Source organism: Giraffa tippelskirchi, chromosome 3, assembly GCF_054371585.1.
Source record: "Giraffa tippelskirchi isolate mGirTip1 chromosome 3, T2T-mGirTip1v1.2.pri, whole genome shotgun sequence".
NCBI classification, from domain to species: Eukaryota; Metazoa; Chordata; class Mammalia; order Artiodactyla; family Giraffidae; genus Giraffa; species Giraffa tippelskirchi.
Window position 1 is genome coordinate 11,995,307 of NC_137277.1, and position 239,066 is coordinate 12,234,372.

Consider the following 239,066-nt stretch of genomic DNA (forward strand, 5'->3'; position numbering starts at 1 on the left):
CCAAACAGAAGTAGAATTTAGAGAAGGGCCCCCAAAATAAAGGACAGCATCTAAAAAAGAGCTGACCCAGTGGGTCAGGAAAGGCACCCAGAACAGCGGTTGACAGTGGATTCCAGAGAAACATGAGAGGGAGAATTAGGATTTGGTGATGACTGGAAACCTCAGGATCCCTGCAGGGTGTCCAGGTGGTGGGTGGGCTGAGGAAGTGCATCCAGGAAATGGCAGTGGGCCAGTGGAGAGGGGTCCTGGTGTGGCCCTGGGCATCTAGCAGTGTGAACACCAGGAGACCTGGGTGGCACACGGGGAACTGTCCAAGGGAAAAAGGACGAGAGTGCAGAGAGGAGATGGGAATGCCAGCCTGGAAACCATAGCCATGGGAGAACGCTCCATAGGAGGGCATGACCATTAGGGTCCCCGGATCCTGAAATGCCAGGAAAGATGAGGCCCCAAAGTGTCCATGCGGTTTGGTGACCCTGAGGTCACTGGGGACTGACCACTGGGGTGTACGTAGGAGTGCAGGTGAGGAAGTGAAAGAGGTCCTAAGGCAGCAGCTGAGATGCTGGCTGGCTTTAGACCCGAGGGGTGGGGGGAGAAGAGGACACAGGAGGGTGAATCTGGATTCTGGCGTTAGAAAGGAGGAGGTGTGGGAAGGAGGAGGTGTGGGAAGGAGCAGAGCGTTCTCCTCTCCAAGCAGGAGAAGCAGTGGCCCGGCACTCTGGGCAGCCGGCTTGGCGTAGAGGGTGGGGTTGGGGGCTGTTGGATGAACGGCGCTGGAGGGGGTTTAAGGGAGAAGACTCGGGACACCCGGGCTTAAAGAGGCATCCCAGGGACCACCCTTCCCCGCCTGGCGTGGGCTCGGCCCGTGGAGGGCCTTGGCCCCCACTCCAATCCCGCTTGCACAGGGCGCTGGAAGGGTCACCTAGGAGCCACGTTGCGAGGTAAGTGGAGCGTCAGTCCTTCCCGCAATCAGCACCCGGGAAAGAAGCGGCGAGGGCCCAGAACGCGGAGGAAGTGAGAGGAAGGGGCAGGGGGCCACAGCCCCCATCTCTGGTCGCGCGCTTACCGCGCATCCCACCTGTCCGTCCACCGCTCCTTTCCCGGCTGGGAGCTGCAATCGGCTGGCCGGGGTACCCCGGGCGGGGGTCTGCCCAGTGAGCTCTGGGTGGGGAGGTCTGCGGGGCGGCGTCCTCGGGGAGAGTCCCGCAGGATAGGAGTCCGCGAGGTAGGTGCCGGCACGGGCGCGCAGGGAGGGGTCGGTCGGGCAGGGGCTCCGGGGCGGCGAGTCGCTCCCCGCGGCCGCGGCAGGAGGGCGGAGGCGCGGGCAGGGGCTCGGAGCAGCAGGCGGGGACCCTCGGCCGCCGCTCCACCTGCGGGCCGCTCCTGCCCCCGCCCCCTCCCTCCCCCTCCGCCGCCGCCCAGCGTCGCCGCGGCCGGAAAGTTCGCGTGTGGCTGGCGCGGGCGCGGAGCCGGCGCCGACCCTGATCAGGCAGCGCTGTGGGGGCGAGCGGCTGCGGGCCCCTGACCCGAGCGCGCTGAGGACGGCGGAGAGCGCGGAGAGGCCTGAGCGGCGCGCGGTGAGCACCTGGGACCGGCCCGAGGGCACGTTCCCGGCCAGGGGCCGAAGGCTGGAGCGCGGGACTGGCTGGCGCGCACCCCTCTCGTAGGTGGGCGGTCTCGGGCCCGGGTATCGCCCTTCTCATCCGTCGGACACCCCCTTCCCAACCCCAGGATGCGCCCTTCCAGCTCGGACGGGTCAACCTGGTTCCGCACAACCCGGAGGGCTGAGGGTCTCAGCTCTTCCTCGCTTCCTCCGTCCTCTCCTCCCCGGGGAGCGTGTCCCGGGGAAAAGAGTGGGGTGTCTGTGGCCGCCGGGCGCTCTGTCCTGCTGCCCCCCTCCACTCCCGATTCCTCACTCCAGCACCCCCTCTTCTCCCCTCCCCGCGCATACACAGAACCGCGGAGGCACCCCCAGAGGCGTGGGGACGGGCGCTGGGCAGCCCTGCTTCCCTCCAGCAGCAGCTGCTCCCCAAAGCTCCCCAGCAGTATCTTGGTTACCCGGGGTTCCCTGGAGGGGCCAAGGGGCGACAGCACCCAGCCTGATACGTTTATCTGCGGAGCTACACTTGTCACTCTGATCCGCAGAGAGGGCAGGACACTGCCCAGTCTGCTCTCTCCTCGCGGGGCAGCCCCCACTAATAGGTAGGGGCCACAAGGTTTCTGCCCCTACCAGGAACCTATTGACTCCTGATGTCTGGGCACCTGCATTCTCCAAGGACCCCTCGGGATGTTGTCCGCCCTTCTGTGCTGGGGGATGAGGGTTGGTGGGGCAGTAGCGCCCTGGCCCACTTCCAGGCCCGCCCTGCCCCCACTGAGTGGGAGAGGACGCAGGAATCAGGCTTTGTCAACAACCTGTGGCCGGTGATCTGATCTCACCCTGGGGCCATGACCTTCTGCCACTTGCTCTGGCTTCACAAACACCCACCAAGCCCATTCTCATCAGAAGCTGGCAGGCCCCGTTCAGAAGCTGGGGTGACCAGCGCCCACCTCATGGAGATCCAACCATCCTGGGGGGGTCTTTTCCCCAGTTCCAGGTCTGGGAGTCTGGGACACCCCCAAGGGAAACTGGGGAAACGGCTGAGCTTTGGGCCCTCCGGAGTGGTGCATTCTGCCAGGCAGGGGGCAGAACACAAACCCCCACCCCAGCCCGTGGAGTGGGGGAGGCTGGAAAACAGAGGAGGGTGTGAGCTGGGGCTGGGAGAAAGCTGGCCCTCCGTTCCACCCCATCAGAGTCTGTAACCCTGAGCTATCTGTGCTGGGTGGGCGCAGTCCAGGGCTAGAAAGGGAGCCGGGCCTCCAGGTCAGTGAAGGAGAAGGCTTGGTCCCTTGCCGTTAGTCCCCCACCCCCCACTGGCTCCCAGGCCGTGCCAGGAGGGTAATAAGGTGGAAAAGAGAAGTCCTGCCTGATGCCACAGCCAATGGGAGGTGTGGAGGGGCACCTCCACATCCAGGTCTCAGTCCTCATTCATTCAACAAATATTTATTCCTGGGGTTGGCAGGCTGCCTCTGGGGTTGCAGTGTCCCCCATGGCAGGGAGGGGGCCTGGATGGGATACTCTGTCCTCCTCAAGTGGCAAAACTCATTTACTCTTTGGTGATGAGGAGCCAAGGATTTTGCAAGTAGGAAACCGAGCCTCTGAGAAGTTAAATTATTAATATTTGCCCTTGGTCCCAGGACCAGAACTGGGCCCCCAAAATGTCCCCCTCTCCTGTGGGGTCAGCCTCACACCTGAGTGCTCAGGGCAGGGACTGCAGGACCTCAGCCTTGCACACAGCTGAAAGTCATCCCATACCCAGCCCTCATGCAGAGAGGTGTCTAGAAATCTTGCCCATACTCCCCTGAAAGGCATGGGGGGCCCTCATCCATTTCTGCCGCTTCTTGTGTTTATATCAGAGTTTTAGTGAGAGGGGTCATCCTCCTCTTAAATTGGTGGCGGGGTGCTGAGGCCCTGATCCCTAGGGACCTGGGGCCATGGGTGCCTTGAACTGGTTACCCAGCCTGGGATCTGTAGGTACTGAACTGTGTGGTGTGAATCTTCAAGAATTCCCAACCCCATACGCCAGACCAGAGTAAAGGGTATGGAGAATCGTCCCCCCCTCCCCTGCCCTGGCTGGGGCCCCAGGGCAACCCATCCTTCCCTCCCCTCTACCCTGGGGCTCTGCTTCTCTCTGCGGTTCCCAGACTAACTGATTCCTACCTGGAAGGCAGACTGGCCCAGCTACTGCCCTGCCCACACTGAGTTCTCCTAACAGCCCTAGGAAGTCAGCAAGTTGAACTTCCACTTTTCAGATGGGAAAGTCAAGGCACAGCTGGGCCACCGCCCCCCACCCCCGCACCGCCCCCCCCCCCCACCGCCCAGCTGGGCTCTGAGGGGGCCAACATTTTGCTTTGGAGCTCCTCACTGGACGAGCCCCGCCGCTTCGCCCTCCCCACACCACCGGCTGCAGGGCCTCTGGGCCGGGACAGCTTATCAGCAGTATCTTTTCTCTCCATGTCCCCTGCTTGCTGTGCTCCGCCCCAGCCATCCTTTGTCGCTCTCTGCCTCCCCCGCCCCTCCAGCCTCTAGTTATCCAGGCTGCCTCTGTCTCCTTGAGCTGGCCCACCCGTCTCGCCTTCTCCCACAGCAGGGCACGGTGCTCCTCACACACCAGGCTCTGTGGCCTAGGTGGGCAAGGGCAGGGCAGCAGACCAGGCTGTTTGATAAGAATCAGGAGATAAGGCCCCTTGGGCTAGGGACACCTGAACTGCCCCTCATCCTCTGCCCACCTGGGGGGCTATTCCTTCGGAGAGCCCTCCGGTCCAGCTCCTCCAGAGCAGCCCTAAACCTTGGCTCCTCACCTGGACCAGGGCCCGCAGATCAGCGACTCCTGGGCCCTGCCTCACCAGGCCTGACCCACACCATGGCCCAAGGGCCAGGGTGAGGAGCCCCATGGCAGGCTGTGTGGACCCACCCCGTGGTGTCCCATGAAGGGTGAGGAGTGAATCACAGGAGAGTCCACATGAGCTGGCCCCCTGAGGGCCCATCTGGACTCCGATGGGAGGAGACTGAGATCCAGGGTTGTCCAGGAACCCTCCACCTTCAGTCGTGGCCTGCGCCCCTCCTCCCCACCCCCTCCCTGGCTTCTCCCAGGCACTGCCTTCCAGCCTGCCAGTTTCGTCCATCTGTCCATCCATGGGTCCACCACATGCTCACTCTGTGGCAAGGTACCTGGTTGGGGGGGGCCATCCACAGCCCTGGAGGAGCTCGCATGAGGCAGCCCCTCCTTGTGCCCTTGTGGAATTCGGTAGAGCAGAAGATGGACTCTGGAAGCAGTGACACGATGCCTGATGGGGCCGCTGATGCCTCAAGCGTGGCTCTGGCCAGAACCAGGCATCTCGGGCCCCCCCACTGCAGGAACCACGAGGGCAGCGTTCCTGCGTCTGAGCCCCCGGCCGCCCGGCAGTGCTCATCTCAAAGGAACATGCTGCAACTGTCTGCATGCTATGGCCCAGGGAACCCAGGAAGCCCGGCTTGAGTCTCAGGCGGGGCCCAAGGAAGCCCCTAGACACCCCAGTCCTGGGCAAGGGAGCATGCCTGTGCCAGGGACCACCTTAAGCATATGCCTGGCACTCCTGGCTCCTGGCAAGGCTGGAAGCTGGCCCAGGGCCACCTCAATAACCACATCCCTGGGGACTAAGTGATGATGGATGGTCCCGGCACCTACCCCGGCCTGCCAAACTGACTTTCCCAGGGGCTAAGAATAGTGGGAAGGATAGCGAGGGCTGAAGGAGGAGGTGGGCAGTTAGGGAGGCTGCTTCCCCCCCTGACATCTTTGGTACCAGGCAGAACTGCGATCACTTAGCTAGTATGGAGGGGAGGGGCTCTGGGGCCGGCCCAGCCTCCAGACAGACAGCCACGGCCGTGAGAAAGCAGCTCCCTTTGGGTGATGGCGCCAAACCCCCAGGCACGGGGCCAGACCCCAAACCCCAAGTGGCAGAGTGACCACTTCTTGCATCACTTCCCTCCCAGCTCCCACTCCATCAGTAGGATTTGGAGGCTCCGAGGGAGGGGTGGTTTTAGGGGATTAGGACGCCCTGCTGATCATGAGAGAAACCAGCTGCACCTCTTCACGCCAGAGCCTGCCCCCAACTGCACAGACCCTGCTGCTCTGATACTCACAACCCCAGACGAGTGTGCACCCGCGAGGACCTCTTTGCCCCAGTTGTGCAACCCCAGCCAGATGTGGGGGCCAGCTGCCCAGAGGCATGCCCCCCATCCAGCCACGCTACCCCCACCTCTTCCTGCTGCTGCTGCTGGCCTGCCAGGTGAGAACTGCCAGTCCCCCACCCAGCCCCTGACTCTCACTAGGCTGCCTGCTCCTCGTGCTGACGCCAGTCTGTCCCCTCTGTCTATCCATCTGTCCCCCCGCCAGCCACAGACCCCCTCTGCTCAGGTGATGGATTTCCTGTTTGAGAAGTGGAAGCTCTATGGTGATCAGTGTCTCCACAACCTGAGCCTGCTGCCCCCGCCGACTGGTGAGCCCTGCCTTCGGCCCGAGTCCAGTGCTCTCATCATGGGAAAGCCCTGTGCCCCCAACCCCCACCCACCGTTTACAAGTGAGGAAACTGAGCCACAGAGGAGCCAGTGACTAGCCCAGGGCTACAGATCAGGGTGTCTAAGAAATGGTAGAACTGCCCCAGAACTGGGATGCTTCACCATCTTCCTCTGCTGCTGGGCACCAGCCCTCCATGCCTGAGGCCTGGACACAGTCTTCACTTCCATGGAGCTCAAGGCCCAGCAGGCAATGTGTGGGGGAAGTGAACCGGGAGGGGCAGGCAGAGGGCATCAGGCCTGGTGACGGGCAGGGAGATGGGCCATTATTTGGAGTGCTCAGGCAGACCGGGCACCAGTATTCTGGACAAGTTCTGAAGATCACTCGGGTGCAGAGAGAGAGAGAGACTAGGGCAGCAGGAGCTGCCTGGGAAGCCAAGCCATTGTCTGGGAGAGGAAGGGGGCTGGTGTTGGGCCCAGAAGTATGGCAATAGAATTTGGGTTCAGCCTCCAGAGTCAGAAGTGCTGCCAGAGGGGCACTAGGAAGAGGGGAGGCCCCCAGGGTGAGAGGCGGGGTATCCAAGGGGAGGTGGCCAGGCACAGGTGGAGCTCAGGACCAGGCTGGACAGAGGGTCCGGGGCAGGCAGGATGGTCAGCGCGCACTGGAGGGAGCAGAGAGTGTGCAGCAGGGGCTGTGGGGGCCAGGCCCTGCTGAGGAGCAACGCTGGCCCCTCCTCTGCAGAGCTGGTCTGTAACAGAACCTTTGACAAATATTCCTGTTGGCCGGACACCCCTCCCAACACCACGGCCAGCATCTCCTGCCCCTGGTACCTGCCCTGGTACCACAAAGGTAACTGCAGGAGGGATGTGGGGGGTCGGCCGAGGGGGTCGAGCATGGGGGCAGGGCGCTGACCAGAGCCTGCCCCTCCCAGTGCAGCACCACCTTGTCTTCAAGAGGTGTGGGCCTGATGGGCAGTGGGTGCGTGGGCCTCGGGGGCAGCCGTGGCGAAACGCCTCCCAGTGCCAGATGGACGACGAAGAGCTTGAAGTCCAGGTCAGCCCGCGGTGGGTGCCACAGGGTGGGGTTGGGATTAGGGTGGGGTCGGGCGAGGCGGCCCTCTCCAGCCCCAACTGGCCACTGCCGTTTGCAGAAGGAGGTGGCCAAGATGTACAGCAGCTTCCAGGTGATGTACACGGTGGGCTACTCCCTGTCCCTGGGGGCCCTGCTCCTGGCCCTCACCACCCTGTTGAGCCTCAGGTACACCCGTTGACCCGCACGGGGGTGGGGGTGGCGGGGCCACAGTGGGCAGAGGGGTCAGGGACTAACTCGCCGTGCCCACAGTAAGCTGCACTGCACCCGCAACTACATCCACATGAACCTGTTCGTGTCCTTCATGCTCAAGGCCAGCTCCGTGCTGGTCATCGACACGCTGCTCAAGACACGCTACAGCCAGAGGATCGGGGACGACATCAGCGTGAGCGTCTGGCTGAGTGATGGGGTGAGTGCCCAGACCCGGCTTCTTGGCCTCCAGGCCCCAGGGTAGCAGGTGGCTGGGAAGCCTGTGCTCACGCCGCCCCCGTGGCCAGGCAGTGGCCGGCTGCCGGGTGGCTGCGGTGTTCATGCAGTATGGCGTCGTGGCCAACTACTGCTGGCTGCTGGTGGAGGGCGTGTACCTGCACAGCCTGCTGAGCCTCGCTGCCGTCCCCGAGAGGAGCTGCTTCCCCCTCTACCTGGGCATCGGCTGGGGTGAGTGGGCTGGTGTGCGGGGGTCAGGGTTGAGGGCAGGCAGCCCAGGGCCCTGGGACCAGAGCTGTTCTCTGCCCCCCGCAGGTGCCCCCATGTTGTTCGTCATCCCCTGGGCTGTGGTCAAGTGTCTGTTTGAGAACATCCAGTGAGTATCAGCTGACTGGAGGGTGGGCTGGAGAGGGGCTCACCTCTCCTGGCTGGGAGGTGAGCCCAGCCCCATGGGGAATGGCCATGCAGCTTCAGAGTGTGAAAATGGCTTGGGGGGTCTCTGGCCAGCGTCAGTGGGGGGTGGTAAGCAAACCTGGTGCCCCAGGGTGGAGGTCATTGGTAATTATCTCCCTTCTTTTCCTGAGGCACTAATTAGATCCCACGGAATCTATGGGGTGGCGGGTGGTGGGGGGGGGGGCGCTGGGAGGCTGCCAGGACACAAGCAGTCCCTGCCCTGTAGGTGCTGGACTAGCAATGACAACATGGCCTTCTGGTGGATTCTGCGCTTCCCTGTCTTCCTGGCCATCCTGGTGAGGAAACAGGGCACCTGCTGGCACCACAGGGAGGGCTAAGAGGCTGCCCGAGTTTCCCCCCCCAGCCCCTCCCTTCCTTCATCGGCCTGCAGCAGCCCGAGGAGACAGACAGCATCCTGCCTGGGTGGACAGGGAGGGAGGCCTGGCACTCTGCCAGGACACTGGCCAGTGCCCTGTGCCTCGGGCCAGGCTTCTCATCCTTGAGTGGGTGCCCACAGCCCTAGGGCCCCAGAAGCCAGGGCCTGGCTGGCTGCCCGGCCCACCTCCAGGAGGGATAGGTGGGGGCCAGGGGCTGCCCTGAGCTGTGTCCCCCACACACAGATCAACTTCTTCATCTTCGTCCGTATCCTTCACCTCCTGGTGGCCAAGCTGCGAGCCCACCAGATGCGTTATACTGACTACAAATTCCGGTGGGTGTGGGGTTGTGCGGGGGTAGGAGGCTTACAGACCTGGACACCCCTGGGGGCCAGAGCGGGTATAGGTGGGTGTGGGGCACCAGAGCCCTGGTGAGGGCCTGGGCCGAGTGGCTCAGGCTCCGCCCCTGCAGGCTGGCCAAGTCCACACTGACCCTCATCCCCCTGCTGGGAGTCCACGAGGTGGTGTTCGCCTTTGTGACCGATGAGCATGCCCAGGGCACCCTGCGCTCCGCCAAGCTCTTCTTCGACCTCTTCCTCAGCTCCTTCCAGGTGCCTTCCTGCCCCATAACCACCCAAAGCCCAGGCCCTGAGCGGCCCTGACCCCACCCCCTCTCTCCAGGGTCTGCTGGTGGCTGTTCTCTACTGTTTCCTCAACAAGGAGGTAGGTGAGGGGGTGGGTGTCAGGGGGAGTGTAGACACCCTCACCCTACCCCTCAGGGGTGCAAGCCCTTTGTGTCCACCTGCACTTACTGGGCTCAGTTGCCAGGATGCTGGGTGTCAGGCCTGCCAAGATGGGTCAGCCTCAGCCCTGCACCTAGAGAGGGAGGGCTTCCCAGATGTCCCCAGCTTTCTGTGGTGACAGAGCCTGCCTGGTTCCATACCCAGGGCACCACACTGCTTTTCAAAGCTGGCAGCTTGGGGATCCTGGGAGGGTGGCAGGGGCAGGCCCTGGGTATGGCCCAACCCACCTGCCTACCCCAGGTGCAGTCAGAGCTGCTGCGGCACTGGCATCGCTGGCACGAGGGCAAAGCACTGCAGGAGCGCCACACTGGCAGCCACACGACCAGGCCCCTCAGGGGCCTCCCCAGTAAGAAGCTGCTGCTTTCAAGGGGCAGTGGCAGCAATGGGACCAGCCAGGACCCCTCTGCCGAGACCTGCTTGACTGGTGGCCTTCCTGGATCAGCCGAAAACCCCCAGTGAAGCCCCCAGAACTCCAGCTGGGGTTTGACTCAGAGGCCCAGAGAGGCCATCACCAGAAATCTGGAACTGATGTCCAACGGAGGCTAGAGTGTGGAAGCAAGACAGCACCCCACTGTCCACACATTCCCCAGTGTGGTGGTCTGAGGGGCACCTGCTCTGTGCCCAGGGGTTGGGGACGGGGTGTGGTGGGAAAGCTGCTCTGTGAACGTGTGCCCCTTTGTCATCCTGGGTGTCAGCGCGTCCACGTTCGAGGAAATGTGTCCTCCAACAATAAAGAGCTCTGTGTACACCCTGGGTGGAGAGCTGGGTTAGAAAAGGGCTGGCTGAGCCCAGGGCTTCCCCATGAGAAGGGAGTGGCCATGGACAGCCCGTGTGGGCTCAGCCCCTCTAGACTATTCCTCGCTACCCCATCATACCAGTGACCTGGAGCTGGAACCCCTGAGGATGTGAGTGAGTGGTGGCTGGCAGTGCCCCACCAGCATGTGCTGCCCCCAGCCCAGTTTAGGTGGGCTTACCCCCATCCCCAGCCGGAGTGGACAGTGCCCAGTCTTGGCCCCCTACCCCTGGAGGGTCACCATTCGCCTGCAGAGGGAAATGAAGGGCGTTGATGGCCTAGCAGGGAGCCACTGACATCACACCCCTACCAATCCCACAGCCGCAGCCAGGGCTAGACTCAGGCCCAGTGAGGGCATCACTGGACAGGCCAGAACTGGATGTCCTCTACTGGTCTCTGCTTGCACCCCAGCATCGCAGCCCACCTTGCCAACTGAAGTGGGGAGAGATGAATGCCCCAAATCGAGACCACAGACGTGCAGGCACAGCAGAGTTTTCCTAAGACTGTGGCACAACCCGACAGAGTCAGTTCACAGAAAGTCCCTGCAGTCCTTGCTACTCCAGCAGGACAGCTGTGCACGAAGGTGTTGTCCATTGTGTGGTGAGTGGGCACCCTGCTTGTTGGTCAGTGAGGGCTGATGTTCATGCAGTGTGTCAGGTGGGCATGCCTTGAGTCCAAGCTGTGGACCCCTGGGGCACAGTGCATCTGATGCAGAGGGTAGAGGCAAGTGCAGGACCATCAGGACTATGGTCACGCCTCACGAGCAGCCCCTGTGGCCAGTGCCATGATGCCCAGTGTGGGGAGGTGTAGAGAAGGGAGGAACAGGGGTGTTGTCAGAAGAGGAAGGGGCAGCGGCAGCCAAGAGCAGAAGCCAAATGGGCCAGCCAGGTGGCCCTGCTTCTAGGAGCTGGTGGGAAGTGACTGCTGGGACCTGGGGGAGGGGGTGTTCAGAGTCCCCACCCAGCCACGTGGGCTGGAGCTGCTCAGGAAAAGCTGGGTTAATTGGGGCAAATGAAAGGACAGGAGGCCTCTCAGGAAAAGTAAATAGAATTACTCACCTCCCAGGCACTGGGGCCCTCCTGAGGGGGGACCCTGACCTCGTGCCACCGGATATTGCAGGGAGGGAAGGGCAGAAAGTGAGTTGCAGTAGACTGGGCTCTCCAGTTGCAGTAGACTGTGGCCCAGGTGAGATATGTTGTTGTGATTGGTGGGGTCTGCAGGGCAGCAAGGCAGCATGGCTGATTGCACCTCTTGAGGACCTGAGACCCCTGACCTTGAGGTTTCAACCACTTCTTGTCTCAGGCTCCCCAGGCTCTAGCACGCCTCTGAGCCCCTGTCCACAGGGGAACCCCTACCCGTCCTCCATGCCCAGAAGCCTTGTGGGCACAAACTAGCACAGGGAGGGCACAAGTTCTCCTTCACGCCAGCTGAGCTCAGGGTTGGTGACTGCCCTAGGGGTGTGCCACTCACCCAGGGGCCTCCTGACAGCCCTCCCCATCCTGACTCCCTCTGCCCTTGTCCTCCTTCACCTTGTCCCTGTCCCCAGGGGAACTGGAACAGGCCGGTGAAGTCAAGGGTGGAGATGGAGCTGGAGGCCTGGCAGGGGCTGGACTCATCCAGCCAATAAACACTGACTCTGACCAGGCTCTTCCTGCAGGTGGGGTGCAGGGGATATGGGTGGGGGAACCCACTTCCCAAAGCAGGGCCCAGCACCCACACAGCATCACCCTGCACTCAGCAAGATGAACATTCCAGGCTCTCTGCCCCTTCGCCATCTCTGCTTCCCTTTCCACCTCCACCCCAGCCCTTCATCTCAGACCCTTCCCCCAAAAGCAAGCATGGAAACTATCCAGCGGCAAGCATGGGAACTATCCAGCGTGTGTGTCTGTGTGTGAGTATGGAGCACTCAGAGGGACTACAATAAACAAGGATCACACCTAGGAGAGTGATGGGCATCCCCAGGATGGCAGTGATGTGCCAGGCAGAGTGTTACTGGGGGAGGCAGAGCAGGGCAAGTTTACAGGAGAGACACCCTCAAGGGGATCAAAGTGACAGAACACACTGAGAAGATTTAGATAACCTGGTGGAGAGTTCAGGTCTGTAGTGTTAGTACACAGAAAACTAAGCTAATAAAAAAAAGAAGGCAATTCATAACTTCAAGGAGAACAGAAAGTTGAGCAGAAAAGAAAAAAAATCACAATTTACCACATGGCTCAGCTCTGAATACACAGACATCATAATTTAAATACTCAACACTGATGTAACCAAAGTTATGACAGAAAAAAACCTACCTAGGGAGGACAGTGGATGGTAAACACACGTGTAGTGCCAGTGGTAAAGAATCCTCCCGCCAATGCAAGGAACGTAACAGAAGTGGGTTTGATCCCTGGAGTCAGGAAGATCCCTGGGTCGGGAAGATCCCCTGGAGAAGGAAATGGCAACCCACTCCAGTACTCCTGCCTGGAGAAACCCATGGACAGAGAGGGCTACAGTCCATGGGTTGCAAAGAGTCAGACAGGACTGAGCAAACATGCACATATAAGTTGGGCTGGGGTAAGAATGAGTGGGGAAAACCACTCATACAGTTCATGTATGCTACTTAAAAATAGAAACACGAAAGAATCAGCAGAAAAGTGAGAGTCAGAGAAGTCTGAGGGCTGCAACTGGCCAAACTCTGACTGCCTGGGCCTCCTCCTGGACACTGTGGCAGCCTTCAGTCCCGGGTCCTCCCCTGCCTGCCCTTTCTCTTAGCTTGTTCTCCACTGCTCTCAGTCCCCTGTCCTGCTTCCTCCTCCTTTCCCTGAACGCAGGGACCCGGTATCAGGCCCCATCCTCCTCCCTTCTTCATCAACCTTAAAATAACATCAACATTAAAATTACTCCCAACCTTTATCTCCAATCCCTGTGGCCCCTCCAGATCCACACTAGACTCAACATCCCACTTTGCATCTCTATTTAAGACATCCAATGGCATCTCGAATTCGACTGCCCATGTTAAGCTCCTTACCTGCCCCCTCGCCCAGCTTCTTCCTTCCACGATTCACTAGAGATAGCCCTCTTAACAGGTCTCCCCACTTCTACTCTGGGTCTTATGGTCTGTTCTCAACACAGCAGCCAGAGCGATCCCTTGACACCCAAAGTCTGCTCCAATGAATCCCATCACGCATCATATCTCACCTCAGTTTACAGAAACGCAGGGAACAGAGGAGCCTGTTAACACTACAATGATGCAACCAGCCAAAACCAGAATTTGGAAAACTCCAACATCAGGTATCCAGGGAGTCTTCAATCATAAATGGAGGGAAAATGTAGGAGGCAGTACTGTGACTAAGACAGACTGAAGGGACACATCAAGCAGATGCAGCTGATGCACTTGGCCTTTCTGAGTCTATAACCCATGCTGCTGCTGCTAAGTTGCTTCAGTCGTGTCTGACTCTGTGCGACCTCTGTAGGACTGCAGCCTACCAGGTTCCTCCGTCCATGGGATTTTCCAGACAAGAGTACTGGAGTGGAGTGCCATCGCCTTCTCCATTATAACCCATAAGGAATACATTATTGTTGACAGAAGGGGACTATGGACTGGGTATTACATGACACCGGGGAATTGTTTATGCTCAATACACATGAACATGCTCAGAGTACATGCACAGCAAGTACGTGCTAAATTCAGATTTTGATAAACAAGCTTAAAAATCAGATATGGCCAGTCTCCTACAGCAGGTCACCATTGCCTCATATGTAAGATCAGGGCAATAAAATCACCCCCTCCCTGAGGTGTCATGGTAATAACCCCATCCCCCACCAAGTTGCCAGCACAGAAAAAAAGCAAACAGAGATGTGTATGGCACTGCCAAGGGTAGAACGTGATGGAGGTGTGGGTATCCCATCCACCAGGACACTCCCTCATCTCCTCTGCCCTGTCTGAGGGTAGGGGAGGTGTCTCCAGCCACTCAGGGTCAACCAGGCAGCCCACCATGCTGGTGAGGATTCTATCACCACCACCCCCAAGTTCCTCAACACCCCTCCCCCACAACCCTGGCATGGCCCGTTAACCACATTCCCACCTCTGAAGACTCCAGGCCTAGGGCCTCTATCTCAGAAAATCTTAAGGTGGCAGGGACAGCAGGAATGAAAAGACCTTGAGGGTTGTCCCATGGGCCCACCCACACAGGGGCAAAGTATCAGTGCTAGCAGGTGAGGCCGGGGAGGGTGGCTGTAGACAGGGGAGACCCAGATGCTGGGGGCCCAGTGTGCCACCGCTCCCACTTTCCAACCCCACAGGAGGGAGGAATGACCCACAGAGGGCTGGGAGTAAAGTCAAGTCGATTTTTAACCAACACAACGTATTAGATTTTTCCCGTGTGCTGCCAGGTCTGAACACCCCTTCAGGGGGAGGCCTTCCAGTCACCACAGCCCAAAGCCTCACTTTAAACAGGAAACTGAGGCAGGACAGCAGTGTTACAGGTCCCAGAGTTCACAGCAAGGCCAGGACTGTGGCTGCGAGAATGCAGACATCCAGGCCCCCGAAGTCTTGTGGGTTGAGTGCCCTGTCAAGTGCATCCATGAGATGACTAACAGTGGCTGCAGGCTCTAATACTCGGCAGCCACCCAGAGGCAGGTGCTAACCTCCACTTCAGAAAACTGAAGCTTCGAGACTCAGCAGCTTGCTCAATGCCACACATGCAGCAGTGGCTTGGCTGGGTTCAGGCCCACCCCTCCCCTTCCCCAACGGGGGAGCTCTGCTGGCCATCACCCCATCCTCAGTGGTCTTGGACATGCTGGGTGGAGGGTACATGTGCCCGTGCGCCCACTCAGCCTCTGGCCACAGGGCCCTGAACCCAGCCAGGGCACGCCCACCTCCTTCCAGCCACAGACAGGGGTGTTGTGTGGGTGACCCAGCCCAGCAGGCACTCAAACCCTTGGCAGGATGCCCCATAGGTCCCTGGGGAGCGAACAGGCCTGCGTGGTTACAGGAACTTGGCTTAGGGCCTGGCACCAGCCAACGCCCACTGGCTGCTGCTTATTGCATGAACCATCCTTCCTGCACCTCCATCCCTGGAGAACCCCCTCCAGGAGAAGACATCTCCCAGAGCCACCTGTGGGGCCGCTGGAGCCCCAGAATACTCTAACAGGAAAGGCTGTTCCCAAAATAAATTCCGGTTTGGCTTGTCCGCCAGGGCTACGTCCAGGTCTGAAGGTCAAGCGCACTGAGGCTCTCCAAGTCCAGCAGCCACCCTCCCTGGACAGTAGACAAGCCACCCCTCAAGGGCCCAGTGCTACCGAGGGATGTGTTACCTCCAGGGCCTCCACCTCTACCTCCCACTGCCCTCCAGAAGCCCAAGCACCCTGGTGGAGCCCAGGGATCACATGGAACTTCTGGGCCTTGGACTTCCAGCCCCATGTGGGCAGCCGAGACAGGGGCCTCACACACCAAGTTGCCAAGCCAATGCCACCCCACTTTTATTAACCGGTCCTCAGGTTCCAGTCAGACACTTGGATCTGGAGGGCACAGGAAGAAAAAAATGGCCCTGAAGACCCTCCCAACTCACCACACAGAGCAGGACCCACTGGGTAGCCTCGCCAGCTCAGGCCAGCCCCACGCCCCTACCCAAGGGGGGGCCAGACCTGGCTGCCTAGAACCCTTGGAGGGGGCACCCAGCAGTGTGCCAGGCCCAGAGAGCTGGTGTCATCCTGAAGCTGACAGGGAAGGAAGGGGCCAGGCTGGACAGTGGAGTGGGGGGTCAGACGCTCCCCATGCCCCGGCCACAGATGCAGCAGGGGTCGGTGAGGGACCCATGCTGGGTGTGGGTGGGACCACCCAGTCCTGGCTCCTGGCCACTTCAGGAAAAAACCACCCCAGTCCCACAGCACAGGAGACAACAAAGGGCCCCTCATCTCCCTCCTGATCCTGGAAGTGGCCAGGGGTTGGGGTTGGGGGCAGGAGAAGGCGACAAGAATCAGGGTCAAGGCCCTGGGGGGCAGGCAGGGCCAGCAGCTCCAAAGGTCCAGCCAGGCCCGGGGGGGGCACGGGCTGGCAGGGCCGAGGCCCTCCTAGGGACGGGGGTAACCTGAGATCCCCCGAGAGGAAAGGAGAGGCTCGGGGAGGAGGGGCAGGCCTTGGCCATCAATCATGCCTGTCCTGGTCCTGGGATTTTCGGCCCACTGGGAACAAGGCCCCTCCCCCTCCCAGGAGCTGAGCCCACAGGAGAGGAGGCGGCCAGCGGCAGGCTGCACCCAGATCTCCCAGAGGCCAGGGGAGGGGCACTGGCGCGCCTTAGGACTTCTTGGCGTCCTGCGTGTTCCGGCGCTTCAGGTCACTCAGGTCGATGGGCTTGAAGGCTGCCGAGGGACAGAATGGTCAGTGGTGGGTGCAGGTGGAGAGGCAGGGTTTGTCCCTTGTCCTGCTCTTGCCTCTGAAAGCCCTGGGACCCAGGCCACCCCACCAGGCTGTCTTGGAACCAGGAGGCGGGTGGGCCTTCCTGCCCCCTGGCCAGCCCCTCCTGCCCAGGGTAGCCCCACTTACTCTTCAGGCTGGGGTTAGGGACCTTCTCCACGTACTCCTCCACCAGGCCCCGCTCGCTGCCTGACATCTGGCTGCGCAGGTCCCGCTCCACACCCTGCCAGGCTGCAGGAAGCAGGGGTGGTCAGGGCCCCTACCCCCGGGCCGGCAATCCGGCCCTGTCAGCGTCCAAGCAGACGGCACCCGCTCCTGCCCTGTCCCTCCCCTCCGAGTGGCCCTGCAGGCCCCCTGTGCCCAAACTCCCACTTCAACAGTTTCTGGCCCCCGAGTCCAGACTGCTCTTAACCTGAAGGTGTTCTCAACACACCCTGCTCCCTCAAGGAGCCCTGCCCAAGCCATGCCCCTTTCGGCCTCCTGGTACCATGACCAGAGCTGCAGTCACAGAGGCATATGAGACCCACTAGGGTACAGCACTTCCTCCAGGTGGGCGTCCCAACTTTCCCACATCCTCCGTCCCCCACTTCCCAGCACAAATGCTGTGCACACGTGCTCACACCTCCACCACACCACTTCCAAGACACCCCAGGTTCCCCAGGGTGCACTATCTTCCATGGCCCCCCTCTTCCCAAGCAAACACCACTGACTCCAAACATTGCCTCTTCTGGGGTGTTGCCTGTCAGTAACACCACAGTGCTGACCATGCACACTGTAACCAGAACTGGGTCTCCACACCCCACAGGAGTACAGGGGGAGGAGGGGCTCAGGGGGCCTGGCTGCAGACACCCTGTGTACCTTCGTAAATGAAGCGCACATTCTCCTCGTGGGCCGGGGTGAAGATCTCGCTGCTGTTGGGGGGAGAGCGGGGGCTACTGTTCCTCTTGCCGTTGTAGACGACTCTGGAGACTGGGGAACTGGGGGGAGCCCGGCCCGTGAGGAGGGGCTACAGGGCAGGGCCCCCCACACCTGGAGGTCACTCCACTACCTAAGACCCACCTGGTCATCGCTGGGGCGTCTGGTCCTTGCACTCCACTGCCGGATCCCCTCGGCCTCTGGAAGGGAAGTCCCATGACATAGGAGTGGGATGGAGGCCGCCCTCTCCAGAAGGGATCCAGGGATGGGAAGGGCGTGGGGGCATTTGCCTTTTCCCTTTAGCTGTGGTCTCCCTGCCTTCCAGGAGACAGGGTCGAGCCACAATCCAGCTGGCTAACGGTACAGTACTGTTAGCCAAATGCAGCCAGGGGCCACCAACAGGCATGAGTCAGAGCAGCTTGAGCTCCAAGTGGACCCCGCACTTGGACCATCGCGGCCCAGGGAGCACCTACCCCAGGGTCGGGAAGCCCTGTTGCTATTCCCAGTTCAAGCCTCAGAATACCACTCCTGAAAGAGTGCGGGGCCACAGGAAAGGCCTACAGTCATCCAGTGCCTTCACGGCCTGCAGGGCTTAGTATCTTGTTTCCACTGAGCCTCAGTTTCCTATCGGTAAAATGGGGATGTGATTCCCAATGGGAAAAACGCCTGCCCGGCTTCCTGGTCCCCAGGGTGTGCGACAGGAGGGCTGGGGGAGGGCTGTGAGCCTGGAGGAAGCCATCAGGCCAATCCTGGTGACTGAGACTCTGGGGTGTGTCCTATTTACAGGCTCTCTCAGCACAGGAACCAGACAGCCCTGGATGGGGGTCTATTTTTAGACTCACTCTCAAACTGCCCAATTGGACAAAGTCCCCTCTCTGGGTGAGGACACACACCGCAGGGTGAGGAAGCCACTTGCACAGGGCTAGTCCCAGGCCTGGCCTTGCCCCAGAGTAGGCCAACCCCAGGTGCTGGGGATAGGGGGAAGCCTGGGAAGGGCCTGTGAGCACAAGTGCCTCCCCTCCCCAGCCCCTGGAGCCTGGGGGCCCCAGAATGCTCAGAGCATGTAGCCACAGCCCCTCCTGAAGAGCCTGGAAGATGAGACCCAGTGGGTATTTCCTCTCTGGCTCCTTTCGCATTTAAACACCTACACAGGGGGACTTCCCTAGCGGTCCAGGGGTTAAGACACTGTGCTCCCACTGCAGAGGCCATGGGTTTGATCCCTGGTAGGGGAACTGAGATCACACATGCTGCACAGCACAGCTGGGGGGAAAAAGTCTGCACAGGTAAAACAGCCTACAAGTTGAGGTAGTAACAAGAAAGCATAAAGCCAGCTTCCTGGGGGGCACATGGAAGCCTATGCCCTTGCAGGAGAGGGGCCCTGCTCTTCACAAAGGGATTTCTCCTTTCCTGGACTTGAGGGATCTCACTGCCTATGATTCTCCTGTCCAGGTGCCAGTCCTATAGACACCAGAGCACAGAGGGAAAGCCCTCTTTGGCCTGAGGGTGCCCTGGGGACACTGAAGGGGCTCAAGAACACTCACATCTCATGGGGCTGTTGGCAGCGTAATGAGGTGGGAGGCTTCAATTAAGCAACAGGAGGGAGGCGCCTGGAGGATCAGCCAGCCCCTGCCCAGCCCAGGCTGGCCCCTCCTGCCCAGGCCCCCTTAGCCTTCCTGCAGTCTGTCCTCTCGGACCTCGGGGACCATTTCTTCAAGGTACCTGCATTCCCAGCTTTGCCCATCTCCAGGGCCTCTTCTTTCCAGGCTGCCTCAGCCTTGGTCTCCTCTGGTCACAGCCTCTGAGGTCTGCCTGGCCTTTATAGATGCCTGACTTTGGTCCAGGGCCCTGTTCAGTCTCAGGCCTACCTCAGAGGCCAGCCCCTTCCAGCCCCCGTTGCCCCGACTGCACACACGCACATGCATACATGGCTCTGGGGTTCTCCAAGCACCTCACCTGCTTCCCTTGGTCTCTGCATTCCCAAGGCCTGGGCCCCAGACCCCTGGAGCATTCGGTCTCCACAGTGGGAACCCACTCCTTGCTGCTCCCACTGGCTGCGCTTCCTGATCAGAGGCTAGAATCCCCCATGAGCCGTGGAGCTGTGTACCTGTCACCGGGCACCTGTCCACACAGATGCGCTACTTGAGTTTACAAGGTTTCTGGTGCCCTGGACAGAGCAGCCAGGAAGTACCTTGGCCAGGGGCAAGATACCCGCAGGCTTGCATGTCCTCAGGACTTGAAGAAAGAGTAAAGGGACTTTTAAAAAAGGAGTTATTTTCTGCCTCCTCTCGATGGGGGAGGTCACACCCAACCAAGTCTGTCTTTAATGGCCTGTGTCCTACCAGCTGGTTCCTACTCATGAGGAACCCCCGAGTCCTCCATCTTCTCCCAGCAGCTCGGCCTCCCTCCAGGGGCCTTTCTCCTTAGGACCTCGGGCTGGCCCTGCCCCACCCCTGTGGATACTCTGCCTCCTGTGGGATGCAGGGACAACCAAGGCTTCACCTGAGTGTAGCAGCAGCTTCCCGCGAGGCCAGGGCCTGCTGCTCCCCTGAAGACAGAGGGACGGTGAGCTGCACTCGCTCACCTTCATCATCTCCTGCGGCTCCTCCGAGGAGCTGGGCCTCCCATGCTGACCCCAGAGGAAATTTCCGGGAAAAACCTAACAAACATGCATGCCCTGTGACAGCCATTCCAGTTCCAGGACGTACCCAAAGGAAACGGCCTGGTGGCTACCGAGAGGGGCACAGGAGCAACCAGAGAAACAGCACTTGTCTGTGCCGAGGGAAGAGCCACTGAAAGGGGCCCATATACACTGGGCCTGTTTCCGCCCTGGTAGGTGACAGCTACCAGTATGAGCCATGGCAACGGCGGGCGAATCATACCACTGATGCTAAAAACAGAAGCCTGGGGACACACAGCTATCCAGTGGAGAGGGCCGAGCCGCAAAGGCGTGGACAAGGGAGACAAAACAAGGTCAGGGAGGAGATGTCTAACAGAGCAGTTGGACTCAAGGAAGGCCAGGGTGGAGAGGTGACTGCTGAGCCACCATGACAAAATCTCCAACAACCTAGCATGAAGGGGCTCAGTGGTGCGAGGGGAGGAAGTGGGACCATCGGCCAAGACTGCCCACCCCTGACAATCGGTTGTGAAGAGAGGCGCGAGGCCTGGGCTGACAGTGGTGTGTGTGATGAAGCAAAGGGAAATCTGAGCACATTTACTGTCTGGGGAAAGTGCTGAGCAGGGCCTCTACAGAGGCGACTGCAGAGGAGCCAGGCGACCAGCAGGCTGGGGAGAATGGCATGCCTGGAAAAGCGCCAGGGACACCTAAAAAGGCCCAGTAGGCCATGAGAGTCCCCTGAGATTGGAGCTTCCAGTCCATCTGGCCAGTGGGGAGGGAGTATCCACTTCTGCAAACAACTCCCTCCTCTTGTTTGCTTTCCGACTTTTGTTTACCATGATTATCAGGGACAATTATTTCCTGAAGACTAGAGCTCAAAACCCCACTACATATACTACATCCCATCAACTCTGAGAAACTTTTCTACCCTTTTAATAGCTTTGAAATCGGGTTGTATCTGGCCATCTCCAGCACAAAGGTTAGCACTGTTTTTTCATGCTCAGTGGAGCTTATGAGGCCCAGCTCACACTACTGAGGTCTCAGATCTGATGATGCAGAGTTTCCCCTCGGCCCACAGATCCCAAGCCTCCACCTATGTGTATGTGCTCTTCAGTTACTTCTTCCCATTCCCACCCACCCCTGGTATGACATCCACTGCTCACTCACCAATCCATGACGGGACAGTACCCTGCACTACCCTCCTCCATCCCTGGTTCACGTGATGCCAGCATGATCTTCCCAAACCCTCCCCCCAACCAAGTCACTCCCCACCCAGACACTACCAGGGCCTTCTACTGCCATCAAGCCCCTAGTCTGGCCACAATCTAATTCACCAGGTGTGGGTGTCACCAGCTACTGGGCCCCCATCCCATCCCAAACACAGTCTGAGCCACAGAGCCACCTGAGCTGCTGCCAGAGTCACAGAGAACCACACAAAGTCCCCCGGTGTGCTCCACAGGCCTTGACTGTTGTCCACAACAGCCTAGCCCATAGCAGCCAGTGGGCTGCATGCTCAGCACCCGGCAGGGTCCAGAACCACTCTGTGACTGGGGGTCATCCACAGCTGTTCTGTCACTCCTGGGCAGGTCTCTTCCCTCTATGGGCCATGGAATCCCCATCTGAGCCAAAACAACCCCCAAGAATGTTCACCAGGCCATCCTGCTCAAAGGGACCCAAGTACAGCCACATGAAGCCACAACCTCAAACAAGATCTCTGTGGCTGCTTATCCAACAAGACAGTGGACAGGGCAATCACAGAAGGAATGTATCATCCAACTGGGCGTTTCTGAGAGTAAAAGGGCTGCTCTTGATTACGAAGTGCGAGCCAGGACAGCCTTGGGCAAACTGAATGCAGAGTTTCCTCAGGCATGGTGGAGACCCACAAACATACGACACACTGTGGAGGGGCAGCAGCCAAGGGCCAACTGTGGAGCAGCCATTGCACTGAGCCAGGGAGAACACTGATAAACCCCATTTTGGAGGTTTAGGGGATGAAGCAACCTGCCACCCAGCAGAGTGGGGTCTGGGCCCCAAGAGACTCCTAACCTCTCGACCTCCCAGGCCACAGAAATCAGGGCTAGGTTAGGATGGTTAAGCTGCCCTGAGCACCCCAGAGACTGCCTCTGCCTTTGCTTGTACCCCTGACACGTTCCAGATCCCTGGCACCAATGTGGTTCTGCTTAGAGACAGGGAGGGACTCTTCCTGGATGGGATCTATGTAGCACCTTGCTCTTTCATGGGGAAAAAAGGGCTTCAGAGACCTCCAGGGAGGAGGAATGCGGGGAAGGGAGCCCAAAGCCCAGTCTCCAGACTTCCAGTCTCAAACTCTCCCCACACACAGCCATATGTCTAAGGGCAGGGGGTGAGATGATATTCTGTTGTTTGGAAAAGTGACAATGGATATTCCGGAGTTAGAATCAGTGATGCAATTGCAGCCACTCGGTATTCCTTTAAAATTTTTGATAGGTACACAAATTTTCTCAAGACTCCACTTCCCCTTCATATTCTGTGTCTTTGGGGCTATCAACAGCCCAGTTTCTACCAATGAGACTTTTAGAAGGCAATCTACCACTCAAACAAGTACCAGCAGGACACTGCTGTTTTAGATGCCAAATGGGCCTGGCGACCCTTGAAGACCCCCAGGCGAAGCCTCTAAGCACTGCACCACCCCTCTCCCTCTTTTCTTGGTGACAGCAGCAGCTTCCCTCCCAAGCAACAAACCCCAATGTATGCATTCTCCTCCTTCCTCACTTGGAAATCTCGCCAGCCCTTCCACTCACCCCAAATCAAGCCTCCTCCTTCAAGACTTGGCGCCTGCCCCTTCCCTCCCCATCCGCACGGCTTTCTAAAAGCTCTGGACACTCCCCCTGACACCTCAAAGGCTTTTGCTCAAAATGTCCCATCTGCCCAAAATCATTGCCCTGGCACTGGGGGCCCGGCTCATGACCATCTTCTCTGGGAAGTCTTCCTAGCAGGCAGGCGGGGGACACGACTTGCGCGCCTCCGCGTTACCTGAAGTTTCTCACAAACCTGGGTTGCTTCGTTCGCGGCCTCCCCATGGCGGTCCCCGCCCACCCCGGCATCCCCCGGGGTTCCAGTGAGCTCCCCAAGGACTGGCAGCCTCTTACCCACTTCCCTCCCCTGTCAGTGCCTCGCCTAGCTCGCAGACCAGGAGCGTGGGACACGCAGGACGCCGGCGGAGGGCGAACCGCGGGAGCCCGGCCGGCCGTGCTTCGCGGTCAGGAAGCATCGTCAGAGGTGCTCCCCGGACGACGAGGCGGCAGCTTCAGCGACGGAGAACGGCGGCCCGCTACTCCCTCTGAGCCCCCTTCCCTGCGGGCCCGCCCCGCCTCGCCGCGCCCCTTCCTAGCCTCCGCCGCGGCGGGCCGGGAACCCAGCGACCCAGCCCGGGGCCCTCCCCTCGCGGCCGCCGCGCCAGGGCGGGTCCCGGCCGCGCCCGCCCCGCCCCCGCCGCTACCGCCTCACCTCGCCCTCTCGGCCGCCGCCGCCGCTGCCAGGGGCCCGGCCGGAAGTGACGCGTCGCCGCCGCGCACGCACACTGGCGCTGGTCACGTGACCGCCGGCGCGCGGAGGGGCGGAGACAGAGGCCTGGGGCCGAGAGGCCGGGGTTTGAGGGGTTCGTGGAGTTTGTGCCAGCGGGGGATGAGGGATGTCGAGGACAGTCTCCTGGGCCAGCGGGGTCGGGGTTCTGGGACAGACAGGGCCTGGGGGTAGCGGGATCGATGGACGGGAGGGACCGGCGGTCGGGAGCCGCGAGACTAGCTCCTTGCTCCGACAGTGCCGGATCCCCAGACCAGAGTAGACGGCGGTTGTCCGCTGACCACCGGAGCAACCGAAGCCGAAAGACTGGGACAGGACGGTCCCCAGTAATCAAGCCATCACCACGGGCTTGGGAATCACATTTATTGAAAAAGTAAAAAGTATCGCAATAAAAAAAAAATTCACCCGAAGAAAAAGCCAGGTCGCGGTTGGGAGAGGGGAGGGGTTTTGCCCAGGTATGGGGTCCTGGCCTGTGTGGCCGGCCCCTAGCCCGGCTGGTGGGGCACTCCTGGCATCCAAGGGAGAGGGACACCTGACTTCTCCCGGCAGGGCTAGCGCCCTGGGAGGGCAGGGCTGGGCTCAGTCCATCTTAGTCCCTTTGAATAGCTCCACCAAGTCCTTGAATTCCGGGTCAATGAGGTCTGAAGGCAGATCTCCATCGTCGTTCGCCGCTTCTCTGTCTGCCCCCAGGGAAATGAGGTACCTGGGGTGCAAAGGGCAGCCCTGGTTGAGGAGGGAAGGTGGCCTGGAGAATGCTCACACCTGCCTGAGGGTAGCAGCCTGGGGTTATGAGGTCTACCTGTTTTTTCTCTTTCCAGGTGAGGTGAGGAGCAAGAAACGGACCCTTTGGAAGCTTCGGTAACTTTTGCAGTTTGCTCTTGGGAGGCAACAGGGCAGAAAGAAGATTCCAGAAGCCCTTAGGGTTTTTAGCTACACTAGCAGGGCCACCTTTTGGGGGACTACATCCTGGAGGCCACCATCTCACCTGGCTATGTCAGGGTATCCGTCGCTGCAGGCGATGTGCAGGGGTGTCCATCCTGTCTCGTCTCGCTGATGAATGTCTGCCCCGTATTTGACTAGCAGCTTCACGCACTCGAGGTTTCCAGAAAGCACCGCTTCATGAAGGGCAGCCAGGCCTGGACAGGACAGGAGGGGTCAAGGCTCAGGCCTTCCCCTGCCACCCCACAGAGCCTGGCCAGCCCTGCAGGCACTCACCCGAGGGGTAGATGGTGTCCAGGGAGACTTTCCGAGTCCGGATGAAGCGCCCCACCTGCTCCAGGTCACCCTGGCGGATGTGGTCCAAGAACAGGACGTCATTGGGAAAGTGCACACTGCGATCAGCCAGGAGCCTCCGGCGCCGCTGCCTTGGGCTGTAGCGGGCATAGCGGGCTGTTCTGCTGGGCATCCTGGCAGCTATGGTTTGGGCCACCCCTGTGGGGACCCTCCTCCTCGGGGAAGGAAGGTGCACGGACCCGAACCGTGTGCAGGCTCTTCTGACTGACGGTGACCTCCAGCACCGCCGCCACAGTGCTCTCCGTGCTCCCCTTGGCCAGGGCACCTTCTACTTATATAGGGCCGGCAGAGCTATATAAAGCTGCGCAGTCATGCTCGCACCCGAGGGGCTGAAACTGAGCCGCTCCAGCCCTGCCCTCAGGATCATGTTTAGTGGTTCATCTTTCAGCCCACCTGTCGCTGTGCCTGGCCAAAGGGGTCAGATCCTTCCTGGTCACTGCTCCGTGCCCCACAACTGGACCTCGAAGGTGCTTGACAGAGGGCAGAAGAGGCACTAAAAGGGCAAGGCCCATAAGCAAGGCAGAGAGATAACCAAGGTCATTGAGGACCAGGGTCTCCCTCCATCCCGAGAACTTGGGGAGAAGGGCATGATACGTGATAAGCACAGCTACCTCTGCCCACTGGGAAAGCAAGGAGATGGCCCACACCTGAGGAAGCTGTACAGAAGAAGGCCCAGCCCAACCCATCTCCCTGTCACTTGTCACTTTCTGTCATGGCTTGTATCACTCTTCAGGGCAGTTTTCCCAAAACATGGGCTTCAGTGGCACTGCCCTCCTGCTTGGAAACTTCCCAGATTAGAATCAAAATGCAGAACTTCCCTGGTGATCCCGTAGCTAAGACTCCCCACTCCCAATACAGGTGGCCTGGGTTCATCCCTGGTCAGGGAACTAGATCCCACATGCTGCAGGGAAAGATCCTGCATGCTGCAAGGAAATAGAAGATAACCACGTGCCACAACGAAGACCCAGTGCCCCCAAATATTATTTTTAAAAAAATTTCCCCCTACTTTTAAGGTATTTTTAAGTTTTACTTAGGTATTTACTTTTGGCTTCACTGGGTCTTTGTTGCTGCTCACTGGCTTTCTCTAGTTGCGGTGAGCGACGGCTGCTGTTCATTGTGGTGTACAGGCTTATTGCAGAGGCTTCTCGTTGCAGAGCATGGCTCTAGAGTGCATAGGTTCGGTAGTTGTGGCTCACAGGGCTTATTTGCACCTCTCCGTGTGAAATCTTCCCAGAACAGGAGTTGAACCTGTCTTCTGCATTGAGAGGCAGCTTCTTAACCACTGGACCACCAGGGAAGTCCAAATTTCTCCTTTTAATAAGGACACCAGCCTACTGGTGTCCAGGGAGTAGCGCCCACCCTACTCCAAGTTTGACCTTATCTTAACCAGTTACATCTGCAGCGACTCCATTTCCAAATAAGGTCACATGCTAGAGTACTGGGAGTTAACACTTCAGTGTATAAATATTGAGGGGCGCAGTTTGGCCCCTAATGCTGGCAAGATCTTCCAGGCAGTCACTAAAGACCTGGATGCTGGCGATGGGCCAGCAGTCTGTAGTGGGGGGCAGGAACTCAGTTATGAGAAGCCCTTGCACCACCATGTTGATCTCGTTCCAACAAAATCAAATCAACAAATTCATTGACACCCCAGGTGCAAATCCCTGGGCCAAATGCTGCAGAAAGCACTGCACTGCCCTGATGGGGTTTCTCCTCCTGCCTCTGTGCCATTTTCCCTGGGAAACTCCACCTGGCCCAGGCCCTGCGGGGCCCCAAGGCAGGGGTGGTTCCCAGGGCTCTTGCATTTCGGGCTCAGGGTATAGTGCTGGGTGATCCTAACTCTTGGTCACTTGTGTCACTTAACGAGCAGGTACAGTTTCTATCGGCGTGTTTACATGAAGCCCAGAGACAGAGTACCATGCTGTACACAGAGACAGAACTTTCCTTTGATGTGAAGCTTGCCTTTTCTGCTGTTGTGGAAAGTTCTGTCTGCCCGCCCTGCTCGGAGGATCAAATGAAAGAACTCTAGATAAAGAAGCTGCCACCAGCAGCCTGGTTTTTCCCGCCAGTGACAGGCCTCAGGCCAGATAGGGCAAACCATCAGGGTGGGCCTACTAGTAACCCCAAGAAGGACCCTCCCAGTCCATCCTCCTAGAGGCGAGCTGAGAGAGCTCAGGATCTGGGCTTTGGGGTTTCTGTTTGGATATTTGGATCAGAGAAGGGACAGATGCCTGAAAGGCATTCTAGTGACAACTTGGGAAACATGTCCTCAAAGCCATGGACACAGCCTGTAGCAACTTTTGGCAGAAGCCAGCCGTGAGCAGTCTAACTTGCTATTCGCATAGCCACACAAGCACCAAACCTGTGTTTACACAGCTTTGTCCCTGAGCCTCTGCCCGTGTGAACTTGTCAAGTGACCTGGTTTGCACAGCTTGAATGTTCTGCCTTCTGGAGAACTGAAGCAAACCGAAATAGTTAATGGAAAACGCGCACTTTGAAAAGTCTTAGGAGACTCAACTAACAGAGGTCTGCCTCCAGTAGAAAACAAACAAGGGGCCTGGAGGGGAGTCTGGGCAGGCCCACTCGGCTGCTTCCTGGCAGATGCCGAAGCCAGACCTTGAGGGTCCAGTACACAGGCCCAGCAGCTGCTTTTTAGGTTCCAGGCCAATTGCTTCCTACCACCTGGAGAGAGGAAGAGAGAGATCGGGACGCCCTAGGCTGTTAAGCCCTGACTGCCTACCCCAGAGCCCGCAAAGTTACCTTGCTAATCCACCAGTCCTGCCGGTCTGGGACTCCAACCGCCACCTCCCAGCAATCCCAGGCCCAGGAATGTGCTAATCAGCTGCCTGGGCAAAAGGGGAAAGGTATCGGTGACTCACTCCCCCTCCTAGGAGCACATGACATGACAACGTGCTCTGGGCAGCAGTGCCTGCTCCCAAACTTTCTGTGCGAAGGGCCAGGCTCTGCGGAGCTGGTCAGCGGGGTCACCAGCGTCTATCACTGGGCATAGCCCACCCCTCGCAGCTGGGACTAGAGACAGCCCTGCTGTCAGCCCATCCTGGATCTCCTTCTCTGGAATATACACGTGTGCCTCTAGGAACTCTCTCCCATTTTGGAGGGCAGGGCTAACATCTCCCCAGAAATCTCCCACAGAACCTCCAAGTGCCCAAGCTTACTACTTCGCGAATACATGTCTCACTGTGTCTGCAGGACCAAGGCACAATACACACAGACCCTGGAACAGCCCCAGCACAGGCCACCTGAGAACCAGGGAAGGGAGCCCCGCTGTGGACTGAGCTGGGGAGCAGGACTCGGATGACAGAGTGTGTGGACAAGCCAGGGCTTAGTTGCTGCTGCCCAAGGTGTAACGGCAGGTTGTTGCTGAACACCAGCTTTATACCACATGCCCAGGTGGGAGAAGGGAGCAGCCCTGGGGTTTGAGGGCATAGAGCAGACACACAGGCCTCGGGCTGGAACGTAGCTGTGGTCATGAGGGAAATCAAACACACACCTCCCTGCAGACTGAGACCACCGAGGGAACCACATTCATAGCAAGTCTCACCGTCATGTCTGCCAGACATGCCCCAGCCATCTCCAAGGCCCCAGCAGCATCAGAACTGGGGGCTGCAAATCGGGTAAGGCATGCATACTTCCTACTCCAAGCAGCATGTTGGAGGGACTGATGGAGCATGTGGAGTGACAGCCTGGGCTCCTTGGAGACCTAGCCACATTTGCTGTTCTTGACCTCTCAAAGTGGGCTGGATCTCCACCCCTGTTCCCTCCAAGAATGACATCAGTGTCCCACTGTGGCTACAGACATGTGCACAGAACAACAGACAGGAAACCCTGCCCTGGGCAGGGGTGCCCTGGCTGGGGACTGATGCCCACCTGAGCCCTGCTGGCCCCTGTGGGTGTCCCACTCAGAGCCCTCGTAGAACCCCAAGGCCCGAGAGGTGTCCCCAGTCCAGGTTCAGGTGCCATCAGCCACGACTGAGCGACTGAACTGAACTGAACTCCAGCTGTGCTGATCCTAGTTGGAGCATGCAGGATCTCTTAGTTCTGGCTTGTGGGATGTAGTTCCCTCCCCAGGGATCAAACCCAGGGCCCCTGTTTTGGGAGCTTGGAGTCTTTGTCTTAGCCACTGGACCACCAGGGAAGTCTCTGAGCACAGCTTTCTTGAAGTCTGAACGCCCCTGATTTCTCATCCAAAGCTGCAGTGATTCTAGACTGCAGGGGGCACTCTTGCACAACAGACCTGCGCTCCCCTGGCTGTCCTGACATGGCACATTGGCAGAATCCATGCTATGACCATTGGGTGCCCACAGCAGGTAAAGCTACAGACCCCCATCACAGGTGAGCCAGCCGGACAGAATAGGAGCAGGGCCGGGAGTCAGCCCTCCCCCTACCCGGGCCACGTGTGCTAGGTGACATGCGGTGTCAGCTCCACGCACAGTGCCCATGGGATGTGTACATGCTTCTGGGTGTCTGCCATGCTCCAAAAAAGAGATGGCTCAATAAGAGCAGCCCCAAGCTCACCCCCTCTCCCTAGAATGTCGGAATTCCAACCCCCATCCCCGTGCCTAGAAGTTGTAAGGCAGAGGCGACAAAAGGCAGAAAATTTTAACTTTATTTGGCCAATATGTCCAATTCCAATATTGTGGTAGAAATGCCTGAAAACTGTCAACATGTGATTCAGCTCAAGCATCCTTGGCTATCTCCCAGCCTGGAAACGAAGGGTCCTGGTTCTGCCTGGCGCAGGTCTCAGGCCACCCTGGACATCACAGAGCAATAAGGACCCTGGCTTGGGGAAGGAGGGAGCTGCTGGGCTTGTCCTGGGCCCAGCCGCACCCTCTGCTCACTGGGGGGGCCCCTGTGACAGAGACCGGAAGTCTCCGTTTAATCAAATGATGCAGGAGCCACGCTCCACCATGGCAATACCGCATGAGGTGAGGGACCCGTCCAGCCTTGCCTGGTTCTGCCCCACAGAGGGCAGGAGTCCCAGGGAGGCCTGGCCAAGGTGGAGCACACACCCTGACGTCCAAAAATGTCTAAAAATCCCACAGACGGAATTTTTTTAAAGTGATAGTATAAACCTAACAGGAATGAGAGACATTGCCAGCGTGAGATTCCAAAACATTTTAGCGAGCACTCTGGACAAAACCATGTACAAAAAAAGTACATCACGATTTAAAAAAAAAGGCCCACCAAGATGGGCTGGGCTGGGCTGGCCTGGAAATAAACCCCTTTCCAAAAGTTGAAAAGCAAAGGAAGACGGGTTTAGATTTGCACGTGTGTTAGAGTGAAGTGTGGCTTCAGAAAAGTTCCCTGCATTTCCGATCGACGCTCCCTCGCTGGGAGGGTCTGCGGGCGTCCGGAGGCTGTGCTGCTGGGTGTGCAGCCCACTGGGAGGTGCCGGGTTTGGTGCCCAGGTCTGGCTCTCTGCGTTACAGTTCATCTTTCACAGCTTTTTGATCATCATCTTCCTCCAAATCAGGCTCTTCTGCTTCTTCGAGATCTTCCAGATCCTGGGACGTAGGATGAAAAGGAAGGGATGTGAGAAGTCCAGGCCGTGCCAGCTTGCTGAGGCCTCCACGCCCATGCTGAGGACACTAGAGACCAGTCTGGTGCTCAGACACAAGCAGCCAACTTTGGTCTCTATGAGCAGATGTGTGGATGTGTGGGGTGGGCTTCCGGACAACAGCGAGGCATGGGGGCTCCTGCCCACAAGACAGGGTGGGAGCAGAACTGGTACTCTGGGAGCTCACCCCACGCTGTCGAGCAGGTGAGTGCTTGGACCTACTCCATCCACGGCACAAGTATGAAGACTGAGCAGGGAGCCACCAGTGTGTAATGTCCACCCCTCAAGTCCTGGAGTTCGCGGGGCCGGTGACAGCAGCTCACGCGGCATTGGCAGTCCTCACTGCCCCCACCCCGCCCCCACTGCACCCTGCAGCCAGGTCTGCCCCTCGTCCCACATCCCTGCACATCTGGGCGGACTCTGTGGCCTGAATGGAACATTCCCTCCACCACCCCACCCAGCCCCACCCTCTTGGCCCAGGCGCACTTCTGCTATCCCCTCCACTCCCCGCAGCTGATGTGGAGAGGACTGAGCTCACACCGGGCAGAGCACCTCAGCAGACAGAGAACATGCTAGATGTGCCTGCGAAGATTCCTGAGCCAACAGTGGTGCCTTCCAACCCCACACCCCACGCCGTGCAGTACTGTGTGGCAGCACGCCCCACAGCCTGCCAGGTCCAATGACTACTTACGTCATCATCTCCGGCCCCGTCCTGGCCACCGCTCTCCAGGAACTTCTTAAAACCATCCAGTGTCCGCTCCCCATTGTAGTCGATGACCTGCAGGGAGGTGGGGTGAGATGTGAGACACGGTCCCCCCCACAGCCCCCCAACTCCTCCGCACACCCCTCAGTGGTGGGCGCACCGTCCTGTCGGCGCTGGCGGGGAAGAACTTGAGTGTGGGGAAGCTGTGCACTTTCACCGCCTCCACCTCGTTGGCCGTGGAGTCCATCTTGGCGATGACAATGTTCTCGTGGTCCTTGTATGTTTCTCCCAGCTTATCCCAGATGGGGGCCAGCTGCTTGCAGTGACCGCACCACGGGGCATCTGAAAGAAAGCCGTTCTGCGTCTCGCTGGGCCGGAAAGTGCCCTGCCCCAGCCAAGCCCAGAGGAGTGGAGGGCCTCACTTACAGAACTCTACAAAGACATTCTTTTTCTCATCGAAAGCGACCTCTTCAAAGTTCTTTCCAACCAGCACTTTGACGGGCTGCTTGTCCCAGTCATCAGGCAGCTCCTGGCTCATCAGGTGGGGCTGGAGGGGGAGTAGAGAAGAGTCAGACATGTGCAGTCGCCTGGGGACTCCTCTGCCAACCAGCTGCTCTATGCGCCCCAAGGATCCTCAGCACCCCTACCCCAGACAAGGTCCGCACCTTAATCTTGCCCTCCAGGAAGCGGTGGCAGAACTCGGTGATCTTCTCTGCTGTCAGCTCATCTGACTCTGGCTTGTATTTGGTCATCTCCTCCTCCAGCGTGATGAGGCGCACGGCCGGGCACTCCTCTTTCTTCAGGCCGAAGAACTCCAGGATGCGCTGGTTGTCAGTGTGGTCGCTGTCGATGAAGATAAACAGGATCTTGGGAGAGAAAAGGCACGTTGACGGCACTGCACAGTGAGGGCTCCCTAAACTTCCCTGCTGTCCACTCCCCAATAACCGGGACCCCACACTAAAACAGGCTGTCCCGAGGCAGGAGGAACCCTCCAATCAGCCTTGGACCAGGGGGGTGCCAAGTCGCTCATAGGCCACAGGGAGCACGCACCTTGCCCTTGAAGCTCTCAGCCGCTTTTTTGAAGTTGCTCAGCTTGCCCTCGTAGTCAGACACGCTTTTCGGCAGGAACAGCAGGATGTGAGTCTTGATTTCCCCTCCAAAGATCTTCGGGGCTGTCTGCGTTGGAAACACAGGTTACTTGGTCTGAGACACTAACCAAGCTATCGACACAGGCTATTCTCTCCATGGCCCCAAGGCCACCACACACCTGGTCTCTGTAAGTCAGGGTCCCCAGGACCAAAAGTCAGGATCCCCCCAACCAGGGCAACACCAGCAACAGAGACACACCTGCTCGGTGAACTCGATGACCAGGGGCAACTGGTTGTGCTTGATGAAGTCCAGAAGCTTCTCCTTGGTGACCTCCCCCTCAAAGTTGTTCCGGCCTTCGTCAAACTGTGGACAGAGAAAGGCGTGGGTGCCAAGGCTCTCCACAAAGCCCCCTGTGGCCCTGGCCGGCTGACCATGGCCAGGAAGGCAGTCTACAGCCTCATTTTCCTGTCTGGGTTGTGACAGCAGTGGTGGGGGTGGGAGCAGGACCCACATGTCTCCATCCGAAGCAAAAACCAGGTGATGGCTGCCAGACACATCCTCTGGGCACTAGGCAACAGGTCACTGAGGTCACCAGGAGTGCACCAAGGCTCCCCACGAACACCAGCAGGCAGCCTCCAGCAGGCTGAGACTGCAGCAGCTGGCCGAGACCCTGCCCCGGCACGTTCTCGACAAGCCACAAGACCCCCACGTCCTGGGTGTGGTGTGGTGCCAGGGGACTCCCTCATTGCCAAGTCCCTGAAACTGCGGCTCTCCAAATGTAGGCTTCACCCCTGTGGACCCAAGGCCCTTCCAGGGCGGCCACAAGGTCAGACTGGTTTTCACAACCACGCTCAGACGGCAGGTGCCCTGTCATGCATTCCCCCCTAGAGTATGCAGTACGGCGTGTGACATTGCGTCAGACTGAAGGCAAACAGGAGAACCCAGCTGTCTTCTGTTCGGACAGACATTAGAGACCGGCAGACATCTAAAACACCACTCTGACCACGAAAACATTATCTGCGAAATTATAATTTTCACAAAAATGTTAATTTTTTTTTTGGCCACACCACGCAGCTTGTGGGATCTTAGTTCCCCGACCAGGGGTTGAATCCCTGGTGGATTCCTAACCATTGGACCATCAGGGAATTCCCCCCCAAAATGTCTTTTTTGATAACATGTAATATTTATTATTGTTATTTTAGAATGAACGGGTTTTTTTTAAATTTCTCAGTTCTAACATGTCTAATGCAATAAAAATGGCTAGGTATTCCACACACACAAAAAAGGCCTTTGGGAACTTCAGTAACCTATTAAAAAAAGTTTCAAAGTCCTGGAGCCACGAAAGGCGAAGGCTGCAGCCACAGAGCTGAGAGGTGTGGCCCCAGCTCCGGATGGGAAGGGCAGACACAGCTCCCTGTGAGGAGGCCGAGCGGTGCCTCAGCCTGTGCGGCTGGTCAGCGAGCCTCCCATCACCTGTGTGAACTCAGATGGGACCTACGGAGAAAAACCACTCACCTTCCCTGCCTGGTCATTTCCCTCTGCGTTTTCCCAAAGTCACTAGCCACTTCCCATTCCCACCCCAATTATACAGAGCTGAAGCTGGCTCTGCCTTCCCCACACCTGTGACGGGAAGGTGCAGAGAGACAAGAAGGACATGGAGGCAAGAGGCTGGCCATGGCCAGGCTCCATCAGGCATAAAGCAGATCTCCCGTTAAAGAGGCGAACAGACAGCCATCCCAGCTCCTCCAAAACCACCGTGTCTCTATTGGGACACAACCTTGGTCAAGGTAATGGTGCCACGTTACACTGTGTTCAGTGCCTGCTTTGGTGAAAAACAAACAGCCCTTGTTTATCTGGGGACAGCCGCAGGAGGTCTTGGGCCCTTGGGCAGAAGCCAGCCCACCAGGATGCAATGAGAGTGCCACAAAAATAAGGCCCCACCCCCACTCTTAAGCCCCTGGCTGCAAAGATGAAAGAGAAAAACAAAGTAAACACCAAAGACACACGACGATCAGCTCTCAAACCAGTGGTCCAAGCAGACCCAAGCTGGGACTCAGATTCAGAGTTGCAAATGGCAGCTGGCCATTCTTGGGAGTCCCATCTCTCAAGGTTGCCCACACAGAAGACCCTGCTCACACTGAGGAACTAGGCAAACAGCCTGAAGGAAGCGGAACAAGTAAAGGCGGAGAATGGGGACAATGGGCCAGAGAGCAATCTGAACCTTCTTCCTCTCATCCCTAGAGCTGTCTGCCTGACTGTAGTCGTGACCCCAACTGACTCCTCAGCATAAAGCCCATGGGCTCTGCCAGGCTCCTGCTCACAACTGCCCAAGGTAGCATGACATTCCAGCATGGCTGTCGGAAGCCCGCAAGTGCAAGAGGGAAGGCCCCCTCACTGTTCCCCGTCTCCCCACACAGATACCAGAGACTTGAGGCCGAGAAGAGATGAGCAACCACGACTACAGTCTTTGTAGAACAAAGAACCATCCTTCTAACCTTCAAGGACATGTGATCACCAGAACCATCATCAATCCAGTGAGACAAGTGCCACTCCAGATCTCAAGGGTAATCGTGTGGATCAAGCTGATGAAAAGGGGTTTGCAAGCGCCACAGGCCTGAATCTCCCCGTCCTTCAGCCAGAACTGCAGGGCACACCCAAGACTTTCTATTCAAGGCCCCCAGGACCTTCATTCTACTCAACTCCATCCAACTTGGCTGGGTCTTCTCCTAATCAGCTGTTAATAACAGTTTCCTGGGTACCTCTGGGAAGACAATTTACTAATTTAGCAATTCTGTTCCCTTTAAGGCACGTGGTAAGGATGGCTACTGAGTAAAGAGAATGTGTATAATACCTCTTGTTTTGAGGAAGAGGGAAGGGACTTCAGAAATAGCTGAAAGCAAGCTACCCCAGAACCCAGTGCACCTGGGAGGGCTGCCCTCCCTACCCCCAGGTGCTAGAGGCTCAAGCAGTGCCCCACCCAGGAGTGCACACAGTGGGGGCACCGGGCCCCCCAAACACTGTGTCCTTTCTGATCACTCAGTTTAAAACTTGGCTGTAACGCTACAACTACCTTCTAACCCTGGGAACAAAACAGGACAGAAGTCCAAGGCCTAGCCCCTCTCCCTGAAGATGTACCTCCAGCCCCAGGTCCCCCCATCATAGCCTTCCCTCCTCCTCCACTTTGTACCCAATCCAGGGACAGCTGTGTCCCAAGAGCATGCGTGCTCAGCCAGCCCCATGCCCACCATCTGGTGGCTAAGAGAAAAAAACAGACCCCAATCACCCATCAACTGCTGTGCACACACACCAATTCCAGCTGTGTCCTAGCAAGAGTGCAGAGAAATCAAGAGACACATGGCCCCTTCATGACCAAGCATAACTGACATGGGGCCAGGGGAGCCTGCAGGAGCCCAAAGGAGCCCAGCTCTGCCAACAGAGTGGGAACACGTGCCACTAATACCCCACCGTGGAAACAAACAGAAGTGACAGCTGCACGATACCACAAACGTAATTAATGCCACTGAAAACTTAAAAGTGGTTAAAATGCTAAACTTTATCACGTATGTCTCACCACAGCTTTCCTTTAAAAAGCCAATTCTCTGAAGCTACTTGGCTTGCATAAAACACCACAATGGGGCCAACACAGAAGCTGGACATAGGGCCCACAGCTGAAGGGCTGAAGGCCACGGTCTAAGAGGCTCCTACTACCTGACGTTGCAAAACGGGCCCTGATAACAGGTGGGCCGCAGTCCAGCAGCCAGCACCGCCTGGGCAAGGTCCTCAAAGGCGACACTAGCCCGGAACTTCAACTCCCCACCGCGGGAGAAGGGGGTGGGGGGGAGTGGAGCACTCACCTTCTTAAAGAGGACAACCCCATCCTTATCCAGCTGGTATTTGGAGAACACGTCACTGTTAGATGTGATCCCGAAGGGGATGTCATCAATGGCCTCTGCTGCCAGCAAGAACTGCTTTGCGGAGTCCGACTCCACGTCCTGGAAAGCAGCAGCAGAGGTGGTCACCGTCCCAACACTGAGGACCCCTGCCCTGGTCAGCAGTGGTGGAGACCACAGTGCCCAGGCCACGGCAGGTGGGAGGAAGACCCAGGGTGAAGTTAAAGAGCCTCTACCTTGAAGAAGCCGATGACAGCCACCTCGCTGGACTCCACCAAGGCCTCCGCAGCAGCCCCGTCAGACAGCGTACTGGCGGCGGGGCCTGTGCGCTTCTTCAGCCAGTTCACGATATCATCGGCTTCTCGGCCGGCTGCGCCCAAACACAAGGCAGGGTCCACTTGATATCAGGGATGCACCCACCCTCCCCACCTATCCTTATCCAAGCTCTCTGCCAAAACCAGAGCAAAACATCACCTTGCCATAGGAAAGGCATCTTGTCTATGTACCTACCCAAACTCCAGGGTTAAAAAGGCTTGTATGTGTATATAGGAGACTGTGGTTGTGTTTAAAGAAGGGAAAGGCAGCAGTGACCTCTGGGTAACAGATCATAAATCACCTTTTTTTTCTCTAACACTTTTGCATCTTGTAAATTTTCCTTGATATTTAAGTTCACTAAACACACGCGTACTTTCCCTGCAGTGGTCTCACACTAGGCTTCGTCTTAATTAGCGATGTGGTAGGACTGGAAGAAAGGGCTGCTTAGCAAGACAGCCTCGAGACCACCTTTCCCCTGAAAAAGCAGGCTGGGCTCTACTGCCTCATGCACCCAGACTGGTCAGGTGTCCTCACCCTACACACCTCCTGGACTGGCAGGAGGAAGAGATCAGCCCACGCACACCACCACAGCAGATAAAACGAGAAGGAAAAAAACTGCTCCTCCCAAGACTGAGACTAGATGCCCTTTATCCCCTTGTGTGACTATACAGTCTGACCTGAAATGGGGTTGCCAAATCTCACGTTTAGAAGGACTCTGCCTAGAGTTAACAAAAGCTGTGCTATTACTTACAGAGGGAATCAGAAAGGGTTTTCTCATCTACAAGACCTCAGTGTTAGTGACAGGATTGTGGTAACTCTGCATATGGCACTCCCATTCCAAAAGTGAACATAAGTAAAAGTGGGAGCAACAGACAGCAGCCTACTGAGATCAGAGCTGATGTCAGAATGAACAAGACGAGCTGCTCTAAAGAATTTGGGCGGATAAGCCACGGAACCGGTTTCATAGACAAAGATTCCCCTTTTGTCACCGGTACCGACTGGGCTACATAGGGGAGGCGGCTGAGCAGCAACTGAGGGAGGGGCCAGTGCAGCTAGGCTTGGATTTGAGCTCTACCACAATCGCCACAAGCCCCAGCTTGGTACCCGCTGATCTCTGTTTGCCCCTCCTCTGTGAAAGGCCCTCACACTTGCCCTGGTGGCAGGCACACAAGAGAGTGAGCAAAGGCTGAAACGTGTTGTTCCATTTGCTCAACCTCCCCCCATCCCCACACTGGTCAAGGACAAGCTTCAGCCTGCTAGCCACCTCGTGGGATGACCCTCTCCACTTGAGAGAACGTTCCTCACACAACCCTGAAAAGCTGAACTAGACCCTAGAACCCAGTCTGAGAACAGGTTCTCCTCCAAGCCTGTTATCTTCCAAGAACCTGTCTACTGGCAAGGAAACGACAGCGCCCCACTCCCACCTGTGTATTCTTTGGGGGATGCTGTGTCTCCATTCTTGAAGAACTTGATGGTGGGGTAGCCTCGGACACCATACTGCTGGGCCAGGTCAGACTCTTCAGTGGCATCCACCTTGGCCAGTCTGATCTCGGAACCTTCTGCCTTCAGCTTCCCAGCTGCTTTGGCATACTCCGGGGCCAGAGCCTTGCAGTGGCCACACCACGGGGCGTCTGGGAGAGAAAGCAAGACCTAGAAAGCAGCATCGACCCACTCCACCGCCTCCCTTCCCTTCTCTTTTGGTACCTCCCTCCGTGAAATCTTTATTTCTGCACCAGGATAACCCCTATGAATGCAGGGGGTGTGGATACTCTCGGGCAATATCAAATAGGGCGAACGAAAGACAAACCACTGGTTCCTACTCTCCCTCATCTTCAATGGTTAATAACTTCCTACTACCTACAGGCAGTTAACGCAGTCAGGTCCTAGAATTTCCCTTTCGGAACCAGAGAAGTTAAGAAGCTAAAGCCATGGCTGCTGTATATTTAGTGACCAGTCATAACTGAAACACACACCTGTGCACACCAGCCAGAGACTCACATCTAACACAAGTTCTTTAGATTCTCTCTCAACTCAGGTTGGTGGCTGTGTTGGGCCTAAGATTTCCACCTGAGATAGTCAGGGGTCATACACTTATGAACACAAAGGTTTTGGATTCTGGTGGACAACACTGTTCATCAGAAGACAGCTGTCCCTGGTGAATGGTGGTGTGGGCAGGGGCAGTGCTCTCCGGGAACTGGTCCAGATGAGCAATTCGGAGGCTACCCCCTGCATAGTCCTTCCTATTTGTTGTAGTTCAGAGTCGACCCTACTTTTCTTAGGCTAACAGAGAGATCCTGCTATGTGGACATCAGGCACAAAGGCACATCCAGGATGTCTGCCCTCGGTCATCATCAAGGTCCAGATGGGCGAGAGGGATGCCCCCAGGACGCGGGCAGCGTAGGGATGCTGACAGCAGGTCTGTGAAATGTTTCTGCTTACAGATGGGCCTTTCCAGGGGATAGAAGTCAGCGCATCTTGGGGTGGCCCGCTGACACCCCTTTAGACTCCAACCCATCTCTGGCGGGGCCGGGGAAGGAAATGCGGGGAAGGGCGCCCAGGTCCCCCATCCTTCAGTCCCACTCCGTCCCCAAGTCCACCCCGGTGCCCCTGCCCCCTCCTCTGTCCCTGCTTCGTTTCCATCCCGCGAGTGGCAGAGAGGCCCGGCCCGGGAGGATGGACGAGCTGGAGGCACTCACAGAACTCCACCAGCAGGTACTTGTGGGCCGCCAGCGCCTCGTCGAAGTTGCCCTTATGGAGCACCAGGACGTGGTCCTCCTCGTCGGGGGCGCCGGCATCCGCGGGGAATAGCGCGGTCAGGGTCAGGCAGAGCAGAGCGCGGCGCAGCATGTCGGCACGGGCGCGGCGCTTCAGTTGGCGCCGCCAGGACAGCAGGCCACGAGAGCGCGCGGCCCCCGTCCCGCTCTTATAACTCCGGCCGCCGCGCGCGCGCGCCCGCCCGTGCCCGCCTCCGATTGGCCTGGGGGTTCCGGGGCCCGCCTCCGCTGAACTTGCATTGGGGGCCCACACAAGTCACGGCCCCGGATTCGGAATTGCTACAGGCACCTCCCTCGCCCTCGCTCGGGATTGGTCGAGGAGCTCGCGCTCGCACTCTCTCCCGGCCTCTCATTGGTTCCTGGCGGAGAACTTTCTCTCTTTCGACTTGTGACTGGTGGTTTTCTCATACACCTTCCCCGGTCCTGGAATGGCTGCTACCTTCGGGGACCCGGGTTCTGCGGCTCCTGATTGGCCAAGACATGCGCGCTCCCCGCGCGCTCCTTTGTCGAACGTGGCAGTGGGGAGGAGTTCTCAGCTGAGGGGCGGAGCCACGCTTGCGCCTCCGAAACCCCTCGTGTTGCTTTCTGACTGGACCGCGTATCCCCACCTGACACCGCCCCCGGCTCTGCAGGCCGGAAGCTGGGCTGACGCGCTTCCGGCGCGCGTGAGGCCCGTGCGGCGCCTGCCGTGGCGGCTGGTCCCTCGTGCGGGCGTTGCCCGGGTGGCCTCCGTGAGTGGCCAGGGCCTGCTACTTGGTGGTGGCGGAGCGAGGCGCAGGGGCAGCGCGCGGGGGGCCAGGGACGGCCCCAGGCGGAATGCGATGGAGGAGCCAGCAAGGCCCGCCGGAGCTGTGCCCGGAATGGGGCCACTCGCCTGGTGAGAGGCTCCGGTCCGGCACCGTCCACTGTGAGCACCTCCGTTCCTTCCTACCGGCTGCCTCCCACGAAGCGGCCTCCGGGAAGCTTTTAGGCGACCGGGTAAACCTGAGCCGTCCGCCGCGGGGTTGGCTAGCGGCCACCATCACCGAGCTTTACAATGCGACCGGGCAGTGTGACCCGGAGTGAGTGTAACACACAGTGAACACACAGATTGAGGATGGAAGAGGAGTGTACGATATTCCCTTGATGACTTTTTGTATGGATACGTTGGAATATTTTGTTGGGTTAAGTGACAGTATTAAAATTTCAGATTTCTTGTCCTTTAACGTGACTTCAGAGCGTTTAAAATAATATGCGTGGCCGGAATGTTAGCTTCTGTCCGACGGCGCAATTCCGGACGGAGCAGCGGCTTGCCCTCAAAGACTCAAAGCCCAACCCCCAACCCCGTCGACTCTCTTCTCCATTTGTGTTCACTTCCTCGGTTGTGAAATGCCACCCCCACTAAGACTCATCATCGACTTAATAACTTGGCTGGAGGGAGACACTGCTACATTAAATGTACACGTTGGCTATAGTAACATCTTGGTTTTAAAAATGGTCAAACAAAAAAAAAAATGGTAAAACATAAAAAAAAAATGGTAAAACAGAAAAAGTATGCTTTTGTACTTTAGAGACTTTGCATTTGTTGACAGCTTGCTCCTGAGGGCATGTGTTCTCATATCTTTTGCAGTATTCCTTCTAGAAGATGAATTTCGGAAGGTCAAGACCAGGTTCTCTGTGCCCCTCCCCCAGTGCCAGTAGAGCTAGAGTCAGGAGGAAGTGGTTGTACCTCCTGGTGGGTACTTTACGGGAGCTGGGCCTCCCAAAACAAAAGGCTATGAATATGTGTCTGCAACCTCCACCCCACTTCCGTGTTCTGACCTGGGTGCTGGCCCACTGAGCAGCAGGCAAGGCTTCATAATAAGCATCACAGGCCTGCTCTGCTCTCTGGGAACCGGTGGGAACTGCCTCATGTCTCTTGCCCAGTCTTCCCACATTTTTGTGATAGCCATGACTGTTCTACAGACCACAATTTGGGGCCTGAGACAAGGAATATTTGTACCACATCTCGATTTCAGAGGCACTCATGGAATCTGAGTTTAGATACCTAAATTTGGGGACTTTATAGTTTTTTCAGCTAACAGAATGAAGACATACTTGGTGACGGTTTGGAGGGAGCTTGGCCTCATAGCATACGCTAAATGGTTGTGACTACTGGGACCAAGGGAAGAACAGACCAGATGCAGAACAGCAAGGATCTGAGCTGCTGCGATAGTCGAGCCTCACTGTGGTTCAATTTGAACTCCCTGGTCAAAACCAAGGGCAATTGGGACACACCTTGATGCAGGTGATGACAGGGCCACTATTCTGCAGCCCAGGTGGACACAGCCAAGTCATCCTTCTGTGAGGACCAGGGGCTCACCAGGGCTCTGGTGTGGGCAGGGGCATGATAACTTTCATGCTCTGTCTGCATTGATGTACCTTCTCAAAAGCACAGTCACCCATCATGAATCAACACGTGCACTGACCTGTGCAGGAGCAGGGAAGCAGGGTTCCCAAAAAGTGGGAAGGAGGCCAGGTATGGCGATAGCCCTAGGTCTCCAGTTTCTGGGGTTGGTAAATAGCTGGGTGAGGTGCAGGGGTGCATCCTGTCCCCCAGAACATAGGCCAGGTTCATTGTACACCTCTGCAGGCCTTGGCCCTGAGGGGAGGGCTAGTGTCTTTTTCCTAAGGCCACTCACAGGCCTTTCAAGTGCAACTCGTGGCAACCCACTCCAGTACTCTTGCCTGGAAAATCCCGTGGACGAAGGAGCCTAGTAGGCTGCAGTCTGTGGGGTTGCTAGGAGTCCGACACGACTGAGCGACTTCACTTTCACTTTTCACTTTGATGCATTGGAGAAGGAAATGGCAACCCACTCCAGTATACTTGCCTGGAGAATTCCAGGGACGGGGGAGCCCGGTGGGCTGCCGTCTATGGGGTTGCACAGAGTCGGACACGACTGAAGCGACTTAGCAGCAGCAGGCCTTGGCCCTGAGGGGAGGGCTAGTGTCTTTTTCCTAAGGCTACTCACAGGCCTTTGAAGTGCAACTCTAGGAAGAGGTGATGAAGCCATGGTCACTCTCATGCCAGTGCCCTGAACTGAGTGTGTCCTTGGAGGGCAGAGCCTATCCACCTGGTACCTGTAGCTCTGGCACCTCTGAACCCAGCACAGTCGGCTCAGGATAACCTCCAGGGGTCTCTCACACCCAAAGAAGGTGTCACTGGTTCAACAACAGTGATCAAATGTTTTGATAAAGACTACTCTCAAGAGTTCTCTGGGCGCGGTGAGCGCGGGCGGCATGGTGGGTGGCTGGGTGCCATTGAGGTCAGACTCAGCTATGGAAGGTAAACCATTGGTGATAGCCAAACAGAAGACTGCAGTGGTGTGTGGAGTCCTCACCCAGGTGGTCTGCACAGCGTTTAGCAGTCACATCCTGGTGGTGGTGACCCAGTTGGGGAAGGTGGGTACCCTGGTCTCCCTGGAGCCCAGCAGTGTGACCAATGACATCGGCAAGCCTGTGCTGACCACTAAAGTCCTCGGGAAGGATGAGCCTCACATCCATGTCTTCGCAAAGAACTTGGTGGCATTTGTGTCTCAAGAAGCTGGAAACAGAGCAGTTCTCGCCCTGGCCATGAGGGACAAGAGCATGGAGGGGGTGAAGGCTCTGAAGGAGGTGACCCAGATGTGCCAGCTGTGGTGACCCTGGAGTGGCCACCCCTGCTGTCCAGAAGGGCCATGTGGCAACTCAGACACCCTCTCAAGGATTTGAAGGTCCTCATTTTGTTAGGAGGAGCTCTCTCTGGCTTTGGCCCTTGAAGTTGGAAGAAACACAGACACCTCAGGCTGACCTTGGTTTGGAGGCTGATGTCCCCTGTGGAAGGAGGACAGGAAACATCCTGAGAAGGTTGTGGGTCCTCCTCCCCAGGTCCAGACAACTACACGTGTGAGAGTTGACAGAATGAGTCATGGCCCTCAATTTTGGGAGGAAATTTTTTTTTAATTAAAAATAAATGCATATCCCCCTCCAAAAAAAAAAAAAAAAAAGAGTTCTCTGGACTTCCCTGGTGATCCAGAGGCTAAGACCAGGCTTCCACTGCAGGGGACACAGATTCGATTTCTGTTCAGGGAACTAAGATTCTGCGTACCACAAGGTGTGGGGGGAAAAAAAGCCTTCTCAAAATAAAACTACTCCTTTTCAACACAACTGGAGGTATTGAGAGTTAACAGCAAGCTCATGAACACCCAGGAATCCTCTTTACTTGCAGATTTCTACTGTGGAGCAGCAGCAGGGGGCCGAGGGCTGTGCTATGGGCCACAAACGCTTGCACACAGGTGAGCTGGGACACAGATGGGACATAGGAACCAGGTACAGTGGTGAGTGAGGCTGTGGTAGACTGAAGTGGACTTGGATTGTAAAGCATGACAGTGCTGGGTGTGAAGATTCTGCTAAGCTACTGCTAAGTCGCTTCAGTCGTGTCCGACTCTGTGCGACCCCATAGACGGCAGCCCACCAGGCTCCGCCATCCCTGGGATTCTCCAGGCAAGAACACTGGAGTGGGTTGCCGTTTCCTTCTCCAGTGCATGAAAGGGAAAAGTGAAAGTGAAGTCGCTCAGTCGTCCGACTCTTAGCGACCCCATGGACTGTAGCCCACCAGGCTCCTCCGTCCATGGGATTTTCCAGGCAAGAGTACTGGAGTGGGGTGCCATTGCCTTCTCCTCTAGTAAGCTGCAATAAGTGGTGCGTAGTCACGTGAAAGGCGCTGACCTGGTGCCCATCACCACGCTCCTCAGTAGAAGGGTCCCTGAGGGGGATGGCTGAGGAGACAAAAGCTTGGGGATCACTGAGGGCCATGGACAGGAGGGAGTGGAGAGGGTTACAGGTGCTGGCTCATAAGGGCGGGGGAGGCCAGGCTCAGGAGCACTGAGCTGTACAGACGGGTTTGGGGTGGAACCAGGAGGATCAGGTTAGACTTGGGACCCGAGAAACACGTCATGCAGGCCCTACAGGTGCCACCTCATGTTAGCCTTCATCAGGGGAGGAACCAGAACAAAGTCCTGGCTGTTGGCAGGGCGCCTGTCCAACCTGGCACTTAGGGTCTGAGTTCACGAATCAAAATCAAGGTTGGAAAATCCAAGAGTCAAGACAGTATTACTAGCCCTTCTGGCCTGCCAGAGCCTCTGAAAGCCCTTGCCCAATAAACCAAATTGCTGACAGCACAGGTTAACCCTGGATTTGAAGATTTTCACTGGACATTTTAGAAAGTGGACTGGGAGAGTTGGAGGGGCTCTGGCCGGCTGAGACTAGAGCTGCTGCCTGGAAGCCTTTCGCCTCCAAAGGTAGGGCTGTTTCAGAGGTAGGGGCATCTCAGTTTTGTGAGAAATGCCCCGGGCCTGGGAACCCAGGGCTGTGCAGTCTGTCTTCCCCTGCCTGAGGCTGGTTGTCCTGGGAGAGGCTGGTTAGGGTCTTTGTCCCTTGTGGCTGTAACTCTTGGATTTATGTCTGGGCCAGCTGCTGCAGAAAGCGGCAATTTGTCCTGGTACCCAGAACAGGTCCCCATCTCCAGAAGCCCACAGGGGCCCTGGGGTAAGGAAAGCCAGGCGGTAACCAGCCCTGTGGGAGCCATCCTGGCGTGGCATGTGGTCACTGGCTGGGGGGTGGGAGTGAAAGGGTACTTCCCGGTCTGCTCCAGCTGGCAATAAACTCCTTCAAGGGCTCACCCTGCTGCTAAGAACTATTAAAAGCGGCAGCCTCTGGGAGGCGTGGCCAGGACTGGCACAGGGACAGCAGCAGCCTAGGTGTGGCACACGCTTTTCTCACCAGCTGAGCACAAAGGGAGATTTCACTCTAAAAGATTTTTGCTATTGAGCCATAAAACAGGGTTTCTGGACTCAACCTTCTGTCTGGATGGAGCTGGGGATTCCTATTTGCCCTCTCCTTCTTCAGTCGGTAAGGGGTGTGTTAATTACTGGGTGCCCTTGGGGGTGACGCTTGAGTAGCACCATCCCTGCCACCCCAAGGTCCTGAAGAGACCCTGCCGGGTAGCGGGGCTGGCAGTGGTGCATGCGTGTCTCTTGGCAGTCGGTCCTTCAGGGCTGCCCAGGCACTCTTCTGCACCTCCTTGCAGTGAGGGTCCCCATCTCCTCCCATCCACCCCACCTTTAGACCTCTGGCCTTCCACGCCACCCTCTCCACTGGCCCTGCTGCCAACTTAGCCACCCTCCCATCCAACTCTGAGTCCCTGTCCTGGGTCCCTTGGGACCCAGTCATTCTATTTGTTCCCAAGTCTTCAGCATGGTTCCCCCTTTTTGAGGTTGGAACCCTTCCCTCCCAGAGGCTCAGACAGGGCCCACGAGTGGCGTAGAGGAGTCACTCTGGACACTGGATGCCCCACTGGGCCCAGGCCCCAACTGTCCCCCACCCTTTCCCCAGCAGAACCCGCCCAGCCAAAAGGACAGCACTGGCCTTGTGGGCTGACGTGTCTGAGTAAGGGCTATAAACCCCTTCTCCTTCACCAGCCACACAGTGGTGAATGACTGGCCCCTGGCCCTCCTGCGGGTGCCCTGGGGAAGCAGAGCAATGGGGTCCCCACTTCCCCTTCCCCACCGGGAGACGAGCAGCAGACACCCTGGCTCCTTAGGGGGAAGTTTATTTCCCGGTCAGAAAAGGAGAAGCAGGGACAGGCTCCTGTGCATTCTAGGCCCGGACCTGACCGGGGAGGGTTGGGTCGGGTGGGGTGGGGGCAGAGGGGACGGCTCCAGCGGTGCAAGCTTGGTCCCACGGTTGTCCTGGCTGGGTCCAGGGAGGGCCTGCTGGGGATGGTGGCACCGAGCCTAGGGGCAGAGGCGGCAGGCCAGCGGGCCCAGAGGACGGCACATATGGAGGCAATAAATACTGACAGGCCAGGCACACGACTCCAGGCCGGCAGGCCAGGAGGGACAAGTAAGGCTCGGCCACTGGCTTTGTCTGCCGAGGGCTCTCTCTTGGGGCCATGGGCTCTAGCTGCCCATTGGGACAGAGAAGGCAGAGGCGTGAGGACACCCAGCCTCCCAGATGGGACTGGAGGCTGCTTTTGTGTTTTGGCAATTTGGCTTTCCCAAGCCCCTGGAGCTGTCCCCGCAGGCCTGGCCAGGCCAGGGCAGACTAGGGACCAGCACATCCCAGAAGCCTTCCCGGGCCACGGGGATCACAGATGGAGTAGGGATGGGGGAGGCGGGGAGACACCACATGCTCATGCAGACACAGGGTTAGAGGTTAGTGACGCCCCCACAGCACACGTTCCACATGTTAAGGCATCATGGTTAGACCGTTACTGACAGTGATGGATGGACTGACCGGGGAGAAGTGAAAGCTGGAGGACAACCGGCCCCATGAGGCCCCTCGTGGTACACCCCACCCCCACCAGGAAGGGGGCGACAGGAGTCCAGGTAACATAACAGAGAAGGCCCAGGGGACCTGAGCACCCTGAGCCCCACTGCGATGCCTGACTCCCATGCCAAGGACTCAGGTTGGGTCAGGATAGTGGGGGAATCTTGAGGGATACAGAAGGGGAGGTAGAGGCCTCCCTCCCCACAGCACAGGCGGAAGCAGCAACAACACTAGACCACCGAGGAGGCTGGGGCCAGCGGGCTGGAAGGGTGGAGGAGGGACAGGCCAGCCAGGAGGCAGACCAGGGGCAGTGGTGGCAGCGAGGGCGGGCCCTGTCAGCACTTTGGTCTGGGGTCGGGAGGGGTGGGGTGGTGGGGTGGGGCACGTCCTTCTGTCCACCCGCCCTGCCCGCCTCCCGGCCGTGGCTCAGTCCTTCCACTCCTTCTTGATGGTGAGGTTCCACTCCCAGGACAGGTGGTCAGTCCTGTCGTCGTCTGTGAAGCGGGACTTGATGTTGTAGCTGCCTCGAGCCAGCATGCCCTTGGGTGCCTCCTCCATGGGGGTCAGGAACTCGTACTCCTCCGCCCGGGGCCCATAGCTCCCCACCATGTAGTCGGTCTTGTCAACTGCGGGGTGCAGGGAGGGCGTCCGTCAGGGAGCAGAGCCAGGCTTTTCCTCGCTCCCTCCTGATGCCCCTTGAGCCCCTGGGTGGCCACCTCCCTCCGGGCGCCCACCCTCACTCACTCTTAACGCCTTTCCTGTACGTGTGCTGGATATACTTCATGCCGGACACAATCTCTCGGTTCACCTGCAAGGAGGCACCCAAGCGGGGTTCAGCCAGGCTCTCCAGTCTGAGCCCCCAGCGCCCCCAAGCCTCCTCCTTACCCGGAAGGAGATTTTTATCCGATATTCCACACCCTCCTTCAGCACAAAGGACTGCTTCTTGAAGCTCTCCAGATCACCTGCGTTTGAGAGGAACGCCACACTAGGAGGTTCAGGTAGGGGAAGCCACTCTGGCCCTGGTGGGGTGCCCCGTCTGCCCCTCTATACACACACACCCAGACACACACACACACCCTGGCATCCCAGGTCACACCAAACACACACACACAAACACCCCGTAGCATCCCAGGCCAGACACCCACACACACCCCACCCCCCAATCCCAGGCCACGCCAAAGCTAGAGCCTTATTAAGACCACTTGGTTGTACTTCCTATGCTCCCCACAAGAGGGCACCAGCACCTCAACAAATTATTTTTAGGGGCTGCAGCAGGGTGCCAGGCGGCCCCAGCCAGGAACCTGGAGATGCCACTCACCTGTCAGGTCCAGCTCCAGGGGGCCCGGGGCAGTACTACACACCAGGGTCAGTCGGGTCACCACAACATTGGGGACATTGGGGTCTGCAGAGTGACAGCAAGTTAGAGCTCCGCCACCGGGGGAAATAGTGGCGGACACCCAGAAAAACGACAGGTGTCCACACACCCCACCGGGGCCCACTTACCAGCAGACACAGCCACACGGCCCAGGAGGGCCTCCTTGTACTTGCGCAGACTCTCGTCGTCCTTGTCCAGCTCCTGGATCTCCTGGATGCTCTTCTGGGCCGGGGGCTTGTAGTTGACCGAGTGCTCGTCCTCCTCGTTCTCCGCCGCAATCTGTGCCAGTTGCTCAGCTGTGGGTTCCTGCTCAGCCATACTCACCTCTAGCTGGATGTGAGACACCTGTGAGCAGGGTAGCAGGGGCTGTGGCAGCCTGGAGGGACCCATAGTGTGTCCCCATCTGCCCTTCTGCAGGACCTGCAGGTGATCTGCACTGCCTCTTTGCAGGTGGCCAAGCCCCCAACCTGGGCCCAAAGGGAGGTGCACGTTCTGTAACAGGAAGGCAGTGACAGCCAGAACTTCGAAAAGGGCCCAGACACAGGCTCCTGAAGCCCAAAGGGGCCACTCACCTCCTTGCCCTGCCCACCTCACAGGACCTCACCCCAGCATCCAGAGCTAAATGAAAACTGCAGCCTGCTCTCAGAGGAAACCAGGCACAGCTCCCCTGCTGCCCAGGAAGCATTAGGACCAAGTGCTGCTTCCTGTTCTGAGCTGCCAGGCCCTCACCTCAAGGAACCCCTCTTCCTGGGTTCTCTCTGACCAGCCTGTTCCTTCCAAAACGCCCCAGCTACAAACCAAAGCCTTTGTGCAGGACATGGGTCAGTCATGTCTCACTCCAGCCCAAACACAGGGCTCTCTTAGGGCTCAGATGACAGGGCTAACCTAAGTCCCACAGGTAAGTCCTAAAATGGTCTAAAAGACCCTAACTGTCTAACAAACCAATCTCTAACTGTGAGGGTCTGTGACCTACAATTTGGGAACTGCTGCAGCCATGTGATGGGTAGTCTCAAGATCCTGCTTCCGCCCCGGCCCCAGAAGAGCCCAGAGCAGTGCTGTCAAAGCGAGAAGTGATGGGGCAGCCATAGGACTTCCTTCGCTAAGGATGACCCTCGCACCCCGTAGAATCCCTGAGGAATATCTGAAACCGACTCAGACTAGACCCGGCGGTGTGGGAGGTGGGTCAGGGCCACCGGTTGTCAGTAAAGACAGCCAATGCCGGGACGTGCATGAGGACCAGATCTTACAAAGGGCCGCTGGGGACCTGGAACCACCCGGCCGCCACAGGCAGGGTGGGGCCGGCTCGTTTTACCAAGCTTCCCTGCTGCTTCCTCTGGAATTCCTCTAGAAGGCTCACGCCCTAACGTCACCCAAGAGCGGCCGCAGGCGACAAAATCATTAAGTGCGATGGCGAGGCCCGCACTTCCGCAGGGCCTGCAATCTGGGCCAAGCAAGGCCCGGCGAGCAGGGTGGGGCGCAGGGACCTCACCTCCCAGGGGAGGAGGCGTCCCGCCTGGCCCCGGTCCGCGCGCACCAACGAGGAGGGGGCTGCCGGGTACGAGCAGCGACCACAAAAGAGGTCTGCACCGACCCCAGCTCCTGTCCCCGGCACCCGCGCCCCCGCCTCCAGATCCCCGCGCCCCCGATCGCACGTGGGCCCGCCCTGCTCCCGCGGCGCCGCCCGCTGTCAATGCCGCCCCCGCCCTGCGCAGATTTCCCCCAGCGGGACTGGCGGGCGGGGCGGGAAGCGAGAACAAAGGCGCGGCCCCGGTCGCCTTCCCCGCGGCCGCCTCGCCCGCCGTGCCCACCGCGCTCGCTGGCCCCACCGCCCGCACTCACCGGAGGATCGTCCGCGCCGCTCTCGCGCTCCCTCCCGCACAGAATGACGAACGTCGCCGCCCCGCCCGCTCGCGCCCTGCCGGCCACTTCCGGGGTCACGCGACTTCCGCTCGCGCCGGGCGGGCCGCGGATAGCGCATGCTCGAGGAGCTGCCGGCAGCGCGCCGCCGCCATCTTGCAGACCGGCCTCGTGGGCGCGTCCGTTTGGGCAACGCGGCAAGGGAAACCTATCCGGTTGGGGCTCCTGTGCCCTTTGCCAGAGGCGTTTCTTAGACCCGGGTGTCCCCAGGAGTCAGCCTGCAAGCTAAAGGGGCGGGGAAGTGAGACGGTCTCGCTGAGCCCGACGGGAAACCTGGGCGCGGCATGGCATTTCTGCGAGGTGCTGGGACGCCCATATGTCACGGGCGCGTCTCCCTCAGAGGGCGTCTCTCCCTCAAAGGGCGCGCAGCCATCACGCCGCGGGGACAAGCCGGCACAGCCGGTCCCCTCAAGGAGCCGGGGTCAGCGAGTGGCAGCCGTCCGGCCTTAGGCTGCCTTCGCGCCCACTCGCCGCTGTCCGCCTTCCCGGAACCTTGATCCACGGGTGTCCAAATAGCTTTCTCCAGGCCTTTCCCCTTCCAGACCAAGTCAGCACGTGGTCGCCCTTTTGGGAGCTCCTAGCCCAGATGCCACCCGGCGTGGTGACTATCGGACACATGCTCACGCGTTCAACCAGCGAGCATTTTGCAGCCCCAAGGGGGGCCTATGATTTGCAGCCAGCCTGGCGGAGCCTGTGCTGCCAACACCTGTCTAGAACGCATCTCTTCTTCCTTCGCCTCCTCGCGGAGTGCAAGACCTCAAATGTTTCATACCCGAGTCATCACAAACGCACACCCCTGGATTGCGCGTGGTGGGGACCTTTTAGGCCACAGAGCCTAATGTGAAATACTGACCTTCGTATCTTTTGGAAATGTCTTAACTTGGGGGGAATATTTGCGAGTCTTCTGTAAGAGTCGCATGGTCAGCTTAACATGTAGAAAGTTGAGTTGGCCAAAGGCAGAGCATTCCAATCTTGTATTTTATTCCATACACGCTTTTGAGGCTTCTGTTGGCGCACCTGAAAACTGCGGTGCTAGACCCAGCCACCCTGGTCCTGCTACACAGCAGAATCGCTGACTGAGCAAAAGTTTGGTTTTCGATAACCCAAGTGCTTTTTGGAAACTATCAAACTCTGTTATATTAGTCACCTATTGCTGTGTAAAAACATAACCCTGGAATTGAGCTGCTTAAAACGACCAACATACACTGTCTTCACCGAGGATCAGGGAGAGCTCCACTGGGTGGTTCTGGCTCCAGTCTAGTGAGGTTGTGGTTGAACTGTGAACCAGGGCCCTGGTTTCAGGATCTGCAGGAATTCCAAGCTCATGCACATGCTGTGGGCAGGAGGCTCTGATCCTCCCAGGCTGTTGGCTGGAGGATTTAGTTCCCTGCTGCCCACAGCTTCTGGCTTCTCTGTAAGGCAGCTGGCATTCCCCAAGTGAGGCCTCAGAGAATTCGAGCCAGGGAAACAGCAAGTGCCCAAAACAAAGCTGCAGTGCCCCTCACAACCTAGTATCAGAGGTGCCATTCTTTCTACTCTCTTCTGCTGGTCACATGGAGCTTCCCCAGTACAGTGCTGGAGGGGAGCACAGGGACATGACAAGGAGAGGTGCTGGGCCATTCAGCCATCTTGGAGGTGGCCCACCACGTGGGTGGAGGTAGAAAGAATGGGAATATGAAGCCCAGAGTTACCTACCATCAGCTTCTATAGGTACCCTCCAGCTTGTCTCCAACCCAGTGTCATGTGTGCCCTCATCTCCTCGCCGCATGGAGTAAGCTTGAAACAAACCTCAAATGTCATTTCTACCATAAATATTTCCGCATGTATTTCTACACACAATATTCTAAGTAAAAGGTCCTTTGAGAGTAAATAACAGCGGTACCATCATCCCACCTGCTACGTAGCAAACCCCTCCAGAATTTCCTTGGCGGTCCAGTGGTTAAGATTCTGAGCTGCCAATGCAGGGGGCACGGGTTCAGTCCCTGGTCAGGGAACTAAGATCCCATATGCTGCTTGAGGTGATAAAGTGAAAACAACAACAAAATGACCTTGTTGCATAGCACTCAGCCTGGGCTGTTGACCCAAGGACTTCCCACGTGGCTCCTGCGGAATTTTGGCCACTGGGACTTCAAAAACAAATGTTCCAAGAAACCTGTTTTCTGTGCCTGAAGGAAGGGCAGGGCCCAGCAGTAAGAGCAGGTGAGAATCAGGAATAGAGATACATGAAACAGTAGCCAACATTCAGTTCACAAATCACTCAGTGTATTACACACAATTACAAAGCTGGGACAAGGGGGTAATAAACCACTCCAGGGAAAAGCTTGAGAAGGAGGCCTCTCAGCACGAGCAGCATCTTTGGTCCCGGGGCCATAGGTCTCAAGACAAATATGAATGGGAAGTTGCCTTCTGCTCCAGCAGGGCCTCTGGCAGTGTCCGAAATAGCTGGAACAGCTCTCAACAGTGTGGAGTAGGTTCCTGCAGGGAAGAGTCTTCAAAGTCACTGGGCTTAGTGGTGTCTTCTTAAGAGCAGTAGTCAACCCTAGGGGGAGGGGTCTTGACTCTTAACAGTTGTTCTTTTTCTTCGAATGACATACATCATCCTTCAAGCTTCTTATCTAAAGTAATACTCAACTACCGCACAATTGCACTCATCTCACACGCTAGTAAAGTAATGCTAAAAATTCTCCAAGCCAGGCTTCAGCAATACGTGAACCATGAGATTCCAGATGTTCAAGCTGGTTTTAGAAAAGGCAGAGGAACCAGAGATCAAATTGCCAACATCTGCTGGATCATCGAAAAAGCAAGAGAGTTCCAGAAAAACATCTATTTCTGCTTTATTGACTATGCCAAAGCTTTTGACTGTGTGGATCACAATAAACTGTGGAAAATTCTGAAAGAGATGGGAATACCAGACCGTCTGACCTGTCTCTTGAGAAACCTGTATGCAGGTCAGGAAGCAACAGTTAGAACTGGACATGGAACAACAGACTGGTTCCAAATAGGAAAAGGAGTACGTCAAGGCTGTATATTGTTACCCTGCTTATTTAACTTATATGCAGAGTCCATCATGAAAAATGCTGGGCTGGAAGAAACACAAGCTGGAATCAAGATTGCCGGGAGAAATATCACTAACCTCAGATATGCAGATGACACCACCCTTATGGCAGAAAGTGAAGAAGAACTAAAGAGCCTCTTGATGAAAGTGAAAGAGGAGAGTGAAAAAGTTGGCTTAAAGCTCAACGTTCAGAAAACTAAGATCATGGCATCTGGTCCCATCACTTCATGGGAAATAGATGGGGAAACAGTGGAAACAGTGTCAGACTTTATTTTTGGGGGCTCCAAAATCACTGCTGATGGTGATTGCAGCCATGAAATTAAAAGACACTTACTCCTTGGAAGGAAGGTTATGGCCAACCTAGGTAGCATATTTAAAAGCAGAGACATTACTTTGCCAACAAAGGTCCATCTAGTCAAGGCTATGGTTTTTCCAGTGGTCATGTATGGATGTGAGAGTTGGACGGTGAAGAAAGCTGAGCGCCGAAGAATTGATGCTTTTGAACTGTGGTGTTGGAGAAGACTCTTGAGAGTCCCTTGGACTGCAAGGAGATCCAATCAATCCATCCTAAAGGAGATCAGTCCTGGGTGTTCATTGGAAGGACTGATGCTGAAGCTGAAACTCCAATACTTTGGCCACCTCACGCAAAGAGTTGACTCATTGGAAAAGACCCTAATGCTGGGAAGGATTGGGGGCAGGAGGAGAAGGGGACGACAGAGGATGAGATGGTTGGATGGCATCACTGACTCGATGGACATGGGTTTGGGTAAACTCCGGGAGTTGGTGATGGACAGAGAGGCCTGGCGTGCTGCGATTCATGGGGTCGCAAAGAGTCGGACACAACTGGGCGACTGAACTGAACTGAACTCTTAGTTTATCACTTAAGATACTCACAATGCTACAGCAGACGTTTCAAAACAACTAACATGGAAGTTCACATTGGCCAGTGTGACTCCATTTTTAACTACTTAACATATCTTCACATAGCTTAAATCCTACGAGTTTCACACAAGGTGAGTAGGAATCGTAACAAATCACTTTGAAACAGATGAGAGTCCACCTCTCAATGGGAAGAGAAGCAAAGGATGATGTGTGGCCTTTTACCACACACTGCCTCCCAGGACCCCGCAAAGTCTCATCCCATCATGGTTTCTGGTCAGGACTCAGGTGAGGATGAATCTGGGGGTGTGGCTTCTCTTAATCTGAAAATGGGGGCTGAAGACCCAGAAGACCTGCTTTGTGGCATGAGGCAAACCTATATCATCTCACTCCCTGACTGTCAGAATTGTGACCATAATAAAATGTGTGTTTCACGCCAAGTTTTGTAGTAATTTATAGAGCAGTAAGTACCTGGAATACCAACCAAGAAAATTAACAGATTCTTTTTTTTTTTAATTACCTGTATTTAGTTTTGATTGCACGGGGTCTTCATTGCTGCCCATGGGCTTTCTCTAGTGGCAGGCAGGGGCTACTCTTCGTTGTGATGCATGGGCTTCTCACTGAGGTGGCTTCTCTTGTTAGGGAGCACAGGCTGAGACGCACAGGCTTCAGTACTTGCATCATGCAGGCTTTAGTTTCTCCCCAGCATGTGGGATTTTCCTGCACCAGGGATTGATCCCATGTCCCCTACATTGGCAGGGGGATTCCTATCCACTGTACCACCAGGGAAAGCCAACAAATTTATCACTAAAGATCTAAACATTGTTTTCCTTGATTGTACTGAGTTGTTTTACTTTTTGCTAGAGCTTTGTACATGGCATTAGTTGTGCTCGTATATTCATAATAGGATCATCATCTCTGCTCCTTGCAGTGTCCTGTTGAAGGACCAGGGCCACTGGTCCTTCGAGTCTCCCACAACTGGGACTGAATGGCAACACCACATCCAGGACTGATATTGTGTCCCTGCCCTCCATCCTTTCTGAAGGTGCAGGTTGGACTGGCAGGAGCTGGACCCTTTTGGAATGTGACACATTTCTGGGGGAGGGAGGGATGACACTGTTTTGAACCTTTTGTCAGATTAGCGAAGAATCTTAAGAGATGTGACTTGACATGGGGTGGCCACACCCAGAGCACCCAGTGCGGCTGGGGAGGGCTGTGAAAGTACACCTTGAACCTTAACAGTATTCTGAGGAAAGAACTGTGGCTGTGTACAAAGATTTACTTACAAGGACTTAAAAAATATATATATTTATTTGGCTGTGACAGGTCTTAGTTGTGGCCTGCAGGATCTTCGATCTTCCTTGCAGTGTGCGGGTTCTTTTAGATGTGGCTTGTGGGATCTAGTTCCCTGAGCAAGAATTGAACCCAGACCCCTTGCATTGGGAGCAAGGAGTCTTAACCAATGGACCACCAGGGAAGTCCCAGATATAAGGACATTTATTTCAGCATTTTCACAGTATCAAATGTTTTCATAACAAGGATCTGAAAAGCAGAGTAGATCACTGAGCAGACCCAGAGCATCTACACTGTAATAAATAAACATATTAATTTAAAAGCCCTGTGATGAATTAAAACTTTCTAGATTATTCAAATAAAAATATTTAATGACATAGAAAGTCAGCTTTACTGAGGTAGAATTTACAAAATCCATCAGTTCAAAGCTGACAATTCAATTATTTTTCAGTAAATTTGTAGAAGAGCATAATCCTCAGGCCAAGAAAGTTTCCCTTGCACTATTTGTAGTTGACACCTACTCTAAGCCCTCTTTCCCCCCAGACTCTGGCAACCACTGTCCGGCTTTCTGCATCTGTACATTTGTCTTTCCTGGACAGTTCATGTTAGTGGAATCACACAGTGTATAACCTTCTGGTGTCTTGTGATTTCACCTAACGTTTTACATCTATAGTGTATCGTGCACTTTGTCCTGTTTATTGTATAAGTATAGCATGTTTTGTTTTGTATTCACTTGTCATTTGATGCACTTTTGGTTTCCTTTTTGTCTGTTATGAACATTTGCATTTGTTTTTGCATGAATGTTTGGTTTGTTCGTTATCTTGGGTAGATTGCCAAGAGTGGATTTCCCCATGTTTTCCAAGGTGTGTGCATGAGTGCTAAGTCGCTTCAATTGTGTCCAACTCGTTGTGACCCTTTGGACTATATAGCCCACCAGGCTCCTCTGTCCGTGGGATTCTCCGTCAACAATACTGGAGTGGGTTGCCAGGCCCTCCTCCAGGGGATCTTCCCAAGCCAGGGGTTGAACCTGTGCCTCTTATGTCTCCTGCATTGGCAAGTGGGTTCTTTACCCCTAGCGCCAACTGGAAAGCCCCTTTCCAAGGTAGGAATGTACCATTTTACAATCCTGACAGCAATGTGGAAATGTTCCAGTTGGGCACACCCTTGCCAACGCTTGACATTGTCTGTGTTTTTGATTAAAGCTGTCCTAGTGGGTGGGACATGATGTTTGTGGCTTTGATTTGCATTTCCTTAATGAAGAGTCTTCTTTGGTACAACATCTATTGAAATTTTTTGTCCATTTTAAAATTTGATTGTTCTATTCAGTTGCAAGACCACTAATGGGTCCTAGATAGGAGTCCTTTGTCAGATATATCTCTGTTACTTGACGTTGTTTTTCTTTGTGTTTTGTTTTTAAGGTATATTTATTTATTTTATTATTATTATTATTTTTGTCTGTGGTGGGTCTTGGTTGCTGCACTGTGGCTTTCTCTACTTGTGGCGAGTGTGAGCTACTCTGTAGTTGTGGTGCACAGGCTTCTCATTGCAATGGCTTCTCTTGCTGGGGGGCAGGGCTCTAGGCGCAAGGGCTTCAGTAGTTGGAGCACGTGAGCTCAGTAGTTGTGGCAGACTGGCTTAGTTGCTTCGTGACATGTGGGATCTTCTCAGCCCAGGTATGGAACTGTTGTTCCTTGCATTGCAGAGTGGACTTTTAACCACTGGACCACCAGGGAAGCTCAACATTGTTTTTCTTAATGACATTATTTGAAGGGCAACCTTTTAGTGAATTCTAACATCAATTTTTTTTCATGGCTCATGCTTTTGATGCTGTGTCTCAGAACTCTTTGCCAAAGCCAAAACTGTAAAGGTTTTCTCCTATAGTTTCTTCTATTATATGTATAATTTCAGCTTCCATTTAAGTCTACACTCTATCTTGAATTAATGTTTGTGTATAACTGAGTTAAGAGTTGAAAAGACTAATAGTTTTCACCTACTGAACTGTCTTGGCACCTTTGTTGAAATTTTATTCACCATAAACTTAAGGCTTTATTTATAGATTCAATTCTATTTTGTAACTTATATGTCACAACCTCTTGATAACCATAGCTTTGTAGTACGTTTTGAAACCTGGCAGTGTAGGTTCTCAACTTTATTCTTCTTTTCAAAATTATTTTGGCTATTCTAGGTCCTTTGAATTTCCATATAAATCTTAAAATCTGTTTTCAGTTTCTACAAAAGCACTTACTGATAGAGATTGTTGTTGTTAGTCGCTGAGTCGTGTCCAACTCTTTTGCGACCCCATGGACTATAGCCCCACCAGGCTCCTCTGTCCATGCTATTTACCAGGCAAGAATACTGGCGTGGGTTGTCATTTCCTTCTCCAGAGGATCTTCCCAACACAGGGATCAACCTGTGTCTCTTGCATTGGCAAGTGGATTCTTAACCACTGAGCCACCTGGGAAGCTCCATTACACTGAATCTGTAGAGCAATTTGGAGAGAATTGCCATTTTAACAATATTAAATGTTTCAACCCAAAGCATGAGATTTCTATGCATGTATTTATTTATTTAAAGAAAAAACAATTTTTTTTGACCAAGCCACATGGCACGCTGGATCTTAGTTCTTTGACCAGGGATTAAACCTGTGCTCCCTGTAGTAGAAGCAGGGACTCTTAACCACTGTACCACCAGGGAAGTCCTTTAATTAATTTTTTAACTGAAGTGTAGTTGATTTAGAGTGTTGTGTTTATTTCTGCTATATAGCAAAGTGACTGAGTTGTACACATATATACATTCTTTTTAATATTCCTTTCCACTATGGTTAATTCCCAGGATATTGAATATTGTTCCCTATGCTATATAGTAGGACCTTGTTGTTTATCCATTCTATGTGTGATAGTTTGCATCTACTAACTCCAAACTCCCAGTCTATCCCTTCCGCATCCCACCCCAGGCATCTATTTAATCTTTAGTTTCTTTCTGTAGAATTTCATAGTTTTCAGTGTGCCTGTGTGCAGGTCTTGTACTTTTCTGGTTAAATTTGTTCCTAAGGCTTTTTTTTTGGCTGCATTGTGTGGCATGTGGGATCTTAGTTTCCCTACCACACCCCCAAATTACAAGCATGGAATCCTAACCACTGGACCACTGGGAAATTTTTATGTTATTTTTAACATAACAATATCATTAACATGCTTACCAAAATTAACAATACTTTCCTAATATTATCTAATAGTTCATGTTCAATTTTTCTATCTCAAAGCTCTTGTCTCAGGGGAGTTGAGGGATGGATTGGGAGTTTGGGATTCACAGATGCAAACTATTATAGATAGAATGGGTAAATAGCATTCTGTATACTGTAGAGCATAAGGAAGTATATTCAATATTCTATAATAAACCATAATGGAAAAGAATATGAAAAAGAATATATAGGAAAATCCCTGGCAGTCCAGTGGTTGTGCATGTTCAGTTGCTCAGTCATGTCCAACTCTTTGCAACCCCATGGACTGTAGCCTGCCCGGCTCCTCTGTCCATGGAATTTTTCCAGGCAAGAATACTGGTGTGGGTTGCCATTTCCTTCTCCAGGGAATCTTCCCAACCCAGGGATTGAACCCACGTCTTTTGTGTCTGTCTCCTGCATCAGCAGGCAGATTCTTTACCACTGTGCCCCCCAAGACTGCAGTTTCACTGCTGAGGGCCCAGGCTCAATCCTTGATCAGGGAACTAAGAAACTAAGATTCTACAAGCCCTGTGGCACAACAACGATACATATATAAAACAGAATCATTTTGCTGTGTAGCAGAAATTAACACAACATTGTAAACCAACTATATTTAATGAAATACCTTAAAAAGGAAAAACAAAAACAACCCTCTCATTTCAGTTGGTTTATTCACATCAGGATCCAGATGGAGTCCACACTACACGCTTGGATGATGTGCACTGAGAGGTTTATTCTCATACCAACTGTCTGAAACCACACGTCAGTGAAATTCTGACTGCTAACTGGAGTGACCCTGCAGGTTGAGCGCTCACTCCAAAGACTGCCCCTGCTTCAGGCACCAGTCACGAGCTACCCACATTTTTGCCAGCAGACTACGAATTCAAAGCTTCCCTGCACTGCTTCTTCAGGTTCAATAAACAACTCAGAACTCAGGAAAACGATTTACTTCCAAGTATCCATTTATTGTTATGACCAACCTAGACAGCATATTTAAAAGCAGAGACATTACTTTGCCAACAAAGGTCCATCTAGTCAAGGCTATGGTTTTTCCAGTGCTCATGTATGGATGTGAGAGTTGGACGGTGAAGAAAGCTGAGCGCCGAAGAATTGATGCTTTTGAACTGTGGTGTTGGAGAAGACTCTTGAGAGTCCCTTGGACTGCAAGGAGATCCAATCAATCCATCCTAAAGGAGATCAGTCCTGGGTGTTCATTGGAAGGACTGATGTTGAAGCTGAAACTCCAATACTTTGGCCACCTCACGTGAAGAGTTGACTCATTGGAAAAGACCCTAATGCTGGGAAGGATTGGGGGCAGGAGGAGAAGGGGACGACAGAGGATGAGATGGTTGGATGGCATCACTGACTCGATGGACATGGGTTTGGGTAAACTCCGAGAGTTGGTGATGGACAGGGAGGCCTGGCGTGCTGTGATTCATGGGGTCGCAAAGTGTCGGACACTACTGAGCGGCTGAACTGAACTGATCCATTTATTATAAATGATACAACTCAGGAACAGCCAAAGGCAGGAGATGCTTAGGACAAGGTATGGGATAGGGGGTGTTCCTGGTATTTCTGTGCTGTCTCCAGGTGCACCATCCTCCCAGCATTATGATGTGTTCCCCAATCCAGGAGCTCTTTAAACCCCATGGTTTGGAGGTTTTTCAATACAAGCATGATTGATTAAATCATTGGCCACTGGTGATTAACTCAATCTCCATCCCCTCTCCCCTCTGCAGAGATCAGGGGGTAGGGGGTGGGGCTGAGAGTTCCAACCCTATGTCTTTCTGGTGACCAGCACCCACCCTAAAACTATCTAGGGGCCCACCAACAGTCATTCATTAACATAAATTGAAAAGACCTTGTTATGAATAACAAAAGATGATCCTATCACTCAGGAAATCTCAAGGGATTTAGGAGCTCTGTTTGGGAACAAAGAACAAAGATCAATTTATAAAGTTGTTATACCACATTCACTTTTTTTTTTCCACAATCACTTTTGATTCCTTTGCTATGCTTGTGGCACTTAGGTGGGGAGGAAGCCAGGACACCTGTGGTGAGAAGTTCCCATGGGCACTTGTGGATTTGCCAGGTGAATCCTCTGGTGTGATGTAGTGTGGTATGTCTTCTGTTCCCCTTACATCTCGGGGGGGATGAGCCCTAGTTCAGTTTGAGGAAGTGCTGTGGGCTTCCCAGTGCTTCATCTCAGGGGACACTCTGCTGGTCCTACCTGCAGTGAGGTACGGTAGGCTCCAGGGACTGCCTGGTCCACCATTGTTTATCATCACATCAGCTGCTGAGGACTCTTCCCAACATGCATCATTTTATTAGGCATCACAAAATGGTGACTTTTTTTCTAACACTGTTGTGTTTCTTAGCTCGATTTTTTTTTTTTCATATTTATTTATTTGACTGCGCCTGGTCTTAGTTGCAACACATGGGACCTTCAATCTTCGTTGTGTCCTGCAGGATCTTTAGTTTCAGCACGTGGGATCTATGTCCCTGACCAGAGATGGAACCCAGACAGGCCCCTGCTTTGGAGCTCAGAGTGTTAGCCACTGGACCACCAGGGAAGTCCCTTAGCTGGAATTCTTTTTAAAAAACCTCCAGTCATCAGCTACTTAATCCCTTCAAACTACAGTTTGTATAGAAAAAATATTTGTTTCTTTCCTTTTATTGGCCAATTTTTAGAATGAATTAGTACCCAAGTAATCTCCAGAGGTGAACAGTAGATTTTTTTTATGTATCATTAGGGACTCTTGGATGTTTATTTATTTGACAAAAAAAAAAGAAAGAAATATTAATTCTTTGTAACCACTAATGGTAATTTGAATGGCTTGTTTATGATGGATTTGTAACATTTAAAAAACTGGAATGCTCACAGTGACTTTTATATAGCTACTAATTTACAATTAGTTAACATGCTAAAACATTGTATAATTTGTTTCTACAACCTGCACAGATAATATAAAAATTAACTCTGGCATAACTTAGACAAGATGATATATTTTAAACTAATGAGATTATCTCCCAGTACTCTGATGGCTTATTTTCACATTAAATCTTTATTGATGTATATTATTTATTGCTGCATGAATGCTAAATCACTTCAGTCATGTCTGACTCAGTGTAACCTCATGGACTGTAGCCCACCAGGCTCTTCTGTCCATTGAATTCTTCAGGCAAGAATACTGGAATGAGTTGCCATTTCCTCCATGGTATCCTCTCGACACAGGGATCAAACCTACATCTCTTATGTCTCTTGCATTGGCAGGTGGGTTCTTTACCATTATTGCCACTTTCCCCTAAATGGTCAGTTGATCCCAGAATGACTCATTAATAATGACAGGTAATTAATGTAAACCATGTAAACTTTTATGAAAATTATACAGTCCTATGTAATTGCATAACAAGTAATAAATGTAAATTACAAAAAAAAAATCAGGATATGTGGAAAAGGCACAATAGAATACAAAATGTAACAAAAGAAACTAATTGTAGTACAAATTACTCTGAAGGGGGTAGAAGAGAAGGACTTGCCTAAGCAACTTTGGAAACTGGTACTTTCACTGGAAATCAGTACTCTATGGCTCAACACATGGATGAACCAATACTGTACCCAAGTTGGTAAATGGTTCTCACAGGGGTGTATGTTAGCAGTTCTAAAATCAGGCTAGGTGGATATTTAAACGACTGACATCATTTAAGCAAATATCATGTTGATAATGACAGCCAGGTTTCTTATTGCCAGGGAAAGAATTTACAAACAAGGGGAGATGAGAATGAATCCTATGAAACTGGGTTGGAATCAGAGAACAGTAAAAACTCATGTTTTTTTTTAAATGCATATATACAGCTAAAAACAGAGGTGAATATTGAAGTATATGCATGAATTAGTATATATATTTCCTAGCTTTGTCCTGCGAGGGCCCAGAAGCAATAACAGCCCAGTAGCAATGAGCACACCCAACACCCATATCTTGGTTGTTAAATACCAGTCTCCAGGAAAGGAGCCAGGGAACAGAAGGTAAGCCTGGAGCCTCTTCTGGGGCCAGAAAGTCAGGAAGTGCTTTAAAAAACAGGCTCCCCTGGCAGTCCAGCGATTAAATTTGACTCTGTGCTTCAACTGCAAGGGGCACTGGTTCAATCCCTGGCTGAACTAAGATCCTACATGATGTACACAGTGCAGCCAAAACATTAAAAAAAAAAATTTTTTTTAAAGGAACAAAAAAAACATAAAAAAGGACATGGCATGTCAAAAAGGCATAGGTGTGGAGAAGGCAATGGCAACACACTCCAGTATTCTTGTCTGGAGAATCCCATGGCCAGAGGAGCCAGGCGGTATACAAGTCCATGGAGTCTCTAGAGTCGGACACAACTTAGCGACTAAACCACCATCCAGGTGGGTTAGCTGAGAACTAGAGCCACCTGGAAGTTAAGTGGGGAGTTGGAGGAGGGTGCAGAATTCTGTCTGGGGGAGAAAGTAGCCTTGAACTAAGTGGGGCAGGGAGCTGCCAGAGAGATGACTCAAGAAGTTGTTCCCAACAGGAGAAAGATCAAGTTCAGATGTAGGATTAGAAAAATAGGTAACTTGACCAAAGGCAGCAGAACAAGCCAACCCAACTGGTTCACGAATATAGTTTAATTAAATGAGTCCAGATGGGAATAAAAATAGATTTAAGGACCACAGAGTGATTGGAGGAGTCGAGAAGGCTCAACAGGGTCTAGCTGACTTCACCTGAAGCCTAGGTGAGAATTTAGGACCAGGCAGAGAAGGGCTGTGAAGGCAATTGGAAAGTAGTTTGGGGAGGTTTTGGAAGGCAATCTGACTTCTCTTTGGAGGAAGTTTGAGCTGGTTGGGTTAGCACTCAAGAGAAATGGGATTGAAAATGGAATTGGGGCCTCAGTACCCTTGGTGTCGGCCCAGCAAATATTTCTTAGTTGCCAGCAGCCTGAAGAATCTATGTTGTAAACTCTTTGATTCCTTTGATTATGTGCTTTATATCCTTTTTTCCTATTTCTTAATAAATTCTTTTGAAAAATGTGAAGAAAAAAAAAAAGGCATAGGAGGAACCCTAATGTCTGAGCAACAGAGTTTATCAGATTGTGACTCATAGAATCACATAAATTATAATCAGTTACCAGATTATGACTCATAGAATCAAATAGCCACAAGCCCATACTGACTGAAATAACTGAATAAATGGTCGAGAAGGGACTGTTTTTTTTCAGAAAAGAATTCCAATTAATGTTGAGAGAATAGGGGAAATACAAAAAATGCAACATTAAACACTACAATAATAATAATCACACCATGAAAGTGAAAAAAAAGTGAAAGTGAAAATCCCTCAGTTGTGTCCGACACTATACATGGACTGTATAGTCCATAGAATTCTCCAGGCCAGAATACTGGAGTGGGTAGCCTTTCCCTTTTCCAGGGGATCTTTCCAACCCAGGGATCGAAACCAGGTCTCCACATTGCAGGGGGATTCTTTACCAGTTGAGCCACAAGGGAAGCCCAAGAATACTGGAGTGGGTAGCCTATCCCTTCTCCAGTGGAGAATTGATACCGTGGTCTCCTGCATTGCAGGCAAATTCTTTACCAACTGAGCTATCAGGGAAGCCCTTATCACACCATAGGAGGCTAAAACTAGCAGGCAAAATAGTGAGAAACAAGTATTCACTTGGTCTCAAAGTTCTTCTCCAAAAAATTTATAGATTACAAAGGAGAGAAGGATAACTCTTCCTTCTTTATGGAGAAACCTGGCAGCTCCCACTGAATCACGCAAGCAAGGTTATAAGATGGGTAATGAGAGAGACAGACCACCATGCTGTACCCCATGGGAAACCCTTTCAGTGATATTTTTGCTTGGAGTACGTAACCTTGGTCTAATGATAACGAAGCAAGACAATCCCCAATGGGACTGATCTTCAAAAAGTGCCAAGGTCATGAAAGACATGAAAAGGCTAAAAGCACTACCAGTTGAAGATGACTAGACATCTTTAGCTCAAGGCAGTGGTCCAGACATACCTTTCCCATGTAGACGAGGAAAAGCATTTACAACATAGACTATTAGGACAGCTGGCTAAACTTGAATAAGGATATGGTTCACATAATGGTATTGTTATCAGTGTTCACTTCTGATTATGTAAGATGATGCATTTGTTTTTAAGGACATGCATGTGGAAGGATTTAGGGGTAAAGAGGCACCACGTTGCAACTTACTCTCTATCAGTTCAGAAGAAACAGAGGATGAAAAGGAGCGGGGTTCCATCTGGTGGTCTGGGTGACAATCCAGGAATTCTTTGATTATCACTTCTCTTCTATACATCTGACTATATTATCACCCTGCTTATTTAACTTATATGCAGAGTACGTCATGAGAAATGAACTGGATGAAGCACAGGCTGGAATCAAAATTGCCAGGAGAAATATCAATAACTTCAGATATGCAGACAACATCACCCTTATGGCAGAAAGCAAAGAAGAACTAAAGAACCTCTTGATGAAAGTGAAAGAGGAGAGTGAAAAAGTTGGCTTAAAACTCAACATTCAGAAAACTAAGATCATGGCATCTGGTCCCATCACTTCATGGGAAATAGATGGGGAAACAGTGGAAACAGTGTCAGACTTTATTTTTTTGGGCTCCAAAATCACTGCAGATGGTGACTGCAGCCATGAAATTAAAAGACGCTTGCTCCTTGGAAGAAAAGTTATGACCAACCTAGACAGAATTTTAAAAAGCAGAGACATTACTTTGCCAACAAAGGTCCATCTTATCAAAGCTATGGTTTTTCCAGTGGTCATGTATGGATGTGAGAGTTGGACTATAAAGAAAGCTGAGCGCCGAAGAATTGATGCTTTTGAACTGTGGTGTCGGAGAAGACTCTTGAGAGTCCCTTGGACAGCAAGGAGATCCAACCAGACCATCCTAAAGGAAATCAGCCCTGAATATTCATTGGAAGGACTGATGCTGAAGCTGAAACTCCAATACTTTGGCCACCTGATGCGCAGAACTGACTCATTGGAAAAAACCCTGATGCTGGGAAAGATTGAAGACAGGAGGAGAAGGGGACAACAGATGGTGAGATGGTTAGATGGCATCACCAACTCAATGGGTATGAGTTTGAGTAAACTCCAGGAGTTGGTGATGGACATGGAGGCCTGGAATGCTATAGTCCATGGGGTTGTAGAGAGTCGGACACTGAGCGACTGAACTATCAAAATTACAAACTGACACTTAAGAACATTCCCAGTTAAACGGAGAAGTAGGCTGATGTTAATATTAATAGAAATGATTAGGGAAGATCAAACTGGGGTCTCCTGCATTGCAGGCTGATTCTTTACCAACTGAGCTATCAGGGAAGCAAACTTATTTGCTTTATGATCCAGCAATTCTACTCCAAAACCACTGAAAACTATCTCCACATAAAATGTGTACTTCAATGCTCACAGCAGCATTACTTCAATAGCCAAAAAGTAGATACAACCCAAATGTCCATCAACTGATGAACGGACAAAACAAAATGTGAACTATTCACCACAGGATTATTTGCGGTAACAAGGGTTTCATTTGGACTGGATACTGACACAGGCTATAACAAGAATGAACCTCAAAGACATTGTGCTGAGTAAAGAAGCCAGACACTGAGGTCACAGATTATATAAATCCATTTGTATGAAATGTCCACCACAGGCAAATCCAAAGAAAGTGGACAAGTGAAGGCTGAGGAAGGGGAACAGAGACATGATGGCTGGTGGGTTTCTTTTTGGGGTGATGAGAATATCCTAGAATTTGAATGTGGAGGTGAATTTGTGACTTGGTGAATAGAGTAAGATTACTGTAAATGGGTTAACTCCATGGTATGTCGACTATATGTTAATATAGCTCTTATTAAGAAAACAACCTGCAGTAACAAGGGTTTCATTTGGACGGTGCTGGGAAGGTTATTCTGTATACATGTTACCTCAAATTTTGTACTGACTGTGTTATTTTTTCAGGTAAAAAACCAGTGTTTCACGTTCCACACTCATTGAAACAGAAACACAGAAGCCCACTCCATGGCTCTGCCTTTTCAGTCATTGTCTATGGATGTCCCCCACGTCAGTCCCTAAATGCTCAGCCCTGGCAGCCCCTCCCCAGGTCAGGCTGCACCTCTGGTAGATGCCCTTCCCTTTTTTTTTTTTCCCTTCATCTTATTAGCATTTTATTGAAGTACAGCTATTTTAGAATATTACAGAAGTTTCAAGTATATAATACGGTGACTCAGTATTTTTATGGATTATTCACTTTAGTCACTCAGTCATGTCTGACTCTTTGTGACCCCATGGACTGCAGCACGCCAGGCCTCCCTGTCCATCACCAACTCCTGGAGTTTACTCAAACTCACGTCCATTGAGTCAGTGATGCCATCCAACCATCTCATCCTCTGTTGTCCCCTTCTCTTCCCGCCTTCAATATTTCCCAGTATCAGGGTCTTTTCAAATGAGTCAGCTCTTCGCATGAGGTGGCCAAAGTATTGAAGTTTCAGCATCAGTCCTTCCAATGATTATACTCTATTAAAAATTATTACAAGAAAATGGCTATAGTTGACTGTATTACACAGCAACTATATCCTTGTTGATACCCTTCCTTTGAAGCCCAGCACAGAGGCCCCACTACCTCTGCCCTCTCCACCAGCCACAATGGGGCTGTGGCTTGTCCCAGTGTTCTCACCCTAGGACTTTTATACTTGCTCGTCTCTCTGCCAGCAAGGCTCCCCTCCGAATATCCACGTGCTCACAACTCCACCTCATCCGCAAGGCCTTTCCCTACCCCTTAGCACCCTCTGCTCTGTTTTCCTCCATAGCCTTGTATTTCACTTTTTCCGTCTTTCCCCCATTGGAATGTATATTCCAGAACAGAAAATGCTCTGAGTCTATGTCCTGCTTCACTTATTTCTATTGTAGTTGTTACACTATTATCATAATTTCTTGTTTTTGTTTCCTGTATTAGAGCCTTAGCTCCCTGCAAGCAAGAACAAAACCCTTGTTGTTTAGAGAAAGCAACATTCCTCTTCTGGTATTTCAGACCATGTCTGAGTGTGACAACCATTCAACGACTCTGGCACCTTTGACTCCTGCTGGGTTTCACACAACCTGCCAAGGGACAGGGCTGTTCCTCCTTATGCAAGTTGCTCTGTAAACCACGTGTATCTTTGCTCAACCAAGCAAACCAGAAAGCACCTGGAGCTGAGTGGCTCCTCTTTGCACAAGCATCCTGTCAGAGTCCAGGAGCCCCAGGCCCTGTGGGTATGTCACTCTCTTCCCTGGTGCTGGCTTCCTCAACATCTTTGAGATTCCTGAAGACTGAGTGACTGTCTGGACGAGGCATGTGCCCACTCCTGGACTGATCACTGAACTTTCCACTCAGACCACAAGGTGGGAGGAGAGCTGGGGTACATTCCAGTGCCCTGCAAGTGGGATAGCCCCATCCACCTGGTCTGCGAGACTGCAATCCAGCATTTGAGAAAAGAACATGGAGAAACTGAGGAAAAGCACCAAGTCCATCTCCTCCTTTCACTCACTCGGTCTGTATTTTCAGAGATGAAGTGCTGGCCATTGCAGGGATACCCAGCACTGCCCTCAGGTAACCAGAAGCCTGATTTGCCTTGGAGCACAGAAGCTGCCCCTGCACACTTACCACCCAAGAGCACTTCCTCCCAAAAGCACCACCACATAACAGCAAAGCACATGGCTCTCCAGCCCTTGAGATAATGCATGGTTTCCCATTTCACAGTTAAGGAGGTTGAGGATTAAAGTGGTGGGGAGGGACTTCCCTGTGGTCCAGTGGTTAAGAATCCGCCTGCCAATGGAGGGGACAGGGGTTCAATCCCTGGTCAGGGACAATTCTCCATGCTGTGGGGCAACTAAGCCCATGTGCCACAACTACTGAGCCTGTGCTCTAGAGCCTATGCTCTGCAACTAGAAAGTAGCCCCTACTCGCTGCAACTAGAGAAAACCCATGCCCAGCAACAGTCCCAGTGCAGCCAAAAATAATTTAAAAAATACAGTGATGGGGAGGTTTCTCTCATCTCCCTGCCAAATTGCAAGCTTTTCTGACTCAGTCACCTTCCCACCCAGGCTTCCAGCAAATATGATGTCACCCCTCCCTACTCCTGTCACCTCCAGCCCCATATCCCTACCTCTACCCACAGTGTCCACATGTCAATAAGTTCCAGGTCACAGACATCTAGCTGACAGCAACTTGTCTGGGTCCACATCTGGATGCCTGCCCACATCCGGTGTTTCTGCCTCTTAGACCCAACACTGAGCACAGCCCATCGTTTGCCTGCTTTCTTCCTGGGACTTTCTCTTCACTAATGACACCCTCCGCTCATGTAGCACCTTGGCCACCCCTTACCATGCCTCACAGGCTCCCGATTCCCGGTCATTGCTCCCTCCAAACACCAGAGCCAACCTCCAGAAAGCAGTCTTCCTTCCTGGCATGTGCCTGCTTAGCCCAAGGCCACCTCATCAGAGAGGCTGCCTGGCTCTGTCCAGATGGTCTGACCTCTACCAGCCACCCCTCACCACACTGCAGCTAAAGCTGAGCCCTAGCTGATCCCTTCCCGTTAAGACTGGGCTAGAGGTAGGGATGAGTCACCTCAACCATCTTTCCACCAGTGCCTGGCATGGCTCAGATGGTTCAAATAGCAGCTGCTGGCTCTGTAGTGACAGCACATTAACTGACTGTTAAAGGGCCACCCCTTAATCACACTCCTTCCTTGTGACTCACTCCAGCCTCATCCCAAACATTGAAGCCATGTGAGCTGTGGGCCATGGCACCTGCTTCCGTAAGAGCCAAGGCACTGGCTGCTGTTAAGGCTGGAGTGACTCTCCTGGCCCCCACTTACCCCTCCCCATAATCCCTATTCTCAAAAGGCTGTCACCATCCCCTTCTCCTGCCTTCTGTTTCCCAGCATCAGGGTCTTTTCCAATGAGTCGTCTCTTTGCATCAGGTGGCCAAAGTACTGGAGCTTCAGCTTCAGCATCAGTCCTTTCAGTGAATATTCAGGGCTGATTTCCATTAGGATTGACTGGTTTGATCTTGCTGTCCAAGGGACTCTTAAGTCTCCAGCACAATTTGAAAACATCAATTCTTTAGGGCTCAGCTTTCTTTATGGTCCAACTCACATCTGCACATGATTACTGGAAAAACCACAACTTTGACTATATGGACCTTCGTCAGCAAAGTGATGTCTCTTTCTGCTTTTCAATAAGCTGTCCAGGTTTATCATAGCTTTTCTTCCAAGGAGTGTCTTTTAACATCAGAACCGCAGTCACTGTCTGCAGTGATTATGGAGCCCAAGAAAATAAAATGTTACTGTTTCCACTTTCTCCCCTTCTGTTTGCCATTAAGTGATAGAACCAGATGCCATGACCTTCCTTTTCTGAATGTTGTTTTAACTTTTTTCACTCTTTCATCCTCAAGAGGCTTTTTAGTTTCTTTTTGCTTTGACATTAGAGTGGTATCATCTGCATATCTGAGGTTTTTGAAATTTCTCCCAGCAATCTTGATTCCAGTTTGATTTATCCAACCCGGCATTTTGCATGATGTACTCTGCATGTAAGTTAAATAAGCAGGGTGACAGCATACAGCCTTGATGATACTCTTTTCCCAACTTGGAACCAGTCTGTTTTTCCATGTCTGGTTCTGTTGCTTCTTGGCCTGCATACAGGTTTCTCATGAGACAGGTAAGGTGGTCTGGTATTACCATATCTTTAAGAATTTTCCAGTTTCCCTCTTGCTGGGGTGTAGGCATAACTGAGTGGCTTAAACGCATGTCCTCAGGAGGGGAGGCCCAGAGCGATGTCCATGCCCTGCACCCCACAGGGATCTTGGCCCTCCTGAACCGTAGGAACTGCATGGCAGGTCACACTAGCATTCGGGCAAGTAACATGACCGTCCTGCTCTAGTCTGTCCCAGGAGGGGTCCAAATGGGCACCAGTGTCTGCCAGCCCAATTCCCTGTGGGGCAAATGGGATTCTACCACAGCTCCCACTAGCTACGTCACCAAGTACATAGTTAAGAAAACACCGATACAGTGATCTTTCCTTCATGACACAAAAGATGAAAAACATGTGGGGATTATGTTGCAAAGTCAGAACTACTAAACCCAGATTTCTGAGAAACGGAGCACCAGAAGGAAAGGAACAGCTCAACCCAGCAGTCATCTGAAATCAGCCAGAAACACAGGGCACCCCACCTTGCCCTGCCACTCACCTGGCAGTACAGGCAGTGAACAGGTGGCTGCACGTGGAGGACCACTGCTCCACATCCTCCCACCTAGGTGGGATGAGGGAGTGAGAAAAAGGGGTTTGGATCTGTGGGAACAGCGTGGCAGCCAGCATCCTCCTGCAGAACTCCAACCCACAGGCCAGGTGCCATGTGCCCAGCAGGCCTGCCTCATTTCCTCCTCAGATCCTAAGTCCCTCCCGCCTACCAGATGACACCAGCATTCTGGCCCAGGTGAGGACCTTGAGAATGGGATGAATTAAACAGTTCCAGTTCTACACACATTTCTATTTTATTATGGCAAAGGTGAAAACGCCACCTTCTCCACAACAACAACCAGTAAAATTTATCCCAAAAATAACTCAGTACAAAACAGGTCTGTTTCAGAATTAAAAAAAAAAAAAGAAAGAAAAAGAAACCTTTACATGAATTTTAAATCCTATTTTAAAACATAAAAGAAACAAATCCATCATTGGCCACACAGCCCCAGTCTGTCACCCCCTCCCGCCAGGGAGCACGGACGAGACTTCTGGGTCCTGGTCCATGCACGGATTTGCCGGTTTGTTTAACTGGTGTCCATCTGAAACAAAGGAAGAGAGGTGCTCACTCAAAATGAGGCCCTCCTCCAGTTGGTCTGGGACTGACCCTCACCCAGCCCTCCTCTGTGACTTACTCTTGCATTATAAGCATCCAGCTGGGCATCTAATTCTTCTGCAGAAAGCTGCTGCTTTGAACTCCTGCCGGTGCCTCTGCCTCTGCCCCGGCTGCCTCCACGGGTGCCTCTCCGGGTACCGCCGCCGCCACCAAAACCTCCTGAACCACGGTTTCTAGTCATCCCACCTCTGTTTACACTAACAAGAAACGGAAACTTTGCTCACATGCCTGGGAAGACCTGCGGCGTGAGGAGACACCCCACAGGCCAGCCCTAAGCAGAGAGGACCCGGAACTCACCTCTGTGCAGGTCTCCGCTGCGTATCAATCTGTGAGGTGACGAGCTGAATGTTCATGGGGCGGCCTGTGGCAGAGAACACAAGAGGGCCAGCTCCTGTTAGAGGACTCTGGAGCCTGCTAGGGGCAGCACCCTGGCCTCCACGCAAGCACTGGAAAGGGACACTGTGCATCTTGATGCTCCCGACGAGAGGACAGCCTGGAAATGCTGGTGGGAGAACAGCCCCACCAGCGCCTCCTCGTTCCTTCTCATCCAGTGCAGGTGGGTGTCTGTCGGGTGTCCGGGGTGCCCAGGAGCAGAAAGGTACCTTTGTCTTTACGACTACAGCCCCACACTCAAGAGTTGTACTATGGTGGTTCTGAGAAGGCTTCACAGAAGTGAATCTTCCGGAAGGAGCTGAAGGAGGGAAGGGACGTAGCTTGCTGGATGGGGGTTCACAAGAGGTTGGTCCAGATGTGTGGGGCAGCATGAGAGGTGGCAGTGTGGAAGAGAGACAAAGGGGCGAACGCAAAGTGTCCTCAGGCAGAGGGGACCCTACTCTTGCAGGGACGGGGCCAGCCTCTGGCTCCGCAAACTAGCTACAGCACTGTAGCCTTTCTGGGTCCAATCCCAAACGCACCATCCAAAGGGACGCCGTTGTACTGTTTCATAGCTTTTAGTGCATCTGCCTTCCGCTCAAAGTGCACGTCAGCTGTTCCTAAACTGCGGCCGGATCGGTCGTAGTGCACAGCCGCCTTCTTCAGAGTTCCAAATTCAGCAAAGAGCTCCTGAGAGTCAGAAAGAGCAGTTGTTAGCAAAGCAATTTTTCTTCCGGTGGCCCAGGGACACTCCCTGGAAGTGTAAACTGCTTTGGGGTATTTCCCTGGGAGGAAGACATACATGTGGTGGGGCAGGGCAGTGGCAGTGGGACCTGGGGTATGGGATGGGACAGGTGGGACAGCAATTTCCCGGAGCAGCTGGGCCCGAGGGCTCCTGCCCACTTGGGAACCTGACATCTGTACCACGATGCAGGTGAAGGATCACAAAGCCCACCAATGAAGGGCAAAGATTAAGTTGCTATCTTCTTCAACAAAGGAATATTTACAACACACCCAAGGACTGTGCCAAGAAGCAGCCAAGGCCAAGATCACAGAGCAAGGGGCTCTATCCACTTGTGGACCAGCTCCAAGGGCCCTCTGACTGGGAGCCCTGACCCAGCCCCTCCCCCAGGGCAGATTCTGGCTCACCTTTCCCTCTCCTCCTACTCAAGCCTGCCGCAAAGCCTGAAGTCAAGCGCTGCCATGGAAACTGCCCTGACCTCAGGCAGGCTGGGAGTTGGAGAGGGAACCCAGAGTGTGGGGCTACTCCGGCCGCAGGCACACAGCGGGAAGTGGAGTTCACCAAAAGCGGTTTCCAGTGGATGCCAGAAACCACCTTAAAAAAAGTGTTGAGACACTGTGAGTGCTCACTGGCCTTGCTCTGTCCTCCCAAGGCAAAGTAAATGGCTGGGCTCTGGGAAATTGAACCCAAGAAGGCCCAGTACCCTGCCCAGCCATCTCCTGGACTGACCCCCAAGATGTCATTACTTAACCATTTTAGGCAGCAAGTTTAAATGCCTTTGGGGTTCAACCAAAAAAAGAAAAGAAAAGGAAAAAAAGAAAAAGGGGAGGAAAGAGAGAGAGGAGGGAAAAAAAAAGAGGCTTCAACCAAAGATGTTTGAGAATCATGCCACTAACAAAACCCAGGGGATGAGAATAAGTGAGAAGACAGGGGATGAAATTCCAAGTAAGACATAGGGCTTAAGAGAAATGGAGCCAGGGTGACACTGGCACCATCCTGCTTCTGTGCTATACCAATTCTACAAAGGAAGTGCTTTCTCCTCCCAACAAACCATTAAAACAAGCAAAAAGTAAAGAAAGCAAATAGCCTAGCTCTTCCAGGAACAGAAACGGAGCACATTCAACCAAGCTTCTCTCAGAAGAGCTTAGGCAGAGTGCCTTCATCTACAGAACACGTCTTGGCAAGGAAGAACAGCAGCGCCTCAGACTAAGCTGGGGCCTGTCTTCCAGCACAAACTGACACACAGGTCAGGCTTTCAACTCCAGCTCGACCTCTGCTCTGCATTCCTGGAGCCCCTCACAGGGGACAGTGGCTGGCTCTTGGGTGCCTGGGAGAGCCTGTCGTCCCAAGGTGTGTGGGGGGATTCAGGGCCAAGTCCCAAACACCACAACTAATTCCGTGCGGACTGACCCGCCCACCAAGAAACTCCAGTCCTTTACCTGAATATCAGCGTCGGACACTCCAAAATCCAGATTTGACACCAGCAGTTTCCCACCAGTCTCCACGCCGGCACCACCCCCAAAACCGCTATCGAAAAGGTCATGCTGCCATTTGTCAGGAAGTTGTTTCGGCTGAGAGAAAAGAAAACACAAGAACAGAAAAAGATCTGTGAGTCTCACTCTAGGGCTCGCCCTCGCCCTCACGGCCACAGCAAGACCCTCTCCCCATCACGGCGGGGAGGCAGGCGCTGAGAGAGACCCGCAGCCCCCGCTTCTCGCCCGCGTCAGGCCGTACCCGGCCGCCAAGGCCACACGTCCCGCAACTTCTCGGTTCCCTTCAACCAACTTCCCGCCACAGGGGCGGCCGCACCAACGGCCCCTCAGCCCCCAGCGCCGTGAGGCCGGGCGCCCTGTTAAGACAAAGGCCGCCAGGGTCTCCGCCTTGGGGCCCGGCAGGCATGCGACCTTCTCGCCCGCCGAGCCGGCCGGCGCCCGCGCCCCCCGGCCCAGTCAGTCAGTCGGTCGGCCGGCGGGCCGGCCGGTCCCCCGTGCGCCGCCCTGCCGGTTCACTCCCTCGCCGCGGCCCGCCACCCGGTCTCCACACTCACCCTGCTGTAGGGCGCCGGCCGGTTCCTGCCGCCGCCGCCCGCCGCGCCGCGGGCGATGGCCGGCCGATTCCGAATGGGTCCGCCGCCTCGGTTCACTCGCGCGGCGGCCTGGGCCCCGCCGCCGCGGCCACCCTGGGAGCCAGCCCGGCCGCGGCCCCTGCCCCCGCCGCGGCCGCCTCGCTGGCTCCGGTTCAGCTTAATGATGTCGTCCAGAGACATATCCATTTTGTCGGCCATGGCGGGCGCGGAATCGGCCTCGGCTCGAGCCCGCGCGTCAGCACGTCGGCGCGTCACTTCCAGCGCCGCTCGGGGGTTTTCCGGTACCGCGTCCTCAGAGCGACCGCGGATTGGCTGAGGGCCTTCGGCGTCTCAGGGGGCGAGGCTGCGCGTGCGCGCTGAACCAAGGAGCTCGGCGGGCGCCTCTGAGAAGTGCCGAGCCGCGGCCACAGGCGTTTCTGTACCTTCCCGCGCGGGGCCGGCGCTGCCAACTGAAGACGGGTGGGGCGGCGCGCGATTAGATCGGCGGGGGCGCGGCCGTTGGGGGCGTGGCCGGGCGTGGCGCCCCTCCCTTGCCCCTCCCCCACCGCACCGGGAACCCGCACCCTAGTCCCGCGGCGGGAGTGAGTGCGGCCCGTGCGGCCCGCGCTGCGGTTGTTTCCCGGGTGACCTCGTAGGGAGCGGGCTTGGGTCTCCATCTCTCAGCCCCGTCAGTCGTGTCCCTTTCGGAAGTAGCGCACGGCGCGTTTCTGCGGTTGTTAAAAGAAAGCCGACGAGCCCTTCTGCGGACGCCGGGGCGGAAGTGCGGTGTTGGCGAAGGACTAACACGGGTCCTCCCGGTCTTCCCGAGGGCCCGGCCCCCGCCCCAGCCCCCTTGCAGACAGCTCTTACTACTCTTCGGCGGCCACTGTTGCCTGCGCTGGACCCTCGGGGCGACACCCCTTCTTTGGCTTCCAGGTGCCGTAGCTTTGCAGACTCAGCACAGCCCAGTGGTCTCTTCCCTCCCTGCAGGCTCCTCGCGCCATGAAGGTGAAGATCAAATGCTGGAACGGCGTGGCCACTTGGCTCTGGGTAGCCAACGACGAGAACTGCGGCATCTGCCGGATGGCCTTCAATGGCTGCTGCCCGGACTGTGAGTGCCCCCTATCCGCTGTCTCTCGAGCTCTGCCTATCCTCTGGCCTTGGCGTGTCCCCAGAAGTACTTGCACAGCGTTCCTGGGGTTTGGTTTCCTTGTCCCAAGAAGTTGATAGAGAAAAGCCAGGCTATTGGGGCCCATATTTGTACAAAGATCCCGTCGAAAGTTTTGTAAGGAAAAGAGCACAGTTTCCTATCTCGATAAAAGTCACTATGAGACCCGTGGAACACAAAGATGTGTTAAGACATTTTATTTGAAGATTTCACGTCAACAAAAAAATGTAATGTTACAAGTTTTTCCCCTCAGTCCAGCACATAAACGACGAATAACACGTTTTCATATCTGGTTGTTTTTGCCCAGCTGTTTTAAAGTAAATGCTAAGTGTCTCCTGCATTGTCAGGCGGGTTCTTTACCACTGAGCCACCAAGGAAGCCATAGTAAATGCTAAATGTGATGCCCTACCTCAGTGCTGACTTTTACCCAGCACTGTTGTCACATCAGACAACATATTTCCTTACCGTTGCCCCTCATTCCTAGTCCTCGTTCAGATTTCTTTAGTTGTCCTCAAATGTCTTTTTATTGTTGGGTGGTGTGAGCCAAGACCCAAGGTGTGATCACTTTTTCCCTTCACTACTTAATCTAGAATAGTTTTGCTTCGACTTCTCTATTGCATTTCAGACATTTAATTACTTGTTTTTATTTTATTTATTTATTTTTGGCTGCCTAGGGACCTTCATTGCATTGGGCAGGCTTCTCTCTAGTTGTGTTGCATGGGCTTAGTTGTCTTTATCATGTGGGATCTTAGTTCCTAGACCAGGGCTCAAACCCACATCCCCTGCATTAGAAGACAGATTCTTAACCACTGGACCACCAGGGATTTCCCCGTAGACACCTGATTCTTTCAGAACATGTTGTCTTGCAGGTTTTATTATCAGATTTCATCTTTGCGGTATCTTTTGCATTGTTCCTTTGTCTCCAGTGTGTTCTGTGAAGTGAAAGTATTTGGGTCAAAAGGAGATTTTCACACCAGTGAATTTAGTTTTTAGTCAGACCCAAGTGAACCAGAAGCAGTAGGAAGGGTCTAAGGGTTTGCCTAGGGAACGAAGGTGTTCCCAAGAGAGAAGTGAGACTCGGGGACCACTGAGAAGTCAATGACCAGGCCTGTCCTGTGGGGCCATGAACATCAGAATAGTACTGGATCTTTGCTTCTTACAGTGAAATTCAAGTAATTGAATTTTAGTGCAAATATCATTTTATCCTAGCCTTCAACTTAACATCTGGTGAGAGGAAATCTCATCACCTATGGGCTAATCCATCCTGATTTAATCAGGCTGGGATATAATCTTAGGAAATCAGTGATTGGTTCTACTTGATGAGGTTTTATGTAACAGGGAGAGAGAATAGAAGCACAAGGTCTGGCTTGGTTTAATCCGTTTAAAACCACCCTTTTTTGTTTGGTTCAGTTGGGTCTTGTTACCACATGCAGGCTTTTTCTAGTTGAGGGAGCACTACTCTAGTTTCCGTGGCTTCTCTTGTTGCGGAGCACAGGCTCTAGGCGCACAGGCTTCAGTAGTTGTATTTCTCGGGTTTAGTTGCTCTGCAGCATGTGGAATCTTCCAGGCCCAGGGATTAAACCCGTGTCCCCTGCATTGGCAGGTGGATTCCTATCCACTGTACCACCAGGGAAATCCTAAAACCACCCTTTCTCTAAGGTACAACACACGTTATGGGTAGGTACTTGCAACTTTCTCAGCAGCAGATGTGGCTTCTGAAAAGAAAAGTCCTAGGGTAGGTAGCATTTATGTGGTCATGCCCTTGACCCAGTGTGGGTGAGTGAGCCTGTGTGTTAAAGATGGCACCAGGGATTGCATGCAGCTTGTGGAACCCAGTGTGTGGGGCTGGCTGAGGTGTGCTGGCTGTTGGGAAGAGGGGGCGGTTTAGAGGCTGAACTTTGGACTTGCTGGTTGTGAGCCAGCTGTAATGATCAAAGTGTTTGGTCAGCCCAGGGGGCCTTGTATACAGATCAAGTAATGCTGGATTTCTCTGCTGAGATGGAATTCCTAGGAAGAGTCCAGAGTGACTCAGACTATGATAAACCTGCTCCTTGTCTCGGGCTTTGTGAGTGAAAGTCTTACGGAGAGGATCCCACTGACACTTAACATGAGTCACTGTCAGCATGGAAGGTGGTGTCAGATTCCCCATGAATGGACACGATGGCTAGGGTACTCCTGCCTGTAGGCTAGCTGGCCCCTGTGCATCCTCTATTTGTAAGGGCTCTAATGTATTAGGGGTGATTCCGAGCATAGTTCTGCTGAGGTTGGAAAGACCCTGGGTGGTGGTGGGGTGGTGGTGGGAACCAACAGAAATCAGGTGTCACACCCTGTGGGCTCCTGGCACAGGGCCGTCCACCTTGCCTCCCCCCCACCCCCAGCCTGGGAAGCAGAGTGAGCTAGATAGTTTTGTATTTGCCAAGTAAATTGCTTTTTGGTTGTTTTGTCATAAAAGATTCAGAAAAGGAGTGATGTTTTGCTTTAGAGAGGATTACTTTTAAAAAGATTGAGGGTTTTGGGGGGAGAAAGCATCCACGTATATGTATAGCTGCGTCCCTTCACTGTTCACCTGAAATTATCACAGTGTTGTTAATCGGCTATACCCCAATACAAAATAAAAAATTAAAAAAAAAAAAAAAGATTGAGAAACACTGCCCCAAACAAGAGAGTAAGAAGACGGCAGTGCCCATCTGTCTGACTCCGTAGGGTGTATGTACCACTGTGGGGCAAGGGCTGCTCCCGAGCTGGGAAGGAGGCGCAGGTTTTCGGCAGCTGTTGAAGGATATTTAAGACCTGGCACCCACACCAGCCTCCTGGTCAGCGTGCTCCCTTCAGGCAGTGGCAGCTGCCCTCCTGAGTCATGTGGCTCCGGCCTGCTGTCTGTTGGTGGGATGTCGGTGGGGTGATAGAGCCTGCGGAGCCCTGTGAGGTTGGACAAGCACTCAGGTCAGGTTTCCAGCTCCTTGTGCAGCTCAGAGCAGGTGCTCCATTAGGTCTTGAGAGCGCTGTCGTGTGGCTTAGCTGTGGTGTTATCTCTTTAACATATCGTACAGTCACCTGTCCCTGTGTCTGGTGTCAAGAGAGAAGACCAGGGCCACAGGTGACCAGGCCAGCACTTAGGAACTACTTCGTGGACAAGATGTCTCCTGTTCACCCCAACTTATCTGGCTGGTGCACTGTGTGCCCTAGTGACTTCTGGATTTGGCTCATGCTTGATAGGCATGAAGGGCCCCCGTGGCAATGGTTTGGGGGAATGGACCCCCCCCTAGAGACTCTAGGGTGGAGGCAGCAAGCTGCAGCTCTCCCCTGCTCACGGGGAGCTACCTGCTTGTGGCTGGGGGAGGACATTGTGCTCTGCCGGCACCAGCTGTGTGATGGGGTTTTCTGGATCCTTAAAAATCAGAGGCTTGTTTCTCTTGATGCCAGGCCCTCTTCACAGTGGTAGCATTTGCAGGTGTGTGGGCTGGAGGGCCAGCACCAGGTACTCTGAACCTTGGAGGTAGGATAGAAATGGGAAGGAAATGGAAAGTAGTGCCATGTCACTCCCAGCTGCCAACAGGCTGGGCTGTGAGCACCTGTGTCCCCGACCTGCTCCCTGGTACTGAACTGGGTCCCTGCTGCCTGGGGATGGCGACATCTAGTTTCTAAGGCCCCGGCTCACCTCACCTTGATCAAGAGGAATGGTTCGCTGCTCAGAGGCAGGTCACCTGTGCAGGTGCCTTGACCCACTGATGTAACCTTCTTGGCATCATGGGTGCCAAATGGCAGAGCTGTGGTGTGTCTACAGATGGGCCCAGCGGGCGGGGTTTGGGCCCGGCCAGAGCTCTTCCTGCTGCTGAGCTCCCCTAGAGCTGCTCCTGCGTGGAGGTGGGAGCAGCCCGGGTGGTCTTTGCAGAGGTTCATGTAGAGGCGGCTCTTGGCCAAGTCCATGGTTTCCTTCCAGATTTCTGTCCTCTCTGAGACCCGAGGCCACCCTGGGCACGCTTCCCCCATCCGACTTGTCCTGTGCTCTGGGTGACTCACAGGTCTTCTCATCCCTCCCACAGGCAAGGTGCCAGGTGATGACTGCCCGCTGGTGTGGGGCCAGTGCTCGCACTGCTTCCACATGCACTGCATCCTCAAGTGGCTGAACGCGCAGCAGGTGCAGCAGCACTGCCCCATGTGCCGCCAGGAGTGGAAGTTCAAGGAGTGAGGCCGGCTGTGCTGCCCGATGCCCCTGCCCTCACCCTGAGATGGCCTCACCCCCACAGTGGCTCTGGGTGGCTGTCACCTCCACGGGGACAGTCCCCTCTGGGCTCTGACAGGGTTGAAATGAGGACTGGAGCTGTGTTTGTTTTCTCCCATCACAACGTTGACACTTTTATCCAATAAATAAAATTCATTAAACCACCTAAACCTGGCCGGAGGCTCCAGTTGTTTGTTTTCTTGGTGCTGAGGCAGCCTCAGTGTGCACCAGTATGAAAACTCATGAATAAACATCCTGATGCTATGCCGAGAGGCCCTGAGTCACACCCCTGGAAGAGAAGGAGCCGGGGATCAGCTGAAGGACCCAGGGTAGGAGGAGTGGGCTCAGGCTGGAAGAGCCTGGTGGGGTAGAGAGGGTGGGGGCCCGCTCTTCAGGGTGGTCGCTGGGACCCTGGCTGGACACGGCGGGCAGCCACTGCCATGCTTCCTCTCCCTGGAAGGCTGTCCCTGAGTAGGTGCTGGCTGTGCTGAGAGGGCTTTGCCAAGGTGGCCGTGATCAGTGGTCTCAGTCCCTTTCTCCCAGCTCCTTGTCAGGGTCAATGTCCCTGACATCAGGATGTGTGTCCGCAGGTGTCTGAGGGTCTCCCCATCTAGGGAAGGACAGCCCTTGGGACATCCTTTGGGCACCTCTGTTCCACCTCAGCTCCCATTGGCTGGTGGCCTGGTGTGGGGCGGGGGCAAGGAACCCAGCCCTAGGGTTTTGAGCAGCTTCTGGATGGCAACTGCTGTAGGCTGCAAGTCCTGTGAGCATGGGCTCCTTCCAGTCTATTCTCGATGACTGCCCCCCCCAACCCGGGGTCACTGCCCTGTGTCCCTGTAACGCCTTCTGCCCAGTGGGTAGCTGGTTTCTGAGCACCAGTCCCCAGGGGAGAAGATGGGGCAGTACATGGTCTGGATCATCGTGCCCAGAGGGAAGGAACCCTCACAGAACCTGGAGGTCATATGCTCCTTGCCCAGAAATCCAGCTGCCAGGGCCCTTGTGCTGGTGCCTGTCCTGGGAAGGCACGTAGCCAGGGTGTTTGGAAAGTGTGTGGCCAGGGTGTTTGGAAAGTGTGAGCAGGAGGAGGGGCAGCTGAGCAAGCTTTATGTCACCTGCCATGTGCCCTCCGTCTTGGGCCCTTGGACTCAGCCTCTTGGGTGCTCCCATTTATCTCCTGGGCTCTAGGCAACAACTCTGAATTCTAAGTGCCTGTCTACAGCATGTCTGGATATACGGTCACCGAGTTCACACACCAGTAGGAAAAAATCAGCCCTCACTGGGAGGTAGGCTGTGGTAGCTGCAGAGGATCCCACAGGGTGGCCTGGCCTCTGTCTGGCCTGCTGCTCTCCTCTCCTCCCTGGAGTTCTGCCTTCCCTGGGGAATTCTTCCCTGTAATAGGTAGTACCCGCGTGCCTAGGGTGCCAGACCATGCGCCTAGCCTCCAGGCTTTTAGCCCTGGCACACCGGGACAGGTGCCCTCACCCCAGAGGGGTCTAGCCACAGGTCATACAATCCTCTAGGCAGGCCACTCCCACTTCGCTGCCAGGTGGGCTCCTCTCCATTCTTTACTGGGTTCCACCCTGGTCCTCCCAGGGCCCGCATGGTCGCCTCGAGTGGGACACAGAGCTGCCTACCAGGCCCAGCACACACTCAGAGCCCAGCCATTGGCTCCCTCTCAGGAAGCTCTGCCAGGTCTTCTCAGGCCCCATAAGCTCAGCTCTTCCTCTGCCACAGTGGCACAGGGTCACAGCACCCACCTCTGCAAAGGCTCTCCCCTGGCCTCCCCTCCTCATCTGTCCTGTGACCCATCCTGCCTGTCTTGCCAGCAATTCTGTTTGAGGACCAGATCGGTGGTAGAAACTTCTCTCATAGGTGTGAAACCCACCTCTTCCCTCCCCACCCCGGGCCCTCCTAGCCTTCAGTGCCTCCTGGACCAGAAGCCTGGTCCTCTGGTCAGTTCTGTTTAGGGTGGGAACTGCTCCTTGTCCCCGGGGTACCGCGCAGGGGGTGACTAGGGGCTGGGGCGCCATCGGACTCCTTGAGGGTTCTGCAGCACCGCTGCCCCTGCTCCCACTGAGTCAGGACTAAGGTCTGCGGGAGGAGCCTGGGGGCTGCCTCCCAGCAAGAGTTGACTGGGCCAGAAACGGGGAGGTGGGAGGGGGTGGGGAGGAAAGGGGCTTCGCATCCCCCTCAAGCCCTGGACCATCTTTCTCCAGCGCGCCCCTGTGCCCAAGAGGCTCTGAACCCCGCGCGGGCTTCTCCCTCCAGTTTGCGGAGGCCCATGCATCCCGGCGCCCTCCCTCGCGCCCCGCCCACCCCGCCCCGCCGCAGATATAAGGCGCGAGTGCTGCCGTTCCGCGCCCCGCCGCCCGCTGCCACCGAGTTCCCATGGCCGGGCCCGCGATGCTGGTGGCCGCCGCTCTGGCGCTGTGCTTACTGCTGGCGTCCCCCGGCTTCGCGTGGTACAAGCAGACGGCGGGGCCGGGATACTACTCTGTGGGTCGCGCCGCGGGGCTGCTGTCCGGCTTCCACAGGTCGCCGTACGCACGCCGCTCCGAGCCCCGCGGGGGCACGCGATCCCTGGGAGGGGTCGGCACCTTCCGGGAGATGCGCCCCAGCCTGCGGAGTCTCGTGAGTAGTGGGCGCTGTTGGGTGCGGAGCGCTGGAGGGTGCGGGCGCCCCTTTATCCTTCCATCCCACCTCGCCCCAGGCCGTGTGCGTCGAGGAGGTCACCCCCAACCTGCAGAGCTGCGAGCCGCTCCCCGACGGCCGCGCCACTTTTCAGTGCAAGGCCGACGTCTTCCTGTCGCTCAGAGCCTCGGAATGTCGCAGCACGTGACCCCCGACCCAGGCACCTGGACCCGGCCTGACTGCCCCGGGCACCTGAGGGCCCGCCCCTGCTCTGGTGCTAGATAGCACCCAGCACTGCCCATCCATCCCCACAGTAAATGGCTTAATGAATAAATGACTTGCAGCTTCTGGACGGTGGGCACAGCGGGTGGAATGGGCGTCTCTTGAATCTCTACACCCATACTCTGCTCACCTAGGCGTGCAGACAGCAGCCAGGTCACCAGGTTTCACGGAGAAACCTGTACAGGAGCTCCCAAGCCCCACTGCTGGCAAAATGCTGCTGGGAACTCTGTGGGCCTTGGGCCATATCAAACCCAGACATCTTCTGGAGCCCCGCATCTGGCTATGCAAGGCTCTGCTCCATGTCCCGCCCCCTCACTGCTTTTGTTCACGCAGCTCCTGGATCCTCCTAGGAGGTGCTGCCTGGGTCCCCCACTAGCCATCAAGTCGACCACACCAGCTCAAAAGTCCTACCCTGTAGTAAGCCTCCCCTAAACACGCCACACCTGGACGCCCTCCTGCCTCAAATGCTACATTTCTTGAGGCCTCCCTTACTAGAGGGGCAACTCTTGGGGTGACTCCTTTCTTGGAGTACCCCCAAAACATGAACAGGCTGGGCCCAGCAAGAGGGGGAAGGCAGCCAGATGTGCAGCTCTGGGGCTGGGAGGGGCTGCAGCAGGGGGATAACAGAGCTGGGAGCTGAGCACAGCCCCAGCTCAGAGTCCTGCATCAGGCAGCTGGCTCCTTCCAGGCCTGGGAGCTCTTTGTTCATCCCAACCTAGACCCACAGGAAAGCGGTATCCCCAAAACCACAGGTGCTGCCATACCTGGAGAAGGGTGAGGCTGTGCAGGACCTTGGCTCCTGAATACAATTGCCTTGTGCCAGCCCAGCACCCCTGCCCCACTCAGGCTAATTCCTTAATTCACTTGTTAGGATCTCAGTAGGTTGATTTACACCCTGGCCCCCAATGAGGCTGACCTGAGTCCCTTGGCCTGGGCTCTGGCCCCAGAGATCTGGAGCTTATCTCAATGACGTCCCCCACCCCATGGGGTGCCTTGCCACCAGCTGGGCCTCAGGGGACCCAAGGGAGCTGGACCCACCAGCCAGCCCTCTGCTGAGGCTGTGGGTGGGACCCACAATCCTGCTGTATCTGGGTGGACAAGTCTCTGGAGGCACCCGCCTCCTGGACACCCAGGCTCCAAGTCTCCTCCAACCACGGTCCAGCTGGCGGGGGATGGAGGGCTTCCTGGTTGCTGCTGCAGGCTGTCCCCCAGTCCTCACCTTGGGGTGCCACCCAGCAGGGGGTTCTGGGCAGGCCTAGGGCTGACTCTGGTCTCAAGAGGAATCCACTGGCTGCTCCTGTATCTGCGCCCCTCCACCCCCCGCCCCCCGCCATCAATCTACAGAACTGGCTGATCCCTGTCGCCGAGGGATTGGAGTGAGAAGGTCTAATACTACTGGGTTCCTGAAGATGGGGCAGGGGTGCAGGGAGGGCCTTGTGCCTCTCACAGCTTAGTGTGCTGCTCCTACTGGGAAAGGGAGGAAAGGAAGTGGGGCAGGGGCTCCCCCGAGAGGCTATGTGCACTGACAGTCCCCCCAGCCCCCTCACTGTAGCTGCCCACACAGGTTCTAGACCGGACCTTAAGAACCGACAGAAAAAACAGGCCCACCTTCCAGAAGGAGTGAATGCTGGTCTAGGACTCCCATGGGGCCAGGCCACAGGCTGCTCTGGCCCCATCTGGCCCAGCAGCTGCAGGGCAGCGGCCATTCTGGAGAGAACTGCAAGAGGACTGAAAAAACATCCCAGTTCTCACTCTTGAATACCACAGAGCCATAAACCGCAGCCACTGTCCCCCTCCTCCCCCAAAACGAGGTGATTGGGGTCAGCACCCTGCAGCCACTACACCACTCCAAGTGGGCCCTGACTTGGGTGCAGGAGACCCTGAGATTCTGTGGACCTGGCCAGGGAGCAGCCCCCAATTCCTTCTTAGATCAGGGAGCCCTATGAGGACTGCAGGGTGTCAGACTCTCATTTTCCTCATGACCGACTCTGGGGCCAAAGACACTCTGTTGGCCCTTGCCTCTCTCCCTCTTTTGTTTCTAGCCATTGTGGGAAGTGGCTGGGGAGCCTGGAACTAGGGAGTTTCTTGCTGCAGCCATCTGCCTCCTTGTCGGGTGGCGGGGAGCAGGGCCAAGGGCTGGGTTTTCTGGTCCTGCCCTGCAGGATGGAGAGCCTGATGCAGAGCTCCTCCAGCGGGTTTATTTGGTTGCACGCTAGCCAGTCAGGTACAAAACCAAGAACAGTTTCTGGGGAGGCTGGTCCAGGAAACGGGGTGCAGCGTCTGGGCACCAGGCCCCGGGGCAGAGGTAGCCCATGTGGGAGGCGGCCTGGTCTGCTCCCCGAGGAGGAAACGGGGCAGCCTCCTGGGTCACTGCCCCCTGAAGTTGGTCTGAACAGAGGCAAGGTGGGTGGGAAGGCTGCCTCAAGCTGGGCGGTGGAGGGTGTATAGGAGCTTCCCAGGGGCAGATGGTGAGCAGTAGCAGGGCCAGGAGGATGGAAGCTGGGTCTTCCATGGCACACAGGGTGGCACCCCTCTGGTCGAAGGTGCCTCCTGCCCATCCTGCCAGCTGGGCTGCTCCACTGTGCTGGATGCCCCCTCTGTGCAACTTGGCAGGAAGGGCAAGACGGTCTGCTGCAAGACAGGTACCTTGCAAGCAGGGTGACAGGCCACGTCCTCCACACCAGCCCTTCCGCGGCTGGGTGGCTGGAGAAGAGGGCACCGCAGCTTTGTTAAAAACCGAGCCGAGCTCTCAAGGCAGGGTTGGGAGAGGGCCAGCCTCTCAGAGGGCCCCTGGCATCCTCCCACCTGTCGTCAGAAGTCACAGTCACTCTCCCTTTCGGGCTGCGCCTCCTGCCGCCTCATGGCCTCCAGAAAGGCTAGCTCCTTAGCTTCCTTCTTCTGGTTCCGGGCCTCGTACTCCAGCCTGGGGGCCAGATGGGGTGAGGTGTGCGCCCAGAGCCAGGGCCTCAATGCCACCCTGTGCTCCCAGCACCCCGGCCAGAACTCACCTGTTCTTGATGATGCGCTGGACGATGAGGTCTGTGGTGAGGTCGTTCCCACTGTCAACCTGGAAGAAAATGCCCCTCCTTTTGGGCTCCTGGTGGCCAGAAAGAGAGGAAGGAGGTGAGAGCTCTCCCCTGGGCCTTGTGGAGCCTGCACTACTGCCCTGGCTCTGACGGTCTTTCCCCCGCTCCCATCATGATCACTCGCACTCAGTTCCTGCCTCCTTAAACCGTGAAGCCACCAGCAAGGCAGTTGTCACCTCGCCCATTTCCCAGATAAGCATGGCAAGGCAAAGGAGCATCAGCTGGCTGGGAAGCAACAGTGGCCACCTCGTGTCCACCGAGGGCCCTGTAGGACCCACCTCGTATGGGTCAGAGCCATCCTTGTCAGGCACGATTTCCGTCTTCCCGTGACATACCAGGTCCACCTGGGGAGGAGGCAAGGGTCAGGGAGCCCTCCCAGCATTACCCTACATGGTCCCCTGTTCCCTGAGTGCCCTTCCCAGGGAGGCCACCAGGGCTCAGAGCACTGGCCTGGCCCCATTAGGCCCAGGTCCTCCCTGGAAACCGCCCACCAGGAGCCCCACCCTCACCTTGAAGTGGTCCAGGAGCTCTGCTGTGACCGAGTACGGGGCCCCAATCACCACTTCGGACACATACTGGGTGGACAGGAAGCACAGCTGGTTAACTAGGACTTGCCAGGCAGCAGGGTAGGGGCTGAGAGGGAGCATGGTGGAACCCCAGACTCATATCCCTGGGAGGGTTCCAGGGGGGTGGGGGGTGGGGTGATGAGGAGGAACAGCTCCAGCCTGGGAAGGACAGGCTGCTGGTCTGCCCGCCGGCACTCACCCGGCAGGCCAGCACACTCAGGGTCCGCTCATGCAGGTTCATGATGGGGTAGTTCTTCCCCTTGTAGTGGTTGACCTCCTAGAGCCAGAGCAAAGTCAAGTCAGCTGGCAACCTCAGGGTCGGTGTGTGTGAGGCTGTGCTCCCTCCCAACAATCCCTCGGGGACATCTGCCAGTAATGGGGAGGCCCTGATGGGAGACCCTCCCTGGGTGTCTAACCACCTCTTCCTCACTTGTGCCCAACCCCATCTCTAGGAGCCCCTCCAGAGTCCCCACACCATCAGATATCCCGGGGTGAGACCTGGTCAAAATGTAAGCCAGCGATGACGTAGGGCCTCTCCGCCAGGCCATATACCTTCTCCAGGAAATCCACATGTCCAATGTCTGCGCCCAGTTTAAGGAGCGAGGAATCAATACAGAGCAGCCGTCCACAGAAGCAGGGGCTCAGTCAGGTCCCCTACCACCCGCCTGCTCACGCCTCTCCTTGCTAACGGCTGTGTCCCTGCACGCCACCCCAGTTCAGGGTTGAGAGTCAGGGAGGCCCCTTGGGTCCCTGGGGCCCACTGGGGAGGATGTGGAGGGGCAGACAGAAGGCCTGGGGCAGGGACAAACCCCACCCAATCCTAAAGGATACGGAACAGGTCAAAGGCGCCAGCCACATAGATGACCGTCTCTCCAGGCTGGGGCTCCTTCCCCGAAGCAAACTGGATGATCTTCTGGGATGTCTGAAGAAACTGGGACACCCCTGTCCAGGGGTTCCGCCCCCCGGGGCACTGCAAGCCGAGAACAGTCTGGTCAGTGACAGAAGCCTTGCAGGCACGTCCCTTGCCTGTGACCACCCTTGGGCCTGCCCACACCCGCCTGTCCGTCTGCTCTGGGAGGCACAGGTGTGAGGTGGAGGGAGCAAGTACAGGGGCGACAGGCCGGGACTCCGAACCCCTAGCTGCTGCCGGCCACTCGCTTGATCATTCTGCTGTTGCTCCCAGGCAGGCATTTCAGGCAAGGATGCTGAGGGCCAGCTGGCATTGCCTGGTCCACGCCGAGACCCGGGCGGGCGGGATGCCTGTGGCTGGCAGGACTGGGGTCCTGCCTTGTAGCCACAGCAGGCACTGCAGCCAACAGCACCTTAGCTCGGCAACTGGCCCACCAGGAAGAGGCCGGTGGACACAGCCCTTGTGGGGACCTGGCACCCTGAGGCCATCATCTGGTCACCTGGGAGGAGCCTTCTGAGCAAAGTGTCTCCCTGGCGGGTGTCGGGTGAGGGGGCTACAGAAGGAGAGAGGACCAGGCCGCCTGGTTAGAGAACCCTCATTCACATGGTGGCCACTGGGACCAGCCAGCCAGCCAGCAAGATTGGTGGTCAGTACCCAGAAAGCAGGGAGCAGGGTAGAGAGCAAGACCCCCTTTCCCCAGGAGGTGGCCTGGGGATCAGGCAGTGGCCCAGACAGTACAGGGGACATATACCTTGCCAAAGCTGTCTGCATATTCCCGGTACTCGGAGGACATCTCCTGCACAGAAGGGTACGGGGGTGAAAGGCCTGACCCTCCAGATGCAGCCAATCCCAGGACCCCAAAGCCTGCTGTTCCAGTGCCCTCTGAGGGGCAAGGGTAGGGCAGGCAATCCCTCCCTCCCAGTCCCATATTCACCTGGCTGCTGTGATGGGCCTTGGTCACCAGCAGCATGCGGCCAACAAGGTCTGTGGTGGACACCCCCTGGGTGCGCTTGCATTCTCTGGGGACAGAGGTGGGGTTGGAGCTCTCATCTGCGACACACGTACAAGGCTGCCTCCTAAGAGCACCTAAGTTGCCCCACCCAAGGGTAAGGGCAACTGCTTGTTGCTGAATCTACCCTAGTTCAGTCCCTGGCGGCCTTGCTGTGCATAGACCATGCACTTCCGGGCTATTCTTGGCCAAGACAGAAAACCAAGACCCAGAGGGTGGAGGGACCATGGTCATTTTATCAGCCAAAGGACATGACTGAACAGAAGAACAGGATTATCAAGCCTCAAGTTTGCAGACCATCCAAGGGGGTGGCTCTGATCCTGTTTGGCCCGCTGACGCCCAGGTCCTGCCTCACCACACACTCTGCCAAGGGAATCCTGGGCCTTACTGCCCAATTCGAGCTGCTGGCCATGTGGCCTTTTCAAGAGTTACTCAGATAAAAGCCAGCTCCCCAGTCGAACCCCACGTCTCCACTGCTCTGCAACCACCTGGGGCCAAGTGGCTTCCGTACTGGGTGACCCAGATGCATGGCGCCCCCAGCCATCGCACCACACCCACACAAGTCACAGGAAGCACAGGCTGAGGCCTGGACACTGCCCTCATGAGCAGAAGGTGCTCGAGGGGCCCCAGAAAACCCGCTCCTCTAAATGTGGGCCAACCGACACCTAGAGCTTACCTGTACCTTCCAGCCCGCTTCACTTCTTCATAGGTGTCCCGGCCATCTACAGTCAGCGTGATGTCATCTAAGGGGTGACGTGTATACGAGAACACGGATTTTAACCCAAAGCCACGAAGACCTCCAGGCCCATACCCTCACTCCAGGCCTGCCCCGGTGTGCATGCACTCCTTTCTGGGGAAGGACATGGAACTTCCTCAGACCCTCAAAGGGCACCATGCTCCCCCAAGTGTGAGGAGGCCAGCACCTGCGGATGCCCTTCTGACGGTCAGGTCCTGAGCTGCCCAAGCCCCCAGCCCCTGGGATTAAGGCCTGCCCACTCACTGCCGTGGACGCAGAAGTCACAGTTGTACTTGTCCAGGGTCTCCAGTGTGGTGACGTAAGGGGCGGCCGGCACCACTTCGTCCACCCACTTGATGGCCTGCACCATCTTGTACCTCTCCTCCTGAGTGAACACCGGGGGCCCCTTGTGCTTGGCGATCTCCTCTGGGGAGAGAGAAAAGGGCAAAGGACAAGGTGGGTGACTCCTGGAGGGCTGGCCACAGGCTTGCCGACCCCTCCTCAGAAGTCCCCTCCCAGCACTGAGCAGGGTCTGCAGCTATACAAGGCCTTATGGAGGGAGGCTGTCTCTGACCGGGCCCTCAGCCCACGAAGTACCAAGCAGCCCTGCTCTGTCCTCTGTGAGCTGGTACAGGCGCTGGGGATGTACCTGCTGGGAAGTACACACCACTCCCGCCTCAGTCGACCAAAGTTCCAGGTACAGTCCGGGTTTCCTTTGATGGCTGAGTACTCTGTACTCAAAGGCCTTGGGAACCAGGAGGCGGGTAGGAAGTGGGTGGCACAACCCAGATGGATCCACTGGATGCCCCCTACACCCAAGCTCATGACAGGATACAAGATGGGAAAGCTATGGGCAGCCTGGCCTGGGCTGGGGTTAGCGTGAGCTTGCAGAGCTGTGCTAACAGAGGGGATGGCCTAGGCCCAGCCCTACCCGCCACGGGGACCTGTGGGGTCTGTCACGGGCACGGGGCGGGTGGGCGGTGGGCACAGCAGCCCAGCTTACCATCAGTGTGCACACCCACAATGAGGTGGTCACCCATGCCCCGGGCCTGGCGCAGCTGGTTGGAGTGGCCATAGTGTACCATGTCGTAGCTGTGGAGAGAGCAGGGCTGTCATCCCCGTGTTGGGGGTGCAGCCTTGTTTCTCTGCAGTGTCACCAGTAAGCCCTCCAAAAAGCCACCGTGGGAACTGCCTCCAGGGTCCCGGTTGGGCTTTCAGAGAGAGGGGTGCTCAGTTCTCCTTATCACCAGTCCCTGGGCCCAGGGTCAGACTGAGCAAGCATGGCTGTGCCCGGGGACAGGTCTAGGGACCCTGAGGGCTGGTGAGGACACAGAACAGTCCCTGCTCCCCACACCTGGAACAGTGCTCTACCCTTAGCTCCCCATGGGTAGTCCTTTTAAGGTGTAGTATAAACTGGTGATAATTCAAGGGTACAGTGGGCTGTGTACTACCCTGAGACAGCCACACAGTCCCTGGAGCCAACACATAATGAAGTCTAACCAATGACTAAGGGCGATTGCTGGCTTTAAAAGTCCTGCCTGTTCCTCATGGCCTCTGGAAACTCAGTGAGGCTTTGCTCCCTGGAAGCAACAACCACCTCCCTGTCACCGTGGGTGCTAGAGCTTTCATCCTCAAATTCAGGTCTAGTTAAGACAGAACTCTCAGCTGAAGGCCATACACAGCACCACAGCTCTACTCAGACTGTCTTGTGTGTAGGGAGACCCCCACTTCTCTGTGGGCTCAGGGGTGGACCCTCATGCTTGCTCTGCTTCCTCCCAGCCTTGTATTGCCTTCTGAGTAGGTGGAGCTGTCCCTGCTTCTCCAGGTGACCGAGGCCACCAGAGGTAAAGAACCATCCTACTCAACACCACCTGCTAACACCCCCACGGCACACCGGGCCCCAGCAGACGAGCCTGTGGGGCACAGTACTCTGGTCCTGGGCTAAGGGAAGAGGAGAGACTAAATTCAGGAGCCTGGCTGGCCCTTGTGCCCACCAGACAGGCTGGGCAGGAGGGGTGCACAGCACAGAATTCAGGGTGGTCCTGGGTCCAGGCCATACCCCAGTCACTGTGGCCTGCTGGGGGTGGGGCCAGGCCTGGCCAGGGCCAAGGTTAGAGTCCACAGACACGAAGCCACACCCCCCTCCCCAAGGTGACTCGGGTGCAGGCACAGAAGTATGGCAGCCCTGGCTGCTGAAGCCCTGGGCTTTCTTTCTCTGCTTTCATCAAATAAAGGTCTGAGGAAGTATTCAAGGTGGCAAGTTACCCCTAGACGTTTACTTTCCTCTTGTCCCCTGGCAGCCTCAAACCTATCTTAACACCACCACTCCAGTTGTCTGGCTTGCCAAAAAGAGAGAACACTGTAACTCTCCTCAGATGGATCCAGGAGCCTGAGGGCTTCACTAGGGTCTTACACGGATTGGCCAATACCTGCACTGACACTTGCCCAGACACCCAGGAGAATCTTCCAGGTTTTTTCCTGGGCAAGCTGGGGGCTGGACAGGGAGAACTTTGGGAAGACATTTTGGGTGCACGGCTCCCTCGGAGGAAGAGTTCCTAAGGCACTGAAATGATTAAAGTCACCAAGGTTAGACCCGCAACTCTGGCTACTATTGTGCACAAATCAGGCAGGTGGGACCGCCTGGCTGATCTCCGGCTTAAAGGCAAAAGTGGGCAAAGGAGCACCCAGGAAAGGCGCTCGAGTAGGGATCCGCAGAAAGCCTCCAGCGACCCTCAGCCGCGCTGCCCGCGGAAACTCGGTTCCAAGGCTTCTTCCGCAGCCTGTGACTCCTTTCGCCCGCCGCCCCGCGCTCGCCGGCCGCCCGATTCCGGCGAAAGCGGCCACAGCGGTCACCGTGGCCGCGCCCGCGCCCCCGCCCAGCGTCCCCCGCCGCGCTCACCAGCCGTCGCACCACACCCGCACGGCACGCCTGGCCCTCGGGCCCGGCCGCTTGGCGCCGCCCTCCTCCCCGTGCCCGTTCCGGATCATGGCCCGGTGGCGGCAGCAAGACACTGCCCAGCCGGCTCCTCCGAGCCGCCGCAGCCCGCGCACGCACGCGCCGTCACGCGGGCCTCACCCGCCTCTCGCGGCCAATGGCGAGCGTCGCCCCGCCCCCGCGCGGAGCCCCTCCCCCTCACCACACACGCGGCCAATGGTGAACCCCGCTCGAGCCGAGTTCCGCCCCTCCGCTCCCGGCCAATGATCTGTGTCCAGCATCCCTTAGCGCCCACCTGGCAGAGGGGCGGGGCAGGACCACGTGGGGCGCACCCGCCCCTTCAGGAGTCTCGCCAGGCGCTTGCTCCCACCCACTGCTTCAAGAAGGTAGTCGCTGACACGGGGAAGACAGTGCAGAGATGTTTAATAACAATAAAAAGGCCTGCTGAAAGCCAAGGCTCAAAAATCACCCCTTTGCAGCATACTCAATACAGAAAAAGGCTTCTATAAACTTAACATTTTCAGTAAGAAGTAGTAGAAATTGGGTTGAGGCCCCTGAGACTGGCCTGGTGAATGAGGTAAGGCAGCCTTGTGCTTCCTCTTAGCTGGCCAGGTGTGAAATAACCGGAGTTCTGTTCTCACAGAGGGTGTGACTGCCACCTCTTTAGGAAGAGGCCGCTTGAGCGAGGCATGTTCCATCATTAGGCCCATGCAGGGGGCAACCACAGCAGTGCAAGGGGGCTTCCCACGAGGACAAATGGCTAAACATGTCAGGGTGAAAATGTCACCCCCAGAGAATTCTCAGGAGGCAGTCCTGGCATTAATGGTGCCACCTGGCCCTGAACAAGAGTCCCAGCCATTTGCAAAGTGCCATCATTGTCCTTGTTCAAGCACCAGGTTACGTTACTTTCTTCCTTTTTGTGCGTTTGGTGCAACCCCTGCCAAACCAGCCACCTAGGATGGGGGCTGAGCTAAGTGGTGCACCCCGGTCCCCAGGCCCAGGTTCCTCTCGGCTTCTGCACAGTGACTTGCGACTGTGGCTGCCTTCTTCACCAGCACGCAGGGGAGTCGCCAGGGAGAAGATGGGGTCCTGCCACCTACGGAAAGGGAAAGCTGGGTTAGGTGTGCCAGGGAGCCCCTCACAATCACAACCCGCCCCAGGACGGGAAAGCTGACTGAGGTCACCCTGCATCCCTCCCGTGTCTTAATTGTGGCTGTGCTGTGCTCAGTGGTAGCTCCAGAACATCTGTGAGAGGGGTAAGTTCCCTGAATAACTCAAAGCCCAGGACCCAGACTAGCCTGGCCTCTGCATAACTCTCCTCGTTGGTGATTGAGGGGGCTGTGCACAAAGGGAGTGGGGAGGCACTAGCTCCAGGAAGGATAAGTCACTAGCCAACCCTGGGCCCCACCTTTCACTCATATGGCCAGGGACAGGCAGACCAGACCCTCTTCCCCTTCCCAGAAGGCAGGACTTGACAGGAGGAAAGCTGACTAGGGAGGCGTGGCCTAAACACTACACCGTGACGAGATCATGTGTCTGAGATGTAGAACCACATATTATAAACTTAAGATACAGATAAGCACTGATAAAGAAAATGAGCTAAGTTAATGTGAAAAAAAAAAAGTACAGTACACAATAGGCCCACATTACAGAACACCACAAACATAACATACAAGAATTGCCAGGCCCAGAAGGTGAAGGGATCCTTAATTCTTGAACCCTTTGATTAAAAGAAGTTATTGATTTCCCCTATAAGACCCTGGAAATTCACAGAGAAAGAAAGTGTAAACTTTTTACTCAATACACACACCACGTCTAAATTATCACAAATTATGTATTAAGGCACAATTTGTTTAAGTTTCCCCAAAGTATTCCAGTTCCCCAAGCCAAGTGCACCCAGATCCTGAAGAGCAGAGTTGCTGAGAGCACATCCCTTCAAGGCACCTTCCCGTCCAGGCTGCCTGAGGGGAAGGGGGGACATCCAGGCATACCCTGGCAGATTCCCTCTCCCCGCAGGAATCACACCAGCCAGGACATCTCAGCCAATGCTGGGCTGGGCCCTGCAGAGGCCACCATGCCGCAGTCACGCCTCAGATGCCAGCTGCCACACCTCAGAGCTTTCTCTACGCTCAGCTCACAGAAGACGACAGACACAGCCCATCCACACAGGGGCAGGGAAGTGGGGATGCGCCTGTGCCCCTCACCTGCTGTAGCGGGGGATCTCCAGGCCCAGCTCGTCCATGAGGAGCTGCATGACGTCATCACACTTGCCGTGCAGCTTCAGGGCAGCCCAGTCATCCTTCGGGGTCCACTGGGGACAGGAGAAGGTGAGTGAGGACAGCACCTCACTCCTTCCCAACAGCCTGCTGGCCTCGGACCCTGCTCAGCCAGACCTCCAAGGTGCTTGACTGTGGGACACAGATGTCCCAAGGATGGCTGGCTCTCCTGTTCTAAGGCCCAGGTCTGAGGAGGCGGCTCCGAGCACCTGAGTTACCTGCAAGTTCACAATGTAGAGCTTGGGCCGCCGGCTGGGGGGCTTGGTCATACACCAGAGGTGTGGATACTTCTTTAGAACCTGCGGGAATGGACAGATGGACAGACCACACACACCCCAGAGGAGGAGGCTACAGGAAGATGGGTCTAAGGTTGAGCTGACCAGCTGCAGGCAGGTCCACCCCTGTTCCCATCCACGGTGCTATTTGCATACCTTTAAGCTGGAGCCTAAACACAGGATTGTGTCTGCTTTGCTGGCAGCCTGGGTGGCTGCCTCCCAATTCAGAGGCTGCCCCAGCGTCCCCCTCTCCCCAAAGTGCACGATGGTGTCCCTGAGTTGGCCTCCACACTTGTGGCAGGTGCGGCCGGTCTGGTGCCGGTGCAGGGCAGTGCGCTCCGTCACATCAAACACCCGCACATACTCCCTATTGGGAGTGCAGGCCGTGCAGACCTGAGGAGAGTAGGGTCCGTGAGTGGGAGCCGCTGGCCTGCCCAGGCCCGAGTCCCCAAGGGATCGCTCACTTCAATGTACATGTTCCCGTGGAGCTCCGACATGGCTGAGCGAGGCAGCCCGCTTCGCAGGTGGAGCCCGTCGCAGTTCTGAGACACTACATGCTGCACCTGAAGGGGCACGAGCAGCAGGAAGTGGGGGCAGACTCAGGTGTGAAAGCATCCCAAACCCTGCTGGTCCCAGAGCCCCCAGCCCAGCAGCAACTCCAGCCCTGCACAAAGCACCGAAGGCGAACCCAGAGCAGCAGGCTGGTCCCAGCAGGACCCAGGAGGCTCTGATGAGAGCACCAGGCCCACCCCCAACGACTCAGAAGCACTAGGAACCCCCAGGAGGGCAAATCTTTGCACAACCTTCTCTTGGCTGAAAAGGGGCTTGGGACCTAGACTGATGCTTTAGGTCCTTGAAGCCCTAGAGGTTCGACCCCTCCCCCACTCGGCTACAGGTGTTTAGTGGAGGATCTCCAGAGACTTCTTACTAGTTTGCCCTGTTATCTAGGTGGTTCCTGAGGTCTGTGGAAAAATGCAAGAGAAACACAAGGGGAAGGGGCTACCCTCGCAAGCTCTGGGCCTAGGTGGACTTTCTGTGTGATGATTCAGCAAAGAGGCTGCCTTCTACTCTCGGAGTGGAAATACAGGAGGAATAGATGACAGCTCAAGCCAGAATCTAAACTGCTTGGTGGGCACTCATCAGGGGTACCACCAGCTGATAGAGGTAGTATGCAACTGTCACCTGGGCATCAAAGTGGCCCTCCGGGTCCTAGTCATGGACCCAGTTGGCACAATCAGCCCTCTATATCCGAGGGTTCTACATCTGCAGATTCAACCAACCAAAAATCAAAAATATCCGGGGCGGGGGGCAATATTCGGGGGAAAGAAATCCAGAAAGTTCCAAGAAGCAAAACTTGAATTGGCCACATACTGGCAAGAATCTGTACAGCATTTATATTGCATTTATACCAGTTAAATATACTGACATTATATTAAGTTTTATAAGTAACTCATAGATGGTTTACAGTATAGGGGAGGATGCACAAGTTACACACAAACACCACGTCCTTTTTATACAAGGGACTTGAGCATCTGCAGCCTTTGTTATCTAAGGGGTATACTGAAGGGTGGCTGGACACTAGCCACCCTGGACTCTTACCAGCTTCTGCTCATGTAAGCGGGCGATGCTCATGTGTGTGAGGGTTGGCTCAGCCTCACTCAGGTCAGCAGCACTGCCATATGGAAGGGAAGCAAAGGTGAGGGGAGTTGCAAGAACAGGTGCATGTGCCCCTGTTCAACCAGGTAGGAATGCTGTGCTAGGTTGCTCACCTAACACTTCTTCCTTTCTGAAGCAGCGTCCACACTCCATTAGGGCCCCGGTAATCTGGGATAGAGGCTGCCTGCAGGTTCAGAAGGAGATAAGCCCAGTGAAAAAATCACTGGAGGCACTGATAGAATTCCCAAGAATTTCTCTCAGTACTTCCCAGGCTGGCCCACAAACTGGTCGTTTCCTTCTACAGGCTGAGCATTTCCTGGTCTAACATACACTCAAATGGAGTGCACCCCTAGTGGCTTCTGCGCTCCACTAGGACTCTGCCCCTACCTGTACCAGCTCATCCTTCTAAGCTCCAAGGAACCTTGTCCACGCTGAGGGCCTCTTTACCATGTAGTCCAGCCTGGGCTCTGTGGACAGGTCTGTCCTCATACTGAGGGGGAAGACTGATCAGGCTCATCAGTGTGTCCCCAGGGTCTAGTCAGTACTCAAGGTTTAGCAAACAGTGAACCCATAAGTGGAACACTCCACCCTCCAAGTTCTCACATCCTGATGCTGTAAATGGTTCTTGGCCTACCTTCACAAAGGCCAACCTCTTCAGACAAGATAAATGTTACTGAATTTCCCAAGTTTCCAATCCACTGAAACAGAGCTACCCCGAGAGAAGAAAACAGAGTGTGACAGGATCATGGTATCCTGTGGTTCCCCAGGCTGTGAGTGACCTTCCTGGTGGGGAGCCCTGTCTCTTCTAGGCTGCTTAAGCTCAGAAAAATGCCCACCCTGACCAGTAGTTCTTATGCACATGGAAAATGGGAACCTCAAACAGTAACACTCAGAGCAAATTAATGAACAGCATGCGGTTTTAGTAGCTGCTTACAATTCTTTAAAAAGTGATGTCACTGCTTTCACATAATCACATGATAGGAGTTCACATGTGCCAGGGTTCCAGGTGTTGGTAAGTTAAAGCAGTTAACATACCTTACACATTCTCGCTATTGGGCCTCTTCAGTCATCCCTGCATGGAGTGTCTTACTTCACAAGTGCCTGTAAAATCTTACCCACCCTTCAAGGCCCAGACTCAATGTCATGCCACCTCCCACAGAAAAACAATCAGATAGGTTTCCCAACTGAAACCAAAGGGTGTATTTGGATTTGCATTCTGGGGGCCTAGCACAGCCAGCTTCACATTAGTCATTTGCTCATACGGCTTACTATCATCACCTATGGATTCTTGATGGAAATCCTCGCTTATTCACCTCTGCTGGGCTTACATGCAGGTCACACTCAACTTGCACCCAGCAATTAAAGCACGTGCTATCCACACTATCCAAGCTAGTCACATTCAACTGCCCAGGTAGCTTCTCTATAAAACTTACCAAAAACCATAGCACGTCCCTTCCTTATCTAGTGCACTCTAATCCGTACTGCCTTGTGTTCTACTTACCTTACTTCATCCTTCAGAATGAATGGGGAATGAGAAAGTAGTTCGGGGCTTACCTCTGCCCACATAATCTTCCGACAAGCACCAAACTATCAAGTCCTGTTTTTATCACTCTTCCTTTCCTGTCTCTAACTGGGTATAATGCAAACTTCAAATATTTAAAAACTTCTATCCATTTAACGAAGTTCCAAATGGAGTCATTTCGAGTTTTTCTAAAAAGTAAAGACGCTCAGGAGGTGCTTTTACAGAAAGGTTTTGCAAATCGGTACCATTGCTTAACGGAATACCGCGCTCGGTGCTGGAGTCAGACACCCAGAAGGGGGCGCCCCCCGCCTGCCCAAGCCCCAGCAGTCCGTGTTTCCCAGGACCTGGGAGCCGATCCAGGGAGCAATCGTCCCCGCCTCGGGTCCCTACCGTGCTGATCCCTGCGCCTGTGTAGATGACCAGGTATTTGGCATTGCGGACGGCGCTGGCCAGCTCCCGGACTTTCCTCTGCAGCTCCTCCGGGTCATCGCACACCTGCCAAGACACCGAAGCCGGTCGTGAGCCGGCTCCGGCCCGCCCGCCCGCGCGCCCGCCCAGCCTGCCCGCGCCCGAGACTTGCCTCCTCCTGCCGCCGCTTCAGGCCCTCGCGCCGCCTGCTCCGGCCCTGCAGCTCGGTCACCAGGTCCTCGCTCTCGGCCAGGAGCCGGCCCTCCTCGGCGCTGCGCTCGGTCGCCGCCTTCCTCAGGATGCGCGACACCTGCAGGCGCGGGGCGGGCGGTGAGGGCGGCGCGGGCTAGGGACGCGGCGCGGGGCGGGCGGCGGCGTACCTGGCGGAGGCGCTCTCTCTGTTGCTCCTCTCGCAACCTCCGGACCCGCTCCGCTGCCTTGCGCTCGGACCGGCTCAGACCCCCGGCAGCCATCGCTCCTGAGGAGACTCGCGCTTCCGCTTCCGCCTCCCGGCAGGCCACGCACCAGCGCATGCGCACAAGACACGCCCCGCCCTTCCGCCCCGCCCGCGCGTTGCCCCAAGGAAACACCTGCCAGTCTCTTTAAAAGGTGTTTATTGATCATATACAAAATAAAGAAAACCTTATATATCACAAACATACACTATGTACAGCAATAAATACCCGGGGCCTGGCCCAGTGCCGCCCCTCCTGGACAATAATTTAGCAATAAATACTGCACAGGGCAGGGAGGGCACCAGGCCGCGGCTGCCCAGGTCAGCCAGGGTGCCCCAGTGAGGCCCTTCCCCACCTGGATCTTCAACAACCCCCGCCCGCCCCGGCAGATCCCAGCGTACCCCCGGCCTCCCCCCACCTCCTGTCTTTAACCTTAGGCAGGGCAGGTAGGATCTGGTCAACTCTGCTCAGCCCACCTTCTCAGCGCCAGGAGAGCAGCAGAGCTGGACACACTGGACAGCCCTTATCCTGCCGCCCTAAGATGCCAGGAGAAGGTTTTCTGTACCCACTCCCGTTTGGTTAAAGGCTTCAGGGACTAGCAGTTTGAGGGGATGTGGAGAGGGTGGGGCTGGGACACAAGGTTGTTAGAGGGGTCCCCCTTCACAGGTCATTAGGGACGGCTCTCCTAACACTCCAGCTCAAACTGGAGGGACACTCACGTACCAAGGCTGCTGCTCCAGGGTGGGGTGGAAATGTGTGTGACTGGTCCAACAAGTACAGCGCATGCTCAGGACACAGACCAGAGCAAGACAAGCTACCAGTCTCCAGGGCACACCCTTGCCTCTTCCCATCAGCTTCAAAACCAGACAGCTAACAGGAAGGCAAAAACCTGCCAGAAAGAATTATTCGGTGGCTTCTGGGGGAAAAAATCGTTAATGTGTTGGTTGCTTTCACCAAACCACAGCCTAAAAAAGTAACTTACAAGATCCAAGAGCGGAAACAGTGCTGCAGGCTGTGGCTTCCCAGCTGTGGACGGAAGCTTTGGCCAACCGGCCACCCCAGAGAGGGAAGCAGCAGTGTGACACGATGGGGCTTGACCATCTGTCCCAAAGTAGGCTGCAGCGGATAAGAGCTGCAGGCCCAGGCACTGACCACTGAGGCTGCTGCTGATGGTCAGGGTTGTGCCCAGAACTGGAGGCCTGGACCAAGAGTAGAAAAGCCTCCAGGGAGACCTGGCACCTGGCAGAAACCAGCACACCACCCAGTAGCCACAGCTTCTCCAACACAGTGAGTGGTACCTGGAGCAGTGGCCGAGAGCCACGGGGAGGGCTCCCTGGAGCCATAACTCTGGGCAGGAGCTGACCTGTTCCCAAAGGGTTCGCCTCTGAAATCTGAGTGTCCATGTGGGGATAAGGGAAGACTGGGCGAGGACAAAGTGTAAAGGAAGGTGCACATTATGGTTTACTTAGCGGACAAGTTTGGGAGACTTGGCCTGGGCCAAAGTCCTCAATTCGCTGTGTCAAAAAGTTGAGGAGAAAGAGAACACGACACACTCACAGTAGGAAAAATGAATTAACGAGAATCAAAAACACACCAAACAGCCACATGTGGACACAGGGTCTACTGTCAAGAACCAAAGTGAAGTGGGGGAGGGGCAGAGCAGCCCCAAGAGGCTGGCTTAAGGGGAGCAAGATGCTCCCCAGATCCAAGGAAGAGTCGCTCCAAATCCAAAAACCTCAAAAGGAAGCATAGCCTAACTCCGGACACATCTGTAAACCAAACCAAGGACCTGTAATTCTGTTCAGCACATGCCCACCCTCAAACCCTCCTCTCTCCAGGTCTACAGCATGACAGGAGTGTGCAGAGATGGAGGCCCCACCTCCAGAACAAAAGTGGGGACTGTACCTGGACACAGAGAGCCTGTCCTCCCCTTGTCCAGGACAGGGCATGATCTCTCTTTAGGGATTCTTATTATGTGATTCCAACTTGCTGCTACAAGCAACATCAACCACTCTCTTCTGGACCTTAGGTAGACAAAGCCAGACTGCAGGGAGCCAAAGGAAGCCACTAAGTGATTCAGAGTCAATGGTCAAAATCTCCATTGCAGGCCAACCTGGGTATAGCCAGGAATGTCTCTGAGTGTCTAGGGTCAAGATCAAGCCCATCAAGACAACAGAAGTTGACAGCCCAAATTCCCCAGAGTTTAGGCATGCTGCGTCAAACTCTGGGATGAAGCTTCTACTGTCCACAAGGTTAAACCCTGCCAGGCCACATTGTTTTTCTTTCCACCAGCCCACTTCTGTGCTTTTTCAAGGGGTTCAGGGCACCCAGAGAAGCCAACCAGCAACCCCAAGTAGTAGCCAAGCCCCACATGGCCAGAGCCAGGGGAGCAGCCTCTTGGGGAATGAGGGGGCAGGGACCACAGGCAGCCCCTATCACATGCCTACAAGCAGCTGCCCGAGCCAAGTCTCAGACTGGCTGCCTCACTGAGTGGCCATGACGGGAAGGTGGGCTCAGCCCTGGGGAAGCACCTCCACAAGCTGAGCAGCGGATCCCTGGAAGACACAGACCCCAAAGGGCGGTGAAAGAAGGCCCAAAGCCAAGAGCTGCCAGCATGTTCGGGGGAGAGAAGGGACAGGACCTGGCTCCGGAGACCGTAGCCCTTGTCTGGCACTAGTGGGACCCCCAGGCCTTCAGGCAAGGAGAAGGGGCTGCTCCAGGTGGGCCCCGAAACCACCTGGCTCTGCCTGGGAAGCACCGTCCCACAGCATGGAAACAGCTCTGGGATGAGTGGGCAGTGGGTCCCTGGGCTTCCCCTGCTGAGGCCCACCTGAAACCCACAGGAACAAATCTCGGATGGGTGGCTGGGGCCCAGACACGGTGACTGGAGGCCAGAAGGAAGACAGCCAGGGGCAGCTTGGCCCTGGCCTGGTGGGCACCCACAGTGACTCCTTGATCTCTGCGAGCCCCCACCCAGGGCCAGAGGCAGAGGATAAGGAAGTAGGGCGGGAAGCGGGGCGCCCAGGATGGCCCCCAGTTTCACCTACACTGCCGCTGGATCAGCCCAAGCCTGAGACACACATGCGAAGCCAAGGGTCAGCCCGGGTACGGCAGAACCCTGCAACTGACCCCCCCACCCACCCTGGGGCTCAAGGTGAGTGCCAAAGCAGGAGAGGCAGGGCTGGTGGCGCAGACCCCCAGGCTCCACTGCAGCAGGTACAGGCCGGCACGACAGCCTGGGTCTGACAAGTCAGCAGAAGCAAAACCACAACCAAATCCAAAAAAACAAACACAGGAGAACAGACACAAGAAGTGACACCCACAGGTCAAAGGTCACCAGAAGCACCAGCACGTGACGCTGCACAAGACCTCACCAGGCACGGACGACACCACAGCACCGGCCAGAGACGGAAGCAGGAAGGGGCAGGGGAGTAAGTCACTTTCGGTACAATTGCAAAAGAGATAGCAAAGAGGACGTCAGGACGCGCCTTCTGGTCGCTCGCGGCTTGGCTTTTTTTTTTTTGTCTTTTTTTTTTTAAACTAAGTTTTATAAATAACGTCTGATAACTCTGTGTATATAAAAACTAAACTCCAACAGCCACAAAGACTTGTCTGTAAGTTTACAAGAAAGGATTTTTTTTTCTTTTTTTTAAACTAGCAAAGTTTCTATTATACTTTCTTCCCTTTTCCATGTATATGGTCAAATGTTCTTGCTTTTTTTTTTTAAAAAGACAGTTTTATAAATACTCTGCAGCTTTTTTTTTCTCTAGCTTTTAAACATATAATTTAATAACTTCGTAAAAGGAACTTCTCTCTTTTAAATAAAGGGCTATGTAACCACACAAACAGGTCATGTAAACAGTGACACGGGACCCATCGAAGGACACTGGACACACCCCTCACGCTCACAACCAGTGATTTGGTCTTGTTCAGTGCAACACGTCAGGCGTGAGTGCCAAGGCCCCTGGCCCACAGCCACACGACGCCCCATCCCCCTAGCGCCAGACTGGTGGCCTGCCCGTCCAGGGCCCTTGGGAACAGCCAATCCCGTCTAGGCCTGAGGGCTGGGCTGAGAGTGAACCTCCTGGCCTCCTGCTAACCCGGTGACCGTCAGAGCCTGTGGGCCACTCGGTAGTGAGAACAGCCTCTCTTGCCCTGCAGCCCTCCGTGCTTGGGGACACGTATGCCCCAGAGAACCCGCTTGATCTTCCTCTGTCCACTCCCACAGGCTGACTCTGGACTCCAAGCCCACCTGCCCATGGTATACAGGGGGTGGGGGCGACCCTACGTCACCGCCAAACTGACCAATCCCAACGTACAAAACACACGATGACAAAGACGAGATCAAAGGGGCTCAGCCCAGCGCCCCTGGGGTGCAGGTTGTGCTTTGCAGGGAAGGGAGGAGGTAGGAGAGGAGGAAAAGGAGAGAAGAGGAAGAAGAGGGAGGAAGAAGGGGACAGGGCTGCCAAATTTGCCATGCGCCTACTGGCCCCTTGCAGACCCGCCTGGCCAAGTGTGTCCCTACGACCGGGCGTCCGTCTTGGACTTTACTATTGTGATGACGCTGGTGGCAGCCACCTTGCCGGGGACGAGGGGCCCCAAGCCAGCAGCAAGGGGACCCCGAGCTGGCGCCACAGGGCTTCGGGCCACGGTCCTGGCGAAGTTCTGCAGGGCCTCGTACTTGGAGCGGAGGGCATCAAGCTCCAGCTTCATGCTGGCGTTCTCAGAGGCCAGCTTCTCCACCTCCTGCTGCAGCTCCGCCTTCTGCTTTTCCAGCTCCTCCTTCTGGGTCACCCGCTTCACACGGCAGCTGGCGGCATAGCCACGGTTCTTGAGCGTGCGCCGGCGCTGCTTCAGCTGGATGATCTCCTCCTTCGACAGGCCCCGCAGGTGCTGGTTCAGCTCCCGCACCGACATGGTCACCAGCTCCTCATCTGTCAGGCTGGTGCCATTCTCTCCCGGCTCCCGCTTCACCTGGGGAGGGCACAGCGCACGAGGTCACGGGCCAAGTGGGGGCCATCCGCCCCTGTGCCACCCCAGCCCTGAGATGCTGCCCACCCTATCTGCTCACCTTCAAGGCCTTGTTTCCTTTATTGGGGGTCGTCATAACCCGGGGGGCACAGCAAGCAGGCACTCTGCGAGACAGGGAGCGAAGGTCAGGACCCTGGAGACCACTCCCTTTCCCTCCCCAATCCACACAGAGCCTTAAGCCCCCCTGACACCCTCTGTCTACCCAGGGGAAGACACCCAGCCCCCCCAGCCTTACCCCTTGCCTGCCCCTTCCCTTTGATACCTGGCCTCTCCCGAGCTGGGCTGCTCCCTGTCCACCCTGCCCCTAGAGAACCAGGTGGGAGGATAGGAGGGTCTGATGGGGGAAGGGGAACTGAAGGGCTATTAGGGAGGCAGAGGCAAGAAAAGGGGCCAGGGGTGGTGGGGGAGAGATTAGAAGGATGAGGGAGGGGCCAGCCTAGAAGGAAGCCGGGAGCTTTAAAAATAACCCCAGCGCGCCCCAGAGCACGGCTGATCCTGGCGAGTCATGCTGACTCAGCACATCGCTCCCGCTCTCTGCTCTCTCACCGGCCTGGCACTCCCTGAGGCTGCCAGCCAACACAGCCCCCGGGGACTGGCAGCAGCAAGCTGCTGGGGCGGTGAAGGCCAGCCTGGCCAACAGCAGGTGACGGTCAGGGCCAGGGTTCTACCTCTCCTAAGTCGCCTGGGACAAAGCCCTGCTCCCGTGAAGGCTCCGTGGGCTGTCCCCACTGGGGAGGGGAGCAGAGGGGAGGATGCGGGAGACGGCCAATTCTCCTAGACTGCTCACTTTGAAGAGTAGCAAGCGGAGTTGTCCAAGCCGCTCTGATTTTGTCTTTAGCATTGGTGGGAGCTCCCCACCCTCCTGGCGACAGACACTCCTGCCAGGGGAGCCCAGCCCTGTGCCCCTCCGCCCTCTCTGTCCACCTCTGCTGCCGATGGAGTAACCATCCTGTGGCTTTGGTTGCAGCTTTTTGTGCCCCTGCCCCACCCCATCCAGGGTATTTCACAAGAGTGCCCACAACTGACCCCCTAGGGGCCTGCTCAGCCCTTTCTGGCCAGTGACTGTTCTCTGGCTCCCTGTTTGGGGGCCCCACCCACAGGGCAGGGAACAAAACCCAGAGGGCCCCCTCATCCACCCACTTGGTCATCTTTTCTGCATCCTGCCCTCACTTTCTGCAGCCCTGCAGAGGACATTTCTCCCCACTGAGTCCTGGATTCCTGGCTCAGCTGGACCACCTCTGTCCTCTTGCTCCCTCCGTGACCTTCCGGGTTAGATGCAGGGAGGTAAATGGAGCCCTAACCAGGACTGTGGTGCCCTCCTGGAGAGGCTATGGTGCCATTGCTCTTCCAGAGCAGAGGAGCTGGAGGTCACAAGGTCTTCAGGGCCCCATGCCTACCGCAGGAGCCAGGTCCTCCAGGTGGAGCCAGAAGGGCTCTCCCAGCCCTGAGTCTGGGTCCAGGATCACTGAGTTGGTCCTGCCACTGTCAGTGCGAAGGAAAAGCCCTGGCACCAGCTTTTCCCACGCGCCATCCTCCCTCCAACCCCCCACCCCCAAATGCTGAGCACACGGTGACTTCCTGAAGAGATCACACAGAAAAGTGCCGAGCGTGGCGGCTGGGAGCTGAAAAGTGCCTCCTCGGCAGATTTCACCCTCCACAGAAGCCCTGAACTCAGCACAAGTGTAGCCAATCGCCTCCTAATCAAAGGTGTGCCTGTGCGCTGCTCCTGAGGGGGAGGGGCGCGTCTCAACAAAGCAGGGGCTTCCGACCTCCCGGCCTGGCTACCTGTGGACTCACACTGCTGGGACGGAGACAGCTTTTGGGCATGGGCTGGGACTGATGGCTCAGGGCACCACAAGAAACCAGAGGGAGGGGATTTCAGAGGCTAGATCAAGGAGAACCTTTACCCTGCCTCTTGTCTCTGCTTCCGCTAAGGCTGAACACACCTTGTGGAAAAGGCATGGGTGGTTCCAAGGGCAGGAATCCACCAAGGTACCCAGGGCCACTCATTCAAGCCTAGAGCCAGCCGGAAAGTGGAGAGGGCTCCATCCTCTTCCCCAGGTGTGGACAGCAGACAGAAGGCCAGTCTGCCCCTGCTCCTTCTGATCGCAAACACCAGTGGCCAAACTGCCCTGGCAGGTGTGGCCTTGGTTACTCTGGCACCCTCACCTAGCCCACTGCACTCCCACCCTGCCCTTTAGACCAACCTTCTCCAGAAACCCTTTGTAAAAAGTCTAAAACTTAATTTCCACCAGAGCATAAGTAGCTGAGAAGAATCTACATGTTCCTGGGGCATAGAATTCCAGCCAAAAGATCAGCTTAAGTGTTAAAATACCTGGCTTCTATAAGCCCAGGATTGGAGAGGAAGGAGGACAAACCACAAGGTCAGCCTTGGCTAGCCATGAACCCCTGGGCAAGAGCATTCAGCTCTGGTCTAGACGGAATGCTCCTTTAACCCTGAAGACCAGGAACCACTCATACACCCAGGAAAAGTAGCTCAGGCCACACCACCCTCAGGTTGTTACTCCCCAGGGGTCCCTACCACTGGCCTGACGCCCAGCAGGGCCACATTCTTCGCTAACCTGCACAGTACTGAGCTCCAACCTCAAGTGGAACCACTCTGGGGTGACTGGGATTCGTCAACTCCTGTCATCCACACCAGTCCACTTCTTATGCCCTGAAGGTTAGGCATCCTCAAAGTTACCACCACTCAGACCCCAAGGCCAGGCTGTGAAGAAAGCCAAAGCCTGCTCACCAGACACCTCACTCCCCTGAAGTCTAAGTCCTTCTGCTTCCTCTCCTTTGCAATTTCCTGGTAGAGCTGCACCGACTTGCCCCCTGAACTGTCCACTGTCACTGTCACCGAGGTCTCAAGTACAGGCACCCCTCCCTCTCCCACTGCCTCATGCCACCTGAGACAGCCAGGCCTGGCCAACCACACCAGTCATAGGGAAACCCTACTTCCCAGCCCGCTAGGACGGCCCCCCCTAAGCTCCTCCCCTCTTCTCAGAACTATTTCCCAGTTTGGGGAACTGTCCCAGAGGCGGGTCAGGGACCAGCAGCCTGAGAAAAGCCCGCCTGGGAGGGGATGGACAGACCAGGGGCTTCACCCTCTACCCTGGGATAACCTGTACGGTGACCGCTCCGTTTACTCCTCACCCTCCTATCCTACACTCACGTATCAGTCCAAACTTAAGCAGGCGCCCCAGCCTGGGGCCTGGTCCCTTCTCACTTCCCACGGTTTCCCTCTCACCCATCGTTTCCCGGCCTCTCAGGCCCCTAGCTCAAATCCCCCCAGGCATTAGGACGAGCATCTAGTGACCTCATGCTGATGACTCAGCAAGTCTCCCTCTGGGCTCTGGCACGCGTGTGACGGAGTGAAGCCGGCGCGGGCAGGGTCTTCCTAGCTCCCCGCAATGTGCCGCCTCCTCCCCCCAGCCTGCCAAAGACCCCGCGCCAGGGAAGCCTTGACACAGACACCTGATGAATCAGCAGCTCAGGCCGGGGCCGCCGAGCTCTTCCGCAGAGCCCTGGGCGCCCTGCTCGACCCCACCCTTTCCTCCCGCCACCCCGGCCTCCCCTCCCTTCAGGACGCCCCGGTTTTCTTTAGCCAGCCCAGAACACGCCCCGCCCTGCCCCTGAGAGCCCCTGCGCCCACCCCAGCACCTCCGGCTCAGGGGCCAGGAACCGCTCCTGACCGGTGGGGAAATCGAGGCACGGGCCGCCAGCAAGGAACAGACAGACCCAAAGACCGAAGTACCTGGCCCGCGCCGCCGGGAGGAGCCGCAGCCCCGCGAGCACCCGTCCCCGGCTTGGAATCCCCGGCCACCCTCCGTCCGGCCCTGGCCGGGCCGCCGCCGCACTCACCCACCACACTGCGGGCCCGGCGGGCCGAGGCCGGGGCGGGGCGGGGCGGGCACTCCGAGGCCGCGCTGGGCTGGCCGAGCGAGTACTCCGGGCCAAGAGTGGGGGCTCGCCGCTTGCGCGGGCCGCGCCGAGCGCGCTGGGAAGGCCGGGCTGGACCAGGCTCGGGGCTCGGGATTCTCCGCCGCCACCGCCGCCACAGCCACCGCCGCCGCCGCTCCACAGACGTCACATGATGTTTGGTCACGTGGGCTCCATTCATGAAGCGGCGACGCGACCGGCTGGGGCTTAAAGGGGAAGGCGCGGCGGCGGCGGGGGCGGGGGCGGGGCACGCCTGCACTGCGCCTGCGCGCCCAGGCGTGGTCGCCTGGGCAACGCGCGCCGCGCCCGGTGGGTGAGGTCTCGCGGGACTAGTCCAGGAGCGCGCTCCCGGCCGGCCACGCCCCCTTCGAGGCGGGGCTTGGCGGTCCTGCTCAAATACTCTCCGGTGCCTTGTGTCGGAGGAGGCAATGGTACTCCACTCCAGTACTCTTGCCTGGAAAATCCCATGGACGGAGGAGCCTGATAGGCTGCAGACCATGGGATCGCTAACAGTCGGAAACGACTTCACTTTCACTCTCACTTTTTCCTTCTCATGCATTGGAGAAGGAAATGGCAACCCACTCCAGTATTCTTGCCTGGAGAATCCCGGAGACGGGGAAGCCTGGTGGGCTGCCGTCTGTGGAGTCGCACAGAGTCGGACACGACTGAAGCGACTTAGCAGCAGCAGCAGCAGTGCCTTGTGTGCAGGACATTTCAAAGGCCACGTGTCCAGGCCGCAGGTGCGGATCAGAGGTCCCACACATAACGGAGAAGATTCTCACGGTATTTCTAATGCCGTCTGTCAGACTCTAAATGCACTGCCTCCATAACCAGAGCGGGCCTCAGCCCTGCCAGGAACGTTGGCCTGGTTCACAGAAGAACTATATGCTCCCGGAGGTGAAGGGCTTGTCCAGGATTCAAAACTTAGGTCTGTCTGCCACTTCGAACATCCTTTCTGTAGTGTGATCTGTCTTCACCCAACATCCCGAGACCTCACAAGGACTCAGGCTGTCCCTGGAACGCGTCTAGCTCAGAGTGGGTGAGGGGTAAACATCTGTTGAATTAATAGTTGATGTAGGGATTGTACCTTTCCTTTCCTGTTTCATCAGCATCTACCTGGAATTCAGGTCACCGGTCCATGTCTGCTCCTGCACTTTCTGTAAGTTCTCACGGCTCTTCAAAATTCCCAAAATTCCCGGAGAAAAAGGTGATAAAAGGCAGACAGGAAATTGAAGGGATCCAATTTCTACTTTGAAATTCTGGATTTACCTTCTCAAGTGTAAAGCCAGGAATGGGGACCTACCCTGCCAGGCAGGTCAGAGGGATCAGGTGAACTGAAAGAAGGATGAGTGAGAGACAGGTTGCCTGTCCTCAGGGGGATTCATGGCCACTGAATGAATGATGGAAGCCAACCCAGGAGGCCCCCAAAGCCAGGAGACATCAAGGTGTCAGCAGCTCTCTCTCCCAGACTCTTAATTCCCTCAGAATCCCACAGGACCTTGCCACCTACTTTGCAGGGTTGCATGTGGCTGTCTTATCATCCTGTCTGTGTTCTATAAGGGCAAGGTGTGTCCCCCTGCACTGAGTGTAGCCTGAGTCTCACAGACTATAAGTCCTTAATATACCCAGGGAGAGACTTCTAAAGCCCTCAACTCTTTTCTTTTTTTAATTTTTCTTTATTTTTGATTGCGCTGGGCCTTCATTGCTGTGTGGGTTTTTCTCTAGTTGTGGCAAGTGAGGGCTTCTTATTCCAGTGGCTTCTCATTGCACAGCACAGGCTCTAGATGTGCGGGCTCTGTAGTTGTGACTCTTGAGCTCTAGAGCACAGCCTCAGTAGTTGTGGCACACAGGCTAAGTTGCCCCACAGTACGTGGAATCTCCCCAGACCAGGGACTAAACCCACGTCCCCTGCTTTGGCAGGCGGATTCTTAACCCACTGGACCACCAGGGAAATCTCACCCTCAACTCTTAATGTACTAGACCATAAAGACTTGCCCCTGAGGCCAAGAAAGAGGTCTTGGACCCCTCACATCCTCACCACCAGCTGCAGGCTCTTCTTCTGTCTTGCTCTGCTTAGGTCTGCTCACACTTGCAAGGGTTTCCCCAGGTGTCACTTCCTGCAGGATACCAAAGACCTCATAGCATTCTCCCCACATCGCACCCCTTCTCGGGCCTGTGTGGCTCTGCCATACTTCCCCACCTCTGGCCTTTGGTGGTTGGAATCAAGGTTCACAGACCTGCTGGCTGAAACCCAGTGTGTTCTTCACGGGGTAGCACAAAGCTTGTTGCAAAGCTCGTCTGGATCCCTGTGCCTCCTCCGAGGCTGTGACAGGTGACTCCTTACTTTGGGCCCACCTTCTGGCTTTCTCCAAACCCCAGACCAGGGCACGTGTGGGAGCAGCAAGACGCCCTCATCTTATTGGTAGACACCTGACACACAGGAGACACTCCAACAGTGAGACTGACCTTGAAGGGAACAGTCAGGGAGAAGCTTTTGTCCTGGGCAGATGTGCAGCCTGTGCGACCATCTCTTCCAGAACATGTTTCCCCCAGAGGGATGGTGCCAGGGTCTCCCTGCACAGCCAAGTACTCTGCCAGGCGAGGCCCATAGCCCACTCATGCTTCTACCCACCAGCATGGGGTGCCAGGGGCTCATGCCCTAGGGGGACCCTGCAGGGACTCCAGGCCTCATGAGGGCCTTGGGCACTTGGTACGTGGGGAATGACTGGGACTCTGGAGGCCACCCTGACGGGGACAAGGGAATGTAGTCTTGCCCCTTGTGTGTGTGCACGCTCAGTTGTGTCCGACTCTGCGACACCATGGTCTGTAGCCCACCAGGCTCCTCTGTCTGTGGCATTTTCCAAGCAAGAATGCTGGAGTGGGTTGCCATTTTCTCCTCCAGGGGATCTTCCCAACCCAGGGGTCGAACCTGAGTCTCCTGTGTCTCCTTCATTGGCAGGCAAATTGTTTACCACTGAGCCACTAGGGAAGCCCTAACTGCTGTAGTCTTGCCCCTTAACTGCTGTTTTTTCTGTTTTCCGTAGATTTGGAAGGCCATGTCCTTGTCCCCAGAGTGCTCCCTCTACCCACCGCATTTGCACAGGGGTTTGGTTCTAAGTGGGCCCAGGGGAAGGAAATGAACCAGAGTTGAAACCTTGCAATGCGGTTCCTGGAAAACCTCTGCCCAGGGGCTCTCCTGGTCCCCTCCCCTGACCCTCCCAGGACCCATCCCTTCACCTGGGTGCCCCCCCACCAACACCCTACAGATGCCCAGTCTTGCTCCTCTGACATACTTACTCAGGTGTGTGTGAGTGTGTACCTCTGGAGGCAAGGGGCCTTGTCTTCATGCTCAGTAACTGTTCATCAAACAAATGTGAGCCCTCTTGGCCCCAGAAAAGGTTCTGACCCTCAGCAACTCCTCTGATCTTGTGGACCTCTGATGATGGGTAATTTTAAGTCATGGCCCTGAGTGGGCCATGAGGTGATCAGATACTACTTCTGCGAGAGTGTTTTTGTATGAAAGTAACATGGACATCAGTAGACTTCAACATTAGACCAAATTAACATTTTAATCAATGAAGCAGATTGCCCTCCTTATGTGGGTGAGCATCACTGAAGCAGTTGAAGGCCTGAATAGAAGACTGACTCTGCAGAGTAAGACAGAATTGTCCATCAGCCTACTTCAGACCTCATCTGCCTGCATCAGTTCTCCCTGCCTGATGGCCTTCAAATCAAAATACTGGTTCTCTGTGGGTCTCCAGCCTGCCTGCTTGACTCCATAATTGTGAGCCAATTTCTCATGATAAATCATGATATGAACTTTGCAACATATATAAAACATGATAAATCCTGTTATATATATATATATAAGCCATCTCCTACTGGTTATTTCTCTGAAGAACTCTAACACATCTTCCTAGGGGGCTTCTTCCTTACCTGCCCTTGGCCTTGCCTGGGTGAGCTGGGGAGACATCTGTCCCCACTATCCTCCACCAAACCAAGAGGTGCAGAGTGCTGAGGCTGGTACCCCTCCCCCCCATAGTAGGGCCTGCCAAGATGAGCTACTGTGCCAGCTTCCAGTCATGCCTCTAGTGACTTTCCCCAGAATCCCCCTCATGTTCTGCTCACTGGGAGACTCAGCTCCACCAGCCAGGCTGGCTGCCTTGGAATGTAGGGCTCTGGGCATGTGGGCAGCCAGCCTTCAATGTTATACCAGACAGTGATGACCCTCTGGCACAGGTGTGAGCCTCCCTCCCCACACGGGGACAAAGTTACAAGTCCAGGCACTGGGGCTGGAAACAAATTTATTTAACCTGAAAAGTTAAGAGACAGAGGTGACAGTGTCTGTGGGTCAGGCCAGGAAAGGGAGATGATGGTGTGAGTGTTGGAGCCTCGGGAGTCCAGCCACCTGAGGTGCCTTTTTCTCAAATGTCGTGCTGGCCAAGAACCATGGGCCCTTCTGCAGGATGTTGGGGACCTTCTGGTCCTTCCCACACTGAGGAAAGCGGTGTGAGTGGGGAAAGGGCAGATGCTCTCCTTGGGTGGGCCTTCATGGTGGGGGCAGGGAGGGGTGGGGCCTTGACCTTTGTACTCAAGCCGAAGCCAGCTAATGCTGGGGAGGGGGGTAAAGCCCCCTCAACCCTCTTGAGCTTTGGAGGAAAGTGGTCCTGACGTGGTTTGGGGATGGTGGAATCAGGAGGCTGAGGTCAGAGAATCCTTGTTTAGGACCAGGACACACTTGGGGGACAATGGAGGTTCCCACTTGGAGGTGATGTGCCCCGTCCCTGGTTATGACTCGCTGATCTGAGTGGACTAAGCCATGGGCAGTGTGGATCAACATGAGGACACCCTGTGTAGCCTGGGGCTAGATACTCCCAGCACAAGAGTTGTGAGCCCAGGAGGAGAAGGCGGAGAGTGGCCCGCAGGCAGGCTGGGCCCCTCAGTCCTTCTTGCCTGCTGGGGCCATGCTGCGGGGCAGCAGCTTGGAGTGGCCAGATGGGGCCAGCGAGGTGCCAGGAGGGGAGTCCAGTTTCACCTTGTCCAGGATGGTTTTCTTGATGGCAGCTGGTGAGACTTTCTCCTGGTCGGCCATGGACTGCAGCTCTCTGGGGAGACAGTGAGGAGGGCTGCGTCCAGGGCCCCGCCTCCTTCCAAGCTCAGGGGCCCGAGAGGGAAGTGGGAGGAAGCCCATGGCTTCCAGCAGGGTACTGCTGTGCTGTCACTCCTACCTCAGGGCATTTGTCCCTGCAATGCCCTCTGCCAGCGACCCCTCCCCTACACTGCCATCCAGCTGCCGCTCACCCCATTCAGGTCAGCTCAGGGTCACCAAATCTACCAGCAGCACCCGAGAAACGGAGCCCTCTTGGCCCTGAGCATGGGACCCGGGCCTCATTTGCCTCCCTTGTAGGCCAGCACCCGGAGGGCAGTGCTGTGTTCTAGCTGCACTATAAGACAGTGGTAGAGAAGCCCAGCAGCTTGGACTGGATGGCAGGCAGAGTGGTGAGAAACAGGCCTGTCCATCCTGGAGACCTGAGCTTGCAACAGGGACTCTGAGCCAAGATGCCACACCGTGTCTGTCCCCTGCTCTTTCAGCTTTCACTGACTGCGCTGTCGTTGTGCCAATACCTCCTGCGCACCTCTCACTCTCCCTGCAAGGCCAAGAGGAATGTGGTATCATCAGCCCCACAGAGATTTCCTCCTGGCCTGCCTCCCTGGCTTGGATGACCACCCCAGTCAAAAGGCCACTAGTGATGAAACAATGTGAGGAGCACAGCCTGGGCCCGGGCAGCGCCTCCTTACAGGATGATGGGGGATGGTGAGGGATGCTGTACACTGCAACCCCAGGGCTCCCCGTGCCCTGCCCACTGCCAGGCCAAAGCTCAATAACCATCTGCTGAGCCAGTGACAGAGTGGGTGGGCAGTGGCTGAGGCCCACCGTGTGCGGGTACAGGAGGCCTCCACGGCATTGATGAGCAGGGAGCGAAAGCCCCCGCTCTCCAGCACATGCAAGGCATGGATGGTGGCCCCGCCTGGTGAGCAGACGTTGTCCTTGAGTTGGCCTGGGTGCTGTTCAGAGTCCAGTAGCATCTTGGCAGCCCCCTAAAGCCAGAGAGAAGGGCTGAAGGTTGTGAGGGGACTGCCCCCCCCATCCCAGCCATACCCACTGACTCTTCACCCATCCGCCCCAATGCACCAGTCTTGGTCCTGGCAAGGAGTGGCCCCGACCAGAGGGTCAGAAAAAACACTAACCAGCAGAGCCTGGGCCCCAAGGCGGACTGCCAGGCGCCTTGGAAGTCCCATCTTCACGCCTCCATCAGCCAGCGCGTCCAGGGCTGTGAATGCCTGCAGGGAGAAAGCACTTAAGCTGCTGTCCCAAGCCCATTCTCATTTTCCTCCGGGCAGTGCTTAGGACAGCAACCCCAGGGAACCTCATGGCTCCCTGTGCCCTGCCCACTGCCCGGCCAGAGCTCAATAAACATCTGCTGTGCGAATGACTGAGTCGGTGGGCAGTGGTTGAGAACCACCGTGTGTGGTAGGTCTGCTGTAGCTCTGCCCACAGGAGCCCAGAGCAAGGAGGAGGGTGGAAGATGGGGAGACATGCCCTGAGGTCCTGGGAACTGCCTACTTGCCCCTGCCCTTCCCCAGTTCTCACATAGGCTGGGCCACTGCCGCTGAGCCCCGTGACAGCATCAATCAGGTCCTCTTCCACCTCCGTGCAGAAGCCCACGCTGCTCATGAGCTGCTCCAGGAGCCTGCCGTCCTCCACCTGGGCGTGGGTGCCTGTTGCATACACCGTGGCCCCTTCCCGCACCACGACCGGCGTGTTGGTCATGCAGCGGATGACTTTGGGAGCTGGCTGGAACGCCGTCAGCTTCTGGAGGAGAAACCAGCTGTGTGTCCATCCCGGTCCCTTGCCCTGCAGGCTGTGCTGGATGTGGGTGTGAACGTGCTCACCCAACTCACCCAACCGAACACTTCCTGAGTTCTAAGGGCTGTGCCAACACACCCACTTCACAGGTGGGGGACCCAAGGTGTGGAGCAGGCCAGGACTCCTGAGCCCTCTGCAGCGCACACGTCTGCCCCATCTCGAGACCCTCAAGCCAGCCTTGGGCCGCAGTGCCCACCTTCTCGATGGAGCTGATGGTGACGCCGGCTGCGCAGGACACCACGATGTGCCGAGCCTCAATGTCGGCAGCGATCTCATCCAGGATAAAGGGGATGATGTGTGGCTTCACAGCCAGGAAGAGCACGTCGCTGTGCTGCACGGTCTCCTTGTTGTGGGGTGTGAGGTTCACCCCCATCTTCTGCAGGGAGCACCCAGGCAGGCTCAGCTTGTGATTCGTGGCTGGCTGGCCCCCGCAGTGTCCCTCCCAGACCAAAAGCCCCTCATGTAGCCCCTCATCATAGAGGATTCTGGGAATGTCGGCATGGCAGGGCTAGCGGCTCAGGGCACGGGGCGCTGACATCCTCTAACTGCCACTCCCACCCCAAAGTGGAGGAAGCATTCTGCTCTGAGGTAACCCTTTTGTGGGTGGAAAAAGGAAACTGCCCACAGTCCAGGCACACCCCACCTGGGTCTGCAGCCCCTAGACCCCTGCCCCGTGTCTTCCAGGTGTGAGTAGCGCTGTGGGTAGTGGTCTCAAGCTGGGAGCCTGCCAGCATCCTTGGAGCCCGCACTCAGCTATGGCAAACTGAAGCTGCGTTCAGCCCCCAGATGTCTATCCTGGCCCCCACACTGTGACCCCTTGTGGGGGCTCCACTCGGGGAACTGCATTCCTGACCAGAATCCTTTCCCCACCAGCTGCACATGTGCCCATCATGCAGGTCCCAAGCGCTGAGGGAGGGAAGCCATCTGCAGTCCGAGAGGCAGAGTCTTTAAGATACTCTTCCCCAGGGACCCTCTTCTTATTGGGTGGGGGACTGCAGCACGGTGCCGCCCACTGGGGCCCCTACTCCTAGTCTTCAAGGGTCAAGGCTGTCACACACGGGCTTCCAGAAATACTGACCAACCTCCAGAGGGACAGCCGCCCAGTCACCCTCCAACCCTGCACCTACCCTGAGGGCAGAAACAGTGGCCAGGTCCATGTCTGGGGAACTGGCCATTATCTTGTGGGCAGCCACAACACCTGCAGGAGACAAGAGTCCCTCCCTCAAGGCAAGGCCTGGCATCCCTCCCCCACATTCCCAGGAAGAACAGAAATCCCTCCACCCCAGAGTAAAACAGCAACCACAGCCTTAATCCAAACTTCCCAAGGCTACCGTTTCCCACAGGGCTCAAATGAGGCATGTTATCCCGACTCCCTCTTCACCTCCCAGCCTGGGGAAGGGTAACCGACCCACTCTCTTACGCTCGTCCTTTCCTGGCCGTCCTTTCCTGGCCGTAGAGCCTACCTGCTGCTGTGAAGCCCTTGGCGAGGGCAAAGGCCAACTGGCCAGCCCCGATGAAGCCCACGCTCATGGTGTCTGGAGTGTGCGCCCACCGCCCTCTCAGCTGGCACTGGCTCTGCAAGAACACGCGGGACGATGGGGCAAAATCCAGCCCAAGAAGTTAGGCAGACAGTGCCAGCTCTGGCCACTCCACTGCCAAAAGGAGTCCCCCCGCCCCCGCCCTATCTCAGCAGATCTAACTCGCCCCTACTCCGGTGCCCCGCCCACCGCGGCTTCCCGATCAGTTCCCGAGGGTCCCAGACACAGGGAGCAGGGAGAGGCGCGCCCGCCTCCGGAAGAGGTCGGCAGCTGCCTGGGGTGGGGAGACGAATGAATCATCTGCACCCCGACACCCCACGCCTGAATCCCCTCCCCACGCCCACACCTCCCCAGGTCCGAACCCCCTCCACGCCGAAGGCGAGGGCGCGGACCCACATTTCCTTCCCGCGGTACCACCGCCCGCTCAAGCCCGACCTCAGCCTGGCCCCCAATAACACAGTTACCCTGTACGTGTCGCCCCCAGTCTGCAGCGCCGCGCCCGCCACGCGGCACCCAGTCCCGGGGGCCCCACCCCCGCCAACCCAGCCAATCCGCGGCGCGGCCGCCCTGGAGCCGGCCAATCCAGGGGGGCGGGAGGCGCAGAGGGGCCGTTGCATCATCCGCTCGCTCCAGCCCCCCGCCCCCGCCCCCTGGGCCCAGTGGCCCCCGCGCTCCAGAACCCGCAACCTCCTACCCCCAGCCTGGGCTCTGCACTCTTATCCACCCGAACCGGGACCGCGCTTGGGGACCAAGAGCGGCGGGGGAGGGGCGGCAGGAGCCGGGATCTCAAAGAGCGGCCCTGGGCTTCGGCTCCCCTCGTGGGGACCTGTAGTTTGAACACGGACGCGGTTCTAGCTCGCTGTGAATCCAGACATGTTATTAACTTGATCGTCGAGTATGGAGGAGTACAACTAGATAGTATTTTTTCCTTTCTTTCTTGTAATGCTTTTTTTTTTTTTTAATTATTTGCTAAGCTTCTTGCTTTATTTTTGGGAAGGGGGGATTGAAAACAATTTATCAAATAAGAACATTTAAGGTATAGCACTATTTTGATACTGTATTTTGTCACTTAAATTTTTATTTTTGTAATTGTATCCGGAAGTGTGGAAACTGGAGAGACAGCCCGGGCTTTCTCAGAATCTCAAAACTGGGAGGCACCCGGGAAGTCCAGGTCCCTCCCCCTGAGATCTGTACCTCTTCCTTCGCCCCTACAGTTTCCCCTCTGTTAGTCTCAGGCTCAGGTGCCCTTTTAAAACTACATGGTCCTGGGGGTCACTGGCCTGTTACCACCGTGACCCTCCCCAAACAGGCTCTCAGGGTGGGTAGTGGTCAACCAATAGATAGAGGAAGATGACCTCCTAATGGCCCAAGTTCCCACAGAGCACCCCGTGTCTCTTGACATCTTGTCTGCAGGGTCCGTGAAATCTTTTGGCCCTGGATTCTCAAAAGATTCTCAAAAGATCTCTAGTTATCTTCATGAAGGACATGCTCGGGGCTCATTTGAACTGAGCCTACTTTTGGGTTCAGAATAGTCTGGAGTCCCAGTCAGCAGCAAAGTTAAGAGCAAAAGTAAGAAGCGATCCTCATTAACGACCCATTCCCTACCAGGGGAGGGAGTGAGCTGCTTTGTGTTTCTTTTTGGTTCTGTGTCTTAAATGATGACAAGCTGTTCTGAAATGTAATTTCAGTGTATTTGGATGTTTGTGCCCCAGAAAGCAGGGCTGTGAGTTCTTAATAATGACCAACACCAACACCACCGGACCACTGTGCAGTGAGCTCGTGTACACAACAGATGTTCAGGCCTCCTTGTGTTTATTGTGGCGTTCAGTCCTCACCCTCTGAGGGAGGAGCTGTTGTAAGTTCCGGTCCAAAATGGATTGCTCAGGGAGTGGCCCAGACTCAAACGCATAGATGCAAAGCTGGGGATCCTACTATGTTTTGACTGACTGTATGTTATTAGAGAGGGGGCCTCCCAGGTGGCTCAGTGGGTAAAGAATGTACCCGCAATGCAAGCGGCCCAGTTTTGATCCCTGGCTATGGAAGATCTCCTGGAGGAAGGTATGGCAACCCCCTCCAGTATTCTTGCCTGGAGAATTCTATGGCTAGAGGAGACTGGTGGACTACAGTCCATGGGGTTGCAAAGAGTTGGATGTGACTGAAACGACTTAGCACCCACGCATGCACATATCATCAGAGAACAGGGTCTGTCCTTTAAAAAGTATTGTTTCTCGAGTGACAACAACAAATAACTCCTTCCTCCAAAAAGAAAGAGTCTTCTGATCCAAGGAGTGAATATCATGAGGACATTCCCCAGTGCAGCCTCCTGGGAGACAGAGGGCATCTGCTATTCTTATCTTGAGCCCTGGAACCCCTCTCCTCCTCCGTCTTTCCGCTCAGGACCTTTGAAACTTAGGGTGGGTGGAGCTTTGGGGGCAGAAGACCACAGGACAGTGAACAAATTGGGGATGTGTGACAGATAATTCATTTCAGAAACTGGGTTCGAAAAGGAAGGAAGACTGTCCAGGCCTCCCTGTGGGCTGTGAAGGCTGTGGCCTGTAGGCGCCTTTGTCACCTGGTAACACACTCCCAACCCCCACCCGTCTCAGTCAGCAGGGCCATCAGGACACCTTGGGACACAGGGGCTCTTGCCCCCTCCTGGATCTGCTGCTGAACTCGGGCCTCTGCAGGTGAAGGACCCCTGTGCGTCTGCCGTCCCCAGTGGGCAGACAGGCCATGTCTCTCTCACTGTGCATGGTGCCAGCACAGGGAGCCCTTGGACCCTGTGCCTAAAAGCTGCTTGGGCTCTCTTACCACGAGTGTAGTGGCCCCTCTGCCCACTGCCATGCCCAGGACCCCTGGAAACCCCAGTGGTGGTGATGGTGAGTGCTGAGAACTCCCCACACCCATCTTCCCCTTGTTGTCACCCACTACTTCCTGAGGAGGCTGTTCCCCCAACCACCCAGTATCCCAGCACCACCACCCCACCCCCACTCCACAGCTGCCTCCTTCCTCAGCCAGGTCTAGTCTAGGCTCTTCTCTGGGAACATTCTGGCAGATGGCCCAGAAGGTGCGGGTGGCCACCACCCGCTCTGGCTACCACCCTCTTAGCAGAAACTACTCCATGCAAATCAGCATTGGTGTTTATTTCCTGCTCAAGGCCATGGGCCAGGCTAAGGGCTGAGTGGCTACTGTGCTTGGGCAGCTAGTGGTCTGCTCCAGGCTGGCCCAGTCTGGTTTCTTGAGTGGGAGAAGCTGGCTGGAGTGTGGAGAGCAGCGGCCCTAGCAGGCCCTGGTGGTCAGCGACCAGGCAAAGGAACACTTGAGTGGAGGTCGTTGGTCTGTGAGCACCAGGGGGTGCCTGGTACCCAGGTTCATGTCTCAGTGGCTGCCCCAAGCTGGTCCTCATCTGAGTCAGGGCTGCCCCAGGCCAGGCCCCCCGGGTCCTTGGCAGGTACAGCAGGAACTGCTACATCGGGGTAGACGCTGGGGGCTCAGTGGTGGCTCCCTGGTAGGTGAGAACCCAGTGTCTTCCTAGTGTGCTGTGCCCTTAGCAGTGTTGCTGGCCCCTGTGGGCCCCTCCAAGCCTGAGCTGTCTCTAGCTTGCTGAGGCTGCCCTATGAGACCACGCTAGAGTCCTTGCTCGGCTTCTGAGGCTGTGGACACTCAGAGGTGGGCAAGGTGGGGTCCTAGTTCCCGGCTCCTTCTCGTAAGGGCACAGATGCCCCAGCAGGAGGGCATCTGCTTGGATCTTTCCAGGGTTCCAGAAACTGTCTCCTCAAGGCCAGAGGAAGCGCTGACTTCCCATGCCCCTCCACTGACCTGGCTCTGGCCCTCTCCTGGGTTCCCTTCTGACCCCTTCCCACACCTCTGAGAATTGTCGCTTTTCAACTCTACTTAGTGACTCAACCCAGATGTGGTCTCCAGACACTGATGGGAATTTGGGCCAACTTTGTAATCCTGGTCTCAAGGTCCCCATCTGCATAGTGGGTCACAAGAGTGCCTGCTTCAAAGGCTTCTCATGTGTTACAGGGGCCAGCACTGAGGGAGGGCATGCCAGGAAATAGAGAGAGATGGAGAGAGAGACAGAGACAGAGACAGAGAGATAGAGAGACAGAGAGATAGAATGGGAGTTGCCTGGCAAGACTCCTCCCCCGTGACCTGTTCATAGCCTCCTGCCCTCCCCGCCTCTCTGTCCTTTCTCTGTGCCTCCTTGAGCTGCACCGCTGAGCACTGCCAGAAGCCCAGGCATGGCTCTCTTGGCCACCTCCCTCCAATTTGTCCTCAGGGGTCTGGGTTCAGCTGGGTCCTCTCATGATGCTTGAGCCCCTGGAGAGCGGAGGTGGGTGGGCTGCTGCCACCTGTTATGCTAGAAGGTGGGCACGAAGCGGATCCTTTGGGAGTAGGCCAGGTCAGCGACGTAGAGGAGCAGGTTGACGTAAGTGAAGATGGCCACCACCAGCTGGCTGTCCCAGGGGCAGCTGCCCCTTGGGCAGTCGGGGGGCCGCCCAGGCTCACCGTACTTGGGGTCGAAGCAGAAGACGGGCCAGATCACTGCAGCGCTGAGGTAGAGGAGCACGGCCAGGAAGGTGTACACCACCACCACACGGTCGAAGGGGCAGCCCAGGCCCCCTGTGTGGCCCATCACACTCAGGACCACCATCACCACTGTGACCAGGAAGCAAAGGCTGTAGACGGCCACACACCACTGGGTGGCCACGTAGCGCCCATAGCGGCTATCATGGACCAGCGCCCCAAATATGATGCAGGCCACGAAGGCCTGGACGATCTTGAGGAGGCCTGACACTGTGGCCATGTAGCTGGCCACCTGGCCTGGCCGGGCCCGGGTCAGGGCCACCTCTGTAGCGTAGGCCAGGAAGAGGAGCCCGGCGAAGACGCTGGCTGCCAGGCGGAAGTTCCTGGCTGTGCAGCCCTCGGGCTCGGGCGGACACTCCAGCCGGGTGAAGTACAGTGGGTAGATGACCGCCGCCGTAGCAGACAGCAGCGTGGCGAGCATGGCGAAGGCCGCTGTGAAGTTTCCCCAGGACAGGCGCAGACAGCCGTGTAGCCGAGTGAACTCGCAGGCCACCACCAGGACGGACAACGCGAAGCAGAAGCCCCAGGCTGCCATGCAGAAGGTGCCCTGGACGCCCGAGAAGCCGCCCCGGTGGGCCACCAGGCTGAAGGTGGTGCAGCCGAAAACCAGCTGCAGCACACGGGCCGTGCCCACGGGAGACGTCACGGCACCCAGGTGCAGGTAGCCGCCCCCAGGGGGCTCCATGGTGCTGCCCATGTGGCCGGCCGCGTCCTCACCTCACACAGCGCCTGGAAACCCTGGGGTCTCTCTCGGCTCCGTCTCCTGCGGCAGTGGCAGGTGCCGGCAGCCTGCAGTGGCGGTCACGCCACCGGTGACATTGCAGCAGAGCGGCCTCTCTGCCGCCTGTGTATGGAGGGGCTGAGGCACCCCCCTCCCAGCGCTATAAATAGGTGACCGGGATCAGAGCCCCGGAATAGCAGCCCGAGTGCCTGTCCCCATCCCGGAGGGACATCTGACCCTTGCGTCCCGCCAAGCCCTGGCCAGTACCATTAACCCCTTGGCTGCTGGCACCGCCTCCACTTCCGAAGCACCTGCTTCTGTCGGTCAGTCAGCTCCACTGCCCAGTGCCTGGGGGAGAGGGGGAGGGAAGAGAGCAGCAGGGACCAGTCGCCCCAGCTGAGCAGCCTCCGGCCGGCTGTGCTGGGGGAGGGGCACGGAGAGAAGAGGGCAGTAGCCAGTCTGGAGGCAGCGATCTATCTGGGAGGCCCGTGGGGCTTGCTTCAGAGCTGGGATGGTTTCAGGACCCCGCTGTCCTTGTCCCTCAGCCCACACTCAGCTCTGATTCCTGGGAGGCGGCGGGGAAGGGGAGTGGAGACCCTGTGCCCTCCTCCCGAAGGTGCCCACCCTCATTCTCCTCACAGCCCCCAGCCTGACCTGGGGGCTGAGTTTTAGCTTTTATTTGTGGGGATTGTCATGGAGCTTTTTACTTGATCCTCCTAGTCGTGTAAACACCTAGGAAAAACTCAACTCTCCCATTTTTAGCCTAACATATTAACAATAGGGACTTCTTTGGTGGTCCAGTGGCTAAGACTCTGTGGCCTCCTCAATGTAGGGGCCCGGGTTTGATCCCTGGTTGGGGAACTAAATCCCACACACCACAGCCAAGAGTTCACGTGCCACAACTAAAGATCCTGCATGCTGCAACTAGACCTAGGGCAGCACAGCCAAATAAATAAGTATTGAAATAAAATAAAGTATTAAAAATATATGGAATGTTTTTGAAAAGGAAAAAAAAATTTTGACCATGAAAGTAGTACATGTTTAAGCCCAATCAACACATGAAAAGAGAAAGATTGTCAGTAATTAATTTGCCTACAGTTCTATCACCTGGGTTCAGTTGCCTGAATATTGACTTTCTATTAGGTATTATAAGTCACCTATAGATGATTCAAAGTATTGAGAAGGGGAATTACCTGGTGGTCAACTGATTGGAACTTGGTACTTTCACTCTCATGTCCCTGGTTTCAGTCCCTGAAAGCCACAAGGCGTGGCCAATAAATAAATAAAACAAAATAAAATAAAGTGTATGAGATGATGTGAATAATATTATGCCGTTTTATACAAGGGAGTTGGGTATCAGTGGATTTTGGTATCCTGGTGGCATGGGGAGGGAGTGGTCCTAGAACCTATCCCCTCTGACACAGAGAGACAATTATAAGTACAGTCTTACATGTATTTCCCCCAACTTTTCATTTAGGAAAGTTTCAGATTTACAGATGAGTTTCAAAATAGCACAATGAACACTCATATGTGTTTCACCCAGATTTAAGAATTATTAATATTTTGCCCTGTACATACTGTTTCTCCTCCTCCGTTAATGATTAATAATAACATTCATTCTGGCAATGTGACAATTCTCAACTAGATACTTCCATGGACACCTAAGAGCGAGGCCGTTCTCCTGCAGAACCTGAACTCAGTGGCCACACTTGGGAAATTGAAGAATGATCACCCAATACACAGTCATGGGCTTCCCTGGTGGCTCAGTCAATAAAGAATCCGCCTGCGATGCAGGAGACCTGGGTTCCATCCCTGGGTTGGGAAGATCCCCTGGAAGAGGAAATGACAACCCACTCCAGTATTCTTGCCTGGAGGATCCCCATGGACAGAGGAGCCTGATGGGCTACAGTCCATGGGGTTGCAAAGAGTCGGACATGACTGAGCAACTAAGCACACAATACACAGTCTTGCAGTTTTCCCCACCTGTCCTGAAAATACACCTTATAGCATCTAAAGTTTTTGTGCCAGGATTTAATTGGAATTATACATTGCATCTGGCTGTCATGTCTCTTACTTTCCTCTATTCTAGAATAGTCTCTTTTTTTTAATATCTCATAACACTGATTTTTTTTAAAAAATGTCCCAGCTGGCAGCTTTATTGGCGGTCTTTCAGTGTGTTCTGTCTGTCTGCTCATGTTTAGATCCTGGCTAAATGTCCTTGGCAGGAAAACCATGTGGGAGATGTCACCTGTCAGGAGAATCGTGATGGCTGTACGTCCAGAGTAAAGTTTGATCATCTGGTTGGGGTGGTGTCCATGTCTCGTGCCCCTGTGATTCTCCTAGGTGTCCTGGCATCCCTTTATGCTTCTTATGGGCAGCATTCTCCATGAACACACACACCCTTTAAAAGCAGAATTGTGCTGGTCATCTGACAACATGATTGTCGGCGATGTTTCCAGAGCAGTTAACATGATTGTAAACAAAGGATTTCCGTTGCTGTTCAAAGGGTTTGCAGGCCCTCTGAGACAGTGTCTGGACACGGCACTGAAGTGGAGTGGGCAGTAAGGTCTTACCAGGCAAACTTTTTATGGATCCCCTTAGGAAGGATAACCTGCCTCCTCTGTCCAGGCATCCGCGGCAGGTGCTCCTGACCCTCGACAAGGGAATGGGGGGAGCACAGAGCCTTAGGGTTCAGGGGTACAGACAACCTGGTTCCAGACCCTTCTGCCCCGTGATCAGAGAAACCTGGAAGGAGGTCTTGCACAGAGCAGATGGTTTAGTTTATCTCAAGCAGACATGTGCCAACTTCAGCCCAAGTTCATACCTCAGCGAATCCTAACAGGGAACATGCCCACATTTGTCGACCACACAAACCGTCCTTGGGGCATCAGCCTCGCAGTGCTCTTGGCCCCTGCTTCCATTCCCTTCGCACCCCCAACCAAAGGGGTTCAGCGTGTAGCACCTGAAGCCTTGGGCACTTTGGGGTTTCACCAGGTGCTCAGGGATACCAGCACACCTGTGCAGGTAGGAGGCAGCCTCTCAGGCGCTCTGCGGCCGGCGTGGCGGGTGGGACAGGCACCTGACAGAGGCCTTCTCCACCGGAAGTTGGTCCCCTTCCTCAAAATCAGACGCTGCGCTGTGCCTCCATCTTCTGGCACAAGGAAGCCTGGAAATCAAATTGAAAAATGGATCGACAAATGCTGGGCAGAGACGAGGCATGACAACATGACCATCCTCGGAAGCCTGGATGAGAAGCTCCCCTGAAAGTGGTTGGGGCCACCGGGTTCTGAGTGAGGGTATGGAGCCCAGGTGAAGCGGCATCCTGGGACCCGTGTCCATGACTGTCTGGCAGTGCCCAGGAATGCCAACTAGCCTTCCACCTGGCCCCACTCAAAGTCCAATTGGCCCTTCAGAGCCTGGAGTCTTTCATCTGGGCCTGACCAGGCAAGAGCTGTGGCTGGTGTGGCTGGCCTGCAGGCCTGAACATGGCAGTGGGTGCTGTGCTGGGGATGGGGGTCAGCATGTGGGTGTGGAGGGGGAGACCTCAGTGAGGGAATCTCAGATGCCAGTCAAACCAAAGTCAGTACCATCAGCTGGAGCCCTCTGGGAAGTGAGGTGCCCACCCCTTTGGCATCCATACTTTTTCTCTCCACGTGAGGACACTGAAGCTGCTTGGCCTGAGCTGCCCAGCTTCCAGCAGCCACCCCATCCTTGCATGGGTATGTTGGAACTGCAATCAGCCATCTGGGCCTGCCAGGGAGCTATGTCCAGACTTGAGTCCTATCCTGGGCCCAGCTTTTCCTGACCCACTTAAGTGACTGCTGTGCCCACATGTGGGCTTCCCAGGTGACTCAGGGGTTAAAGAACCTGCCTTCAATGCAGGAGATGTGGGTTCAATCCCTGGGTCAGGAAGATCCCCTGGAGGAGGGCATGGCAACCCACTCCAGTATTCTTACCTGGAAAATTTCCATGGACAGAGGAGTCTGGCAGGCCACAGTCCATAGGGTCACAAAGAGGTGGACTCAACTGAAGGGACTGAGCACACCTGCACACATAAGCCCCTGGGTAAAGCTCTTCCAGGTCCATGTGGGTGGGGCCAGGCCCTCAATTTTCTCATGAAATCAAGTGCTGAAGAGACAGAAGAGACAGTGTGGAGGAGGGTCTGCCCTGGTGCCTGTGTCCTTCCTGTTTCCCACTTTCTCAGTTATTATCAGCTCTTTCTGTATAAAATAGATAAACAGCAAGGTCCTACTGTATAGCACAGGAGACTATATTCAATGCCCTGTAATAAACCATAATGGAAAAAGAATATGAAAAACATACATACAGTCATCAAGACGGTATGGTACTGGCACAAAAACAGAAATATAGACCAATGGAACAAGATAGAAAGCCCAGAGGTAAAGCCCACGCACCTATAGGCACCTTATCTTTGACAAAGAAGGCAAGAATATACAATGGAGAAGAGACAGTCTCTTCAATAAGTGGTACTGGGAAAACTGGACAGTTATGTGTAAAAGAATGAAGTTAGAACACTTCCTATCACCATACACAAAAATAAACTCAGAATGGATTAAAGACCTAAATGTAAGATCAGAAACTATAAAACTCTTCGAAGAAAACATAGGCAGAACACTGTATCACATAAATCACAGCAAGATACTCTATCACTCACCTCCTAGAGCAATGGAAATAAAAACAAAAATAAGCAAATGGGACCTAATTAAACTTGAAAGCTTTTGCACAGTGAAGGAAACTATAAACAAGGGGAAAAGACAACCCTCAGAATAGGAGGAAATCATATCGCATGAAACAACTGAGGAAGGATTAATCTCAAAAATATACAAGCAGCTCATGCAGCTCCGTACCAGAAAAACCAACAACCCAATCAAAAAGTGGGCAGAAGGGGCTTCCTTGGTGGCTCAGTGGTAAAGAATCTGCCTGCCAATGCAAGAAACAGATTCAATCCCTCATCTGGGAGAATTCCACATGCCGCAGAGCAATTAAGGTTGTGCGCCATAACTATTGAACCTGGGCTCTAGAGCCCACATGCTCTAGAGCCCATACTCCACAACAAGAGAAACCACAGCAATGAGAAGCCCATGCAGTGCAACTAGAGAGTAGCCCCCACTTGCCGCAACTAAAGAGAAGCCCGTGGAGAAACGAAGACTCAGCACAGCCAAAAATGAATAAATAAACAAAATTATGTTTTTCAAGTGGCAAAAGACCTAAACAGACATTTCTCCTAAGAAGACATACAGATGGCTAATAAACACACAAAAAGATGCTCAACGGTGCTCATTATTAGAGAAATGCAAATCAAAACTACGATGAGGTATAACCTCATACCAGTCAGAATGGCTATCATCAAAAAATCTACAAACAATAAATGCTGGAGAGAGTGTGGAAAAAAGGGAACCCTCTTGCACTGTTGGTGGAAATGCAAATTGATATAGCCACCATGGAGAACAGTATAGAGATTCCCTAAAATTACTAGGAATAAAACTACCATATGACCCAACAATCCTGCTACTGGGCCTATACTTTTAGGAAACGATAATTGAAAAAGACATGTACCTGTGTTCATTGCAGTTATGACATGGAAGCAACCTAGATATCCATTGAAAGATAAGTGGATAAAGAAGCAGTGTTGCATATACACAGTGCAATATCACTCAGCCGTAAAAAGGAATGCATTTGACTCAGTTCTGATAAGGTGGATGAACCTAGAGCCTATTATACAGAGTGAAGTACGTCAGGAAGAGAAAGACAGATACCGTATATTAATGCATACACATGGAATCTAGAAAGGTGGTATTGATGAACCCTTCTGTAGAGCAGCAGTGGAGACACAGACATAGAGGACAGAATTACAACCACAGGGGGAAGGAGAAGGTGGGACAAATTGAAAGAGTAGCTTTCAAATATATACATAACCATATATAAAATTAGATAGCCGGTGGAAATTTGATGTATGATGCAGGGAGCTCAAGTCTGGTGCTCTGTGACAACCTAGAGGGGTGGGATGGGGTGTGAGGTGGGAGGGAGGTTCAGGAGGGAGGGGGCATATGTATACCTATGGCTGATTCATGTTGGTATATAGTAGAAACCAATAGAGTATTTTAAGCAATTATCCTCAAATTAAAAGTAAATAAAAAAAGAATACATACATATGTGTATAACTGAATCACTTTGCTGTACACCAGAAACTAACACAACATTGTAAATCAACTATATTTCAATTAAAAAAAAGCATCAGCTCCTTTTCTGAAAGAGCCCTTGAGAATCTAAGAACAAATCACAGCAAAGTCATCTTTCTTTGCTTTGCCAGTCGGGTTCTGCCCACCCACGAGCCCCTGGGGGAGCTCTGGGTCCCCACCATGGTCTAGGCAGGTGCTTCATGGCTGTACCAGTGGTGAGGATCCCTGGATCCTGCCGTGGGTCATGCTTCCAGTTCTAGACACTGACTCCCAACTGCTTGGTCACTGGGCTGCTTGGTGACAATGTCTTCTACTTTTGAGCTTTTGCTAATGTGTCACAGTTACAGAAACACAGTGATTCTAGATCGACAGCTTCTCACACTATGGAAATGTCAACAAAATTTTAAGTGAGTTTGGTTGGAAATCACCTAAAGTTCAACAGTAGGGACTGGTGAATAGACTAAGGAACATCTGTGTGAGGGACACTTAGGCTGCCTTGAGGTCACCTTGTAGAAGAGCAGGGTGACAAGGCAGGAGGTCACAAGGGCAGTGTGAAGACTAAAGGACCCGTGGGCACATATGCATCCGAAGATAGAAAGGCTGGGTAAACGCCTGAGATGCCCTGCCATCACCTCCAAGGTGTGGGGCAGCGGGTGCTTCTGCTCTTTGAATTTTCAGCATTTTCCCAGTTTTAAACTAAATAGCTATTACTTCCTAAACCAGGAAACGAGAATAATTTTTAAAAAAGAATGAAGTACATTTTGCTACAGTTCTAAACATGGTTAGGTTTAAATTCTTGTATAAATAAAAAAAGTTACTTAAAAATTTTTTAAAATAAATATATAAAAATAAAGGACTTCCCTGGAGGTCCAGTGGTTAAGACTGCACTTCCACTGCAGGGGGCATGGGTTCAAGCTCTTGTCAGGGAACTAGGATTCCATGTGCCACACAATGTGGCCAAAAACAAAAACCAAAAACTTGCTTTTACAAAATTTTAAAACAGACTTTATTTTCTAGAACAACAGTAGACACACAGAAGAAATTGACTGAAAGAGCTCCTTTATTCCTCACATTCAGTGTGTTCCATTGGAAACATCTTACGGAATATTTGTTACAATTAATGAGACAACATTGTTATATCATATCAATACATTATTATTAGCAAAGTCCATACTTTATTCAGGTTTCCTCAGGTTTAACCTCATGCCCTCCGGCTGCTCCAGGACCTGTCCCAACCTCACATGAGGAGTAGTCGTCACGTCTCCTCCAGCTGTACTTGCCTGGGAGGGTCTCTCAGACTTTCCTGGTTTGAACGACCCTGATGGTTTGGAGGAGGGCTGGGCAATGATGCACAGACTGTCCCTCTGCTGGCCTGTCTGATGTTTTTCTCATTATTAGTCTGGGCTTGTGGTTTGGGGAGGAAGACCACAGAGGGAAATTGCCCTTCTCATCACGTCCCGCCAGGGCCTTGCTGTCAACATGACTCCTCACCTTTTGCCCTTGATCACCTGGCTGAGGTGTGTCTGTCAGGTGTCACCTCTGAGGAGTTCCTCTTTCTTTCTCCCTCTTCCCATCCCGTTCTCTCTGGGGAGGGAACCCACACTTGTGGCCCACACTTAAGGGGAGTGTATCCTCCCCCTCCTTGAGGGGACAGTATCGACATAAATTATTTGGAATGCTGCAAAGAGGTTGGTCTTTTCTTCCCCACTTACTTTCTTCAATTATTTACTTATATCAGTATCAACTTGAGGACATTCATTTTATACTTTGGGTTATAATCCAAAACTACATTTTTTATTCTGTTGCTCAAAGCCCTCCAAGTGTCCCCTGACATACCCCATCGGTGGGGGTTGGGGTTTGTTTTTCAGCACCTCCTCACTGCAGGCACTGCAAGATACCCTGGGTTCATCCTGCGCGTTTCCTGCCAGCCTTAGAACCAGGTGTTTTCCAAGAAGCCCTGGTTCCTGTTACTGGAGACTGTGTAAGAGACCAAGATCTGGACTTTTCTGGTGGTCCGGTGCTTAAGAATCTGCCTGCCAGAGCAGGGGACAAATGTTCGTTCCCTGGTCTGGAAAGATTCCGCATGCCTCAGGGCAACTAAGCCCACATGCCACAACTACTGAGCATGCGCTCTAGAGACTGACAGCAGTAACTGCTGAAGTCTTCGGGCCCTAGAGCCCATACTCTGCCACAAGAGAAGCCACTGCAATGAGACGCCTGAGCACCGCAGTGAAGAGTAGCCCCTGCTCGCAGCAACTAGGGGAAGCCCGAGCAAAGCAATGAAGACTCCGAGTAGCCAAAAAAATTAAGTTAAAAAAAAAAAAAGAATTGGCCACTTCCACTCCAGAGGGCATGGATTCAATCCCTAGTTGGGGAACTGAGATCCTACCTGCAACGTGGCTTGGCCAAAAAAAGAAAAGAAGCTGGGACGTCAGGGTAGACAGTTCCGCGCCTATCACATTGATCATGCACTGAACACTGCAGGTTTGGCATCACTCACTCTTCTTCTGGGTCCCAGGCTCATTTTTCCAATGGTACCCACAGTACTTTAGCCACCTGATGCAAAGAGCCAAATCATTAGAAAAGATCCTGACCACTCCAGTATTTTTTCAGGGGAAATTCCATGGAGAGAGGAACCTGGCAGACTACAGTCCATGGAGCTGCAAAGAGTCAGACACAACTTAGCGTCTAAACAACAACAGCAGCAGCAGGTGATGCTGGTGATTGAGGAAGCCTCAATGATGCAGCACTGAAGAAAGATCTTTGAACTTCCCCGGGTGGAAGACAGAAGCCAGCACCCAGAGGACTGTCCTGCTTAGATGCAAGTGTGTTCTCCACAGGAACTCCTCAGTGAGTTCCCCCTATGCATTCTCCTGGAATCTAGTGAATGAATCAGATGTTCAGGGGCAAAAGGGGCCCTGTTTTTCCTTTTGGATAAAGATTCAATTATTGCCTGTCTAGATCTGGTTGGCTGTTTTAAATAAGCCTCTACCCCTCGGGAAGCCTTTCATGGTTCAGCTGGGATGGTTAAAGAAAGCCCAAAGGAGCCCTGGAGTGGGACTCCCAGCCAGAATTTGAATAACTGAGAGACAGTAATGAAGAAATGAGAAGAAAGGGGAAGGATCCTTGTATACTGGGCCAGTTCCTAGGCTCCCCTTTGCTAGAGAATCCAGGCGAAGAGAAGAAAAAAAAAAAATTGTCAGTGACACTGTTGATATACAAAACAAAGAGCTAAGAGCTGAGAAGAAAGCAGGAAGAGCCTGATTGACTTAGAACCTTGTAGAGACCATGTGGTGAGTGCCCCGGGAGGTGGCTCGTGGGAGAGTGGCCAGAGTGCTCTGCATCTTGTGGTGAAGAAATCCGCAGTCAGCAAGTGACATGTAAGCACACAAGAGCCAACGGAACGGTACAGCTGATGCCTCTGAGAGTGTGTGCCCCCAGAGCGTGCGCCCTCAGAGACAGGCCTCTGGGAAGAAGACCCTGTTCCAGTCACCCATGTGTTCAGCAGCTCCTTGAACCAGGGAACCAGGGAACGCTGACAAATCTAGTATTTTTGATAATCAGTCAGTCCCTGTAGTCAAACCCACACATCAAAAAAATTAAGATAAAAAAGGGACTTCCCTGGTGGTCTAGTAGTTAAGACTTCGCCTTCCGGTGTAGGGGGTTGCAGGTTCAATCTCTGGTTGGGGAGCAGAGATTCCACATGCTTCCAGGCCAAAAAACCAGAATATAAAAGAGAAGCAATATTGTAACAAGTTTAATAGACTTTAAAAATGATCCACATCAAAAACTTTTTAAAAACCTCACTCATCAGGGCCCTTCCCCGTGGGAGAAGGAGAGAACCCAACTCCTGCAGGACATTCAAAAAACTCATCTGCATGGGGACCTGACCACACCGCACACCGGCTGGTTCACAGGACTTATTAGCCTATCCCAGACATCCTGGTCCTCTTAACACGGGCTGCAGGGATCAAAAGTTCCCTTTTCCTCTTCTGAAAATATTAGGTAATGTCAGTGCAGGGGGATAATACACTCTTTCTGCCTGTCTGCCCTGTAGTGCAGCAACTGTTGCTCTTGGGAATGATTGTGCTCCTTCTAAAGTCATTAATGCCAAGTACGACATGACTACACACTTCTCTAACCAGAGAGAATGTAAAACAGAGTGTGGTACGTCTTTCTGCAGCATAAAGTTTGTTAAGACTATGAATAGCCAAGGAGTTGGCAATAACGATTGTCTCACCCACCAACATGGAAGGCAGAAGTGTCAAGGATGGGGGAGATGCCCCAGAGGACCGTCCAGTCTGTGAAGTTTCACCCAGCAGGGGAGGAGGGGCAGCCAGGCCAGGGTGGTGCCTCTTCTGGTCGCCCAGACCACTCCAGAGCATCCTCTGAGCTGGCCAGGGTTTTGGATAGGAGGCTTTCCTGAAGGTGGTGGAGGTGCTGGATTTGAATCCCATCATCCAGGTGGGAACATGACCAGGTCCCAGGGAGCTCAGCAGGTCATCCATGGGGTGTTTCTGGAGTCACCGTATTATTAGCCCTCTTGCTGGGCAGCCCACAGCAAAGATATTTAATATATCTCCAGATTCTCCCAAAAAAAAAAAAAAGAAAGAAAAGCTCCTGATGCTGGGAGAGACTGAAGGCAGGAGGTGAAGGGGACGACAGAGAACGAGATGGTTGGATGGCATCACTGACTCATGGATGTGAGTTTGAGCAAGCTCTGGGAGATGGTGAAGGACAGGGAAGCCTGGCGTGCTGCAGTCCATGGGGTCACAAAGAGTCAGACACAACTGAGCGACTGAACAACAACACTCACAATAAGGCACAGATGCTGGAGGTAAGCTAGGCCTCCTTCCTTCTTTATCAGGAACATGGGGAGAAAGGATTTATTCATTTGGTGAAATCCCATCGGGCCTAACCCACAAGTATAATGTTCATTGGGCCTGGCATGCCTGAGACACACAAAGCCACCCTGTTACTCTTTTCAGCCCGCCTCATACAGAGTAAGGCATCTCTCTGTGCTGATATCACCACCTACTGCCCTTCTCCACGCAAAGAACTGGCCTCCAGCCAGCGCCTCTGGGGTCCCTCCCCCAGAGGCCCAGATTTGACCGCAGCATGGACCCCTCCCTCCAAGCAAGTCTCCCCTGGTAGATGAAGGCCAGGCCCCTTTTGGGTCCTCCCAGCCCCTTCTCCCGCCGGAAGCCCACTGTCACACTGGGAACCCTGTTCATGCCCCTCCAAGGAGGCTGCTCCCCAAACCAGCAGCCACCCCAGGGTCCCCCTTCTTTCATCTCCAGCCTTTGGCCACACCCCTCCCTGACCTCACTGTCTCCCTGGGTCAGTGAGACTCTGTGACCTCCCACTGGAGCCGTCCACAGAGGAAACCACAAATGGTTCATTTAAGCTCCCCTTGGGGAAGCCAACCTCAGTGGGTCCAGAGCTGGTCAGACCTCAGGTCCTCAGCTGGTCTTGGGGGTGTTGAGAGGATGGAGTCTCCCTGATTCTCCCCACTCTGGGATTGAAGCTGCAGGCTGCCTGAGAGAGGCTGGGTGGTCGGAGGCTGGGAGCAGAGTCTAGGCATGAATCCTTCCTCTGTCTGTTCACGTAGCCTCTTCAGGCCTCAGTTTCTTTCTTTTTATAAAATTTTTATTAAGATATTTGGCTGCATCATGTCTTTCCTCTATCCCTTCACATAGCCTCTTTGGGCCTCAGTTTCTTTCTTTCTTTCTTTTTTTAATATTTATTAAGATATTTGGCTGCATCAAGTCTTAGTTTCAGCATGTGGGATCATTTGTTGTGGCTGGGGGTGGCGGGGTGGGGGCTTAGTGGCCTCAAGGCATGTGGGAGATCTTAACTTCTCAACCAGGGATTGAGCCCGTGTCCCCCGCATTGGGAGGCAGATTCTTAACCCACTGGACCACGAGGGAAGTCCCAGGGCCTCAGTATCCCAATCTGCAAATTGGGGCTTGTAATAAGACCTACTTGCCGGGCACCCGGGGGAATCAGGGTGTCATGTGTGTGGGGCACTTTGTGCAGGAAACACTGAGGAAGCCAGGTCTGTTGGAGAGACATGACCTGGCCACCTTTGGAGGAGGTTGCTTATCAGCATGTCACAAAACCCACAGGGACTAACTATCTTCGATGCATATGCCACCTCGGGGTGCCTCCCATGGAGATGCCGGCCTGTGTGCAGTGGTGCTGACACAGACTAGTCATGCAGCGCCCTTTGTACCTGAAGAGGGTATGAGCAGAGCTGACTGAAGACTGGGAATGTTCTCTTCAGCCCCAAGTTGCAGCGGGAGGTAGAAACAGGGCAACGAGTGTGTGGTGTGCAGTCACACGTGGAAGGACGAGGTTGTGTGTATGTGTGTGTGTGTATGTATTTATGGGGAGGCTGTGTCCTCTGGGACTAGCCACAGAAACAGAGCCGAGGGCTGGCCTCAAGGGAGAATTTTCACCCTCCAAAATTCTGCCTCTTTCAAATTCTGGACCATGTGCATGTGTGATGTTGTGAAAATAAATACAATACAAACTTCAAAGAACGTGCTAGCTGGGTAGAGAGTGTTTTATGATAAAGTTTTGAAAGTGGAGGTTGCTGTTGGAGACACAACATTGTAGATGTACAAATGCTGAGTCGTGCCCTTAGAAATGGCAGGGGTGTGGCGTGAATGTCACCCCAAGAGCAAAATAAAGAGGAAAGGGAGCTTAAAACCATGCTGGGGGCTTGTCTGAGACAGGCCCGTTACTGCTGTGTGCAGAAAGTAGGAACAGAAGGAGCAGGAGTTGAAGGTCAGGAGGCCCCGGAGTCCCTCTCAGCTTCTCCGCTGCTTCCCTGGGTTTGTAGGGGGTCTGGGTCGGGTCAGAGTGTGAAGCAAGCAAAGTGCCCCCTCAAATAAACACGCCTACAGGGTGAAACTCTTTTGTTATCTTTTCTTCATTATTTAAAAAAAATATGTTACAAAACAATATCATTCACTATATATTTCTTGCTTATTTTTCTTTTTTTAAAAAATTAATAAAAAAAGTCACTTTATAAAATAATACAAAAGGGCAGGAGAGGCTGGGGGGCTGGGCTAGGGGAGGGTGCCTTCTTGGCTGGAGGCTGAGGAATCCAGTGCTTCTGGCTCCCTACCGCGGGTTGGAGGTGGAGGGAGTGGGGGGCGGTTAGGAATGAGGGGATGGGGATGGGGGGTGTCAGGAGGGAGGGGTGGGAGGGGGCCAAGGACCATAGCCAGGCTGATGGCAGGTCCGCCATCTCTGGCCAGGGCCCCTCAGAGGCAGTAGGAGAGAGACAGTGAAGGTTGCCAGGGGAGGGCGTCAAGACCCAGGGTGGGGACGGCTGGGGCCCTGCGGTCCTAGGAGGGCAGGAGGGCCTGGAGGGGAGATGGCCGGGGCAGGGGGCCCTAGCTCCCGCTGCTCAGCATCCCCAGCAGTTTACTGGGCTCCAGGCCCTGCTGCTGTGCCACTGTCTGCACGTCGAAGCCCATGTGCATCAGGAACTGGGCCACATTCATCTCCTGCCCCGTGAACTGGTCCCGGATGGTGGGACATGAGGGGTTGCAGTGGGGCCAGGGGCAGCTGTCCACCAGGTGGATGGGGCAGCCCTTCAGGGGGGCTTTGCTGGCCTTGTGGCTGTCGTGGAGGCTTCGGTCCCAGCAGTGTAGCGCCCGGGGCAGCGAGGTCCCCTTCACCTGGACGTCTGTCCAGTGGCTGCAGACAGAAACCCAGGTTGGGGATCACTCGGGTGTGGCCAAAGCAGGGGATGGCATTGCCGCCACTGAGTTCTTGCCACACAGCTGGTTGTGGAAGTGGTTTTGAAAACCCTCAGAAGAAGCCAGAGCTGAGGAGGCTGGTGGGCAGGCCTGCTGGGGATGGGGGTGTCACAGATGTCTGGATTGAGAGCTATGGATACCAGCTGTCCTGGGGCCAGGGGGCACTGACCTTCGGATGATGATCTCGTGAGAGAGGCAGGCGGGGGCAAAGCTGGCTCTGTTGGGGAGAAGGCAACTCATGAGCAACCACGTCCCACCTCAGCTCCTTCCCCACTCCAAAGCGCACAGGTCACAGCTCCTCCCCTGGGAGGCTGTCCCCTATCTGGCTCCTACTTCCCTCCTGCCACTTGCCGTGCTGGCCAGTGGCTCCCCCAGTTCTTATCCCCACCAGCTCCCAGGTGCCCTACTAACCCCTGTCCCTTTCTGCCTCCAAATCCTGCTCAGAGTGGGGGCTCTGCTGGACAGGTGAATATTTGTTTTTTTAATAGACTTTAGTTTTTCATAGAAGTTTTAGGTTCACATCGAAATTGAATGGGAGACATAGATTAATTTTCATCCCCTGCTCTTATACATTCACAGCCTCCCCCATCATGAATATCTCCCCCCCCCCAGTTGCTATGTTTGTTACAATCAATGAGACTACGCTGACACATTATCACCATCTAGAGTCTGTAGTTTACATCAGGGTTCATCCTTGGAGTTGTACTGTCTATGAATCTAGACAAACGTATAATGACATGTGGGCTTCCCTAGTGGCTTAGATGGTAAAGAATCTGCCTATATGCAAGAGACCGGGCTTCACTCCCTGGGTTGTGAAGGTCCCCTGGAGAAGGGAATAGCTACCTGCTCCAGTATTCTTGCCTGGAGAATTCCATGGACAGAGGAGCCTGGCGGGCTACATGTCACAGAGTCAGACATGACTAAGAAACTAACACTACTACTATTGCAATGACATGTGTTCTCCACTGCGGTACCATACAGAGCAGTTCCTCAGCCCTAAACATCTACTGTTCTCCACCTATTTATACCTCTCTCTCCCAACCCCTGGCCACAGCTGATCTTTTTACTGTGTCCATAGTTTTGCCTTTTCCAGGATGTCATAGGGGCTTCTCAGGTGGCACAGTGGTAAAGAATTTGCCTGCCAATGCAGGTGAATTGGGTTTGATGTCATAGAGTTGGAATCGCACCATATGAGGCCTTTTCAGATTGGCTTCCTTCACTTGGTAACATGCATTTAAAGTTCTTCCTCTTTTCGCGGCTCAGTTGCTCATTCCTCTCTAGCACTGGGTAGTACCCCTTTGTCTAGATTGACCACAGTTTATCAACTCAAGGACCCCTTGGCTGGTTCCTGTTTTTCAACTTTGTGGCCTTTCAAGTCAAGTGGTTTACTATGTATCTGGGGGGCCGAGTGGGGTTCCCGCACACTCACGGCACATCCTTGAGTGTGTTCCTCAGCTCACGGCCCAGGTTCTGGATGTACAGCCATTGGCCCTCCTGCACCGGCTGCCCCGTGAGGTGCACATTGTCCACAGTCAGCTGGGCCTCGTCAAACAGCCACTGCACCACGAACACCGGGCCTGGGGGGACGGCTCAGCTGGGCCTTGCCTCGGAGCTCTGCCTCCCACCCCAGGCTCCAGGGGCCGAGGCCACAGCCAGCTCCACAGCAGGCTCACAGGCCAGCCAGGCTCTGCCTGCAGAGTGCTGGAGACTGGTCCCCCTGGCACCCTGCCTTGAAGAGGTGCCTCGTTCCCTCCTCCCACCTTGGCCTGGCTCCCAGGACTCCGCTTTGACCAAAACATGGCGATTATGTTGCTTCGAGTGTGTTGCTGGCAAGGGACAGCCAAGGCCCCACACAGGGACAGCTCTGGGATTCAACTCCAAGGCACGTTCCTCACCATGGGTGTGGTCAGTGTGACCAACCATCCTAGTTTGCCTCGAACTGAGTGGACTTTCAGTGCTAAAACTGAAAAAGTCCCGGCCAGGCTCAGATGACTTTGTCAACCCTTCTTGGGTGTGGCAGTGGTCTCTGGGCCTAGCCTCTGAGGACTGGACTCCAGGCTGGGTTTCCAGTAGACACAGAAACTCTGGCCAGCCCCCCCGCCACCCTGTGTGCCCACTCACAGCGTAGAGTTGGGTAGACTTTGTAGCCAAAGAAGCAGTTCCATTCCTCGCCCTCCTTGAACTGGCGCCGACAGCGCTCTGGGACCACCCCATTCCAGTACCTAGGCCACACACTGCAGGTTAGGCTGCTCGCCCACCCTCACCCGGCCCCCACGAGCTCCTCCACCCCCCAATGCCACCCAATCCCAGGCCCTCTGCACAGAAAGGGCCCTCCCTCCCGGGGCACCTGATGCCCCGGCGGATGGCCTCCGTGGGCGCGCAGGTGATAGTGTCGATGCAGTCTGTGCGGCGGTACTGCTTGTTGTCCAGGAACCAGCCGGAGTCAGCCAGGCCCCGCACCTGGATGGCTGGATAGCCCAGCTCCTCCAGCTGCTCGGCCACGCGGTCCACATTCAGCAGCACCCCCGTGCCCCCCGCGCTGCAGGGAAGGTGGGAGGTCAAGCTGGGCAGACTGAGGAAGGACACTCACCCACCAGGCCTGCCCAGCCCCCCAAGCCCATTCCCCAGGGCACAGGGAGCCGAGAGCATTCTCAGTTGCCACCACATTCTGTGTTCGTGTGTAAGGCCCCTGGGCCCTTCCAGGTCTTGGAGGCAGAGAATGGCTGGGAGAGCTCCAGGCACTGATGCAGAGCTAAGTGTTGGGTCATCTCACTTCCTCCCACCCCTCCTTCCCTGCCCCCCTTCTCACTCTCTGACTCGGTTCCCTTATCTGAAAATGAAGGTGAATTCTGTGATCCAGGCCCCTCTGTCCATTCCTTAGATGACCCCTGAGTCCCCTACATGCCTGCTAGGATACAATGACCAGCGGGTGTGATCTTGCCTACAGGGATCCCAGCCCTTGGCGGTGCATTGGTCCACAGCTAGCCCCTAGTCAACTGCCTAGGTCACTGTGATCCAAAGCCTCCCTCACACCCAACAACCACGGAGCCAGAAGTGTCCACGGGACAGCTTCCAGCCACGTGGCATTCGGGAGCCAAACCTCAGAGACGCCCCATGTTGCTGAGCTTCCTGGCCATGCGTCTGCCCTGGCTCAGCCCCATCTTCTCCCTTCCATCCACACTCCCTCCCCAGCCCCTGCCCAGCCCACCTGCTCCCTGCCAGCAGCAGCACCTTGGCCCCACTCAGCCCTTTGCCCAGGAGCTCTCGCACAACCTCCCGGATGATGAGGGTGCCCATGAAGGCGTACTCGTCTGCACAGAGAAGGAGGGCTGGCTTCAAGTGGTGGTCTGGACAGACAGCCAGTCCTCCCATCCCCTTGATGGAAGGAGGCTGGGTATAGCTGGTGTCTAGAGGGTCTTCCACAGGATGGGAACAGGGGCAGGGGTATACTGGAGGAAAGTGGGTCAGGTACACAAGGTTGTGCTGGGGGCCCTCCCTTGGGGTACATCTAGGAGTGAGGAACCCCCTGCCCCAGGGCCAGGCCAGCCATGGACAAGCCAGGCAGTGGGTGCTGGGGGTGGGCACCCTGGGACACACTATCGAAGGGTTAGAGGGAGTTACAAGGCTGAACGTCTGCATTTCCCCAGAAGTTCTGTCCTCCCTGCCCTGCCTCTGTGGGGGCGGGGAAAGGGGGTGGGGGTGGGAAGCAGGGGACTCACTCTTCTCAGACTTGGATGAAGCCCCACTCCACACGTCACTGGAGCAGTAGGGGATGAAGCTGTGACACACGGATGGTGTGAGCCTGCCATGCTCCTCTGTTGCCCAAGGACCCCAGAAAGGATCACCCTTCTCGGGAAGGACTCCTGCGGACAGGACCTCCCTAGGAAGGACCTCTCCCAGGATCAGACCCCCTTAAGGACAGGATCCCCCAGGATGGACTTCCCCTAAGAACCTCTTAGGAAGGAGCCTCCAGAAAGGACTCCCAAGACAGGACCCCCCCCAGGAAGGACCTTCTGGCTCCCTCTTACACCATGTTGGCGTTCCACCAGTGGGGGTTCTCCTCTGGCTGGGAGGACAGGATCCCCGTGCCTGTGGCAGGTGAGGACAGAGGCAGTGGGTCTTTCTGGTGGGAGGAGGGCATGCAGGCAGGGGTGAGGACTACAGGAAGGTGAGCGGATGTGGAGGGATCCTACCAAGCTCCAGCAAGGAGGTGGCTGGTGACACCTGCCTGAACCAAAGTTGCCAGGGAAGTGGGAAATGGATGGGTTTAGTTACTCCAAGGAGTCTCTATGACCAGGATGCCCAGCTGGGCTGTGACTTTTGGACATGACCCTCAACCTTCCCCCCTTCAACCAGCTACTATGACCAGGGACCAGTACTGTGTAGCCAGGGTGAGCCGTGGGAAGTTACCTGTGGAATAAGAATGAAATGTTAGAGTGAATGTTCCTTGACCTTGGTGGGGTGGGGGATGGATGGGGTGGGGCCTCTCTGGGGGCTCTACCAAATGAAGGAGACGAGGCTTCTTCCAGGATTTCCAATTATGAGCCCCTTCCCCCCACCCCCCGCGGATTCCTGGGCAATCCCTGGAGCGCTGACCTGTGCGAGTGCGGGGCCAGTCCTTGGAACTCATGAGGCGCCGCATGGTGTCATACCGGGAGTCGCAGTTCTCCCGGTTGAAGCAGTACCAGCCTCCTGCGGGCACAGCCCACAACCTCAGGGTCCAGTGCCGAGGGGGCCCTCCACCTGCCCCGCCGCATGCGCACCTGAGACTCACCTTCCAGAAAGAGTAGCCATCGCCGGCTGCCCTTGGATTCCTTCAGGTAGTAGCTGCAAGGGAAGTGGGCGGAGTGCGTGGTCATCGGGGTGGGGGGGCGGGCGGGGGCTGCAGGGTCCAGCTCCAGGGAGATAGGGGTCATTCCACCTGTCGCCGGGCACCCGCCGGCCGCACGGGGGCGCCAGCGAACAGGCCCCCGCAGAGCGCGCCCGGCCCGGCCCGCCGCGGTCAGTCCCGGGAGGTGGCGCTCGCGAGGCGGGGAAGGGCGGCGAGGGGCTGTGTGGTCCGTGGAAAATCCCCACGGCCCGCCCCGCGCGGGACCAGCTGTAACCTCGGCGCCGGCGGCCAGGCGGGGTGGGGAGTGGGGTCTTCGCCAGGGCTCGAGATCCTCCTGGGATGCGCAGTGGGGCTTGGAGAGTGAAAAGCACTCTCGAGTGTGCGTGGGGCAGGGGCACCGGGGTCGCACAGGCGGGCGTGGAGGGGCGCGGGCGCCATCGAAGCGGGTTCGCATCCTTCCTACCAAGGCCGGACCTAACGTCGTGTTCCTCAGGCTGTGGAGTCACTGAGGGCATGGGCACCCCAACCCCTCCCCAACCCTCAGCCTCGCATCCTTCCTTTATCTGCTAGGGTCTAGAGAGGGGGTGAATGCCGCACCCCAGATCCTTCTGTCCCACCTGCGCCCCCTGCCTATCCCTCCGGCTGGCTGGATCTCTGGCAGTCCCAGCAGCAGCACAGAGCAGACGGGGCGAGTTGAGCTGGGATGGGGGTGGGGGTACGGACGGCAGGAGTCTCCCCGCCCCCCTGTGTCACCTCCTCTTGCTGGAGCCAGGGCCACTCGCGGACTGCCATCTCCCCGCCCAGGGAGCGAAGAACGCGAGCACAGGAGCTGGGTACCGGTGGCCGAGGGGTCAGTGCCCGGGGCTGGCCCAGGACCAGCGCTGCCCCAACCCCCGCGCGGCTAGTCGCCTAGCAGAACCCTACCCGGAGCCAGCGCCTCTGAGGCCCGACGGGAGCCCTTTCCCCTGTGGGCGACCACCGCTGCGGCCAGCAGGGACGGTCCAATGCAGGCTCCGTGCGTCTGAGCGAGGACAGGGAGGCGGGTGGTGCGCACCCGCTGGCCACTAGGCAGTCCGCGGTCCCGGGGCCACCGACGGGGGCGCGCCGGTCGCGGCGGGCGGGTGCAGGCCTTACCCGGCCGGGCTGCCGTCGTTGCAGGTCACCGACGTGTTGAGCAGGAGGTGCAGGCGCAGGTCTTCGTTGAGCTGCTGCGCCGAGCAGGGGTACAGGGACTGCGCCAGGCTCTTGACCTGTGCCATGAAGCTGTCCATGTTGCCCTCTACGGCCGTGAAGTCCAGCGGGAAGCTCTCCACCGGTTGCCCTGCTGCTGGGGCCGCCTCGGCCCGCGGCGGGGGCGGCGGCGGGGGTGGCTGCTGGCCGCGGCGCCGCCAGGTCTTCCTGCCCTCGCCGCCCCCGGCCCAGTGCAGAAGGCCCAGCAGCAGAAGCACGCGCACCCCTCGGCCCATGGCCGCACCGCTCGGGCCCGCGGCCACCTGCGGAGAGCAGGCGGCGTTGAGGCGGCACGGCGGCGAGGGCGCCAGGCCGGGGGCGCCCGGGCCGCGGCGCGCCAGCCGCGCCTGCTCGCTCGCCCCGCTCCCCGCGTTGGGCCCGGCCGAGGAGGCGCGGGCGGCTCGGCGTCGAGGCTCTCGGGGCCGAGCGCCGTCGGCCTGGGCAGCTGGGACTCCGCGCGCGGCCGGCCGAGGGCAGCGCAGGGTCTGGGTGCGCTGGCTCCGGCCCGCGCCAATGAGAGGCGGGGGCCGAGCCTGGGCGTAGTTTGCGGGGGCCGCGGCGGCCCGGGTGCCCGCGCGTTAGATGTGCCGCCGCCGCCGCCGCCCGGGCTCGGCGGAGGGGGAGGGGGCCGCGCTCGCTCTTTTCTTGGCGGAGGCATCGCCTTTTCTTCCCAAACCGCAAGCCTGACGGAGGGGCCTGGACTACCCCGCCGCGGCCGCCGGAGGCGCTCCCGGCCCGGCTCCGTGGGGGGCAGCGCGGCCCGGCGGCCCCGGCGGCTCATTCACCGCGGCCAGCCCGGCGCCGCCGCCCCCGCCCCCGGGCGGCTGGAAGGGGCGGCGGGCGGGGGCCAGCAGGGAAGGAGCGGGGTTTTTCCGCGCGGGGGGGAGCTCGGTTGGCCACGCGGCGGGTTGGCCCGACGGGCTGGGGGCGCAAGGGGAGCGCTCACCTGAGCTGCCGGGGGCCCTTCACTCCCGCCGCCTAGGCCCAGAGCAGCGGCGAGCGACTGGCACCCCGGTCGGCACCCCCAGCCCCGAACCAGCCCGGAGCCCCGCGCTCACCGCGGCCCGCGCGGGCGGCCCCGCGGCCTCGGCTCCTTGGCGTCGCTCGCCCAGCGCCAGCCCGCTGTACGACCGGCTCGGCTGCCTCCCCTCTGGCGCTGGCGCGGAGCCGCCCGGGACTTTTATCCAGCGGGGCCCCCGGGATCAAAGCGACGGCGGACACAGGGCTCCGCGCCGAGGGGCCGGCAGCAGAGGCGCCGGGGCCTCCCGGAGGAGCGGACAGGTGTGGCGCGAGGCCCCGGCGCCCTCGGCGACCTGCGGGAGGGACTGGGCGCCGCAGCACGGCGCCACGGGGGAGTCGCCCTGTCCCGCGCCTGGGTGGGACAGATTCTGGGCGGCCCTCGGAGGCAGTGGGGGCAGAGGGGGCGCCGCCACTTACCGAGGTCGGTGGGGCTTGGGGTGGCGTCCTGGTTCCTCCCCGCGTGTGCTCTGGCTTTGCATCCCGTGCCAGGGACCCCCAAGAATCTCTCCCCGCCCCAGCCGACCCCGGGGCATGGGCCAGGATGGAAGAGTTGCCGGCTTGGTCTCTGTTCAGTGACCTCCGGGCAATAAAGTGTATCTGCCCCTTCACCTCACCTTCCCAGCGCACCTCACTGGGGACAGAGGAGATTCCTCCTCAGAAACCAAAATGGGGTAGTGGGGGAAGCTGCTTACTTAGGGGCTTGTTCCGGGCTAGGTGAACAGACAAAAGAAAAAAAGGGGCATTTATTTGCCCTACACACAACACACACAAAGCACCATAGACAGCTTTGGTAGATAAACCTCTCATTCCCCTCCCAGCCACAGCTCCGCGGATGTCATTAAGCCGTTTCAAAGATAAGAAATAGACCTTGCCTTTCAGGACAGGGGTCTAGAGCTGGGGCACAGCTTCCTGAGCTCCCTCCTGACTCGGGGCAGTGGGGAAGCTGTGTCCCCAGGGAGGCAGGCACCTGCAGCCCCTCTGAGGCAGGAGAAGAGAGGTTGCCAGAGCCTCTGGCCACACAAGGGACCCCTGCCCCTGCCTTCCCCTCCTGCCCTGTTGGCCCCCAGCACTGTCCTCCTCACCAGTCCCTGGGCTGGGTAATGAGCTGTGGGGTAAACAGTTACCACACCCATCCCGCACACACACGGCAGGCTGCTCCAGCGGTCTCTCAGAAGACACAGTGAGAGACCAGACAGGGCCCTTGAGAGCTCCTCTGTGAGGTTGAAGCTGTAACTTCAACCTGGAAGCCTCGTATCAGGCTGAGGTGCCCCAGAGGTCAGCCTCTTCTCAATGGAGAAGAGGGCAGGCTGTGACAGAGGGCCTCCCCACAAGCACCCATGGAGCAGCTGGGCACCCATTTTCCTGCTGAGGGGACCTGAGCCTCAGAAGTGCTAGCGGAAGAGCTGAGTGTGAGCTCTGTTCATTCAAAAACCCACACTTGCCACACTGCGGTTGTCAGGTCAGTATACAGGCCCTCCATAGGACTGGCCAGAGGCAATCACTTCAAAGACAGGTTCCTCCATTTGAAGGTGTTCCTAGGCATTGGGGAGAACGTGCCCCGGGAACCTTCTCCGTCTAAGAGTCTATTATTCTAAGTCCCAGGCAGGGAAGTGCTGCTTCCAGCCGGATGGCAAGATTGCGTAGGGTTCTGCTTCACACGGACCTGGCTCTGAGCCATTTCCTGGCAGGAGATCCTGGGCAAGCTCCATGACCTCTCTGTGTGCCTCCGTTTCCTCTTCTTTAAAGCAGGGCAACGACCGTACCTCCATCAGAGGGCTGTTGTGGGATTACGGGAGCCCATGCGTGAAAGTGCTCAGCGCTGCGGGAACGGCAGTTACGACTGCCAGTGGAATTCCGGTGTGAAGGGGGAGCTTGCATGCTGCACTCGCTGGCATTGCTGTAATGAGATTTAGCCTGCACTTTGACCAAAATGAGTTCCTGTTTGCTTTATTCAACACTACTAGCAGAAGTGAAGAGCCTTCCCCAGAACTTCCCTGTCCTTTGTCTCTGCCTTTCCCACATCCTCTTCTTTAAAGCTTTAGACTCCGGACCCCGACTCTTGGGGGCAACGGCTCCTGAGAGCCTTCTGGAGCTGTTCATACCTCCTTCTTCTCTCGACTCTCACAGACTGGCTCTGTTCCCTCAAGGGCCATCTTTACTCTCTGCACCTTGGACTCCTCCAACTCAGTCTTCAGCTTCCCAAATCTGAGAGGGAGATTCCCAGGGCAGCAGGTTGGCCTCAGTTTCCAGGCTGCCTGCACTCAGCCCAGAGGCCACCATGGCCCTGACACGTGGGAGGAAAGGGACACTGGATTGAACAGTAGAAGTTCAGATAATACCTCACACCCACTAGGATGGCTGAGATCAAAAATATGGAAAACAGGGAATTCCCTGGGAGTCCAGTGGTTAGGACTCAGTGCTTTCACTGCCAAGGATCGGGATCAATTTCTGGTCAGGGAACTAAGATCCAGCAAGTCATGTGGTGCAGCCAAAACAAAAACAAACATAGGAAAACATCAAAAACAACAAGCATTGGTGTGGGTATGGAGACACTAAAGCACATGCATTGCTGGCAGGAATATAAAACAGTATAGCTGCTATGGAAACAGTTTGGTGGCTGTGCAATAAGTTACATACAAAATTATCACATGGCTCAGCAATTCCACTCCTAGGTATAATCCCAAAAGAGATGAAAACGTGTTCAAACAAAAGCCTGACCATCACTGTTCGCAGCAGCAGTACTCACTGTAGCCAAAAGGGGGAAACAGCCCAACGTCCATAATGAATAAAATGGATGAAGAAAATGTGGTCCATCCACACAATGGACTATTATTCAGCCATGAAAAGGAACAAAGTACTGACGCATGCTTCAACATAGATGAACCTTAAAAACAATAAGGTAAGTGAAATAAGCCAGAAACAAAAGGCCACATATCTTATGATTCCATTTACATGAAATATCCAGAGTAAGCAAATCAATAGAGATAGAAAGGCCTTTTTTGCTCAGTTCTGTCTGACTCTTTGGGACCCCATGGACTGTAGCCCTGCCAGGCTCCTCTGTCCATGGAATTCTCTAGCCAAGAATACTAGAGTGGGTAGCCATTCCCTCCTCCAGGGGATCTTCCCAACCCAGTGATTGAACTCTGATCTCTTCCATTGCAGGCAGATTCTTTACCTTCTGAGCCACCAGGGAATCCCATAGGGATAGAAAAGCAGACTGCTAATTGCCAGGGGACAGGGAAGAGCAGGGAGTGACTGCTCAAGGGTACAGGGATGATGAAAATGTTCTAAAATTGACTGCGGTGATGGTCACACAACACTGTGAATGTACTAAATGCCAAGGGATTGTGCACCTTAAGGTTTTTTGTTTGCTTTTGTTTTGGTTTTGGTTGTGCTGGATGTTAAGTGCAGTGCGTGGTCTCTTCCTTTCAGCATATGGGCTTTCTCCAGGTGCGGCCCATGGGGTCTTCTCTAGTTGTGGTGCATGGGCTTAGTTGCTCTGCGGCATGTGGGATCTGAGTTACCGGACCAGGGATTGAATCCGTATCCCCTGCTTTGGAAGGCAGATTCTTAACCATGGACCACCAGGAAAGTCCCTAAAGTGGTTCTATATTATGAATTTTACCTAAAAAATAAAAAACAAACCCAAACACCTAAGGGTCTGACCAGTGGTAGTCAGCAGGCTGGGCCTGAGGCACCAGGTAACTGGCAGGGAAGGAGGGTAGGTGAGTGAATGTGGTGGGCTGGTCCCACCCTGGAGATTCTATTGGGACATGGGATGTGCATGCTCCTCTTCACTCATTTAGACAGATGTCTATGGGACCCACACAATGACAGATGTAGCCATGGGGCTGAGAGCCTACATCTGCCCCTGCTGGGCCTGCAGCTGGTTCTCTGAACCTCAAGCTTATTATCTGTAGGGTGGGGACGAGAATACTACCTGCCTCCCAGGGTCATAGCATTAAATGGGGCAGGACTTGTACAGGCCAGTGAGCATGGGATCAGTGATAGTTATTGCTCCCCAGTGGATGCCAACCATCCTTCAGGAACCAAGGCAGACTGTGGTCCTGGGCACAGGGGGCTTGTGTGATGTCTGGAGGGCTGACACTCAAGCTTAAGGAGGAGAAGCAGGAACAAGGGTCCATGGACACCAGATATGCTGGACCCACCCTTCTGCCTACGCTGCCCCAAACCATTGCCATGTCCAGGTGGGTTCTGCATCATTCCTGTCTCCTGGCTTCCTGGTTCCCATTCAGGTGGGTGATAGGTGCTTCTAGCCAAGCTTAGATCCTACGCATGCCCAGGTGCAAGGAGGCCTAGGAAAATGAGAGCCCAGAGGGGAGCCTCTGCTTCTTTCGAAGTGCCATCTTTAGGTATAGGATGGGGGTTCAGGGGCTGGCCCTTTGGGGAGGAAATTATAGGGGAGGGAGCATAGAGGTAACTGATGAGACTTGTGGTCCATATATGGCATGCGTGCATGCTCAGTCACTTCAGTGGTGTCTGACCCTGTGCAGCCTTATGGACTGTAGTGTTCCTGGCTCCTCTTTCTATGGGATTTTCCAAGGCAAGAATACTGGAGTGGGTTGCCAAGCCCTCTTCCAGGGGATCTTCCCGACCCAGGGATCGAAACTGTAGCATCTCCTGCGTCTTCTGCATCGCAGGTAAATTCTTTACCACTGAGCCACCGAGGAAGCCCGGTCCATAGGTGTCCGCATGTGCCCAGTTTCTGGGAAGGGGGCATCAGAGATGGAACATTTTGGGAAACAAGAGCTAGAGCCCGAGTTGGGGCAGGCTTGGGGTCTGCGCTGGCCAGCAGGCCCTGGGGAGGAATGTATGGTGGGGGGCAGTCAGTGGTACAGGGGATCCCACCTGTTGGACTGGGCCTTCAGGGTCTCAGGATGTCCAGCGGCTCCAGACCCAGTGTCCTTACCTGGACTTGGGTCGGCCCTGTATCACACAGCCGGCTCCCTCCTGGGGATCCCCGAGGGTCCTGAGCCCAGGGCTCCAACAGCACAAGGCTGCTCTGGGCTGCAGCTGCTGCCTGCCGTCTGGGGCCCAGCTGTTCCCTGCTGGCCTCAACCGCCCCGCCTTGCACAACCACCTGGGCAGCTCTGCTTCCCAGCTGCTGGCCTCTGAGGCCCAAGAGGGCAGGAAAGTGGGGCAGACCACCACAACCGCCACCAGTGGCTTGCCCTGAATGGAGGTCCTACTCCCCAGCCAGCCAAGAGCCCACAGCTAGCTTTGAGCTGGGGGAGGGGCCTCAAGTCCAGGTCATGCAATTACAGAGCTTGAATCCACCTGGTTTCCCCGAGCCCCTTCTCCATCAGCAGGAACCCCCCCCTTGATTCACATCCTGGGGCCTTGATGAGAAAAGCCTATCACCTGGAGCCTCTTGGTGCAGGGGCTGGGGAAGATGGGGCTGGGGCCACCTGGTCAGTTCCAGGCCTTCACAGACACCTCCGAGGCATGATGCCAGAAGTTGTCCTCTTCTGTTTGCAGGTGGCCATTTGCAGGCCTGGCCTGAGCAGCCTTGGGGTCACCTGCAGAAAGTACCCACACGCCCCTCACCCTAGGACTGGGAGCATGTGGGAATCAGAGCCCCCTTTATTTAGGGGTGAGAGCCCCTAGGGCTGAAGGAGGAAGCTGAGTACCAGATGTGCCTGTCACTCTGCTGCAAGCCCCGCCCTCCCATGCCTGTGAACCGAGGACTGGTAGGGTTTTCTGGCCCTGGGCTTGACCCTAGTCCACCCTCCCCACACAGCCCCACCTGGCTGGTGGGCAATCCTGGCTGAAGGACTCTCCTGGATGCCAACCCACAGCTGACCTGGGCTAACTGTGGAGTGTCAGGGTCCACCGGGGTCCCCCTGGGACCAGCCACATTCCAAAGCTGGAGGGAGGAAGGTGATGGGGATGGGAGGGGCTTCCTACACATCTGTGGAGATGGGGCTTCTTGGAGGTGTCACCAGAGTGTCTGCAAAGTGCCAGGGCATGTTCCTCACTATATAGGTGAGAGGGCGCGGGGGAGGTCAGGCTGTTCCAGGCCCGTGGAGAGGGCCAGAGACAGCTCCTCCTTAGCTTTCCCAGCTGCTGGCTCTGCTGAGCCCTAATGAGCTCCAGCCGGCTGGTCCCCATCCGAGCAGCCTGCTGGTCCTCAGCGCTGGCTGCAATAGCGGCTGCAGGCCATGTGACCTTCGGCCCTCCCTCCCTCTCACCCTGTGATCCGCACGTGGCCTCTGGGGAGGCAGAAACAAACCCTCAGATCTGCCACTGGGAACCTTTCAGCGCCAGCGACTTCAAAGGGGGCAGCAGGGCGGCGGGGGCGGCGGATGCTTTTCTTAAAGAGCTACGCCACTTTTTAATTCAAAGCAGATCCTGGGAACAGCTGTCAAGCCACTGCCTGGGAGGGACGAGGAGGTGAGGAGGAGCAGGAAGGTGGCTTCCCTGTCCTCTCCAGATCCCACTGTGTTTGCTTACAGAACTGGCTAGAGGGCGGGGCGGTGGGGACTATGCTGAGCACTTTCCTCAAAGCACCACCACCTTCCACCCGGGAGTCAGGATCCACTTCTCAGAGGAGGACACTGAGGGCTCAGCAAGTTCCTGAGTCAAGGGTGTTGATTCTTCTGCCAGCAGTAGGGTGGCAGCTTAAAAATGGAACTCATTTCATGAAATTAACAGTGTGATCTCCTTTGCAGGTGTGAGTAGGAGCCGAGATTCTTACCTGTCCAGGTGTCTGCCCTGCCTGGAGGCCACCAACCGAGACCAGATGTGGGGCAGCTCCATGCATGGTGATGGGGGCGTGGGGGTCCCTGACATCTCACATGCACTTGCTGGAGCCCGGTCCCAGGCTTGTCTGCTGGGGATAAGGGGGCAGATGATGGAAACAGCTGCTCAAGGGGCTCCACAATGTGAGATCAGGATGGACAGAAAATGAGAAAACCAGGCAGAGGGCAGCAGGTGGGAAACTGTCAGGGAAGCCCCCCAGCAGGTGACCTGTGGGCATCACCCTTCTGATGGGAGGGAGCTGAGGAAAGGTCTGGAGAATGGGCTGAGTGGGAGGCTGTGAGGTGGAGATTGCTGAGGGTGGACAGCAGGCTGCCATCAAGAACTCACATTTTTTTTCCTTTGGCAGTGGAAAGCCTTAATGATAATACAGATAATCTCCCAGAGAATCTATGTTGGAAAGTAGATTTTGAACTTATTAAATTTAAATTGCAATTTTACTACAATTATATCTCTCTCTCTCTCTCTATATATATATATCTTTATGTATATTTTAAATGCATTCAGCTGGAGTGTAAGCACAGTGTGAGGCAGGGCTGAGCCTCCCCGGGTCCAGCTCAGAGGGGCCTCAGAAGCCACTTGCTCTGAGAATGAGCCACAACTTTCCCAAAGAGACAGGTGCAAGGAGCTTCAGTCCCCAGGTCAGCCCAGCCAGGGGCTTTTAAACCTTAACCTACAACCTGAAGTTCTAAGAGAACTAGTTTGGGACATTGTTTCTTTGGAAAATACAGCCTTGGTCCCATCAGGGGCACTGGGGAAAATAACCCTTATTACTGCCCCCTCATTCCAGCATTCAGGGGGCTCCTGGGCCAACATTGAAGGGAGTCTGGGCAGCCTGGGGTAAGGACCCTGGCCTCACCTTCTGACCTGGCTCAAGATTTCCCACAGACACTGAGAGGAATCGCTGCCTGTGATGTTTGTCTGGCTCACCTGCACTGAGCCTCCACCTCCCTGGGTCTAGCTTTACAGATGAAGTATAGAGGCCCAGGCAGCCAGGAGATGTCAAAGCTCTGCTTGGTGCAGGTAGGGGAGCCTGGACCCCAAGCCCTGACCTCTGTCTAACCTATATAACATCCAGGACTTTGCGCTCTGGAGGTACCATACTGTGGAGTGGAGCAGAGTTAGACATGGTTCCAGAGTGAGTCATACAGGCTGCAGAGAAGACAACAAATGAGGATATGTTCTGTGTCACCTGCTGTGTAAGAAGGAAGGAGAGAATCTGCATCTGTGTCCACTTAGCTTCTGATACATGCATATGCTCATCTTTGCAGAAAAACAGGAGGGCTACCGCAGAACTGGAAGATTCCTATGTGGGTGACAGTCGGAATGATGAAGAGGGAGTGACCCTTTTCTGGCTATGTGTCATTTTATAACTTTTGAATCAAATAATATTTAAATCAAATAAATGAATGTTTTCCATAATCAAAATATAATATTAAATAGAAAAAGAATGAAAAAGGCCCTAAAATTCAGTAATAAATGATTTATTGATTCATTTATTGTATATCAAATCAACATAACCACATAGAAAAAAGAGAATTCAAATAGTTTGAACACCATATTCTGAATTTCAGAATATGATATATTCAGAAGACAAAAATAATTACAAAGAGATCTTGAGATTTCCTTAGTAGGTTTGGTTAGTAGCAGGATTGTTATAGTAATTCTAGTAAGTAAAGCTATCTGGAGGGCATTTTGGAACAGAGTAAATTAATGAACATGTTGATGCTGCTGAAAAAGGGTTCTTACTGTGGATAAGGGTTTATTTGGTTGTGCCCTTTTTTTGTAGATTGAAAATGGTTGAATATTGACAAATTCATACAGTTCAGTTCAGTCGCTCAGTCGTGTTCGACTCTTTGCGACCCCATGGACGACAGCATGCCAGGCCTCCCTTTCCATCACCAACTCCTGGAGTTTACTCAAACTCATGTCCATTGAGTTGGTGATGCCATCTAACCATCTCATCCTCTGTCATCCCCTTCTCCTGCCTTCAGTCTTTCCCAGCATCAGGGTCTTTTCAAATGAGTCAGCTCTTCGCATCAGGTGACCAAAGTATTGGAGTTACAGCTTCAACATCAGTCCTTCCAATGAACACTCAGGACTGATCTCCTTTAGGATGGACTGGCTGGATCTCCTTGCAGTCCAAGGGACTCTCAAGAGTCTTCTCCAACACCACAGTTCAAAAGCATCAATTCTTTGGCGCTCAGCTTTCCTTTTAGTCCAACTCTCACATCCATACATGACCACTGAAAAAACATAGCCTTGACTAGATGGACCTTTGTTGGCAAAGTAATGTCTCTGCTTTTTAATATGCTATCTAGGTTGGTCATAACTTTTCTTTCAAGGAGCAAGCGTCTTTTAATTTCATGGCTGCAATCACCATCAGCAGTGATTTTGGAGCCCCCCAAAATAAAGTCAGCCACTGTTTCCATTGTTTCCCATCTATTTGCCGTGAGGTGATAGGACCAGATGCCATGATCTTAAGTTTTCTGAATGTTGAGCTTTAAGCCAACTTTTTCAATCTCCTCTTTCACTTTCATCAAGAGGCTCTTTAGTTCTTCTTCACTTTCTGCCATAAGGGTGGTGTCATCTGCATATCTGAGGTTATTGATATTTCTCCCGGCAATCCTGATTCCAGCTTGTGCTTCATCCAGCCCAGCATTTCTCATGATGTACTCTGCATAGAAGTTAAATAAGCAGGGAGACAATATACAGCCTTGATGTACTCCTTTTCCTGTTTGGAACCAGTCTGTCATATAGTTCAACCAATATAAATATGGAAGGATGGAAGAAGAGGAAGACTGAGGGGTGGTGAATTCAGGATGCTAGCTCTGTCTCCCAGGGGCCTACAAAGCAAGGCAGCCGGTAGCAATGAACACGCTCAACTCCAGACCTTGGTTGCTAAATCCCACTCCCCTCTAACAGGGACTAGGGCTTCCTTGGGAAATGGCATTCAGGGCTGGGGCAGGGACATCCTGGGTAAGCTTAAGACACCTTCTTGTGGCTGAAGTGAGGAAGTGCTCAGAGAACAACAGAAATGTCAAAAAGATGCAGGAAAGGTGTGAGTGCTACAGGTGACTGCAGAGTAGCTCGGATTGTTGTTATCAATTACAGATCTCCCAATGTCGTTTCATAGTTCGGTGGTTTAGTTAAGAATGGCCCTTCTTCTTCAGAAATACAAACTGAGGTATTTAGTGGCAAATGTGTACTACAAACTGAGGTATTCAGTGGCAAATGTGTACAATGTCCCCACTTACTCTCAGATGGTTTCAGAAAAAAAAAAAAAAAAGATATACACATAGTGAGAAAGAGAGAAAAAAATATACATAGAAATGATAATGACGAAGCAAATGGGCAACATATAAACAAATGGTGCGTCTAGGAGGTATGCATGCATGTACTGTTCTTGCAACTTCTAAGTTTGAAATAATATGAAAATAAAAGGTCACTGCCCTACCCTCCCCAAACAAGCACAGGAGCTAGCTTGAATGGAGGGTCTAACTGGTCAAATTTGGATCAAATTTTAGCATCAAAAGAATAACTGAAGAAAAAGAATCCATGCGTTCATATTAACATTTAGGAATTTAAAAAAATTCTTAATCAGAAAATGCCTGTTAAATATAGAGGGAATGATTAGGTTGGAAGACTGTGATTTTGCACCATAAATGTAATGATGGATTCAGGCAAGGAGCATTGATTGGTACTAAAACCTCTGGGTCAGTGGTTCTTAGGAAAACATCATATTTGTGCTCTCAAAGAATTACCTCCACACACAGCTTATTCAGTTTACAAGGGACCTGGAACAGGGAGGTTCAAGGTTTGCATCCTTACTAATGGGACAAACTGAAGTCCTGGAGCTCCTGAGAGGCTGTCATCTACACTGCCTCACTGCCCTGAATGTTTAACTCCAGGAAAAGATCATGCAGATCCAGCCTGTGGGCTCTAAAATATGTGAATGTCATGAAAAATAGAAACAAAACAAAAAACAGAGGCACTGTGGTTATTACTATTATTATTTTTGGCTGTGCCACACAGCTTGTGGGATCTTAATTCCCTAACCAGGGATCAAACCCATGCCCTCAGCAGTGAAAGTGCAGAGTCCTAACCACTGGACCACCAGGGAATTCCCAGGACTGTGGTAGATTAAAGGAGTGTAAACAGGCCCAACAACCAAATGCAATGTGACAACCAGTTATAAGGGACCATTTTGGGACAAGGGAAATTCTAACGTGGACTGTGTAGATATATCATTAGATAATATCATTATATCCATGGTTGCTGCATGTGGTGACGGGTTATGATTAAACAGAAGATCCTAGTTCTTAGGAGGAGCTGCTGCAGTATTTGGGGAGAAAGGGCCTAGATATCATCAACTTACTTTCTTTTTTAAAAATATTCCCTTATTTATTTGGCTGTGTCGGGTCTTAATTGCGTCACTTGGGATCTTCCGTTGTGGCACATGGACTCCAGAGTGTGTAGGCTCAGTGACTACAGTGCTCAGTAGCATGTGGGATCTTAGTTTGCTGATCAGGGAGTGAACCTATGTCCCTTGCATTCCAAGGTAGATTCTTTAATCACTGGCCCACCAGGGAAGTCCCTCATCAACTTATTTTAAAGTATAAATAGGTATGCAAATATTAATACAGAGAGAAAAAGGCAAACATTGTCATTTCCATAATGCTATCATACAATGTGCAGCCTTTGGGGACCAGCTCTTTTTTTTCGCCACATGATGCAGCATGCAGTGGAGAAGGCAATGACACCTCACTCCATTACTCTTGCCTGGAAAATCCCATGGATGGATGGGCTTGGTAGGCTGCAGTCCATGGGGTAGCTTAAAGTCAGATGACAGAGCGACTTCACTTTCACTTTTCACTTTCATCCATTGGAGAAGGAAATAGCAATCCACTCCAGTGTTCTTGCCTGGAGAATCCCAGGGACGGGGGAGCCTGGTGCGCTGCCGTCTATGGGGTCACACAGAATCGGACATGACTGAAGCGACTTAGCAGCAGCAGCAGCAGCATGCAGAAATTCCCCAACCAGGGATAGAACCCGCACCCTCTGCAGTGGAAGTGTGGAGTCTTAACCACTGGACCACCAAGAAACTCCAGGACAAGCTCTTTTCACTCAGCGTGACTCACCCAGGTTGCAGAGTCAGTATTCATTCCCTTGATTGCTGAGCAGTGCTCTATGTGTGGATGTGTTGCATTGTTGAAGGACATTTAAGTTCATTCCAGCTTTTGACTATTAGATAAAGCTGCTGTGAATGTTAATGTACAGTTACGTCATATTTTTTAAATGGCAAATTTGGAAAGAAAAAATAAGAGCTGCAAAAAGAGGCTGAACTATAAGCCCCAAGAAAGGACTCCCCTTTAGGACCTTACATGCTTCCCAAAGATAATCTTTGACCCCACAGTCATCTCTGTGACCTCTGTTGTGATCACGTTCTCAAGGCTGTAAGCAGACCCCCTGTAGGAGGACTTGAGGCCATGAGGGAAGGTGCCAAGTTGCAGTGAGAAGCTCAGGAAGGCAAGCCCAAGGAGGCAGCCTCCCCATAGAGCAAATCAGTTCAGTTCAGTCGCTCAGTCGTGTCTGACTCTTTGCGACCCCATGAATTGCAGTACGCCAGGCCTCTCTGTCCATCACCAACTCCCGGAGTTTACCCAAACCCATGTCCATCGAGTCAGTGATGCCATCCAACCATCTCATCCTCTGTCGTCCCCTTCTCCTCCTGCTCCCAATCCTTCCCAGCATTAGGGTCTTTTCCAATGAGTCAACCCTTCGCATGAGGATGCCAAAGTATTGGAGTTTCAGCTTCAACATCAGTCCTTCCAATGAACACCCAGAACTGATCTCCTTTAGGATGGATTGATTGGATCTCCTTGCAGTCCAAGGGACTCTCAAGAGTCTTCTCCAACACCACAGTTCAAAAGCATCAATTCTTCGGCGCTCAGCTTTCTTCACCGTCCAACTCTCACATCCATACATGACCACTGGAAAAACCATAGCCTTGACTAGACGGACTTTTGTTGGCAAAGTAATGTCTCTGCTTTTAAATATGCTATCTAGGTTGGCCATAACCTTCCTTCCAAGGAGTAAGTGTCTTTTAATTTCATGGCTGCAATCACCATCAGCAGTGATTTTGGAGCCCCCAAAAATAAAGTCTGACACTGTTTCCACTGTTTCCCCATCTATTTCCCATGGAGTGATGGGACCAGATGCCATGATCTTAGTTTTCTGAACGTTGAGCTTTAAGCCAACTTTTTCACTCTCCTCTTTCAATCAAGAGGCTCTTTAGTTCTTCTTCACTTTCTGCCATAAGGGTGGTGTCATCTGCATATCTGAGGTTAGTGATATTTCTCCCGGCAATCTTGATTCCAGCTTGTGTTTCTTCCAGCCCAGCGTTTCTCATGATGTACTCTGCATATAAGTTAAATAAGCAGGGTAACAACATACAGCCTTGACGTACTCCTTTTCCTATTTGGAACCAGTCTGTTGTTCCATGTCCAGTTCTAACTGTTGCTTCCTGACCTGCATACAGGTTTCTCAAGAGACAGGTCAGATGGTCTGGTATTCCAATCTCTTTCAGAATTTTCCACAGTTTATTGTGATCCACACAGTCAAAGGCTTTGGCATAGTCAATAAAGCAGAAAGAGATGTTTTTCTGGAAATCTCTTGCTTTTTCGATGATCCAGCGGATATTGGCAATTTGATCTCTGGTTCCTCTGCCTTTTCTAAAACCAGCTTGAACATCTGGAATTTCATGGTTCACGGATTGCTGAAGCCTGGCTTGGAGAATTTTGAGCATTACTTTAGTAGCGTGTGAGATGAGTGCAATTGTGTGGTAGTTTGAGCATTCTTTGGCATTGCCTTTCTTTGGGATTGGGATGAAAACTGACCTTTTCCAGTCCTGTGGCCACTGCTGAGTTTTCCAAATTTGCTGGCATATCGAGTGCAGCACTTTCACAGCATCATCTTTCAGGATTTGAAATAGCTCAACTGGAATTCCATCACCTCCACTAGCTTTGTTCGCAGTTATGCTTTCTAAGGCCCACTTGACTTCACATTCTAGGATGTCTGGGTCTAGGTGAGTGATCACACCTTCGTGATTATCTGGGTCGTGAAGATCTTTTTTGTACAGTTCTTCTGTGTATTCTTGCCACCTCTTCTTAGTATCTTCTGCTTCTGTTAGGTCCATACCATTTCTGTCCTTGATCGAGCCCATCTTTGCATAAAATGTTCCCTTGGTATCTCTAATTTTCTTGAAGAGATCTCTAGTCTTTCCCAATCTGTTGTTTTCCTCTATTTCTTTGCATACAGCCTAGAGCAAATGGAGGAGTTCTAACTCAGGCTTGTGTTCTAATCCATGGCAAACTTGCCATGAAACAGGTGAGGGTCCTTCCTGCTGTGGTGCAGAGCTGGTGTGTCAAGCCTGAATTTTTTGCCCCCGGCCTGAAATTATCCTGTGTCCCAGGGGAGCCTCTGCCGGGAGTTTCCTGCCTCTGGAGGCTTCTCAAGCTGTGTCCAGCATCAAGAGGTCGGCTCTGGGGCTTGCTTCATGGATGCCTCATCGACTCTGGTCTGTGGTGCTTGGTCTTCAAAAGGTCACACCCAGCCAGGCTACTAAGGGAGGCAGGTCTGCTCTGTCTCTCACATCTCCTAATGCCAGCACCAGGACACAGACCCCATGGAGCCTAGGGCACCCTGATCTACCTGGCAGGCGGCAGCAGCTGGAGAAAGCACATGTGGGGGTACTGCGCATACGTTTGTCTCTCCATCAATAGTCATTCCTCTCACAGATGTTTGCAGAACACCCACCCCGTGTGAGGCTCTGCTCTGCGTGCCTGCTAGTGGATAGCCAGGCAGACAGGGCTGCCCTGGGTGGAGACAGCCAGTAAACAAGTGAGCAGGCACGAAAGGGCTGTCCCAGCAGATGGGGCTCTGAGGAAACCCTGCAGTGCTGAAGAGGCCAGGTTGGGGGCAACTAGGGACCTGGCTGCCACAGAACTGCATGTGGGGCCCTGGTGGGCTGAAGGGTGGGTTAGAGAGCTTGCAGGCAGTGATCAGAAGTGCCCCCCAGGAGTCTGCTCCAAAGTCTTGTGTACTCAGCTACACATGGATGGTGGGACTCCTGTGAGCAGGTGGTAAGGGGAGGGGCAGGTCAGCAGAAGCCGACTCTGAGCCAGAAAACTTCTCTGCCCTGTGTTCTGTGCGGCTCCTCTCCCTAGAGGGGACTGGCTGATAGAGACCAATGTGTGGGCTGGATGAGGCACTGAGGTTACATAGTCAGTCCAATAGGACTGTAAGGCAAACTGTGAAGGGTGGCCCTGGACTTGTGGCTACCCTGAAGCTTTCCCGTTTACTTGCATACACATGCTGTCAGTATGAGGCTGCTGGTGAGATGGATGTGTCAGCTACATGAAGGCGCGTTGCAGCACCCACTCCTGAGAGGTGGTAGGATCCACGTGCCCCTCCTCCCGTACCTTCTACTGACTTGGGCAGCTGGAATCGGAGGACAAGTTCTGTCATAGGACAGAGTGCGAGCATGGACAGTCAGAATGCTCGTCGCAGACTTTCACCGAATCTGCTGATTTGGAGTTTCTGGAGGGCTCTTCCCCATAGCTGCTCCCAGACTTTCACAACATCCCACGGCCAGCAGGCATTCACTCCACAGAGGTGCGGGAGCCTGACTTCACCCCTGGGGACCATAGGAGACAGGAAGGGGGCAGTAGGACCCAAGACGGGCCGGAGGGGACAGGGAGCCCAGGCGCGCTCCAGGGCCGCACCTCCAGCACGGACCCAGGGCCACGTGGCCCGGCTGGTGTGACCGCGCTCAGGTGTCAGGCGCACGCTCGGGGATGGGGTGGGGGTGGGCCCGCGAAAGGGCCGGGGGCGTGGCCACGCAGGGGCGGACCCGGAGGCGTGCTGGCCCCGCCCCGTCCCAGGCCCCGCCCCCGAAGCCGCGAGGCTGTGCGTCCGGCTGTTGCGGATCAAGTTGTTTGACGCCGGGCGGGCGGCGGGTCACGTGAGCGGAAGATGGCGGCTCCAGCAGGCGGCGGGGGCTCCGCGGTGTCGGTGCTGGCCCCGAACGGGCGGCGCCACACGGTGAAGGTGACGCCGAGCACCGTGCTGCTGCAGGTGCGGCCGCGGGCGGGCGGCGGGCGAGCGGAAGGCGGAGACGCGGCGGCGGGGACGTGGCGCCGGGGACGTGGCGCCTGCCGCTCCTGCGGTTGCTGCGAGGGTCGCGGGGGCGGGGCCTGCTGCGGCCAATGAACGGCCTCATGGCGCGGCGGGCCCGCCCTCTTCCGCGTTGGACTGCGGGCGCGTGGGGATGGGGCTGACTAGCCTCCTTGAGGGGATGCCTGGGGTCGCGGCACCCGCAACCCCTATCCGAGCCCGCGGCGCTCCGAGCCCAACTTCGAGGGCCCTGGCCCCATGTCTCCACTCTGGGGTCACCCTCCGGCTCGGTGTGCTGTGGCGGCGTGTGCTGAGTCACTTGCTGCCCTTAACCCGGCAGCTGGCCCACGTCGAACCCGTTATGTTGAAAATGCTTGTTGGGCCCTATTGTGTAGGAGCCCAGAGAAGGCAATGGCAACCCACTCCAGTACTCTTGCCTGGAAAATTCCATGGACGGAGGAGCCCGGTTGGCTGCAGTCCATGGGGTCGCTAAGAGTCGGACACGACTGAGCGACTTCACTTTCACTCTCATGCATTGGAGAAGGAAATGGGAACCCACGTCAGTGTTCTTGCCTGGAGAATCCCAGGGACGGGGGAGCCTGGTGGGCTGCCCTCTATGGGGTCGCACAGAGTTGGACACGACTGAAACTACTTAGCAGCAGCAGCAGCAGCAGCAGCAGTGTAGGGGCTGGCGCGAAGACACAAGAAGACACGGTGGGGATGGGGGCTGAGCCGATGAATGATGAATGGCAACTCATTGTGTGCAGAGCATGATGAAAGAGGGGCTTCCGCCGAGTGGGGAACCGGGGACCTCCTTGAGCTGGCTCTCTTTGGAGTTTGAACATTATTCTCTGGGGGTGGAGGGATGTCCCTGAGTGTGTAGAAGATACATGTGGTGGCCAGTTGTTGAGGGCCCGGTGTGGAGGGTCCTGCAGAGCTGAGTTGATACAGCAGGCCCAGTGAGGAGAGAGTAAGCAGGATTTGCAGGTGAGGTATGTGGAGCTGCTGAGCAGGTGGTCCACCACTTGTATTATAGGCTTTGTCCTGCAGAGCCAACGGGCTCTGCAAGAGGTGGACTCTATGCCCTCAGTGGCACTTGCCTGCCCCCACCTGAGGTGACCAGGCCTGACACAATGGCTCACACCCTCATCTCACCCTTAGGTCCTGGAGGACACGTGCCGTCGGCAGGACTTCAACCCCAACGAGTACGACCTGAAGTAAGTTTGCTCTGGCCAGGCCACGGGCTCCAAATCCATAATCCACCCTTCACCCAGGGCCCTGCTGGGGCTTTAGCCCACATGGGTTTATTCTGTCTCCCCCCGGAGGCCAGAAGCCCCTGATGACGGGGTTGGTGGGGCTGCGTCCCCTCCAGAGATATAGGCGAGTACCCTGTCTTACCTCTTTCAGCTTTGGGGGGCTCCAGGTGTCCCTGGGCTTGTGGTCGCCTCCCTCTAGTCTCTGCCTCCCTGATCCTTGTGTGTGTGTGTCTCTCCTCTTCTGTCTCTTATCAGGGCACTTGTCTCTGAATTTAGGGCCTAGCAGATAACCCAGGATGACCTCATCTTGAGATTCTTAATTACATCTGCAAAGGCGCTGTCTCCAAATAAGGTTACATTCATGGGTTTGGGGGGTTTGGCTATGGATATATCTTTTTAGGGGCCATCATTCCAACCACGGCAGAGGGCTTTGTGCCTTTGGTTGTGTAAGTTCCTGATGGGGCTCTGAGGGCAAGAAGAGGTGATCATGGAGAAACGGGAAGAAACCTGCAAACTGCAGGTGGGTTCTGGTGGCCTCAGCCACTAGAGTTGTGTGCATCGGTCTTTGTGTGCAGGCATTTTTCCAAAGAGAGGGCTTTCACCAGATTCTGGGATCTAGGGCAGTTAAAAGAGTCAAAACCTCACACTAGTGGGTGTGGGTTTCTGTTGCATGTGGGGAGCTTCCTACCTTAGCAGCATGTCCTTCACAGTATGGCTGTCCTCACATCAGGGGTAGACAGGAGCCCGAGGTGTGGGAGCCTGCTCTACTAGGCCTGGCCTGTGCTGCCTTTCATGTAGGGCTCTATAGAGGAGGTCTGAGCAGGCGTGCCTTCGTGTCATCCCAGATCCCTGCCTCCTGCCCAGCCACGGAGGATCCCAGGCCCTGTACTGGGCCTTCCCCTGGCATCCTGTCACAGCTATGTACTTTTTCTTTGCTCTCCCTGAACCTGCCTGAGACCTCCATGTGGTACCTGGTTGGACTTTTACAACATGTATTGATTTTTTCCTCTTGTTTCCTGTGTATCCACTGACTGTGTAATTTGTTTAAAAACTGCTGCTCCTGCCAAGGAAGGCAGCCTCTTGACCACATGCGTGTGTGCACTTGATGAGGCCCCTTCCCCTCATCTCCAGGGCTCTGAGCGCCTCCCTTCTCAAGTTTTCCTTAGCTCTGTTGTCCTGTCTTGCACTTAATGTTGAGGTTGTTCAACTTCAACAACTGAATTGAATGTGGCAATTTCTAAAGTGTTGAAGATGGGTATCAAAGTTCTTTCTTTCCTTGGTCTTCCCGATGCCCTATTCATGTTCAGAAAACCATTGTTTCCAAAGGCATCTTGGTATTCATGCTGCCGGGTGACCACTTTCTTGTGTATTCAAATCTCATATTCACTTGCCAGTGCTGTAGTTCCCCCTCTCCCCCTAAACTTTCATTAAAAATGGAGCTCATGGTATGACTTCTGAGAGGCATAAATAAGTTCTTTTATTCACTTTTCTGGTGATTCATTCTGGTCGCTGTCTATGTCTTATAAAATCACAGCCACATGGCAGTACTGTTTCTGTTACGGGCAAGAGCTTTCCTCACTCCCAAGTGATCTGTAGGGTTAACAGTGGTGGTTCTCCTTTCCGTAGCATTCCTGGGAGCAAAGAGGGTCAGGAGGAGAGGGCCCACAGTCAGGCAGGCTCCAGGGCCACCTGGCCACCACCCTCCCTGCCCTCACCCTGGTGAGACAGTGTCAAGGCCTCCGAGTCCCAAGCCCCTTCCTGTCCCTCCTCTTGTCACGTGTGGGTATCTGACTCGCTTTCAGTCCAGAGACGAGGTGTGATCTGAGCTGGATATCAGGAGCTGTACAGTGTGGTCCCAGCACTGCCTTTGGGTGGCCTGGGCTACCTGTAGGTACTTCACATCTGGGTTTCCTGTTTGTGAAGCAGGCTGATCACAACCCTGGCCATGCTTCCCAGGAGGGCTGGCTGCCAGTGGAGACCGGCAGGTATCTCGGAGATCGCTGGATTCTCTATGTGTCCTCTTGGCTGTGGGTATTTCCCTCCTGACTCACTAGTTCACTTTGCTCCCACCAGTTCCTTCCAGGAACCATCCCTCCTTGGATCCAGGAGTTCTGTGCATGAGGGTCAGAGGAGGCTGTGGGCCCACGCAGACCTCTTCCTCATCTGTTGGAGGCTCTAAGTTACCAGATCCCCAGCTCTAAAACATGCAGGATATAGACAGAGAGATGATGGGCTGCTCCAGGGTTGGAGGACCTGGCTTTGTGAGCCAGGAATGGTGGTCTCAGTCCTTTATCCCCAAAGTCCAGCCACTGTGAGGGCCTGGCTCTCTATGGGGACTTTAGGTCAGGTCATTCCGTTTGTGATTCTCTAAAACCTTTGCCTCTGTCTCTGGTCTTTGGGGTTGTGGCCCTGCTTCCAAGGATGGCAGGAAGCAGGGGGTACAGGAGCAGATCATTTTGGCTGGTGGCCAGCAGTACAGGGGAGTGGCCACAGTGGCTGGAGTGCTGCAGCTCCGGGCGGTAGCAACAGGGCATTGTTTTGTTAGAACTTTTCTGTGCAGAGCAAGGTGCATGCCCTTCAGTCGTGCCCATGTGTGCTTTCATCTTCTGTGTTTGTATTTGGACTGATCGCTGCTTCATGGTCTGAGGGAGCAAGCGCTTGCTTTGCCCCAGGGGTGACCTGTCTGTGTTCTCACTGTTCTTGCTCGAACTGTATCAGTGCTCACTCTTTTTCCTTCAGAAGACCTGCTACTGGAGTCAGAGACCCACCCTGTCTTTGCAGGCTCTCAGGCCATCCCTCAGTTGTTGCACCTTTGCCGCCAGGGACTGTGGAAGTGCTGGCCAGACAAGGGTGTCTGCTCGTAGCCCGCTCCTGGCAATGCTGGGCTGTGTTCGGGTCGGGGGCAGCCTGAGGCTTTGATCTGTTTTGCAGGTTTCAGAGGAATGTGCTTGACCTCTCTCTCCAGTGGCGATTCGCCAACCTGCCCAATAACGCCAAGCTGGAGATGGTGCCCATCTCCCGGAGCCGCGAGGGGCCTGAGAACATGGTAGGTGGCTCTCAGGGTGGCAGTGTGCCTCCCAGCTCTTCTTTTCAGACCATTTGGGCCAAGCAGATGGGGTGGGGAGCATGGGCTGTGCACGCGAGGCGCTCGTCCCCATCCTCGGGTGAGACTGGCTTCTCTCGGTCAGGCGACAGCCACTTTTCTATTCCAAAAACTGATGATTGGAAATGAGACTTTTCATTCTTTGTGCTGAATGTGTTTTGGAGTGGGGGCGGTTAATTGTGCTGTGTCCATGTCAGCATGCTGGCAGCATTCACCGTAGACTATCTCCAAGAATCTTGGAGCCGGCAGGACTCTCTGTGCCGTGTCCAGTGCAGCCTGAGTTCTGGGATGAAGACACACAGGGTGAGGCGCAGGCTTCCTCTGACTGGGCGCAGTGAGAGCACAGCCCAAGTCTTCTGACCGCAGCTCACTGCTTTCTACCAAATCCGCAACTTTTGCTCCCTAGGGCTTTAGCAAATGGTAGAAGGATTACTACGGACAGAGATGAGAATCATGGTGATAGCTGCCTTCTTGTGCCCAGGCAGGTCCTTTACGAACGAAAGTGCAAATCCTCCCAACACTGCAGGGAAGCGGTTTTCATCCCAGTTGAGAGACAAGGCTAGGGCCTCAGGGGTGTTAGTTCTCAGTCTAGAGCCCACCGGGAGTCAGGCGCCTGGGGCTGAGCCCGATAGACTTCTTTTTCCTTTACAGTTGTGGTTCTCAGCCTTTGATGTGGAAGGAACCCTGACTTCCCTAGGGGGTTCCTTGGGCGTGGCTAGAGACCCCCTCACACTTTCCCACAGAGCGGTTTCTTCTTTGTCTTTTATTGGGATTTAATGTAAATAATGGCAACCCACTCCAGTAGTCTTGGCCTGGAAAATCCCTTGGACAGAGGAGCCTGGTGGGGTACAGTCCATGGGGTCGCAGAGTCGGACCGACTGAGCGACTGACACACACAATGTAAATAAACGTGCCCTGGAGGAGTCCCTTGGCCAGAAGGGCAGGAGTAGCAGCGACCTAGAGTCATGCACTGCATTGTGGCAACGAGCTGAGCAAGGTCTTCACCTGGGGACTTTGTTCTTTAGTGTGTCTGTCACTTGACAGAGGGACCAGAGAATTTATCCTCCTTGTGGGTTATAGATTTGTGTCCCTATTTTGGGAGATAATTGTTAAAAGCATCTCATAAAACAGTGTGCTCACTTATTTTAAAAAAATTCAGCAAACACAGTGCCCTCCGCCTGTGCCCTGAGGACCAGACCTGGGCGGGGTCCAGCTAGGACAGTGCTCCTCTTCCTGACCTGGCTCTGATGTCTCACCCCTCAGGTGCGCATCGCTCTGCAGTTAGATGATGGCTCTAGGTTGCAAGACACTTTCTGTTCAGGCCAGTCGCTGTGGGAGCTTCTCTGCCACTTTGCCCAGATCAGGTAAGTATTGAGCGGGTTGTGGGCCGTGCCTTCCTCCGCTGTGGGGATGTTGCCGCGGTCACTGGGGTTGATCCAGAGCCGCAAGCCGGAGCTGTGCTTTGGCCTCCACCAGCCACAGCGGGTACCGCCTTTGGCCTACACCAGTAGCTCATCTGTCTTTACTGGGTGTCCTGGTGTGATGGCCAGGCCTTACCCTCCTGGAAGAGCTTGTGGGGGACCCAAGAGACCCTCTCTGGTGTAGTGAGCATTAAATAGAGAAGTAGGGTGCTGGGCTTCTCAGCTGACAAATGCTGCAGCTATAAAACTCCCTTGTCATGAGAATGGGCTGTATTTAAAGAAAACACTCTAATGACAGTTGACTTGGGTTAGTTTCTACCTGATGATTAATGGTTTAAACTTTGTTTCTGAAAGTGTCAAAATGGTAGTCTTTTAAGTTCTGATTTTTCTTTGTGGGGTGGAAGTCTTTGTCCACTTTTAAAGGACTCTAGCAACAGAATGGAAGGGACCATGGAAGGATGTAGTGGTTACTGTGTGGCTTGGGCAAGTTGTTTGCCCTCTCTGGGCCTCCCAAGGGTGATATGATGATGAGATGAATTGATGCTTCTCAAGTGCCGAGAACTAGGTTTGTCTCTGTGGAAGAGGGGACTCTGGGTAGGGTCCTCACAGTGACAGGGTGGGGAGGGTGACAAGGGGAGGGGGGGCCATGGCAGGCGCTGGAGGAGGTGAGGTCCTAGATCACCACAGACTCCACACTGCTGGTGCTGGAGGTGGTTCCCTGGGCAGGGTGGGGCTCTGCCCACACTGTCCCAAAAATGGGGATAGGTGAACGTGAGCTCCCAGAATTCTGGAGGCTTCTAGTGTTGGGGGCATGGGTGGCTCCTCAGATCACCACCTGGTTACTGACAGCCAGTTGCGTCCTGGCCAGAGCCCCAGTGTAATTGGGAGTTCACAGCCAAGGTGCCCAGACATTTGAGCGAGCCTGACAGGAGAGTCCAGTGCAAACAGGAAGGGACAGCAGCTGTCAGGACAGGCAAGAGCATTTTTTCCTTTTATCGGAGGATGGAGAGGCTGTTGGAACTGGGGAGCTGGATGCCATTAAAAGGAGGGTTCAGAAACATGAACTCTCGGAAGCAGATCAGGAAGCTGCAGTAGAAGGTGCCGGGGTCAGCCACAGCTGTGGATCAGATGGCAAGATCCCAGACACACATGCCAGTATGCTGCGTGTCTGGGAGTGCTGGTGGACTGGGGGCCTGCCGTTCTGCTGAGGCACCTGAGGGTTAGCTGGTCTGGCTGATCTGCGGCCTGCTAGAGTGCATTCTTCCTGTGGTAGCAGATGCCTGAGGGCACATGGGGCCATGGAGACATGGGAGCAAACCTTGGACCTGGGGTGCAGAATCCCTGCCCTGCCTCCTCCTGGGAGGAGCCACAGAGTCAGGCCGCCAGGCATGAGCACAGAGGCCAGAGGATGGGGAGTCTGGACAGGCCAGCGTGCCAGCTCCCGTGCCTCAACTCTAGAAAGAAAACAGAAGCACAGGAGGAAGCTGGTGGGAAGCGGTCCTGGAACCGAAGGGCATGCGTTTCTGAGTGACAGCCTGGTTGTGCCTGGGCCAGTGGGGCCCAATCTGGTGGCATCGCTGTGACTCGTCAGGAGCTGGGGATGCGGGGATGGTTCCACACCCTCAGGGGGCTGGCAGGCTTGGGCTCGAGCTCCCCATGGTACCACCAGGAAGGTGGCCGCACAGTGCCTTCAAACACTGTAGGAAATACATTTGTTGTAGAATTCTCTGTTTTGCTAGGTGGTTCAGTGGATGAGGGTGAAACAGCCATTTTAGACACACAAGGTCACACATGTACCACGTGCACTCTCTGAGCAAACTGCTGACTGCTCTGCCCTGAGGATCTACTCTGGAGGCAGAATTGCTGGACCTGTAGATGGAACTTGCCGAGGCTTTGTCTCTAGAAGCGCAGATCTGGCCTTTGCTTGGAAGCTGGCATTCGCTAACTGTGAAGCAGGGTTCAAATGTGGGAGGGTGGGTGGTGGCTTTGGCCCCAAAGCCATGGCCAGATGCCCAGTGAACTAGTGAGTTCACGCTGGGGCCACAAGAGGGCCCTGCTGACGGAGTGCGGGGCGGCCGCTTGACAGGTCCAGTGTGGTGAGGGAGCTCCAGCTGGCTCATAGAAGCTCCCTCACTGGCCGGGGGGTGGGCGGCTCTGGGAATTCCAAGTCTCCACGTGCCCAAGAGTGGCCCAACCAACGAGCAGGAAGTTGGGTTTTCTCACTTGACGCTTTCGGGAAGTGGTAAGCGTCCCTGAGCGACTGGCACCGTGCATGGCTGGGAGCTGTGGGAGTGAGCTCGGCATCCCGGGTCCACTGTGGGTCAGGTGGTGGGTCCTCCACTTGGGGATCACGGTGGACAGTGGCCCAGCCCTGACGCCAGCATCTGGAGCAACAGACTGTCCACTGGATGTGCCATGTGGGCCACACGTGCGGGACAAGGAGGTAATTCAGAATTTTCTGGTAGCCACATCAAAGAAAAGTAAAAACAGGGGCAATTAATTTTAGGAATATAATTAACTTGACTCAGTATATCCAAAATATTATCCTCTGAACATGTAATCAACAGGAAAAAGGAGATATTTTACATTCTTTGTTGGTAGGAGGTCTTTGAAATTTGGCATGTCTCACACTTGGAGCTGGCCTCCCTCTGGGCCAGCTGCCCTGTGTGTGCTCAGCACCCGTGTGGACTGGTAGCTGCTACGGAGGATGGCACTGGCTCCATGTGGACTGGCCCGTCCTCCTCTCTGCTTCCCAGGCGTCTGCTGCAGGGAGGCTCCAGGCATGCCATGCAGGCTTGATTCTCCCCTGAAGCCCGTTGCCCCTCGGCACCGGAGCCTGATTTCATGGCTGAGCCTGCTGGTCCATCTCAGCCATGTTCACCCTGTGGATAGTAAGAGCAGGGATTCAGGGGTCCTTGGGAAAGACAGGCCATCTGCCTGTTCTCTTGGGGTTGTGCGGCCCCCAAGGCACCGTGGGCTGCAGGGAAGGGCTGCCTGTGAAGTTAGGGACCAGCCGTGGTCATGCAGAGCCCAGACCCAGGCCTTGTGGGGGGTTAGCACAAGGCACAGATGCTGGGCTATTCATTCAGTGGTCTCAGGTGGGCCTCCCTCCCCGCCCCCAGCCTTGTTTGGAAAGGCCAGAGGCCGCTTTGCTCTCAAAACTTCCCGTTCTGTCTGCTCAGGGGAAGGAATCCCTGTGATTTGGCCAGTCCTCGTCCTTCTTGCTCCATCTGGTGCTAACCTCATTTCTTCATGGGCCAGGTTGCTGAGTGTGGTGGGGGTGAGTCACCTGGCCCCTCAGGACATAGCCTTGCCCACCCTTGGACCTTCTGGTGGCTTCATGGGCCCCTCTGAGCCTGCAGGCACAGCTCTGTTAGTTTGGGTTGGTTTCTGTCAGTTTTGGTTATTCTTGCATGGGAGTGTGGTGGTGCCAGGCTTGTGTCAGAGGCACCTGAGTTGGTACCAACCCCACTTGGTCAGGCCCAAAGAGGTGACAAAAACAGAAGGGGCTCCAGATAAACTGCTTTGCCCCGCATTTACAGCATCACTTCCCTGGCAGCCCTGCCGGGAGCCCACATCTGTAGGGTGGCACTCTGTGGTGGGTGAAGGACAGCAGCACCTTGGCCTTGCCTGGCCGACCCCCTGGCCCCTGGCCCAGCCCCAGGAGCAGGTGTGCTGGCCTTAGATGAAGCAAGATCCTCCCCAGCACCACCCCATTGGGCCAGTGGCCCTGCCTGGGCTAGGGGTGCTGAGGGCAGTTCCAGGGGCACAGGGGTCCTCGGGAGGGCCCTGCTAAGTTCCCTCTGAGAATGAGGATCTTCAGCAAGGCCTGTGGCAGGGAGTGGTGGCTTTGGCTTGCCAATGAACTGGAACCTCCTGGTCCGCTGTCCTCGGCCGGACACGAGAACGCTGCTAATTGGCCAGGAAAGTCTGGAAGTGATCGTGGCTGCCACTCCCCTCAGCGTGTTTACGGGCCTTCTCTCAGATCCCACACGCGGGAACCCGATCCCTCTGGAGGAGCCAACATCAAAGCCGGGCTGCTGTTTGATGTCCAGAGGCCTCTGAGGACAGCAGGCAGGCAGGCATGCCTTCCCGGGTGCTGCCGTGCTCTCGTCCCCGTTTGTGGTTTGCGGTTCCCGGGCTGCCCTCAGGTGCCGCGGGCGAGGATTTTTGAGGGAGACGCCTGACCAGAGCCCCCAAGAGCAGAGAGGGCTCTGCTGGTCTTGCGATGGGCAGTCAGCCAGCTTTCTGAGCCCGGGCAGCTGCCGTCTCTCTTGCTGTTGAAAGGAGCAGGACCCCCGTGTCTCCCCCTCCTTCTTCCTCTCTGGGCCTGGGATCTTGTTTGCTGGAGTATCTTCCCTCGCTCCTCCTCTGTTTTGGCGTCAGGATGAAGAGCGTGTGGGCCTGGCAAGGGCTGACTCTCTGGCACTTTGGGGTCTTGTGTTTTCCTGAGGCCTGGCCCCGTAAAACGTGAGAGCAAACAGATGGGAGAAAAGATGTGCTGAACCCGCACAGAGGACATGGGTCCTCTGTCACAGGTCTGGGGTGGGCCCAGGCAGTGTTCCAGTGTCCATACATGTACCAGCTCAGCACCTGTGTAATCCCATCCCAGCCACTTCTGTGTTTGGGCCCTGGGGCCCGGCTGGGCTGAGCTGCATGGCCTAAGGGGGCTTCGGGTCTCCTGCCTCCCGGCTCATCACCCTTCCTGGAGGAGAGGGCCAGGCCTGGGAGACTGCTAGTGGGTCTGGGATGGGCCTTTATTTGGGGACTGGTTCTACGGTTATGTGTCAGGAAATGCAGAGATGAAGAAATGAACTTGAGTTGGTTGTCACAGGCCTGCCACCAGCAGTTTAACCATCCAAAGCCAGGGCTTGGCCACCGTGTGCTTGTAACCTCGGTGTCCATCGAGGTACAGGCCGGTGCATGTGGTGTGGACTGTCCTGAGCGTGTGCCCGATTGTGCACCTACATGCCCTCCATCCTCCAGCGTGCCCAGCTATGCTTCCCGAGGGCCCTTCCCTCCCATCTCGGGGTCTGCTTTACAGGGGAGGGGCATTGGTGGCCGGGCCTGTTGCCCACCTCCCTGTTAGTCCTGGGGTTGCCCCACTCTCTCCTTGGAGTCCATGTGATAGATCCGTGCCAAGTGATCCTGGTGTTTCTGGTGGCACCAGCCCACTCAGGGGACAAGTTTAGATAAAAGCTCAGATCACGGTCCCCCAGGACTTGTCATCACCGACCGCGGGGACAGTTGCCAGAGACGTGAGGCCCATCTGGGAGGTGCCTGGTGCTGCCCGTCCCCCTGTTCCTTGTCCTCTCTCTGCTCTGAGCCCGGAGGCCAGGGGCGGGTGGGAGACTCCGCCAGGCTGATGGCCAGCTGTGGGGCAGCCAGGGTGGGCGGGTCCCCCGTGGTGCTGGCCAGGGTGCCGTCCTGAGGGCAGCAGTGTCCCCGGGCGGTGGCCGCCTTTGATGCTTTCTTCACTCTCCTTACAGGGAGTGTCTGGAGCGGCCGTGTGAGGCCAGCCCGGTCTGCGTGTACATGAGGGATGAGGTAGGTGAGCTGTGGACCCGCCCGCCTGGCCCGCACCCCGCCGCCCACTCCTAGCTGCCACACAGGCCCAGCCCCACTTTCCAATCTGGAAAATTCACTCCCTCAGACCTGCTTTCAAAGCAGCGACGGGCAGACTTGGGCCCTGAAAGCATGATGTGTTTCATGGAAAAAAGGCAGGACGCCGGCTCCGCTGGAGCCAACCGCGGGCCGCCCGGGCTGCTCCCAAACCTCCCTCAGAGCCCTGTTTGTTTTCTCAGCTTCTCCCAAAGCCCAAGAGTCACAAAAGTGGTTTCATTTTAATAAATATTTGCTTTGCTTCATGTTTTGATCTTTTTCAAAACCGAGTGTGGCGTGGTGCAGGCTTGGCCTGGCACTGAGGCCCTGCCTGTCCCCGCCCGCCTGCCCGTGACGGGGGACCCTCCTGGCGCTCAGTGCCCTGGCTCACAGGGGCTTTTTGTTTCAACCCTGGCCAAATGCCCTTTCCTGGCCTGGGGTGGCCACTGTCCCCGAGGGGCCCCTGGTATGGATGGGCCACACCCACCTATTTATCCCAGTTTGAGGTTCCTGACCCAGGGCTCAGCAGGGTGAGGGTTCCAGGGCTATGAGTGGGAGGGACCTGAGGGGAGACATCTTCCACTGGAGGAGAGAGACCACTGGGCCTTGGGCACCTGGGCCCGGATTGAGGCCATCATGGTCAGTCCTGGTCCTCGGGACACATCAGCTGGCCAGATGTGGCTAACCCAGGCCCAAGCCCTGCCCACCCAGACCTCGGATGCGATGGGGGTGGGGAAACAGACGTGGATGAGTAGACAAATGCTCAGATGTAGATTGGGGTGCAGGGGCTGGACCCAGGCCTTTTGGGTGCTGGGGCCGGCAGGGCGACTCCACAGTGCTGGTGACACAGTGCCCAGGCTGGGGGAGGCAGCGTGCGGCGGGCTCAGCAGGTGGGGAACTTCATCAGCACGGGGTCAGCAGGATGTCCTGTCCCCCCCTCATAGGTGACCGGCAGAACCGCCTTGCAGAGCACAACGCTGCAGTCGCTGGGCCTTACTGGGGGCAGTGCGATCATCAGGTGGGGCGTGTCTTTGAGTCTGGTTTAGAAAACGGGGGTCTCACAGGAAATGCAGCAGGAAACATGGGAAAGCCCAGACCCTCGCCGGTGGCTTCTCCTGCCTACAGCCTGGGGGGCTGGGCACCCTAGGGTGCAGCGTCAGGTGGGGGATCTGCCCTTGGCAGGGTTGGCATGGTGACCCTGTGCACGTTCCTTCCCCCGGGAGGTGAGGTGGGTCAGGAAGGGCTGTGGGGTGCTTTTGGGGCACTGGGTTCAGTTTGGTAGTCATCAGAGGCTAGGGGTCTGGCACCGTGAGATCCAGGGCTCCACGTGTGGAGTTTCACTTGCTTCCCGGGCATCTCCACTCAGGTTTTCCATGAAGCGATGTGACTCTGCCAGCAAGCAGGAGCCTGGGGCCTCCTGGAGCAAAAGCCCGGGAAGCCCGACCCCCTCCATGTCGGCTGACCAGGCAGCCAGTAGCCCTGGGCTCCCGCTGAATTCCACGGGGCTCAGCCAGGGCGATGTGAGCCGTCAGGATGAGGCAGTGAGCCCGGGTGCCAGCCGCGTGGATGGCCTAGGCCCGAAACCAGCAGATGCTCAGGCGAAGCAGATCTCGAAGGAGCCCCCACCTACCCCTTTTGTTCCTTTCTCTGGAGGGGGACAGCGGCTGGGGGGCCCCTCCGGGTCTGCGAGGCCTCTGATGTCATCTTCAGCCAAACTGCCAAAGTCCTTCTCCAGCCCTGCAGGCCCCTCCAAGCCGAAGAAGTCGAGACCTGGCCAAGAGCCTCAGCCAGAGCCGGAGCCGGTAAGGGGTGAGCTGGGCTGGACGCTGGGGTCCTTTTTCCTGACAGCACCTGACCTGGTGGCTGGTCAGCCTAGGGTACAGCAGGGTCACTTGGGTACGTTTTCATCTTCTCAGGGAAGTGATGTTTTGGCTTTGTTTTGCTTGAAATTAACTTTCTTGAGGCACCATTTTAGATGTACTGTTGATGGGTTTTGACAAATCTGTACATCCCTGTGGCCACGTCACAGTCAACAGAGCCATCCTTCCCAGAGCTGGTACCTCGCCTTCTGCAGGCTGGTGGGTTTGACCAGCACTGATGTGAAGGTGGTTTGGCATTGACTGTGCCATGCCACCTTTACTCCTGAGCCAGGCATTCCCCAGCTCACCCGTTGTGTCCCATTGCTGGCCAGAAGAGGGTGAGTTTGCTCACTCTTCACAAACGTTGTGGCCTTGTGGTTGGGCCTTGGACATCTCTGCTGGACACTTCTGGGAAGTTCTTGGTGGCCTCCTGAGCCATGGCTGGGAGGAGGGTGCACAGCCCTCTGTGAGCTCGGATGGAAGGGCCTAGGCTCTGGGTTGCCTCCGTGACCCAGTTTTCCTGTCTGATCAACTCTGTTGAGGTATTGCTGCTGCTGCTGCTAAGTCGCTTCAGTCATGTCTGACTCTGCGACCCCATAGACGGCAGCCCACCAGGCTCCCCATCCCTGGGATTCTCCAGGCAAGAACACTGGAGTGGGTTGCCATTTCCTTCTCCACCGTATCAAAGTGAAAAATGAAAGTGAAGTCGCTCAGTCGTGTCCGACTGTTAGCGATCCCATGGACTGCAGCCTACCAGGCTTCTCCGTCCATGGGATTTTCCAGGCAAGAGTACTGGAGTGGGGTGCTATTGCCTTCTCAGTGTTGAAGTATTGGGTTGGCCCAAAAGCTCATTTGGGTTTTTCTGTAAGATAGTATGGAAAAACCAGAACGAACTTTTTGGCCAACCCAGTACCACTTACTGCATAGACACCTGCCATCAGGGCAGCGTGGGGCTTTTGTAGATGTTGAGTTTGTCTGTGGGCACCTTTGAGCTGTCGTGAGTCTTGCACCCTCCCTTGCATTGAGGCCTGCTCCCATCTCTTGCTCTGACCACACACAGACATGCACAGTGGCCGGGACCCTGCATCTTGTATCATGCTAAGCGAGGGGACCCCCAGGTGGCCAACACCTTTGCAGAAGTCAGGCATGTAGCCAGTGTCTGCCTCCCCGCCGTCTGTGGTGCCAGCTCCCAAGGCCATCTCTGGTCTTCTGTAGGTCAGGCCAGCCCTGCGCTGGTCAGTTGCAGCCTTGGCGGAGCTCCTGAAAGGGAGGACAGGCATGACTTCTATCAGGTCAGGTGCTTGAGCTAGGTGCCGATGCAGGACTTTCCCCTCGGAGTGCCTCTGGGACTTTGTCCAGTAGGGCTTTCATGAGTCATAGGGCAAAGCTCCCATGGGCTTGTGTCCCTCTGTGTGACTGTTCCCTCAGCAGTGTTCACAGACCCTGTTTTCAGGAATGGCATGTTGTAGATTTCTCAGTGTCTTGGGTTCCTGGGCACCAAGGAATGTCTTGCCCTGGGACTGTCCTGGGCACCCTGCCTCCTGGGCTTGGCCCCTAAAGAGGCTCTGTGCATTCCTCTAGAGTCCAGCTTAGGCCTCTGGCTTGTGGCTGGAGAGGGTCTTTCCTAATGGAGACCTTACGGTGGCGCCAGCCTGGGTTGGCAGCCTGGGTGGCACGTTCTCACCTCTGGAGCCCTTGAGGTTGCACAGGTGCACGTGGGCATTATCTGAGACACTGCTGCACCTTTGGAGCAGGGCCCCCAGGTTCTCCACCTTCCTCTCCCCTTCCTTCCAGGCAGGGTGACTCCATGTGCCCACACAGGGTCCACTTGAGGTTTTATGTGATGAGAAGGATGCCGCTGCCAAAAGAAACTGCTCTTTACAATCACCTGTGCAGCTGATGGAGAGCCATTGCAGGAGTCCCTGCCTGGACTGGGAGCTTCTGGAGTGAGGGTGGTGAGGCTCCACCCGGGCAGTGGGGTGCTCACCTGCTTTCCTGGTTCCAGCAGTTTCTCCGAGTCAGTTGGAGTCTGCAAATAATGTCAGTTTTATCTTTTTCCTTGATGTTCTTCTCTCATTTTTTTGCTTGTTGTATATCAGTGATTGGGTTTCTGGTGTCTGTTGAATAGCAAATTTAGTGAGCATCCTTGTCTTGACCTTGATCTTATAGGGAGTAATCTTAGTTTATCTGTGAAGGATGCTGAAGGCTGTGAAAAGTCTTGATCAAATCAAGGGTTTCTATTTCTTATTCTCTGAGAATTTTTCTTTATCATAAGTGTGGTTATTTTATGAACTGCTTTTCCCACATTGAGGTAATTCCATGCCTTATGTCTCCTTCAGTTCATTTGCATGATGTGGTTTTGGGTAGATCTCTCCCATCAAGCTATCCTTGCATTCCAGAGGTCAGTCCAGTTTCGGTGATGTGTTTAGCTACTCTGTTAGTTGCAGTTGCACTGATGTGTTAGTGCTGGAGCCTGCCTGCACCCTGTCTCTTCTAGAGCCCCCTCCTCACTCTTGCTGCAGGTCACACACAGGAGGACGGTGGAAAAGTAGGGGCACCTGTGCCTGTGTGTTGGGAGGGCTCGACCATGAAACAGAGCCTGGAAAAGTAGGGGCACCTGTGCCTGTGTGTTGGGGCGGCTTGACCATGAAACAGAGCTTGAGTCCCTGCAGAGGAACAGGCATCAGAGACCTCCTCCTGCTTCCTGAACCACCCTTTGTGTGTTCTTGCTGAAATGGATGGGGTGGGGACTGAGCCAGTCCCAAGCCCCGTGAATGTCCATCCTAGGGAGTTGGTGGTGGCACCCTGGCCTTTTAGGGACCCCACTGGCTTCTACACTGATGTTTGGGCTGCATTAGATACTAGTATGAAGCCCCCAGTCTCATCACCTGGGCCCAGAATCAGTGGTTGAACACAGAGCCTTGTGGTTGGGGTGAACCAGGACCAGGGGCCTGACTCCCTTCAGGCCTGCCCTTTGGGGGAGGGATCCCTGAGTTTGGGGGCCAGAAAGCTAGAACTGGGGCTGACTGTCTCCTCCTCCCAACGTAAAGCCTGTGGCTCTCTGCATCTCTTGGGAACCCGCTGACACCCATGGCTGTGTGGGGAGTGGCCTGGGCTGGTGCCGGCCTGGTAGTGGTTGCTGTCAGGCACAGGTTCCCAGTGAATCCCTGAGTGCTGACCCCAGGGCCCCCAGGAAGGAGGGGTCCCAGGGAGGGTCTGCCTGGCCGCCAGCAGTGCATGTCTTTGATCTGGGAGCCCCAGCAGCTGGTTGGTTGTGGAGCATCCCCCGCCCGCCCGCCCGCCTCGTGCCTCCTGTCACACTGACAGCCGCGCACCCGGAGGCCCGGCTGGCCACATGGTGTCTGCTTTGTGTCCCCTCAAGTCCTGGGGGAGGGGAGAAGGGAACAAAACAGAACTTTCGGGGGAACTTCAAAGGTACATTTTAGTAATCAAGAAGAGTTTCCAAGTTTCCCATTAATGTTTTGCCTGTGTGTGGTTTTGGATTTGAATGAAGAGTCAGAAGAGACAGGATGAAATACAGGCAGGTCCTCGGCTGAGGCCCAGGATGGTTTACAGACCCGGGCGGCTCCTGCCTTTGATGTCAAAACATTAATTATTAGAAGGTAGTTTTACTGGCCGTCAGAACCGGGTGCGGGGAGAGGTTGGGGCTACCCGGCGGCCCCTGGCCTGTCCTTTGAAGTCCTTCCGCTGGCCCGGGAGGCTGCCCCGCAGCTCTTTGTGCTGCTGGTCCGTGCTCCCAGCAGGCGTCCCCCCACGCAGCTGGCACAGGGGTTCGTGATCAAAGGCCCCAACCCCCTAGGCGGGGCTGGCTGACCGCGGTCTCCCCTGCCTGCCCCCCACCCTCCGGGGGGTGGTCTTTTCCCCTGGAGACATGGCCCTGAGGACTTGCTCCGCACCTTGCACGCACACCTTGGGGCAGGCGTCATCTTCACATCTGGCTGTCCCTGGTTACTGGAAGGTTTAGAACACACAGGATTGGGGGGAACCTGGCCAGGACCTGGGGACTGGGGTGGACCAGGAGCAGCACCCCTTGCTGGCCTGCCGCCCTCCTTCTCTTGGTCTGGGATGTCTGTCCATGACAGCCCCCCAAGAGCACAGCTCACTGTCCCCTGTGTGTGAACCCAGGGTGGGTTCCTGACCTGCTGGTGACTGTGGATACCCGCGGGCACCAGCCTTGGCCTTAGTTGGGACGTCCTCTGAGGGTTTTCGGCAGATGGGTCAGCCGCTTTGAAGGCCCCAGCTGAGTCTTGAGGCGATTTCTGAAGCCTGGTGACCGGCAGGTGCCCTCCAGCTGTCCCTGTGCTGTGTCAGCTGTGACTGGACTCGGGGGAGAGACAGACGCCTGGCCTGTGGAGCCATGATGGAGAACAGACGGGCAGGGCACCCCGGCCACTGGAGCATCTTTTGGTACCCAGAGCTGCCCACAGGGCCAGGAGGCCTGGTTGGCGGGCTCCCGTCCTGATTGGGCCCCGGGGGCTCCCTGTGTGGGATTGCTCCTGGCCCTGGTCCACTGTGTGCGTCCACCCCTGGGCCTGCTGGTCTGGAACAAGCGTCTTCCCCTGTGGATGAGGAGAGCCACCGCACGCTCTGCGTCTGCTTATTTCAGTCCTTTGGGGGCTCGTGCACCGCGTGCACAGAGAGATGCCGGCTTCAAACTGCCTGTGTCGCTGTTGCAGCCCAGCATTTCTCTTTTAAAGATCTGCTCTGGTTTTTCCTGCTCGGAAGGCGGGCAGAGCCAGGTGTGGACCTCGGCCCCAGGCTGGGGCAGACCTGGCTTCTGCCTGTGTCACGACAGGCCCAGCGGGTGAGGGGCTCAGGTTCAGGGCGGCCTCGCCGGTCAGGCCTGGCCTCGTGTTGGCACGGTGTGTGCTCCGGAGGGCAGCAGGCTGTGAGAGTGATGGAGGCTTGGCCCACGTCCCTCCCGCGTAGTGATTCATTTCAGCTCCAAGCCTCAAGGGGAAACGCTTCACATTCCCTGTTACCAAAAACCATTGTCAGAGGACAGTCTGGGCAAGAGGGAGGTGGGAGGGCGGGAGGGACACAAGAGCCCTCACAGGGAAGCTGGAAAATCTGGGGTTGAGGTCACCTCCAAATAGTTTTTGCATTTTTTCTCCCTGTGTCATCACGTCCTGGAAAATTACCGTCAAGAAAATGAAACCTCAGCGGGCAGTGAGGCCGCTTCTGACTCGAAGGGACCCTAGTGTGCCCAAGTGGATCCTCAGCCACTCATGTGGTGGCCACTGGAGCATGTCCACCAGCTGTTGGGGGACGCTGTGGGCCCAGATCTTGGCCCGGTGCCCTGTCCCCTCCAGGCCCAGCCCCTGGCTGTGCCTGTGGCCTTGCTGACCTAGAGTGGTGCTGACTGTGGGCGGTGCCCTCACTTCCTCCCCTCGGGTCTTCCTTGAAGGGTCTGTCCCACTGTGGTGGCGGCTCTTTCTAAAGGCGCTGGTGGCTGGTTCCCAAGTCCCCATGGCTGAGTGGCCCGGGTGTCAGTCCAACGTCTCTCCAACCTCAGGCCATCGCTCGGGGCCTCCTCTGAACGTCACCTGCAGAGGGTGTTCCTATCCCCCCACCTCTGGAGGGTCTCATCCCTCCCCAGGTGCCGTCTGTTCCCCTCACCAGTTTCATCCAGTTTGCAGACCCCCTGACTCGTCAGCTCTTTCCATCCACTTTCCTCCTTTCTGGTTTTCTGGGTGTTGTCTGTAATAACTTTGGTGGAGGCTGGGACAAGGGAATCTGTGCCAGGGTCATGTGCTTGCAGGAAATGAGGGACCCCCGCTGGGTGTTTCACCAGCAGGGTTGTCTCTTAAGGCCCTACCCTTGGAGCCTGTAGACACCCACTGTGCCTCCCCTCAGGATGTTGCCTGTTTCCTCATCTGTCACGGGCAGTCGTATAGATCCCCCCCCAACTCCATGGACTCAGACCCCAGGCTCTGGCTGCCGCCTCATCATTCTACCCATCTTCTCGCTGACAGATGCCCACAGCATTGAGGCCATCAGGGGAGAGACCAGCTCCTCTGGCCTTCTGGGGGTTAAGGAGTGGGGGAGTCGGAGCCACGTCTTTGCTCTGAATACAGACAGCCTTCAGGAGCTGGACTCTGAGCTGATGATGGAAAACTTGCAGTTTTGCCAGGATGACCCAGGCCTGGTGACATTGGGTTCTTGGTGGAGGCGCATCCTCTGAGCGGCTCCCGCAGGCTCTGGGAGAGTAGACCTGGAGTTCTGGGCTGTGAAGACAAGCTGTCAGGTGTGCTGAGAAGGTTCCAAGCCTGCCACCCCACAGCGGGGGTTTCATCTTGGAGCCCCATCCCAGAACTGGGAGCTCTGGCCCTCAACTAGCACACGGGAACCCAGTCTCTGTGGTGAGGGCACCAAGGCCCTCTGACAGTGGCCACTGTGTGCCTTTCTTTTTCCTCCCCTAATGGTGTCTCATCCTAGATCTCTAGTCTCTATCCAAAAACATCTCCATAAATCCACCTAGGATGGGACCTGTGTGCGTAATAAGTCCCCATGACCAAGGAACGGTGGGTGAAGGAACAGCAAATGAGGGCCAGGTTGCCAGCAGAGCATCCAAAGTGAGCGGGGCCAGGGCTTGGCCTCCCCCGGTGCCGTGTCTACCGCACTTGAGCTGTAGACACCCACTCTGCCTCCCCTCAGGATGGAGCTGTCAGGCCCTTTTCTCCTTTCCTGGTCTCTCTCCTCTTTGCAGTGGAAATATCTCCACTGGGCAGGCTGTGTGGAGGTGTTTGAGGCCCCCTGGCTTTGCCCTCGGTCATTTGGTAGGACAGGGTGATGCGTCCTACCAACCAGCCATGGAAATCCACTCTTCTCATGGGACAGGGCCCTCCTGGGGCCGGGTCAGGGTGGCAGCTCTGGGACTTGGGTGGTCTGGGCTCTGATGGGCAGCATCGGAGCCCTGGCTCCTCTGCCCAGGAGCAGGGAATTTCCCCAAGGCGCAGACAATGCAGGCGAGTCAGAAGAGTGATCTCTAGGTGGCTCTCTCCCGGCCCTCTGGCTCCCATGTGGGACCCTGGCTCCAGGCTGCTGTTGGACAGACAGACGGGCTTCTGGAGCAGAGCTGAGGCGTGCGTGAGAGGAGGGGCATGAATTGAGGGTAGATCCAACACTGAGATTTTTGTCAGTTTACTGTCTGACTGAAGGTCAGTGGCCCCTGAGCAGTATGAAGCCAAAGGCTGGTGTCACCTGTGTCCTTGTTCTGGAAGTTGTGGGAGGGCTGTGAAAAGTGCTGGCAGCCTGCGGTCCTCCAGGTCATCCCTGGGCTGTGCACTGGAAGTGCCCAGGACGAGGAGGCCAGAGGCCCCACGCTGTCAGGGTCGGGGACCAGGGGCACTTCTGGATGGTCAGGCTCAGCTCCAGGCCACAGACCACAAGTAACCTATGGCTGGATTCTCAGGGTGACTTACTCATGTGCCCACACGGGGCCCTCTGAGGGCGGGACCGGGGCAGGGTGGCCCCAGAGCCTGCTCGTTGGCCTGTGGGCTCTGTGCTTGAGAGCCCAGGGGCCTGGCACTCGTGGACACTGCGGTGCCCTGCTCAGGGACATCCATGTCTGCCCTCACCCTCCCCCAGGAGCCCAGGCGAGTGCTCGGCCCTTCTGGAATGCAGGCGCCGTGGCTGTGGGGGGCAGCCTGGCGCCTGGCATCTTGTTATAAAAAGCTTGGCGTGGACTGCCTGTGGGCTGCAGGAGGGTTGTGGCTTTGAGGGGGCAACCCCCAGGGGCCTCGGTCAGCCACCTACCGACCCCACTGCCCGGGCCTCAGCCAGTCTTTCCTAGCCACCCTGCCACCAGTGCCCTGAGATCAGAGGGACTTTCTGGCAAGAGCCCACCGCCCTTTGTTAAGAGGCGTGACGCAGCTGTGCGCTCAGGAATGGCAGAGACCTGCCGGCGTGGGCAGTCAGGGCCTCAGGGGTGGCTGGGGGAGCAGCCACGGGCCACCTGGCAGGTGCACTGGCCAGCCCCAGGACGGTGAGTCTGACCTTTAGAGCGAGTGGGGCTGGGGTCGGGCCAGAGTGCAGGAAGGGACGATGATAGAAGTCTGCCGAGCCTGGCACTGGGTGTCGAAGGCAGAGGGTGGGATTCTTGTGCAAGGCTGGGGCATGGAGGAGAGGGTAGGCGGGAGCAGGAGGCAAGAGAAGCTTCACCCCAGATGTTTGTGGATGGTCCTTGCAAGGGAGGGCAGGACCTGGCGTGGGCCCTGCGGGACACCTCCATCAGGCCGGGCTCCATAGGCGGCCTCAGCACCGCGAAGGTGTTTTCCCCTGTAGTCAGTTGGGCTACACTCACTGCAATTACCCACCCGGAGGCACTGCAAGCAGAGCGAGCCCTGCCTTGTAATTTCCGTTGCTGTTGCTGCCAATTAGGAGAGAGGCTGTCCCTTCCTGTGTCCCCACGGTGGGCAGAGGGCGGGGCTGACTGCTCCCCTAGGGAGGGGAGGTGGGGTCAGTCTAGCCACGGGGCCAGCGGCTGGCAGGTTTTTGCCAAACCTCTAATTTAGGGGCTGTTGCTTATCCTGCCCCTCCCGTGGAATCCCTGACGTGGCCCTGACCAGGGTACTGTTCCCCAGTTTTGTTCCCCACTTTGGGAGACTGTGATAGCAGGTGGCTTCCTGGGGCTCGTGGGGAGCCCGCGTGAAGACAGGATGTGAACAGAGAGGCTGCCGTTCATCCACTGTCCAAGTCCCCCCAGTAATCAGGGTGCCCGCTGACCTGGCTACGCTGGGACCCTTGGGCCCTGAGCCCTGTTGGGTGAGGGTCTCGGCATCATTATTGCTGAGTGGGCGGGCCTGGGGGGAGGGGCCCTGGTCCTGGACAGGCTCGGGTGCCCCACGCCCCACCCTGGAGCCCTAGCCACCAGCTGACAGGTGGGGCCGGCAGCACATGGCTCAGCTAGGGTCTGCGTGGCCACCCCAGCTCCTCGGGGTGGGGAGCCTGGGCCCCTCCTGGGACCTGCATCAGCTGAGCTCTCTGCCTGCCCAGCCGGTGGACCGAGATCCTGTGGTGTGCCACCCTGACCTGGAGGTGCTGCTCCAGGCCTGGCCTGCAGAGCTGCCTGACGAGTTCTTCGAGGTGACCGTGGACGACGTCAGAAGACGCTTTGCCCAACTCAAGAGTGAGCGGTGGGTGTGCCCTGGCCCCTTCTGAGACACCCATGCACTCAGCAGCACTTCGGAGGGTGTGGGGGCCCAGGCAGGGGGTGCTTAGTCCTGTCTGGCCCTGTGTGGGGGAGCAGCTCACAGAGCCCGAGGGAGAAGCCCAGAGTCCAGCTGGTGTGGGCCTCCGCTCTGGCTGGGGAGACGTGAGACCTTCACCGCTGCCCGCCCCCTCCCCAGGAAGCGCCTGGAAGAAGCGCCCTTGGTGACCAAGGCCTTCAGGGAGGCTCAGATGAAGGAGAAGCTGCAGCGCTACCCTAAGGTACCCAGAGCAGGGGGGTGGGCACAGTGTGGTCTTCACACGGCTCTGTGCTGAGGCCTCCTGCGGTTCCCGCAGCCCACAGGTCACTGGCCATGGTCTCCTGTACTTCAGCCCAGGCCTGCAGGGCTGCGGTTTGTTAATGAACCAGTCAGCCCCATTTTAAGATGAAAAACGTCACTGTGTGTGTTTTCACAAGTGCACGTGGGTACTTGTCTGGTCCTTGTGTCCAGCCCATGGCCAGGAGTTTCAGGGGGCAGCCAAAGTGAGGGGGTGCTGGCCCAGTATGGGGGAGGTCTGCCCATTGTGGGCCCAGGGGTACGGCTGTCTGGGTTGGGCTCCAGCTGTCCTGCTGACAAACTGGCTTGTCCTGGCCTAGGTGGTCTTGAGGGTCCTGTTTCCTGACCGCTACATCCTGCAGGGCTTTTTCCGCCCCAGCGAGACCGGTGAGCAGCTTCATCTGGGCGGCCAGGAGGGCGGGAGGCCCCACGAGCCCCTCCAGGCTCCTTCCATCTGGGCTCTGGGGCAGGCAGGGGGCACAGGGCTGGGGGCTCGCTCTCGTCAGAGGCCTGGCAGAGCAGCTGGGCAGTGCCTCTGGGACTGGGTGCCCTCCATGCACCCACCTGTTCTGGGCATTGGTGGGACAGAGGAGCACCCAGAGAAGGGTGGGCTCCCCCACACCCAGTACCAGGGTTTCTGGCCTGGGACTGCAGCTCACCTAGAAGAAAGACAGCAATGCCACCAGTTCTGAGTGGGGTCCTCGGTGACCTGGGGGGAGTGGTCTGCACGGAGGTTGGACCTGGCTTGTCCCATTGCAGAGGGGGCATGGCCCCAGAGTGGGGTGCCTGCTTACCCACCCTTCCTCCTGCAGTGGGGGATTTGCGGGACTTTGTGAGGAGCCACCTGGGCAACCCTGAGCTGCCATTCTACCTGTGTGAGTGCTTCCTCGGGACCTCCTTTCAGCCACCCTGGCCCCTCCCAGTCAGGGCTTGAAGCAGCTTTTCCCACAGAACCAACAGCGCGGGGCTGGCGGGTCTTGTGCTGGGGTCTGAGCATGAGCTGGGGGAGTCGGGGAGGGAGGGTGACCATTGCCCTGCTCAGTACCCCTGTGCCCTCTGCTGCCCGCCTGCCCTGGGGGATGTGGGGGCTGGGGGAGGGGGTGTCAGGGAGAGCTGCTGGCCGGCTTTGGAGAACATCTGGGGGTCGAGGGGTCAGGTGTTCCCCTGCTGGTGAGTCTGCCCCCGGCCCTCTCCCCAGCTTCTGGCTGGGTTTTTGCAACAGCAGAGAGACGGACAGGGAGATGTGAGCTGAGGAGGCTGCTTCAGAAATCCTCCGGCTCATTCTCAAGCCTGTTCTGGGAGTGGGGTCTGGGGGTGTAGGGGCAAGCATGGGCAGAAGGTGGGAGTGGTGATGGGGGAGGGGAGGGGGAGGGCACTCCCTGGTGCAGACAACCACCTCTCCGCAGTCATCGCTCCTCCAAAAACCATCCTGGACGACCACACGCTGACCCTCTTTCAGGTACCGTCTGGGGCTGGCCTGGGAGGGACAGCTGCCAGGGAGGGCGGGTAAGGCCACAGTCAGAAGTATGATAAGGCCTTGTAGAGGGGTGAGCTTGTACCAGAGCGCCTCTGAAGGCAGTTGTGGGGCTTTCCAGTCTCGTGCCTTCTGCTTCAGTGGGGATGGACCTGCCCAGCTGGCTGCCGCCGGCCTGAGCCAGGACTGCCCCTGGGTCTGGGTGAGAAGGGGCTGGCACGTGGGGCTGCTCGGGGAGCCCCCAAAGGACCAAGGGTCAGAGGCCTCAGTTCAGGTGGCCAGCCGCCCAGGAGGCCCCTGGGGTGCCAGCTGCCGGGCAAGTTTGGCCGCAGACTGGAGGGGCTGCTGCCAGGCCTGCTGCCCTGCCCCTGCCTGTCCCCTGGATCCCATGGCCTCCGCTGGGAATGCCTCGGCGGGCCCTCCCCGGGCACTGGAGGCCCCCAGAGCTCCCAGGGTGAGGAGTGTTGATCCGGTGCCCTGCTGGGCTGCAGTCCAGAGCCAGAAGGAATGTCCTGTCCCTTCACCCCAGGAGAGCAGCCCGGGGCCTCCCCAGCCCTCTGGCCTAATGGTTTCCTCTTAAAGTCTTTTCAGATATTTTAATTAGTAACAGAGGCTGGCCTTTGTTAAATGGCCAGCAGGCCCTGCAGAGGTCTGTGTTGGGGCAAGGGGATCTGCTTGCTGCCTGGGGCTGCCACCATCTTGGGGGGATGGGGTCAGACCAGCAGAGAGGCTAGAAGCCCATCAAGGAAAGGAGTCGAGGTTGGTGGGAGCAGGGTGCTTCCCCCCATCCCCACTTCCCCTTCTCAATCCCCTTCTGCAGCCCCCCAGGAGCCCCAGAGGCACCAGGCCTCCTTCCTCTATCCCCACCCGCCCTGCCTCCCTCCCTCCCTCCCCCCCCACTCTCCCTTTTTGGCCAGCCTGTTGATAAACATTGAATTTGGAAGATGCTTTGGGATGGAGAGAGGCCAGCGTCCAAGCACCCCCCTCCAATTAGGAACCCTGGGGTGCTGCCTGTCCCGCCCACGCGGCCTGATTCCTGGTGACACTCTGCCCCCTGCTACTAGCAGCCGTCTCCTTTCATCCGTCAGCTCGCCCTGGAGCCGTGGGGCCTCCGCTCGGGGTGGTGTCCCTGCCCGCCCGCGATCACAGAGCTGGCAGGGCTCGGGGAAGGAAGCCTTCCTCCCTCCCGCGGGTGAGCAGGCGCGGAAGCTGCCGGCTTTCATGTCCCTGGCAGGGCTGCGTGCTGGCTGCTGGCTGCCGGCTGCCCTGGAGGCTGCCCGGGGGCCAGTCGTGCGCCCCAGGAAGTGACAGCTCAGGGTGGGTGTGGGGGCTGGAAGCCTAGCTGCCTGTTTTGGCCATGGGGCCAGGAGAGTGACCGTTGGGCAAGACGGGTGAGGTTGAGGATGGGCGGTTGCCAAGGATGCCGTCCGTGGACACAAAGGTCCCCAACAGCCCATGTCATACCTACTTCCTGGGCCCGAGCCCCCTTTGTGCTGGTGCAGCCCTGAGCCTCAGGGACCTCACTTTGCTCCTGTCTCAGCCCCCCTGCACTGCTTCACCCAGAGCCCCAACATCAAGCTCTCACCCAAGCCCCACCCCTTGGTGATGCCCTTAGAGGACCCTGAAGACCACCACGATCTGTGAACTTTGTCAGCCTGAGCAGAGGGTGCACCTCCCTCCTGGAGTCATGGTGGTCTTCTGTGCTTTCTACTCACCCCTTTTTCCAGTGGGGTCGTCCCCTGGGACACAAGCTGGCGGGTAGGGGGCTTCCAGCAGATGCAGAGGGCAGGCAGGGAGGCCAGGTTCAAGAAGAGCTGCCTCGAGGGGCCCAGAGGGGTCCTCCAAGGCTTGAAGCTCTGCGGCCCCTAGACGGCCCCACTGGGATGATCCTACCAGTGCCTAGGGGGTTGGCCAGGTCAGTGTCTGGCCTCACTGGGCCACCTGAGAAAGGTTGAGGCACTGTCCTACCTGTTTCCAGCCCCTCCAGATTCCGGTGCCTCCAGGGCCAGGGGGCAGCCCCTGAACACCCTCCAGGCCATCCCTCCGCAGCAGGCTGTAATCCCAGAGCTCAGAGTGGGGTTTCAGAGCGTTTATAGCCCTTCTCTGTCCCTCTGCTCTGCCTGCAATCCCAGCGTTCCTGGTCTTTGAAGCTTCCTTCTATTAATACTCCCCACCCAATTCCAAGAGCTCAGAGCTGAGAGGATACACTCAGCTGGCAGCTGCGGCCCTTCCGCTGAGGGCTGAGGACACAGGGCCATGGGTGGTGGCCTCGCTGCTCCTCAGGCCAGCTCGGGGGGTTGCAGCCACGGTCCTCCTCGGATGTAGAGGCGAGAGTGGAGGCAGGTGATGAGGCTGGGGGCTCTGGGATCCTCTCCTACAGCCTTGATTTCTGTACCATAGTCTGGCCTCCTGCCTGGGAGGCCTCCAGGGACGTTTCAGGGGCCATGTGTTGCGTCCTATGCAGGTGGGGCCAGTCCTTGAGCAGAAATCTTGTGCCACCACCCCCATGGATAGGACGCCAGGAAGAATGTGGGGACCCACTACCCTGCTTCACGCTGGCTGGCACTGGCTTTTCCTCATAAGGTGACCCAGTGCCGAGTCAGGGAACCCTTATGTGGGCTTTCAGGTCAAGACAGTAGGCCTGGGGGCACTTCTGAGCCCAGGCTCCCAAAACAACTTGGCTCCAAGAGGCCCCTCGCCCACTTCCCTATGCCTGGGCCCCCCTGGAGAGCCCTGCACATAGCACTCCCGTCTCCCATCCAGCTGCTCCCAGGGGAGCTAGGCTCACCTGTCAGCCCCTGCAGAGTCCCCCCTCCATTCTTTGGGCAGCAGAGGTCGGGGGGCTGGTGGGGGCACAGCGGGTTGTGCCTGTGTTGGTGGCCACCTCACGCCCCATGCCCCCATCCCCGTCCGTGCACTTCTGTGTTCATCTGCATCTCCTCTGACCTCTCGATCTCCTGTAGTCTCTGCTGAGGGTGGGGTGGCCACAACCTTCAGAATATTAAGTGTTGACCCTGGGACCTAGGCAGGAAGGGGAGGTAGTTAAAAATGCCAGAGCATGCACACCACAAGAGCTTCCTGTTCAGCTGGTGCTTGGGGCTGGGCCTTGGCAGGACCCTGTGGTTTGATGCCCTGGCCTGGCTCACACTGGGGTTGGTGCCAGAGGAGGAACAGGTGAAGCTGGGCAGTGGGCGGCATGATGGGAGGGGCCTGGTGGGGCTGTAGCCCTCCTCAGTAGAGTGCTGGGTCTGACACATGCGGTGCCCGTGAGGCCAACATGGAAGCGGGCTGTAGCCCTCCCCACTCCTCCCTGCTGTCCTCTGCCCCATGGTGCCAACTTGGTCCCTGAGCTCCCTTCCACCCTCCCTGCAGGCAAACCTCTTCCCCGCCGCCCTTGTGCACTTTGGACCTGAGGAGCCGACAGGTGGGTAGGGTCCCCCTCTGCCCACCACCACCGGCCAGCCCTGGGCCCCACATTCCAGCTCCTGAGATGCCCCAGAGTAGAGGACTTTGGGTCTGGGAGGGAGACCTGTGGCCCCGATACCCCCATACCCTACTACTCCCCAGGGCCGGACCACACCCACTCCCAGAGCAAAGCAGCGGTAGGCAGGTGGGGTCCCCTTGTCTGTGGCCTGAGGGTCCACTGGGCCTCCTGCAGGCATCTACCTGGAGCCCAGGCTGCTGGAACACACTGTCTCCCCGTCTGCAGCTGATGTGCTCGTGGCCAGGTGAGTGTTCACAGAGGTTGGGGGAGCCCACTGGCGCAGTGCCCGCCATCTGGCACCTCAGCCTTTGTGCCTTTGTTTTCAGGTGCATGTCCAGGGCTGCAGGAACCCCACCCCCACTGCCAGCCCCTGACCCTGCACCCCTTGAGTTGGAGCCAGCTGCTGAGGAAGGGGCAGTGGGGCCCCCTGAGCCCAGCCTGGGGACAGCCCAGCCTGTGAGGAGGGATCTGGGCAAAGTGCCCAAGTGGTTGAAGCTGCCAGGTACCCTAGGGGCGTGGCCAGGCAGGCAGGGGCTGTGGGCAGGAGCCCAGGGCCCCAGGGTCCCAGGGTCACCCCATGTGTTTGCTTTGCAGCCGGGAAGAGGTGAGAGCCGCCAGAGGTGCCCACTCTGCCAGCCACAGGACCCCTGCCCACCCTGAGCGGGAATAAAGACACGAGCCTCTCTTGAGACCTTCCTGTTGTCCTTCCAGGGGAGGGTCCCTCGGTTCTCCGCTCTGTGCCAAGCTCCCAGCCACAGGCCTCCAGCCTAGCTGGATGGTGCTATGTGAGCCCAGAGGCTGCTTGCCAGGGCTTGTTCTTGTTAAGGACACAGGTGTCTTCCTTGAACTGCCTGCCCTTTGGTTTTGTACCTCACTGACATTAACAACTCCTGCTCTGTGGAGAACACAAGTTTGGGGAGAAAGGCCTCCAGGCATCGCCTGCTTGGCTGCAGCTCAGGCTGGCCCCCAACCCCTGACAGGAGGGAGGATGTTGCCTCCACCCCCGGAGGGCGGGGCAGGGCCGGCCTGGGGTTTCCCGGGGCCCGCCTGCCCCACTGTCTGAGTGCACTTCAAAGTGGCTGTGGGGGGGGCACGGGCCCTGGCACTTGTCGCCAGCCTCTCCCCTCAGGTCTAATTACTTCCACATGCGCCCAGAGCTTTGAAGCCCTGAGACTCCCTATGGGAGGGGGGAGAGGAAGATGGGGGGCAGAGGCGGGGAACGGGTGCAGGAAGGAGCCAGCGGGGCTAAACTAGGGAGGGCGGGCGGGCCCCTGCCTATGCCACCCTTGGGAGGTGGGGGCAGGGCTCCTGGGTGTCCATGGCAGTCAGGCAGATGTCCCTCCCCAGCAGGCCAGGTCCCGCTGCTCCATGAGTCCTGACTCCGAGGTCACTGGGCCCAGAGCCCTCGGGGTGTTTCTATCCTAGGTTGACAAGTCCAGGCAGCTTTCAGAATTAATGGGAGGTAGGTGCTGGGAGGGGTGGAGGGGGTGGTTGCTGGGCCTCAGAGGGCAGCCAAGCCTCCTGACTGGGCTCCTAACAGGTCCTGAACAGCCCTGACCTGCCTGGCCTGGGCCCTGGGGGCAGTGGTCCTTTCCACTGGTGTGACCCTTCTCCCGCCAAACAGCCATGCCCACACATCCCTGGGCATCCCTGCCAGTCAGTGGCACCCCACACCCACGGCAGCCCCATGGCAGAGGCACCATCCCAGGCGAGCAGCCACACGTGTGAGGGCTCTGATTTCACAGCCCCTCGAGCCCGGCCCATGGCAGGGTACTCACACATGCTCTTTGTTACTCTGTCCTCTCCCCGCTTTGAAGCAACTTGACTTTGGGTGATTAATGGCAACAGGAGGCTGTGCCTGGGGAGGTGGCTCTGATTTATTGATGTTGCTTTGTTGAAAACAAATATATAGCTCAGGGAAGCATCTTTTGAGGGGAGTATCAGATGGCTAGAAGGTGACACACTAGCTTTGGTACCAGTGGCAGAACCACATCATGCTGCGTGTTTAGACACGTGGGCTACCTGTTCAGGCGGGCGGGTCTCCTGCACCCGCTTCCCAGTGACCGAGTGCTGCTCTCACACTGAGAGAAGTGGGTGCCTGGCTGCCCCAGGGGGGAGGGTAGGTAGGGCACCCACCCAGGCAGCTGGGCCCTCATCCTGTCAGCGATCCCTCCCCTCCATATGCTGTGTCCTGGCCGTCAGCAGCAGGCAGAAGGGATGACCTGGGGAAGAGGGGTGGTTTGCTGGGAGCTGGAGTAGAACGTTGTGGGTCAGCAGCTTCTGTCATGTCTGAAGCCAGAGGCCACGACTCCCAACAGGCGGTCCCAACAGGGTGGAAACTCTAGAAGTCCAGAAGCTGTGGGGGAGAGGTGCCCTCAGAGTCTTACGGGTGTGGGCCACCCACCCACCCACTCCCCACCCAGGCCCTGTTCCTGGAGGCCCACCTACCAGCTGAGGCAGCACCTTCTCCAGCTGCTCCACGTCCACACGGGCCAGATCCTCTGCCTGGGCCTGCCGGACACTACGGATGGCCGCTTCTGCAGTGATGCAGGGGGGAAGTAAGGTAGAGAAAGCTGGGGGGGCTTGAACCCCAACCCCCCTGGGCCACAGCCCTGGCTGTTCCCCCACCCCTGTGCCAGCTGACAGCTCAGAAGACTGAGGTTGGAGCTTCTGAAATACAGAAATTTTCAAGGACAAGGTGCTTGTGGGAAAATGGGAAAAAGGTGTCTTGGTAGCCTCACTGAAAAATGTAAAGGGATCACTAATGGTCCAGACAAGCCTGGGTGGGACCCCAGAGGACACTATTGGGTCCCTCTGCTCACCCACAACGAAGATCTTGAGCAGCTCGGCCATGAGCTGCAGCGCGTCCCCACTGACTGCAAGGTGAAGGGAGCAGGTTACAAGCACGCACTCTCCCCGCTGCCCCACTCCGCCCTCACCGCTTCTGATGTGGCTGATGCTCTGGCTGGCGACCCCCGCCCTCTGTCTGGTCCACCCAGCTCTCCCTGAGGCCCGGGCTCCTGGAGCTGCAGCAGCGCAGGGTCCCAGCGCCCCATCTCCCACCCCTGCCTTGGGTTCACACACCTTTTGTCTTCTTGTCTTTAAAGTGCAAGTGTAGCAGCTTGCTCACCAGCTCCTGGGGAACGGAGGGCACATCAGTGAGCCACTGCCCCCATCCGTCCTGCTGACCCCTGAGTCATTTCATTGCAGATGGGATGGGGTTGTAATTTCCAGCTGGAAACGCTGTCTGTGGGGCTGGGTCTCCCCAGGGTGGAGGACTAGGCATGGGGGGGATACCTCCCTGTGAATGCCTCCTGGAGAGCCAGAAATCAGACATGTGTGGCAGACACGTAGGAGCAGCGCAGGTGCCTGCCCACTGCTCTGGGGCTCCAGTCCTCATAGTATCCAGAGTGTTCTTGTGCTCCTGCCCCCAGAGACAAGTTGCTTTCCCCACTGTCTGTGGGCCCCCTGTCTGCCCATGTCACTAACACTGCCTGGCTTTGCCAGACCCTGCTCTGAGCATGGTGCCAGCTCTACCCCAGGTCCCTCCTTGGGGCCTACAGCACAGCATGTGGAAAGGGATCTTTCTGTAATGGGGAAGGGTTCTATGAGAACCCCAGAGCTGAGCAGGAGCCAGGCTCCTTTGTCAATGGGCAGTCAAGGTAGGGGACCCAGGGAGGTTGCTGAGGGTAGGGACCAGCTGGAAGAAGCTGTGAATGAGAAGCCCGCAGAGCACCTGGGGAGGTGGGACAGCAGCAGTGGGTGCCCAGGAGCCCAGAAGCTGGGTGTCATGCAGAGGTGAGCCGAGGACCCACCAGGCCTCCAGCCTTGGCCATAGAGGTGGCACTGCCTCGCCCAGTGCAGCTCAGCAAAGCCTGAGAGCAGAGTGGAGGGAGTGGACCCTGCCAGAGACCCAGCTCCGGAGGGGAAGAGCTTGCCACCAGTCACTTGGGCAGCGCTGAAGCAGCTTCACCCTTCCAGCTGTGACCACGGGAGCCTGGCGCCACCTGCTGGTCCTACTCGCTGTGTACCCGGAGTGTGTTAGTCACTGGGTGGTGTCCAACTCTTTGCGACCCCATGGACTGTATGTAGCCTGCCAGCTCCTCTGTCCATGGAATTCTCCAGACAAGAATACTGGAGTGGGTTGCCATTCCCTTCTCCAGGGGACCTTCCCGACCCAGGGATTGAACATGGGTCTTCTGCATTGCAGGCAGATTCTTTACCAACTGAGCCACTGGGGAAGCCTGTGTACCTGGAACATACCAGGAAGGGCCCAGAAGGCTCTACTGCCCCACCAGCTCCCAGACTCAGGCGAAGAGCTGAATCAGTTAGGTTGCTGCTGGGGGGCAGCTGCACGGGGTCGTCGTGACAAAGGGATCAACACCGCTGGGAGCAGAGATTCCCTAAACTTGTAGAGGGGAGGATGGGTCCCGGGACGCGGTCAGCCTTTGTCCCACTGTGTGGAGGCAACACAACCCCTTCTCCCCATCACCCTCACGGGGACAGCCCTGCTCATGGATAATGGCCACACCCTAGCTCTGGGTGATAAAGAGCGAAAGTCCCCACTAAAGACAGGTTGGACAAGGCAACGCTCACAAGGGGCAGGGCCACTCCTTCCCGCCCCAGGTTCACAAAGGCTTGACATCAAGGGCTCAGTGTCTCCTAACCTTAAGGCAGAGTAACAAAGTGAGTGAGACTCAGACCACTCATAGCTGGTGGTGTGGAAGGTGGCGGGCTTCCCTATCCATCCACCCAGAGCAGCACTCACCAGGTGCAGGGCAAAGAGGCTTACTCCAGAAGTAGATGGCCTGGGTTTGACCCTACTTCTGCTGATTTCTCCCACTGGCAAGTAAGGACGGTACTAGGACACTTGTCCTAGGGTGTTGAGCATTAAATGGGCTAATTCATGCCTGGTGCATATCCAGTGCCTGACTGTGTTGGGTGTGTTGCTAAGAAGAGCACTCGTAGAGCCACAAACACAGCAGACAACCGAGCCAGCCCGGCTAAATCGAGACGCAAAGCACAGGTCTGGCGTGACAGGAAAAAGGCCAAAAAGAAGCTTTAGAATATACAGCCGAGACTACCAGCGAGCTGGGCCACACTGCGCTCTACGCTAAACCCGTGAGGGAGGAGAGTCCTGCCGATCTCGTAGCCGCGGGGCGAGAGGCAGGGGTCGGCTGCCCAGGCTCCTCTCTGAGCCTCCCTGCATTTGTGCCAGCACCTACCCCTGCCTGATTTCTGCAGACCCTCTCCGTCTGGCCACAGACCAGGGCGCCTATTCAACCTTCTGCTACCGGGTCACGGGACCACGGAAGACGAAGGGCGCTCGGGATGGGGGTCATTGCCGGATTCTGGAAACCGGCTCACCCTAGATGGCAGCGTGGGGGCCGGCTCAGGACCCGCACGTGAGTCAGGCAGGGAGCCGGGGCCGCAGCGTCCCCCGCTGGCCCCGTGCGCGCCCCCCAGCCGCGGAAACCTCGCCCGACGCCCCCAGCCCGCCCAGCCAGCGCGCCCTCTCTCACTTTCCGGAAGACGGCTCCGGTTTCCTCCATGACCGCCACAAAAGCGCGCGCCCTCTGGAGCCCCGCTCCCGCCTCCCCAGCCAATGAACCCTGAGCGCGCCCTCTGGAGCCCCGCCCCCGAGCCGCCAGCCAATCGACCCAGAGCGCGCCTCCCGGAGCTCCGCCCCTGCACCGCCAACCAATGGACCCGCCACGCGCGCCCACTCCTTCGCCTTCATTGGTCCGTGGTGAACACCCTCCTCCGCAAAGCTTTCTGGGAGTCGTAGTTTCTACCAGGTCTTCCCGGCGCGCCCTGCTCTTCCTGGATACTGAGGCGCGCTGAGGCCGCGTACACCTGCGGCGAACGAGCCGGGGTCAGCGGCACGAGGGCTAGGGTCTCGGGCCCGGGGCCCAGGGGTACGTCCAATGCCCGGACAGGCTCTGCCGCTGGAGGCTCTGCCCCCGAGGACGCCCACCTCCTCGGTCCCCCGCTCTAGCTGTCCCCTGAGCATCACCAGCCCCCTCCCTCCTGGGGCCTCCTGCCTGTTGGACTAATTCAGTTTGTTCCTTGTTCCTCGCCTGCTGAGGACTTAGGGTCTTTGTGCCCCCCTCTGAGCTGCCGGGGCCTCTGTAGGCCCCCATGGGAGAGGCCCTGCCCTACTGCCTTTCCCCTGCTTCCCGGCTCCAGCTGGCTTCTGGTGAGTCCTGTCTAGGAATCTGGGGGGAAGCCCTTCCTGCACTCCAGGGACATGGAGGAGTTCCGGCGCGCCTACAGCCGGCTGTGCAAGGAGAGTGGGACCGAACCCCAGGAAACTGTCCTGCAGCAACTGCACCAGGTGCCGCAGGGCCGGCTGGACCTGGCCACACAGAGCCTGACAGTGGACACCTGCAGGGCTCTGGGCAAGCTGCTGCAGAAAGAGCCACTGTTGACGGAGCTCATCCTGAGTGACTGCATGCTGAGTGAGGAAGGTGGGCACCAAGGGCTGGCAGCGCCCAGGGCAGTCCTTGCAACTTCAGAGTTGGGGCTGGGTTCAAGCCCTTTGCTTCAGGGCCACCTCCCCTGGCTGCTTTTGCACTGCTGCTTGTTAGCTACATATACCCCAGTCCTTGGTGCTTGGCACCTCTAGCCAAGAACTCTCTGCCCCACCTGATCTCTTTTTTATTTTTGGTGAAGTTTCTCCATTTCACTGTCATTAAAGCAACCCCTTTGGAAACCTGGGTGCAGAAGGCGATTTCTCTTTTTAATGGGAAAGCCCTTAGTGTCCCCCAGCTTAGGAGAGCCTGCTGTGCTGATGAGCACAAGGGTCAGCAGCCCGACTCGGCACTTGGAAGCTGTTTCAAACCTGACACAGAAGTGGGGTGACTTTTGGCATGAACCCTGGCTGGTGGGGGCCACGTGGACAGCCATCCCTCCCGTGTCTGGGGAGCGGCCCCAAGATGGAGCCGCCAGGGGTGGAGAGTGACTGCCCTCCTCTCTTACAGGGGCCACGCTGCTGCTGCAGGGGCTGTGTGTCAACACTGTCGTGCGGTTTCTGGATCTCAAGGTGGGTGTATCTGCACTCAGGGGCATGCCACCTGAGATGCAGGTGGCCCGGCGACCAGGAGTCTGCACGGTGGCCAGAGACCATGTCTGTAAGCACTCTGGGCACTCAGGCTCCGCACCATTTTCTCATGGTCTCATGCACATGTGCTGGTGTTCTGAGGGCAGAAACGTGAGTTCCAGAGCGTTCTCACAAGCACACTGGAAGAGTCCGCATCAGAAGGCCACTCTGGTCAGGGAAGGCAGAATCTGAAAGGAGCCACACGTCTGTCCAGAGCTCGCCGTGGCCTCACCTGCTGCCTGACCAGAGTATTCAGAGCCCAGCCCCGGACGCCGGGGAGTGACTGGATGGCCTCTTCCTGTCCTAGGGCAATAACCTTCGAGCAGCAGGGGCCGAGGCACTGGCAAAACTCCTCCGACAGAACAAGTCCATTCAGAGGTAGGGTGGCAGTCCCAGCCCCCAGCTCTCCCCCCAGCCCCTGCTCTCTCTCTGTGGTTCTGGATTGGCTCCAGGGGACATTTTTCTGCAACATGAGAGTTCACACCTTCATGCCAGTCTTCTCCGGTGGGGGGTAGGTGGGTATAAGTTACTCAGTTTCTGCCAGAGACCGCCTCCCAAGCCTGCGCTCCTCCTCAAGCCCACTGGGTCCCATGGGAGGAGGATGCCCTTCGGGCTACGCACCTCATGTCCACCCTTCCTGCAGTCTCACCCTGGAGTGGAACAACCTGGGCACGTGGGACGAAGCCTTTGCCACCTTCTGCGGGGCCCTGGCGGCCAATGGCACCCTGCGGCAGCTGGACCTCCGCAACAACCAGATCAACCACAAGGGCGCCGAGGAGCTGGCCCTGGCCCTGAAGAGCAATGCCAGCCTCCAGCAACTGGGTGAGGCTGCCAGCACTGGCCCTCCCCATCCTCAGAGCAGGCAGGGAGGTCTTGCGTCTCAGCCTTCCCAATGCTTCCTCTGTCCTCTCCCAGAAGGGAGGGGGTGGCGAGGAGGGTCACACTCAGCTGGGCTCCTGATCTGTGGCCGATCATAGAAGTACCAGCGTCTTGGGCTGGGCCAGCCCTCCCACCCCTGGCAACACCACATTTCCTTCCAGACCTGCGCTGGAATCACATTGGCCTCCTCGGGGGCCGCGCCCTGGTGAACTGTCTCCCCAGCAACAGAACCCTGTGGAAGCTGGAGCTGGCTGGGAATAACATCCCGGGCGACATCCTTAGAGCCGTGGGTATGGGCACATGGGGCTGCTGGCAACTTGCACTGTTTGAAGCAGGGCATTGAGCTGATTCCCTGTTGCTGGGATCAGCTGACTCACCTCTTAAAAGTCACCTCTAACCTTTGGGGCAGAGCCCACCAAGGGAGGGGCGGCTTGGGCTGGAACCATAAAGGCATCACAATGGTAGAGTATTAGAAACAGGGAGCGGGGAGCAGGCACCCAGGAAGAAAGGGCAGCGGTGGGAGCCTGCAGAGTGCCAACGGCCCAGGCTCACCATGGTCCCCTCCTCACACCACGGTCCCTTCCGTCATGACCCTCAACTCCTCCATCCCAAGCCTGCTGAGCACTCTGCCACTCCCCATGGTGACTTGTTCCACCAGCAGCACCAGCCCCTTGAGGGCCCAAGTTTGGGCTGGGATCTCGCGTGGAGTTACCACCTCCTGAGTCTGCCCAGCTCAGGTCCTCTCTTGTTTCTTGGTTCTTGCACCTGCCTCTGAGTCACCCCAGTTGACAGCGTGGCCGCTTCTGGCCGGCCCCTCTCTAAATGCTGCCTGGATCTTTCCAGAACATGGGAGCTGAGCACGACATTCACCTCTTAAAAGTCACATGTTGGCCTTTAACCTTTGGGGCAGAATCCCAACGCCCACCTTTTGTGACAGTTGAGCAACCTCTTCACCTCTTCCCATGTGCCTGTCCCCCCACCAGGTGCCTCCGAGGCTCCTCTCTTCACTGTTGCCCCTGTCCCCGCCGCCTCTGAGCCTCTCACCTGCTAGTGCGCTGAGGGGTCTGATCTGTGCGGTTAAGACATGGAGGTGGGCTGGCCGTTGGCCACTCCTGGGGCTCAGACCCCCAGTAAACAACTTCACTCTTTCCAACAGAGCAAGCCATGGACCACAACCAGGACCGGCAGACCGTCTTCCGGGAGAGCCAAGCCCGTGCCCAGGTGCTCAGCAAGGAGGTGCGGCACCTCCGGGAAGAGAAGTCCAAGCAGGTAAGGACAGTGCTGCCTCTGACTGCAGGGCCTCTCCCTGCCCTGGCTGTGTGGAGAAAGGGCCCCCCTGGGTCCCCATGCCATGGCCTTCTTCCCTCCCTCTGAGCCCTGGAGCCTCTCCAAGAAGCCAGTACCTAGGCCCTAGAGGCAGCCTCTTGTTCTGATGCCTTTCAGCTGGGTGGGTGGGCTTCCCCTCTGGGCCTCCCTGTGTGGCAGCCACCCACTCCTTGGATGAGGCTTAGCTCCTGCTGCCTCAGGAGATGTCGGCCTCTTTTCCTGCCAACCATGGTGAGTGGGAAGACTCCGGGCCCTGACTGGCTCTGCCTGGCTCTGTCCCCAGTTTATGGACTTGATGGAGACGATCGACAGACAGAGAGAAGAGATGGCCAGGAGCAGCAAGTGAGCTTGGCCCCGGGTCCAGGGCAGGGCAGCAGTGCAGTGGGGGAACCTGGGGGTTCGGGTCCTGGCTTTGGCCTTGGAGTGACCTAATGTGTGAGCCTGGTCATCTCCCCACGGACAAGGATGTGGGCTGTATTTCCTGAGGGAGTCGGCTGGAGGGTTCGAGGCTCCACTGAGCACTGCCTTAGCCCACACCTGGGCATTGTGTGAGCATGAGGGGCAGCAGTTGCTTCAGAGAAGGGCTCAGACGACTCGGGTCTGGGCCCCTCGGACCCTCCTCTCTGTCCACAGGGCATCGGCTGCACGTGTTGGGCAGCTTCAGGAAGCCCTGAACGAGAGGCACTCCATCATCAATGCCCTCAAGGCCAAGTAAGGAGGGGCAGAGGGCAGGATGGGGGTATGAGGAGGTTTCAGAAGACTTTAGAGACCTGCCTACAGGGCAGAGGAGGATCATCCTAATAGGGACTCAAGTTCCAGTGCACAAAGGAAGTCAGGAAAACCGCTGGGGTAGTTACTGAGAAGGCTTTCTGGGAGGAGCTCCAACTCATCCACTTGCAAAGCTGGGCACCGGGCACTGACGGAGGGAAGGTGAAGCTTCGTCCGCTTTCCCCAAGCCCCACCCCAGGCTCCCCAGAAGCCTGGTTCCACACCCCCGCCCCCGACCATCCCCTTACCTGGTTTTGCAAAAGCAAGTTCTTTTCACTGGCATCAGACAAGTCTCTGAGGAACCTAGACTAGCTCAAGGGGCACTAGTGGGGGCAGTGGCCTGGCAAGAATGACCTTAGCAAAGGCTAGAGGTCAGCTGGGGCGGGACTGGCCCTTCCCTCCTTGCAGACTGCAGATGACGGAGGCCGCCCTGGCTCTGTCGGAGCAGAAGGCCCAGGACCTGGGGGAGCTCCTGGCCACCACAGAGCAGGAACAGCGGAGCCTGGTGCAGAGGCAGGCCAAGGAGCACAAGCTGGAGCAGCAGGTGGGTGGGTGTGGGGTGGGCAGGCCAGGCATGCGTGGTGGCAGATGGCCACTGACGCCCTTTTGCTGCGTCACCCCCAGGAAGCTGCAGAGCGGGAGTCTAAGCTCCTCAGAGACTTGTCTGCTGCCAATGAAAAGAACCTACTTCTGCGAAACCAGGTATGGGGGTGGGGGTGGGGATGGGCCCAGCCCCTGGGGAGCCTGGGGAGCCTGGGGAGCCAGGGGTGGGGCTTCGGGAAAGCAGAACGAAGCTTCTTCCCTCGTGCCGACTTCGCAGGTGGATGAGCTGGAGCGGAAGGTGAAATCTCAGCAGGAGCAGCTGTTCCTCACCAGAACGGAGCTGACCAACACAACGGCTGAGCTGAAGATGCGGGCCGTCCAGGCTGAAGGTCAGCACACCTAGGCCTGCTGCTGGGGCCTGAGAACCAGGGGCCCCCTGAGGAGTCCCACCCACGCGCCTCCCCTGTGCTCCCAGAGCGCCTGGAACTGGAGAAGAGGAGGTCCCGGCAGAGCCTGGAGGATGCGGAACACCTGCGCTTCAAGGAGGTGCCTTATCAGTTGTGTCATCTGGGCCTGGCCTTCCCTGTTCCCTCGGGGCCTGCAGACACCTCAGTGTGGCACGGTGTCCCCAAGGCAGACTCCTGGCCTGGCTTCCCTCAACAACCTTGGGCTGCTGGTTGCTTGGGCATTTCTCCGACAGTCCTGGCAGATGTCAGACCCAAACCCTCCCCGCCGGTTTCTAGAAGGGGCCCTGACTGTCTGTGCCTGGGCCACAGTGCAGGCTGCCATGTGCTCCATGCCACCTGGGGTGCAGCACTGGGACCTGCCTGCCGTCCTAGCTTCCTGCGAAGCCACTTGGGGCAGCCTCCACTTGGAAGGAACAGGATCCCCAAGATTAATCTGCCCCCCGAGGGTGGGGATCCCATGAGGGGAAACCTGGGGGTCCAGACTGCCAGCCCTGTCCCCGGCCTGCACCTGGGCAGGTGGAGCACATGACTCGCCACCTGGAGGACAGTGAGAGGGCCATGCAAGAGAGGGTGCAGAGGCTGGAGGCTGCACGGCTGTCCCTCGAGGAGGTGAGCTGGGTGCCATGCTGGGGAGGCTGAGTGTGGCTAGAAGGGGTCCCCTGGCAAGGGCCGAGGACAGGTGCAGCGGCTTCTGTCTGTGGTGTAGGAGCTGAGCCGGGTGAAGGCCGCGGCACTCAGTGAGCGAAGCCAGGCCGAGGAGGAGCTCATCAAGACCAAGAACCAAGTCCGCCTGGAGGAGGTGAGCTCAGGGTCATGGCCCACTGCTTGCAGCACGCACTGGGGAGAGAGCACTGAGGGACTGGCATGAGCTGCCGGGCCTGCACAGCCCTTCAGGCTTAAGTAGGCACGAGACCGAGGCTGTCTCCTGGCTCTGTAGGGAGGGACAAGGGAACAGGAGCTCCAGAGGTGCAGAAGAGCCAGATGAGGACACTCAGCCCATCAGTACCACCTCCAGCCCGCCCTGCAAAAAGCCAGTGTCCTCCCTCCCCATGGTGGGGAAGGGGTTTGTCCCAAATGTGCAGCCTGTGACCACTTGGTGGAAGCAGTGGGTGGGGGGGGGGCCAGATGGCAGGATGGTGTCAGCTTGGCACACGGGGGAGGCTCCTCATTCGAGTTGAGCCCATTCAGAGAAGGCATGTGTTAACTATAGTGACAAAGTGGCTTCCACATTGTAAATACAAGCTCCCCTCAGCCTGAAGGCGTGGGGGGGCGGGGTCACTCCTCACAGGAGCTCAGGGCCACAGGCCAGAGAGCAGCTCACCCGTCCCACTCCTGGGCCCACAGCAGCAGCATCTGGCTCACCTGGAGGAGAAGCTGCGGCTGCTGGCTCAGGCACGGGACGAGGCTCAGAGTGCCTGCCTGCAGCAGAAGCAGACGGTGGCCGATGCCCAGGCGCGGGCTAGCCAGCTGGGCCTGCAGGTGGAGAGCCTGAGGCGGCGCCTGGAGGAACTGCAGCAGGTAGCCGGGACACTGACGGCTCCCGGTGGTGCCCCTGGACCACCACCACCGCCCCCCCCTGCCCCGCCCCCAGCCACCACCTCACACCCTTCCTCGCCTGGCAGGAGCTGAGCAACAAGGACCAAGAAAAGGTAGCTGAGGTGACGAGGGTGCGGCTGGAGCTGCAAGAGCAGAATGGCCGCCTGCAGGCCGAGCTGATGGCCCAGGAAGCACTGAAGGAGAAGGTGGCGGCCCTGGAACGCCAGCTGAAAGGCGAGCTGAGCCCCAGGCCCCCCCACCCCGTGGCATCTCTGCAGGGCCTTTCTTAACTAGGCCATCCCACAGGAGGAGGAGGCGGGCCGGGAGAGCTGAGCTTGGCCTAGGTCTTCGCTCCGGGAGGTGCTGGTAGGGGAGGCTGGGTGTATGTACGCCCAGGGGACCCTGAGCAAACCCCTCCCCTCCAGCCCCCTCCCGACTGGCGGGAGCAGGCCCCCTTCCTCATTGAACTTCACCTCCCGCAGTGATCGCGAGTGACCACCGGGAGGCGCTGCTGGACAGGGAGAGCGAGAATGCCTCTCTCCGAGAGAAGCTTCGCCTTAAAGAGGCTGAGATCGCCCGGATTCGGGATGAGGAGGCCCAAAGGGCCAGCTTCCTGCAAAATGCTGTCCTGGCTTATGTGCAGGGGTCCCCCCTAAGGACCTTGAGCCCCCCAAAGTGAGGGGGCAGGGAAAGTCTGAGAGCGGCAGGAAGGTGGCATCTGTCGGACGTGTGTCTGACGCCTGCCCCTCCCTTCTTCACCAGGAACAGGCCACTGGCAGGTCTGGGCTCTTTGCGCAGAGTCTACAGCCAGTAACGGAAAATCAGTGCTGGGCAGGATCTGAGAGCAGGACAGCCACAGCTTACAACCAGGGTGCCTGTCTGGGTGGTGGGGGCGGTCCAGAACCTGGCTGGCCAAGAGGGCCTTCTCCACTCCGTCATCCCCATCGCAGGGAGTGACATGCCTGAGAACACAGACCCAAGAAGGTAGGAGCAGTGCGTGAGCTCTCCCCGCTCCACGCACCGTGGTGCAGTCACCTTGTATAGCCAGGAGCTCTGCAGGCCCAACTGCTCACCCCAGGGTATTTTGAAATACAGAGTTTTGCACTTGGTGATACATTTTGGTTCCAGTGCCTTTCTCCCACGTTAGTCTGTGCTCCCAAGCCTGGGCCCTGCAGGAAAGGCCGGCCCTCCAGGTGTGGCTGGGTCACCCCTTCTAGCTGCTCCCAGGTGGGGATGGTCTGACCACTGCAGCGGACAGGAGGGGATAGGGGGCGGGCAGGGGGCTGCCAGCCTTAAGGGTCTCTGGTGACTGACAGCAAACACCCGAGTTTTCACCAGCTGCCTTTTGGTTGGAGGGTAGGTAGGCCCTGGGGGTACTCTGCCTCGAAGAAACCCTGTGCCTACCGACCACAACCAGTCCAGGTGGGTGGGAGCCGCCTGCCTGCCCTGCCCTCGCCCCATGAAGTGGGTCACAGGGAACCGGGGAGGGCCTATCCGGGCTCAGACTCGCTGAGGGGTTCGTTGTGTCCCGCCCCTCACCAGATCTCTCTGGAAAGCGCGTCGGCCCGGGTTCGGGGCTGGTTCGCGCCCCCCGCCCGTCCTGCCGGCCGCGCTCGGCTGTCTCCGCGCCCGGCGTTCGGCAGCGCTCGGCTGTCTCCGGGCGCTCGGCTCGGCGCTCGGCTCGGGTCCGCGGCCGCTGCGGCGCCGGGCATTTCTCCGCAGCTCGGCTCGCGGCCGCGCCCGCCCGGCCCGCGCCCATGCAGGCCATCAAGTGCGTGGTGGTCGGCGACGGGTGAGTGTGCGGCGCGGAGGCCGTTCGGCCGGGCTCGCCCGGCGGGGTAGGCCCTGGGGATCCTCCGGGGCGCGGCCAGGGCGGAAGGGGCGGCGCGCGCACGGGCCAGGGATCCTAGCTCGGGGTCCAGGCGCGGCGGCCCGAATGCGCCCCCGACAGGCCTGTGGGCATCCGGGGACCGGGCGGGGGCGGGAGAACGTGGTGGGGCGGGGTCCCGGCTATTCGCGGGGCGCAGGCCTCCAGCCCAGGCCCACCTGATGCTGCCAGCTGCCCGCGGCCCCGCCCGGCCTCCGGGTGGGTGGGGCCAGAGCTCTCACCTGGGCTGAACTCTCAGCGGGTGCCAGCCTCCTGGCACCTGCCTGGGGCACTGAGGCGGCTTGCTGCAGCCCGCACCCACCACTGTCCCCGAAGCCCACCTGCCCTGGTCCCCCTCCTCTGTCCCTAGTTCACTTCGGATCTGCTGGGCAGGCACCCCTGTCCCCACCCTGGGACCGTGGGAGGGGGCCGCCCTTGCTGAGCCCCAGTCAGAGGTGGGCCTGGGAGCAACGTGGGCTCGCCCTCTCTCCACAGCGCCGTGGGGAAGACCTGCTTGCTGATCAGCTACACAACCAACGCCTTCCCCGGAGAGTACATCCCCACAGTGTGAGCAGGCGGGCGGGTCCGGAGGTGGGGAGCAGAGGGTGTGGGAACCTGTGCGGGAATCTCCCCTGGGCTTCGAGGTGGGGCCCTTCCAAGTGGCCCTGGTCTTGGCTCCTGGGGTGGAGCAAGGTACTGACAGAGCTCCAGGTCTGTGCAGAACTGAGAACCCAAACACTGGCGGATCTCTCTGTTTCTGCAGTTTCGACAACTATTCTGCGAATGTGATGGTGGATGGGAAGCCCGTCAACCTGGGGCTGTGGGACACCGCCGGGCAGGAGGACTACGACCGCCTGCGGCCACTCTCCTACCCCCAAACTGTAGGGGACCACAGGGGTGCCTGTAGGGGCTGGGTGGCTTGGGTAGAGGCCCCGAGGGCCTGGTGCGTGTGTGTGTTGGGGGCTCAGGGAGGTTGAGACCATTCAGAGCCTCTTTGACCCTTCCCACATGGTCCTCTCCTTCCTTCCCTTTCTCCCAAGGACGTCTTCCTGATCTGCTTCTCCCTGGTGAGCCCAGCCTCCTTTGAGAATGTTCGAGCCAAGGTAGGGCAGGGCAGGGCAGGGCAGGAAGCCGGGGTGGTCTTCCTGGGAGGGGCGGAGACTACCCAGAGAACTTGTCCTTACAAGGCAGGGTCTCTTGCTTGAAGGCCTGACAGAGGCAAATTGTCCTTCAGAGGCAGAAGAGATGCCTATTCCACTTGGTGTACGGTCTTAAGGTGGTCAAGTGGGGTGAGGAGGGGCCGGGAGTGGTGAGTGAGGCTCTCAGAGAAAGGAGGGCCCTGACTGCGAAGCTCTGATGAGCTTGGAAGCTTCTTGGCAGCATATTTTTGTTCTTGGTCATTGCTTCACCAGATCTAATGGTTGCCCTGTGAAGCAAGAAGGGCTAAGTGTGGGTCTAGGCACAAGGAAAGGGCCCTTGAGAGCTGTGGCCTGCTCTGGGCCAGGCTGAGGGCAAGGCCCCCAAGGGGTAGGGATCAGAGCCTCCATCCCCACAGTGGTACCCAGAGGTTCGGCACCATTGCCCGCACACGCCCATCCTCCTGGTGGGCACCAAGCTGGACCTTCGTGATGATAAGGACACCATCGAGCGACTGCGGGATAAGAAGCTAGCACCTATTACCTACCCCCAGGGCCTGGCCATGGCCCGAGAGATCGGTGAGTGGGCACGTCCAGGCCTGCTGGTGCAGGGAAGACAGGGGTGTGCTCTGGAGGCCCCAGCATTAGCCTGTGCTCCCCCCACCCTCGATGACCTCTCCTCACAGCCCCCATTCTTGGCTGCCCCCAGGCTCTGTCAAGTACCTGGAGTGCTCAGCCCTGACCCAGCGGGGCCTGAAGACAGTGTTCGATGAGGCCATTCGGGCTGTGCTCTGCCCGCCCCCTGTGAAAAAGCCAGGGAAGAAGTGCACGGTCTTCTAGAAACCCCCACTTCCAGAAGAGCAGCCCCCTCCCTGCCTGTATCTGTTGTGTTGAGATGTGTCCTTGAGTCTGCTGTGGGGGAGTGGTGGGGGTGGGGAGGGGAAAGAAGCATGGGGATGAGGCTGCTGCTCCCGGGGCGCCGTGGGGGCCATGGGGTCCTGTCTACTCTGCCTCGTCTTCATGGGGGCGCAGCTCCAGCCCCCGATGGCCCCCACGGGAGGCCGTAAGGGAGCAGGGTCTCCCTCAGGCTGTAGGGGTGGGTCCGGGGCAGCCCCAGGATGGGCTTCCCTGATGGGGGAGTTTGGGGGGATGGGTTCTGTCCTTGTGCCCCAGGAAGGGGCAGCCCCTTCTTATTTTATACAATAAACCTTCTTCATCATCTCCTGTTCTCGACTCACTACCTGCCCTGCCCGGGTCTCTCCCTGCCTACTCCTCCACCCTGGGGGCGCTAGGCCCCCAACCCCCGCCAGTCAAGGGTACAGAGCAGGTGAGCTTGACACTCCCCACCCCCCAGCCCAAGGCCAGTTGAACCCTCTCAGTCTCCATAGGAGGGACCCAGATCAAAGTGGGAGTGAGTGTGCTTGGCCCCTTCTGGATAAAGCAAGCCCCTCCTGTGCCTCTGGGAGGGCACAGCACCCCTCAGCAGCTCCCAGGGGTGGCGCAGGACAGTCTGCAGTCAGGCCCTAGGGGGCCCTGTGGAGCCCAGGCCAAGGCCAGGGGCCACTCAACTGAGTGTTCAGGAAAACCCACCGTCAAGAACAAGGGTGTCCTACAACCCCGGAGGTGTGGACAGGACAGGAACGGTGGCAGATGGGTCGACAGTCTGGCTTTGCTGGGCAGACACGGCGGGAGGTGAGGGGTGGGCCTGGCCTGTCGCCAGGACATCACCCCTGGGGCCTGCAAGGCACCACTCCGGGCAGATACATGACATGAAGCTAAGTGACACTCAGCTCCCCCGCAGTGGTGTGCAGACGGTGGACTGCTGGATTTCAGGAATTCTGCTAGCCAGTTTTTAATTAACCACTGTTAAGAATTACATACACTTGAAATCAATTATATTTAAAATGAAATTAACAAATACGCAAAACTCATCACTTCGTACATGTGCTATTATCTGTGCTTTGGGGTGTAAGCCTTTTGTAGCTGTGTGGTGAGGACAGCATGGAAAAGTGGAGGACAGACATCTCTGCGCCAGCTCTACCTCAAGGACATCAAACAGGAGGGAATATTTCACCACGGAAGTTGGCAAATTCTACAGCTGGATCTTGTGCTGTACTGTGCCCAGTACATGGTGAAGGACTCACAGCGCTGAGGGAATATTCTCTCAGTAATTGAAAACCACCACCTGATTCGGCAAAGTCATTCAATCATGAACAAAGTGGTGAAGTTCCAGCACACAGCCTGCTCAGTTCACTTTTGTCTTCCGTGCTGACTTAAGGAATCCCAATGAACATTCACATTAAAAACACCACCGCTTCCACCCTAGAGGCTCTGGACAGGGCCGAAGGCCATCCTTGGTCAAATTCACGACCGTCCTTGGGAGCTGGCAATCTGGAAAGTCCTACGTGCCTGCCAGGGACTTAGCCAGGCCCAACAATCTCTGGCAGGAGAGCCAGGCTGCCACTGGCCCAGGATGAGAGCTGAACGGGTGTCTCTGCCTGGGACTCATCCCCATGCCCAGCTCTGAGCTTTGCATCTTCCGGCCACATGACTGCAGCCTAGGTGTGAGTGTGCAGGCTGGACAGAAGAATCATGTTTACTGAAGAGATGGGGAAGGGGGATGGGGATAAAGGTGGGTTCAGCATGGAACAGGGGCGTGTGGGGATGCAGGGGGGGCTTAGGTAGCCAGGAAGCCCCCATCCACTGGCACAGTGGAGCCTGTGGTCATGCTGCTGCGGTCACTGAGCAGGAAGAGGACGGTGTCCACCACATTCTCCATCTCTGCGGGCGAGGTGCGGTTCAGGGCGTGGATGAAAGGAGCTGCCCTTCATCCTTCCCTCGCACCCCTCACCTGAGCAGGCCACTGGCCCGACCCCCAGCCAGGCTCCCGCGCAACTCACCGGCAAACCTGCCAAGGGGGATGCGGTCCAGCATGGCCTTGGCCTTCTGAGGGTCACTCCAGGCGGCCTGGCCCATGGGTGTCATCACCACCGTGGGGTTGACTGCATTCACACGGATCTGCACTGGCACAGGCAGGGGGTCAGTTCGGTGGGCCGAGGCTCTCTGAGCACCTGTACTGGGTGATGGGAGGCGTCCCACTGGGGCTCACCTTGTGTGGCCCAAGCTCCACAGCCATCACCTTGGTCAGTACGTCCAAGGCACCCTTGGTGGAGCCTGTGAAGAGGGACGGCATGTGTGAAGCCTGCGCTGCCTGCTCAGATGGGGGGTGGGGGTGGAAGCAGGGCACAGCCGGGGCACTCACAGTAGACACTGTGGTTCGTCAGTCCCCGTTGGGAGGCCTGGCTAGAAACATTCACGATGACCCCTGGGGCTCCCCGAGCTATCAGGCCTCGGGCCACAATCTGAAATCACAGAAGAAGGGTGAGGCAGGGCTGGCATCACCTTCAGTTCCCACTCCTGCCCTGAAGCCAGCTCACCTGGGACACCTGGATGACCGCCCGAAGGTTCACATTGAAAGACCTGGAGGCAGATGGACAGACCCTGGTCAGGGACTGAGGCTGCTGCAGCGGGAGACAGCCCTTTCCCAGGGGCGTTCCTCCACCCAACTCTGGCTTACATGTCATATGCCTCCTTGGTGACCTCCAGGAAGGGCTGTAAAAACGCCACAGCTGCATTGTTCACCAGCAGGTCCACAGGACCAACACCTCCCAGCGCCTGCTCCGTGGCCTCCCAGTCAGCCAGGTCCACGCACACGGTCTCTACCCCTGGGCACTGTGTATATTATGTGGTAAGGGGGCACATCTACCAGAGGCTCCATGCACCAGAATGGGTACAGCTGGGCCTCTCCCATTCAGGGGAGAGGGACTGTGTTTTCGTGACCTTTCAGTCTCACAGGGGTAGGGGGTTAGGCGTCCCACGGAAGCCAGTCGCCTTCTTGGGGCTCCCAGGGTGCTGTCGGGGGAGGGCTAACTTGGCCTTTGGGCAGTTCGACTCAGGGCTTCAGGATCGGGGGTCTAGCCCCGCCTCCAGCCAGCCTACTTCCTCCCAGCGCTCGAGCGCCTCTGGCCCAGCAAGGCAGCCATTTCTGCCTCCTCCTAAGTCCAGGGGGAATCGTCGTTCTTCCGCGCGTCCGGCGAGGGGCGGGGGTGCCAAGAGTCCTTGGTGAGCCCCAGCGTCCAGCGACCCGCTCCCGTGTGTCCCTCCTTGGCCGCCCTGAGCTCCCCCCTGCTCCCCCCTGTGCTGGGACAGGGCGGCGCCTACCTCGCGGACCAGGCTGTCCAGGTCGGCCTGGGTCCTGGTCACGGCCACCACTCGCGCGCCCGCCGCGTGTAGCGCCTTGACAATACTGCGACCGATGCCTGCGAGGAGCGCGGATGAGTTAGGGTACCCATTCCCGGCCACCTTTGCCCGCCCCCGGCCACCTCCCCAGGCCCACCTTTGCCCGCCCCCGTGACTAGCGCCCGGCGCCCCGCGAGTCCCAAATCCATAATGTTCCGGCCGCCACACTGCGAATCTTGAACGGAGCTCCAGGGTTCAGAAGGGCGCGGGGCGGGGCGGAGCGCGGGGGCGGGGGCGGGGCGGGGCACGGGGCGGGGCGCGGCGGGCCAATCGCAGGGGGTTGTCCCGCCGCGGGCGGGGATATTCAAATAGTGGTCTCCCCGGGGGCGATTGTCCGAAAGGAGTGGGCGCGGCCGAGGCTAGGCACCCAGGGTCCTCCCCTGACCCTGGGGCAGAGTTTATCAAACTGCCTTCTCTGAGGCCCTTCAACCCGGCGGGAAATAAGGTTAGCGGGCCCCGCCAATATTTTTCCCTTCCCAAGTAGGTTATTACAAAATAAATAAAATCAGATTTGGTAATTAATACCGGAAAGAAGGTAGCTCGTGAAAGAGAACGCAGTGCTAGCCTTTTTTTTTTGTTTCCGAGAAGTTTGGCTAAAAGGATCACATGCTCCCCTCCCCCAGACGTGGGAGTAGCTCACGCAAGCTCATTTGTACTTAGAGTGAAAGGGTTTGGACAAGCCTATAAGCCTGAAGAAGAACTGTTGCGAAGAACTGACTCCTTGGAAAAGACCCTTATGCTGGGAAAGACCGAAGGCAGAAGGAGAAGGGGACGACAGAGGATGAAATGGTTGGATGGCATCACCGACTTGATGAACATGAGCTTGAGCAAGCTCCGGGATTTAGTGCTGGACAGGGAAGCCTCGGGTGCTGCAGTCCGTGGGGTCACAAAAAGTCAGACACGACTGAGTGACTGAACTGAACTGGTAAGCCTGAAGTAGAGGCCAAGGACAACAAAGGTGCACTTTAGTTGCAAAGGGTGTTGAAACACTAACTTGTCCGACCCACCCACAGAAGGTCACTAGGACTTCAAAAACTAGGATAGGTTGGGATGGGCTAGGCTTGGGGTCATCAGGGACCAGTGGCCCACAAGGACAAGCATTGCTTCCTGGAGCTTTAGGGTCAGTTAGAGATAATGTGTGCTCATGTGTCCATGTGTGCACTGGTTCCATCTGTTAAAGCTACTTTGTTCTGTGGATCATGGTGGGAAAGTCTAGAAACTGCCCTGAGGGCCTTCATTGGCCAGGATTATGTAAGGAATTGGTGACTGCAGGGCCTCTGGGTCATGTGGCTTTGGGCCCAGAGGGGTGGATTGTCTGGAAGAGACGGTGGCCTGGGGTCAGCAGGAGGTACAGATTTGATAAGCCCCTGGAGGATTGCCAAGTGAGTTCTCCCTACCAGACCTGGTCATGTGGTACTGCCCATCCCCTCTGGGCTCCCACCTAACCCTGCCTTCTGCTCCTAACCCTGGACCCTGCCATCTGCCTGCCAGAAGCCAAGGGGTAGGGAGTGGGGGGGACAGTCCCCAGCCTGTCCTTCTTGAGAGGCACATCAGCTCAGATCGCTGCACTGGCTTTTCCTGGCCCCCCAGAATGGTGTCCAAATCCTTTCTTTGTCCCGTGATCCTCTGTGGGCCAGTTCAATTCAGTCGCTCAGTTGTGTCCGACTCTTTGCGAACCCATGGACTGCAACACACCAAACTTTCCTGTCCATCAGCAACTCCCAGAGTGGGCCAGTTGCATTGATCCAGATCAGTTTTGGCACAGACCTTGCTCTGGAAGCCCTGAGGCTGAGCAGAATTGCCCTTTGCTCTCTGAACCCAGTGCTACCATTGCCTGGACAGCCCCACCCCAGTCCCTTGTCTCTTGCCCCCTTGCCCAGGGTTGTACACTGCACCAGGCCAGCTGACTGACCACCTCAGGCCCTCATCACACACTCAGATGGCATGGGTCCTGCAGGAAGCTGACCAGGGCAAGCACAACTGAATCCCAGCAGGGCCCAGGAGACCCTCTAGCTGCCCCAGCTGCAGGGCTCTTGTGTCCGGGATCAGGCAAGGAACAGGCAGGGCAGTAGCTCTGGACACTTCCCCAGCTGGGGCTGCCCTCTTCATGGGTGGTCTTGTGGGGGAAGGTGTGCCCCAAGGTGAAACTGGGTTTCTCAGGGTTGGAGAAACTATAGTGGCCCAGCACCCCCACTGCCTCCTTCACACCAGGGCTGGGAGCTCAGGCCCATCTTCCCTAGGGATGGTCCAGAGCATCTCCACACAGTTCCTCAGACCTTCTTACTTACTTCTCCAGCCAAAGGTAGTCAGGGCAGGGGGTGCTGGGCTGAAAGTCAGAGCCAGAACCACAGGGAAGGAAAATTGGGTGGAGGCTGCCCTCTGCACAGAGAAGGTTGGGTGTAGCAGGGGCATGGACAACAAAGACAAGGAAACACAGCCATTCAGATCAAAGTCACAGGTCAGCTGTGGAATTCCTTTGGCTTTGGATCTGCCCCCTCTCTACCTCTTGTAAGATTAATATGTGCTCAGTCCCTGATTCTCCCCTCCCTACCCTTGGGGCAAGCTCATCCAGAGCCCTGGCAAGGCTACTAGTTTCAGGAGAATGGCTTCTATTTATTCAGGCAAATCCACCCTAGCACATTGGACCACACAGTGGGTGGGAGCGACAGGGACCGGGTCTCCTGGCACCCACACATTGGGTGTGGATGTGGAGGAATGTGGCTTGGTTCGGGGGTGGGCAGGGTGGGGCAGGTATGGGGTTGCAGGCTGGTGGGGCGCAGCCGAAGTGTGTCGTGGAGGTGGGACCAAACCGTGGGCGGGGCCTGCAGGTAGTTGTCTGGGCGTGGACGTGGATGGCGTCGGGGGCGTGGTCTAGGGCGTGGAGACGTGTTCCCTGGTGGTCCTGGAGGCCTGAAGGCGGGGCGGCGGGGCGTGGAGGCGGGGCGAGGCTCGGCCGCGCACCATCCCGGTTGCTCCCAGAGCGTGGCGCTTTACGAGGCCAGGTACCCGGCGTCCACGAGGATACCCGACCCGCTGGTGGAGGCGCTGCGGTCGCTGAGCAGGAAGAGGATGCTGTTAACCACGTCTTCCACCTCTGCAGCGGGTGGCGGGCGGGGTCAGCGCGGCTCGGCCCGGCTGGCTCTGGCCAGCCGCCCCAGCCGCGCCCGCCACTCCGCGAAGCCCCCCGACCTGCAAATTTCCTCAGCGGGTGGCGCTCCTTCAGCTTCTGGGCCAACTCAGGGTCAGCGGAGACTTTTTGGCCCATGGCTGTCAGCACCACCGTTGGATTCACGGAGTTCACCCGGATCTGGGGCCGGAGGGGCCAGAGGGGCGGCCTCAGACGGTGTATGAACCCCGCCCTCACGGCCCCGACTGAGCTTGCTCACTCACCCCCTGAAGCCCCCTACCCCAGGCACCAACCTTGCCAACCACCACCCACCTTACCCCTACCCTGCGTGCCTTCTCAGGCCTGGGTCCCTGGCACTCCCAGGGCCCCCATGCCTACCTTGTGTGGTCCCAGCTCCATGGCCATGAATTTGGTCAGCATGGTCATTGCACCCTTGGTGGAGCCTGTGAGGAGAAGGCAGCACTGAGGATCCTTAAGGTTTCAGCAGGCTTTGCATGAAGCCCAGGCCGGGAGCCAACTTCTCCTGCCGGGAATAGGGGCTCAAAACTGGGCAAAGGGACTCACTGTAGGCAGCTAGGTTGGGGAAGGTGACATGGGCCACCATGCTGGAGACACTGACAATGGAGCCAGGCACTCCACGGTTGATCATGCCCCGGGCCACGATCTGGAAGCCAAGACAGGGCATGGCCTGAGCCCACCACACCCCCACCTGGGCCATGTCAGTGCTGAGCCACAGCCTCCCACTGCCTCACCTGGGACACCTGGAACACAGAGCGCAGGTTCACACTGAAGGATCTGGGGAGACAGCAGACAGACCATGGTCACACCTGAACCATGTCCTGGGCAGCCCTGTCCCGTCGACTTCCTTTCCTCCTCCTCACCTGTCAAAGACCTCCTTGGTGGTCTCCAAGAAGGGCCTCATCAGTGCCACGGCGGCATTGTTCACCAGCAAGTCCACAGGGCCCACACCACCCAGAGCCTTCTCCGTGGCCTCCCAGTCACCCAGATCCACACACACAGGCTCTATCCCGGGGCACTGTGGGGAGGCATTGGCCGGTGACCAAAGGGGTGGTCCTGGCAGGCTTATGAGGCATCCCCAAGGGTCACAGCCCCGGGTCACGCTAGGCCTGCACACCTCACCTCCTTGGAGAGGCTGACCAGGTCAGCGTTGATGCGGCTCACGGCCACCACTCTGGCTCCTGAGGCATGAAGGGCCTTCACCGTGTCCCGTCCGATCCCTACAGGGGTTCACCAGGCAGGAAGGTGGCCCAACAAGTCTGGACCAAGACTGTGGATGGGGGCTGCAGATATGCTGCTCAGGAAAGAGTGATGAGAGGGTGCTGACCAGAAGGGTGTTGGCCCAGGAGGTGGCGGGAGGCAGGGATCTGGACAGCCAGGATCTGGCCAAGGGAGGCCCAGAGGGCAGCCCCTTTCTGCTGGGCCCATGGAAGAGGCCTTGGCTAGATGCGCCATCTGCCCAGACTGAGTCTGAGGGCCGTCCTCTCAGGGGGCATTGACCAGGGAGAGGCTGGTGTCCTGTCCCAGTGGGGCCTGCTGGGTGGTAGGGAGCAGTGCAGGCCCACTTTGGCGGGTTCAGCGGCTGGAGTGAGGGGCGCCTGCCAGCAGGGCAGGCTATGACAGGCACAAAGGGAACGTGCAGGCCGCAACACGGGCCTGTGAGGCTCTGGGTCTGCGCACTTTGCTCTCTAACCTCAGTTTCTGTCACACTGCCACCTGCCTGGCTCACACTCACCTTTTCCTGCTCCTGTCACCAGGGCCCGAAGGCCACTGAAATTCAGCTGCATGGTGCCACTCCAAACCACTGTTCAAGTGGAATAGAGGGTGTGCGGATTTTATAGGCCAAGGGTGGGGCAGGTGGGGGTGGTTTGGGGTGGGGCTGGCCGGAGAAGGGGAAGCTAGGGGCACCGGGCAGGGCCAGGCATCAGCACAGCTTCTGTTTTCTTGTTTACAGAAACCTGCCTCCCTGGATCGGAGAAGGCAATGGCACCCCACCCCAGTACTCTTGCCTGGAAAATCCCATGGATGGAGGAGCCTGGTAGGCCACAGTTCGTGGGGTCGCTAAGAGTCGGACACGATTGAGCGACTTCACTTTCACTTTTCCCTTTCATGCACTGGAGAAGGAAATGGCAACCCACTCCAGTATTCTTGCCTGGAGAATGCCAGGGACGGTGGAGCCCAGTGGGCTGCCATCTACGGGGTCGCACAGAGTCGGACACGACTGAAGCGACTTAGCAGCAGCAGCAGCAGCAGCATTCGCGGTCTGGCGTTCTGTCGGCACGGTTCTCATTTAACGCTGACAGCTCCCTATGAGATACAAAGTATCACCCACCTGGATGGAAGAGAGGAGACTCAGAGATGACAAGCAGCTGGCCAGGGGCGCCCCCCTCACCCCAATTTTCGGTAGCCCCCTCCCTTCTAAAGGACTTTGACCCCAAATCACTTTCCAAAATGCCCTTGGGGAACTAGAGAGGACTAAGACAAGAGGAACTACTGTGACAGGGAAAACCTCTTATGGTCCCACAGGTGGCACTTGTGATCTAGGGGTACCAGTGGGTGGGCCAGGCCAGGAAGGACTCAGTGACATCACCCGGCTATCTGCAGCCTTCCACACCTCGACATAAGGTTGAGGCGGCCACACGGCCACCGCCTGCTGGTGCCCAGGAGTGGAAGCCCGGGGCCTCACACCGGCCAGTCTGCGTCCTGCAGCTTGGCGCGCGGCCCGCTCTCCCAAGGGAGCCACCTGGGTGGGGAGGAGAGGGAGCCTAAAGCCACGCACACCTGATCCTTAGCTAAGCTCGGGGATTGCGAAGTAGATTAAAGGCATTCACTCACGAGGATGCCTACTTAACCGGGATCCCCAAAGATCCGGGCTGCTCACCAAGGAAGGCTTCTGCTTCCAGCCGCGGGTGCGCGCGCGGGGCGGGGCGGGGCGGGGCCACCTTCCTCTGCCACAGACTTCCTGCCTTATTATCAGTACCGCCGCCAGGGGGCGCGCCGGGGCTGGGCGACAGAGAGGCTGGCTTCCGTAGGCGTTAATGTTACTCACCTATGTGCTTACCCAGAGCAGGCTTCCAGCGGTTCCAAGACGCTCCCTCTATACTGGGCAGTTGAAAGAAATCTTGTTCGATTAAGTCCTGCACCCATCATCCACGCTAGGAACCACCTGCCCCCAGGTTGCCCTCTCCTGTTGTCTAGCTTTCCAGAGGCTTCCAAGGAGAACCTCGCTTGAAACTGTTCTTTAGAGAGACTCTTGCAGCTCTTGGTGGTAAAGTTCAAAGCCCCTCGCCATCCCCGAGCTCCCTCTGGGACAAAGCCCCCACGCGCTGTCTTCGTGCGGTTCCCTGCAAGAGTCGAGGTTGCAGGCCATTAGCACTTGCTGCATCTCCCCCCACCTCCGCCCCGCCCCGGCCCGTAGAGGCTTTGCCCTCTCTCCCTTCATCCTCCCCAGGCTGGTCCGGGCTCCCGGCTCCTGGGCCCCAGCGGCCTTCAAGCATGTTCCCAGCACAAGTGAAGCGCGGGGTGGGGGGGCCGGGCTGCCCCGTCCTTTGTCTCGGCGGTGGCTCCGCAGGGAGCCGGGTCGAGCGGCGCTGAATACTCACCCGCTGACGGCATGCCCCCCCGGGGAGCGCACGTCCCCAGGGAGCGCACGTCGAAGTGAACCTGGGGCAGCTAGAGCGGTGGGAGTGGGACGGGGACGGGCAGTCAAGTAACTGGTTGTCCTCACACAACCCAGAGTGCTTCCCACGTGCCAGCCCTCAGCCCCTAGGCCGCTTTCAAGAGGCCACCTTACCACGCAGGCGGAGGCCTCGGGGTCCAACACCGACGCCTCCACCGCCCCCACACCACTCTGCCCCAGCCTGGCTGGCCCTGGAGTGAATTTAACCCTTTCCCTATCGAGTGCGGTTCGGATGCCCAGGAGACAGAGGGTGTTTCCGTTTGTGACACGTGGCTCGGGGGTGTCCTCCCCCTCCTGGGCAGGGACCATTCCTGCGTTCCCACCGGCAGCGTTGGGCTGGCGGGAGGAAGGAAATTAAGCCTGTGTTGAAGGAAGGACACCTGGCAGGGGAGGGGAAAGGGCTCAGGAATCCCCTCTTCTGGGGAGCTTTCAAGTGGGGGGAAATCCCCACACAGCTTCCATCCTCCAGGGCGCCTGGGCTGTGCCATTAGCAGGTTCCCACACCGCCTCTCCGGGGCTCTCCTTCCTTCCTTCCTCGGGCTGTGAAGCCAGCACAAGTCCAGGATTCCACCTTACCGCCCACTTGTGACCCTGTCTCAGCTTCCATTCTCTTCCCCAGGCTCACGCCCCGGGTCTCCCGGTGCTCCCGGGCTGCCTGGAGGAGGCATCAGGATACATGTATCCCTTCAGGGAATGGCCAGGCTTGCCTGCTCAACCTGGGGTCGCTGCTTGGGCAAGTCAACCCCCACCCCACCCCTCCCACAGCCTTCAGGATCTCCTGCCCCCACCTCCCAGGCTGGCACCTATGGAATCTTGGGACCCAGACATGACCCCAAAGAAGCCATCTAATCCTTCTTCCCCCTCACACACCCCCACCCCCACCCCATCCTGGCCACATTGCATCCATAGTGGTGTCTTGGTGGCCAGGGAAAGGCAGTCCTCTTCAGCTCTAATAAAGACAATGTGGGGTTCCGAAGCCTCCCAAACTATCAGGCAGGATTGGAGTTCGAGCACGCAGAAAAACCATCGGAGAGCTCCCCGTTGGGGAGGGCAGAGCTCCGGGTAGAATTTAGCAGGCCAGGAAGGATGTGTGCGGAGGGCTCTCTGCCCCCTCGAGTCAGGGCCCTGAGGTTCCAAGGTCAGGGAAAATGGCAGATCCCCCGCAACCCAGTTTCCAGGTGAATCAGAAATCAGCCTGCCACAGGGCCATCTCTGAAGGTCCCCATCTCTGCAGTCTCCACCCCCATCCACTGTCCTGGGCAGGTTGGGGCTTTCTCTTCACCTCTCTCATCCTTCCCCATCTCTGCCTCTCCCTCCCAGATTCTTCCCCTTCTTTCTCCGCGGGCTCCCTCTGCTAGTTTCCCCTCGCTCTCGTCTCTCCCGCTCTTTGCTCTTTCTCTCTCAGGCCCTCGCTCACGCGCTCTCTATTTTCACTACTCTATCTTTCCCTATTCTCCCCTTTCCTCCCCTCCTCTCTTTCATCTCCAACCAGCACACCGCCACCCACCCCTCCTCCAGTCGCGCACCGGGCTAGGAACGCGCCAGAAGCCATGACAAGCCCAGGCGGCTCTCCCGACCCTTGATGCCCCCGGGCCAGTTTTCCAAGCTCCCCGCACCCATCACAGCCTTGTGCGCTGAGGGCTCTCAGGATGGGCAGGGGCAGTGGGTTCAAGCTATAGGCATGGGTGGCCTAGATCAAAGGCCAGGAATGTCTGGCCCCCTGGCACGGACTTCCCCCAGCCAAGCCCCCACCCATTGGCGACTCTGCCATTCCCGGCCTCGCAGCACTGCGGGTCAGCCTCCTGATACAGTTCCAGGAGTCACTGTCCTCAACCCCTCTTTTTGGCCTCACTATCTTTGCCCCAGGCCCAGGGATGCTCCAGCCCTGCTCCTGCCCCCACCCAGAGTGCCTGCAGGGGCCTTGAGTGGCCTGGGAGCAGCGTTGGGGAGCAGGCATCCAGGTGATAAAGGTCAAGGGCCCCCAAATCTGGCGTCAATCTCAGCACCGCTCAAGGCAGACCTAATTCCTTGACTCTGGGGAAGGAGTGGAGAGAAAGAACCCAGGGAGGCCTTGGAAAGACTTGTTTCTTACAGCCAGGGGTGGGGTATTTAGATACCTTTGGTGTGCACACAGAGATGGGGGGCATTATCACCAAGTCCCAGGTTGGAGCCCAGAGCCTTAGGCAGGAGAGGTGGGCAGGGAAGGGGGTCTCTTGGCAGCAAGCTCCCCTGAGGACCCTAGCGGCTTCCCTGGTGGGGCTACTGCGTTTCACGCGCGGTAAACTGTTCACCCAGAAGATTCAAATGGGACTGCGGGTGTCCTTCGGACCTGAGCTTGAGGCCAGGCCTGAACCCCTCAAGGAGGAGAAAGTGACAAGGCTCCGCACGCAGGAAATGCAACTGGCCGCTGGTGTCAGTTGCAGGAAATGCAAAGGCAGCAGGAGGTCCCGATACCGATCTGATCCCTGACTAAAGACTCACAGGACACTCGGCTCGGTCCCCCCGGCGCCACCCGCAGCCAGACCTGCGAGCCTCCGCGGACCCTTCTGCTCGCCTCTCGAAGACCCTGGAAGCCACCTCCCGCGGCCGGGTCGAGGGGCCCGGCCCGCTCGCGGGCTCGGGAGGCTAGGAGGGGTAGAATTTCCCAACCCCCTCTGAGACCCTCGGATCTTGTCCTGCCCGAGCGAAGCTTCTGGAAACATCCTTGTGCTTTCTACTCTCGATTCCTCACGGGCCCAAGTCCCTAGAGGTCACGGTCTCTGCAGAGAAAAGGAGCCACCCGTCAATACCCACGCCAGCCCGGCACCACGTGAACACCCCAGTTACAGCCCCGGCTCCCTAAACCTGGCTGGCGGGGGGCCGCGGCGGTTCCGGGACAACGGAGGGTCCGAGGTGCCGTATACCCCCCTCAAGTTCCCACTGGGTCCGGGGCGCGGGCTTTGCCCAAGTTTGCTGGGCGATGCCCTTCCCCGAGCCCGACTCCTGGGCCGGGCGGGAGGGGCGCGTGATTGACAGGCTGAACTACAGACTCATCTCTCACCTTAGGCCGCGGGCGCTGATTGGCTGCTCGCTGACATCCTCAAACCCGGCTGCTCCGCGCTGGGCTCGGGAGGGGGGCAGCTGCGGGTGGAGGTGCGCTTCTGACAAGCCCGAAAGTCATTTCCAATCTCAAGCGGACTTTGTTCCAACTATTGGGGGCGTCGCAGAACTGCAACCATTTCTACTATCTAATTTTAGAACATTTCATTACCCTCAAAAGAAACCCTGTACCCATTAGTAATCACTCACTATTCCCTTCCTCCCCCAACCTCTGGCAACCACTGATCTACTTTCTGTCTCTATGGATTTGCCTATTTTCTGGACATTGCATATAAATGGAATCAAACAACATGTAGCCTTTTGTGTCTGACTTCTTTCACTTAGCATGTTTTCAAGTTTGTCGGTGTTGTAGCTTGGATCAGTAGTTCATTCCTTTTTATTGCCAAATAATATTCCATTGCATGGATATATCACATTTTATTTACGCATTCGTCAATTAATAGATATTTGGGTTGTTTCCACTTTTTTGGCTGCAGCATTGCTATGAACATTCATGTTCAAGTTTCTGTGTAGACATGTTTTCAGTTCTCTTGGGTATATACCTAGGAATGGAATTGCTGGGTTGTATGTAACACTGTTTCACTTTTTGAGGAACTATCAAAGTGTTTTCCACAATAGCTATACCATTTTACACTCCCACCAGCAAGAGATGGGGGTTCCAACTTCTCTACAACCTCACCAACACTTATTATTGTCTGCCACTTTCATTACAGCCATCCTAGTAGGTATGAAGAAGTATCTCAACATGGTTTCCCCCCACACACACACACTGCTTGGCATGTGGGATTTTAGTTCCCTTACCAGGGAGTTAACCCACACCTCCTGCAATGGAAACTCAAGAGTCTTAAACACCGGACTACCTGGGAAGTCCTTCATTATGGCTTTTATTTTCCCTTACCATTTTATTTTTAAAATTTTTATTGGAGTATAGTTGATTTATAATGTTGTGTTAGTTTCAGGGGCACAGCGGAGTGAATCAGTTATATATATATATCTCCACCCTTTTAAAAAAAAAAGATTGTTTTCCCATAGAGGCTATTACAGAGTATGGAGTATTGACCTGTGCTACACAGCAGGTGCTCATTGTTGTTGTTGTTCAGTCGCTAAGTCGTGTCCGACTCTTTGCAGCCCCATGGACTGTAGAATGCCAGGCTTGCCTGTCCTTCACTATCTCCTGGAGTTTGTGAAGGAGAGGGAGACGTGCCCCCAGTGCATGTCCATTGATTCAGTGATGCCATCCAACCATCTCATCCTCTGTTGCCCCCTTCTCCTGCCCTCAATCTTTCCCAGCATCAAGGTCTTTTCCAGTGAGTCGGCTCTTCGCATCAGGTGGCCAAAGTATTGGTCCTTATTAGTTATCTATTTTATATATAGTAGTGTGTATATCAGTCCCAATCTCCCAATTTATCCCTCCCCCTCCCTTCTGCCCTGATAACCATAAGTTTGTTTCCTACACTAGTGACTTTACTTCTATTTTCCTCATTATGGCTTTGATTTGTCTTTGTCTAACGTCTAATGATATTGAGCATCTTTTACGTAGTTATTGGTCATCGGTATATATCTTTGGAGAAATCCTTGGTCTTCAGGTAACCTATATCAATCCCCATTGTTTTTTGTAAATCCCCATTCTATCACCAATAAGATGATATTGGGCAGGATCTTTTGGGAGCAACTTTTTCTCAACCCGAGGCTTCTCTTTCTGAACAGTGCTAATCCATTTCAAAGTGAGAAAAAACAAAGACATGGCTGTCCCAGGCACCCCTTTCCCCACCCTGATCATCCCTTGTTGCCTACCGGGATGGCAGCCCGGGGGTCCAGTCCATTCTCCACCCCTGAGAGCATTTCCACTCCAGCAGCAGCTCCCCAGGAGAATCACATGACACCTGCAGGGACAGACATGTCCATAGAGACAGTCGCTGCGCCAGCCCGCCTCTTCCCCGCACCTCATCCTCATCTTACACAAACTGCAACTGAAAGGACTTTGAATACAAAAGTGAAAATGAGAGTAGATTTTAAGGAAGGAAATAAGGAAGGAAAAAAAGGCTGATGGATTGGACCTCATGAGGAGAGGAGTCCTGGGTGCAAGGGTGGGTCTGTCCCAACAGGTGGGTAGAAAGGGCCCTTTGTGCTTAGTCGCTCAGTCATGTCTGACTCTTTGTGACCCCATGGACTGTAGCCCGCCAGGCTCCTCTGTCCATGGGGATTCTCCAGGCAAGGATACTGGAGTGAGCTGCCCTGCACTCCTCCGAGGGATATTCTCAACCCAGGGACTGAACCCAGGTCTCCCACATTGCAGGTGGATTCTTTACCGTCTGAGCACCAGTGAAGCCCAAGAATACTGGAGTGGGTAGCCTATCCCTTCTCCAGGGGATCTTCCCGACTCAGGAATCAAACCAGGGTCTCCTGTCCTGCAGGAGGATTCTTTACCAGCTGAGCTACCAGGGAAGCCCAGAAAGGGCCCTTTACGCCACACCAAACACTGGCACAAAAAGGCAGGAGATGAAAGGCAGATCTGATACAGAGCTGAGGGTGCAAGGGGACTACTGCAGCTGAAGGGGCCAAGAGCCCACAGGGGCTGAGGAACAGGAGCTCACAATTCACATTCAGGGCCTGGGCCTTGCAACTGTCCCCTGACTCCTCTCCTAGCCCAGGCTCGGCCAGCTCAGCAGGGAAAAGTACAACTGACATGGCTTCAGATGGAAGGGCAGTCCTGCCACACTGCTGCTTCTCCTTTGGGCCATGAGGGTCTAGCCTGAACAGCTAGGCACATGTCTAAAGGTAACAACACGGGTTCTAATCTCAATTTGCCACTAACCAACTCGGCACACTGGGGCAGATATCAGACCTCTCGGATGGAGACTATGAGTGTGGACAGCGACAAGCACAGGGCCTGATATTTACCAAGGATAAATGGTATCTCTAACCCTAGTGGACGTGGCCGTCCAAATTTACAGGCAAAGAATGCCACTGCCTAAATAAGTGTGTGCAGGCAGCTCCAGTCAGTATGCAGGGACATCTCTTGGGGCAGCTGGCTTTCTCCTGAGGCAACTAGGCCAAGGATGGCACAGTGGGGGATGGTGGGGACTTTGGCCTGAACCTGAGGGGGCTGCTGCCTGGTCCCACCCCAGCAACTTGTACAGACCAGGACTGGACAGGCACACTCACATCTAAACAAATCTCGAGTGGCCACACAGCTGAGCATGAGGGGACACCAAAAAAAGAAAAGAAAAAAGAGTTATTGCTGTCTCTGCTCTCAAAAACTCATGGCCCATGCGAGTCCCATGGCAGTCCAGTGGTTAAGACTCCATGTTTCCATTGCAGGGGCTGTGAGTTCAATCCCTGGTCGGGAAACTGATCCCACATGCCACGTGGCGCAGCCAAAAAAACAATCAACCGAAACTCACGGCCCAAAGACGATACTAAAACCAAGTCACGCTCAATGGGTTTTGTACCTTTTACATATATCGCCTCACTCATTTCTCATAACCACCCTGAGAGTGTTTTATTGTCTTAGTCTGGCAGATAAGAAACAGAAGCTGATGCGGGTCAAGGAAATTCCCAAGATTTCGGGGCTGGTAAGTGGCCAACTCCACCACCCACTGCCAGGACAAGGGTCACCCCTGCTCAAGGGAAACCCTCAGACTGACGGAGTGTGATCACCTCCCTTCTGGAAGAGGTGGGTGTGGGCGAGGGCTAAGGCAGGGAGGGACAAGAGGGCAGGGAGGCCTGGGGGTCCAGGTTGAGGGGCTGAAGGGGGACACCGAGGTCAGCCTGGGGGGAAAGGTTTACAGGAGGACGTGAGCGCGACACTTGGAAGTGACAGAGGCAGCGTGGCCCTTAATAGTGGGAGATGGTCTGATTCAGTCCCTGGTCCCTGGAGCTGGCAGAGGGTAAACAGGACCCAGAGCTGACCTCCCCCAGTAAAGACACACGGAGTGAGAGAGGGGTTTGGAGGGTGGCCCCTGCAGAGCCAGCCCTGGTCAGGGCGTGATAGACCACAGGATGCAACCCTTGGCCTCAGGCCCTGTCTTACTGCCTCACCCTCACCTCATTCCCCCTCCCACCTATAGGGATTCTCGGGCCCTCGTCCAGTCTCTGGCCACCAGCGCCCCAGGCGGGAGGACGGGTGTTACAGACAGTCCCTCTGGACAATGTTCCTTCCAGGCCACTTTGTGGGGCTCAGGAGGCCAAATCCAAGTGTTCTGGCTCCAAGACCCTGGGCGCCAATCCCCTTCAGTAATTCCAGTGGCCACAGGCCTCCCCTCGGGCCTGCCTCTTCTGGAGGGAGCCTCAAGCCCCACAGCCGCCCTTCCCTCAACCAGCTACAGGTCAGGACAGGAAAGGCTTTAGGCCTCAGCAACCCGAACGATAGCCTGGGTTCATTAAGGCCTCATAACGAATTAACTGAAAATAATCTTCAGGGGCGGGGTGGGGTGGGTAGCGGGGGGGGGGGGGGGGAAGCCTGTTAGTGCGCAGGTGCTCCAGGCCAGAAACGGTCTCTTCAAACGTAGACTGACGCTGAGAGGTCAGAGCAGGGCCAGACACGTACCTGTCGCTTTTAAAACCAAGTGTCAGAAAAGCTACAGAATGACAGCGCAGAGGAGTTCAGAAGGCAACGGCCACTTGATTATTCACAAGACAGGACTGAGGCTCTGGGGTTCATGCCACACTTTAGGGCACACCTTTCTTTGCAAGATGCCAAAGCACCCCACCTATGCAGGTCTGCCCCAGCATGTCTCGGGGAGGCAGGAAACAGCTCAGAGGCAGGAGTGTGATGGTTGATGACACGAGAACTCGCTGATGGAACCAGAATGGGGCTCGGTCTCCTGACTGCTGGGTCAGCACTCCATCATTCTCCAGGCCCCCCCAGTCTACCTTCCCATGGGACAGGTTTCACTTCCTGTCCTCAGAACACTCTTCACTGACACCAAAAACCAAACCAAAGCGGGGGGCGTGGGGCTGCAGAGAGACCTAGACTAAAAAGAGCAAGGGGATAACGTGGGGAACACTGCTAAAAGGTTCTTCAAACACCACTGGTGCAGTTTGGCAGAAAAGGTGACTTCTGTCTGCCCCTGAGGCAAATCCTAACCTTGAAAAGTCTACTTCTCTCCCTAAGTATCGATTCACTTGCACTCAGCGCTTCAAGTTCCTCTAATCTCATGTAATTCTTAAAACAATCCTGTGAGAGAAGGGTGATTATCCTCATTTTACAGAGGAGAAAACTGAGGCTCAGTAGGGATAGAACTCTTTGATTTCCTCATTCTAAGTCTTGTGTCTTTCGCCAGATCAAAGTGTCTCAGGTCTTTGGTTCCAAGAGTTTCAGGCAAAACTTATTACTTTCGAACTAAGTAATAATTAACTTTGCACTCAGAAACTCAAACCACCTTACCCATCAAGTCTGTAGTCCCAACCAGCTGAGGCCAAGTCCTTTCCATGGTACCCAGGTTTCACAGTTGTCTGTTCTTAAATGTTCCAACACACAGGAAGGAATTGTTCTGGTTGCTTTTCTTTCTTATGCTGCCTGGCCTTCTATGTATGTCCACTTTCACTCTCTCCAGAGACCAAGGAAGAAAGAAAAGAAAAGAATGGCTTAGATGAGACTTACACTAAAGGAAGAAAAGAAATGCTGGGCCTCTCCGGTTCTGAAACACTCCATCCATCAGTAAACAGCAGTCTCCTCTCCTTAGAGACTTCTCAGCCGTACCCAACAGCCTGCTCTCTACCGTCTGAATCCAACCCTGTACCGGGCTATTGAGAACAGTCTGGCATTTAAGCCGTCCAGCTGCTGTCTGAACTGATGAGTCATGGTTTTCAGTTGGAAAAGAAGGACAAAGTTATCTTCTGATTCAGAAGGGCAGCTGATCTTTCAGACACGTGGGTGCTGAGTGAGTAAACTATACCTCTTTCCACCTGAAGACAGCTGCATTTCTGGACAAGTGTCCTGAGGCAGGAGAAGGGAGTGGGGAGAGTGTGGAACGGCCTTTGAAGTCATCAGATGCCTGCCAGAAGGAGAGAAATTTCTAGCCCTGTGATTCCCAAACCAATGGCTAGCGAGTAAGGCCAGAAATGTGAAGTCAGTGAAGACAGAGCAGTTTTCTTTCCTCCCTCCTTCCTTCCATCAATAACACCCATCTCCCCCATATTCTTGTCCCATCCTTAGGATTCCAGCAAGGACCAAACTCTGAATGAATGAAAACAGGAACTTTGTCTGTCTCATTCACCACTGCATTTCTGGTGCCTAGAGCAACGCACAGCACATAGTGGTGCTCAAAAAATATCTACTGGATAAACAGAAGAATGAAACCAAAATAAGGCTCAGGGCAGGAATCTCCATTTCACAAGCTGAGGGAAGCTGAGGTATACAGTTCTCAGCCAGGATGGAACACCTTCCACCAAACCACCCTACCAGCTGGCTAAAACTATTTCAACGTATCCCATCTTAACGGGGTGGGGGGTGGACACTGAAGGGAGAAGAGCATTCAACTTTTCAAAGGAGCAAGACTGTAAATGGCAAGAGGGCTTCCCTGGTGTTCCAGTGGCTAACATTCCATACTCCCAATGCAGGGGGCCTAGGTTTGATCCCTGGTCAGGGAACTAGATCCTGCATGCCACAATTAAAAAGATCCTGTGTGCTACAACTAAAACTCAGTGCAGCCAAATAAATAAATAAATATGAAAAAAAAAGACTATGAATGGCAGACAAAGACAACAGGTCCTATTGGGGACCCTTTAAAATTGCTACCAAATGGGCTCTAAAGCCAGGTCGTCAGAATTTGAAGAGAATGTGTGCCCCCAAAGCCCAGCCGATGATAAATGCTAAAAGTGGGGCCTCAGGAATGTCCCTCTGCCTCAGCTACTCAGATATCTGGGCTCCCCATGTTCATGGGTAACCAAATGGCCCAAACTCAAAGATCCAGCACCTGCAGAAAGAGGAAGTGATTCAACAGCCGCTATACCCGCCTGAGCCTTAGCCTCCTGGGAGCCCTCTCACCTACGCTGTTCACAACGTGTAACATCATCTCTGGCATCCACTGCGTTCCCTGTGTTCAGTGTCAGGACAGGTCTGCTCTCAGCTCTAGCTGGCAGGAGCACCAGGTGACGGTCCATCACAAGTGACAACACACATGGACACGGCTCTGGGAACACTGCCACACAGTGGTACTCCCTGAATATTCCCGGCCAGAAAACCAACCAACAGGAAGTGATGGCTTCCACTGCTCCGGGCTACGGGGGAGCCAGGTGAATGGCCATTCTTCACCTTCCAGGTATCTGGTGACATCTACCATTCCGGCAGCAGCACAAGTCATTTAATATGAATGTTAGACATACAACGGAGAAGGCAATGGCACCCCACTCCAGTACTCTTGCCTGGAAAATCCCATGGATGGAGGAGCCTAGTAGGCTACAGTCCATGGGGTCGCTAAGAGTCGGACACGACTGAGCGACTTCACTTTCACTTTTCCCTTTCATGCACTGGAGAAGGAAATGGCAACCCACTCCAGTATTCTTGCCTGGAGAATCCCAGGGACGGCGGAGCCTGGTGGGCTGCCGTCTATGGGGTCGCACAGAGTCGGACACGACTGAAGCGACTTAGCAGCAGCAGACATACAACTTCAGGGGGCAAGTCCAGGGGACCAGACACACCTGGGAAAAAACTCCCTGACCCTGACCCAAGGCAGGAGCTCTACTTCTCCACACTTTCCTACCACCTGAGGCCCTGCCTGCACCCATCAAGCCCCTCCGTGTCTAACTGCTGGGCTCCCAGCAAGCAGTGACATTTGGCTGTTGAGGGGCAGCTGGTGAGGTTGGCAGGGGGACTCTGCACTAATTCTCAGACTAAGTGGCGACGGGGTTAAGGGAAAAACGGGTGTAGAATTGAGATGGGGACAGCAGAGGTGAGAGGGCAGGAGACCTCATTTTTAATAAGATTGGGTGAGGATGCTAAGAACTGGGCACCAAGAGTCGGGGGCAGTTTAGCAAAGACTTAGGGACAGGAGTGTCCTCTGATGGTTGGAGATGGACAGGAAGTCTATGGTGGGCTAGGAAGTGAGGGGTTGAGTCTGTGAAGACAAGAGGCATGTAAGACTTGAGAAAGGGCTGAAATCAGAGTTATCAAAAAGAAAAGTGTGTGCTCAACAGGGCGTCTACTTTGGTGGTAGGTCTTAAACGAGAGTGGGACAGAGATGGGGTGTTCAGGATGGGCATACCTTGGGGAGCTGAGCAGAGGGTGTGGAAGATTCGGATAAGAAGGCTGATCATGAAAAGGGCGAACCGAACCAGAATCGAGGCCAGTGTGAGGCATGAGGATCGCCAAAGGGGTCGAGAGATGAAGATGACATGTGTTGGGGGGAAGCAGAGGCATGTGGTCAAGGTCGGGCTTGGAACTGGGCTACAGTGAGGTCAAGGATGAGGCTGCATTTACGCGAGACCGGTGATGGCGGGGGGGAGGGGGTAGGCTCTAGGGTCAGGTCACGAGTGGCAAATGGAGGGGACAGGCCAGCAGCGGCAGTGCGGGCTGAAGGCTAGGGTTGGAGTGGGGCGCGGAGCTTGGGCTGGGAAGGGTGAGGGCTCAAAAGCAGGGCAATCTCAAGGCAACCAGGGGTCTGGTCTCACGGAGAGGGTTGGTGTCCCCTTGCCCATATGCGTCCCGGCCTCGCCGCCCCTCTGCTGCCCGCCTCGCCCCGGATCCTTAACTCACCGAAAGGAGCGGCGAGGGGGCGGGGGCACTGCCAGCCGCTGCAGCCCCTGAGCCTCGGATGGGAAGCCGCGGCCTCCCCGCCACTGACAACAGGAAGCGGCTCCCGCGGCGCCTGACGCCGTCACGTCAGTTCTGCGTCCGGCCCCGCCCCTGCCCGTGGAACCAATCGTGGGGCCCGGAGGGGCCTCGGGGCGGGGCCAGCGCTCTACGGTGCCGGAGGGTTCTCAGCCCCCGAGTAGATACGTAGTCTGGGAGGCTCGCGGTCACCGTACCCCAGCGGGGCGCGGAGAAGCAAGTCCGTCGGCTGCCGGCGGGATGCGTCCTCACTGCCCGCCTCCCGCTGGATCTGTGTCAGACGAGATCCTGGCTTCTGAGTTCCTGACCTTATCTGCGTAGAACTGGGGCCGTCACTTGGCCTCCAGCGAAGGTTCCCCGCTTGTAAAATGGGATCAGTGCCTACCCTATTTTTGCCTCCCCCAGGGCATCAGTGTAGCCAGATGGGCAGAGCCCAGGCCCAACTTGGAAATTCTCTCCCGCCTGGCGTTTCTCTGGAAAAACGTGTATGTTTTAAGCACAGCTTGTATCAAGGGACGGCCTTGAGGTCTCCTGGGCATTATCTAGCAACGTACCATCATGCCTGCGCCACATTCGCTCAAGCGGTTATTCTCACGTAGCCTTGTAGTTTTTTGCCTTCCGTTGTAGAAGTGATATTTCTCTTTCAAATGGAATCGGAATAGGGACTTCCCTGGTGGTGCAGTGGTTAAGACTCCATGTTGCCAATGAAGGGGGTTCCATCCCTGGTCAGGGAACTAGATCCCACAAACCAACGAAGACCTGGTGCAGCCAAATAAATATTTAAAAAGGGGAGGGGGTACTGAGAACCAAAGGTCAAAAGTGGTGGGGGGGTGGGTTCTGCCATACTTGAGACATTTAACACGCGCAGGTTTTGATCTAGTGAGACTAGGGCCTGCGTGTGGTAAGAGGTACCACTACATGCAGGGCCGCGGGACTTTGGGGTGGCTTTACAGGACTGGGGGATTGGGGACACACCAGTTCTTGGGAGGAAGCTCCACTGATACCTGCTGGGGTCTTACGCTCCATCCACCTCTTCAGGGAAGGTGTCCCTTATATCTCTGAGAAGGTTGAGGTCCCAGTGTAAGCAGATAGGATGGGGGAATGGGGAAGTCCTAGGAGGAAAAGAACTCAGCATAGCTTTTTGACATAAGAGAAGCCATTTTCCGCCTAAGCTGTTTTGTGATCTAAGCCTGGCCACAATGCTTGCCCTTGGACAGGTCTCAGTAATTAATGATCTGAAAGGAACAAAGGATTGCAATCAAGAAACAATAATTCGGCTATGAAACAAGAATCCTAGTTCCTCCTCAAGGGCTGGACATAACAATCTGATACACAGCTTTGAGTTGTGCTACAGGAACTAAGTCCCTCTCACCCCCCTTTCCCCCACACCCCCACTCTCCCTCCCACTAGGTGGAGGGTGGTAACTGCATGCTCAGTTACCAGTGTGGAGGAAAAATAAAGAACGATGATGTTGATCTTTTCTGACTTTGTGATTTCAATCAACTAAAACTTAAACTCCGTCAACATTTTCCCTTATTCTATGTTAAATCCCTCTGCTGAAGCCCCTTCATGAAGGTGCATACACCACCCAAGCCCCTTCATGAAATACACATGTTCAGAAAGGCAAAATGGTTGTCTGAGGAGGCCTTACAAATAACTGAGAAAAGAAGAGAGGCAAAAGGCAAAAGAGAAAAGGAAAGATATATCCATCTGAATGCAGACTTCCAGAGAGTAGCAAGGAGAGATAAGAAAATCTTTTTAAGTGAACAATGCAAAGATATAGAGGAAAACAATAGAAAGGGAAGAAAGACTGGAGATCTCTTCAAGAAAATTAGAGCTACCAAGGGAACATTTCATGCAAAGATGGGCTCAATAAAGGACAGAAAGTGTATAGACATAACAGAAGCAGAAGATTTTAAGAAGAGGTAGCAATAATACACAGAAGAACTATACAAAAAAGATCTTCATGACCCAGATAACCATGGTGGTGTGATCACTCACCTAGAGCCAGACATCCTGGAATGTGAATGCAAGTGGGCCTTAGGAAGCATCACTGCGAACAAAGCTAGTGAAGGTGATGGAATTCCAGCTGAACTATTTCAAATCCTAAAAGATGATGCTGTGAAAGTGCTGCACTCAATATGCCAGCAAATGCGGAAAACTCAGCAGTGGCCACAGGACTGGAAAAGGTCAGTTTCCATTCCAGACCCAAAGAAGGGCAATGCCAAAGAATGTTCAAATTACTGCCCAAGTGCACTTATCTCACACGCCAGCAAACTAATGCTCAAAATCCTTCAAGCTAGGCTTCAACAGTATGCAAACTGAGAACTTCCAGATGTACAGGCTGGATTTAGATAAGGCAGAGGAACCAGAGATCAAATTGCCAACATCCATTGGATCATAGAAAAAGCTAGAGAATTCTAGAAAAACATCTACTTCTGCTTCATTGACTATGCTAAAGCCTTTGACTGTGTAGATCACAACAACTGTGGCAAATCCTTAAAGAGACAGGAATATCAGACTGCTTTACCTGCCTCCTGCAAAACCTGTATGCAGGTCAAGAAGCAACAGTTAGAACTGGACCTGGAACAGTGGACTGATTTCATATTGGGAAAGATACGTGAAGGCTATATATTGTACGTCAACCTGCTTATTTAATATGTCAACCCTTCTTATTTAATTTCTATGCAGAGTACCTCACGGGAAATGCCGGGCTGGATGAAGCACAAGCTGGAATCAAGATTGCCAGGAGAAATATCAGTAACCTTAGATATGCAGATGACACCACCCTTATGGCAGAGAGCAAAGAGGAATAAAAGAGCCTCTTGATGAAGGTAAAAGAGAAGAGTGAAAATCTGGCTTAAAATCGACATTCAAAGAATGAAGATCATGGCATCCAGTCCCATCACTTCCTGGCAAATAGATGGGGTAACAATGGAAACAGTGACAGACTTTATTTTCTTGGGCTCCAAAATCACTGTAGGCAGTGACTGCAGCCATGAAATTAAAAGACACTTGCTCCTTGGAAGAAAAGCAATGACAAACCTAGTTCAGTACAGCTCAGTCACTCAGTCGTATCCAATTCGTTGCCACCCCATGGGCTGCAGCATACCAGGCTTCCCAGTCCATCACCAACTCCCGGAGCTTACTCAAACTCATGTCCATCGAGTCTGTGATGCCATCCAACCATCTCATCCTCTGACGTCCCCTTTCCCTCCCGCCTTCAATCTTTCCTAGCATCAGGGTCTTTTCCAATGAGTCAGTTCTTCTCATCAGGTGGCCAAATTATTGGAGTTTCAGCTTCAGCATCAGTCCTTCCGATGAATACTCAGGACTGATTTCCTTCAGGATGGACTGGTTGAATCTCCTTGCAGTCCAAGGGACTCTCAAGAGTCTTCTTCAACACCACAGTTCAAAGGCATCAATTCTTCGGTGCTCAGCTTTCTTTATAGTCCAACTCTCACATCCATACCTGACTACTGGAAAAACCATAGCTTTGACTACATGGACCTTTGTTGGCAAAGTAATGTCTCTGTTTTTTAATATGCCGTCTAGGTCAGTCATAGCTTTTCTTTCAAGGAGCAAACACCTTTTAATTTCATGACTACAGTCACCATCTGCAGTGATTTTGGAGTCCCCCCTCCCCTCACCAAAATCTGCCACTGTTTCCATTGTTTCCCCACCTATTTGCCAGGAAGTGATGGGACAGGATGCCGTGATCTTAGTTTTCTGAGTGTTGAGTTTTAAGCCAACTTTTTCACTCTCCTCTTTCACTTTTGGAGAAGGCAATGGCAACCCACTCCAGTACTCTTGCCTGGAAAATCCCATGGACGCAGGAGCCTGGTAGGCTACAGTCCATGGGGTCGCTAAGAGTTGAACACGACTGAGCGACGTCACTTTCACTTTTCACTTTCATGCATTGGAGAAGGAAAGGGCAACCCACTCCAGTGTTCTTGCCTGGAGAATCCCAGGGACAGGGGAACCTGGTGGGCTGCCATCTATGGGGTTGCACAGAGTCAGACACAACTGAAGCGACTTAGCTGCAACAAGAGCAGCTTTCACTTTCATCAAGAGGCTCTTTAGTTCTTCTTCACTTTCTGTCGTAAGGGTGGTATCATCTGTGTATCTGAGATTATTGATATTTCTCCTGGCAATCTTGATTCCAGCTTGTGCTTCATCCAGTCCAGCCTTTCACATGATGTATTCTGCATATAAGTTAAATAAGCAGGGTGATAATACACAGCCTTGATGGATTCCTTTCCCAGTTTGGAACCAGTCTGTTGTTCCATGTCCAGTTCTGTTGCTTCTTGACTTGCATACAGATTTCTCAGAAGGCAGGTGAGGCAGTCTGCTATTGCCATATCTTTAAGAATTTTCCAGTTTTTTGTGATCTACACTGTCAAAGGCTTTGGCATAGTCAATAAAGCAGAAGTAGATGTTTTTCTGGAACTCTCTTGAGTTTTCAATGATCCTATGGATTTTGGCAATTTGATCTCTGGTTCCTCTGCCTTGTCTAAATCCAGCTTGAACATCTAGAAGTTCATGGTTCATGTACTGTTGAAGCCTGGCTTGGAGAATTTTGAGCATTACTTTACTAGCGTGTGAGATGAGTGCAATTGTGTGATTGTTTGAACATTCTTTGGCATTGCCTTTCTTTGAGATTGGAATGAAAACGGATCTTTTCCAGTCCTGTGGCCACTGCTGAGTTTTCCACATTTGCTGGCATATTGAGTGCAGCACTTTCACAGCATCATCTTTTAGGATTTGAAATAGTTCAGCTGGAATTCCATCACCTCCACTAGCTTTGTTCGCAGTGATGCTTCCTAAGGCCCACTTGCATTCACATTCCAGGATGTCTGGCTCTAGGTGAGTGATCACACCATCATGGTTATCTGGGTCATGAAGATCTTTTTTATACAATTCTTCTGTGTACAAACCTAGATGGCATATGAAAAAACAGAGACATTACTTTGCCTTCAAAGGTTACTGTATAGTCAAACTGTGGTTTTTCCAGTAGTCATGTACAGATGTGAGCTGGACAATAAAACAGGCTGAGGGCTGAAGAATTGATGCCTTTGAACTTGGTGCTGGAGAAGACTCTTGAGAGTCCCTTGGACAGCATGATCAAACCAGTCAATCCTAAAGGAAATCAACCCTGAATATTCATTGGAAGGACTGATGCCAAAGCTGAAGCTCTTTGGCCACCTGATGCAAAGATCTGTTGAGACGAGAATCTGAGTTCTTGTCCACGGAGCCAACAAATGGAATCCAGGAACATGCAAACACTCACGGTAGCAAGCGAATAGAATTTATTAAAGAGAAGGAAAGTACAAAGCTTTCAGCATAGACAGTGAGAGCGGGTAAAGGGTCCCTCCAAGGTGGGACTTACAGCAGTTTTTATATCCTTCCTTAAATCACATTATTTCTAACCAGTCAATTTAAAGGTCAAGACACTTAACATCTTTATAGCTTCTCTTGATCCTTGGATTAAGTTACCACCCTTTTTTGTGCCCTCTGGCCATTTTACCATGGACCAGATGAGTGGGCTTTAGATTAATGGTCACCAATTGTTTTTCCTTCAAGCGTATGGAGTGAAAGTCACTCAGTCCTGTCTGACTCTTTGCAACCCCGAGGATATACAGTCCATGGGATTCTCCAGGCCAGAATACTGGAGTGGGTAGCCATTCCCTTCTCCAGGGAATCTTCCCAACCCAGGGATGGAACCCAGATCTCCCACATTGCAGGCTGATTCTTTACCAGCTTAGCCACCAGGGAAGCCCCCAGGCATATGGAACAAAATTTAATTACTGCCCTTCCCTGGATCCCAGTGCTGATAATTTATCAGACTAAAGACACATTCCAGGAATTCAAGACAATGGAGCAGGATATTTACTGAAAACAACACCGAAGTCTCAGAGTTGTACACTGACTGCCTAGTAATTTCTACTTCACTGTTTCTGGACTGTTTTTGGACTCTTTCGACCCCATGGACTGCAGCACACCAGGCATCCCTGTCCTTCACTATTTCCCAGAGCTTGCTCCAACTCATGTCCATTGAGTCAGTGATGCCATCCAACCATCTCGTCTTCTGTCATCCCCCTTTCCTGCCTTCAATCTTTCCTAGCATCAGGGTCTTTTCCAGTAAGTCACCTCTTCACATCAGGTAGCCAAAGTATTAGAGCTTCAGCATCAGTCCTTCCAATGAATATTCAGGGTTGATTTCCTTTAGGATTGACTGGTTTGATCTCCTTGCAGCCCAAGGGACTCTGAAGAGTCTTCTCCAACATTGCAGTTCAAAAGCACCAATTCTTCAGCACTTAGCCTTCTTTATGGTCCAACTCTCACATCCATACATTGGAAAAGACCCTGATGATGGAAAAGATTGAAAGTAGCAGGAGAAGGGGATGACAGAGGATGAGATGTTTGGATGGCATCACCAACTCAATGGACATGAGTTTGAGCAAGCTCTGGGAGATGGTGAAGGACAGGGAAGCCTGGCATGCTGCAGTCCATGGGGTCACAAAGGGTTGGACAGGACTGAGCAACTGAACAACAACAACAAAGAATGGAGAAGCAGAACTCAGTTCTCCAGTCATCTTCTTAACCTGATTTGTGTGGAGACACCATATATATAGGAAGATCAAGTTTAAAGGGAGTAAGTTGAAAAGAGAGGGAGGAATATCCATGAGTTATCCAGTACAGGGGTGTGGTTTGGGCCATTAACTGATACAGTACTCCTTTTCAGTCCTTGTATGGGCTTTTCCAGTTGTCATGGCAATTGTCAACTGTCCTTGTGCTGCTGGGTGTGTTATTTAGTATGATAATTCATTACAGTGAGTATATCATGAGGCTCAAGGTCTACTGTAAGTCAAATCTTTCAACATCTTGGACCTAGTTAGTTATAACTAGTTCTTGTTTTTCTCTTTGCACTTCCTCCTGAAAGTTAGGTAAGAGCAACTAGTTTCCATTTGAGGGAGAGGCAGCTGTATGATTCTGGAGCAACAGCCTTGATAATAATTGTGTCTTTTGGCTCAGCACCCAAGAGGTGAACCCAGCTTTTAGGGAACACCAGTGACTGTTCCCACTTATAAGTGGCTGTTAGGGCCAAGATAGGGATAGGTAGTCAGTTAGTCATGAGCAGGATGTTAAGGGGCCAAAGATTTGGCCCATAAATAAAGAGGGGGAATGTGGAGCCCTATACAAAGGTCACAGGTGTGGAGCCTTATACCAAGGTCACAGGACAAAAATTCCTAGAATTAACCCATAGCAACTGTTACCATGAGCCTCCTGGTCTAAACCAGGCAGTTCCCTGACCCCACATTATGTCAAATACTCACCCTGTTCATTTCATTTCAGTTCAGTCACTCAGTCATATCCGACTCTTTGCGACCCCATGGACTGCAGCATGCCAGGCCTCCCTGTCCATCACCAACTCCTGGAGTTTACTCGAACTCATCATGTCCATTGAGTCCATTGAGTTCAGGGTTGATTTCCTTTAGGATTGACTGGTTTGATTTCCTTGCAGCCCAAGAGATGTCAAGGGCTTTGACATAGTCAATAAAGCAGAAATAGATGTTTTTCTGGAATTCATTGAGCCAGTGATGCCATCCACCCATCTCATCCTCTCTCGTCCCCTTCTCCTCCTGCCTTCAATCTTTCCCAGCATTAGGGTCTTCTCAAATGAGTCAGTTCTTCTCATCAGGTGGCCAAATATTGGCGTTTCAGCTTCAGCATCAGTCCTTCTGATGAATATTCAGGACTGATTTCCTTTAGAATGGACTGGTTGAATCTCCTTGCAGTCCAAGGAACTCTCAAGAGTCTTCTCCCACACCACAGTTCAAAAGCATCAATTCTTTGGTGCTCAGCTTTCTTTATAGTCCAACTCTCACATCCCTACATGACTACTGGAAAAACCATAGCTTTGACTAGATGGATCTTTGTTGGCAAAGTTAAATGTCTCTGCTTTTTAATATGTTGTCTAGGTTGGTCATAAATTTTCTTCCAAGGAGCAAGCATCTTTTACTTTCATGGCTGCAGTCACCATCTGCAGTGATTTTGGAGCCCCCCCCCCCCCCAAATAAAGTTAATCACTGTTTTCACTATTTCCCCATCTATTTGCCATGAAGTGATGGGACCAGATGCCATGATCTTCGTTTCCTGAGTGTTGAGTTTTAAGCCAACTTTTTCACTCTCCTCTTTCACTTTCATCAAGAGGCTCTTTAGTTCTTCTTCACTTTTTGCCATAAGGGTGCTGTCATCTGTATATCTGAGGTTATTGATATTTTTCCTGGCAATCTTGATTCCAGCTTGTGCTTCTTCCAGCCCAGCGTTTCTCATGATGTACTCTGCATATAAGTTAAATAAACAGGGTAACCATCTACAGCCTTGATGTACTCCTTTCCCTATTTGGAACTAGTCTGCTGTTCGATGTCCAGTTCTACTGTTGCTTCCTGACCTGCACACAGATTTCTCAAGAGGCAGGTCAGGTGGTCTTGTAGTCCCATCTCTTTAAGAATTTTCCAGTTTGTTGTGATCCACACTGTCATAGGCTTTGGTATAGTCAATAAAGCAGAAATAGATGTTTTTCTGGAACTCTCTTGCTTTTTCAACAATCCAACGGATGTTGGCAATTTGATCTCTGGTTCCTCTGCCTTGTCTAAATCCAGCTTGAACATCTGGAAGTCCACGGTTCATGTACTGTTGAAGCCTGGCTTGGAGAATTTTGAGCATTGCTTTACTAGCGTGTGAGATGAGTGCAATTGTGCTGTAGTTTGAGCATTCTTTGGCATTGCCTTTCTTTGGGATTGGAATGAAAACTGACTTTTCCAGTCCTGTGGCCACTGCTGAGTTTTCCAAATTTGCTGGCATATTGAGTGCAGCACTTTCACAGCATCATCTTTTAGGATTTGAAACAGCTCAACTGGAATTCCCTCACCTCCACTAGCTTTGTAGCGATGCTTCCTAAGGCCCACTTGACTTGGCATTCCAGGATGTCTGGCTCTAGGTGAGTAATCATACCATTGCGATTATCTGGGTCTTGAAGATCTCTTTTGTATAGTTCTTCTGTGTATTCTTGCCACCTGTTCTTAATATCTTCTGCTTCTGTTAGGTCCATACCATTTCTGTCTTTTATTGTCCCATCTTTGCATGAAATGTTCCCTTGGTATCTATGATTTTCTTGAAGAGATCTTTCGTCTTTCCCATTCTATTGTTTTCCTCTATTGCTTTGTACTGATTACCCACACTATAACATCCTAGCCATCCTAATACCCCTCTTCCAGTAGAATTTGTCTCTATTTTAAGAACTTCCCTGGTGGCTCAGACGGTACAGTGTCTGCCTACAATGAGGGAGACCCGGGTTCAATCCCTGGGTCAGGAAGATCTCCTGGAGAAGGCAATGGCAACCCACTCCAGTATTCTTGCCTGGAAAATCCCATGGATGGAGGAGCCTGGTAGGTTCCAGTCCATTGGGTCGTAAAGAGCCAGCCACGACTGAGCGACTTCACTTCACTCACTTCTTGAGGCTATAAAGATTTGCAACTAACTCTTGAAAGGGGTCAGCTCTCCCTTGAGCTGGCCTGTTGTGCTAATCATGTCTCCCACTCTGATAAACTCTATTCTCTATAAAAAAACAACAACAACCCACCTGCCTGGCTGTTGGCATTTTGGTCTGCCCCTTTTGAAACTGTCCAGGAGTGAGAACCACGCCATCTTTGGCTTTGGGCTTGATGAGTCTGACTGCTGAATGTGTTCACCAGGGTTAATTGTTGATCAGGAAGATTAGAAAGAAGGACATAGAGGCAAAGTATTCTCATTGTTAAACTCCTTTTTAAAATTAATTAATGTTTCTATTTTTAGCTGCGCTGAGTCTTTGTTGCTGCCCACGGGCTTCCTCTGGTTGCAGTGAGCAGGGCCTTCTCCCTAGCTGCTGTGAGAGGGCTTCTTGTGGTGGCTTTTCCTGTTGCAGCACACGGGGCCTAGCCACCCTGCACCATGTGGGATTTTCCCAGACCAGAGATCGAACCTGTGTCCCAGCACTGGCAGGTGGATTCTTAACCAGTGAACCACCAGGGAAGTCCCAGTGTTAAATTCCTCTTAAACAAGTGGAAAGTAAGAGAGTTACTAGGGAAATATGGTCACCTTGGCAAAAGGGCAGTATTTTTTGGTCATAATTGGCACAGCAAGAGCCTCACCGGCTTGGCACAATCATACCCTCACCTCAAATGGAGCATGCAATGTCCCTTGGTTATTCTGATAGGGACAAGTAAAGGGACAAGATAGGTGATTAAACAGTTATTTCCACTAGGGCATTGTAAGTAGAAAGAATAGTGTGGGAGACCCCTGTAAGTTAGTGATTACTCAAGAAAGCAGGGGTTTGCTTAACCACAAAACCAAGCAGGCTCGCTGAGCAAGAAAACCATGCAAGAGAAGCACAAGACATGCCCCAAACAAAACAATGGTGACATGAGACCCACATCCTGCCTCGTGGGCTCAGTAATTTAATGGCCCCTAGGACATACTCTCTGCAGACATAAGAAACAATAATTTATGGAAATGTGACATTTCAAACTGAAAGACACTCATTGTAATGAGACCTGAAATAATTTTTTCATAGTGTCATGACAGTCCCAGCTTGACCACATCGGGACAAGAAAACTATGTCCCCGTCCCACCCTCCTTCACCACGAGATAGAGGAACTAATGGTGGAAGTCTATTCATGAGTGCGGAAGAAGATGGTCTTTTCCCCCTCCGCACTTTTCCTTTGATTATAAAACTGTAGCCCACTAAGATTTTGGGGCAAGGCAACCTCTCACCTCCCGCTTGTAAACCTCAAAAGCACCCTATTCTAATAAATCACTTCTTATCTATCACTTTGCCTCTTGCTGAATTCTTCCTGTTCTGAGACATAAAGAACCAGAGCTCTACAAGCCCCCTGAAATGCCACCCAGCAATTTCAATTTCAGTGAATTTTTGCACGACTGCCATCTGTAAAAGCTGTGGGAATCCCCTGGAATAATCTCTTCTGATTTTGCAGGAGCACTCCCATCTCTCAGTCCTCTCCTTCTTCCCAGGCTTCTCAGCCTCTGTGCAAAGTCTGCAAGCTTGCCTTCCTCTCCTCCTCTTGCTCCACAAGCCTTTGTGAGACTGAATAAAGCCTTGAATCCTGGCAGGGGTTGAGGGGTTGGAGGGTTGGAGGGTTTGAGTGAAGGTGAATGTGCACTGCCACGAAAAATTTTATGTGGACCATGAATGCACCAGGTAGACTCCAGCCAGAAGAGGAATCTCACATTACCACATAATTTGAACAATAATAAAGGCCACCCACAAAGTGTTAGACAAGAGAGCTCAAAAGGCATCCTGGAGGAGGTGACTTTTGATCTGAGTCTTCTTGTCAAAAGAGAATCCCGCATACCACAACTAAATATATCACATGCTGCAGCAAAGACCTGTTGCAACCAAATGAATAAATATAAAAAGAAGAAGAAATGGCTGGTGGGTAGAAATGCAAGCTGAGGTCAGGGGAGGGTGGACCAAGATGGGGGGGAGAAGCAAGGAAGTAAGGAAAGGGAAAAGTCAGAGCAGGGGGTCGGGATAAAAGGGAAGATAAAGATAGATTACACCAGAGAGAAAGGGAGGAGGTACAGACACAGTTGGAGACCAGGGCAAGGAGGGCTCAAAACATTTGCAAAGGCAGCTCATATCTTACTGGTCTGAAAGCTGAGATTTCTAGCACTATCCAGAGTTATCTGAAGCCAGATAGAAGAACTGCAGCCATCCCAATTCCCTGGGGACAGGTCCAACATACAGAATCCTGAACCCCACCCCTACTCTAAAGAGTCACTACAAGACGGGGTCCAAAAATTGGGGCTTGATCATCCCTCTTGTCCTCTGCCCTCACCTCTGATGGATGTGAAGTATAATAAAATGTGAGAATCTCTGCCCCAACCTGGGAGATGAAGGGTAAGGGTTTGACATTTGTGGAAAATAGAAGCTCCTACTGTTTTCCAGGATGGAATTGTGATCTGTCCTTACCAAGCACTTGGAAGGTAGACATCCTTGTTATGCCCATAGTATTGCAGAAAGGGGGACTCCTTTCAAGGCCTGAGAGTGAGGTCTTGTCTAACATTTGGAGATGAATTGTCCAAAGGAAAAGACATGCTAACAAAGCAAGAGAATTTATTGGGAAGGGGCGCCCCGACAGAGAGCAGTAGGGTAGGAGAACCCAGGAGAACTTCTCTGCCATGCAGTTCACAGTCTTAGGTTTTATGTTGATGGTGTTATCAACTGTGCAAAAAAGATTGTGTCCGGAGCAGGGGGGATGAAGAACTGGTGAGGAGGAAACTTTGGGACGAAGTTAGTGGGCAGAGCCTTAAGAACGATGTAGTGACAGAGAAACGGACCGTAGGTCAGGACCTGACCTTCTCTAAGTCTAGAAAAATGAGAGATGTGGCAGGAACTCTGACTTAGTAGCACCTGGGATCTAGCTCTTTCTCTGATGCTGTAATCAGCGAAACTTTTTGGGTTGCAGTAAAAGAAGGACTTTAGCTAGCCGGGAGTAGGGAGATGTGGCGGGGAGGGGTGGATTTATGCTGAGAGGACAAGGTGTCTTGCTGGGCCTACACAGGGGTGCAGTTAGGCCTCAGGAAAGGGATGGAAGCAGGGCTGGGGACTTTCCCTGGCAGGTTTCTGCTTCTCTTGGTGCCTTGGCCTCACAACTCCCTCTGCAGACCAGCTTTCTCTAATCTACAGTCTACCAGACAGACTATGTCTGCCCTGAATCTATGGGCTAATGTCCTAAATGACCATAGAGACTCACAAGGCTCAGTCCTAGTCCAGATAGAGGATCTGTTGCGTTAGCTTGGACCTGGTGACCCGGCTCCATTCAGCTGTAGGGATGGAAGCAATTAAGCAACATAAACATGGCTGCCATGGGACCCTCTCTCCATAATTGGCAGCAACATTTCTATAAAAAAGAGTGTTGTCTACGGCCATACCACCCTGAACGCGCCCGATCTCGTCTAAAAAAGAGTGTTGTTCATCAGTTGGATGAGTGTTGCTCATTATCTAACATTTCTAAGCCTCAAACTGGATATATAAACAATGTAAATGGCTGCCTCTACTGGAAACTGAAAACAGAAGGACTTAAGTGCCTTGCATGCTCCAAAGTGAAGTGAAGTGTTAGTCATGTCCAACACTTTGCGACCCCATGCACTGTAGTCCGCCAGGCTCCTCTGTTCATGGAATTCTCCAGGCAAGAATACTAGAGTGGTTTGCCATTCTCTTCTCCAGGGGATCATCCCAACCCAGGGATCGAAGCTGGGTCTCCTGCATTGTAGGCGGATTCCTTATCATCTGGGCCACCAGGGAAGCCCAAATGCTCCAAAAACACCATCCAAAAGAAGGGGCACTGGGGCTTCCCTGGTGGTCCAGTGGCTAAGACTCCATGCTGCCAAAGCAGGGAGCCCAGGTTCAATCCCTGGTCAGGGAACTAGATCCCACGTGCCGCAACTAAGACCCGACAGAGCCAAATAAATAATATTTTTTTTAATGAATGCACATAGCAACTATTTGAAAAAAAGAGAGAGAGAGGAGGGGGTACTGACGACTGTTAGGGCTGACCCTTTCTGGAGGGAAAGTCAATAGTTATACCTGGGATCTTTTTTTTTTTTTTCCCAGTAATTCTCAGCCGTGTAAAAAAGTGCTCTCCCCCTTTAGAAGGAGTTGACGATTTGAAAATGTGGAAGTATACTAAGTAGGGGGAAAGGGCAAACACTATGGATGACAGAAATTAAAGGAAGAATCAGAGGAGCCATAGGAGGACCCAATAGAGAGCTGGGAATGGAGTTTCTGGGTGTTGCTCTGCATAGAATACTCACGGAAAGCTGGGTCATTTGTATGAAGAAGCAGCTGCTAAGTAGGAAGCAAGAACCACTCTTCTTTCTCTCCACAGGGTAAAATGAAGGTTGCACTGTGCTGGCCGGCCCCTCTCCTACTGGATGACAGGCTGTCACCTGGCATGAGGACTCACTTGGCAGGGAGTCATTCCAGAAAACTCCTCCCTCACTCGGGAATTCTTCAATTCTTCTTCCTCTTGCCTCCACTTGATGTTATTTTCTTCCCTTCCCATTTACAAATAAAACTGACCAGATCCCCAGGAATATATGGTTTTCTAGGGCTTCCTCCTTGTTCCCATCCGGGCCCAGGTCCCTGGTTCCTGTCATTTGCAAACCAAGAAGACCCTGATGAAAGAAGCTTCTCTATTTTTTGGAATTATTAAACTATTCCTTGTGCAAAGAATGTGATAATTTATTCATGATTAATTCCACCTATATTTGAGTACCTAATAGATTACGAGTGTGTGCTAAGTCCCAGAAGAAAGATGATAAATGGTAACTATTGTTCATGTGGTGTTCATAATCCAGCTGGAGAAGCAGAGACATCTATGAACAATGGATACAATGAATAAATGGACACATACAATAAATGCAAGAATAATGAAATGTATAATA

The 239,066-nt window shown here is 55.5% G+C and overlaps 20 protein-coding genes, 2 long non-coding RNA genes and 1 pseudogene across 97 annotated transcripts; 8 read left to right on the forward strand and 15 right to left on the reverse strand.

The window, feature by feature from the left end:
• Positions 1 to 1,451: 1,451 nt before the first annotated feature.
• Positions 1,452 to 9,978, forward strand: GCGR (glucagon receptor). The gene is made up of 14 exons (XM_081576301.1): positions 1,452 to 1,574; positions 5,674 to 5,862; positions 5,970 to 6,072; positions 6,831 to 6,938; positions 7,021 to 7,142; positions 7,240 to 7,346; positions 7,431 to 7,587; positions 7,676 to 7,835; positions 7,920 to 7,980; positions 8,284 to 8,353; positions 8,678 to 8,766; positions 8,904 to 9,042; positions 9,113 to 9,154; positions 9,475 to 9,978. The coding sequence occupies exons 2-14, from the start codon at positions 5,803 to 5,805 to the stop codon at positions 9,691 to 9,693; spliced, it is 1,437 nt and encodes a 478-aa protein (XP_081432427.1). The 5' UTR covers positions 1,452 to 1,574; positions 5,674 to 5,802; the 3' UTR covers positions 9,694 to 9,978.
• A 5,484-nt stretch (positions 9,979 to 15,462) lies between these two features.
• Positions 15,463 to 23,466, reverse strand: MCRIP1 (MAPK regulated corepressor interacting protein 1). Of its 17 annotated transcripts, none has more exons than XM_081576322.1 (8): positions 23,437 to 23,466; positions 19,836 to 19,992; positions 19,290 to 19,454; positions 17,481 to 17,536; positions 17,280 to 17,398; positions 16,551 to 16,652; positions 16,301 to 16,366; positions 15,463 to 15,526 (listed from the first exon to the last, which is right to left on the reverse strand). In XM_081576322.1, exons 4-7 carry the CDS (start codon positions 17,486 to 17,488, stop codon positions 16,302 to 16,304), a joined length of 294 nt encoding a protein of 97 aa, XP_081432448.1. In that variant the 5' UTR covers positions 17,489 to 17,536; positions 19,290 to 19,454; positions 19,836 to 19,992; positions 23,437 to 23,466; the 3' UTR covers positions 15,463 to 15,526; position 16,301. The 17 variants fall into 17 exon arrangements, with proteins under 17 accessions (XP_081432448.1, XP_081432437.1, XP_081432449.1 ...); XM_081576311.1 differs by adding an exon at positions 19,056 to 19,150 and having other exon boundaries at positions 15,463 to 16,366; XM_081576323.1 differs by having other exon boundaries at positions 23,079 to 23,466.
• A 394-nt stretch (positions 23,467 to 23,860) lies between these two features.
• PPP1R27 (protein phosphatase 1 regulatory subunit 27) lies at positions 23,861 to 25,054 on the reverse strand. 2 transcript variants are annotated; one of them, XM_081576303.1, is made up of 4 exons: positions 24,727 to 25,054; positions 24,497 to 24,647; positions 24,311 to 24,388; positions 23,861 to 24,214 (listed from the first exon to the last, which is right to left on the reverse strand). In XM_081576303.1, the coding sequence occupies exons 1-4, from the start codon at positions 24,914 to 24,916 to the stop codon at positions 24,091 to 24,093; spliced, it is 543 nt and encodes a 180-aa protein (XP_081432429.1). In that variant the 5' UTR covers positions 24,917 to 25,054; the 3' UTR covers positions 23,861 to 24,090. The 2 variants fall into 2 exon arrangements, with proteins under 2 accessions (XP_081432429.1, XP_081432430.1); XM_081576304.1 differs by lacking the exon at positions 24,311 to 24,388.
• A 4,356-nt stretch (positions 25,055 to 29,410) lies between these two features.
• On the reverse strand, positions 29,411 to 39,273 carry P4HB (prolyl 4-hydroxylase subunit beta). The gene is made up of 11 exons (XM_081576302.1): positions 39,073 to 39,273; positions 37,801 to 38,007; positions 36,298 to 36,431; positions 36,026 to 36,163; positions 32,430 to 32,534; positions 32,133 to 32,258; positions 31,748 to 31,948; positions 31,509 to 31,629; positions 31,243 to 31,424; positions 31,071 to 31,157; positions 29,411 to 30,326 (listed from the first exon to the last, which is right to left on the reverse strand). Exons 1-11 carry the CDS (start codon positions 39,221 to 39,223, stop codon positions 30,246 to 30,248), a joined length of 1,533 nt encoding a protein of 510 aa, XP_081432428.1. The 5' UTR covers positions 39,224 to 39,273; the 3' UTR covers positions 29,411 to 30,245.
• A 3,174-nt stretch (positions 39,274 to 42,447) lies between these two features.
• On the forward strand, positions 42,448 to 42,810 carry LOC145541039 (proteasome assembly chaperone 3 pseudogene; annotated as a pseudogene).
• A 2,931-nt stretch (positions 42,811 to 45,741) lies between these two features.
• ARHGDIA (Rho GDP dissociation inhibitor alpha) lies at positions 45,742 to 49,753 on the reverse strand. Of its 3 annotated transcripts, none has more exons than XM_081576328.1 (6): positions 49,691 to 49,753; positions 47,980 to 48,196; positions 47,795 to 47,878; positions 47,362 to 47,438; positions 47,221 to 47,284; positions 45,742 to 46,970 (listed from the first exon to the last, which is right to left on the reverse strand). In XM_081576328.1, the coding sequence occupies exons 2-6, from the start codon at positions 48,167 to 48,169 to the stop codon at positions 46,903 to 46,905; spliced, it is 483 nt and encodes a 160-aa protein (XP_081432454.1). In that variant the 5' UTR covers positions 48,170 to 48,196; positions 49,691 to 49,753; the 3' UTR covers positions 45,742 to 46,902. The 3 variants fall into 3 exon arrangements, with proteins under 3 accessions (XP_081432454.1, XP_081432452.1, XP_081432453.1); XM_081576326.1 differs by having other exon boundaries at positions 45,742 to 47,102; XM_081576327.1 differs by having other exon boundaries at positions 45,742 to 47,102; positions 49,341 to 49,753.
• A 52-nt stretch (positions 49,754 to 49,805) lies between these two features.
• Positions 49,806 to 66,066, forward strand: LOC145541040 (uncharacterized). The gene is made up of 3 exons (XR_014078726.1): positions 49,806 to 51,967; positions 61,395 to 61,486; positions 64,585 to 66,066. It is a non-coding gene; the product is annotated as an uncharacterized LOC145541040 (long non-coding RNA).
• A 4,702-nt stretch (positions 66,067 to 70,768) lies between these two features.
• ALYREF (Aly/REF export factor) lies at positions 70,769 to 74,574 on the reverse strand. Its single transcript, XM_081576330.1, has 6 exons — positions 74,306 to 74,574; positions 73,698 to 73,829; positions 72,059 to 72,206; positions 71,442 to 71,505; positions 71,164 to 71,341; positions 70,769 to 71,070 (listed from the first exon to the last, which is right to left on the reverse strand). Exons 1-6 carry the CDS (start codon positions 74,540 to 74,542, stop codon positions 71,056 to 71,058), a joined length of 774 nt encoding a protein of 257 aa, XP_081432456.1. The 5' UTR covers positions 74,543 to 74,574; the 3' UTR covers positions 70,769 to 71,055.
• A 125-nt stretch (positions 74,575 to 74,699) lies between these two features.
• On the forward strand, positions 74,700 to 79,883 carry ANAPC11 (anaphase promoting complex subunit 11). 2 transcript variants are annotated; one of them, XM_081576332.1, is made up of 3 exons: positions 74,700 to 74,925; positions 75,314 to 75,434; positions 79,535 to 79,883. In XM_081576332.1, exons 2-3 carry the CDS (start codon positions 75,326 to 75,328, stop codon positions 79,678 to 79,680), a joined length of 255 nt encoding a protein of 84 aa, XP_081432458.1. In that variant the 5' UTR covers positions 74,700 to 74,925; positions 75,314 to 75,325; the 3' UTR covers positions 79,681 to 79,883. The 2 variants fall into 2 exon arrangements, with proteins under 2 accessions (XP_081432458.1, XP_081432457.1); XM_081576331.1 differs by having other exon boundaries at positions 74,700 to 74,803.
• Positions 79,884 to 82,101: 2,218 nt separating this feature from the next.
• NPB (neuropeptide B) lies at positions 82,102 to 82,552 on the forward strand. Its single transcript, XM_081576343.1, has 2 exons — positions 82,102 to 82,344; positions 82,424 to 82,552. The coding sequence occupies exons 1-2, from the start codon at positions 82,102 to 82,104 to the stop codon at positions 82,550 to 82,552; spliced, it is 372 nt and encodes a 123-aa protein (XP_081432469.1).
• A 2,252-nt stretch (positions 82,553 to 84,804) lies between these two features.
• Positions 84,805 to 91,982, reverse strand: PCYT2 (phosphate cytidylyltransferase 2, ethanolamine). 9 transcript variants are annotated; one of them, XM_081576335.1, is made up of 14 exons: positions 91,833 to 91,982; positions 89,937 to 90,025; positions 89,198 to 89,359; positions 88,874 to 88,940; positions 88,123 to 88,207; positions 87,940 to 87,984; positions 87,688 to 87,741; positions 87,110 to 87,248; positions 86,831 to 86,859; positions 86,478 to 86,555; positions 86,222 to 86,287; positions 85,991 to 86,056; positions 85,635 to 85,723; positions 84,805 to 85,549 (listed from the first exon to the last, which is right to left on the reverse strand). In XM_081576335.1, the coding sequence occupies exons 1-14, from the start codon at positions 91,919 to 91,921 to the stop codon at positions 85,438 to 85,440; spliced, it is 1,170 nt and encodes a 389-aa protein (XP_081432461.1). In that variant the 5' UTR covers positions 91,922 to 91,982; the 3' UTR covers positions 84,805 to 85,437. The 9 variants fall into 9 exon arrangements, with proteins under 9 accessions (XP_081432461.1, XP_081432459.1, XP_081432462.1 ...); XM_081576333.1 differs by having other exon boundaries at positions 86,777 to 86,859; XM_081576336.1 differs by lacking the exon at positions 91,833 to 91,982 and adding an exon at positions 91,618 to 91,745 and having other exon boundaries at positions 86,777 to 86,859.
• A 292-nt stretch (positions 91,983 to 92,274) lies between these two features.
• On the reverse strand, positions 92,275 to 98,495 carry SIRT7 (sirtuin 7). 7 transcript variants are annotated; one of them, XM_081576349.1, is made up of 11 exons: positions 98,386 to 98,495; positions 98,178 to 98,294; positions 97,988 to 98,092; positions 96,189 to 96,259; positions 96,019 to 96,091; positions 94,884 to 94,982; positions 94,576 to 94,812; positions 94,363 to 94,443; positions 94,073 to 94,179; positions 93,542 to 93,627; positions 92,275 to 92,964 (listed from the first exon to the last, which is right to left on the reverse strand). In XM_081576349.1, the coding sequence occupies exons 1-10, from the start codon at positions 98,476 to 98,478 to the stop codon at positions 93,618 to 93,620; spliced, it is 993 nt and encodes a 330-aa protein (XP_081432475.1). In that variant the 5' UTR covers positions 98,479 to 98,495; the 3' UTR covers positions 92,275 to 92,964; positions 93,542 to 93,617. The 7 variants fall into 7 exon arrangements, with proteins under 7 accessions (XP_081432475.1, XP_081432474.1, XP_081432477.1 ...); XM_081576348.1 differs by having other exon boundaries at positions 98,178 to 98,315; XM_081576351.1 differs by having other exon boundaries at positions 94,363 to 94,492; positions 98,178 to 98,315.
• A 4,309-nt stretch (positions 98,496 to 102,804) lies between these two features.
• On the reverse strand, positions 102,805 to 107,032 carry MAFG (MAF bZIP transcription factor G). Its single transcript, XM_081576352.1, has 3 exons — positions 106,814 to 107,032; positions 103,532 to 103,595; positions 102,805 to 103,434 (listed from the first exon to the last, which is right to left on the reverse strand). Exons 1-3 carry the CDS (start codon positions 106,816 to 106,818, stop codon positions 102,982 to 102,984), a joined length of 522 nt encoding a protein of 173 aa, XP_081432478.1. The 5' UTR covers positions 106,819 to 107,032; the 3' UTR covers positions 102,805 to 102,981.
• Positions 107,033 to 111,723: 4,691 nt separating this feature from the next.
• Positions 111,724 to 116,408, reverse strand: PYCR1 (pyrroline-5-carboxylate reductase 1). 8 transcript variants are annotated; one of them, XR_014078727.1, is made up of 8 exons: positions 116,367 to 116,408; positions 115,828 to 115,939; positions 115,492 to 115,562; positions 114,561 to 114,740; positions 114,089 to 114,310; positions 113,686 to 113,778; positions 112,833 to 113,535; positions 111,724 to 112,580 (listed from the first exon to the last, which is right to left on the reverse strand). XR_014078727.1 is itself a non-coding variant. In XM_081576353.1 (8 exons), the coding sequence occupies exons 2-8, from the start codon at positions 115,892 to 115,894 to the stop codon at positions 112,376 to 112,378; spliced, it is 963 nt and encodes a 320-aa protein (XP_081432479.1). In that variant the 5' UTR covers positions 115,895 to 115,939; positions 116,367 to 116,408; the 3' UTR covers positions 111,724 to 112,375. The 8 variants fall into 8 exon arrangements, 4 of the variants coding, with proteins under 4 accessions (XP_081432479.1, XP_081432481.1, XP_081432480.1 ...); XR_014078728.1 differs by having other exon boundaries at positions 111,724 to 112,541; positions 113,372 to 113,554; XR_014078729.1 differs by having other exon boundaries at positions 111,724 to 112,541; positions 113,372 to 113,535; positions 113,682 to 113,778.
• A 2,616-nt stretch (positions 116,409 to 119,024) lies between these two features.
• MYADML2 (myeloid associated differentiation marker like 2) lies at positions 119,025 to 122,534 on the reverse strand. The gene has a single exon (XM_081576358.1). It carries the CDS (start codon positions 121,190 to 121,192, stop codon positions 120,269 to 120,271), a length of 924 nt encoding a protein of 307 aa, XP_081432484.1. The 5' UTR covers positions 121,193 to 122,534; the 3' UTR covers positions 119,025 to 120,268.
• An 11,803-nt stretch (positions 122,535 to 134,337) lies between these two features.
• NOTUM (notum, palmitoleoyl-protein carboxylesterase) lies at positions 134,338 to 141,488 on the reverse strand. The gene is made up of 11 exons (XM_081576359.1): positions 141,157 to 141,488; positions 139,966 to 140,018; positions 139,788 to 139,883; positions 139,220 to 139,280; positions 138,911 to 138,969; positions 138,400 to 138,502; positions 137,539 to 137,730; positions 137,313 to 137,413; positions 136,621 to 136,768; positions 135,361 to 135,408; positions 134,338 to 135,129 (listed from the first exon to the last, which is right to left on the reverse strand). Exons 1-11 carry the CDS (start codon positions 141,486 to 141,488, stop codon positions 134,823 to 134,825), a joined length of 1,500 nt encoding a protein of 499 aa, XP_081432485.1. The 3' UTR covers positions 134,338 to 134,822.
• A 16,582-nt stretch (positions 141,489 to 158,070) lies between these two features.
• On the forward strand, positions 158,071 to 186,625 carry ASPSCR1 (ASPSCR1 tether for SLC2A4, UBX domain containing). 10 transcript variants are annotated; one of them, XM_081576368.1, is made up of 17 exons: positions 158,071 to 158,190; positions 159,391 to 159,446; positions 162,417 to 162,531; positions 163,852 to 163,952; positions 169,499 to 169,556; positions 170,555 to 170,628; positions 170,977 to 171,412; positions 180,488 to 180,627; positions 180,841 to 180,922; positions 181,299 to 181,365; positions 181,791 to 181,853; positions 182,385 to 182,437; positions 183,520 to 183,644; positions 185,825 to 185,876; positions 186,111 to 186,180; positions 186,263 to 186,438; positions 186,531 to 186,625. In XM_081576368.1, exons 1-16 carry the CDS (start codon positions 158,089 to 158,091, stop codon positions 186,394 to 186,396), a joined length of 1,728 nt encoding a protein of 575 aa, XP_081432494.1. In that variant the 5' UTR covers positions 158,071 to 158,088; the 3' UTR covers positions 186,397 to 186,438; positions 186,531 to 186,625. The 10 variants fall into 10 exon arrangements, 9 of the variants coding, with proteins under 9 accessions (XP_081432494.1, XP_081432495.1, XP_081432499.1 ...); XM_081576369.1 differs by having other exon boundaries at positions 183,541 to 183,644; XM_081576373.1 differs by having other exon boundaries at positions 171,346 to 171,412.
• LOC145541056 (uncharacterized) lies at positions 174,886 to 184,570 on the reverse strand. The gene is made up of 2 exons (XR_014078735.1): positions 184,421 to 184,570; positions 174,886 to 176,465 (listed from the first exon to the last, which is right to left on the reverse strand). It is a non-coding gene; the product is annotated as an uncharacterized LOC145541056 (long non-coding RNA).
• A 1,170-nt stretch (positions 186,626 to 187,795) lies between the features above and the next one.
• On the reverse strand, positions 187,796 to 191,514 carry CENPX (centromere protein X). 2 transcript variants are annotated; one of them, XM_081576381.1, is made up of 5 exons: positions 191,459 to 191,514; positions 189,021 to 189,072; positions 188,759 to 188,812; positions 188,385 to 188,473; positions 187,796 to 188,158 (listed from the first exon to the last, which is right to left on the reverse strand). In XM_081576381.1, exons 1-5 carry the CDS (start codon positions 191,486 to 191,488, stop codon positions 188,135 to 188,137), a joined length of 249 nt encoding a protein of 82 aa, XP_081432507.1. In that variant the 5' UTR covers positions 191,489 to 191,514; the 3' UTR covers positions 187,796 to 188,134. The 2 variants fall into 2 exon arrangements, with proteins under 2 accessions (XP_081432507.1, XP_081432508.1); XM_081576382.1 differs by having other exon boundaries at positions 187,796 to 188,292.
• A 238-nt stretch (positions 191,515 to 191,752) lies between these two features.
• On the forward strand, positions 191,753 to 199,671 carry LRRC45 (leucine rich repeat containing 45). 8 transcript variants are annotated; one of them, XM_081576366.1, is made up of 19 exons: positions 191,753 to 192,135; positions 192,262 to 192,406; positions 192,920 to 192,981; positions 193,346 to 193,416; positions 193,682 to 193,860; positions 194,079 to 194,207; positions 195,074 to 195,186; positions 195,527 to 195,585; positions 195,877 to 195,954; positions 196,420 to 196,555; positions 196,636 to 196,713; positions 196,832 to 196,943; positions 197,030 to 197,100; positions 197,538 to 197,630; positions 197,728 to 197,820; positions 198,366 to 198,539; positions 198,644 to 198,791; positions 199,040 to 199,232; positions 199,320 to 199,671. In XM_081576366.1, the coding sequence occupies exons 2-19, from the start codon at positions 192,391 to 192,393 to the stop codon at positions 199,369 to 199,371; spliced, it is 1,857 nt and encodes a 618-aa protein (XP_081432492.1). In that variant the 5' UTR covers positions 191,753 to 192,135; positions 192,262 to 192,390; the 3' UTR covers positions 199,372 to 199,671. The 8 variants fall into 8 exon arrangements, 7 of the variants coding, with proteins under 7 accessions (XP_081432492.1, XP_081432493.1, XP_081432486.1 ...); XM_081576367.1 differs by having other exon boundaries at positions 198,369 to 198,539; XM_081576360.1 differs by having other exon boundaries at positions 191,753 to 192,406.
• Positions 199,672 to 200,228: 557 nt separating this feature from the next.
• RAC3 (Rac family small GTPase 3) lies at positions 200,229 to 202,781 on the forward strand. 5 transcript variants are annotated; one of them, XR_014078734.1, is made up of 7 exons: positions 200,229 to 200,349; positions 200,920 to 200,991; positions 201,188 to 201,305; positions 201,465 to 201,527; positions 201,980 to 202,139; positions 202,270 to 202,508; positions 202,633 to 202,781. XR_014078734.1 is itself a non-coding variant. In XM_081576377.1 (6 exons), exons 1-6 carry the CDS (start codon positions 200,315 to 200,317, stop codon positions 202,398 to 202,400), a joined length of 627 nt encoding a protein of 208 aa, XP_081432503.1. In that variant the 5' UTR covers positions 200,229 to 200,314; the 3' UTR covers positions 202,401 to 202,781. The 5 variants fall into 5 exon arrangements, 4 of the variants coding, with proteins under 4 accessions (XP_081432503.1, XP_081432506.1, XP_081432504.1 ...); XM_081576377.1 differs by having other exon boundaries at positions 201,188 to 201,353; positions 202,270 to 202,781; XM_081576380.1 differs by having other exon boundaries at positions 201,980 to 202,143; positions 202,270 to 202,781.
• A 659-nt stretch (positions 202,782 to 203,440) lies between these two features.
• DCXR (dicarbonyl and L-xylulose reductase) lies at positions 203,441 to 206,071 on the reverse strand. 2 transcript variants are annotated; one of them, XM_081576397.1, is made up of 8 exons: positions 205,957 to 206,071; positions 205,782 to 205,879; positions 205,138 to 205,292; positions 204,998 to 205,040; positions 204,832 to 204,922; positions 204,670 to 204,734; positions 204,461 to 204,578; positions 203,441 to 204,341 (listed from the first exon to the last, which is right to left on the reverse strand). In XM_081576397.1, the coding sequence occupies exons 1-8, from the start codon at positions 206,006 to 206,008 to the stop codon at positions 204,238 to 204,240; spliced, it is 726 nt and encodes a 241-aa protein (XP_081432523.1). In that variant the 5' UTR covers positions 206,009 to 206,071; the 3' UTR covers positions 203,441 to 204,237. The 2 variants fall into 2 exon arrangements, with proteins under 2 accessions (XP_081432523.1, XP_081432522.1); XM_081576396.1 differs by having other exon boundaries at positions 204,823 to 204,922.
• A 2,380-nt stretch (positions 206,072 to 208,451) lies between these two features.
• Positions 208,452 to 224,571, reverse strand: LOC145541057 (carbonyl reductase [NADPH] 2). 13 transcript variants are annotated; one of them, XM_081576387.1, is made up of 13 exons: positions 224,481 to 224,571; positions 217,577 to 217,665; positions 215,724 to 215,910; positions 215,165 to 215,442; positions 212,054 to 212,348; positions 211,014 to 211,311; positions 210,127 to 210,224; positions 209,868 to 210,022; positions 209,739 to 209,781; positions 209,551 to 209,650; positions 209,365 to 209,429; positions 209,049 to 209,166; positions 208,452 to 208,913 (listed from the first exon to the last, which is right to left on the reverse strand). In XM_081576387.1, exons 8-13 carry the CDS (start codon positions 209,906 to 209,908, stop codon positions 208,492 to 208,494), a joined length of 789 nt encoding a protein of 262 aa, XP_081432513.1. In that variant the 5' UTR covers positions 209,909 to 210,022; positions 210,127 to 210,224; positions 211,014 to 211,311; positions 212,054 to 212,348; positions 215,165 to 215,442; positions 215,724 to 215,910; positions 217,577 to 217,665; positions 224,481 to 224,571; the 3' UTR covers positions 208,452 to 208,491. The 13 variants fall into 13 exon arrangements, with proteins under 13 accessions (XP_081432513.1, XP_081432514.1, XP_081432516.1 ...); XM_081576388.1 differs by having other exon boundaries at positions 211,008 to 211,311; XM_081576390.1 differs by having other exon boundaries at positions 208,452 to 208,953; positions 210,740 to 211,336; positions 212,054 to 215,442.
• Positions 224,572 to 239,066: the final 14,495 nt, after the last annotated feature.

Bases quoted from the DNA above. Each gene is read 5' to 3' on its own strand.
- LOC145541057 (XM_081576383.1), bottom strand. From the start codon at position 209,908: ATGAGGCCCTTCTTGGAGACCACCAAGGAGGTCTTTGACAG. The intron at 209,782-209,867 runs GTGAGGAGGAGG...CTGTCTCCCCAG, and splicing joins ACCAAGGAGGTCTTTGACAG to ATCCTTCAGTGTGAACCTGC. The intron at 209,167-209,364 runs GTAGGCATGGGG...CTCCGGCCCCAG, and splicing joins TGGAGCTGGGACCACACAAG to ATCCGGGTGAACTCCGTGAA.
- LRRC45 (XM_081576360.1), top strand. From the start codon at position 192,187: ATGGAGGAGTTCCGGCGCGCCTACAGCCGGCTGTGCAAGGAGAGTGGG. The intron at 197,101-197,537 runs GTGCCTTATCAG...GCACCTGGGCAG, and splicing joins AACACCTGCGCTTCAAGGAG to GTGGAGCACATGACTCGCCA. The intron at 198,792-199,039 runs GCGAGCTGAGCC...CACCTCCCGCAG, and splicing joins CCTGGAACGCCAGCTGAAAG to TGATCGCGAGTGACCACCGG.
- MCRIP1 (XM_081576305.1), bottom strand. From the start codon at position 19,344: ATGCTCCAGGGGTCTGGGGCCCAGGCCTTGGGAATGCAGAGACCAAGG. The intron at 16,653-17,279 runs GTACACAGGGTG...TGCTTCCTGCAG, and splicing joins TGTGCGCTTCATTTACGAAG to CCTGGCAGGGTGTGGAGCGG. The intron at 16,367-16,550 runs GTAAGTGGGGCT...GTCCCTCGGCAG, and splicing joins CCCTAACCCCAGCCTGAAGA to CCTTCAAGCCCATCGACCTG.
- ASPSCR1 (XM_081576368.1), top strand. From the start codon at position 158,089: ATGGCGGCTCCAGCAGGCGGCGGGGGCTCCGCGGTGTCGGTGCTGGCC. The intron at 159,447-162,416 runs GTAAGTTTGCTC...TCTGTTTTGCAG, and splicing joins CCCAACGAGTACGACCTGAA to GTTTCAGAGGAATGTGCTTG. The intron at 163,953-169,498 runs GTAAGTATTGAG...CTCTCCTTACAG, and splicing joins TGCCACTTTGCCCAGATCAG to GGAGTGTCTGGAGCGGCCGT.
- PYCR1 (XM_081576353.1), bottom strand. From the start codon at position 115,894: ATGAGCGTGGGCTTCATCGGGGCTGGCCAGTTGGCCTTTGCCCTCGCC. The intron at 113,536-113,685 runs GTTAGTGTTTTT...CTCTGGCTTTAG, and splicing joins TTGGGGCCCAGGCTCTGCTG to GGGGCTGCCAAGATGCTACT. The intron at 112,542-113,371 runs GTGGGCCTCAGC...CTGTCTCCCCAG, and splicing joins GCCTCCTGTACCCGCACACG to AGAGCTGCAGTCCATGGCCG.
- NPB (XM_081576343.1), top strand. From the start codon at position 82,102: ATGGCCGGGCCCGCGATGCTGGTGGCCGCCGCTCTGGCGCTGTGCTTA. The intron at 82,345-82,423 runs GTGAGTAGTGGG...ACCTCGCCCCAG, and splicing joins GCCCCAGCCTGCGGAGTCTC to GCCGTGTGCGTCGAGGAGGT.
- P4HB (XM_081576302.1), bottom strand. From the start codon at position 39,223: ATGCTGCGCCGCGCTCTGCTCTGCCTGACCCTGACCGCGCTATTCCCC. The intron at 31,630-31,747 runs GTGCGGACCTTG...CTCCCCCTCCAG, and splicing joins TCCTGGAGGGCAAGATTAAG to CCCCACCTGATGAGCCAGGA. The intron at 31,425-31,508 runs GTAAGTGAGGCC...GCTTTCTTTCAG, and splicing joins GAATGTCTTTGTAGAGTTCT to ATGCCCCGTGGTGCGGTCAC.
- PCYT2 (XM_081576333.1), bottom strand. From the start codon at position 91,921: ATGATCCGGAACGGGCACGGGGAGGAGGGCGGCGCCAAGCGGCCGGGC. The intron at 90,026-91,832 runs GTGAGCGCGGCG...CTCTCTCCACAG, and splicing joins CGGGTGTGGTGCGACGGCTG to CTACGACATGGTACACTATG. The intron at 86,288-86,477 runs GTGAGTGCCGGC...CTGTCCACCCAG, and splicing joins TGAGTGTGCTGGCCTGCCGG to TATGTGTCCGAAGTGGTGAT.
- ANAPC11 (XM_081576332.1), top strand. From the start codon at position 75,326: ATGAAGGTGAAGATCAAATGCTGGAACGGCGTGGCCACTTGGCTCTGG. The intron at 75,435-79,534 runs GTGAGTGCCCCC...TCCCTCCCACAG, and splicing joins CAATGGCTGCTGCCCGGACT to GCAAGGTGCCAGGTGATGAC.
- SIRT7 (XM_081576344.1), bottom strand. From the start codon at position 98,478: ATGGCTGCCGGGGGTCTGAGCCGGTCCGAGCGCAAGGCAGCGGAGCGG. The intron at 96,092-96,188 runs GTGAGCAACCTA...TCCATATGGCAG, and splicing joins CAGAAAGGAAGAAGTGTTAG to TGCTGCTGACCTGAGTGAGG. The intron at 92,965-94,072 runs GTGAGGGGCACA...CCCTTTCCGTAG, and splicing joins GAGATCCCCCGCTACAGCAG to GTGGCAGGACCCCATCTTCT.
- MAFG (XM_081576352.1), bottom strand. The intron at 103,435-103,531 runs GTGAGCAGATAG...TGCCCTCCCCAG, and splicing joins AAGGAAACAAGGCCTTGAAG to GTGAAGCGGGAGCCGGGAGA.
- CENPX (XM_081576381.1), bottom strand. From the start codon at position 191,488: ATGGAGGAAACCGGAGCCGTCTTCCGGAAA. The intron at 189,073-191,458 runs GTGAGAGAGGGC...TCCGTTCCCCAG, and splicing joins CCGGAGCCGTCTTCCGGAAA to GAGCTGGTGAGCAAGCTGCT. The intron at 188,159-188,384 runs GTAGGTGGGCCT...CCTCTTCCCCAG, and splicing joins AGAAGGTGCTGCCTCAGCTG to GTCATCCCTTCTGCCTGCTG.
- ARHGDIA (XM_081576326.1), bottom strand. From the start codon at position 48,169: ATGGCTGAGCAGGAACCCACAGCTGAGCAACTGGCACAGATTGCGGCG. The intron at 47,285-47,361 runs GTAAGGAGGAGG...GCCTCCTTGCAG, and splicing joins GGATAAAAATCTCCTTCCGG to GTGAACCGAGAGATTGTGTC. The intron at 47,103-47,220 runs GTGAGTGAGGGT...TGCACCCCGCAG, and splicing joins GTACAGGAAAGGCGTTAAGA to TTGACAAGACCGACTACATG.
- DCXR (XM_081576396.1), bottom strand. From the start codon at position 206,008: ATGGATTTGGGACTCGCGGGGCGCCGGGCGCTAGTCACGGGGGCGGGC. The intron at 205,880-205,956 runs GTGGGCCTGGGG...CGCTCCTCGCAG, and splicing joins AGTCACGGGGGCGGGCAAAG to GCATCGGTCGCAGTATTGTC. The intron at 204,923-204,997 runs GTGAGCTGGCTT...CTGTGATTTCAG, and splicing joins CGGTCATCCAGGTGTCCCAG to ATTGTGGCCCGAGGCCTGAT.
- RAC3 (XM_081576377.1), top strand. From the start codon at position 200,315: ATGCAGGCCATCAAGTGCGTGGTGGTCGGCGACGG. The intron at 200,350-200,919 runs GTGAGTGTGCGG...CTCTCTCCACAG, and splicing joins TGCGTGGTGGTCGGCGACGG to CGCCGTGGGGAAGACCTGCT. The intron at 201,354-201,464 runs GCCCCGAGGGCC...CTTTCTCCCAAG, and splicing joins GCTGGGTGGCTTGGGTAGAG to GACGTCTTCCTGATCTGCTT.
- MYADML2 (XM_081576358.1), bottom strand. From the start codon at position 121,192: ATGGGCAGCACCATGGAGCCCCCTGGGGGCGGCTACCTGCACCTGGGT.
- GCGR (XM_081576301.1), top strand. From the start codon at position 5,803: ATGCCCCCCATCCAGCCACGCTACCCCCACCTCTTCCTGCTGCTGCTG. The intron at 8,354-8,677 runs GTGAGGAAACAG...CCCCACACACAG, and splicing joins CTGTCTTCCTGGCCATCCTG to ATCAACTTCTTCATCTTCGT. The intron at 9,043-9,112 runs GTGCCTTCCTGC...CCCTCTCTCCAG, and splicing joins TCTTCCTCAGCTCCTTCCAG to GGTCTGCTGGTGGCTGTTCT.
- PPP1R27 (XM_081576303.1), bottom strand. From the start codon at position 24,916: ATGCCCAGCAGAACAGCCCGCTATGCCCGCTACAGCCCAAGGCAGCGG. The intron at 24,648-24,726 runs GTGAGTGCCTGC...TGTCCTGTCCAG, and splicing joins GGACACCATCTACCCCTCGG to GCCTGGCTGCCCTTCATGAA. The intron at 24,389-24,496 runs GTGAGATGGTGG...TTGCCTCCCAAG, and splicing joins GGATACCCTGACATAGCCAG to AGCAAACTGCAAAAGTTACC.
- ALYREF (XM_081576330.1), bottom strand. From the start codon at position 74,542: ATGGCCGACAAAATGGATATGTCTCTGGACGACATCATTAAGCTGAAC. The intron at 73,830-74,305 runs GTGAGTGTGGAG...CTTTTCTCTCAG, and splicing joins GGCCGGCGCCCTACAGCAGG to CCGAAACAACTTCCTGACAA. The intron at 72,207-73,697 runs GTAAAGGACTGG...TCTGACTCTCAG, and splicing joins TGTCCGACGCTGATATTCAG to GAGCTCTTTGCTGAATTTGG.
- NOTUM (XM_081576359.1), bottom strand. From the start codon at position 141,488: ATGGGCCGAGGGGTGCGCGTGCTTCTGCTGCTGGGCCTTCTGCACTGG. The intron at 139,884-139,965 runs GTGAGTCTCAGG...CTGTGCCCGCAG, and splicing joins ATGGCTACTCTTTCTGGAAG to GAGGCTGGTACTGCTTCAAC. The intron at 138,970-139,219 runs GTAAGAGGGAGC...CGTGTGTCACAG, and splicing joins TGGTGGAACGCCAACATGGT to CTTCATCCCCTACTGCTCCA.